This window comes from Ursus arctos, unplaced genomic scaffold (genome assembly GCF_023065955.2).
Source record: "Ursus arctos isolate Adak ecotype North America unplaced genomic scaffold, UrsArc2.0 scaffold_20, whole genome shotgun sequence".
In the NCBI taxonomy this organism is placed as follows: Eukaryota; Metazoa; Chordata; class Mammalia; order Carnivora; family Ursidae; genus Ursus; species Ursus arctos.
In genome coordinates, this window is record NW_026622875.1 from 5407667 (window position 1) to 5631540 (window position 223874).

General features: G+C 37.7%; 4 protein-coding genes and 1 pseudogene across 12 annotated transcripts; 3 read left to right on the forward strand and 2 right to left on the reverse strand.

Annotated features, from left to right (window-relative positions):
* Window positions 1-35764: 35764 nt before the first annotated feature.
* On the forward strand, window positions 35765-50442 carry TRIM59 (tripartite motif containing 59). 4 transcript variants are annotated; one of them, XR_008960605.1, is made up of 4 exons: window positions 35766-35907; window positions 36850-36927; window positions 47282-49522; window positions 50021-50442. XR_008960605.1 is itself a non-coding variant. In XM_026497398.4 (3 exons), the coding sequence occupies exon 3, from the start codon at window positions 47285-47287 to the stop codon at window positions 48494-48496; it is 1212 nt and encodes a 403-aa protein (XP_026353183.1). In that variant the 5' UTR covers window positions 35765-35907; window positions 36850-36927; window positions 47282-47284; the 3' UTR covers window positions 48497-50442. The 4 variants fall into 4 exon arrangements, 3 of the variants coding, with proteins under 3 accessions (XP_026353183.1, XP_057171847.1, XP_026353184.1); XM_026497398.4 differs by having other exon boundaries at window positions 35765-35907; window positions 47282-50442; XM_057315864.1 differs by having other exon boundaries at window positions 35765-35907; window positions 36850-36923; window positions 47282-50442.
* Window positions 50443-51504: 1062 nt separating this feature from the next.
* Window positions 51505-87884, reverse strand: SMC4 (structural maintenance of chromosomes 4). 3 transcript variants are annotated; one of them, XM_026497396.4, is made up of 24 exons: window positions 87663-87883; window positions 86369-86512; window positions 85291-85469; window positions 84635-84826; window positions 82894-83070; window positions 75779-75943; window positions 75401-75528; window positions 72045-72185; window positions 71151-71301; window positions 69758-69922; window positions 67550-67783; window positions 65711-65896; window positions 64317-64478; window positions 61705-61930; window positions 61548-61627; window positions 60565-60717; window positions 59427-59553; window positions 55739-55928; window positions 54574-54718; window positions 54110-54283; window positions 53493-53675; window positions 53119-53351; window positions 52421-52604; window positions 51505-51970 (listed from the first exon to the last, which is right to left on the reverse strand). In XM_026497396.4, exons 2-24 carry the CDS (start codon window positions 86505-86507, stop codon window positions 51818-51820), a joined length of 3867 nt encoding a protein of 1288 aa, XP_026353181.1. In that variant the 5' UTR covers window positions 86508-86512; window positions 87663-87883; the 3' UTR covers window positions 51505-51817. The 3 variants fall into 3 exon arrangements, with proteins under 3 accessions (XP_026353181.1, XP_044239456.1, XP_057171843.1); XM_044383521.3 differs by having other exon boundaries at window positions 86369-86779; XM_057315860.1 differs by lacking the exon at window positions 85291-85469 and having other exon boundaries at window positions 86369-87884.
* A 245-nt stretch (window positions 87885-88129) lies between these two features.
* Window positions 88130-205437, forward strand: IFT80 (intraflagellar transport 80). Of its 2 annotated transcripts, XM_057315862.1 has the most exons (21): window positions 88130-88245; window positions 93328-93453; window positions 102402-102482; window positions 104856-105079; window positions 113952-114062; window positions 115553-115621; window positions 124979-125088; window positions 131726-131815; window positions 132506-132643; window positions 161218-161397; window positions 171078-171196; window positions 175060-175134; window positions 178235-178398; window positions 183841-183905; window positions 186699-186834; window positions 187246-187393; window positions 188488-188659; window positions 189601-189690; window positions 189784-189956; window positions 194231-194354; window positions 203695-205437. In XM_057315862.1, exons 3-21 carry the CDS (start codon window positions 102448-102450, stop codon window positions 203803-203805), a joined length of 2334 nt encoding a protein of 777 aa, XP_057171845.1. In that variant the 5' UTR covers window positions 88130-88245; window positions 93328-93453; window positions 102402-102447; the 3' UTR covers window positions 203806-205437. The 2 variants fall into 2 exon arrangements, with proteins under 2 accessions (XP_057171845.1, XP_057171844.1); XM_057315861.1 differs by lacking the exon at window positions 93328-93453.
* On the forward strand, window positions 168065-169655 carry LOC113254136 (uncharacterized; annotated as a pseudogene).
* Window positions 179871-223453, reverse strand: CUNH3orf80 (chromosome unknown C3orf80 homolog). 3 transcript variants are annotated; one of them, XR_008960606.1, is made up of 3 exons: window positions 222100-223453; window positions 184324-184389; window positions 179871-180065 (listed from the first exon to the last, which is right to left on the reverse strand). XR_008960606.1 is itself a non-coding variant. In XM_026497394.4 (1 exon), exon 1 carries the CDS (start codon window positions 223161-223163, stop codon window positions 222414-222416), a length of 750 nt encoding a protein of 249 aa, XP_026353179.1. In that variant the 5' UTR covers window positions 223164-223453; the 3' UTR covers window positions 220585-222413. The 3 variants fall into 3 exon arrangements, 1 of the variants encoding a protein (XP_026353179.1); XR_008960607.1 differs by lacking the exons at window positions 179871-180065; window positions 184324-184389 and adding an exon at window positions 204404-204483; XM_026497394.4 differs by lacking the exons at window positions 179871-180065; window positions 184324-184389 and having other exon boundaries at window positions 220585-223453.
* Window positions 223454-223874: the final 421 nt, after the last annotated feature.

Sequence of the window (223874 nt, forward strand, 5' to 3'; positions counted from 1 at the left end):
ATATAGATGAAATAGCCTTCTATTAGAAGAACATGCCATCTAGGACTTTCATAGCTAGAGAGGAGAAGTCAATGCCTGGCTTCAAAGCTTCAAAGGACAGGCTGACCCTCTTGTTAGGGGCAAGTGAAACCGGTGACTTTAAGTTGAAGCCAATGCATATTGGCCATTCTGAAAATCCTAGGGCCCTTAAGAAATATGCTAAATGGACCCTGCCTGTGTTCTGTAATTGGAACAGCAAAGCTTGGATGATAGTACATCTGTTTACAACATGGGTTACTGAATATTTTAAGCATACTGTTGAGACAGTGCTCGGGGCTGGGGGTGGGGGGGGAAGATTCCTTTCAGAATATGACTGCCCACTGGCAGAGCACCCAAGAGCTCTGATGGAGATGTACAATGATATTAACGTTTTCATACCTGTGAACACAACATCAGTTCTGTAGTCTGTGGATCAAGGAGTAATTTCAACTTTTAAGTCTTATCATTTAAAAAGTACATTTTGTAAGGCCATAGTGATTCTTCTGATGGATCTGGGCAAAGTAAATTGAAAACCTTCTGGAGAGGGTTCATCATTTTAGATACCATTAAGACCATTAGTTATTTTATGGGAAGAAGTCAAAATATCAACATGAAGAGTTTGGAAGTTGAATCCAACCCTTGCGAGTGACTGAGGAATTCAAGACTTCAGTGGAGAAAGTAACTGCAGATGTGGAAATAGCAAAAGAGCTAGAACTAGAAGTGGAGCCTGAAGATGTGACTGAATGGCTTCAATCTCATGATAAAACTTGAATGAATGAGGAGTTGCTTCTTGTGGATAGAGAAAGTGCTGGGGCACCTGGGTAGCTCAGTCAGTTAAGCATCCAACTCTTGGCTTGAGCTTAAGTCATGATCTCAGGGTCGTGGGATCAAGCTCGCACGATGCTCCATGCTCACTGCGCAGTCTGCTTGAGATTCTCTCCTCCCTGCTCTTTATCTCTAAAATCAATAAAATCTTTAGGTCTCCCTGCTTCTCTGTCTCCCTCTGCTCCTCCATTCCTGGTCTCACTTGCGCTCGTTCTCTCAAATAAAATCTTTTTTAAAAAAAGAAAAGAAAGTGCTTTCTTGAGCTGGAATCTACTTCTGGTGAAGATATAAAAATTGTTGAAATTACAGGAAAAGATTTAGAATATTACATAACCTTAGTTGATAAAGCAGCAGCGGTGTTTGAGAGGATTGACTCCAATTTTGGAAGTTCTACTCTGGGTAAAATGCAGTCAGACAGCATCTCATGTCACAGAGAAATCATTCATGAAAGGAAGAGTCAGTCAATGCAACAAACTGTAGTATTGTCTTAGTTTAAGACATTGCCACAGCCACTCCAGCTTTCGGTAGCCACCACCCTGAGCAGTCAACAGCCATCAACATTGAGGCAAGAGCCTCCACCAGCAAAAAGATTAAGATTAACTGAAGCTCAGATAATGGCTAGCATTTTTTAGCTACAGGGCATTTTTTATTAGGATATGTACATTCTAAACATAATGCTATTGCATACTTAGTAGAGTACAGAATAATATAAATGTAACTTTTATACGCACTGGGAAACCAAAAAATTCATTCAACTCACTTTATTGTGATACTTGCTTCATTAAGCTGGTCTGGAACTAAACCTACAGTATCTTAAAGGTATGCCTGTAATCATTTTTACTCTAAAAGTTCACGTCAGGGAGTGGTGGGAAGGGACCAGACTAAGTCCCCCTAAGGGACTTAGGGATTTTAAATGGGAGAGGGTCCTTTTCAAATTTTTAAATAAATCACTCTGTCAACTTTGTTGAACTTGGATTTCAGAAAGATAAGAATAGAGCCAGGAAGACTAATTAGGAAACTTGTATTAGAGCAATTGAGCATGAGGTAAGGAGGTCCTGAATAGGGCAGTACATAGCAGAAATAGAAAAGAAGGAATCGCCTTAAAGATATTTAGAGGCATATCTATTATCCGTTCTCTCTCATCTCCAAATCCACCCTTCTTTGCACTACTTTGTGACACTGGAGCTAGACCATGTAAACATTTCTCCATTACCAGCTGGCACAATGTTAGGCTTTGTCAGTAGCACTGGAGTGACATCACAGAACTATTATGGGAGGAAGACACTTCTGGATGCCATGTGTCCATTTTTATTATTTACCGCTGGAGCCTAGTGACCTTCAGAGACCAGTTCCTGCTGTGCCTTCAGGCCATGCACTCTCAACATGGCAGCTGCTTCAGAGCAGCTCCAACAGGCCTCTTCCACAGCCTCATGTATGTGTATCATCTAGAAGATACGATAGGGGTGCCTGGGTGACTCAGTCATTAAGCATCCGACTCTTGATTTTGGCTCAGGTCATCGTCTCAGGGTCGTGAGACTGAGCCTGAGTCAGTCTCCATGCTGGGATGGAGCCTGATTAACGTTCTCATTCTCCCGCCCCTCTGCCCCCCCCCAAGAACAAATAATAAAAAAGAAATAAAAATTTCAAAATTTAAGAAGATGATAAAACTGTATTTACAGTTGAAATTTTATCCAAGGAATAAATTTTATAAGAATCGTGCCAGATTAAGGTGAAGAGAACTTAAAATGCTAATGCAGGAAATCAGTGTAATCTCAAAATACATAAATTCTCAAAACTCAATAAGAAAATAACCCAATTTAAAATGAGCAAAAATTTGCATAGACTCGTGGAAGATGATGTATGCATGGCAAATAAACACATGAAAAGATGCTCAACATCTAATCATGGGGGAAATGTAAGTAAAAACTCCAAAATACCACTACACACCTTCATTAGAACGGCCAAAATTAAAAACAACAAAAAACCAGACTACCAAGTACTGATAAGGATGCAAAGCAACTGACTGTCTTACATCCCTGGTGGGAATGCAAAATAGTCCCATCACTTTGGAAAACCGTCTTGCAGTGTCTTTTCAAGTCAAACATACACTTTACCCTACAACTAGCAATCCTGCTCTTGGGTATTTACTCAAGTGAAATAAAAACTTGATTCTCACAAAAAACCTGCACATGAATATTTATAGCTGCATTATTTGTCATCATCCAAAACTATAAACAATCCAAAAGTTCCTTCACCTGGTGAATGGATAAACTGGTCATCCATATAATAGATGATTAGCCATCAATAAAAAGAAATAAATGGGTATACACAACATGAATGAATTTTAAAATGCACTCTGCTAAGTGAAAGAAACCAAATTCAAAGGCTTCATACTGTTTGATTCCGATTATATGACAATCTGGAATAGGCAAAATTATAAGAATAAAATAATCTATGAGTGGGTTGCCCGGGACTAGGGAGGGGAGAGTATGACTGACTATAAAGGAGCACAAGAGAGATTTTGAGAGTGATGGAGAAGTGCTGTATCCTCAGTGTAGTGGTGATTACATGACTATAAAGGAAGAGAGACATTCGCTGAGCAGAGAGCCCGAAGCAGGGCTCAATCCCAGGACCCTGAGATCATGACTTGGGCCAAAGGCAAAGTCTTAGCCAAATGAGCCACCCAGGCATCCCTAAATAAAATCTTAAAAAAAAAAAAAAAAGTAATAAAATAAATAAAAAATTAAAGAAAACTCTGTGTATTAACATAGAAAAATCCCCCAAATGTTAAAAGACTGAAAATGCAAAATGTATATAGTATTCTATATTTGTGTTAAAAAATATAACAACACATTTGCTTAAACATGCTTAAAATACTCTGGAAGAATATTCACAAGAAACTATCAACATTGGATTCTCTATGGAAAAGAACCCACCAAGGACAATGTTGGAGAGACAGTTTTAATTACATGATGTTTTAAAATATAGTTTTCAAATTTTTAGCCACGTGAATAATATAAACAAAAATAACAATTTTTACATAAAGTTTCACTTTTGCTGCCACAGGGTGGCAGTGTTAAAGGCTTTTGTGGAAGAACGCAATACTGAAATTAGTCTCAGGATGGAAATTTTTTCATTTGGTTTGTAATTTTCAAGGATCCAGTTGGGGATTGAATATATATAAAATATATTTTCATACAAGATAGAGTATTTGGAGAGCTATGCGAATATTTTCCCTTCGTTTCACTAATTTTATAGTCTATTTTGTTTTCTTTTTGCTTTAATTAAAGCACTATTGGCTTGTGGTTAAAAACAAAACAGAACAAAAGCATTTTTACTGAAACTTCAGTTTTCGTCTCTGTCCCAATTCCATTCCCCAGAGGTAACTACCTTTTACTGATACTGGGGTTACATCCAACACTTTAAATAATATGCATCTATCTCTAGTTTTTATTTAATCAACGTTAAATAGTACATACTACCCGTAATAAGAAAGACGAAGACTTAGCTCACTAACACCTTCCACCTTCATTCTTCTCTTTCTCTTCCCAATTTTGATAAGTTATTTTTGTTTTTTGTTTTTTGTTTTTTTAAGATTTTATTTATTCATTTGACAGAGAGAGAGACAGCCAGCGAGAGAGGGAACACAAGCAGGGGGGTGGGAGTGGAAGAAGCAGGCTCCCAGCAGAGGAGCCCGATGTGGGACTTGATCCCGGAATGTCAGGATCACGCCCTGAGCCAAAGGCAGACGCTTAACGACCGAGCCACCCATGCGCCCCTTGATAAGTTATTTTCGAATTCTTCTAACGGTTATCCTTATACTTGTTCATTAAACCTCCATTTCTTATTCTATCAGTTTTCAACTATCTCTTAAGCCCCTGGTATGTAAGATAATATTACTGCTTCAGCTCTTCTCTTCACCCCATGCCCCTCTTCTACCTCCCAACTTTTGTTAGCTTTGCTTTAAAAAAAATCTGGATTGAGATATCATTCTATGTCATGAAGTCCATGCATTTAAAGTGCACAATTTGACGGTTTTAGTGCACAACAGAGTTGTGCAGCCATCACCATAATCTGCTTTTAGAACATGTTCATTGCTGCAGAAAGAAATCCCATTCCCATTAGCAGCCACTTCCCTTTACCCCACAACTCCAGACTGACACAACCACTACTCTGCTTTCTGTCTCTATAGATTTACCAATTCTAGGCACTTCAGATAAAGGGAGTCATGCAATACATGGTCTTTTATGACGTACTTTCTGAATCTGGCATAATGTTTTTGAGGGTCACCCATGTTTTAGCATGTGTCAGTATTTCATTCCTTTTTACTGCTGAGAACAATATCCCGTTGCATGGACATACCACGCTTTGTTGGTCTTAGTTAATGGACATTTTGGTTGTTTCCACTTTTTTTACTATTATGAATAATGTTGCTGTAAACTGTTCGTTTTTCATTTTATTCTGTAATCATAATTATCTGTCTTGACTGTGGATTGATTCTAAAAATTGAAAAATAATAAGCTTACATAATTTTCAACATGTTGCTCACTACAGAGCAGAATAGTGTGCTAGGGTTACGTTTACTTCTCTGCAAAATTAACATCACGATCTCCTTTTTACCCCTAAAGCATCCCTTCCAGAGCCTTCCACTGTCTGTTATCATGTAAACTCACTGCAAGTGGCAAGCAGGAATCAATTTCTTTGTGGATCTCTTCTTGTCTTTCTCTTTGCTGTTTATTCCTTTTGTTTTATAGATACTAATCTTCAAGTAACTTCCTGAGAACCGACTCACAGAGGTAAATTGTTGAAGTCTTTGCATATTTGAAAATATCTTTATTTTACCTTCACAAAAATTTGACAAGGTATAGAATTCTGCTTTCAAATCTAGAATTCTCAGAATGCCGAAGAAGTTATGTCATTGTCTTCTGGCACCTAATATTACTGCTGATAATTTTATGACAACTGGATTCTCATTCCTTTATTTGGTAGTCTGTTTATCCCCCTTTTCTCTAAGTCTTTTAATGATCTCTTTATCTTTTGTGTTCTGAAATTCTATGGTGATATGTCTAGCATGGATCTTGCTTAGTTTATCATATTTGGCAGAGTGATCTCTTTCTTCAGATCTTGGAAATGTTTTGTACTTTTTTTTGATAATTTCTTCTCCAATTCTCTCTTCACTTTTTTTGGAACATAAATGCTGAAACCTGGATGCTACTTTTTATCCCTTTGTCTTCTTTTTCTTAACATTCTAATAGTTTTGTTGTTGTTGTTGTTTTACTTTATCTACCAGTCCTATTCTTTTTTTTTTCACCTTGGCAATCATTTGTTTTATATATTTGATATATATTTTATTTATGATATATATCAGATATATTAATTATTAGGCTTTGCAGTTGTGACTCTAAATCCAGGCCCGTGAGTGTGAAGGGTCTGAGGAGGAACTTGACAGGGTCAGCATGAGGTCATTGTTTACGCTGGCAGCTATGGTCCTTCCTGCTGATCTGAACTTGCCACGAATACCAAAGAGTAGCAGCAGCTCAGGACCTCTGCTCACCTCTCTCCATGTTCCTTCTTCTTCCTGCAGGCCTTACCTTAGAACCGCAGTTCTCATTTTTCCAATGACCTTCGATGACTCAGTCAAATCCTGTGGTATCTTGGACTTGATTTTGAAACTTCATGAAGCTTCCTTAACATTGCTGCCTGGTCGTTTGCGTAAAAGTTGTTTAGCAACTACCGAGAACAGGGACAGAGTCTCCTGGCGGCACTGGGTGGTCTTTATTACTCCTGCTTTCCCTTGAATCAGAACTAGGGACGGAGGAAGATGGACGTGCAACTTGGTTCAGACTCGTCTAAAGCGCCCACGCCCTCAAGCTGCCTGTCCCAACGAGGGAGCTTCCATGTCGATGGAGCATGTTGGACAGAGGAGGCCCTCACGTTAGCTGCCACTCCCAGCTCCCACGCAGCACAGACGGTGACGTGGGAGCCGCCGGTCTACACTGAGGCCCTGAGAGCTAGAGCAAGTGGCTCCTCCTCACCCAGAGACTGGGGTGGAGAACAAAGCTAAAGACCAGAGAGAGAATGTGGCAGACTCCCCACTCACGCCAGCCTCAGACTTCAGCCATGAAGTCCAGCAGCGCAAAGAAGGCACTGAGTAGACGAGGGATTGTGCACAGCCTCCAGGTACAAAAGCAAACACTGAGCATGGTTCTAAGGACCTTGCCTTCCCCCAACCAACTGTACAAAGTCACAGAAGCGCCTCTCTCCTCCTCATCCAGACCCGCCTCAGAGAGGAAGGGGCCTCCGCAGTTGCTTCCACAGGGCTGAACACTACCTAAACCTTTTATATCACAAACTTCAAATGGAAATTTCATTTAAAAACGTTGGGTTTTTTTTTTAAGATTTTATTTATTTATTTGACAGAGAGAGAGAGACAGCCAGCGAGAGAGGGAACACAAGCAGGGGGAGTGGGAGAGGAAGAAGCAGGCTCATAGCAGAGGAGCCTGATGTGGGGCTCGATCCCAGAACGCCGGGATCACGCCCTGAGCCGAAGGCAGACGCTTAACGACTGCGCCACCCAGGCGCCCCTAAAACATTGTTTTTCCAAGAACTTGTGAACAGAAGCCCGTTAGGAAGATCACCGGATGTGCTAGATCAACTAGAGATCAGAATAAAGAAGGTGCAGTTTCTCTGCACGACCAAGTTGTAGGATGCTATATTGGGGTTCTCCGAAGAGCACAACCAATACAGAGAGAGTGTGTATGTGTGCGTACACACGTAAGTACAGACACACACACACATATGTAGAAAGAGAGAGAGATTGATTATGAGGAATTGGCTCAGAAGAATATGGAGGCTGAGAAACCCCATGATCTCTTGTTTGCAAGCTGGAGGCTCTGGGAAGCCCATGGTTTAGTTCTAGTCGCAGCCAGAAGCCTGCCAACCAGGAGCCTTTTGTATAAATCCCAGTCTGAGCACAGGAAAGCACGGGTGTTCCAGCTCAAGCAACTAGGCAGGGTCAATTCTCCCTTCCCCTTTCTGTTCTGTTCAGGCCCACTCCACGTTGGATGGGGTGAGGCCCCTCAACAATGGGGAGGACAGTCCGCTTCGCTCAGTCTACCGGTTCAAATGCGAATGTCTCCGGGAAGCCTCTTCACAGACGTACGCAGAGATCATGTTTAACTGGATATCCCACGGCCTAGGCAAGTTGATACACAAACTAATGCATCATAGATGCATAATTTTTCTAACCCTGATATGGAAAAGGGTCCACTTTGTCCTACCTCTTCCTCCGTGGACCTCCCAGTCATAAAATTGGCCTAGTCCGATCCTTGATATGCTAATGGAGGAGATGAAAGATTTGTAGGTGCTTTTTTCTCAAGACAATAATGTAGCGTGTCTTATAAAGCTTATCTGGTTTCAGAATTTTCTTTTTGAATGTCAGAAACTAATATTCCTAATTTGTCTTTTAAGCAGATGGATCCAGGTCTAACTCTAATGGTCATATATTCACAAAGGCAAGGTATAATGTGTATTAGTCATTTTGAAAATATTGTTTCAGGTATAAATATGTGCTTTTACTTATATAAACCCCTTTTGAAGCAACTTTTGCATTCAACAATCCTTACTCCAACACATTCTTGGTCCAAAGACACAATCATTACAAAGTGCTATAGGTAGTAGAGGGAGGGAGGGAGGGAGGATTGAAGGAAGGGAGTGAAGAAGGGAGGTAGGTAGGTTGTGGGGGGGGGGGTGCGGGAGGTAAGGAAGGAGGGAGGGAGGAAAGAAAAGAAAGAGAAAGAAAGAGTGGCCTCCAAGGAAGTAGAGAGTGTCCACCAAACCCTGTGTATTTGCAGTCACTAAGACTTTCTGGGCTCCTCCTTAGGCCTTAGTGTGGTGGAAAGAATATGGGCATCTGTGTTCAGCAGGACTGAGTTTGAATCCTACCTCTGCCTTGTTTACTAGATAAGAAAAACTACTTAATCAATCTAAGCCATAGTTTGTTAATCTGAGAAAAATACATATGTAGGATTAAAGGAGGTAATATATGCAAAGTGGAAAGCATCCTTTCTGGAACATAGAAGGAGGAGGAGGAGAAAAAGGAAAAAGGAAAAAACATAGCAAAATGTCTACTAAGAATGACCGTGGTTAATCATCTCACAAAGTCCCTCCTAGCAAGTTCTGTCTCCTTTATGTCTTTTTTTTTTTTTTTAAAGATCCTATCCATCCATTCGACAGACAGAGACAGCCAGCGAGAGAGGGAACACAAGCAAGGGGAGTGGGAGAGGAAGAAGCAGGCTCCCAGCGGAGGAGCCTGATATGGGGCTCGATCCCGTAACGCCGGGATCACGCCCTGAGCCGAAGGCAGACGATTAACGACTGAGCCACCCAGGCGCCCCTGTCTCCTTTATGTCTTAAATATTACTGCTAAACTTACTTTCTGTATTTGCCATTTTGACTTCCCTTCTTTAAGCTTTTCTCCTTCTCTTGGATAGTGTAGGTCTTAAGGTTTTCAGGAAATTAGACAGGGGAGGATTACTGAACTTAAAATCCTTCTGCATATAGAGTTGCTGAAAAAAAATATTCCGAGTTAGTTTAACTTTTATTTTATTTTATTTTTTTGTTTGAAGCTTAAAACAACATACATTTATATCTCATAGTCTCTGTGGGGAAGAGTCCAGGTGTGGTTTAACTGGGTTCTCTGCTTTAGGGTCTCACGAGATTTCAGCCAAGGTGTTGGTGGGGTTGTCATCTCGTCTTGCAGTTTGACAGAGAAGGGTCCACTTTGAGACTCACTCAGGGTGTTGGCCGACCAGCTCCTGGAAGCTGTCAGCCCTCTGACAAGCTACCCGCAGGTCCTTGCCGTGCGGGTCACGTCACAGGCCCCTCACAGAGTGGGTGCTTGCTTCCTCAAGCCAGTGGGAGAGCGAGAGCAAGACTGCCAGCAAGCTGGACTCCTACAAATGGAACGAAATCATGGGAGTGCCATCCCATTCCATTTGCCACAATCTTTTGATTAGAAGCAAATCACAGGTCCCCCCCCACCCTCAGGGGTGGGAATCATACACAGGGGTGAACACCAGACAGTTGCAAGTTCAACTTCTAGAATTGTTTTCACAGGTGATTTCCTTCATCTCTTGCAGATTTCTCAAGGATCAGCTTTTAAATTGTGGGTTAAGAATGGTAGGATGCCTTAAACCCTTTGTGAAATGAGATGGTACGTCCATATCTATAAAAAGAACCAAAAGAACTCGCTCTTCGTGTCTGGCGGCGCCAGAGGCCGCTCATTCAAGAAGACGGACGCTTGGACTGATCTCTTGGTCAGCTTCATGCTTTCCACTGCTGGCTTCCCTTGACCACAGGCACATACTTCTGAGGCAACAATGGCTTTAAAAAAAAAAAAATCTCTGTGTAATGAGCATCAAGTTCATGTCAAGCCCCTGGCCTTGCTCCTTAAGCACCAACTAAGATGTGGTTTATCCACAATTAAGTCAGCAGCTATTCATAACTAAAACCGCAGTCCGTTTGTAAATATTTATGTAGTTTTCAGCTGCTTCAATGCTCCCAAACAACGGATAGATAGGAGTGATGGAGTTTCTCGTTTGATTTTTTCCTGCAAATAAAACTACGTATAGCGAGTCCCTAATTAAACTTGGATCCAGTTTAATGAGGAATCCACTCACTGCATATACTAAGTGCTTTTGTACTTTTGTGAGATGGAATATGAAGAAACCATCCGCTGTTAAATAAGCCCATGTGTTGCCATTAAATAACTCGAGTAATGACTAGCATGATTGTTTGGTTTTCCCAAATGCTGTTCTTAAAATTTGTAATGATTTCTATCCATTCATTGCAGCCTTGGATGGGTCTATCCACTCCCTCCACTGTGTATTTGGCCGTAAAGATTAGTTTTAATCATAAATAAATAATGAATGATAGGTTATGAGACACTAAACAACCTTTAATACTTGCCTTTGAAATGAAGTTCATATTAGGAAAAAAAATATTTAACATAAAAATGGTTCCATTTTTTAAAAATCCTCTGTTTTTGAAAACTCCCCTCATTTAAATGGCTCTAGGATGCAAAAAAAAGCTTTCAAGGGCACTCTGAGGCCATATAGATTAGAAGAAGCACAAGGAGTGTCTAAGCAATACGTACAAAAATAGAGATGACCTCTCTCTAGGTAGAGTCAAAATGTGGTGGTAGCAATATTCCCCTAGCCTGAGTCAAAAAGGTTCTTTCTATAAAAGTGAGATTTCTGTTGTACCGTAAAGGAGAAGGTGACTGTGCCAAAGATAAATGAGGGGGTTGTTCATAGATGAAGATTCTGGGCAATGTATGAAACTAGAGAAGAGATTCTGTATCAGGTTTACACTGGAGATTAGAACGGGGTTTTGGACTGTGCATGCAGTGATGAACAGGGGACAGAAGTCTGAGTTATAAAAGACCTTTGTATGACAACAGGCGAAGGAGGTGGCCACCTGGCCCCCATGCAAAACCATTACTCTGGAAAGTAATCAAGCTGTTCCGTGCTTTGTAACCTGCCCTGAGAACCCTTCCACTGTTTCCTTTCTTTCCCTCAAATTCTATAGCACGAAGTTGTTAAACCCAACTAGTGCTAAAACCAAGAGACAGACCCATTTTTTTCTTATGATGATGTTCCTTTCCTCCTTTGTCTAGTTCTTGCCACGTCTATAGGAAAATACATTTTGTCTTCCAACCATTTAAAAACATCTGATATATGCCAATTTGGGTGGTGAGAATTTTCTCCCTAGGTTCAAAGAACTCATATTCTTATTTATCTTAATATACCTTTAGTCATCTTTTTATACCTGTACTTCGTAGGTATTCAATAAGTGAAAAAAGTAAATAGAATTAATCCATTTCCTAGTAAATACGTATGTATTATTCTTATTTTGCCATGGAGCTATAAATTCCATGAGGATAGTCACCTCGGAGCTACAGTACCAAGTAGCCAGTTGAGATTTTTAAAACATTTCTTTTAAAATGATTATTACAATTACTTACTTGCAAACAAAATTATCATAACTGATCCATTACCTGCCCCAGAAGAAAGTAGAGGCAGAGAGAACAAGCCGAGATCCAGGGTAAATTTTACTGTTTACAATGTTTCGGTCTCTGTTACAGTGAGTGGTTTTGTTGGGACTTAATCACCGGATCCGTGAAGAAGAGCTGACCAGAGGGTGAGAAGGTGAAGGCCTCTGGGTGACCCCAGCTGGCCACCCCAGGGTTCAGGTGGCCACAGGGCTCTCTCCAGAGTTCTTATCCTGTTTCCCTGCTGTCCCTTCACTCCAGCCTTACAGCAAGGGTTGTCACAGTGTTTTCGGTCCAAATACGTGGTTTATATACGATAGGCAAGAAGTACCTGGGACCTTAAAAGAACTCTCTAAATATCTGAGGGTGGGCTTGCACACAAGCTGAAGGCATTGTAAAGCATACAAGTCTTCCCCTTCCCCATCTGCTAAAAACCCCAGGGCCTGCCCTGTCTAAAAGGGTGTCACTCACCGCTAGCTAGGAAGGCACTCATGGCCACTCACTGTAGATGGCCATTATGGCTATTGTGTCTCACTGGTATTTAGTGTCATTTTTTGAGGCTGGTCCTCCATTATCATAGACAGTTACTACTGGCCGCTGAGTGGTTGTGCCCCGTGGACCCAGGTAAGGACATTCCTTCCCTCAGCACTAGGCTTAGCCAAGGAAGGCCCTCACTTGGGGTTGCTCCAAGAGTGCCAGCCCGGACTGCTCATCTCTGGGACCCAGGCGGGGCATTCCCCATTTTGGGAGCTGTGTTCTGGCATTCACTCCTGGAGGATCAGAACCACTGTTCCCATTCTCTCTAGGGTTGGTCATTTCCAACCCTTGAACCCCAGGGGACTGATGACCCTACTTTCTGGAAAACAGAGCTCTGGGCCCATCCTCTGCAAGCAGCCACTCTCAGGAGGCAGGCTTATCGAAACAACCCTGGCACCTCTCACTGTAAAGCCAGAAGAAAAATCATTTTATCTGCGGGGAGCATACTGCAAAATGATAAACTGCCGAAGCAGGAACACATTTTAACTCGCACTGCCCTCCCTCCTGTAATGTTTTCCCTTGTCACTCCTCATTCACACTCCCCACCCTCAAATCTCAAGTCCTGTCTACCACTCTCTTTGGAGTATTAAAAAAATTTTAAAGAACCAAATGTGAGTGAAGGTGAAATAATACGTACCCATAAAAGTAAAAGAACTAGGCTGGCTCGGTTGGCTAAGCATCCGACTCTTGGTTTCAGCTCAGGTCATGATCTGATAGTTGTGAGATCGAGCCCGGCATTGGCTTCACACTCAGAGAGAAATCTGCTTGAGATTCTCTCCCTCTCCCCCGCCTCTCCCCCTGCCCCATGCACACACACTCGCGTGGTCTCTAAATAAATAAATAAATAAATAAATCTTTTAAAAAGGTATAAAAGAACTACAGAAATAAAAATTATCATTAGGATGTAGATTTAGATTATACTCCAGAGGGGTTAGTTATGTACACGTATGTGTATGTGGTTACCGTAGCAATAGCTTCTCTCAAACGGAAGAACAAATATACAAATGAACAAGAGCACTATAGAATAGGCTTCAGACTCTCCACGATAGATACAGTAACTCAGTGGTGTAGCATTTGATGGCCAATATTATTTCGATTAGCACTTACTAGCCAGGTCTTTCAACTGTAACATTTCTACCCGGCAGAGACTCTTAGGGGAGTAATCGCTTTGGTTCGAGACTCGATTTTAGTCTTAAACACACTAAGAGAATTTCAGGAGGAAAGGTCCTTAGAAGTGGCGGAGTGTCTTAGTTCCTCTTCCCTTGGAAGATTGATCTTTCTTTTCTTTCTTCTTGAGTTGGGTCATTTATTAGCTTCATTTTCATTTAGAGTCACTGCCCCATATAAAGTATAGCATGAATGTAACCCATTTTCCTGCTGATGACTAAAGCTTTTTGTTTGGTGACTATGGTTTGGGAAGATCAGTATAATCTTGAAAGGACTTACTGAAGAGCTTGCCGCACACCTTGTGTTACTTACCTCTTCACCTTCTTCCCTTGGACCTTATTTCACAGTCAGCCTTGAAACAGTGTATCTGTTCTTTCCTCCAACCAAATGAACTGGGTGTAGGAGGGAGGAGAAGGGAATGAAGGCAAGAAGAGAGGAGGCCCAGGGACTGTGAAACCCTCCCTCCTCCACAGTCACGACCTTACCTCCTCAAGCCAAACACCAAACACTAGGAGTGGGGCTTGGGGAGTAGAGGGGGCCAAGTTTGCTGTCTTCCCCACATGTGGAATTTAGTAAAAAGTATTGTTAAAAACTGGGGCACCTGGATGGCTCAGTTGGTTGAGCCTCCCACTCTTGATATCAGCTTGGGTCTCGATCTCAGGGTCATGAGTTCAAGCCCCACACTGGGCTCTGTGCTAGGTGTGGAACCTACTTTAAAAAATATATATTATTAAAAATACACTAGTTTACATTTAGTTACTTTCCAATTTCTGCTGGTGAGGAAATTTGTAGCAATTGTTATCAATTTAAACCTCTATTTGCAAAGTTCAGGAGTTACGTAGTTTTATACAACTGCCGGGATCCAAAGAACCCTGGGGAGCACAGGCCTTTGAAGCTGGAAAAGAGTTCAGAGACCAGTCCTCTCACTTGATGGGCGAGAAGACTGAGGCCCAGGTAGGAGTATCTGGAGTGGGTTAGTGGGCTGGAGGCCCAGCAGGAACCCAAGTTTCTCCCCCTTGGTTTGGTGCTTTATCACAAAATCTGATGCATTCTTTCATTCACTTTTCAGGAAATGTTTAGGTTCTCACTATGTGCCCAACACAGTTCTGGGCAGGGTTCTGCCCTCCGTGAACGTCTGTGTTGGACAATAGTGAGGGCTGGCCTTTGGGGAGTACAGGGTGCTCTGGGCCGGGCAAGGAAGTCTAGGGGCAAGAGCTCATGGCCCTGTCTGGGTAACAACTGCATGTCATTTTGGTGTGACTGGACCTTGAGGAAGGAGATGTGAGGAGAAAACAAGGAGGGAGGGGGCTAGAGCAGGAGGCAGGGTCAGATCTTGCAGAGCCATGCAGGCTGGTGGGAAGCCACGGGAGGGGTCTGAGCAGGACAGTGACCTGGTGAGGTCTGTACATTAGAAAGCCCACTCTGACTGCAGCAGGGTGAAGAAATTAGTCCAGAGGTTCCCAGGGTGGCATGAGCGGCTTTAAAAAGAACCCAGATTATGAACCTCTTGAGCTTTGGGGCAACAGGCAAAACCTGGTGGCTCTTCCAGAAGCCTCAAATGGTTATCCCACTGTGCTGTGCAAATTATATGAAACAGATTAGAAATGATAAGAAATAGATTGGAGAGCATGGCCTCAGAGGAGGGCAAAACTCTAGGTGGGGAGCCCCATTCCACGGGCTATACAAGAGGGAATCCTATTGACCTGAACCATGAGGTCAGGATTTGACTCTTGTCTTTGTATGTCACTGGTTGTAAAGTGAGGAGTAGGAATCAAGGTGTTGGACAACCGGAAGGGTGATGGTGCCATTTGCAGAGATGGGGAACTTAGGCGAAGAGCTAGGGTGTGGGGTAGGACTGTGAGTTAGGACATGCTGATGATAAGGGATCTGGAAGACATCCAGGAAGCGTTAGATGTCCAATGAGTGGAAAATATGTGACTCTGGGGCAGAAAAGGGAGTCTAGGCTAAAGCTGTAGTTTAGGGAATCCTCAGTCTACCCGTGGTCACTGAAGCTGTAAAAGTGAGTGTGGTTGGCGGAGAGAAATATGTACAGTGAAAGGAAAGTGGGGCCCAAGAAAGGAACATCTACCTGTAGACATGGGATAGAAAAGGATTTCCCAGAGAGAAGACATGGCCAGGGAGAAGGAGTTAGATCAAAGCATGTGATATCCTGAAAACAAAACCTAGAGACTCTCTAGAAGATAGAGATGCTTACGGGCGTAAAATGCTACCAAAGCTTGCTGTGTGGGCTGTCAATAATCCCCACCCTCTGGAATTCATGTGTATTCTCAATATGCGTGGATGGTATTCACTTTTTTCTTGTCTGAAAAAGGAAAAAGGGGAAAAAGTACTACGTAAGGTGATGTATGTGGTCAACCAAGCTTCTTGTAGTTATCATTTTGCAATATATACATGTATCAAGTCACCACTTTATACACCTTAAATTTACTCAATGTTATTTGTCAGTTATATCTCAATAAAGCTGGAGAAAAAAACAAAACAAAAAAAGAGGAAAAAGACATTGTCGTCTGGGTGTATAGAAGAGATGGAGAAAAAGGAAGAAAATGGAGACCCTGAGAGGTTCAGGTGGAAGCTATAGGACTGGCTGACGAGGGACCTGTGAGAATCTGGGGTCTGCGGGGCACAGGATTGCAGCACGGGGGACCACTGGCTGGGCGAGAGAGCAGCGGGCAGTGTGTGTGCGGCGGGTGTAGGGTCAGGACCAGCCTGTAATGGCTTGAAAAGCAGCGAACTCTATTTAAGAGCTTGGCAGAAGAGCAAGAACATGTGAGTGACCCTCTGAGGCCACAACACATACCTGGGGAAACTTTGGGAGCTGAGGGTTTGCTGGTGGGGGAGAGTGAAGGGGCAAGCACAACATGTGCTCTCGTCTACGTCCACAGCTGCTGAGACTGGGGCCACGTCCCCGGGTGTAGGAGAAAGCCCAGTGTTCTGGGAGAGAGCTGCAGGGGACGTGGCTCCTCTAGGACTAGCCAGTTTCAGAAGCGGAAGGAACTTTTAGTGGAAAGGAGGAGTATGTGGGGAGTTTGTTTTCCTGGAAACAGAAGTTCCAGAAGTCATAGTGGAAAGGAAAGTTCAGGAGGGAGTGGAATAGTAGAAAATTAGGTCAGGGAAAGAAAGCCCAGAGTAATAAGGGGTCGAATGTGCGTAAGAGGAGATAGGAAGAGAGATGGCCGTGACCAAAGATACTCAGGACTTGAGAGGAGGAAGAGGCAGCCCAGGAGGGAGGAATGGGAGAGCAAATTCAGCTCTCCTAAGGAACCGCTGGGCTTCGAAGAGGGCCTTGTCCCAGAGAAGTGCAGGCCTCTTTCCATTCTCTAGAAAGACCATCAGTCTCTGGGGAATAGGATATACCCCACTGCTGGGGAGAATTTATTTCTGACCTGGTCTGTAAGCTTCCGGGGCAGAGTGGAGTAGGCGCGGGCTGCTCTTCCCTTCCCGTATCTCCTCTGCTCCTCCAAAACAACTCAAAGCCTTCGAATTAATTACCTGTTAGCTAGTGGGAGTTCCCCTGATTTATATTAGCCTTTCAACTTCTCATCTTAGAGTTTGGTGTTCGCTAGTTAATCCGATGCACACTTTATCCTCACACGCTCTTACATGTGTGGACCTAAGTGTCCTATTGTGAACCCCCTGCCTCTCAGACACCCACAGGCTGGACCCAGGTTGCTCTGGAGTGGCTTGGTGACTCGGTGAATCAGGCTGTGGTCAAAGGGATGGCCAGGTCTCAGGCTCCACCTCTGTGTTCCATAACAAGGCAGGGAAGGTGTCTGATCAGAGGGAAGAGTGAGAAAAGCAAGAATCAGATGTATTATAATGGATATGGGATATACTTAGTCTCCAAGTAGCTGGTGTGAAAATGCCTCTTTTGGTGGTGGGGGGGTGCTCCTTCATTCACAATATAACTTCACAAGCAGACATGGAGTGGAGTTTAAACCCTGGATGTTAATGCAGAAATTCTTCAACTTCAGCATGCATCGAACCCCCTGGAGGGAGACCGTCAGCCCCTGCTCCCAGTTTCTGCTTTGGTAGATCTGGGGTAGGGCCTGGGAGTTTGCACTGCTAGCATATTCCTGGGTGCTGCTGATGCTGGTGACCCTGAGAAGTTCAGGTGGAAGCTGTAGGACTGGATGATGAGGGACACTGTGAGACTCTGGAGTCCCAGGGGCACAGGGCTGGAGACAGGGCCTCACTTCTATGCAGCACGGGGGGCCACTGGCTGGCTGGGCCCATAGAACAGTGGGCAGTGGGGGGCAGACGGGTGCAGCTTCAGGACTAACCACTAGTGGCTTGAAAAGCGGTGAACTCTATTTAAGAGGTTGGAGGGAAGAATTTGGTTTTTCCAAATCTTAGGAACCATTGGCTTACAAGAAAGGAGACTTCCTGAATAACTGAGGGGGAAGAATTTGGGGTTAGGGGAAGGGGGATCCAGGTGAAGAGAAGAGTAAGGGGAGGCAAAGGAGGTGGTGGAATCCTAGGAACTGTGTCCTGCAGTCTTCCGAACTCTGGTAAAGACTTTCAAACAACATGCTTTGCAGGAACAGATTTCTTGTGGAAACTGGAAATGGGGTTGAGCTCCGCCTTCTGGGATGACGTGGGAGGTGAAATAGAGACATTACCCTTGGGGCCTTAAATTTAAATCCATGGAAGTTTTCAGAAATCTTGAGGAACCCCTGAGAACTTACCCAGGTGTTAGAAATTGAGGGTGGGAAGCGGTTTAAAGGAACTGCACTTTGAAATCCAAGGGGTAAATAAATAAGCAAATAAAATTCAAGGTATGAGGGGAATGGGGTTTTGTACCCCACCTGACCTCTATACTGCATGTATTCCAGGAGTAGTACTTGCTGGGGAGAAAGAAAGCTTCTGGAAGAAGAGAACATTATACATTCTTGAGAAAGATGTGATAAAGGCTAATAATGTTCACAATCCATCCGATGTTAGCAAATACCTAGGACGCCTGGAGAACACAGAAGCTGCTCAACTTATCAACAGTTTCCTGGGTTCATTAAGTCCCAGGTGACATCACTGTGCAAGTCTCCACCAACTGCATCATTTGGTGGCTGGGAGAGACAATGAGGCTCCTGCCTTGAATTAATTTTTCCCCATATTTGTGAATGTTCACAAGTGAGGCGATTTCTAGACATATCATACCATTAGCGGTGGTTACTCTGAAGGATAGGATCATTACATTTTCTTTTTTAAAAAGATTTTATTTATTTATCAGAGTGAGCACAGCAGGGTGAGCAGCAGGCAGAGGGAGAAGCAGGCTCCCTGGGGAGCAAGGAGCCTGATGCAGGACCCGATCCCAGGACCCTGAGATCATGACCTGAGCCAGAGGCAGCAGCTTAACCAACTGAGCCACCCAGGTGTCCTGGCTTATTACATTTTCTACTTCATTTCTGTACCAATGATTTTTATTTTTAAATAGGAAGTTTCCTTATTTTTGTAATCAGAAAATATTTTCAGAAAGCAGATTTTATTTCACACTTGGGTCTTCAATTGTCTCATGATCCTAGAGATTTTTCTCACTTGAAAAGGGAAAAGGGGCAAAACAGCTTTATCACAGAAAGATGAAACTGAAATAAAGTTTACTGTGTTGATTCTCAGCAGATACAGATGAGCACCTTGCAGGTGTGTATTTGAAATTGAACTGAACTAACCTGTTTTGTAACAAGTTTATTTTAACAAGCTTCCGACAGAGACCTGTGATGAATGCGGCTGTGTGGGCACACGGAGGGCCCTTCTCGATGGCAGCCTCCCCACCCCGCCGCCGCGCCACCGCTGCACACCCGGGGACCTCACCTGATCGGTGCACACGTCAGGGCTGGCTGCTAACAGAGATGAGAAAATTTCAGTAACATTCAAAACTATTAGCATGGTTCTAACATGAGACAGTTAGTGTATATAAATCCAGTTCAAGCAGGGACTGGTGCTGAATTGGCTCTTTGTATTTCCAACTTCTCCATATTGAAATTTTCAAAGTTTTCTTGTAAGTAACAAAATTGATTTCATTATTTAGTTTCTTTGTCAGAAGTCCAGATATTGTCTCATTCATAGAGTAAACGGTCTTCTTTCAGGGATCACTGTTATTTCTATTGCATTTGTAAAATATATTTTATGTACATGTATTTTTTTGAAGATTTACTTATTTATTTGCGAGAGAGAGAGAGAGAGAGAGAGAGAGGAAGAGTGAGGGGGGAGGGCCAGAGGGAGAGGGAGAGAGAAAGTCTTAAGCAGAGACTCCCGCTGAATGTGGAGCGCCCTTCAGGGCTCGAGCCCACGACCCTGAGATCATGGCTTGAGCCAAAACCAAGAGTCTGTGGCTTTAACCCGCTGAGCCACGCAGGCGCCCCGTATGTGTATTTTTAAAAATCTACATTGGCAGAGCTATGAGGGCCCATCCCAGCCCCCTTGACATAATTCTGGCTAAAAAAGACAGTAGATAAGAATGTTGAGGAGTTCCGGGAGAAGCTTTTCTTCCTGGTAAAAGAGACAGCCGTGGCTGGCACCGTCCCTTCCTCCCTTCTTTTCTAGACAACAGGCAGACATGGTGTGGAAGCTGGGCCGCTTCCTGCCCGCATGAAGGAGAGACTGAGGGAGCTGCCGCGGTGCTGGGCCTGAGGTCGCAGAGCTGTGAACGAACACAGGGGACCACTTGCCTCCAGGTTTCTTGTGATGGGAGAAAATGAAACCCTTACCTGTTCTGTCCTGGAGAGCACTGTGTATCAGTTCATAAAGAGCTTCCCCACCTTTCTTACAGCTGAATAGCACTCCATCAGAGGGATGTTCCACAGTCTTTATTCAAGCACTCTCCTGGGAATAGGCATTTAGGTTGTTTCCAGTATTGATTAAAAAGCCATCTTTGCTTCTGTAACTTGAGACACCCATTTTATTATATACTGAATTTTATATGCATTTGAATCTATTTCAGGACCCTCTAGCACGGGAGTCAGCAAACTTTTTCTTAAAGTGCCATGTAGTAAATATTTAGGCTTGTGGGCCCTAAAGCCTTTGCTGTTTTAGGGCAAAAATAGCCACAGACAATGCCATAACATTTTCTTTTATTTTTTTCCCTAAGATTTTATTTATTATTTATTTGAGAGAGGGAGAGTGCACGCACATAAGGTGATGGGGAGGCAGAGGGAGCCCGACATGGGACTTGATCCCAGGACCCTGGAATCACCACCCCAGCCGAAGGCAGACGCTTAAGTGACTGAGCCACCCAGGCACCCCAGTGCCATAATATTTTTTATGCAAAAGCAGCCATAGTTTGCTGACCTCTGCTCTGGTGTATCCCACTGGTCTATTTGTCTGTTTTTGCATCAATAACTCATTCGTTTAATATAGAGGATTTTAGTATGCTGTAATGTCTGGTAGGGCTCATTTCCCCCTGTTTAATTCTTTTTAAAAACAAATGTGGGATAGACCAATGAAATACCACACCTATTTTAATTTTGTTTGTTTTTGGGTTTGGGTCTGGTTCATAGACTAACTTTAGAGACAGTTTCTGAAGAGAGCTCCTTCGGTGCTTTGAGCCATGTTAGTATGTCAGTATGGCACTGATCTGAATGTACCCAGTATGGACTGTTAAAAAGTTCAAGCCTACAACTGACTATATGGTTACAACTTTTCCATGCATATTTTAAAAACCAAAGTAAAAAAGATTTTGCTGAGAAAATATTTTGAAATGTTCTAATAATCACTGAGAACATTTGAAATATTCTGGGGTATTACAATCAGAGCTAGGAGCAGGTCCAGGAGGCATTTCCCCCCTGTGGTAACCACCTTGTCAACTGCAAATAATACCTAATTCTCCATAAACTAAGATCATTCAAGTTATAAAAATAACCCTGTCCATCATCTCGGACTTATTTAGCAGAACATTCTTCAGGTGAATAGTTTCAAATAACAGAAAGCTTCCCAGTTTTATGAGACCCAGATCCTTGCTCTGTTGGAAATGTTAGCTAATCGTTGTTGGTAACCTGGTGGTTAATCTGGCAGTGCTAACTTCTGTCAGTCCTGCAGCTGGATAGAGTAGGCTCTGTGAACGGGAATTCAGAGGTTCGTGAGTATGACGTTTATAACTCACTGATGACTGCTCGGAACCAGAAGCCCTGAACCCTAGTAGTCAAGCCTGGCTTCACCATATATGTGAGTCTCACGGTTTTGACAGCGGGTTATTTTTTTATAAATGCACGACTCACTTTCAGTTGCCATCAAGTGGGTACAGAATGAAAACCATGGTGTCTCCAGTTGATGCTAGAACTCCTTTCAGAGAAGGAACATTTTATTCCTCGTGGTAGGAAAAGTAACTTGACCCTGTGAGTAAGGCAGTCAGAAGCTTGAAATGGCTAAGCTGCTCTCCATGCAAAAGTGAGTAGCCTGTGTGTTGCTCCTGAGAGAAGGCTATCGGAAGCGAGGTCCAGTGAAACCAGGGAGGCGACGCCATGTGTGTGTGTGTGTGTGTGTGTGTGTGTGTGTGTGTGTGGTGAACAGGGCAGTCTGCCGAAGCCATCGCGAGCTGGGACCCATCTCTGCCAACATTGTCCCACTGTAACAAACACCTTTTTGTTTAGGAGTAATAGATCTCCAATTGTTCATGGACAAGTGGTGAAGATGCTGACTTTGGTTTTCAACACAGTGTGAGTGATAATTTGGACAGGAACATATCAACTACATAGCGACTTTGAAATGTTCTTTGAGGAAGGTGCCTTTAATATGTACTCAGTGGGGAAATTTCTTCCCATGATTCTGGATGAAAATGCCAGCAGGCCTGACTTTTTTTGGTTGGCTACACACACGGTTTGGTACACAAAGTCCTGAGGCCCCCTTAAATTGCAAAACACAGTCTCATTTCAGAAATTCGTCCCATTGTCTGAGCTTCAACTTCCCTGGAAACTCTAAGCTCCTCCCCCGGCCTGCTCTGGGAGGGCTGCTGGTTCCTGGGGCAAGCACAGGGTGGGCTTCTTTCTACATTACCTGCTCTCCATCCCCCACCCCCGCACCCAGCCACCTACTGTCTCTAATTTGTCCGGGTGTAAGGGCAGAGGGCAAAGGGGAGGGAAAGTTCTGGAAGCCCAGTTTGAATTTGCTGGGCCTGGGAGATGTTTGAAGCGGACCTTTTTTTCGTGGAGGCTCCTCTGCAGCTCTTTGGAAACTGGAGTTCTTTCACGGGTTCCTTGGCATCTATACTTGGGGACTTCTCATCTGTGGTTTGCTTGGGCCAGGAGAGGTGCTTGCTTGGGGCTCCTTCTTTACTCTTTCTGCGGCCTCTAGGAGTGCAAGGATACTTCCAGCATTTCCCGCCGAGGCACCTCTGGTTGGCACAGGGGGCAGGACCTCAGGCCACCCTATTCCGGCTCATCAGATCCTTGGGACCCTCGTGCTTCTGTGGCACCCCAAATCTGAGAGTGCAGGCCAGTTCCCCAAGCTGGCAGTCCCAGCTTAGATTTCCGCAGGACGTACTTAATGCCAGGCCGCTCCGTCCCTCTGGGACAGAGCAGGTGAGGCTGAGCTCTTCTCACCAGCCTTGTGGTGAGGGACAGACACTGGGGGAGAGAGACAGGATGGAAGGCACCCTCCCAAACCTTTACAAAGGGAGCCCTCACAAATCCTCTCCCAGCCCTGCACACACACTCAGGGTGAGAGGTTAACACCCCCACCATTTCTCAAAGCGCCCCCATATTCCCTAAGTTCCCCCAGAGTGGTCTGCCTCCTGCTTCACTTCGGTATTTGATATCTTGTATCTTGAAGCTGTAACTCAAATTTCTAATACAAAAACCATCTGAGGAAAAGTAATTTCTTTGGCCTGGGGAGGAGGAAATCGGCCAGAATCTAAGATTCAGAACAAACACTTTAGCAACCAGGCAGAAAGAGATATAATTTTGTAGCTTTCATAGCTATGTGTATCCTAGTCTAGCTGTGGAGAAAAAAAAAGAAAAAGGAAAAAAAAAAAAAAAAGAACTTTTCCTGGGCCTGAGATCTGAGAGAAATTTGCCACAGAGACATACTGGTCATTGTTTTAAATCGTGATTCCTTGACAGATGAAAACATTTTTAATCATACAATGATATATATTAATCATCCTCTCAGGATGTGAAATGGCCTTTGGATACAGCGCCAGGAAGGTAAGATGTGGCCTTGAATCTGCTGTGAACTTGCTGTGTCCCCTTGAACAAGGCACCTCTCTTTTGGGCCTCAGTTTATTCTGCTGAAAATGAGAGGTGACCTCTGGGATTCACTGTGTAGTTTTCTGTGAGTCTGTGAAGTCCTCAGCGCTGTATATGTGACAAGTACAATGTTCAGGGATCTTTTTTTTTTGAAGATTTATGTATTTATTTGAGAGAGAGAAAGCAGGCGCACGTGCACACGGCCGGAGGGTGGGGGAAGGCAGAGGGGGAGAGAGAGAGTCCCAAGCCGACTCGGCACTAAGCACGGAGCCCAACGCAGGGCTCGAGCCCATGACCCCAAGATCATGACCTGAGCTGCAAGAGTCGGGTGCTGAAGTGACCACGCCATCCAGGCGCCCCAACGTTCAGGGATCTTATTAGGAAGGCTTGGTGGGTTAAATGGTGGTCACCCAAAAGATGTGTCCACATCTTAGCTCCCGGAACCTGTGAAATGTGGTCTAATTCAGGTAAAGGGTCTTTGCAGATGTAATTAAGAATCTTGAGACGAGATCATCCTGCATCACTCAGGTTGGCCCTAAATCCAACGGCAAGTGTCCTTACATGAGGCAGAAAAGAAGACAGACACACAGAGGGCAAGGCCACGTGCAGGCAGAGGCTGGAGCTGGAGTGACAGCCACGAGCCGAGGAAGTGCTGGAGCCGCCAGGAACTGAGGGGGCAAGAACAGAGTCTCCCAGAGCCTTCGCAGGGAGCGCAACCCTGCCATCGCCCTAGTTTCGGACTTCGTCTTCCCAAACTGCAAGAGAAGAAGTTTCTGTTGTTTCAAGTCACCAAATTTATGGCAATTTGTTACGGAAACCCTAGAAGAAGGTAAGAAAATGAAAGCACACGGCCCAGCCCTGGAGACACTTGCTTGGGAATCAGAGAACCCCACTGGGTGGCCTGGGGGAGTTATTTAAACTTGCTAGTGTTTAGTTCCTTCCTTTGTAAAACAAGGATAAAAATGGAGGCACTTTTTTTATACTCCATTTAGAAGTTTAAAAAATAGTGACTATTTTATAGGGTGGTTGTGAGGTAGTTAAGTGAGAGAATGAATGACAGCTCAGTGCCTGGTTCATAGTAAGGGCTCGATAAGTGTTAGCCCTTGTATTGAGGTCATGACATATGTGAGGTGGCAATCTCTTCCCTTTTCGAACACCGCCTCTAAAACTTATTTGGTGGGATGCCTGGGTGGCTCAGTTGGTTAAGCGCCTGCTTTCAGCTCAGGTCATGATTCCAGGGTTCTGGGATCAAGTCCCGAATCAGGCTTCTTGCTCAGTGGGGAGCCTGCTTCTCCCTCTGCCACTCCCCCTGCTTGTGCCTTCTCTTTTTCTCTCTCTCAATCTCTCTCTCTGTCAAATAAGTAAATAAAATCTTTAAAAAATAAAACTTATTTGATGTTTACTCATATATTGCCGAGATAATCTCAACAACGAGGCAGGGTCCAAGACAAATCACACCATCTGCTTCTGTCTTCAAATCTGCCTACACTTGAAGAAGAGGTGAATTCTGGTTATAACGAACACTAAGGGCATCCTGAAAGAGAACAAAAAGGAACTGTATGTTACTGTCCACGTGAACTGTTTCAAGGCCTTAACACTCGTACTAAGTATTTGCCATCCTGAAGATACAGGATGACAGGTGTACACCGGCCTGTGCCAAGTAGGTGCGTCTTTGTTACTAGAAAAGTCCTAGCTCTGGGCGCCTGGGTGGCTCAGTCCTTAAGCGTCTGCCTTCGGCTCAGGTCATAATTCCAGGGTCCTGCTCAGCGGGAAGCCTCCTTCTCCCTCTCCCACTCCCCCTGCTTGTGTTCCCTCTCTCCCTGCCTCTCTCTCTGTCAAATAAATAAATAAAATCTTAAAAAAAAAAAAAAAGTCCTAGCTCTTTTCCTTTAAGAGAAAACAGGGCAGTGTCTCAGCAAAGGACTTAAACAACAGAGGGGTTTTATTCCCTGCCTCTAAAACTTAAAAGATGAATGTTTCCTGGCTTTTCAGCTGTGATGCCAGCCACAGTTGGGAAGGCATGAGCCAATGCCACACTTGTCTTGCCTCGAATCCAACCAGTCTGAGTATAGGTGACAGAGACCATAAACTGAAAAGGTGGTGTAGTACAGACATGACTCATGGAAATTCAGCTGTGAGGCAGGCAGCCACTCTGATCTGCGTCTACTTAGAAACCTCTCTGCGGACTTCAGAGCAGGTGAAGATCCCCTCCGTGTAGCTCCAGCCACCTGGTCACCAGTCACGGGCAAGCCGGGGAGATCCCCAGCTTCAGGCCCGGGCTCCTTGTCCCAGCTTGCTGTGCGCTCACCCTAGACTACAGTTTCTCCGATATTATTAACTCTACCGTAGCTGTGTGTTAGCTCGCTTAGATAAGCAACTAGAATACAGGACCTGTGTTCTTGGTGTCTTTCACGCTGTGCATTCATTAGGCAAATAATCAAACTGGTTCGATGAAATGGATCAGAGAATCAGGCAAGACTGAATCAACATCATAATTCTATGAATGACTTACAGGAAAAAAGTTTTGAAAGTCAACACGTTCGGGTAATTTTTCTAAAGATTTTATTTATTTATTTGAGAGAGCGCGAGAGAGGGCATACAAGCAGTGGGAGTGGCAGAGGGAACGGGAGAAGCAGACTCCTCAATGAGCAGGGAGCCCAATATGGGGCTCCATTCCAGGACCCTGAGATTGTGACCTGAGCCGAAGGCAGACGCTTAAGGACTGAGCCACCCAGGCGCCCAGAAATAAAATGATTCTTAATGATAGATAGTAAATGAAAGGGAAACTAGTTAGGAGGTAAGCTACTATTGAACAGAAGACAGACTTTTCATTTTCCAAATTGCATTCAGAGGTATAGCTGAAAAGAGTTGTGTGAAAATAAATTCTGTATATGTCTCAGTGCTTAAAATTGAGTAGTTTAGGGGCGATTCGGTGGCTGAGTCGGTTAAGTGTCTGACTTGCTTTTAGCCCAGGTCATGATCTCAGGGTCATGAGATTAAGCCCCGAGTCAGGTGTGGAGCCTGCTTAAGCCTGTTTCTCCCTTTGCCCTCCCTCTCTAAGAAATAAAATAAAATAATAAAATTGTGTAGTTTATATATTTTCAGGTAGTAGCATCAAATTTGGGCTCAAACTCAGCATTAAGGCAATGCCAACGTAGGAGCTCGATTTTTATTCCTCTAAAAATGAGTTTTTTCCAGATTTCTTCTGAGTCTGTGAACTCCACTGCAGCAGACAGATGCTTTTTTGCAGCTAAAATGAACTTGTATGAGATGCTAGGAAATCCTCCCAGCTCATTGTCCTCAGTGCACTGCCACTGTAATCATGATACCAGTTACTGCTGTGTTTTCTTTGAAGTCCTACAAACGAACCACAGGTGCTTCCAACTTTGGAAAAATCATAGGTTGTCTGTATTACAATTCTGCTGAGGCCAGTGTGATGGGAGACAACAGGACGTGTTGAGTTCCGCAGATCAGCAAGTGTCTCAGCCTGCCACAGGGCACTTCTCTGTGCCCGAGGCCCTCTGTTCGGGGGCTTGAGACGGAGAGTGTCTAAGCAGGGATTCTGACTTGAGCACCAAAGATTGACTAAAATTCATGTTTTGTTACCTCCTTTTCATAAAACCTGTTAATAACCGCGAAGTTTATCATCTTTTTTCCTTTTCCTAGATTCTATCAAAAGGAGATTGGTGCCAGTACATAGGCAGAGCCCCAAGGCAGCTGAGCTTCCCCCTCCCTTGCTTTTTTGGGGGGTAGCTGAGCACCTTAGCACCTCAGATTTGTGCCAAGCTGATGGATTGTAAGTATGTGCTTCCCCATCTGTCCGACCTTTCCAGGCCAGCATTACCTTCTGCAGAAGGCCCGAATCACAGCCCACACGCACAAGCAGGGCAGGGTGAGGGTCACTGCTGAGGCTGCTGTTCTCGTGTGGGCTCCGGAAGCCCTCTGCCACTTCCTGGACACGCTGGTCACAGAAAGCCGTGGCGGAGTTGGGAGCCCACGGGCCTCGAAGCCGGTCTCCTTGTAGAAACAGAGGCTGCCTTTCCTGTTAGGTGTGATAGCTTCCTCCACCAGTTAAGTCCTGTGAGAGCTGCTTCTGCTGTCTTGCTACAGAATTGTTTTCAGCGAAGGAGGTAGAGGGGAAGACATAGGTGGAAAATATAATAGCTCGAAGCATTATTCAGCCATGTTAACTAATTCTAGAAGCAATTACACTAAAATAAAAAAAATTGATAAAGCCTTTTTTTTTTTTTTTGAGTTTAGGTTCCCAGTAGCATTGAGGGGAAGGTACAGAGATTTCTCATGTATTTCCTGGGCCGCATACCCCGTGCAGAGCCTCCCCCATTACCAACCTCCTCCACCAGAGTGTTACTGATGGGGAACAGAAGCAGAAAAATGTTCACCTTTAGCCCAGTAGGCTGACCTCTAGCCATGGGTCCTGTCCCCATGCTACTGTGACTCTTGTAAATAGGTTGCTGCCAAGCTCCTGCACCTGCCTCGCTCTGCTTTTCCTGAATCACTCATCTCCGCTTCGTTTGCGTCTTCTTTTTTGTGTCAGATCTGGAATTTATCTTGAGAGGACTGGATGAATGTTGTCTGACTCTTGTATGTGGGGTTTTCTGCCTCATCCATTTCCTGGGTTAATAGCTATAATAATTGAAGCCAATTGTCTGGTGAGATTCCCTCAGGACAGGGACTTTCAGGAATATTCCCAAGCAGCTGCCAAAACTCTCTGGGTTTCGGGCAGGTTCCCTGTCTTCTCCAGCCTGACGCCGACTACTTATTTTCACTTTTTGTTGGTGGAAAGGAAACGTGTGTCTGTTCCTCTGTCTGAGCTGATGGAGCGTTAGGACCGGGAGTCAGCTTTCTCTGCCCTCTGAGCTTTTATCCATCTCCAGCCTTCCTGGCCTCAGCTCGCCTCTTCTGCCTCCATCTTGCTCTCCTCCAGTTTCTGCACCATGTTGGGCGTGGTCTGCATGTCGGGGCCTACACCGTCCTCCATGCCCCCGGTGCCATTGGCTCCTGCTCCTATTACCCTCGCTACCCAGGGGTGAAAGGCACCCCTCCCTGGACTTAAACTGCCCACTTCATTTCCCCACAGGTGCCCCAGGTAAAAATTGACAGTGGGGAACAAATTGATTAACTTTTAAGTGGACCCAGGTGCAACATATTCGGTATTTAAACTAATTTAAATTTGTTAGTTTAATTAACATAGACATGTCTGGGGGCGCCTGGGTGGCTCAGTTGGTTAAGCATCTGACTCTTGGTCTCAGCTCACATCTCGATCTCTGGGTCATGAGTTCAAGCCCTGCATTGGGTTGCTCCCGTGCTGGGCAGGGAGCCTACTTAAAAAAAAGACATGTCTTTAAAGCATTAAAACTTTTATTCTACCAAGGCTTACTAAAGATCAAATAAGCTCATGTTATCTCTGTTGTAATTTGTCAGCAAAAGATGGCTTAATATGATGGTTAATTTTGTCTGTCTCAAAGTTCTCACGAGTAACTGTTACAATAGCTTTAAAATCTTTGGTAACCTGAACCTTTAAAGTTCTGCTAAGTTAGATGACAAATTCGGTTGAACTCATTGGATAACTAAGTCTTTTCCCAAAGAAGAGAGAATACTGAAGCATTGATTACTGAATGTAGGCTCATCTGCTTTTGGCTTCTTATTGCAGAGAAACTGAGGATACTTGGGTCTGTTGGTAATCATGCTTTCTGCTTTATTGAAAGATTGTAGTATGGAAAAACATATGTCTTTAGAAATTATGAAATATATTTATAAATTTTAGATCTAAAAAATTCTGGTGTAACAGTTCACAATTGACTACTACTTAACTTCCACTGAAGACTAAGGTTTCTAAGAGTTAAAATTCTGCTAAATGTAATGAAGACTGATGGAAATTAGGGAAGCAACTCTGTATGTGGGAAAAAGATGTTTTTAATAAGAAAGACATAAAGAATGGGAATACGTTTTGTTGAGGGAAAAAGAAAGTAATTCGGTCCTAAAATGAGACTGGTTGTTTGGAGAGAAATGGCTTAGGACAAAATCTGAATGAAAAAGAAAGTTGCAGAAGACTTGTGAGGCGAAATTTTTGGAATAGAATTTTATATGTGGTTAGGACTAAGCTTGAAATGAATGGATTTTAAAAGTACACTGGTATGAGATTGAAATTCCGCTTTTCTCTCTCTGTTAAAATGACAAAGTTTTCTTAGATTGTTGGTCTGCTCTTGATAAGAAAATGTAAACAAAGTTGTTTTTTTTTTTTTTTTTTTTTCCCTCTCTTTTCTTTATCTGCCCAGAAAACCAAAGCTTCTATGTTTTGTCTTATCAGGTCTTTGATTACTGAAGAAAGTTAAAACTTCTCAATGTTAAAGGAACTAAGTTTTACTAACAATCATATAATCTGTAGAGTAACTTAGTTAAATGTAAACATTAAATTTATAATGACCTGTAGTCCTTTAAAAAAATTTTTTTAAAGGTTTTATTTATTTAAGAGAGTGAAAGAGAGAGGAGAGAGAGAGAGCACGAGTGGGCAGGGGGAGGGGCAGAGGAAGAGGAAGAAGCAGGCTCCCCACCTGGGATCATGACCTGAGCCAAAGGCAAACGCTTAACCAACTGAGCCACCCCAGTGCCCCAATGCCTGTAATCCTATTTAGGCATGTGCTTTAAAACTTTCTGAGGTTTTTGGGGCACCTGGGGCTGGCTCAGTCAGAACAGTGTGTGAGTCTTGATCATGAGTTTGAGCCCCATAATGGGTGTAGAGATTATTTAAATAAATATATATTAAAAATAACTTTCTGAGTTTTTTTTGTGTTTGGTGTTTTTTTTTTTTTTTTTTTTTTTTTTTTTAGATTTTATTTATTTATTTGACAGAGAGACAGCCAGCGAGAGAGGAAACACAAGCAGGGGAAGCAGGAGAGGAAGAAGCAGGCTCCCAGCAGATCAGGGAGCCCGATGCAGGGCTTGATCCCAGAACGCTGGGATCACGCCCTGAGCCGAAGGCAGACGCCTAAAGACTGTGCCACTCAGGCGCCCCTTCAGTTCAGAATTGTAAATGAAATCTTTTTGACTAATTAGGCTTGTTTATTTGGTATGTTAAGTTACTGGGAAAGCCCTATCAAACCAATAATGATAAGCCTTAGGTTGTCTTGGATGGCTAAAGGCTGTAACTCTTCTAGAAAATACATGAAATGCCTGAAGTTTTAATATGTGCTGATCTAAGGTCGTTACTTAAATGATTGAAAGTTGTGTGTCACAGAAATAACTGATTTCTTGTTAGCTACATAGTAATGAACCCTGTATCGTATCTGTAACCATATCCAGTTCTGAGTCTTGTGTTTTTTTGGTCATTTATAGTTACTGTTCTGATGCTCTTGCAAAATGTGTTTCATCTTCAAGGAGATTCATAAAAAGGACTTTTGACAAATACAGGTTTTTGATATCTTTAAAATCATAAAACTGAGCTGGGTAAGAATTTTCAGAACTAATGGGAAAGCTGCATTCAAACTGAACAAAAACTAATAACATAGGACTGAATGAATTGAGGAAGTTGATAACATATCCTGTTGTGAACAAATTGAAGATTTAACTTTTCTCCCTAGCTGAACCTTTTAGAAGTCAGAAACTCTCAATGAATATTCTTTCTTCCACGGCGATTCTGATTATTTGCACAAGTTCAATGAGCATCTGTTCTTCTTGTAATAGGACACCACTGGAAACACTGGTTATAATACCAGAGCTTTGACAGGAATGTCACATTTGAGAGAGACATGCACAGACTGAGATATGACGGACAGTTCTAAGGAATTCAGGCTGACTTGTTGGAGCCAGTAAAACCCCTTGAGAGGGTCAGCCTGTTGTGCTGCTTACAGAGTTCCCAGCAGCCTCACCAGGTGAGTAAAGAATGTTACTTCCTGGCAGGTGCAAGAACCCTCAGGATATTTTGGGGACCTCAAGAAGAGGAATACACCCAAGCCTATAGGTACTGCAGGCAAATATTTGGCTTTGCTCTGGCCTTAAGAGGCTATTAAAGTTCAATCTAGAGATTCCTTATAAAAAGTCCCAGCAAAGCAGATTTTAAAGGATCTATATGATCAATCACTACTTTTGCTGAGCTTATGTAAATAAGCCAAGTTTATTAAAATTGGACTTCTTTTTACAAATGAATTAGTCTTGATTTGGCTGTCTCTGGAATTAAGGGTGAATTTAGAGAGAAAAATTATGCTTCGATAATGCATCCTTAGATGTTAGATTCTAGTTTTAATTGTCTTTAAATGTTTGTTGTTTGCCTAAGCTAGACAACTTGAGGTAAACCTCAGACGGATTGCCATGATAGCTCATATGTAGACAATCTTTCTCCTTATTACTCTATGGGGATAATAGAAGGGACCCATGGGCATCGGATTATTTAAACAGTTGGACACTGGGATGGACTCCCCAACAATTACGTAACCAGCTGTCACCTTGATCAATTCTATGTGGCTGGGATAACAAAATTGTTCCTTAAAAGTCAGAGCATACCCCACTCCGTGGGGTTAACTATGAACTTGTGGAGATAATGGATGGCCCCCACCTTCCTTATAATTGGACTGGAGAATGTACTTGGGGATGCCCTTATCTCTTGGGACAAGTCATCTCCCACTTGCCAGCAATTCCTCCTAATTAGGATATTGTTAAGGCTAGACGTCAGGCAAGCAACGCTTCTTAATGGTTTTATCCCTTAGCCACTTTCATCCTGGGAACCACCTCTGTTAATGTAAAATTATAAGTAGAGCCTTCGGGAAAGCATATAGTGGCTGCCTTTAACCAAACCCAACACGAAGTCACCCCCATACCAGCACATATAGGGATATTTCTATTACTAGAAAGAATGTTTCTTATTGGCTTTGGTAAATATTACATGGGACTCTCTGTAGGCACCGCTCTCTTATCCTCAAACTATCAACATTTTAACAGAATATACCAACCCACAGATAGGCTCATGACAACAAATTTCCCCACTACATAGTCCTTCCAACTGATATACCCAGGAAGGATTATATCAAATATGTGATGGACATATGTAGCTTACCCCTACAATAGGACAACTAAGCCAAAAGGCCCTTTTATGATGGGAACAGAAAAACCATACTCTCTCTTTTTTTTTTTATTTTTAAGATTTTATTTATTTATTAGAGAGAGAGAGAAAGCATGAGCAGGGTGAGGGGCAGGGGGAGAAGCAGACTCCCCGCTGAGGAGAGCCCAATGCGGGGCTTAATCCCAGGACCCCGAGATCATGACCTGAGCTAAAGGCAGACACTAAACTGACTGGGCCACCCAGGTGCCCTGAAAAGCCATACTCTTGATTCATAGCCCAGTAGTACTCGCCAAATGGAGTGGCTCCTCCCAAGAACCCTGTAAACATACCACGATTTCACAGGCAAATGATTGGTTTGCTACTGACTGGACAAGGCGACCAGGCATCAGATGGCTTGCGCCTAATGGAACACAACGGTTATGTGGGCTGAATTCGTGCCCATGGCTTCCACCAGGCTGGGCTAGAAGATGCACTGTAGGTTACAGCTGGATGCATGGCCTTATTACTAGGACTATCACAATCCCAGCTAATCTTCTGTATCTAACACAATGATGGACAAGATCCGTGTTCCATTGGTATGAGCATCTGATGTCTATTTTTCTTCCATCAGTAGATTTAGAAGATGTCATATGGCACAGGGAGGCCGTTGATAAATACACAATTAAGGCCTTAAATGACTCTCAAGACAGCATTACATTATTAAACACTAAAGTAACTCAAATGTGTAAGCAATTCTATAAAACAGAATGGCATTAGATGTCTTAGCAGCCGCACAAGGAGGAACATGTGCCCTTACTACAATGGAATGTTGTGTCTATATTCCAAATTATAACAAAAATATAACAGGATTGCTTACTGATATGAATAATCAAATCGGTGCTTTTAATACCCTACATTGCCACTTAATGACTGGTGACATTCCTGGTCAGGAAGTGAACTGTGGTCCATGCTAAAGGGTCTTCTCATTGCTCTTCTTCTTTTCTTTATAACATTACTACTACTATATTGTCTTTTTCACTTTGTTCTCTCCTATTGTCCAGATACATGCAAGCAGTTCCTGACTTACAAATCGAAACAAATTTATCCTGATGCTCACGCTGGACTCTATAGCAATGGCCTCTGTAGTTGTTATTTATAGGAACAGATAGTGACCATTTTCAGTCCATAGACAGGGATATCTCTATGACCCCAGTCAGCCTGAAGAAGTTACAGAAGATGAGCCCTTCACCCTTCAACAACTTTAAAGATTTAAGGACCAAAAATTGGTCAGGGGGGAAATGATGAGGAATAGTAGGAGAAAAATGTTCACCTTTAGCCCAGGCAGGGGGAGTGGGAGAGGAAGAAGCAGGCTCCCAGGGGAGGAGCCCGACATGGGGCTTGGTCCCAGGATCCTGGGATCACGCCCTGAGCCAAAGACAGACGCTTAACAACTGAGCCACCCAGGCACTCCTAAAGAGAATAATTTTTATATACGTATAGTGCATTTATTGCTATGGAAAGATATCCATATTATTTTGCCTGGAAATTAAAAACCTATCAGGATGACTCCAATATTTAAATAGAAAATGTATATGCATAATAAAGCTGAAATGGATTTATACCATCATGCAGCAGTAGGAATCTTGGGATATTGCCAGAATCCATCATCATAAGCAAACTTTTCAGTAACTGAATTCGCGAAGACATCTTAAATTGAGGATTCACTGATATTACCTTTTTAAAAAATCATGTTTAATATATTTCTATAATTTACTGCATAAGAGCCTAATACCTGAAGGTACTGGCAATACACAGTATACCAAGGCTCAGGTTTTTTTTTTTTTTTTTTTTTTTTAACGATTTTATTTATTTATTTGACAGAGAGAGTGCTCAAGCAAGGGGAGTGGAAGGGGGAGAAGCAGGCTTCTGGCTGAGCAGGGAGCCCCAAGCGGTGCTCCATCTCAGGACCCCAGCATCAGGACCTGAGCAGAATAAGGACTGAGACACCCAGGCGCCCCCAGGCTCAGTTTTATTCAGCACAGCGTTAAATGGCTTTTCGGTATAGGTAAGAGATGGAAACTGTACTAAGAGTCTTGAGATACAGCTGGATAAATTTCTCAAGAAAAAAGGGAAAAGGACTAGTGAACTGCATGTTTTCGGATTCTCGGGGTTTAAGAAGGTGAAATGGGGGAAGAGGTTGAATCAGAAATCAGGAATTCTGAGCAACAGTGGTCATTTCCAGGCGTTAATTTCATGAGGTTGGGAAAAGGAGGAGAGAGATGAGGCAGATGGTCCCTAAAGGAGTCCTAAGCTCCCACCAGCTGTCACAGAGTAAGTTCTCTTTAAGAAAACTGTAACCAATCAGAAGCCCCCTCCCCTACACTCAGCCAAGGACTCCGGTAGGTCCCGGTATCCAGATTTCGTGAACAAGAGGAAACTCGGAGCCAGGGAGGAGGGAGCTTGCCCGCTGGGTTGCGTGTGCCCTCGAGGTCGCTGGAGGTTTCCCACTGCAGGGAAACTGTGAGGTAACAATGGGAGACGCTGCTCTTTAAAGTCTACAATGAGGACGTGCCGGATTGGCTCCAAGTAAAAAACAGTTCTAAGAACCAGGCTCCACCTCTCCCAGGGCTGTGGACGACGTCCTACGAGGTGGGCCAGCCTAACTCCGCAGCTTCCAGAAGCACCCGCACACACTGAAGCGCCTCCTGCTGCGTGCCTCGGGAGCTTCCGAGAGGCGGCGGGCGCCTAGTGCGCAGGTGCGGGAAGCTGGCCCAGGGCTTCGAGCCAAGCCCTCGCAATTCCGCCCCCGCCTCCGCAGGCGCGGCCGGCCGTTTACTTTTGAACGGCTGCCCCGCGCTCTTTCCCATTGGCGGACGCTACGCAGTTGAATGTTGCCAGGAGACCGCGCCTGCGTCCTGAGGCTCCGCGAGGCCCCGCCCCGTCTGGGCACCTGAAATCCCTCAGGGCGGAGGAGGGCGGGGACGCCAAGCATCTCGGGGACGCTGGGTCTGGAGGCCATAAAGCTGTTCTGGCTTGTGGAGTAGGTTGGTCTCCAACTCCCCGCGGTGAGTCCAAGGAGCGTCTCTTTGGGTCCGAGAAGGCGTCTCTGGGTCCCTCTTGTTTGCCTGTAAGCACAAGCTGGTATACCGGATGTGTTTGGCGGAGAGTTTAGGAGCTTGATGATGGCGAGGGTGGGCATGGGTCTTGCATTTATTCTCTCGCCCCAGAGGGGTTGCGGAACCTCGTTTTCTTCCGTCCGGTATGGAGCTGAATTTCTGCGCGGGAGCGGGCCGTGTGGTGGTGAGGGTGAGGAGAGCGGGACTCCACACCCCTGGGCTGCCTCGCGTGGTTTCGGGCGGGGGGCGCCGGGGCGGTGGAAGTGCATTAGGAGGGAAACTCGGGAAGATTTGTCCTAAACCTTCGAGAAAGGGAAGGGTATGGTTATGGCGAGGCCTTTCTTTGTGAGAGGTTCTCATGAGACTTAGTGGGTGTAATTACGCCCATTTTACAGGTGTGAAACCTCCGTTCTGAGAGGCATTAGGAAAAACTGACCCAGGGCGCCACAACATTTCAGTGGCAGAACTGACAGACGTATTGATGGGAAAAAGCTAAATCAGTATTTATAATTTTAGGCTGGCAAAATGTTTCACTTCCATGGATGCTTCTTCAAGTTAACTTTAAGAAGTCTAAAATGCGCATGAATGTTTGCTCCGTCATCACCATTGTTGGCTAACATTTTCAAGTGCTCGTAAGATACTTGACGCTACAAAAAGAGGTCCTTTGTGACAATTTATTCGGTCACGGGATTGTTGGGATTTTCAGTGTACAAGTGATACCTCTCCTGCACCAACAACTGTTGATATTTGTCACGATGTTTATAAAAACACAATGAGGCATGGGGGAGGTAAACGTCAAAGAGTGAAATAACCATTCCTGTGATGTCATATTTAATCTATTCTTTGAGAATGTAAATCTAAAATATTAAGATAAAACTATTTTAATTTTAGAATACGAATAAAAGGAACTGAAAAAGTTGGAGAAGATAAAGTACATTCAGTCACTAAGCCAGAAGATCAGCAAAGTAGGTAAGCTCTGAAAGATTAAGTGAATACAAAAGAAATTCTTGGTATTTTTTTGAGTGTATGATTTAAAGTGTAAGTTGAGATTTTTAAGTCTTCTGGAAAAAGACATGTTGGTGTATAAAATTCAAGCCATCTAGGAGGAGCATAAAGTGAAAACAGCTCCCTCATATGACCTATACCTTAAAGTTAGTCACTTTTGTATACCCTTTCAGAAATTTTACAAGAATTTGTGTACATCTAAACGCACATTTTATACATACAGACCTGCAAGTTGCATTTATCACTTAAGTTAGATGGATACCTTTTTACTATGCATTTACATACTGATTTGCATTTTATTTATTTATTTATTTTGATGACTAGCTAGCCTTTGAAATAAGGTGCCATAATTTAGACTGGCAAGGTGAAATTTTGATTTTAGGTAATGTTAGTTTTACCGTTGCCTTTCAGCAAACATATTGCTGAATATATTCTCACTGTGAAAAGTACTGAGGAAAAAGCAATGAAAACCTGAATTTCTCATTTCAGTTCTTGGTTAAATCACATAAGTAGTTTCTTTTTTAGTTTGGGGAAATAGATTGATGTCAAAATGCAAGAACAGTGCTAATGGGCAGAGTTAAAGTCCTATCTGACCATAGGATTTTTTTTTTTTTAATTTGAAAGAGTTATGGTGATCCTTCTTTATTTTTGTATATTAATATGTGTAAAGTATTTTTAAAGGCTTGCCGTATGTATATAGATGGCACAATTGTAGTATTTCTAAAGCAGTCTTGAATTGCATAAACTGTGCTTTGGATCAGTTAGGGCCACAAAGATGTGAGACCCAATCAGAATTTTCCCAGACTTACAGCTGACTCACACTGTAAGTTCTAGAGCAAGTCACTGAACTCTGTAATGTGGTAAACATAATTTTCTTCAGAGGTTGTAAAATGTAATGGATGTTTTATTACTACTCATGTTTAGAGATGAAAGACATTATTAGTGAATTAAAACTTAAAAAATCATTTACACACTACTGTGAAATAGAATGGGTAGTGATATTTTTTTCGTATTATTTAATTCTCCATAATCTATTATTAGTACTGACCATCTGTAATATGCTAGTTGTACATTGTAGAGGCTCTGTAGGAAATCTGCTTTCTGGAGATAGATTGCAGTAAAAGTTTAGAAATTCAGAAGTGTATTTGTTTTTGACACTTAAACACAAGAATTTTGGGAAATAATTTATACGTGGATGATTTAGTCTCAGAATTTCTGAAAAGATTTTTATTATATTCATTTCTTGGTGACTTTAAAAAGTGTAGCAGGAAATCTTGAAATAAGTTATCAATGTTTACTTGGGCTTTTAGTACTCACTGGAGGAAAATAACATTTTATGTGGGTTACTTTTATTTTACTTCTTTGCTTTCTAAAAGTATAAAATAATATAGATTGATTCTATAGTTAATTTGGCAGAGGAAAGACTAGATAATGGGCAAGGCACCTAAAAATTTTTAAAAAGTATTGATTGTGTTGAAAATATACATAAAATTTACCATTATAACCATTAAGTGTACAGTTGAGTGTCATTAAGTACGTTCACATTGTTGCACAACTGTCACCACCCATCTGTCTCCAGAACCTCTTCCATCTTCCCAAACTAAAACTAAACAATAACTCTCCAACTCGTTTCTCTCTAGCCCCTTTTCACTTTCTGTCTTTGTGGACTGCTTATTAGTATTTATATTATGTGCACTTTCCACATCTGTTGCAATAATATAATTTTTCTCCATTGACCTGAGTAATTTTCTATTATTAAATTAACTTTACATTTTTGGGAAGAACCTCATTTTGGTCACTGTATGATATTCCTTTAATGTACTCTATATTTGTTTTTGCTAATACTGTGTTTGGTATTTTATATTGGTACCCATTTTTGAAATTAGTCTATTTTTAGTTTTTGTTAGGTTTTGAAATCATGTTATACTATTTTCAAAACAATTTGCGAACTCTACATCTTTGTATTCTAGAACAGTTGAACAAGAAATTGCCTCTTAAAAATTTGAAAGAGCTCCCCCAGAGAAGCTTGTCCCCCTCACCTCTTTTTTTTCCAGAGTAGCATTTTTCCAATTTGTGAATTTCATATTTTGCTTTATATTCTCTGGTCATTTTGGTATTTGAACGGATATAAAGAATAATTAATTTTTTGTGGTTCTTCAAATATAGTAGCATATAGAATTATGCAAGGTATTCTAATTTTGGCTTTTTCTATTTTTATTTCCTCTTTTCAGTGCTAACTTTGTATATTTGTTGTTTCTTTCCCCTCTTGACTGGATTAGTGTATTAATCAGTTGCTGCATAACAAATAATCCCAAAATTTAGCAGCTTAAAACCACAAATATTAAAATACAGTTTCTGTGGTTCAGGAATCTAGGAGCAGCTTAGCCGAGTACCTCCAGCCCAAGGTTTCTCATGAGGTTGCAGTCATTGCAGGATTTCACTGGACCCAAAATATCTTGCTTCTAAGCTCACTTATGTGGTTGTTGGCAGGCTTCCAGTTTCTAGGGGGCTATTGGACTGAGGGCTGTAGCTCCTGGCCATATCAAGTGGACCTTGGTCTGCTTACAACATGGCATCTTGCTTCCCTCAGTGACTGATCCAAGAGAAATGAAGAGAGCCAGATCATTCCTGATGAAAACCATGGTCTTTTATTACAAAACTTTGAAAGTAATATCCTATCACTTCTGCTGTATTCTGTTAGAAGGGTGGTGCCTGGGAGGCTCAGTCAGTGGAGCATCTGCCTTTAGCTCAGGTCGTGATCCCGGGGTCCTGGGATCGAGCCCCGCATCGGGGTCCTTGCTCAGTGGGGAGTCTCCTTCTCCTTCTCCCTCTTCCTCTGCTGCTCCCCCTGCTTGTGCTCTCTCTCTCTCAAATAAATAAATAAAATCTCAAAAAAAAAAAAAAAAGTCACTAGGTCCAGTCTACACTCAAGGGAAAGGGATTACAAAAGGACATGAGTATTAGGAAGTGGAGGTCATTGGGGGCCATCTTGGAGACTGCCTGTCCCGGATAGCTAAAGAGACAGCTCTTGGGTTTAGCAATACTAGCAATTTTGTTATTTCACTGTTTTCTTCATTTATTTTTATTATGTTTTTTTTGCTTTTCCTAGGTTGGTTTCCTTTTTTCTAACTCTTTTTCTTTAGATGAATCCTTTTTATATTCCTTTTGTTTGGTGATGAAAGTAAATAGCTTCAGCTCTGCCCTATAGAATTTTTTTTTAAACCCTATAGATTTTCCTAAGAGTATTTTTGTTTCACATGAATAGGGTACATCTTGGCTGGGTACAGAATTCTTAGGTCATATGCTTTTCCTTCTAGACCCTGTGGACACTGCTATATGATCTTTCAGCATTCCTTGCTGCTTTGGAGATATTCTGGTTATGTACCGCCATGTAACAAATATCTGAAGGCTTGGCTGGCTCCATGTTCATGATGACTTTTTCACTCACATGTCTGGTACTTCATTGCTTCTCTACTTTTCCTCTTCTGCCAGCAGAGTAGCCTGGACTTTGTTTTACATAGTGATTCATGGCTCTGGGGCAATAACCTGCCAGGCGAATTAAGGGCTATCCCCAGAACGGTCATAGCATCACTCGTATTTTATATCCTGTTGATCAAAGCACTCACATGGCCTGCCCAGGTTTTTTGTGGGGAAGAGATTTCATCTTTTGCTGGGGGAGTACCACTGAAGCCACATTGCGGCGGAGCATATGTGGGAGATAATTGTTGTGGCCATTTTTGGAAATTACAATTTCCCAGAAGAGAATTCTGAGACCATTGTTTTTTCCTTTTTTAGATATCTTACTTTTTTGCCTGGATGCTTGTAGGATTGCCTCTCTCTAAAATTTTATATTTTTAATTAGATGTTAATAGTTGAAAATAAAATAGCAGTATTTTATGTTAATAATGAAAAATAGCAGCCCCCTGCCCTCACTCTCCCCACTCCTGATTCCTGCACTCCGGAAGCAACCACTTTCATTTAACAATTTCTTTTGGTATCTGCTTCTAGATTTTTTAAATAATACGTTTTTGACGTGACTTCTTGACTTTTTACTTTTAGGTATGTGTTGACTTCTTGGAAGATTAAGATTTAGTTCTTTTTTTAAATTTATTTTTTAAAATTTTTGTTATTTGACAGAGAAAGAGCACAAGTGGGCAGAGCAGAAGGCAGAGGGAGAGGGAGAAGCAACCTCCCTGCTGAGCAGATAACCCGATGTGGGGCTCTATCCCAGGACCCTGGGATCATGACCTGAGCTGAAGGCAGACACTTAACCGACTGAACCAGCCAGGCGCCCCTAAGATTTAGTTCTTAAACACTGTTTCCTTCCTTTATTCCATCTGGCCAGTATAATTGTCATTTTCTTAGTTTGGGCTGTCATAACAAAAAAAAAAAAAACATGGACTAAGTGGCCTAAACAACAGATTTCTCGCAGTTCTGGAGGCTGGAGAGTCCAAGATCAGGATGGATCATAGTTGGGTTCTGGTAAGAGCTCCCTTCCTGGTTTGCAGATGGCCAGCTTAATGATGTTGCCCTTATGTGGTGGAGAGCTGAGAAAGAGAGGGAGCAAGCCATCCTGTCTTCTGTAAGAACACTAATCCATTCATGAGGGCTCTGCCCTCATGACCTAATCACCTCCCAAAGGCTCTACTTCCTAATACCATCACATTAGCGACTAGGATTTCAACATGAATTTTGGGGGGACACAGGCATTCAGTCCAGAAGTTGTTTTTTGGTAAAATCAATATTTAATATTATGACTAATATGATAAATAAGCCATATATTTCCTCTCATTTCATGGTTCTATCACTTTTCCCAAACTTTAGTTTTGTCATCACCTCTCAATATGTTCAGACACTTGAAATATTGTCAGTTCCATTTCTTAAAGACATTCCTTTTGGATCTTCCTTTCTCAGACTACTTGTTCTCTAGGCTTGCTGCACAGTTGTCCTGGATTTAATTTTACCATTAGCCTGGTGAGAATTCTTGCTTTTCTATTCCAAAATTTATTTTTCTGGGTATAGAATTTTGGGTTGGAAGCCATTTTTTCCTGAGAACATTGAGGGCATTGCTTCACTGCCTTCTAGTTTTTAGTGTTGTGATATACAAACAACATAGCTAAATTCAAGATAGTCATCCTAGAAAATATACATACGTAAAGTTTTTTGCTTTTTTTTTTTTTTTTCCTTCAGAAAAGTCTGAGCTGGATATAGAAAACTTTTGGTGCATAAAATTTCATGCTAGTTTCTGGAAAAACTAGCTTCTAAGCATGATAACCACCTCTATCTTCTGTTTCTCAGGCAATAACCAGAGTCAGAAAGTTGCTGGCCTTAGAGAGTTGTTTTCAACCAGGCTTGCTTCTGCTAACCAGTTCTGACTTGTCATAAATTTATTGCCTAAAATCAGTTTTTAATAGCTCAGCAAGAGGAGGGTCGTCCAAGAGTAGGATTTTATTTCTATATCTTCAAATTACCTATAAACTTCTAATTAAATTTTATTAAAAATGTTTATATACTGTGAAAGTTAACTTTTGAGACCATATTTACTTTCTATTTTATATGAATTCAGGAGATGACATTTTCTTTCAATATTGTTATAAATACCTTCGTTCTAAACAAAGTTGAGCTGGGGTCCCTTAAATGGGTTCTCAGGGAAAAATGTTTTCTAGCGTTTTGTGAAATATGACTTTAGAGGGAAAGGTTTGATTTTGTTTTAAGCCTAATTTTAAATAGCTCTAATATTAAGCCTAAATTGAATATATGTCCACTGCTCAAATGTTTTTTTTTTTCCCCTGCAAAGTGCTGTTTTGTTTATTCCTTCATTATGAATTCTGACATCACTAAAATCCTCTGAGAAACATGTTCGTTTTTCATGGGTGGTTTTGTGTGACTATAGAGCTCTTTGTAGTATAGGGTAAAGTCATAAAGTCTTCCCAGCATGCATTCAGTTGCACTTATCTGCGATGAATGTCGTCTTCTGTACTGTTGCCGAATTACTTTAGTTTCCTGGAATGCTCGCAGTTCAAGTTTAGTATCTGTGTGACACGTCTTGGCTCATTAGGGTTCTGAATATTGTAATCTGAAGGGAGTATTTTTTTTTTTTTTTAAAGATTTTATTTATTTATTTGACAGAGATAGAGACAGCCAGCGAGAGAGGGAACACAAGCAGGGGGAGTGGGAGAGGAAGAAGCAGGCTCATAGCAGAGGAGCCTGATGTGGGGCTCGATCCCATAACCCGGGATCACGCCCTGAGCCGAAGGCAGACGCTTAACCAAGCTGTGCCACCCAGGCACCCCTGAAGGGAGTATTTTTTGATAGACTCTCCTGTTATAGCTTTTTCTAAACAAAATAGAGATTTTGCTATTTAAAAAACAAAAAACTGTGGGACGCCTGGGTGGCAAGTCGTTAAGCGTCTGCCTTCGGCTCAGGGCGTGATCCCGGCGTTCTGGGATCGAGCCCCACATCAGGCTCCTCTGCTAGGAGCCTGCTTCTTCCTCTCCCACTCCCCCTGCTGTGTTCCCTCTCTCGCTGGCTGTCTCTCTGTCACATAAATAAATAAAATCTTAAAAAATAAAAATAAAACTGATTTTTATTGGAAGGACTAATTAAAAAATGTTTTTCCCTTTCAAATCTGCAAAGTAAAATTATTACTTTGGAATATTAAACTATGCTGATTCTGGACTTCAAGCTTACTAGTATTTCAATCGAAGAAGCTAAGAAATTTATAGTAACTGTTAATAGAGAAATTTAATACTTTGCTTTAGAAACTATGGTTGAGCCAACGGGGAATATGAATTCTTTTGAATTAAAGAATATAATTTTGCTGGGGCGCCTGGGTGGCACAGCGGTTAAGCGTATGCCTTCGGCTCAGGGCGTGATCCCGGCGTTATGGGATCAAGCCCCACATCAGGCTCCTCCGCTGGGAGCCTGCTTCTTCCTCTCCCACTCCCCCTGCTTGTGTTCCCTCTCTCACTGGCTGTCTCTGTCTCTGTCCAATAAATAAATAAAATCCTTAAAAAAAAAAAGAATATAATTTTGCTAATCCCAATTTGTTATTTAGTAGGAATGTCTAATCTTCTCTATTTTTGCATAATTAAAAAAAATCCATGGGACACATGGGTGGCTCAGTCGGTTAAGCATCTGCCTTTGGCTCAGGTCACGATCTCAGGGTCCTGGGATCGAGTCCCACATTGGGCTCCTTGCTATATGGGGAGCCCACTTCTGCCTCTGCCTGCCACTCCCCCTGCTTGTGTGTGTGCTGTCTCTCTCTCTCTCTGGCAAATAAATAAATAAAATCTTAAAAATCCTGACTTATTTTTAAGTTTAAATGACACAGTAGTTTCGTGTGTACCATAGTTCCAACAACTCTGTATGCATTGTTATGCTCACACAAGTGTAGCTACCATGGCACTCTACAGAGCTATTAAATACCACTGACTGTATTCTCAGTGTTGGACCTTTCATCTTCATGACTTGTGCCATACCTGGAAGCCTGAACCTTCCTATCCCCTTCACCCATTTCACCATCCCCACACACCCCCTCCCCCACAACCACTTTTGTTCTCTGTATTTATGGGTCTGTTTCGGTGTTTTTGTTTGCTCATTTATTTTTTTTAAAGATTTATTTTAGAATGAGAGAGAGCACGAGCCGGGGGAAGGGCAGAGGAAGAGGGGGAGAGAGAATCTTTTTTTTTTTTTTTTCAAGATTTTTTTAATTTATTTGACGGAGATAGAGACAGCCAGCGAGAGAGGGAACACAAGCAGGGGGAGTGGGAGAGGAAGAAGCAGGCTCACAGCAGAAGAGCCTGATGTGGGGCTCGATCCCAGATCGCCGGGATCACGCCCTGAGCCGAAGGCAGACGCTTAACTGCTGTGCCACCCAGGCGCCCCGGGAGAGAGAATCTTAAGCAGACTCTGCGCTGAGCAAGGAGCCCAATGTGGGGCTCGATCCCATGACCCTGAGATCATGACCTGCGCTGAAACCAAGAGTGGGACACTCAACTAACTGAGCCACCCAGGTGCCCCTGCTCATTTGTTGAGATTCCACATATAAGTGAAATCATATGGTATTAGTCTTTCTCTTACTTTGCTTAGCATAATACTACCTCCAGATGCATCCATGTTATTGCAGGTGACAAGGTCTCATTTTTCTATGGCTGATTATTATTCCATTGAGTCTATATATTTATCATATATAAACATATAAACACATATATATTCATATACACCAGATCTCATCCGTTCAGTTTTGATGGACACTTGTATTACCTTTCTATCTTGGCTATTGCAAATAATGCTGCAGTGAACATGGGGTGCATGTATCTTTTGGAATTAGTATTATTTTCATTGGATAAATATCTTGTAGTGGAATTACTGGGTTGTATGGTATTTCTATGTTTAGTTTTTTGAGGAACCTCCATACTGTTTTCCAGTGATGGCACCAATTTACACTTCACCAGCAGTGCAGGATTCCCTTTTTTCCACATCCTCGCCAGCACTTACTTTTCTTGTCTGACGCTAGCCATTCTGACAAACCTAAGGTGGCGTCTCGTGGTTTTGATGTGCATTTCCCTGATGGTCAGTGATGTTGAGCGTTGTGTCGTGTCTGTTGGTCATCTGTATGTCCTTGGAAAACTGTTTATTTAGGTCCTCTGCCCATTTTTTAATTGGATTGTTTTTGGTGTTGGGTTGTACAAGTTCCTTATGTATTTTGGATATTAACCCCTTATCAGGTATCATTTGCAAATAAACTCCCATTGCTTTTTCATTTGCTGGGGCAGAAACTTTTTTTGTTTTAAGATTTTATTTATTTATTTGACAGAGAGAGACAGCCAGCGAGAGAGGGAACACAAGCAGGGGGAGTGGGAGAGGAAGAAGCAGGCTCCCAGCAGAGGAGCCTGATGTGGGTTGGGCTCGATCCCAGAACGCCAGGATCACACCCTGGGGCCGAAGGCAGACGCTTAACGACTGCGCTACCCAGGCGCCCCTGGGCAGAAACTTTTAATTTTGGAGCAGTTCCAATTTATTTTTGCTTGTTTCCCTTGCTTGAGGAGACATAGCTACAAAAATGTTGCCAAGGCCCATGTCCCAGAGATTATTTTTTATGTTTTCTTTATGGAGTTTTCAGGTTTTACATTTTGGTCTTTAATCCACTTTGAGTTTATTTTTGTATATGGTGTAAAGAAAGTGGTCCAGTTTCAGTCTTTAGCATAGAGCTGTTCAGTTTTCCCAGCATCATTAAAGTGATTATCTTTTCCTCATTGTATATTCTTCTCTCCTTTGTCAGAGATTGCCCATGTAAGTGTGAGTTTATTTCTGGGCTATCCTGTTCATTGATCTTTGTCTGTTTTTGTACCAGTACCGTAGTGTTTTGACTACTCCAGTTTTGTAGTATAGTTTGAAATCTGGAATTGTGTTCCTCCCACTTTGTTGTTCTTTATCAAGATTGCTTTGGCTGTTCAGGGTCTTTTGTGGTTCCATACAAATTTTAGGCTTATTCTAGTTCTACGAAAAGTACTCTTGGTATTTTGATAGAGAGTACCTTGAATCTGTAGATTGCTTTAGGTAGTACAGACATTTTGACAATGTTCTTCCAGTCCAGAGTATGGCATATTTTTTGCCCTGTTTATGTTGTCTTCAGTTTCTTCATTAGTGTTGAATAGTTTTCAGAGTACAGGTCTTTCACCTTCTTGATTTATTCCTAGGTTTTTATTCTGATAAATGTGGCTGTTAATTTCTTCCTGCTAACTGTTAAGTGTGTAGAAACGCAACAGATTAATTTTGTATGCTGCAACTTTATTGAATCTTAATTTATCCTAAGTTTTTTGGTGGTCTTGAGGTATAAAGTATCCTGTCATCTGCAAATAGTGACGGTTTTACTTTTTTTTTTTTTTTAACCAATGTAGATGCCTTTTTTTTTTTCCTTGTCTGTTGTGGCTACGACTTCCAGTTCTTGTGCATAGTTTAGATTTTAGCACTTAGAATGTAAAAGTTGCACAGGTTATCATTAAGTAGACTTCAACAGAACACTGAATTTTGCTTTTGCATAGAGGCAGACTTAAATAACTTTAATTTGAAGTATTTACTACAAATTAGAATTGTTTAGCATGATTTTTGTACCAAAGTAAGCTCTTAAAAATGTCTATATATTAGGAATTGTATTATTTAGAAAGCTGCATTTAAAAATCTTAAACATCTTAATTATCTTTTAAATGACAAGTGCGGTATATTAGTAGTTTTGAGGTTAACACCTAAAACTTTATATGGTATTTACAAGTGTCTTTGTTACATGTAGGCTTAAAATACTTTTTTCTCTTGACAGGAAATGCACAATTTTGAGGACGAGTTAACATGTCCCATTTGTTACAGTATTTTTGAAGATCCTCGTGTGCTACCGTGCTCTCATACATTTTGTAGAAATTGCTTGGAAAATGTTCTTCAAGCATCTGGGAACTTTTACATATGGAGACCTTTACGAATTCCACTCAAGTGTCCCAATTGCAGAAGTATTATTGAAATTGCTCCAACTGGTATTGAATCTTTACCTGTTAATTTTGCATTAAGGGCTATTATTGAAAAGTACCAGCAAGAAGACCATCCAGATATTGTCACCTGTCCTGAACATTACCGACAACCATTAAATGTGTACTGTCTCCTAGATAAAAAATTAGTCTGTGGTCATTGCCTTACCGTAGGTCAGCACCACGGTCACCCCATAGATGACCTTCAGAGTGCCTATCTGAAAGAAAAGGACACACCTCAGAAACTGCTTGAACAGTTAACTGACACACACTGGACAGATCTTACTCGTCTTATCGAAAAGCTGGAAGAACAGAAATCTCATTCAGAAAAAATGGTCCAAAGTGATAAGGAGGTTGTTCTCCAGTATTTTAAGGAGCTTAGTGATACACTAGAACAGAAAAAAAAAATTTTCCTAGCTGCTCTCTGTGATGTTAGCAATCTGATTAATCAAGAATATACTCCACAAATTGAAAGAATGAAAGAAATAAGAGAGCAGCAACTTGAATTAATGACACTGACAACATCTTTACAGGAAGAGTCTCCACTTAAATTTCTTGAAAAAGTTGACGATATCCGCCAACATGTGCAGATTTTGAAACAAAGACCACTTCCTGAGGTCCAGCCTGTTGAAATCTATCCTCGAGTAAGCCAAATATTGAAAGAAGATTGGAGCAGAACAGAAATTGGACAAATTAAGAAACTTCTCATTCCTGAAATGAAAATTTCTTCAAAGAGGATGCCATGTTCCTGGCCTGATAAAGATGACAAAGAAGTTGAATTTTTTAAGATTTTGAACGTTGTTATAGTTACTTTAATTTCAGTGATACTGATGTCGATCCTCTTTTTTAACCAGCACATAATAACCTTTTTAAATGAAATCACTGCAATATGTTTTTCTGAAGTCTCGCTATCTGTTTACCAAAGTTTGTCTAACAATCTATATGATTTAAAGAATATGCTATGTCACACTTTATATTTACTGAAGGAATTCATGTGGAAAATAGTTTCTCGTTGAAAATTCAAATTTGAATTGTTTAGGCTTATTCTGTACAGCAGACTAACAAGAATTGCTAAAGGGAGAAATAGGGTAGGATGGATAACTAAAATAGCAAACTAAACTATCAGAGTTACAACAAATATATAGAAATGTTAAACCATTTTTCTTAGATGATGGAAATGTGTCAGAGTGAGAAATGATACATAAGGTGTCTAAAAATGAATATCTTGTTCACTTGATTTGTTACATTATTCTGTTTTATTTGCTTGAGGTTGACTTTATTGCTGTGACACTGAAACATTCCTGTACCAATATTGTCTTTTAGCACTTTTTTTTTTTTTGTCTTAGCATTCAATTACCGCAGAGGTTAGTGTTGCAGTTCTTTATGTATACACAGTTTTTAGGTTAAAAGATGGCAAGATCCTTAAAGTGTATAGGCATTTATTTTGGTGTGGCTTGAAGCCTTTGAGTGGCCAAATAAGGATGGTGAGTAGAGCTTTTAAATTCAAGTAGCAAAGTCTAAAAGTGATAAGGGGATGCTTACATTAAGGATATTTTTGATCAAACATACCTGATACATTAATGTATTTTAAGATAGATTTAAGAGCCCTACAATGTTTATCAACATTCATTCCTAACAAAGCTATTACTTTTGGGAATAATATATTGTTAGGGAACAAACAGTGACCTTTTCAAATAATGGTCTTACTCTGTCTTACTGTGTGAATTGGACTTTTTGGTTAGTGCTTTAGTCTTGCCAAATCAGTTCTTAAACTCAACACGTTACTAGCAGAGTATATATTGTTGATATATTCCATCAGTAGATTTAGGTGGCATCATGTTTACTCTATTTGTCTTAAAAATGGTCTTTTCTGCCATTTGCTTAAGCTATTATCAAAGTACTGATAATTCAACTTTATTGAATTTTGCTTAAATGGGAGCCTGTATACGCTATTAAGTCAAATCCCTTTGTTAGTTCTTATTAACAGGGACTGGAATTGTGGTGCTTGTGGTAGGACTTTTGGCCCTTTTGTCCATGGAAACGTAAGTAAAAGGTCATTGTTTTTCAGACCAAATTGGCTGTTGCTCTTTGATCCATTCCCTAGAAGTCCTATCTAGTTCAGAGACTTCCAGGTCATTTTAGGGAATGCTTCTGGTCCTGTACTACATATAAATTATAATGAATTAATATGGCTGTAGTTCTGAAATGCTCCTAATGTCTTATCTGCTGAGAATGTCTTAACACAAAGATGGCTGGTTGTATTAAGTCAAATATATGACCAGAATCAGAATATATATCTATCACAATTAATCGTGTGGGCAAAGATTTGGAGGGTATTAATAGAGGTGGTGGGGGAAGCTAAATATTAAGGTATTGAAATATAAATACAGCATATTAACTTGACTGAAGTTGATTAGTCACAATACAAAAATGCCACATACTTTTTGAATATATATTAGTAAGCACTGAAATTTGTTAGCTATTTGTGTCAAGCACTTAATGCACACGTTTCTGAAGTAGGTATTAACTTCTTTTTGTAGGTGAGGAAATACAACCCAAAGTCATACAGCCAGCATATAGGAGACAATGTATTTTCAGAGTTCCTGCTGTCATGCTACTGAAACTTAAGCCAAGATTTTAATTCAATTAGGACTAATTTATGTCTAAGATTCATTTATAGCTAAAAATTGGAACATATACCTATTAACACATTTTAAGTTTGATGTTACCATTTCTTAAGTTGTTGCCAGTTCTTAGACAAAACTATGAATTTTATGTGGTGTGTGGTGTGCATGAATTATAGTCAAGAATACAAACAACCGATTCTTAATACATGCTGTTCTGTTTTGTAATTCTTACCAGGAGAATGAAATTGTAAAACTTAAAGTATATAATCTTGAAATATTTCTAAGTTTTGTGTATAACAAAATCTATATTTTAATAAACTTATTTTGCTATTTTACTTGCATTGAGGGGCTTAATAAGGCGCTCAAACTTAGGAGTGGTAGCTTTGGAATTTTCATATGGGTAATGGGAATTATCTATCTTAACTCTTTAAAGACATGTTGTAGAGCTTAGTACTAGAGTATTAAGTTCCATTTATCACTACTTTCACCAATGAAAAAGCACTTGATTATAGTTTTACTTTTCCCTTATATCTTAATTTAAAACAAATGATCATACTTGAGTTTCAGATCTTGCTTTAAGTCCGTGCTAAGGTATTTACATATTTTAACAACTGTATTATGATACAAACCATCTTTGTTGGATCTTTGTAGTACCTAAATAATGGTTGCTGAATATTGAGCTAATAACTTTTAGTTTTAATTCCTTAGGATCAGTATCTAGACGTAAAATAGCTAGGGCAAAGACTAAGACTTGATTCAGTACCAAAATTCCTCTTGAAAACCAAGTGGTTGCCAACTTCGGGTACACTGTAACATTGAGCTGATGCGGTGCAGCAAAGAAAAAGAGCCCTGGCAAGTGGGCAGGCAAACACTCCATCATCTTAATTTCCATTTATCCTAAGTTAGTTAACCCCTACATACTTCATTCTTTTTATGAACCAACCAATGATAATGGGTATTCCTTTTTACTGAGTATTTTATTCATGTTCAGATATTGTCTGTTTTTTCTGGCCCTCTTGCAAGTTTTAAACACAGAAAATCATATAAAATATTTAAATTTTCATCCTGTAGAATTAAAAAAAAATGTTCCCATTGTTTGGGTAATAAATACAGTGACTGTCTATTAAATGGAATACCTGAAGATACTGTTATTTACTAGTTGGCAGGCTTTTCCATTGTAGATTAGAGATCCGTGATGGTATGCTGCATCTGAACATGACATAGTTTAGAACTTACTGTTCATGAACTCTACACACTTTTAACTCTGTTCGTAACAATCTGGGACTAACTAAGGGAAAATCACCTGACCCTCCCAGGCATCTTATTTTCTGCATAGCCTGCTGCTTACAAAATTGTCAGATTCTTAGTCTCCTAGAAGCAGATATATAGAATATATATTTTTAAAGATTTTATTTATTTGAGAGACAACACAAGCAGGGAGAGGGATATAGGGCTTGATACAAGGGTTCTGGGATCATGACCCGAGCCAAAGGCAGATGCTTAACCAACTGAGCCACCCAGGCGCCCCTAAAATATTTTATTAGGCTTTATAAAGATCTCCTAATAGCATAAAACACATACCAGTTAGTTATCCCGTTTAGGAATATGTATTTTACATAATTTATAATCCTTTACAAATAGAAAATTTCAATAATACAATATGCTGAATCTATGCTGATTCAATTTGAGGAATCCTGGGTATAAACAAATTCAACAAAGTCCTTTAGATGCAATTTGTTTTGGGTTTACTGCAACACTTTTTGTTATATTGTAGGTCTTGTAAATTCCAATAAGTCTGTCTGAAATCTCGAACATATTATTTCTAAGAGAAATTATTATGAACTGGGCATTCTTTGTTTGCTCCTAAAGAGAAAGAAGAAAGAAAAAACAGAAGTATTAATAACAAGTAAATCATAATAAACATCTAAACTTCCCTGAAATGTTTTTTCTGGGCAATAAATTCAACATTACTTTGATAATTAAGATGAACAGGAATGACAGCATGATAATTCATGACACAGTATTTGAGTTTGAGAGGAACTGGGTATTTTTGGAAGCATGGTTGCCTAGAAGTCTTCTAGCAGAAAAAAAAAATCTAAGGAGACCAGAGATTCTAGTTGTGTTTCTGCTACTAATTTACATTATCGGTTTGTATTTTACTTGTCCAAATTGGAAATGTTTAGTTCCAATAAAGGACTTGGTCTCTGATACCACAGGACATGGTATTAAGAGTACAGGGGAAAAGCTCAAAAGTAAGAAGTCAATGAATTCCATATGTATTGTTAGAATGAAAACCTCTAAATGATTACTTACATATATATAAAATGCAACAATGGACACATTTTTAAAATCAAGGGCAGCATCAATTTCATCCATGAAGTACAGAGGAGTAGGTTTGTAGTGGTGAAGAGCAAATACTAAAGCCAACGAACTAAGTGTTTTCTCTCCTCCTGAAAGATTGAAGATCTTCTTCCAACTTTTCTTAGGTGGTCGAACACTGAATTAAGAAAATCTCTTATTAGATTACTTGCAAAGCTAGACTTCATGATTTGTTTTCCGTAAATGGCTTCTACCATCTTCCTTGGGGATCTCTAATTTACTTTTCACAGATCTAAACGTTTTTGGGGTTATTTTATAAAAATGTTATTGGAGAATGAACACACAAGAACACCTACCAAAATTTTAAGATTTAAATAGCAAGCCAGTAAACACTTCCTGCTATTCTTCTGTTTCCAGTGCATTTTTTTGCTTTGAATTTTAAAATCAAAATGTTAAACTGAAATGGCTCAAAAATTTAAAAAGATGAACTAGACAAATATTGTGTAAAATTATTTGCTGCTTGCCCAGAATTTATGCTGTAAACTGCCAATACGTAAACAAATCCGTATTTACCATCAAATAAAACAAGCTGGAGATCTAACCTTCACCTCCCACCCTTAAAAAATACTGACAGTTTGGAGAATAATGTAGATATGTAACAAGAGTATCCAAAACTCAGTATAATTACAAACCTGAACATGATTCCTTCGGAGAAAGGATCCAAGCTGTCTACAAGCTCCAGTTCAGCATCACCTCCCAAAGTTAGCATTTGGTAATTTTCCTTTAATTTATTTGTTATTATATAAAAACCTGCCATGAATTCATTAAGCCTTTGTTTCCGAAGATTTTCATATGCCTGTCTAAACTGATCTCTTTCACAAGTAATTTTGTCCAATTCTGCTACCCGCTGTAAATATAATTCTTCCTATGAAAAAAAAATGAGAAAAACATATTCAGTTACTCTTTTGAGATAAGAGTTAAAACTGCTAATTATATAAATTAAAATTTACAATTTAGGCTAAGGATTAAAAACTTTCTGACTAAGTCATGAACAGTTTAGTCATACCTTCTTTTTATACTCTGCAACGGCACCAAGGTTTGGTTTCATTTCATGACACTGGGCTTCTAAAAGTGCGATTTGATTTGTTATAGAATCTGGGTTCTTGATTGCTTCAAGATCCTCTGGGCTTAAAACTGCAATCTCTTCAAGAGGATTGTCTTCTATGAGATGCAATGATATTTTTGAAATCTAAAAGTTCAGTTTAGATGAGCGTTAGGGAAGGCACAGAACTCTTGTTTAAAAAAATCCAACCACAATATGACAAATTACCTATCTACTAAAACACTATATACTAAGGAACTGTGGCTAATTTCTGTAGCAATTGTTTCTCAAAGGGCATCAAGAAAAATAATTATAGTGTTCCAAAGTGTTCATGTAGGCTTGTGTTAAATCTCTGAATCAGCCCTGGGTGAAAATGTTGACGAATGGAACCATTACCCAGGTTTTTCTATATATAGACATGACTACATATTGTTCATCATGTCCCCTATAAACTTGAGAAATGATTATCTCTGGAAATTAAGAATCACGACATCTCAAAAATACAAAATAGAAACAAGAAACACAACCCTTTCATAAAGGATATTTTAAAGTGACATTTAACTAAATGCTAACAATCTTACCTCTTTTTGCCAATATTTTACTTTAGAATTATGTTCAGCAATGTGACCATCTATTTGTTCAAGTTTCAACTTAATACTAAGTGCATCTTTTTGAAGAGCATGTTCATTTTCTTGAATTATTTTTAGTTCTTGAAGTAGATTACGATGTTCTTTTTGGATTTCTGGTAAGGACTCCTAAAAACCAAGAAGAACTACTATAGATATGATCTTCCCAAATGGAAAGAAAGAACAGGTATTTTTACATTACAGAGATGAAGAAATTAGCAATCTCTCCCTATGCCCCTTCCATTTAAAAAGTTTATTTACGGAAAAGTTACAGTACTCATTTTTATCATACAAATAAATGTTAATTATAGCCACAAAAGTTTTCAGCTATTGAGTGCTTACTATGCAAGGTACTGATGTCATAAATCCAAATCTTTAAATTGCTTCAAATACCATTCATTCCAATCTCCAAGGCTTACCTCTGCAGCATTTGTGTTCTGTACGACCTCTGCTGCTTTGTCCTCAATACTTTTTTGTTCTGCTGTTAAATCATCTACTTCTTTCTCAGTGTCTTTTATTTCTTTCTCTGTGCGAAAGACTGAGTCTTGTGCTTTTTTAAGATTTCTAAACAAGCAAAATGATACATTAAAAATATGCTAACATGGGATTTGTTATCCTGCTTATGAAAGTTTAAGGAGAGATTTTACTATCACAGATCTTAAAATTTATCATTTACTAAACCATCCTTGAAATGGTTTTTATGTTATACATACTTCTGGGATGTTGTATATCTTATTAAACTCTGAGTATAAATTAAACTTAGACCACGAAGCAAAATTGTCCATTGTATCATTATATTCTTGTCATTTTCTTATCTGATTGAGATTCTTAAATCTCTACACCCATGAAGTTATACCTTCAAATAAATAATACCTCCCAGTTAGGGCAACCTGTGTTTCACAAGGAGGGGAACAATGACTGTTTTTTCCCTTAATAAAAGCTACTTCTACTTTGACCAGTGTGTTTAGGCAAACTTCTGCTTCTAACAAACAAATGGCTTATTAGTGCTTTATCTACCTTTGAGCCAAAAACACCACAGTAACTTAACTAGATAAAATTATAACAAATGGATTAGTAAGATAAAAGAAAGTTACTTACATTTTGTATACATATTTAGCTTTAATTACCTAGAAACACCAATACTTTAAAAATTACTTTAAAAATAAGATCTACGAATGGTTAAGACAATGGAATAATCCAGTTAACTAAAAACTAAGTTACCAAGACAATTTTACTAAGAGGTCTAACTTTTACTTCTTATTCTCCTAGATCTAGATCTATTTAAATTAATAACCATCTAACTACTCTAAAGCCAGAGAAATAAAACAGATTTTTATGTGCATACAAGTGGGGAGTTTGCCAAGACATACCTGTTTACCACTTAAAACACACACACAAAAATGCTCATCATAAATAAATGTTTATAGGTTTCCCTTTACTAAAGCCCTATTAGATAAACAAACATGCCAGACAGGCTTAATAAGTAACAGCAGAAATGTTTAAAGAACACTATATTTAAATATAAACCCCTTTTCCAACACGGAGGCAGGAAGAAGACAGGTCAGGGCAGCATACACACTCTACCTGTCAGCAGTCTTGATTGCTACTTGGGCTTTAGTAATAGCAGAAGCACATTCATCTAACTGCTTATTTATTTTATCAAGTTTGTCTTGTTGGGCCTTGAGTTTATGGTTATTGATTTCTACGATGATATTGTGTAATCTTTTAACCTCAGCTTCTACTTTACCAGCTCTCTCAGCCACATTATCATATTCTGAAATAAAAAGAAAAAACAAACCTCAATTTGTGTTTCTAGGTTCACACACAATCACTTATTAGATATATAAATTTCTTCAGTCCTTTAACCTGATGCACACAAAAGAAATTTTAGACATCTGGGGAAAAGTATATCTCAAAAAAAACCAGAACACCCTATGTCAAAACAAATGGTATAACCACACAGGGTTAAATACTCTGGCTTAGCCATAGCATAACCCACATTTCTTAATGGCTTCATGCCCTCAGGCTCTTTTCAAAAATCTTTGCAACTTTTTCTCACGTACTTCCTTGACTATTGGTCTCAATGATTTTTACCCTCAGACTGTATGCCTATTAACTTGCCTGTGGTAAAACAAAAAAACCCAACAAAACTGGTTATTTTATTCTGCTAACCTTTTATTCTCCTCCCTCACACACTGTAACATAGTGGGGGAGCCAGGATGAACTGGCACTTTTCTCTGTGGCACAGAAAACTAAAAGTTACATTTCCCACATTTCCTTATATCTAGGGTTCAGACATAATTTGGCGCCATTCAACTGAAAGAATTCACATAATTTGGAAGGCATACATGTTTCTACTGGCAAGCAGTCACAGAGAAATTTGCATTTTCTTGGTGGCATTAGAAGTTCTGGTGTCCAGTCAAAAGCTCTGTGAATATTGTCAGGCACTAACTTGGACAGTGTAAATTACAGTAGGTGCAATGTGCTTCTGTTGTTGGTAGTTGCAGTGTCACCATTCCAGTTTGAGAGAGGACTTTCCAATTGTGTAAGAGGCAGTACAGATCCTCTGATTGTTCTTTAGAATACCTCTAGAAATTATTCATTGTTCAACCTAAAATTTCCTTCTTTAACTCATCCCAATGATTCTGTAAACAATCCAATGCTCTCAAACACACACATGCACTATATAAGCAAGCAAGTGGGGGTGGGGGGAGCAGAGGGAGAGGTAGAGAGAGAATCCTGAGCAGGCTCCATGCCTAGCAGGGAGCTTGATCTCATGACCCAGAGATCATGACCTGAGCCAAAATCCCAAGAGTTGGATGCTTAAACTAAGCCACCCAGGGGCCCTTCAGCTCATCTATTGAATTTAATTCCAACAACTCATTTTTTTTACATTTCTGAAATCACCACTTGGCTCCTAAAACAAAACAAACAACTTCTGCCCTTTTTTTGGTCTTCTGTAGCCCTCTTTTATCTTAAGGATATTAAATATACACTTTGAAAGTTCTATGTTACCAACACTAGTAATCCCCCCCAACCCCCGGAGCTCTGTCTGTTGAATGGTTTTGCTTACAGTGTCAATATTTTCTTAAGTCAAAATTCCACTAGGCTGCTTGCGTGCTCTGCTCACTCATGGGATAGAGCACCAGCTACTATGGGGGCTGGCACCACAACTTACACTTGGGGGCTGGGCCAGAATGTTCCTGGAAAGGTTCCAACTTTTAGAACATTTTCTTCCTTGTTTTCAAGTTATTTACCATGCATCTTTTAAAAAAAAAATATCTGTAGTAGTATGTCTATTACAAGTAGGAGGAAAAAACTGTGGCATATATAATCTAATTTTGAAGCCATTATTCTATAACCACCTTGCCCCCTTTATTCTCTAGACATTAAATGTTTTTAAAAAATTAATGTAAAATGAAATATTTAAAGATAACGCTTGCAGAAATTGGTCCTTTAAACATTAACACAATCTATTGATAATACCGAGTATTTCCATAAGATTATATATATATGGCTGCTAATAAAGTCAAGGCTTCCTTTTCAAACAAGAATGAAATACAGATTCCTGAAGTCTCTGTGAAATGTTGCTATAAATGACACATACATTTTTTGCCTCTCAGTTGACAATAAGGTACCACGAAAGGAGTCACAACGAATACTGTGGGTATGTGTGGGGAAAGAGGAGCGTGGGTTAAGTCAATGTGTCCACAATAACAAAATACAGATCCAAAACAAATGCAAGGAACAAAAAATCCTATCAGATAATGCCACTTCCCTGTACATCACTCTCCAGTGGCTATTTCTCTTGGAGACCTGGCCTATGAAGCCCTACATTATCCGGACTCTTCCTTTCTTACTTTAGCAACGCTCGCTTCCTTGTGTTCCTAGAGACTCCCAGCATACTCCTGCCTCAGGGTCTTTGTACTTACTCCTCTATGATCTTAGAACGCTTTTTCCAAGTATCACATGGTTAGCACTCATACTTCTGTTGGGTCTCTGCTCAAGTATCTCTAGTAGAGGTCCATCTAACCACTGTGTCTGATTCCCATCCCCTGCCAACCCTTGTTTTATTATCACTTAGCACAATCCAATACAAAATGCAAAGTACAGCTTCCTCATCTGAAGTGTGAGATCCTTAAACAGAGGGAGTTCATTTTGTTCAATGCTCAATCACCAGCACCTAAAACAAACCTGGCCATGGCCAGTAGCAAATGCTATTTGAGTGAATATCTTAATACTAAAAATTCAGACAAAAATGCAGGACCACAAAAATAAAAAGTTAATATGGGTACTGGTGAATATCCAATGTACATATGGACATGTCTACTTAACATCTTTTACCTCTTTTTCTTTTGGAAGAAAACTGTCATTTTTGGAGCATTTGGATAATTACTACAAGTTCACCCCAACTAATTCTTTTGTTGGACAATCAGTATTGTCCTCCTGGGCTCACAAACCGAACCGTAACAGGGGTCTTTCTTGAGGATGTGACAAAAGGCTTACAGTGTTTACTGGAGTTGCTAGCTAAGATACTGTAGTCAGGAAGGGGTCTGTCATCATAACCCATCACGCCTTCCTCCCGCAATAAGATGCACATCTGTGTTTGATTGAAGCCAACATGGAACAAGCAGCAGGGCTGCTCAAGTACATAATTAGGGGATTTCAACTTCAAAGCCAATTCTGCCTATAAGCCTATGAATTCCTTTTCTTGCTTTATGATATTGGTGGAACCTCACATGTTTACATGTACACAAGAAGAAAAAGTTCTGGAAGGAAAACATGTTTTCTAAGTTTTCAAACAAAGACTTTTTCTTCATGTGTATACCACTTATTTCCTGTATGCTTTTGTTTAAGTGATACGCAAGTTTCCTAAATCTATAAAATAACTACTATATTGAACGGTAAGGACTGGGCCAAATATACAAAGTATAAAATTAAGAGCATGCGTTCTGGAATCAGACTGCCTTGGTCCTCAATTCCTTTATCACCACATGCTATACGACCTTAGGCAAAGCATATAAACCACTCTGTGCCTAAGTTTTCTTATCAGTCAAATGAAGTACTTAAAAATACTTTATAACCTTTTAAGAACGAAATAACAGAAACAATGACACAGAGCAGTGACTTGCACAGAAGTATGTGGCTGCTATTTTTATTCTATAAACTATGTTAAACATTTTAAAACATTAAAAACATATTTCTGACAATCTCAAAAAAAAAAAAAAAGAGGAAGAAGAAATCATGTATAAGCTTGTATCCTAAAACATACCTGTTTTGAAAACACTAACGTTTTCTTCTAGTAATTTCTGCTTTTTTTTGTCAGGGGCTGTAGCAAGTACATTAGCTTCGAGTTCCTTAACTTGGACATTCAAATATTCTTCTTGCTCTGATAAACGCTACAGAAATGTTTTAACATTATAGGTCAATATTTTAACTTAATAGTAACATTTGACCTAAACACTTTGAATGAAATAAATATACTTAAAATCTTTAAGGAGAAAATACTAACAGGAAAGGGACAGAAAACATGAACAATTAATATTAAAACATGAAAATGGCCAACACATGAAATTTGTAATTCATCATAAAAACAAGTTAAAATGCATTTTTTGGTGCAGATTAGCAAACTTATTTTAGGGATCTAACCTAATTTAATTGGATGAGTGTATAAAGATAGACCTAAGAAGGAGAATTTACTTATTTTCAAGATTTTAAGTAATCTCTGCACCCAACCTGGGGCTTGAACTCACAACCCTGAGATCAAGAGTCTCATGCTTCACGGACTGAGCCAGCCAGGTGCACCCGACAAGGATATTTTAAACACAGCAATATTCATAACATGGAAAAGCATTTATAAATTGTGATACAAACAAAATGCTCAAATGCAGCTGCAAACAAAGTAAATTTACATTGGCTCGGAAAGAAAACCACAATTTACTAAGAAAAGTATGATTCATTAAAAATCTATGCACATATCCATATCTACCATAAACATATACACGAAGACTAAGTATATTAAAAAGTTGAAGGATATACATACAAATTAAGGGTGATAATCTTCTGGGTATTTTCTGCTAACTTTTTTGTTTTTTTAAAAGTAGGTATGCACTGCTTTTTCATAATTAAGAAGCATTTTACTTTGAAAAGAGAATGAAAATAAAGGCTCACATAGATGTTAAGGGAAGACTTCATGGAGTATAAATGGAAACCAAGAACACCTGCGGTTAGAACAAAACTGCAACAGGGCATTTATCCATTATTACTCAGGGAAATGAAATCAAGACACAGGACTTCCATCTAGAGACCCACTCTCCTCCCTCATATTCTAAAATTATAAGCAAACAACAAAATGCTTCTGCCAAATGCTACTGAATTTCAACAGTTTTAGCTAATACGGACAAGAGTACCTGGATGCTTGCAGTAAATTTTTCTAGCGTATTCCTCATTTCTCGTTCATCATGCCTTAACTTAACTACCGCTTCTTCCACTTGTACTTTCTGTTCCTGGATTTGCACTGCTTTTTTAGAGTCTCTCTCCAACTGCGATTCCATTCTGTTTACCTACAAAGAATACCAGTGAAATAAGTTTACTCCAAGAGTTATTTCAGATTAGTAGCCAAATCAACCTATGAAGACAACCAAACTTCTGATTTTAAAGACTAGAATAAAACCAAAAACCCAGTTCCGATTCCCAATCCTAAAGCTTAGGAGGTGGTCAAACTAATTTCTGTATCACAGAATCAGATGGGAAGATAATTTTAAGTGCTGTATAGTTAGTTACCTATTACACCATGAAAATGTTTAAGTGGAAGGATAGCAACTATTTCAAAATATGGGGGGAAAAAAAAATCAAGGTATACCTCTTCGGAAAAAGTTCGGTATCCAGGACATCGAAGTATGTTTTTAAGGAATAAAAAAGTATAGTGTTCCGAGGGGATGAAGGAACAGTTTTTTCTAGACATTTTGACCTTCTCATATACTTGTGGTCATGTTAAACATTTTGAAATAAAATTTGGAAATATGCATCAGAAGTCTCTGCTATACTTAAATTATTTTGAAATAGAAAAAGCAATTACGTACTGCAGCAATAACTGTATGTGGAAAAAAAGCCATTAAATGTCAAATAATTATTGAGTGGTTAAATTATGAAATATCCATATGATCCAAATGTAATACTAGAAAGATACATATGTTGAGCATATACTTTCTAATTAACATGTTTTATTTTTACAGCTTTAAAGGTTTTATGTTAAAAAATATTCCCACAGCTTATGTCATTTATACAAAATTTGATCTGTTAACTTAAAATTTGAGTACACTTAGGCTGAATTTTATAGTATATATGTTACACATTAAAAAAAAGCTGTGACGATGATTTTATATATGCTGACCTCTTCTTCCGAGATTTCAACAACAACTGATGAACCCATCCTTCCTTTCATTACTTTGCTTCCACCACCAGTCATTGTACCTACAGAACAGAAGTCAGACTTAGTTGTCTCCCCCAACAAGATTAAATAAACTCAATGGCAGGAAAAAAAATATTACCTGACTGTTCTATGATTTGCCCCTGTAATGTCACCACTCTCCATCTTCTATCTCTTTGATACGCTACTCTTGTGGCTTGATCTAAGTTGTCAGCAACTAAGGTATCCCGTAAAGCAAAGTAAAAAGCTTGGCGAATTTTCTCATCTTTTACTTTTACTAAATCAAATAAACGAGGAGTATTTTCAGGAGTTTGAATTTTGGTCATTTTATTCGCCCATACTGTCATCTAAAAGTTTAAAAAAAAAGAAAAATAATATTTCTTTCAGGTATCATTTATGTAAGATACATACATGTGTATCATGTAAGAACATGTATACAAGGTTCTGAATATCTGCATAATTGATTATTTTACTATTAGAAAAGTTACAGTAAAATTCTATTCACAGATGATGTCTTATATAAAATCTTAGGGAATACACACACAAAACTATTAAACCTAAGATTTCAGCCTAAAGCTGTAGGATACAAGATCAATATATAAAAATTAATTATATTTCTATAGACCAGTAATGAATAACCTAAAAATGAGATTAAAAAATTCCAATTATAATGATAATCATATTAAAAGAGACAGAAAACCTCCAAAACAGGAATTTAACAAAAGAAACACAAAAACTGTAAAGGCTATAAAATATTATAGTATGGATTTGGACCTAAATAAATAGAACACATTCCCACTTCATGGACTGTTAAGGCTTAAAATTATTAAGACGGCAATACTACACAAATTCATCTACAGATTCAATGCAACCTGCATTAAAAATCCCAGTTACCTCTCCCCCACCCCCGAAATTGACCAGCTGATCTTAAAATGCATATGGAAATTACAGGGACTCAGAATAGCCAAAAACAATCTTGATATCAACAAAATTTGGGGTGCCTGGGTGGCTCAGTCGGTTAAGCATCCGACTCTTGATCTCAGGGTTGAGTTCTAGTCCCGCATTGGGCTCCACGCTAGAGGTGGAGCCTACTTAAGAAAGAAACAAAGGAACAAAATTAGAGGACTACTGATTGCAAACCTTTTTACAAAGCTAAAGTAATTAAGACAGTATGGTACTAATGCAAGGACAGACATACAGATAAATGAAGAATACAGAAATAAACCCTTACACTTATGGTCAGTTGATTTTTGACAAGGATGCCAAGAAAATTCAATGAGGAAAGAACAGTCTTTCCAACAAATTGTGCTGGAACAACTGGACATCCACATGCAAGAACAGAGTTAGACCCTTTACACTGTATTATAAAATTAACATGGATTAAAAACCTAAATGTAAAAACTAAAGCTACAAAACTCTTAGAAGAAAAAAGAAGGTCAACCACCATGGCCTTGGATTATGTAGTAGTTTCTTATATATGACACACAAAACATAAGAAACCAAATTAAAAAAAATGTTGACTTTAGACAACCCACAGAATGGGAGAAAACAATTGCAAATCATATGTCTGACAAGAGATTTGCACCCAAAATACATAAAAAAATTCTTACAATAAGACAAACCAATAAACGAATGGGCAAAGGATTTTAATAGTTCTCCAAAGAAGATAAATGGCCAATAAGCACATGAAAAAATATTCAACATTAGTAATCAGGAAATGCAAATCAAAACCACAACGAGAGGGGTGCCTGGGTGGCACAGTCAGTTTAAGTGTTCAATTCTTGATCTCAGCTCAGGTTTTGATCTCAGGGTCGGAAGTTCAAGCCCCATGTTTGAACTTCACGTAGGGTGTGAGGACTATTAAATAAACTGAAAGCTTTATACATTATGGGTAGGACATGGTACAGCAACAGTGGGAAAGTTTGTCAGTTCTTCAAAAAGTTAAACAGTTAACAGGTGACCCAGCAATTCTAATCCTAGGTATTAACCAAAGAGAGCTGAAAACATGGGTCTGCACACAAATCTGCATATGAACGTTCATAGGAGCATTACCCACATAGCCAAAACATGGAAACAACACAAATGTTCATCACTGAAGAATGGATAAACTAAATGTGGTACATCCACACAATGGAACAGTTTGGAAATAAAAAGAATGAACTGCTGATATATGTAAATTTTGAAAACCTTAACTAAGCCACACACAAAAACCTATGTATTGAATGATTTCATTTATACAAAATGTCCAGAACAGGTAAATAATAATAATAAAAAAAAAGTAGATTATAAGTTGTGGGAGATAGGTAGTAACTGTGAATGAGTAAGAGATTTCTTTTTGGGGTGATGAAAATATTCTGGAATTAGTGGTCATGGCTTAACAACCTTATAAATATACTAAACCCAACCGAACTCTATACTTTAAAATGGCGAATTTTATGGTATGTGAATTCTATCTCCATAAAGGTTTTTGGTTTTGTTCTTTTAAAAATAGTTATTGTTGATGGAAGTTAAAAACAGCTATTAGTCACTCTAATACTGGAAATGGATATTCCTTTAGGGGAGGCATAACATGGTTTTTTCCTACAACTATATGACCCCAGGACCTAAAAGAATCCTCAAAACATATCAGGTGTTCACTAAATAACTATATAGAAAAAAAGCTAGGATTCAAAATCAAAAAGCAATCTGGCACTTTAAATTATAGGTAATTACAGGTAGATTGCGAATACCCACCTTATCCAAACCTATAAAGGTTGCAACTCCAATATTCTGTCTTTTAAGGAAGTTCACACAATCTTGGGCTGTATCAATAGAATCAACAACAATGTAGTCTAATGCATGACAACAGGATGAAATAGCAACATCATATTTTTCATCAATTGCTCCTAAATCCCCCTAATGATTAAGAGGAAGGGAAAAAAAAAATCAATGCATAATCAGTAAGAAATAGGCACAGGATCATTTCATTACAATTTCTACAGATTTTTCATTACTTTTACTTGAAAAACTATACTTATGCATGGTTTAAAAAATACAAAAAGGGTACACAATGAAAAATATGTGTCCTCTCACTCAACCTTCCCCTTCTGCAAAGGCAATTATGACTAGTTTTTAACATACCTTTAGAAAAAAATGTATAGATATGTAGAATTTGAATTTTTAATGAGAGCACAAAATGAAAGAACTGTTTGTTGCATGAAAATGTTAAGATTTTAAAATCTTTCAACCTTAAAAGTACTATAGCATAAACAAATTCTAAAATAAAATTTTTATTATTGAAAGCCAGCTAAGATTATGTAAGTCCTGATAAAACACATTTCCCTACTTATCCATGAATTAGCCAGGAAGCAGCATCCACAGACTAGCTTCATATTTCCATGAGAGCAGAAGAACAGAATCACATTACCTCCCAAGAAAATAAGGTAGAAGTCACCTGACATGAAGACGTGGAAGCAACTATGCTGGGTAATTTTCATTTGCCCTTATGAATCATTTTCTTCTGCTTCCTTCTCTGGAAGGCTGACTCAGGAATACACAAATCGGCTCCCTTGGTTCTCTAGCTTTAGAGAATGTGAGGTATCAGCTAGAGATGGCACGGTAAAGATGAATGGGGCTGATGTATTTTCCCCCATATCCTTCTGGCCAGCCTCTAAGCCATGGCTACAGTTCCCATTCCCTCTCTAAGTACAGGGGCAGTAATGGCCTCCACTACTGCTAGTCTTGGGTTTCTATATTATCCTTTGTTGATTTCTCTACATTCTAGCCACAACCTTCAGTATAATGGTATAAAACAATTTATCACATTCTTAATTTTTTAAAAAAAGAATAAAATGATTTTGATAAATTTCCTTATCACAACTAGCTAGTTTTTTTCTTGGTATGAAAATGACAGTTATCTGAAACTAAAAAAGAAAAAAACTTTCTTTTAATATGAGATAACCCATACCACAAAGAATTTTATCATGCTTGAAGAGCAAAGTGTTTAAAAATGAATGTCTTTTAAAACTAAACTAAAAGTCATTTCATGTACAGTAACTTAGTATTACAGTTAAGTCAAAGGAAGAAAATTATTTACAATGTCTTTCTTAAGAAAAATATATAGTCATTTCCAAATAAATCTACTTTACCAATCTTCCATATATTCCTGGAATCCTGCCAGATTTTTTTTCTTGAATTATTGCATCAAGGACTTTCCCCCTACTTCGATTCATTGCTAAGGAACTCTTTGCTTCTTCAACTTTTTGGAAAAGATCACGAACCAAACTTTTTAATTTTATTTCTTCTTGTGTAAGTTTTTGAAGTTCTTTTTCTTTCTAAAAGCGTAAAGTGAAGAGAATGAATCCCAGAAGCATATGCCCAGCCATAGCATAGAATTAGTTGCAATGCCTCATAAAAAAAGGAAACACCAATAATCAACACTTGAACCAGAACTAAACTTCTATCTTGCAACTGTTGGGTCTGGGTTTGAAAATATGGATGAGTTTTCTATTTTAAAGGACATAAATTATTTGGGTCAATAATAAGGAATATTAAGTGCAGTATGGTTCTAGCAATACACTGATTAATAGAATGAGTTGAGCTATGGCTGTGGAAATCCCAGTTTGTGGGGGCGGCGGCGGGACAGAGGGAGGGAATCTTCAAGCAGACTCCCTGCTAGTGTGGATCTCCCCCTCCCATTCGGGGCTCCGTCTCATGACCCATGAGATCACAACCGGAGCTGAAACCAAGAGTTGGATGCTCAACCGCCTGAGCCACCCAAGCACCCCCAAAACGCACAGCTTTGAAATGAAAGGGAACATGGTAAGTGACTAGTACTGCTGCTATACAAACATGTCCGGCTGCCAACAAGAGGAACCATACATATGTACACAAAACCCCAAACTCTCAGTTTCTCAATCTCTCTCTTTTTTAAAGATTTTATTTATTTGACAGAGAGACAGCCAGCAAGAGAGGGAACACAAGCAGGGGGAGTGGGAGAGGAAGAAGCAGGCTCCCAGTGGAGCAGGGAGCCTGATGCGGGGCTCGATCCCACGACTCCGGAATCACGCCCTGAGCAGAAGGCAGATGCTTAACTACTGAGCCATCCAGGCACCCCAATCAGTTTCTCAATCTCTTAAGTTAGAGCAGTCACTTTTTTCCTGACATTCTCCCTATCTCCTGGCTTTAAATGATTACCTATATTACCAGTCACAGTATCAAGTAAAAACTCAAGTTACAAACAGAATTTATCCCCAAACAAACTGAATCACCAAAAAGATAGAAGTGGTCACTGGATATAATTTAAGTTTACATTTAAATTCTAATTGGTCATGAAATTCCCTAATGACCAAATAGCGTACATTTACTAAAATGAAAAAAAGACTTTATTTTTAGTATAATTTGTCTTCAAACAGCATTTTCTATTGCCATCTTACCCAATGAGGCTCTGGAGATTAAAGTTGTGAAATTCCTTAGAGACCTAATTCACTCAAGGATAAGGAGGGGAACCTAATGGGCTAAGTTAGGTATCTTGATTAGTTTAAAACAGTATGCAGTCCCAACAACAAAAAACTATATCCTTAAGTTTAAAATCAGAAAAAAATATACTTAGATGGTTTGTATATTCATTCTTACATATATATTTAGGTTTTTAATTTACCCCTGCATAAGTTGTCTACGCCTGGACTTAGGGAAACACAAACTTTGTTTTGTTCAAATTATTTCTGTGGGAAATAATGGTGGTAGTAGCAGTGTTATTTACTGTTTGACATTTCTGGGGGGAATACAGTTCCTTGCCAGTGTCAATTCATATTATACTGAAATACTAACTTCTTTTGCGGAAGATTACACTAAATGAAAAACATAATACTAAATATACCCGTCACTTCAGAAGTTTGAATTAGAAAAAAATACATATTTAAATATATAAATTGATAACAAGGGTTGATACACAATATTTCAGATGAAATACAGAAGCAAAGATTTACCTCCTTTAATTCCAGTTCAGATTGAGGGAGTTTTGCTTCTATTTCCCTGATTGCAGCTTTCCTCTCTTTGAGAGTCTCAGAAGCTGCAATTAGAGCTTCCTTGGCCTTACTTAATTGAGACACCGCAGTATTATGACGACTGAGATAGATATCAAGTTCTGATTGGGCTACATCCATCTTTGAACGCGCTTCATTTACTGATTTGCTAAAACCCATAAGTTCTTTCTCTCGACTCTGTTAAAATATGATGGACTCCATTAATTCTGAAATACATTTTCAAACCTAAGCTGAAACGGAAACCATACATGTTGAATTAAACTTTAGAGATTCTACAAACATAATACATAAAAATAAGTAATTCTTACAATTTGAATTGGACTAGTAGTTTTCGCTTAGTTGCCAATGTTCACCATACATAGTCTCTTCTCAACTAATTTCACAAGAGCTTAATGAACTAGACATAAATATGCTCATTTTGGAGATTAAAACAACAAAAAAGAGTCGTTCAAAGAAGAAAAATTTGAGTCTAACCTCTAGATCCGTGGTCTTTCTATATTACTTCACCTGAAATGGTAAGGTATAAGGGCTATTCAGCAGAAAGTTTCCTCAAGTATATTTATGTTGAGGATCATTGTAAATTTTAGAGTTAAGGCCAGGTAATTGTCAGCACTAGTTATTATTTGACAACTGAACAGAAATTATGGGCTACTATAATTGACTGTGTAGAAAGGATCTCTGTATTAGAAAAATGGCATGTGAAAGGCCCTTACAAAAGCTCAATCCTTTCCTTTCACACAAGAGAATAGGCCCAGGACCAGAGGTTATGTGCAAGTCATCAGATCATCAGTTTAAATGTTTGATGGTGAAAATCATGAACACTAACATACACACACACTGCTCATGATGTTCTAGGCCTATTCTGAATGTTATGTATGAATTCCTTAATATAACAATCTCATGAGGTAAATACCATCATCTCGCTCATTTTGAGGAAAATGAGGTCAGTTTAAATAACTTGCTCCAAGTCATGCAATCACTCTTAAGTGGTAGAACCTCTGTTTCCAGATATTATATTATGCTGAGGAACTTGGATGTATGTCCTGGCTTTGTCATTAACCCAGGGTGCCAAGACACACAGATGTACTCAATATGCGTTAGATGAGCAAATGTGAAGATCTGTATCCATAAAGTATTATATCATGAAAGCTACTGCATTAACTATTGCCATTTTATCACATGGGCATCCTACTTGTGAAGTTTTTAGTGTGGCATTAGAACATGCCCCTATTCCAAAACAGAGTCTACTAAATCTGTAACTTAAAAAAACACAAAACCCAAGAAAACTTTCCTGAGGTATACACAGTTTGTACAGAGGCCTGTAACTTATGTATGTAAGCCTTACATAATTTACTTATATAACATAAGTCAATTCAATTACCATTATAATTTCTACTCAATATACTCGGTTTTGTCAAAGGCTGTGGTGAATATAAACAAGGATAGCTAACCTTTGTGCTTTACACTCTTGCTGGGCAGATAAGACGTATCAATATGACCACCTCATACTCGTGTTTTATTAATGAACTGCTAAAATAGCTAACGTTTATTATTTCTAGGCACTTTATGTAAGAATATGTACATTTTATTTTCAGAAAGATTCACAAGATGGTTAATATTTTCTTCCATTTTGAGAAGAGGACTTGGAGATAAAAACAACCCACACAAGATCAGAGATAATAAATGACTGATGTAGGATTTCAACCAAGAACTGACTCAAGAGCCATGGTTTTAAACTATTACACAAGTGCTACAAGAGAAAAGAAAGGTAGATATCAACCTGTGGTTAGTGTGGTTCCATGATTTTATCAGTGTTGATTAAATTATTTTCTTGGTAACTTAAAAGAACATGAAGACTATTTGATGTAATCAACAGACTTAAAAAATGACATATATAACAAAGTATTTGACATGACACATTTCTTGCCATCACTATAAATTCTCATTTAGTTAACTTTTTTAAAAATGGGAAAGTAGAAAACAAAAAGGGGAAACAGTCTAGGCTATTTTTAGGAACACTAGATATTAGCAGTCCAAAATTCTTCCAGCAGTTCAGTTTTTACTATTACTAAGCAAAACATTCTTTAAGCCAAAAAAAAAAAAAAAAAAAAAAAGTCACCAAAATAAACACCAATTGATAAAGAATCTTACTTCTTTTTCTTTCTGAAGCCCTTGTGTTTCCTGTTTAAGGCTATCCATAACTTCTTTTAATTTTTGTTCTTCTTTCTCTTTTTCCTTCTCAAGGTCACTGTTTTGAGTTGTTCTCTCAGTTATGATCTTCTCACTCTTGGCAGGTATACTTTTAAATTCTTCAACCTAAGATTGTGAAATAAACTTATACAAGCATATGCATTTAGACAATCCCGTATCATCAATATTCGACTTATTTAAAGCTGTTTCTCAGCATCCTCTGAGTTTTTGTGGTTTCCTTTGTAAATCAGACTTGAATTAGCTGGCTTTAGCAAATACTTAAACCATTTATGCATTTCTGTACTCTAAGTTTAATAGAAAAGCTAATTCTGTGAATTCCTCATTTGTTAAGGAAGAAAATCTCCTCCCTAGCTGGCCATCAGGTCTTTCTTCCTTTCTGCTCCATCTTCAGTCTGTAACTACTCTTCTTCACTGATTAATACTCTCTGACTAGATGGAATTTCCTAGACTGTCCTTCATGGGATACTGCAATTTACCACAGATTATTTTTATATCCCCTGGCCTCCCTGAAATCCTAAAATCTTTCATGTCACTCTTCCAAAGTCACCACGTAGGACTAATACCTTATTCTATTAATACTTTTTGGTAATAACCACTTATTGACATTTGATGCCTAAAAGCCAATAGTTCTGTAAGTTACAATTGGCTTAGTCCGTCCAATTTAAGGGTTACTTTCAAATCCATGTTATTTTGTTTATCCTGATAACCTAGTAGGAGAGTTCAATATTTCCCAAAATGATGAGCCTCAAACACTGATTCACACAAGATTTATTCCCATACTGAGCAGAAAGTATTTTATAAACAAATGCATTTGGAAAAATACAGTGAAAGACTCCCAACTGATTATTAGCGACTCCTAGGAAATTAGGCATTCTCGTCCAAACTTCGTTTTTAAAGCCTCAGAATAGCTAATCAGCTCCTTGCAGATCCTGAGCCTTCCCTTCCATACTTTCCAAGAGGGAACTCCTACTCTGATACTCTTCGATTTTTGTAGGAGGCAGGTAATATTTTTTTAAAAAGTCTAAAACACATAGCCAAAGACGTCTCTTTAAACCATTACCTTAAGAAAAGAAGAACTATTTTGTTGATCAAATAGAACGGCTAATTTGGTAAATATTTCCCTAAAAATATATACCACAGAAAAATAAGCTCTAAAACTCAAAGCCAATGAATGCTGAGATTTACCTTTGAAGAAAGAAATCACATTCAGAGATAAATCCTGAAACACTTAATATTCAGAATCCTATCTCATTTTCTTAAAAAATAAGGGACTGGCACACCCATGAAAAATAATGAAAATTAGATCTGATATTCAGATTCTTCTGAAACCTACCTTTTCTTTATCTTTTTGAAGTTGCTTCTCCAGTTTTTTGGCTTTACTTGAAGCATGTTTTAATTTTTCCCGAACTTGAACATCTTCCAAATCTAGTTGTGTAAATTTTTCTCTGTTTTCCTCAATAAATTTTGTAATTTTATTCAGTTTCCTAGCAAAGAAAGAGAATCATGTCACTATTTTGGATATTCATTTAAAGCCACGTTATATGCTCTGCCTGGGACACTGCTGCTGTAAACATGTCCAAACTCTTATGAGGAAGCGGAAGATGCTACAGCTATCCATTTTCAAACTGATATGCACCTCCCACTAAATTTGAGGGAGCCATTAAGATGTGATTATGAGGGCTGCTTTGCCCTTCTAAGCTAGATAGGAAATACTACATTTTCCAGTGACTATAATGCAAGGTATAGAAAGAGTTTACCATAAATTTAGGTAAAACTCACTTTAAAGGAAAAAAAAAAAATCACATAGGTAAGAGATATTGGTGTCACCGAACACTGACAGAGAAAGAGAAAGGTCATGATAAAACTTGAAAAAAAAAAATCTGGAGTAACCTAATTCTACCTCAATTAGATTTGTGGATTGTTTATTCTTAAGACAACTAACCTGTCAGGTTAAATGCTTATTTTTGCTGTGAGGTTTTATGCTATTGTGTTCTGCCACTAGGGGACAGCATCCTCTGCTATTTTCAGACCAGTGTTGGACATTCAATTTGTAATAATCAACTGGATGCAGGGCAATTAAGTTTATTTTGTTTGGAAAAGGAAACTATTTTATATGCCGGCAAAAGCATTACACTTATGTGCTGGCACTAAGTTTATATATAAACACACACACATAAAAACATGAACTCAACCCAAATACTTTTAATACTTTCCAAAAGATTATTACTTCTCTGCATCCTTTACAGCTTTATTCTTAGCTTTCATTTCATTTGACAGTATACTGCTCTTCTCATTAATTTCTTTGGTATCTTCATGAATTTTTTCCTTTTGAGTTTCCATTTCAGCAATTCGTTTCTGTAGATCATAACTAGAAAGAAAAAAAAAATCAGAGATCCTAAAATGCTATTTCTAAAGTTGTGCAATAACTTCTGGTGAAACGAGCTGTTTCCAAAGTATTCTTAAAAAAAAAAAAAAAAAAAAAGATTTTATTTATTTGAGGGAAAGAGAGACAGAGGCACATGAGGCGGGGGCGGGGCAGAGGGAGAAGCAGACTCCCCACCGAGCAGGGAGCCTGATGTGGGCCTCCATCCCAGGACCCCGGGATCATGACCTGAGCCGAAGGGAGATGCTTAACCGACTCAGCCACCGACTCAGCACTGAAGGAACTGTTTCTGAAGTATTCTTAACTGCAGTCAATTTACAATTACCTAGGGGCATGGGGGGAGAGACAGAGAACGCTGCAGCATAGACCTAATTCAGGGTCAAAGCTAGAATTAGGAACAAAATAGGTTCCATAAATTAGGTCGGCTATTACAGGAATTATAAAGAATACATACGTAGAATTATTATGTTAACAAACACTTGTGAACCCACCTCCTAACTTAAAGTAGAATATTTAAAAGTCAACTTTGAGGACTTCAGGGAAAGGTGGGAGAGTAGGAAGATCCTAAGTTCACCTCAACCTAAGGATATAACTAGATAATACCCACATCAGTACAAACCCAGAAAATGATGAAGACTGGCATCATGTAAAGAAGAGGCCTGCCACACTAAAGATGGGGTAGGAAAGGTGGAGATGTGGTTGGGACTAAAGGGACCCACGGGACTGTCCTTGGGAGGGAGGGGTGCTGGGAGCATGAAAAAGGGAGAGAAACAGATCCTCACATCAAGAATCCCAGGCATGGGAAGAGGAATCCCCATAACATTTGGCTTTGAACACTAGGGGAGCCTAATTTTGATAGAGTTCTGATAATCAGTGGGGTGTCACACCTGGGACTTTCAATATCAGCAGGCAGAGAGGGGAGGGTGAGAGGACATGGACACCTGACCCTTAAAGAGATAGCGTAACAAAAAGCTGCATGGAGATACAGCACAGAAGCAGCAGTTTGAAAAACTGGGGTATATGCGAAAGAAATTTATGTACTAATCTCAGAGCATGTGCTGGAGGGGAAGACACCTTTAGGAGACTTTTCCAGGAACAAAGAAGCTAGTGGGAGCCATTTCCCTCCTATCTCCCAGCCTAGATACAGGGATACCTGTGTGAACCAGTGCAATGCCAACACTCTCCACCTATCTTGCTAAGAGCTTGCCCCCCCGCCCCAATTCTCTTGCAGTCCTGTCCCTTCCGATATGCCTTTGGCCAGAGCCCATCCAAAGTGGTGCCACAAGCCTGGCAACATGCATGCAGCACAGACAGGAGCCAGCACCACTCCAAAGTGACCTGCCCTGGGGAGAGAGGAAGATAACTACACACACCAGTCTGACTAAACTCCAGCAGTGGCCTGGGAGCAGAAATCTGGTCTAGCTGCAGGCCCTGCCTACCAATGAAAGCTTCTCAAGGGACAACAGGGAAAGAGTTTGGTGCTACTGTATCTCTGGCAAATGGCTAGTCTGATTCAACTCAAGCCCAAAGTGGCCCCAGATTGGCTAACAACACAGGGAACAAACCTTGCCCAAAAGGCAGAGAGAACCGTTGCAGACGACTGGACTGAAGGCAAATGCGGCTTAACCACATCAGTGGGGCACATGCAACACACGTAACAGACACCCCTGTAGTGTCAAGTTCTGTGAACAGGGGACATTGCATTGCAGGACACTACAGGACCTCTTCTTCATAAAGCCACTACTTTCAAGAGCAGTAGACATAGCTGATTTTCCTAACACATAGAAAAACACAGAGTTGGACAAAAATGAGAAAACACAGGAATATGTCCCAAATGAAAGAAAAGGACAAAATCGCAAGAGAGCTAACAAAACAGAGATAAGCAATATGCCTGAAAGAGAACTTAAAGTAATGGTCATAAAGATCCTAACTGGACTTGAGAAAAAGTGGAAGATCTCATTGAGACACTCAGCAAAGAAACAAAAAACATTAAAAAAGCACCAACCAGAGACGAAGAACTCAACAACTCAAATTAAAAGTACACTAGAAGAAATAAATAAAACAGAAGAAACAGAAGAATGGATCAGTGACCTGAAGGACAGAGTAATGGAAAGCAATCAAGCTGAAAAGGAGAAAAAAAAATCATAAAAAATGAAGAGAGGGAACTCAGCAACACCATCAAGTGCAGTAACATTTGCATTACAGGGATCTCAGGAGAAGAGAAATGGGGGCAGAAATTTTATTTGAAGAAATAATGCTGAAAACTTCCCAAATCTGGGGAAGGAAACTGAAAAATAGAATTACTATATGATCTAGTAATTCCACTGCTGGAATTTATCCAAAGTGTATGAAAACACTAATTCGTAAAGATATATGCACCCCTATGTTTACTGCAGCATTATTTACAATAGCCAAACTATGGAAATAGCCCAAGTGTCCATCAATAGATGAACGGATAAAGAAGATGTGGTATGGGATGCCTAGGTGGCTCAGTCAGTTAAATGTCTGCCTTGGGCTCAGATCATGATCCCAGGGTCCTGGGATTGAGCCTGGTGTTGGGCTCCCTGTGGGTGGTGGGGTGGGTGGAAAGTCTGCTCCTCCCTCTCCCTCTGCTCTTCCCCCTGCACGTGCTCTCTCAAATACATAAACTCTTAAAAAAAAAAAAAAAAGATGTGGTATATATACACACAATGGAATATCACTCAGCCATAAGAAGAAATCTTGCCATCTGTAACAACATGGATGGATCCAGAGTATTAAGTGAAATAAGTCACAGAAAGACAAACACCATATGATTTCATGAATATGGGGAATTTAAGAAATAAAACAAAGGAACAAAGACAGACAGACAAACCAAGAGATCCTTAACTACAGAGAACAAACTAATGGTTACCCGGAGGGAAGGTGGGTGACGGAATGGGCCAAAGAGGTGAAGGGAATTAAAAGTATACTTATGAGTACTGAATAGAAAATTGCTGAATCACTAAAGTGTATACCTGAAACTAATATATGTTAATTATATTAGAATTAAAATTAAATAAAAATAATCAACTTTAATAATATGATTAAAAACCCCAATTTAATGGATTCATTACATAAAATAGATTTTAAAATTTTTTTTCTAACTCAGTCTTAATTTTTCTCTAATATAGGAGAGGGCTTACTGTCAGAAATAAAAACTGATAAATTAATGTACTTACATGTAATACTGACAGACGTGATTCTTTTTTCTAAATATTTCATTTTCCAAGGTAAGAAATTCAATAGCTATGTTTTTCTCTTCTTCTAAGGCATCCTTTTCCTTTTCCACCAGCTTAACTCTGTTTAACTACAAAAATTTAAAGTGTACAGATTATTCAAATATACTTTATGTGTACAGCTTCAGTTTCAAATATATCCACATTAGACAAAAATATAAGCTATATTAATAAAACTGTTCATTTAAATGTCAATAATATAAAATTCAACCTAGAACAGTAAAGATTTCTTTAATAATTCTAACTTTACTATTTAACTCAGCAGAATTTTTCAATAAACAAAACAGTCTGATCTGCAAGAAGAGTCTATAGAAGATTCACCTTCTCTCCTCTGTGTTCATTTAATATTTCAACTCTCCGACACAAGATTTTGATAGGCTCATTTAGCCGTCCGCAACCAATGATATCTTCTAAATATTCAAGCATACCCTCATCATGTTCAGTCTGGCCTTTTGGTTTCATCATAGCGATTTGTTCAACTTCACCCTTAAAAAAAAAAAAAAGTTGTATTACACACTTACTGTGTACGTTTAGCCACATCAATCTTGTGAGAATCAGAAACTATTAAACCCAACAGTAACCAACAACTAAATGATGTCAATCAGTAATGAGATTTAATAAGATACAAATAAAAATGTTTTCTCCACTGGTGTTTTCATTTTCATAGGTGGTAAGAAATATATATTTATACTCCCTTACATCAACTTTTACAAAATTACAATATACAGTCACATACACATATTAGAGCCAAAGAAAGATTCCCAATCTAAAAAGTTCATTCAATATAAAAAAAAGTATTAACTTTTCTATGAAGCAAAACTCAGCAAGAAATTCACATAATCTACAATTACTTTGGCAACATTATCAATTGTTAATAACATAATTAGAGCTCCTGTTCTGAAACAAAGAATTTTCAAAAAGATCCTTCATGGATCAACTGCAGTAGGAATCCTGTCCCAAGATAGTTTATTATTAAACTTTGTCTATAAATCTGCGTTCTGAGTTCCTCAACAAGTGCTAGACTTCATAAGGACTTCTCAAACTTAATGTCCTTTCTAAAATCAAAATCATTAAATAAAAAAGGAAATTACCCATTTCTTATTACAAGATATCCAACTGACTGAAAACTAAAAGTCATGGTACATATGAATTTGGAAAACTTTTATTTGCAATCATTAATACAACAGCTTTGAAGTGTAATTAAAATTCTTAGATTCACATTATATTATTTGTATTTATGTAATTTAATTACAAAGTGAAAAAGAAGAAAAACGCACAATCAGTAACCTTCAAGGCTGACTGCCAGGCAGCCATTTAGTTTCATGGTGGAGAAAATTTTGTCTGAACATGCTCAGGCAAAATGCTGCTGCTTTACTTCACATGAGTAGCCTGCTTGTGCTATTACAATAGAAGAAAAGGAAGAGGCAAGTAGAAAAAATACATAATATGCTTTTATTTCAGCAAAATAGCAAGGGTGGAAAAAAAATCAAGAAAAAAAATACATATAAAAAGCATTATTACTTCCTCAATTTAAATATTCAAAATATTTATGAATAAACCTCAAAAATCTGGGGTAAATCTTGCTAATGTAATGACAAAGTCATATTTACTAAGAGCTCCCACATAAATTTAAGTAAAAAAAAAAAAAAGAGAAAACAAAACAAAACAAACAAACAAACAACAAAAACCAAAAGCAAAAAAACCCAAAAACAAACTTGGGGCACTTGGCAGGCTCAGTTGGTAGAGCATACCGCTCTTAATCTCAAGGTTGTGAGTTCAAGCCCCATTTTGGGCACAGAGCCTACTTAAAAACAAAAAAAAAAACCCAAAACCAAAAAACAGAAACAAACAACACCAACCCCCCCCCCCATAAACTTAAACACAGCTACTTTAAATCACTGAAAAGCATAACTTTTAACATTTTTGTACACTACCATCCTCCTGCAGTTTAACACAATAGAATATGATTACCAAACACAAAGTAAAATTTTACCCAAAGAGCTTGTTATTTTTTCTCTGTAACCTTCAGTATGTATAAACTAGTGTTTTAACTGTTTAAAATATGTAGAGATTTATATAAAACATTTTATTCTGCTTTTAATTATCAGATCCTTCCAAATGTTTGCAGTATTAGCTTTGAGTCTTAGACAGGATTAAACCTGGAATAACGCCCAAAGTTTTGGATTACAAAAGGCAAATGCTAGCCCCTGAAGAAGCAGAGTCTTATTCAAAGTTTTTAGGTAGGCAGGGTTTATCAATAGCAACACTACTGATATTTTGGGCTGGATATTCTTTGCTGTGGGGAGCTATGCTGGGGATCATAGGATGTTTAACAGCATCTCTGACCTCTACCCACTAGATGCCAGTAGCATACCCTCCTACCCTCAGTTGTAACAACCCAGTGTCTCCAGACAATGCTCAATGTCCTGGGCGCAGGGATGCAAAACTACACCCAGCTGAGAACCACTAATGCTGAGGCACTAGTTTAACTCTTTTTTGGGTTTACAATACAAACAACAAAAAATATCTGACATCTGATATTCTAATATACTGCCTAATTCGAGTATCTGAACACCTGTTTTAAGAGGACTGAAAAACTATGCGAAGAGAACTTACGTCTTAGTCAATGGGCATAAGGTATTACTTGAGTAGGTATTTTCAGAGAGCCAGAAGTTAGGATTCAATGTAGCAGTTTACACTGACAAAAATATTCTTAAAGGCATCACACTTTTCCTGGCCAAATTACTGAAGAGATGGAATAACGCAATTAGGAGACTGCCTATCTTTGAGTAAAGCATAGTGGTTGCTTCTTTTGGGTTACCTGCTTCTCCTTCCCCAGTTAAAATGGTGGCTGTACAGCTAGGATTTTTCATTCTAGTAAGGTTGCATGCAGTCCGTTGAAAATAAAAATGCTAAAGACAAGGACATTTATAAATCAAAATAGTTCCATTATAAGTACCACATAACATTCAGTTTTAGATTGTTATATGGCACTCTTTTTTTTTTTTTTTTCAACCAGTTATTACCAGATTAGTATTACTGACTCAACAGGCTATTAGAACTTTAGGCCTCTACCTGTCACTTGACTTATTTGGACTACTGTGGTACTCCAATGACAACCTGGGACCTTTCTTATGGCTCTGTTCCTTGATGTCCTTTGCCTGCCTTACCACCTGCTACTATTTGCTTTCTTCTTTTTCCATTTTGCACCATTTCATATATATTTCATATATACTCTGTGAATTCATAATCTGTGCCTGGAAGACCATTCTGCCCCCCTTCCCCTCCGAAAAACATACCTATCCCATGTGAAATTATACAATGTAGTTTTAACTTAGGATAATAAGCTCCATACATTTCAGAAATGTTTTTAAAGCATCAACTAAATTTAAAGTCACCTGTCTACATCAAGGCTCTAAACCACAAATAATGGTTACATGAAAACATAAAAAATTTCAAGTTGCTATAATGCTAGCATCTGAAGCTAGCCAAGCTCCATAGACCTCCACAGTTATCTCTAGCTTCTATACCTTCAGTAGACTGAATAAGCTTTTAACTTTTTTTTTTTTGCTGTTATTTACTACAAACGTCCTTTAAATTATATCAGTGACATTAAGCAATTGTGTAAAATACCAGCTATGGTTTTTAAGAGTAACAGAGAAATAGCAAACATATTTCAAGAAAATATTTATAATACCAAGAGTTTAAACCTTAATTTACTAAAGTAGATGGCAAAGCATGATATTGTGATTCAGTTGCACCATTCTTTGATAATCTATTTTACAGAAATACAGTTTAAAAATCTAAGAAATAAACAGGATGATGCTCTTTATTCTTAATTCACATGGAATCCAAATTTTAGCATGCATGAACCACAAGAAACTCAAGTCCACAGCTATATTAAACGTTTTTTCCCTAATAATTCCTGAAGGATTCTTAGGATAAATATGGGTGTTTGCATCAAAACTAAATGGCCCCAATTTACTGGGCTCTGAAATTTTTAAAAAGATTTTATTTATTTGAGAGAGAGCACAAATGCCCACATGCTGAAGCACAGTGAAGGGGCAGAGGGGGAGGGAGAGGGACAAGCACGTTCCCTTCTCAGCACAGAGCCAGATGCAGAACTGGAGCTCTCCACCCTGAGATCATGACTTGAGCAGAAACCAAGAATGGGATGCTCAACCAACTGAGCCACCCACATGCCCCTGGGCTTTGTATTTTTATATTGTCTTGATAATCTTTTTATTTTCTCCATTTTCCACTGTACCATAAATTGTCCTTTATGTTCTGCTAATAAATTTTTATTCTAATTTGCTCTTTGTCAGCCGTCAGAGGCCAACAAACCAAACCACCAAGGTTAATATCTGCCTAAAATAAATACATAAACAGAAAGGATAATGCTTTAGCAGGTGGACTGCCTGATGTCTATTCTGGTTGCTTAGGGGTAGCTTTTTTCCATAACTGAGGCTGTTGAATCAGACACTTTTGGTTAACTGATAAAGCTAAAAAACTCTTTTGATATAGCACAGACTTACAGGCTAAAAGACTATAACCCAAATAGTCTGTATGACATACCAGGCTTGGGAGAAGTATACTGGAAAGAAAAACGAAGAAGAGATAAACTGGATTAACCTAGGTCTGAATTACCTATTTCCAAATTACTAAACAATAAGAAAAAAAAACAACAACCTTGGTTCCTACTTAAAGTTCTAATTCAGGTTTTATAATGAAGACAAAAAATATACGAAATTGAAAACTTTGACAAAACTAAAATTGCCTTAATAACTGTAGCTTTAGGAGTTTACAAAACCACTCCTGAGACAGCAATCACTACCTTAATTTTGATCATAAAAGCATTAAGGTTATCATTCTTCTAACTTCGGAGCATATGCACCAAAACCAATGAAATCTCATTTATAAGTCATAGTTACCATGAAATGCTATGGAGACCTAACAAAACCCTACTTATTTTGCACCAACGGTTATTACAATGGGACAAAGGCTTTGAAATTAAGGTATATATAAATGGGGACATGTACAAACATGAGAAGTACAATGGCCAATTATACTTTTGAGGCCTATGTAAGTGCTGGTGGCTGTACAGTCAGGACAAGAAACAGGGCTTAACCATTTCTCTCTTTTGTATCATCTTAGCACCTAGCCTTGTTAGGTACTTATTTGAATCAACTGATGAAATTTAAAATGGATTCAAATACTAGAAATGCTTACTTCAAAAAAATACTAAACCAATAAAAACACTGCAAACATTTTTTTACCCTTATGGACTTCTAAACATTTAGTGCTGTTTAATCTTAAAAATCAATTTTTACTTTACCTAATTTAGATTACTTAGACTGTTAAGCACTACCACTGGCCAGTCTATACGTTTTATTCAAACTAAGCACTTATGTTTTGATATTAGGCTGTCTCCAAGTTCCCAGCCTCCCAAATCACATTAAGAGAAATGTTAAATGGGAGAGAAGATAATAAAAAAGCCACATTTTTACTTACCTTCAACTGCTTTAAAGCTAGTGCAGGTGTCTAAGCTTTTGAAAAGGAATTAAATAAACATCCATAGAAACCACTGTCACTCTCCCTCAAGCTTTTAAATAGGGCATCATTAGTTCTACCTAATCCCTGTTTCTTCTTCCTAACAAGTGAATTCCTAAGGTTCCTATCTGTAAACTTAATCAAATGGAAAATCTGTTACTTGGGAAGTTTACCTTGATATTAAAAATGTGTTAAATAATTTGTTAAAAAGGACACAAAAAGGTTGTGATTACATGAGGACAAATGGCTTAAGCTTAGATACTTCGGAAGCACATGTTTAAAAAAGTTGACGATTAAAAAATTACTGTTATTTACTTCTTTGGGAAGTTATGATTTTATTTAGCTTCCTTTATTATGGAATTATATAGAGAGGCTGCACCAAAGGAAATAAAATAACCCTTACAAGGGTTAAAATGCAGTCCACTTTGAGGAATCTTGGCACAGGTGTAAAATTTTGACCAATTATCCCAGGATGATAGTAAATAGCAAATAATAAACAAAAAATAAACATAAGAATAGGTTCCTACAAAATGGTATTAACAAATACAGTATTACAGAGTGAAATAACTTATAATCAACAATTAACGAAACCAAATCCCAGAATATGAAAGTCCATATAACAGTTAAATGTGATTAAAGACACACATACATACACAAATACACAGATTTATTTTCACATATATGTAAATTCAAATTCTGTTTAGAAATATATCTGCAGCTGATTTTCCCCAACATTCATTTTTAAAATAAGTCTGAGTTACAGAAGTATTACAAATGTACCATGCTTGGTAACAAAAGATAGTAATATAAGTCATTCCAGAACAATGGGAACAGACTGAGAACAGTCAGGCATCCTAGCGAAACTTTCAGTATCAAATCAAAATTCCCAACTTAGTTTAAAATCAGTAGCATAAGACATTAAAGAATGTCATCAGCTATTTTATATCACAAAATAGTTTTGTTTCAATTATTATGCTCTTGGGAGATTATGGCTAGAACATAGAAAAAGAAAGGAGCTTCAAATCAAAAAGGAATTTTAATGTATCTGACAAAGCCATGTTTTACACTCAAAACTTTTTGAAAGGGAAGACAAAAGAAAAGATATTTTTGTTACCAAGCAAGGCGGGTAAAATGTATCTTTACTCAAAGAACATACGGTTTCTAATAAAATTCAACTTAACACCAGGTACTTAGTTTTATACCCCTTTAAAAAGACTTCAAGAGTTGTGATACTGCAGAATGACATGAGTTACTTTCTGATCTTCCAATATTTAGTGGTTCAAGTAGGCCACTCCAACCAAAACAAAAACCAGCTTGGTTAACTTTTAGTTAACCACGCTAAGTGTTAAAAAAAAAAAAAAAATTAGTAAGGCACTCAAGTAAAATTGTCAAACATCAAGTGTACAGAATTCTTTTCTTTTTTGTGCTATTTAATATTAGTACAGATAATAAGGAAAAAAGTAAAGGACTATTAAAAGATAATGAATCTCATTAAAAATATTATCTTAAAGGAACATACAAATAGTAGCAATAAATAGCAGTTATATCCCTGCCACGCTAAAGCAGCACAATAATATTGGTGTTTAATACTTATTTCACTACGCCAATATTTACGTGCTGCTAGAGCGGAACAAGTATGTCAGTCCATCCAAACATAAAATGAGCATCTTATGGTGAAAATAGTTTTGAATGAATTTCCTTAAATTTCTAGAGCAGCAAATAATGATTCGCATCTTGACTGTAGTATGTAAACCATGATGTGCTGCTACAGTACTTTAAGGCCTCAATAATACAGGATTCCAACAGGGGGAAACCCCTCTAAACTATACTGGGGGAAAAAAAAGTAAGAAAAATAAGAGAAACTCTGACGTCTTTAACAAACTTACCTGCAAGATTAAAAATCTATTATGGTCCAGGTCAATTCCATGGCTTCGAAGAAGATTTCCAACATCCTTAAATGTTGTCTTTTTCCCACTTATGTGATAGACAGAAGTATTATCTCTGTAGGCAGTTCTGGATACATAGAAGTTACTGTTAGGAATGACTTCATAATCATCCCCTTCCTGTTTTTCGGAAAAACAAAACCAGAAAACAATTGTTGGTATTAAGTCACAGGTCTGCACCAAATTTCACTCTCTTCATATTCAAACTTATTCTATGGATTAAAAACTTCAATTGAACATGCATATCAACTGGCAATAATTCTCAGAAATAATTCTTAGCAAAGAATAGTTTCCAAGTTTTGATCCTTTCCTCGTAGATCACAAAAACCAAAAAGCCAAACAAACAGAAACAAAACAAAAAACCCACCTCCAGACAAGTCTAAAAACATATTCGATTGAGAAAAGAGCATTTGAAGTGGGACAAGAATCTCACCATATCTGAAACAAACTCACCCAAATTATTAAACCATGCTTACAGATTACTAGTCCATATTAAAAAGCTGAAAGAGACGATTCAAGGAAAGAAAGGTAGTAATGGCATAACATGGCTTAATTTTTTATCTTTTTTTTGGTAAACAATATGCCATTAGTGGAAGGTATAAAGAATTGTAAAGAATCGACAACTACATTCCCCCAATTTCTAAAAAAAAATCAAACGGATTAAAAAAAAAAGTATTAATAATCTACTTTAATATTAAAACTTGCTTTCCCTTAAAAGCTTTGCCATTTTGAAATCATGGCTTTTAAAATTTACACGAATCAAACATAATTATAATAGGCAAAGAAATCAAGCCTCATTTACTGGCAATCATTTTTCAACCTAAATTGTATAATAGAAAAGCATTAAGAAACAAAATTAAAATAGATGACACCATGTAAATTTAATTAAAGCCCTTTATGTTAAAAAAAAAAAATCTAAAAAGCAAAACTTAGAAGCTAAGTCACATCCTTGCTTCATTATGGAGTTTTCTATATTTTTAGGTTCCAACCGGTCATTTTTAAGCCATGAATTTCCAAAGTTACTCAACAGACGAGAAAAAAACCAATACCAACAGAACCATGTAAATAATCTAAATACACATTTTACCTAAAATTGTTTCTTTTTCTAGAAAACAAACTTACTAACTTCACCTTTTCCCTGTTTTAAAAGGGTAATTTACAAAGGATAGTTTAAACTGAAGCAGAGCTCTTTCATATTACAGACACACATATTACAGACTACTAATATTAATGTGAATTAAAATAATGGAGATGGTAAAATTAGTCAACTGTTACATTTTCGAATTTAGGTAATTTATCTGAAAGCAATAAAAACAGAACTTTAAAAATGAACCCAAAATTTATAGTGAAAGAATGCCTAGCTGGCACCCAGGATACTAAAACTGCTCATTTTATTCTAAAAAGATAAGTACTATGATGAGCTACTTATAATTCATTACTCTGGCTGAAAATTTTAATATTTTAAGTTTAACAGCTGCCACCACCACTACTCAAAAAGAAAATATGGTCTTGGAGGTAATGAAATCAGTCTCTGGGAGGTAATGAAATCAGTATCTGTTCTGCTTTAAACATACAGCGATTTTTAAAAGCCAATTTAAGCCAAAAATAATAAATGCGCAATGTGTGGAAATCCTGTGTTCCGTATTTGAAGTTGCAAATAACTAAATACTCCAAAGTCCCTTACCTTATCAATTATCTTCTGAAAATGAACTTCTACAGTACAACTCTGAATGTCCTTGTGTTCATCAGAATTGTGTATTAATACCGAAAGTTTTTTAGATCTTATTTTTTGTGCTCGGTAGCCAAACACAAAAAGCATAGAATCAATAACATTGGATTTGCCACTGCCATTTGGCCCAATAATACAGGAAAAGCGCTGCATAAAAAGAACAGAAAAAAAATTAAAGTGAAGTTAAAAAGGTCATACTATACAACTGATTTTAATTTAAACTGCTTGCTTTTTTTACTTGCAGCAAAACTACTAAGTATTTAAAAGGTTTAATTTCAACTTGTTTTCTTACATCATGTTCTCCTTTATCGCAAGCTTCAGCACTTTAAATAAGACTATATTCTAATTCTAACTCACTTTTTACAAAATTCATTCTAATAGAGAAAATACTTCTTCAAACAAAAACTCACCAATTCTACTCAGTGAGGGAAAACTTAATAGCTAAAGAGGTACCAAATATAACCAGGATAAACAAAAAACTAATTTCGGTTGTTAAAAACACAGGAAACATACCATGTGTTATCAATGAGGATAAACATGATAAAATTGAAATATCTTGTAATAAAAACACATTCCCCTATAATAATTATTTAAAATATTTAATCAAATACCTTATGAAAAGGTCCCAGAATTTTTTCCCCAGCATAGGATTTGAAGTTCTGGTTTACAATATGAGTTATCATAAGCCGAGGAGCTCCAGCTTCATTGGCCATTGCTGGAGGTGGGGGAGGAGGGATGCTATTCAAAATCTCTTCTAAACTTCTATTATCAATTTCCTCACTTGGTGTCTCTAAATCAGTCAAAGGAAAGGGAAAGCAAGGGGGGAAAAGCCTGCATTAGTGCAATTTGTTCGGAGAGCTACTGCCTGCTAATTCTTTGGAGAAATGTTATTTATGAAACCTAGAAATCTGTATTTTCCACGTAAATGTATTATCCTAAACTCAGGAGAAATGAAAATCTTTCAGCTTGGTTTTATAAAAAAAAAAAAGAAATTCTTAAAAGAAATGACCACCAGTCACAAAATCCTACAAAAATATATCTCTTAGAAGTCAAAACACTACAACATAAAGCAGGTCTGGGAAAACCACAGCAACCTGATTCTCTGCTCCTCACCTAAACAGGTGGTTAAATCCTAAGGCTCTAGATCTAACTTTCCCCGTATCTCGGAGCACCTAGAACCTTAACTTTGGACACTCAAGAGCTCCAGCGACCCTGTCACAGGGGCTTCCTAATGTCACCCAATTCCTGTACTCACAAAAACTACGGTAGTTTCGAGTAAATTATCACCATCTCTTTAAACGCAATTTAAGACTAGGGAAGTTAAGTTAGGGCCAAGCAACTTTTAAGATATAATCATGTTAATTCTGTCTAGAAAATAGTCCACTAGCTATTGGCTGACCATGCCGACTTCCGCGGAAATACAAGGCCACAAACAAATTCATAACTGTAGCCACGTACTTGCCCCAATCCCCTCCAGCACCGTTACACCGAAATTGCGCGAAGACTCCGATCTCTGAAAACTGCCAAATCGTTTTCTTGAGCTGCTCTACGGGACGGATACGCGATCTACAGACGTCAACTCCGCAGCCCCTCACCTCCGCGCCCCCAAACACCAGACAGTCCCAGGTTGGGCGCGGACCCACCCTGGTCTCCCAGCGCGTTTTCCTGTGGAGTCGCGGCGGTACTCACCTGCGGTAGCAGGAGTCGGGCTGCCCGCGCGCCCGGGCGGGGGTTCCGGCTCCGCGTCGCTGCTGGTGCCGTTCGGGGACTGCGGCGGCTCTTCCCTTCTGCGCCGGGCGGTGGAAGGTTGGGTGCCTTTACGGGGCATGGTCGCTGGGGCCGGGGGAGAGCCAGGAGCAAGTCAGCCCGCCGGGCCGCAGAACCGTACCGGTACATTCCCCGCCGGCGCCCGCGTCGGATGGGTTCAGCCCCCACCCCATGCCACTCGGGGGTCAACTCCGTCCGCCAGTTTCCGAGAGCCCCGTTTAAAAAACGCCGCTCGACGCCAGCGGGTGCTCGGTAAAGAAGGCACAAAAAACCCAAGCGCCAAAAAGGCGGGATTCGTTTTAAGTCCGAACAAGTGGGAAAACCTAGACGTGCCTGGTTATCAAACAAGGATAGAACTGCTTAAGTTCTTTTTATTTTCTTAATGCCCCCCATCCCCGTCCTCCCACAGTAGAAGGGTGTAAGAATCTTATCCTTTAATTTCCTAACGAAATAAATCCTATACGCCGGTATTTACTGACATTCCCACGCTGTTGGGGTTAGGGAAGCAAGCGCACAGACTTTGTGAGAAGAGTTCTATTAGCTTTAGGTTCGGGGGACTATCAACTCTTCCTAGAGTAGCTAATAAGACTAACGGGCGACTCGCCGCCCACTTTCCCCGCCATTTAGCTCTTGGCGCCGTTGACCGCCCCGGGGCTTCCAGGTCTCCTCGCTACCGTCCGACCAGGAAAGGCGGCCGGAGACGAGGGTCGACCACTCTCGACTTCCAAATCAGACGTGGGCAGCGCCTGTTCCAGTTCAATCATCTTGGGGTGGCGGGGTTTGTCCCTCCGTGGCCCGCTGAGGAATCTCGTTGGACAATAAACTACAAAAGGTCACCAGTAAGGGCTCAGATCTGGTGATTAGTCCCTTGGGAGAAGAGAGAAGGTCAGGGGGCAGGGGAGACGCCCTTTCCCCGACAGAAACCAGGATTTCTGAGAAGAGATCCGTGAGGCTTAGAGTCCGCGTCCCCCACACCCCCGCCGAGAGACGCTTAAGTAGCTCAGAGAAGCGGCGCCCGCGAGAAGCGCGCGGGAGTCCCGACTGCCGGGAGGCGGCCGAGGGGGGGAGGGGTGACAGCGAAAGAAATCTCCCGGCGGCAGCCTCAGCCCAGAGCGGACTTCGGCTGCTCCAGCTCAAGGCCTCTACTTTCCAGGCGCCCGCAGACGGGGCAGGAAGTAAGACTGTGACACCCTGATCAGGAAAATAAGTACTTTACCTGCGGGGCAGTCCACTCACACCAAAGCTGGAAACCGTTGTACAGCACCCCCGCTCCTACCGGTGTTTCGGCTCCGGGTCCTTCACTCGAAAATGGCGCCTAAAATACAAACTCGAACGGAAATTCGTTACAAATGCGCGCAATGCTTTCTGGGAACCACTAATTTGAAAAAAATGCGGCGATTACCACCGCCATCTTCTGGTCGCTTACACGCCTGCGCAAACTCCTGGCGGGACCCAGGCGGCAGGGCACGTTTATACTAAGTGAAAAGGCTGAGCGTAGCACTTTTTGCCTGAGGCCTACGGCAGCAGTCTTATAAAAATATATATAAAAAAAAAAACAATCTGGAGAGTGTTGAACAAGAGGCAAAAACCACTAGGGCTCCACCCACAGCTGAAGAAGGGCTCAGTCATCCACTAACGTCCCTTAAAGAGAGGGCGGGTTTGGGTGACCCGCGGCGGGGAAGTATCGCGAGAAGAGGGAGTGTGCGTAGCTCACTATGGTGACAGGGAGGTCGGGAGGCTTCTTGGTAACTGGTCCTAGCTCTGTGGGAGCAATCGTCACTGCTTACCTGGAACTTAAGGTAAATCTCTTCACCTCTGGATGTGGTGAGGAAGGGGTTTGGAAATTGTGGCCATCAATGGACCCCGCCTTACCTGCTTTAAGTGTATGCGGTATAGAGCATCAGTTATTTTCCATCTCCCTGGAGGCAGTGGGGCTCTGGATGTAGCTTTTGGGATGCGAAGCAGGAACCCCGAGTTTGGAAGGAGTAGAAAGACAAGAAGAACAGAAAACCTGGACTGGTGAATGATTGTATAGTCTATATGTGAATAGCAAAATAATTTCGAATTTATTGGTGTTAGGTCATAAGTGTCACTAGTGAAAGGGGATTTCGGGCTCTTAAAATCATTTGATTGAAAGATTCCGTAATGGAAGAAAAGGTTTGTCGATGTTATCTGGTTATCTTAATGAGAAAAATTATCGATCGGAAAATATTTAACTTTTGAGTACGTTGCACTGTGCAAGGCATAGTCAGGATTATTAAGCAAGTATTCCTGTGCCATGAGAACTTAAGTTGTATTAGTCGATTTTTTTAAAAAAGATTTCGTTTATTTATTGACAGAGAGAGAGACAGCCAATGAGGGAGGGAACACAAGCTGGGGGAGTGGGAGAGGGAGAAGCAGGCTCCTAGCTGAGGAGCCTGACATGGGGCTCGATCCCAGAACCCCGGGATCACGCCCTGAGTCAAAGGCACACGCCTAACGACTGAACCAGTCAGGTGCCCCTTGTTAGTTGATTTTTAACCTGGAGTCTGTGATCCTGGTGGTAAGGTGATTGAGATTCAGTGGAATTCTTAATACTATCCCCTCCCCCCCGCTGAAACTGTAAATGGAATTCTGTGTGTTTGTGCATTTTTCTGGGGAGTTAGTTTTCCCAGAACTTTGATTACATTCTTCGATGTGATTCTAATCCCCTATTATGTTAACCGTTGGTCGATTTGACTACCTCCAATAATTATTTATTCAGCGACACTTACGTAATTGACGTTGAGAACTGGGAGCCTTTTTACCCCCCTTTAACCTTCGTATACCTAGGGCCTGTCATGGTAAAGCACTGATAAATCTGCTTTATAAATGAATTTATATTGCCGTTCTAAGTAAGTAGTATGAATCTTGCCCCAAGAGCATAAAGTCAGGTTCAGTGATTCTCAAGAGAGATGTGGAGGACACTCCCTGCCAACTGTAAGAATTTGGTGAGGTTCAGGGACTGGCGTGGTTTGCAGGAACACTGACTCGGTACTATAACACACATTTATTTATATTTTTGTTTAAATTCAAGTTAGTTAACATCTAGTGTATTATTAGTTTCAGGGGCAGAATTTAGTGATTCATCAGCTTCATATAACACCCAGTGCTCATTACATCAAGTGCCCTCCTTAATGCCCATCACCCAATAATATATCTTTATTTTTAAAGTTGAAAACAAATTACTGTTTTCATAAGACAAACTACAGACAGTAAAACTCAAGGAAAAAAATTATTGGCTGGTAGGCATATCAAGAAAATGTAGTGATTCTCTTTGAAAGCTTCTGGAATCTTGAATTTTCAAAGTTTGTAAAACACTACAAAACCTGAGTTGGAGAGATATCAACCATGGAAAAAGCAAAGACTAGACCAAATTAAGTGGTGTATAAGGGTCATGGAGACAATGTAGTAGAAAGATGTAACATAACAAAATCCCAAATCCCATCATTTTTTTTGCCACATGCTTGGACAATTTACACAATTTATCAATCTCTGAGAATATTTATTATAAAATCAGTGCATAATGCCTGTCTCATAGGATTGTTTATAATTGTCTAGCACGCATGCTAAGCATTTGATATTGCACCTTATTAGGGCATGTGCTAAGGATGAATAATGGGATGTCAAGTTAGAAAGTCAGCTTATGAAGGGTCTTGAAAGCCAGACTGAGGATGTTAGATATGATATGGAGGAAACACTTATTAGAAAAATTTTGAGCTAAGGAGTAACTTGGTTAAAAAAGAAAAAAAAAGGTAGTTAAGTGGAATGTGTTAAAGAGGAAAAAGATTTAGATCAGACACGACTGTATTGGATTATTACTGTACAGTCCTCCATGTGTAAGAAGTGCCTACACAGTAGAATGGAAAAAAATCCAGGCATATTTGGGGGAAAAATCTATAGCTTTTGTAGATTTTAATGGTTAAGAGTCTGAATACCTAAAGTCAGTCAGATACTATTCTTTGTTTTTGAATCCTGAACTAGTGATGAGGGGAAAGAAAGTAAAACAAGTTAAAGATAATTCCTAGTTTTACTGCCTTTGATGATTGCTATAAATAGCAATAGGTCTTAACGACAGTTGAGAAAGAAATGTAATTTCAATAAATCGATTAAGTGACCTATAGATTTAGATTTAGTTGAACGTAACCATGCTCCACTCAGAACAAATATTTTCAAAACATGCTAAACCAGGTTGTATAATGTAGAAAAGACATTTATAACAAACAGCTACAGAGTAGACTTAAATCTAAAGTGAAAGTAGGACACTTAGCATAAGTGAAGAAGTGATTTGAGAAGAGATTAGGATCACAAGAAAAAAGACTTAATTGATCCCTTCCAATACTTTGGATACTTCTCATGAAAATAACAGAGTTTAATTATAAAAAGAAGCTGGTCAGATTGGGATAGACTAATTTACAGTCATTTGGGAATGTATAATCAAGTCTCATCTTTCTGATCCAAAATAATCTACTAACAGCCATTATGTGTAATTTCAGGCAGTCCGAGAAGAGAACTCTCACTTTTTACATTTTAAAAATGAAATTGTACCACATAGGAAGAAATAAAAATAAATTGACAGAGACTAATTGGAATTAGAATTCAAATCCACATTTGCAGTTCTTTAAGTACACACCTAAGTTTTGTCATCATCATAATATATTTTTTTTGTCTGCTGATGTGGTTTCAACATTTCATACAGTCTGATATTAGATTTGTGGATAAATCTTTAAAAATATTAATCAAGTTTTTAGTTAATTGCAAGTATTTGGATTAATTAGATCTTAACTAATAAATAAAAATGAACAAATAAACATGAATTTATATAAGTAATGAGTAAATACTTAGAGAATGTTGTTCAAGATTAATAAATTGGTTGGGACACTTGGCTGGCTCAGTTGGTGGAACATGAAACTCTTGATCTCAGGGTTGTGGGCTTGAGCCCCACACTGGGTGTAGAGATTACTTAAAAATAAATCATAAAAAAAAGATTAATAAATTGGCTATAGAACAGGACAGATAGTAATGAATATTCCTCTTGATAATGTTATTATACATTTACATATTATACATTTTACATGTTGCACATACACATATTACACATCCATATAATATGTACATAAATACATTATACATTATATTATATATTAGTATATGAATGTTATTGAAATTCTCACCTATCTTTTTTTTTTTTTTTTTTTAAGATTTTATGTATTGACAGAGAGAGAGTACAAGCAGGGGGAGCCACAGAGGGAGAGAGAGAAACAGGCTCCCCGCTGGGCAGGGAGTCTGATGCAGGGCTCTATCCCAGGACCTTGGGATCTGACCTGAGCTGAAGGTAGACGCTTAACCAACTGAGCCACCCAGGTGCCCTGAAATTCTCACCTGTCTTAACACAGAAAAAATAGGAAGTAAGGAAGTGGAATAGTTTTTTGGGGAAAGACTATTTTATAAAATGAGTTTGCTTTTTTTCATGTAGGTCGGGATTAGGAAAGATGTACCAGTGGGAGCAGAGGCAAAGAATATAGCTTAGGAAAGAAAATAGGATGAGACAGTGCTATATGAATGGTTGAAACATAAAAACAGATTAGTTTTTTTAAGGTTGTAAAGGAAGATAGCACCAGAAAATGTCCATTCTTAGACTCTAGAAAGAAAAATAATTATAGTAATGTCTCGGGTAGGATTCTAGATTATAGATAACAGAAAACCTAATCCAAATTGTCTTGAGAAAAAGGAAAGTTTTTCTTCCTCATCATTTTTTTGAATAAAAGTCCTGGGCCACCTGTGAAACAGTCTCTGTGCAAAGGGAACGGAATGTTCTAATTGGCTTAAGTCTCTCTCATGCTGGCTTCACTGAAGCCACCTGGGCTAAAAGTGGGGAAGTGGGTGTTCCAAAGAGAAAACTTCTTTGTAGCTAGGAAGAGTGAATATATGTAGAGTGACAAAAACACCAATTTTCACTATGAATAGCTAATGATTATTTAATTCTTACTATGTTTCAGGCACTTTACTGGACATTTTACACACATTTAATTATCATAACCAGCCTGTGAAGTAGGTATTATTAGACCCATTTTATATAGGGAAGAAAACAGAATACAATATCTGGAAGATCAGTAGGTAAAAGTTTTAATAAGAAGGGGGTCAAGTGCAGTAGAGACTGAAGAGAATGAGAATGGTGATCCTATGAGAAAAATAACATTTATTAGGTTTTTTCAAATGCAGAAATGCATAAAGAAGAAAACAAAATTGGGCATAATCCTATCACTCAGGTAATCCTGTACTAAATATACAAATGTATAGATAAATAAAATACTATGAACAACTTCAAATGGTACAGAAACATAAAATGATAATTAAAACCTTCCCTTCTCATCCCAGTGCATCTGCCCTCACAAAGGTCTCCATTGTCTTGCATATCTTCCCAGAAAAGTGTTTTAGAATCTTCTAGCTTAAATATATATCCTTTTTTATTTACACAGAAAGGATTGTTTTATATTATACTGCCATATACTTTGCTTCTGTCGTTTAACATCATAGGCATCTTTTTATTTTTTATTTTTTTATTTTTTAAGATTTTATTTATTTATTTGACAGAGATAGAGACAGCCAGCGAGAGAGGGAACACAGCAGGGGGAGTGGGAGAGGAAGAAGCAGGCTCATAGTGGAGGAGCCTGATGTGGGGCTCGATCCCATAACGCTGGGATCACGCCCTGAGCCGAAGACAGCCGCTTAACCGCTGTGCCACCCAGGCGCCCCTACAGGCATCTTTTTATATCAGTACATACAGATTCAACACACACAGATTCATTTTTAATTTTTATTTTATTAATTTTTTAAAAAGGATTTTATTATTTATTTGACAGGGAGTGAGAGAGAGAGAGCACAAGCAGGGGGAGTGGCAGGCAGACGGAGAGGGAGAAGCAGGCTCCCCGCTGAGCAGGGAGCCCAATGTGGGACTCGATCCTGGGACCCTGGAATCGTGACTTGAGGTAAAGGCAGCCGCTTAACCGACTGAGCCACCCATGTGCTCCCATCTCATTTTTTTAAATAGTTGCACAGCACTCTAGCATATTGTTGAGTGTGTTGCTTTTATGCTAGTTCATGAATTAAAAGGATGAATTCAAGATGACTGCTTATTTGAGATTTGAAAATTTATGGTTTACTGGCTAGAATTTATTAGGCCATACTGCAAAAGGATTATAAATACAGCAAGCAAAACTAATATTAAAAGTCTGGTTAGCAAGTTCTAGATATAATCATGGCTAGAACTGCAGGGAAATGTAAATACCACAGCATATACATATACTTTAGCAAATGCATAGAGGCATTGGTGTGGGATGGGGGTTGGAGGTCTTCGGTAATTGAACTATATGGCCATTTGCAAGCCTGTTTCTTTTGCTTATTATGCCTTTGAATCTGTCTCTGGAAATGGTGAGCCTGCCTCTCTCTTCTCTCACATGCAAGAGATCCCAGCTCTAGTCTGCAAGTGATTTTATGATGGGACAACCTGAGTAAAAGATCTGCCTGCCTCTCCTTCCTTGCTCTTCTGGGAAAGTGTCACAGGAGTCCAATCAGAACTATCAATTTAGAAAACTGTACATAAAAATTGCACTTTTAAAAATAGGGCCTGGGGTAGGCATAAGCAAACCATTAATTTTAATATCAATACCCAAGGGCTCACCAATATGCAAATGACCCAGACAGAACTTGGTATAAATGTACTTATGATCTAGCTCTTGTGCTTTATCTGTTCTTCACATTCTTGTTCACTCTTGAGGCTTGTCTGCTGTTTCTTATCTATAAGTTGACAAGTTATGCCTTCCTTCTTTCCTGCTTAAAATTTTTCTCGTCTTGTTAGTGCTTCTACCTCTTAGTTTTAATTCTTTTTTTAAGAAATATTTTATTATTTATTTATTTGAGAGAGAGAGAGAGAGAGAGTGCGAACAGGGAGAGGAAGCAAGGGAGAGAATCTCAAGCGGATGCTGCACTGAGTGGGAGCCCAACCCCGGCCTATCTCACGACCCTGAGATCATGACTTGAGCCGAGATCAGGAGTCAGGTGCTCAACTGACTGAGCCACCCACACTCCCCTCTTAGTTTTAATTCTTAAATCTAATTGTTTTTTTTTCTTTTTTTGTAAACCATTTAACCATTTTTAAGTGTACAGTTCAGTGGCATTAAGTTTATTTATATTATTGTACTACTATCCCCTCCCATCTATCCACAGAACTCTTTTCACCATGCAGAACTGAAACTCCGTACCCATTAAAGAATAACTCCCCATTCTTCCTCCTCCTTGCCCCTAGCCCCTGGCAACCACCACTCTGCTTTCTGTCTCTATGAATTTGACTACTGTAATACTTCATATAAGTGGAATATACATAATTTATCCTTTTGTGACTGGATTATTTCAATTAGCATAATGTTAAGCCTAATTCTTAAAATTAGTTCCTTGGTTCTAACTCCGTTCCACATTATAAACACATCTATCCACAACCTAAGTGTGTAATCTATGATGAACATTTAAATTTAGTTTTTGGTGGAACTATACAGAGTTCTGTAATAAACAGGCTTATGTAGTTGCATATGTATCTTGATGTACATTTATATGTATACGATAAGTTCCTATGACTAGGAATTCTTCCCAGGGTAGATTCCTTATACAATACTTCCACCGAATCAGTAGCTTCTAACTCAAATTATAGCACAGATGTGTCAGATTGGCAGAGCCTAGACTACTTGCCTCTGTCTAGCTTTAAGGAAGGCTAGAGAGGAAATAATGTTTCTTGTAGTGGGAAAAGGACTCATAAGATAGGGGATTCCCCAAGTATAGGAAAGGCAGTCAAAGCTTTGGGGTGGAGAACAAAAGAATAAATGACCATTAGCAGCAATTTACCTGCCCTTCAGTAATTATGCGAGTATCTGTTTCTCCATATGCCAGCACTGGGTTCTTGGTATTTTGCATTTAACCACTCTGATAACAGAAAAATGGTATCTAGTTGTTTTAGTTTTCATTTCTTTAATTATAATTGAGGCTAAGCATTGTTTCATGTTTTTGATTGCCCACTGACCATCCGTATTTATGTTTCTGTGAACTGTTAATTTATACGTTTATCAGTGCCCTCGATCAAATGACTTCTTGGGTGACCACGTTGTCTTAGATATCCTCTGCTTCTATAGATGGCCAATCTATCCCTCTCCACTGATTCCTTCTCTTTTGTCCCCAAACATACTGAGGTCTACCCTACTTTATAGCTACTGTTCTATTTCTTCCTTTAACCTCTACACTTAAGTATCTTTATATGTACACTTATGTACCTTTAACTTCTACACTTATGACCTATGCTTGCTGATTCCATTTTAGAGTATGCAAGGATGGTTCTAGTTGCAGAGAATATAGGAATGAACAAAATAGACAAAAATTCTTGCACTTAGGAAGCTTACATTTTAGAAAGGGGAAGGGTAAATAAAGTGCGTAGTATGGCAGATGGCCTTAAATAGGGTAAACGGGGAAGGCTTTACTGAGAAGGTGAATTTGGGGGAAAGATGTAAAGGAGGGAAGAGAGTAAGCCGTGCAGCTATCTGGGGGCAGGGATTTCAGGCAAAGAATACAAGTTCAAGGGCCCTGAGGCAGGAGCATTCTTAGTATGTTAGAAGAAGCAGAGGTTTATGTGTTTGGAGCAGTTTGAGTGAAGAGAGATTGGAATAAGGTAGAGTCAGAGAATATTAGGGTATATTAGGGCTTTCCAGAGAAAGAAGAGTTGATGTTGTAGTCTTGAGTCCAAAAAATGGAAACTCAGGCAAAATTTCGGTGTTGCAGTCTGGAGGCAGAATTCCTTCTTTAGGAAACTGTAGTCTTTTCTCATAAGGACTTCAACTGATTAGATGGAGCCCACTCACGATATGCAAGGAAATCTGCTTTACTGTAAGTTGACTGATAATAAATATTAATCACTTCTAAAAAATACATTTACAGCAACATTTAGACTAGCCCAAATAACTGGGCACTGTTGTGTAGCCAGGTTGACACATAAAATTAACCATTATAATAGAGGAATCCAGATTAATAAAAGCTTTGAACACTTGCAAAAGTTTGTTTTAACTCTGAGTGAGATAGGAAGCCATTATAAGGATGCCATTTTGAGCAAAGAAGTGCCATGATCTATTTTAAAACAGTCACTTTGGCTGCTGTGGTGAGCATGGATGATGAGGAGTTAGAGGCCAATTAGGAGGCTATCATATCCAAGTTAAAAATGATAGCATCTTGAACTGGGGTCATAACAGTGGGGGTGACAAAAATCAGATATTCTGAAGACAGAGCGTAAAAGTTTTGATTTTTAAAAGTTGTATTTGGTATTTGAGAGAAGGAAGAGTCAGTGGTAATTCTAATTCTAATTATTGGCCTGTGCAATCAGAAGAAAGGAATTACCATTTACTGAGATGGGTAAGGCTATGAAAGGAGCAAAGTTAGAGGAAAGATCAGAGGTCTGATTTGGATCTCAAGTTTGAGATGTCTATTAGATATTCAGATGAGTTGTCAAATAATCAGTTAGATATCAAAGTCAGTTTCAGTGGAGAGGTCTGAACTGGAGATATGAAATTAGAAGTTGCACTATGGAGTCAATATGTTTGAATTTATATTAAGCCATGAAACTGGGTGATACCACCATGGCAGTCGTGTAGATATAGAGGAGGTACAAGAACTGAGCCCACAGATTAAGGTTGGCAAAATTAGGACAAAAGGTTGGTGAAATGTATTCCCTCTGTAACTCTGCAATTCCTTTCCCTTCCTAAGCTGCCCATTAGAATAAAGCCTAACACCCCCAACAGATTGAAAAGGAATCCCACAGACTTCCATGTGCTCTTAGGAAGATTGCCTCTTCCTCCCTTGCAAAACTGCATCAGCACTGCAAAAAACTACCTAAGAGAGCAGTTCCAGGAAGCAGGGTACAATTTAAATTTATCATGCATCCTCCCATGAGAGACCGACTCTTCCAGCATGCCTTATAGCCATGTTTACCTCAATCTCCACATTCAAGATTCAGTTCCCTGTGTTACTTTGTTAGTAGGTTTAGCTGTTAATGATGGTAACTTACACATGATAAAACTTTATTCTCTATCACTGAATAGGTGGTACAAGACTGATGTGACTCTCCACAAGGTCAAGAATCTTGGTTCCTTCTATTTTATTGCTGTTTTATACATGGCTTTGATGACAGCATGAAGAGCGTTACTCTTATTTTTAAGTTTTTATTTGTCGATTATGTTGTGATTTATAAAACTTTTATAAGAGTTAATAAAATAGCTTCCTTAGGTAACTCATTTACTTTTCATATTGCTGCTGTGGTTAACCACAGAATATAAATCCCAGATTGGGCCACTAGGTTGATGATGTTGTAATATCTCCACGTGGGTTTCAGAATTGTTAATGCCCTATGTGGCCACACCTAATTTCCAGGGCAGCTGGGAAACATAGTTTTATTCTAGGTGTACAGCAAAAATTCAGAATTTTCTACCACAGAAGCAGGGATGAATAAATATTGGAGGACAGCTAGCCATTTCTACCATTTCCTACCACTTGTCCCAAACTCCCCATCTAAATCCTACCACTCTACCTTTTGGAACTCACAGTATGTCATTGGCCAAATCTGCAATTCTCAACCTTTACTCTGAATGATCCCTTTACCTTGGTAGTCTAACTTAAATCTGGTTGTTTCATTAGGAAATTGCTTTCCCCATGGCCCCTTCAAGTGGAGGCTGTTTTGCCTCCCAGGATCCCCTGTATCAAAAGGCCTTGTTTCTCATTGATGTTTCTGGACAATTGATTCTCTTTCTCGTCCTCTTTATAATTCCCTAGTCCCTTTAAAACAAGTCCTACCAGGTTAAACCATTCTCTATCCTGTCTTTTTGCAGTCAGCTGCAGGTCTCTGCGATTTTTCCTCATTCAATGAATCTTTTAGCACCTGGCTAGCTGTCTTTATCCTGTACCACTATTATTGTCATTATTCTCAGTGATTTAATATCCACAAATCATTCCATTCCATTCCCTGACCTCTTAGTTCCTTGACCTCATATACCTACTTTCACAGTCTTAACCTACCTTATCATTACCAATGTCTACATTCTCTCTCAAATCTGGTATAATTGACACATAATAAAATGAATATTGAAAACTTGAATCTGAATTTTACTTTTTTAAAAAAGATTTTATTTATTTATTTTACAGAGAGAGAGAGGGCCAAGCAAGGGGAGTGGCAGGCAGAGGGAGAGGGAGAAGCAGGCTCCCTGCTGAGCAAGGCGCCTGATGCAGGACTCAATCTGAGAACCCTGGGTTCATGACCTGAGCTGAAGGCAGACGCTTAACAGACTGAGCCACTCAGGCGTCCCTTACATTTTTTCCTCTTAAGCCCCAAAATATTGAGCTATACTGGACCAAAAACAATTCATCAATGATTTTCAGTGGTAAAGGCATAGCTGCTCCTATCTATTTCCCATATAGAATTGCAAAATAGATCAAGTTAGCTATACTGTAGAGATTTTCTTCCTCTTCTTCTTCTTCTTCTTCTTCTTCTTCTTCTTCTTCTTTTTTTAAAAGATTTTATTTATTTATTCGACAGAGATAGAGACAGCCAGCGAGAGAGGGAACACAAGCAGGGGGAGTGGGAGAGAAGGAAGCAGGCTCATAGCGGAGGAGCCTGATGTGGGGCTCGATCCCATAACGCCGGGATCACGCCCTGAGCTGAAGGCAGATGCTTAACCGCTGTGCCACCCAGGCGCCCCGAGATTTTCTTATTATTATCTCCCCCACCCTAGCCACTCCCTCTCCCCAAATGCTATTGACTGGTCAGATCCTTGGTGACCGTGCCTTTGGGCAGAAAAAAAGCCTCAATGCAGTCCTCCGGCAGCTCTGTACTTACCCAAATTGGCTATGCTCTAATACTTCTTTTCCCTATTCCACTATCTAGTCTCACATCAGAATGCACATTTCCTTCACGCAGACGATCTCAGCTAACTAGGATGTATGGGGGAAAATCTTTCTGAGCACAGGAGAATCTTCTCAGTGTTGGAGTGCCATGCTCTGATTCCTTGGCACCAGGTTCTGAATGGTTGCAGATACCTTTCTTATAAAAACCAAACTGCCTTTATTATTTATATGGGATTATAATTTCTTTGGTGAGGAATTATTCCTGATTGTCATGGATTTCAGCAATTTGAGGTATTTTGATGTAGGATACATCATTCCTTTGCCAAAGATCTTTAAGTTTCTGATTATAATTGCATATTCAGATTTTATATATATATATTTTATATATTTATATATAAAATATATATATTTTATGTAAAATATATAATTTTATATATAAATATATATATTTTATATAAAATATATAATTTTATAATATATATATTTTTATATTATATATTATATATATTTATATATATTTTATACATTTATATTAGATATAAATATATATATATTTTATATATAAAAAATATATATTTTATCTATTGTGTTGTCATTTCCAGAAGCACCAATTTGTTTGCTTTTATTGTTTTAAACTCCTTATAAGCTTTGTGAATTTGAATTATTGTGAAAAACAGCATTTTGTAAATACTTTTGCTTTTTTTCCTCCCCTATAATTAGAGAAGGTCTGATGGAAGGGAGAAAGGAGTTTTGAGAAAGGTGCTAAAGGTGCTCCTAAGGACGAAAAAGTAAGCCCTGGAAGGTGTGCCTTCCAGGCTACTATACATAGATTCATACTTTTGAAGAAGAACAGAAATCTCCGTAAGTGAACTAACTGGAAGAGAAGTGTTTCTGACCCTAATTGCATATTGGTTGACCATAAAACTTCAGATTTTTGTCTGTGGTTTTAACAGTCCCCACCCCCACCCAGTCTAACAAATTTATGAGCAGAATAAGTGTAAAAAGTGCTTTGAAATACAGCTGTATTTAGCACTTTGCTGATCTAAAAGTCTTCTTGGATTTGGGAGAATGAGAAATTATCTAAGGGAGGTCCACGGAATACTTATCTGTACTCAGCACCTCCTTTGATGTAGTTAGCAGTAATTTTCTACTGAGTGAAGGGTTTTATTTTTCCTTTAATTACACTTTCATTTGTTTTTTTCTTTTTAGGTTAGTGATATTACTCAGAAAGAATTCTGAAACTATAAATTAGGTTCAGACAATTTAGCATTTTCTTGGTATATATCTATATATAGATAGATATGTAATTTATTTTTAAAAAAATTTTTAAAAAGATTTATTTATTTACTTGAGAGAGAGTGAGCAGGGGGGAGGGGCAGAGGGAGAGGGAGAGAAAGAGTCTCAAGCAGATTCCCTGCTGAGTGTAGAGCTCCACCTGTGGCTGGATCCCAGGACCCTGAAATCATTACCTGAGCTGAAATCAAGAGTCAGATGCTTAACTGACTGAGCCACCCAGGCGTCCCAATTTATATATATATATATATAAATTGTTTTTTTTTAAGATTTTATTTATTTATTTGACAGAGAAAGAGACAGTGAGAGAGGGAACACAAGTAGGGACAGAGGGAAAGGGAGAAGCAGGCTTCCCACTGAGCAGGGAGCCCGATGTGGGGCTCGATCCCAGGCCTCTGGGATCATGACCTGAGCTGGAGGCAGACGCTTAACAACTGAGCCACCCAGGTGCCCCTATATGTTTAAGTTTTTAATTTTCATTCCAGTATAGTTAACATACAAGGTTATATTAGTTTCAGGTATACAATATAGTGATTCAACAATTCTATACATTACTCAGTGCTCATCTCGATGTGTACTCTTTAATCCTCATCACCTACTTCACACACACCCGTCTGCCCCCCCCCCCATCATCAGTTTGTCCTTTATAGTTAAGAGTCTGTTTCTTGGTTTGTCTCTCTCTCTCTTTTTCCCTTTGTTTGCTTTGTTTCTTAAGTTCCACATATGAGTGAGATCATATGGTATTCATCTTTCTCTGACTTACTTTGCTTAGCATAATACTCTACTTTCATCCATGTTGTCGCAAATGGCAAGCATTCGTTCTTCTTTATGGATGATTAATATTCCTCTTCTTTATCCATCTATCAATTTATACTTGGGCTATTTCCATAATTTGGCTGTTGTAAATAATGGTGCAATGAACATAGGGGTACATATTTCCTTTTGAATTAGTGTTTTTGTATTCTTTGGGTAAATAACCAGTAGGGTGATTACTGAATTGTAGGGTAGTTCTATTTTTAATTTTTTGAGGAAACTCCATTTGATTTATATCTTCTGAAGACAAGGTTATTTGGGAGAGTATTACTCTTCTTTTTCCATGTTTTTATTTGGCAATTACATTGTGATTTTTATATAACTTTTATAAGAGATTTATTACCTCTTCCTTAAGTAACTCACTTATTTTCACATTGCCACCATGGCAACCATAACTGTTGGACAGTGTATCTGCCTTCAACAGAATGTAAACCTCAGATTGATGATGTCATAATATTCACATATGGGCTCCAGAATTGAGGCCATTAAAATTAAGGCCTTGATCCCTTGATTAGACCTTGGGAATTTATTCTAATGTACCATTCAATAGGAACAATAATAATCTGCCATTAAGGGCTTCCCAGTTTACAGAGTCTTTTGTTTCGACCCCAGGACAGCCTTTGGAAATTATTTACCTGCTCAGACAGTGGTGGTCTGCACTTGTAGAACTGTTTCAGGCCTGTTGTAGTGGACCTCTGGAGTCCAACCCGAGGCTTCCAGTCACTCCTTGGCAGGATTTGCACACTGACTCGTTTTCTTCTTTCCAGGTATTTGATGCCAACATGTATGAAAGGTATTTTAGTGTCGTTGGAGTGCTAAGATGTTTTGTTTGCTTTTATTTTTTTGTGTACATGTGTTTGTTTTTAATGCAGATTTTATATTTTCCCCCTAACTTTTATTTTTACAGTGAATACAATCAAGTTGCATTTTAAAATTTTGCTGAAAGTGGAGACATGAGACTGAAGATATCTCTTTTAAAAGAACCAAAACATATCCTTTTGATACTTATAAACCTTATTGTGATCATCTATTGTTAAAAGTTTTTTATTTTGTCTTCTAGTTAAAGAGTGAATTTTTTTTCATTCTTCTAATGGTAATTTAGCTAAATTGTTTTTGAAATATTTGAGATCATGTGTTGCAGGTAATTTTCCAAAGCAAACTATTTGCTCTAAATCTTACTTTCAAATTCTTATTGACATTTTTCTTACTCTATTTAAGTACTGTGCTTAAGTACATAAAACACAGTTTTTGTTTAGTCTAGTAGGATCTTAAAGAGCGGCTTTTTTTTTTTTAAACACAAATAATTTCTTTGCTAGTGTGATTTAGTATGTTTTCATTGTGTTCTGCTCTATTTCTTCACACTCATGATAAAGTGAAGGATAAGCTGGGGAAATCTGAGCAGTCAGACCTTTATTATTTCATGTGGGAAGGTAGTGATTATAAATATTTACTCAAATGCATGACCCTATATTTTGTTAGCAAGAATATCCAATTATATGTCAGGAAGATATGACAGGTCGCTCTACCTTTATTCTTAGTTAGATTAGTGCTTCTATAAGAATCAACTGTAGCCTGTTGCAGGTCTGTGAAGGGATAAGTACAGAAATTAGAAAGTAAGAAGTAAGAAATTTTTATAGCAAGTTGACATTGTCACAACACCCAAATATAAGACCATTTTTCTAATAATTCATTTTTATTTTATCTTACAAAACGTAGGTTTGAAATAGAGAAAAATGTGGTCTTTCATCAGAGATAGCAAAGCACTGTTTAGATATTTGATCAAATTTTTTGAATTTATACTATCTTAGTTTACCTGTAGAGTGAAGATATACTTTCTTTGATTTATACAATCTTAAAGATTTTGATTGTGTCTGTTGTCTGCTTTTACCTTTCCAAGTTGAAGAATAGTAGTTTTTTAAACTTTCTTAATCTGTCAGTCCCCTCATTTCTCCCATACTCTTAGTTGACCTATTAGGTTGAAGATACGTCACACATGTACGATGTGCACTTATAGAAATTTATATAATGATAAACTTCATGTTTTTTGTTTTAGAATGGGTGTGTATGTGTGTATTTTCTTCCTTTCTTGGTTTTATCTAACATTCTCCCTTTCTAATATTAGGTTTTACCTAGCATTGTTTAGACTATAGCAATTATATTGGAACAATTTTCTCAATAATGGTCTCATGATATCCAGGTCTTTTTGTTTAGATTGTATTTTGAATATTCCAATGCTACTTTATTATCTATTTTTGCAGACTCTTAAGATCTTTCTATAATTTCTCTTTTCCTTTTTTGGTAATTTGGTTAATTTATCATTTTGAAATATTAAATCTTAGAACATTCCAGAATAATTAAAGCACATTGTTTCTTTTTCCTTGGAGTTTATTGATTGCTCAGATAAGCCAATAAAAAGCACTAGTGAGAAGAGGAGGAAGTAAAATGTTTATACAATAATAACAAGAGAACAAACAACCTGACTAGGAAGGATCTGGTAATATAGATACCAAGATACATGCAAGAAAAAGGTTCCCAGTAAATGACAAACTGAAATGCCTTCTCTATATACACAGTTCTGCTAGGGTAGGCAGCCTGTTCTGATGGAGGAACGGAGGGCTACTTGAGTACCTCAATTTATAGAAATCCTCCTTATAAATTAGAGACGGAGAAAATGGGTTAAACAAAGTAGGAATATTAGGGTTCATGTCTTATCCAGTGCCAGGCATTGTGTAGGTGCAGCAAATTATAATTGAATTGTTTCCTAAGTTTAATGTCAAAAAATTTGGTAAGATTTTAGTTTTGGCAGTTAAGCTGTAGGTTTTTTCCTAGGTAAATTGTTACTATAACGTGTAATTTAAGCAGGTATTTTCTGTTCGATTTCAGCCTTCTTTTAACACTTGATTTTTTTAACTTATCAAAATAATACATATTTATTCTATTATGATATAGATCTATGTAGATTTAAAAATTATAGTTCACTTTTCTTCTCACCTATCCTCCAACAGTTTAGTGTATATCCGTTCATACCTTTTGATCTGTTAGATGTCTTTTTGTGTCTTTTGGCCTTATTTATGGAATCTTTTGTAACACAATTGAAACATTTTCATGTTGTCAGATCGTTATTTTTTTCCTCTTTTGGCATGTGGATTTCTTGTTTTCCACTCTTACAACTGTCTTGATAGATGCTTGTTTTCCTTTATATGGAAAAAATATGAAAGTCACGAAATGCAAAGTGTATTTAGAAGCTTGAGACATGTGACCCTATTTTATCTTTTTCTTATAATCTGCATCTACAAATTATTTTATTTGTTAAGATTTAAGGTTTTTGTGTGTTTTACGTCTCCTTCCTTAACATGGTGACACATCAAGAATTAGTAAGCTGTGTGGGCTGGACTACTGCTGAAGAACTGTATTCATGTAGTGATGATCACCAGATAGTGAAGTGGAACTTGTTAACCAGTGAAACAAGTCAAATAGTAAAGCTTCCTGATGATATTTACCCAATAGATCTTCACTGGTTTCCGAAAAGTTTGGGCATAAAGAAACAAACTCAAGCAGAAAGCTTTGTCCTCACAAGTTCTGATGGTAAGTTTTTAATAAATGTTGTCTGCTCATCTTTGTATTTAAAAGACATATTAGTGTGACTTATGCTTTTAGTTGTTTTACAGAGCTGGTATTTGTAGATCTCCATACCTCTACCTACACATTTAATCCATATTCTTTGTAGTCATTAAGTGGGTATAGGCTATAAAACTATTGTCATGGGAGAAAGTGAAGCTGGCATATCATGGTATTTGATCTGAACTTTCAGCTTTACTTTTTCTGTGATCTCACAGAAAATAGTTGTTAAGCTGTTACTGGTTTTGGTTGCTAATTTCTTCAAATTTAACTTTATAACATAACCACACTAAAAAAATATGGACACACCAAAAATATGGGCATAATGCAACATTTAGTAAGCTATTAAATATTGTCTTTATTTTCTAGTACTTGTTAATTTCCACTCAACAGAGTTGGAGATTTATTTAATTTGACTATAGCTTGATTTTTCTACTTTTTGAAGGAATGTTTTTATTTTCAGTGAAATAACTTGAACTGTTTTTGTCTGTATTACACTTTACCTACCATATCAATTAAAAATACATTCATCAAAAGTAATGGAAACTTACTTGACTAACTTATGCCTAGATGGAGTTTTTTGGTTCACCTAACTCCAGGGGTAGATCTTCAAGCATAGCTGCGTTTAGGCCCCTGTTCTCACTGTCTCTTAGATGGGCTCTCCCCGCAAGGTGAGCACGATGGCAGCCGGTAGCCCAAGGCTCATCCTAGAAAAGAAATGTCAGCAGAGAGACTGCTTCCTCCTCAGTATCTCTTGCAGACAAGTTGCAGAGAGGGTCCTGGGTGAGCTTGGGTCATGTGCCAATGAAAGAATCGCTTTAGTCAAGAGATGGGACACTGATGGACTGAATACAGCAGGCCTCAGGCCACCATGGAAAAGGAAAGAGAAAGAGAAGAGAGTTTTTGTAACCAGAACAGGAAAAGGGATGTCATGGCAAAGTATCAAATCAGATTTCACTTCTTTTACAGACAGAACTTAAGATAGTTTTTTTTAACCTTATTTTTCCGAATCTTGATTAAATGAGATATTGTGTAAAAGTAGTTGGACTTAGAAGATTAACTCTGAACCACAGGTGGAATTTGGCTTACCTCAGATGATAAAATGAAGGGTTGACTTTCTAAAAAAAACTTTCAATTTTGATATAATTTCACATTTGCAGAAAGGTTGTAAGAATTATAGAAATAACTCCTGCATATCCTTTTTCCAAATTCATTTCCTCTTAACATTTTATCCCTTATACTTTATCATCGGCTCTCTCCCTCCCTCTCCCCCACTTCACCACACACACACACACACACACACACACACACACACACACACTTTTTTCCCCCTCTTTAAGGGTAAGTTATAGACGTGCGACATGCCCCTTTTACCATAAATACTTCAGTGCATTTCCCAAGAATGAGGATTTTCTGTTATATAACCATCAAATCAGGAAATCACAAATCACAAATAATCAAAATCAGGAAATTTAATATTGATGTTAAATTGAATATACAGTTCATATTCAAATTTTAACAATTGTCCTAATAACATCTTTTATAGAAATTTGTTTTTTTTCTGGTACAGAATAACACATTGCTTTTGTCTTATCTTTCTAACCTCCTTTAATCTAGAGTCTCCTTAGTCTTTCTTTTATGATCTTGACAGTTTTGAATAATACAGATCTGTTTTTTCTTTATAGAATGTCCCTCAATTTGTGTTTGTCCGATATTTCCTCATAATTAGATTCGGTGTGTACATTTTTAGCAGCAATAATTAGGGCTTCAGATTGAGATTCATGATGCTGGTTTGACCCATTATTGGTGATGTTAACTTTGATTACTTTGAAAGGTTGTATTCACTAAGGTAATCCACTGTGAAGTTACTATTTTTACCTTTTAATAAATAATTTGTGAACGGATACTTTCAGACTATATAAAAATATTCTCTTCCTCCTTAAACTTCCATCCACTATTTTAGCATCTATTGTTGATACTCAGCTGAATCATTTATTACTCAGATGGTTGCCAAACGGTGATTTTTTTTTTAAATTCCATAATTCTTTTCATATTGATTAGTTGGTATTCTGCTTTTGAATTGAATTTGAATTGAATTTTTATTCTGCTGCAAAGAAGAGCCTCCCCTCTCCTACCCATTTATTTGTTTACTTATGTCAGATGAGACTCATAGATTATTTTATTTCTATAATTTTTTGATTTTGTTGTGAAAATTGTCCCAGATTTTGCCAATGGAGCCCCATCAAGCCAGCTCCAACGAATTTTTTTGGGGGGGTGGGGTTATGTTTCCTCATCATTTTTTGAGCACTTCTTTGCTGGCACAAGGTGTATCAGGCTTATCTTGTGCTTTCCCAATCCCAGCCCCCCAAATCATCCATTTCTCCAAGGAGACCTGCTCTTTTCTTGGTACTTTCTGGTATTTTAAAAACAAGATGAGAGTGCTAGCAAAGCTCATTTCAGTGAGGTGTGTTTGTTTCAAGATCCTTCCAGAGAGCTAAGATATAGGAATATAAATGTATATTAAAAAACATACAGGGGGGGTGCCTGGGTGGCACAGCGGTTAAGATTCTCCCTTCGGCTCAGGGCGTGATCCTGGCGTTATGGGATCGAGCCCCACATCAGGCTCCTCCGCTATGAGCCTGCTTCTTCCTCTCCCACTCCCCCTGCTTGTGTTCCCTCTCTCACTGGCTGTCTCTATCTCTGTCGAATAAATGAATAAAATCTTAAAAAAAAAAAAAAAAAAAAAAAAACCATACAGGGGCTCCTGGGTGGCTCAGTTGTTAAGCATCTGCGTTCGGCTCAGGGTGTGATCCCGGCGTTCTGGGATCAAGCCCCACATCAGGCTCTTCCACTGGGAGCCTGCTCCTTCCTCTCCCACTCCCCCTGCTTGTGTTCCCTTTCTCGCTGGCTGTCTCTCTCTCTATCAAATAAATAAATAAAATCTTAAAAAAAAAAAAAACCCATATATATCTACAGCTATTTCTTTTTCTTTTTCTGCTGCCCTTCTTCCCTCCATTTTATTTCCTTCCCTTTCCTTTCTTCCTCTTCTTCTTTCTTCCTTTCCATACTAAAAGTCATGAGTTCATCCTGATGCCATCAATTCAACATTACAGGGGTAATTCCAGTCTTTTTTCCACACTTGGAAACAGTGAGGGAGCCTGGCTCCCATTATTCTAATATATTTACTCACTTGCTCAATTCTACAATACACAGTAGGTTGTTTCAGAATGACTAATCTACTACAAAAAACTAGAGTTTAGTATTTTTTTTTATCTTTATACTGAATATCTAGGTCAAAGTCCTGTCTTCAGAAGTTACTTGTATATCCCCCTTCCATAACTGTTAATGTTATTCACTTAGAATACAGTTAAATGTATTATTTATGTTTGTTTTCTACTTAAGGTTTCCATTCTCCCCCATCCTTGTTGATATGAATATTTTTTGAACTTGTAAAACATTAACAGGGATGGTTCCACAAAGACAAAACTATATTAAAAAGCATACTTAGAGCAATGTCATTACTCCTACCCGCCCAATCCCATACATCTTGTTGCTGTTAACTCCCTGTAGGTAAACAATCTCTTTGGTTCTGGTTTATCCTTCCTGTGTTTCTTTTGGCAAAAGTAAACAGATTCATGTTAACTTTGATTACTTTTTTTTCTCATTTCACCTTTTGTATTACACAGAAGGTGACATACCATATATTTTCTTTGCATTTTCCTTTTTAAACTCAATGGATATAAGAATTGACTTTTATCTGGTGAATATGGACAATAAATATAATTAGTCTGGATGATTTCTGTTGTCTGAGTGTTTCTCTGAATTAAGATCACTTAATTACACTCAACTAAAGAATAATTGCTTGGGTCTCTATTTCAGATTGGTTGTAGAGAAAACACTTTCTGTGAGGGAAAAATTTTTAATGTAAAAATGTAATTTAAAAGATAAATTTGTAAGATTTATGTAAATATATAAGTATAAATATATTATGACTCTTGAGAAATTATGATGTTTAATTTTATTTTTAGGTTTACTGTAGAATAAAACAAATAACATTACATGCCACAGCTAGATGTGGGAAGAAGTGAGAACCAAAGCACAGTGGTTGAGTATTTTCTTCTAAGCTGGGATGAGGAATATCTGGGAACTTGTGGAAGAGAGGGAAAAGTATGATAGAACAAAGAAAAGGAATGGAAGGATAAGATAGAAAAGAGCACCCAGAAATGAAAAAGAAATGTTCAAGGAAGAAGAAAGTAGTTGTCAATGGGAGGTGGTGAAGGGGTTTTCTGTCAGATAAATATTTGAGGTCATTTTATATATCAGAGCTATATTATTTGTTAACCCAATACTTAAAAAAATACTATTCTGGTTAAAAAAAATACATAACATGAGATCTACCCTATTAACAAGTTTTTAAATATACAGTGTGGTATTGTTAACTATAAGCACAGTATTGTACAGCAGACCTCTAGGACTTTTTCATTTTGTATGATGTTAACCCAATTCTTAAAAAAAAATTTTCTTCAAAATTTAATTTACTGCTCAGGAGTTTCTCTTTTCTAGTTGCCACCAACTTTCTCCTCTTGATTTTTCTCCCCCAACGTTGGCAGAGAAGGGTTACAGTTTTTGAGTTTGTTCTTCTGACTCTTCCAGTGTTCCTTCATCATACCCCCTTCCCTCTTCTGTGTAATGGTAACATTCCAAAAGAGATCCCTGGGATTTGGTGGCAGGTCCTTGAATACATAAGGCAGACTTTTGCCAAGTGCTTTGTCTTACCAATAATTCTCTCCAACATTACTACTTCTTTTTGAATATTTCATGCAGCTCTATACTACTTTTTAGAAGAGATGTTTGACAATGTATTAAAAGATTTACATTTAAAAAATAATTGAATTATGTAAAATGCATTAGGAGAATTCTGGTATAAAATCTTTTGTAAAGCTGTTAAATACTCCTTAAATTATATTTATTGAAAGATGATTTTTAAAATACATTGTATTAGATATCTTAAAATAATTCCCTTATTTTTTTTATTAGTATGTCCATTTAAAAATCCTACCTTAAAAAGAATTTGTGTGTTCATTTCTGTTATCATAAGTTGGTGGTTGGTTATAGATCTCTGGCTTTTTGCAACCATCTGCCAAATCATTTCTGCTATTAAGCATTCTGCAAAAGTGCTCATGTGTCCTTTTTCCTAACACCCTATTCCAGGCCCTTTCATGTTTCCATGGACATTTCCTAAGGCATTTCTAACTTTAAGAAATATGTTTTATATAATTTTAATGTTTCCTCTGTTCTTTTTCTCTTTTTTAACATTTCCCTCTTTTTAAAAAGTTTCTCTTCTTTAATGAACAAAAGGTTAATTTTCCACCTTAGGATGTAAATATCCATGTTTGTTATCCAAATCCACTTTTTTGTTCAGTAAATTAATACAGTAATATAACCATATTGATTATATTCTCTTCGCTACCCCATCCCTGGTAAATAATTAGAAGTAAATTGATCTCTAGTTTGGATCTTGCATTTCTAAAAGATTATAGAAAATTTGGAGAGAAGAAACAAAATAGTTGAATGGATAATTATGGGCTTAAAAATATTTGATATATGGGGACACCTGGCTGGCTCAGTCGGTAGAGCTTGTGACTCTTGATCTCAGGGTCCTGGTTTCAAGCCCCACATTGGGTGTGGAGCCTACTTAAAAGATTTTTTTTTAAATAAAAAAATAAAAATATTTGACATATATAATTTTATATTTATGGCTTATTCTAGGTGTGCTATTCATATAATCTGTTATCAGACAAAATACAAAGGCCAAAGATTTATTGAGTGCCAAATCTAAGCAAAGAGCTGACGTTAGTTGTCCCAGTATATGTCTTCTGTGAGGCTATAGGAAGCAAGAATAATTTTAGCACTTGTCAGAAAATCAGTATTGGTATTTTAGGATAAGAAATATCAATGATCTAAATACATAAAATTTCTCAAATATGGAATAGATTTGAAGGAAATTTCTGGGTCCTTCATTTAAGAGTTATTTGGTTAATCTCTTTGGTGATGGATTCATTCATTATATGCAACAGTTGTTTATTATGTGGATATTCTGTGTTAGGCAATTGCTAACATTTAGTGAGAACAGACCTCGATAAAGTAAACAATGGCCACAGGATTAGCTTTCCACTTACTGTATGTCATCTTTACAATTTCCTCTTTGAGATTCTTTTCCCCCTTGCATTTTCTCTGTAAAGCAATGCATTAAAAAAAAAGTATATCCCAGTTAATTTCAAGTTAGCTTCATGAAGAGAATAACAACAGTTGAATTCAAAGTAATCTTATTACATTCAAAAATGACCCAGCGATAAATACAAAGTTAAAAGGAAGGTATGAGGAAAAGTGGTTGCTGCTAGTGGGTAGTTAGATGAAGGAAAAGGGTAGTTTATTGTAGAGGGCCTAGAAAATGAATGATGATAAAAGAAAGCTATTAGATAGAATAAGAAAAAAAAGAATGTCAGTGTAGTCTTTTTTTTTTTTTTTTTTGGTTCGGAGATGGTTACTGAGTTGGTCAAATTTAATAAATGCTTATTATGTAAAAGCACTATTACAAATAAAAATATGACTAAGACATGGTTCCCTGACCTGAGACAGATCACAGCCCAATAAAAAATGCTGTAGCAGAGCTGCAAATAATGTGCACTGTGTAAAAAAGAGGGAATGACTTTTCGATAAGAATGGGTAGATGGTTAGAGAAATAACCACAGGGTGCTAGGTGTTAAATGTTTCAAAGCCATCTGTATTAGAGTTTTCCAGAGAAATGTTTTAAAGCCATCTCAAGCATCTGACGTACATTTTAAGATATTACTCATTTTTTAGAGAGCGAGAGCACAAGCAGGGAGAGGCAGAGGAAGAAGCATACTCCCCGCCACTGAGCAGGGAGCTGGGTGGGGGCTTGATCAGATGGTTAACCAACTGAGCCACCCAGGTGTCCCTGACCTAGAAAAACTTTTAATGAATTGTTGATATTAAGACAGTCTTGAAAAGCCTTAAAAGTCAATTCAAGCAAAGTAAATTCTCTGAGTCAAAATTTGATTAGCCACATGACTTTTTTACTACAAAATAGATAGTTGGATGGATAGATAGATAGATAGATAGATAGATAGATAGATAGATTTGAGGTAAGTTTCTAATTTTACTGTACTTAATTAAAATAATTATGAGCTATATATTACTAGATTTCATGATTATTCAAACCCACATTATTTCATGATCTCTCAGCTTTCTTTTCTTTCTTTCTTTCTTTCTTTCTTTCTTTCTTTCTTTCTTTCTTTCTTTCTTTCTCTTTCTTGTTTTTTTAAAGATTTTATTCGGGCACTTGGGTGGCTCGGTTAAGCGACTGCTTTTGGCTCAGGTCATGATCCTGGAGTCCCCGGATTGAGTCCTACACCAGGGTCCCTGCTGAGCAGGGAGTCTGCTTCTCCCTCTGACCCTCTCCCTTCTCCCCTCTCGGGCACGCGCTCTCTCTCTCTCTTTCTCTCTCGCATTCTCCTTCGCTCAAATAAATAAAACCCTGCCATCATGACCCTAGTCGAGGTGCTTAACTGAGCCACACAGCTCAGCCTTCTATAGCACTTATTCTCAGCACAGTTGATTTGTCCCCGTGACATCTCTTAGTTTGCTTAGGTCCTTTAAAGTTGTAAGTTTAAAAAGCTGTGCTTTTTAACTATATATGTATGAAATTTTTGAGAACAGCAATCAAGTAGCCTGCTCCTTTTTTGTCTACCTAGTGCTTGGCACAGTGTAAAATCGTATGAGGCAATTATTTTAAAATTTGGAATTATCAATTGTTAAATTAATTAAACAACAAGGCCATTAAACAGAGGTGGCCCTAATGCCTTTGGCCAGCGTGAGCAAATGAAAATCTGAAGTCTGTAAACACCTCAAAGTTTTGAAATTGAAACCTAAGGACAACCAATCATAAACAGCCAACTAGGCCTTAGGCTATAACCAATCAATGATTTCCTTACTTTGCTTCCCCCTCTTCTCTATAAAAATCTCTTCCTCAGCTCCTATTGGTGAAACACTCTACCACTTTTGGTTTAGTGCTGCCCATTTGGAAGATTTTTGCTCAAATAAACTCTTAAAATTTTTGTTAGGCCACAGTTTATGTTTTTATTTTTTATTTTTAGAGAGGGAGAGAAGAGGGGAGGGGCAGAGGGAAGGAGAGAATTTTTTTTTTTATTTTTAAAGAGGCAGGGAGGAGGGGCAGAGAGGGAGAATCTTAAGAGGCTCCATGCTGTGCATGGAGTCCGATGCAGGGCTTGATCTTACAACCCTGAGATCATGACCTGAGCTGAAATTAAGAGTCGGATACTTAACAGACTGAGTCATACCAGTGCCCCTGCTTCAGTTTATTTTTTAACACCATTTAACTGCCCTGGTTCCTGTCTTCTATACTTTCCAGCTTTTCTATAGCCTGCAAAAAGAAAAAAAGAAAAAAATAAGACCACAAAACTGTGCTTAATTAAAAAGCTTTCTTGACATTTCTCTTGGCCCCCTTTGACCATATCCCAGTGGAGTTTTATTGTCCCTCTGATCTATCATAGCATCATACACTTACTTCTATTACACCACTTGTTTCAAGACTTTATAATTTTGTTTTTGTGCCTATTTTCCAATAGATTTGTTTTTCCCTTGACAGTAGGAACAATTATTTGAGTAGGAATATTATTTGTCCTTATGTCTCCAGTGCCTAGCACTATGTTAACTAGTCTAGTAGTAGGTACCTGTTCAACAGATATTTGTTGATTGAGTAAATTCAAATAGATTTCTCAAGTATAATTTCTTTTAGGTAAATTTCATCTGATTTCTAAGTTAGGAAGAGTGGAAAAAAGTGTAGAAGCTCACTGTGGAGCAGTTCTTGCAGGAAGATGGAATTATGAAGGAACAGCATTAGTTACAGGTAAGTTGTCTGCAAAAATGACATTTTAAATGAATTTTTTAAAGAAAAAATTTCACAGAATCAGAATATTTTCTTTAGTAATAGTGTCTTTCATTGTCCAATAGCAAATAATTGGCACAGTATTGAACTAGGCTGCTAGATGATGTTATAATTCAGAATGTCATATTAATTATTAGTTTTCATATATGACTTACAGAGAATGTTCTGTCAAGGCTTTTGAAATGGTCAATTATGGAGTAAATAAAAGTTGTAATTCTTTAAAATTTTGAAATTAAAAATAGTCTTATTTAACTGACATTTACCCCTGTTCCATCACTCTCCCACCTCCTGCCCTATTCTCATAAGCATTCTCATCTTCATCTATGGTATTAGTTATCTAATGTTGTCTAACAAATTATCCCAAAAGGTAATGGCTTAAGATAATAAACATGTATTATCTCATAGTTTCTATGGGACAGGGAACAACTTAATTTAGCTGGGGGGTTCTGTCTCAGACTCAAGATGTTGGATAGGGTTGCTGTCATGTGAAGGCTTGATTGAGGCTGGAGGTTCTGCTTCCAAGATGGCTCACTCATATGCTCTTGGCAAGAGGTCTTAGTTCCTCTCTGACTATTGGCAGGAGACCTTAGTTCCTCACCACATGGGCTTCTCCATAGGGCTGCTTGACTGTTGTAACAACCAAATAGTATGCTTCATAAGGGAGTGATCCAAGAGAGGGAAAGATGGTAGCTACAATATATTTTATGACCCACCCTTGGAAGTCATACTCCATCATTTCTAGTGTATTCTATTAGAAGCAAGTCACTATAGCCCAAAGGAGAGAGAAATTAAGCTCCACCTAGCAAAAGGAGGAGTAACAAAGATTACGGATATGTAATCAAACCACCAACCTATCCCTTTCTTTAGGACTTTTTTCAGTGAGTTGTCTCCTCTCCTGCCTATTTTTTCAACTTGTCCTTTTCCAGTTGTTTCTTTTTCAGCATATAAATGAATTTAGATGTCATCCATCTTGAAATTGAGAAGAATGAAATAAAAATCCCGCCTTTAACAAATGATTCTCTCTAGAGAATTCTTTCTTTCTTCTTTTAGGCAAGCTGTTCAAAAGAAAAGTCTACTACTTCACTCCATTCAGTCCCCAACTCACTGGTATTTGTCTGCAACTCTTACTGCACTGAAAGCACATTTCTTAGAATTCTCGGATGGAGATTTTAGTGAAAATGAAAGCATTATTTGAATAATATACTCATAAGTCTTCTAAGATTAAAGGAAAATATAAAAATTTTTGGCATGGAAGTTAGCCTACTCTGACAAAATTTTTTCAAAGTAATTTCAGTTAAATTTTACAGTTATGAAGCACTGTCGTTTAATGAGTAAACTGTGTCTGAATTTTAAATATGTATTAACATAGATATACTGATTTTTATATGCAAATTTAATGTTTAAATTTATTTCCTATAGATAAAAATATCAATTATTTTTTCTCTTTATAGTTGGAGAAGACGGACAAATAAAAATCTGGTCAAAGACTGGGATGCTGAGATCAACTCTAGCTCAGCAAGGTACATATATTAATCAATTAAGATATCTTAACATTTCCCTTTAAGAACTGTTATAGTTCTTTTTTTTTTTTTAAAAATTTTATTTATTTATTCGACAGAGATAGAGACAGCCAGCGAGAGAGGGAGCACAAGCAGGGGGAGTGGGAGAGGAAGAAGCAGTCTCATAGCAGAAGAGCCTGATGTGGGGCTTGATCCCACAATGCCCGGATCACGCCCTGAGCTGAAGGCAGACGCCCAACCGCTGTGCCACCCAGGCGCCCCAAGAACTGTTATAGTTCTTAAGACTGATTTAGATAAGGTTCAAAGCCTGAAATCTCTTATTTTTTTTAAAAAGATTTTGTTTATTTATTTATGTGAGAGAGAGAAAACGCACATGAGTGGAGGGGCATCGCTGAGAGGGAGAGGGAGAAGATCCCAAGCAGACTGCACTGAATGGGGAGCCCAATGCAGGACTTGATCTCACGTCCCAGAGATCATGACCTGAGCTGAAATCAAGAGTTGGATGCTTAACCAACTGAGGCACCCAGGCACCCTGAAATCTCTTATTTCTATTTATACGCTTTCCTCTTACTTTCCATGTTGCCTGATAGGCCATGGTAACTGTATTTTTTGAGCCAAGAAATATAAGAAACACTCAAGGACTTTTTCTTCTTTAGTGAGTCTATATAAATGCAGTTAAAGGCTGATGATTCTTTTAAAAATAATTCTGGGGGCGCCTAGGTGGCTCAGTCGTTAAGCGTCTGCCTTTGGCTCACGTCATGATCCCAGGGTCCTGGGATCGAGCCCTGCATCAGGCTCCCTGCTCAGTGGGGAGTCTGCTTCTCCCACTCCCACTCCCCCTGCTGGTGTTCCCTCTCTCTCTGTGTCTCTCTCTGTCCCATAAATAAAATCTTTAAAAAAAAAATTCTGAATCCTTATGAGCATATACTATCTGGAATAGGATTGGGTATCTAGTTAAGTAAATAATAGTAATAGAAACATTAAGAGTAACTCCTTACTTAAAAGTCCTAATAGCCTCATAATATTATCACCCTTTCTAAATTGTATTTTACATTTGATATCTATACTAATGGAGGGGAGCAGATACCCTGATGGTCCAAAACTTGGTAAACTGCAACGCTTAGAGTAGCATCTCAGTTTTCCATGTTAATTGGAAAGAAGTGCCCATAAAGTCAATTCAGTGGTCATTCCTGTTGGGATTTAGATTACATATGATTTTTTTGTGTGTGTATAGCAGTTTTATTTTCCTGATTAGATTTTATCTAGTAATAGTAAAGCAGTTTCATGTTGAACTGAGCATGTATCAGTTGATCTTCAAAGGTAGCAGACCATTCTTTTTTTTTTTTAAGATTTTTATTTATATATTTATTTATTTGACAGAGAGAGAGAGACAGCCAGTGAGAGAGGGAACACAAGCAGGAGGAGTGGGAGAGGAAGAAGCAGGCTTCCCAGTGGAGTAGGGAACCCGATGTGGGGCTCGATCCCAGAACGCTGGGACCATGCCCTGAGCCGAAGGCAGACTCTTAACGACTGAGCCACCCAGGCGCCCCAGTAGCAGACTATTCTTGAGAATTATATGATAAAGTTACATTGTGAAGCATCTCTGGTAACTGACGTGCAAAAATTTCCAGATTTCATTTTTAAGAAATTTTTTTTAAAGATTTTATTTATTTATTTTAAGAGAGAGTGAGAGAACACAAGTAGGGGGAACAGCAGGCAGAGAAAGAGGGAGAAGCAGGCTCCCCACAGAGCAGGGAGCCTGATACGGGGCTTGATCCCAGGACCCTGGGATCATGACCTGAGCTGAAGGCAGACGTTTAACCGGCTGAGCCACCCAGGTGCCCCCAGATTTCATTTTTTAAGTCATGTTTACTCTTAGGATGGTGTTAAAATAGTTACATTTCTTTAGCTACACATTGACCAAATTTTAGAAAAGGTAACCATAAATACCTGGTAGTGGTTATCTCCTGAGGTTAATGTTTGAAGCACAAAAATGTTGATGAAATCAGTTTATACGTTTTTTTTCTCTGATTGCTTCGCTTTGGGTATCATATCTAAGAAACCATTGCCTAATCCAAAGTCATGAAGATTTAGACCTATATTTTCTTCTAAGAGTTTTGTAGTTTCAGTGATAACATTTTTGTCTACAATCCATTTTGAGTTAGTATTTGTGTATGTTTATTTAGAGAGGTATGGGTGGTACTTTTTTTTTTTTCCTTCCTTCTAAATAGATAGGTAAATAAGTTCTCTTAGAAAGCTAAAATATTGATTGGTCATAATATAGGTAATTTTATTATGTCTTCATCGCATCATGTAATCATATTTTCCATTGACATTCCAAATAGCTGTAATTTTCTTAACATCAAATAACTGTGAAAGGGCTGATCATTTTTATCTCATTTGAATCTTATTTATTTTCCTCTCTCAGGGTTTATATTAAGTATGAGATTAATGAGCAAAATTAAATTATATAGATTTTATTTTAGTTAACCTATTGGTATTTCAAGGTAATCAGATATCTTTAGATTAAGAATTACAGATTTACCATAGAACTATGCATCTGATTTTTAGGTTTTTGATTGTTTGGGCCACCCACACTTTCCTAATAAGGCATAGACTTTTCCTGTTTTATCTCTAGGAAAAATCATTGGAAAAATTAAGTTATAATGCTATTAACCCTGAAGGAAAAATCTCTGGTTATTTATAAGGTTTATTTGATTTATTAGAGACTACAACTTTTGAGGGTGATTATGAACTACTGAGAGCTGGATGCTAAAGGCTCAAATAAGGAGGCCACAATAGGTGGGGTAGGGGACTTCTGCGTCTTTTAGGGGAAAAACTGTAAGTTTTGGCACAAAAATGAAATAACATAAGCCTGAATTATTGTAAAACTTGGAATTCAGTAAGCAATGTTGAAAGCATCCTTGCGATTTTTACTACATGTTTATATTAATTACATTTATTTTTGATGAATAGAAAAATTCCTGAATTCATTTCCTTTTTTTAGAAATACATATTTTATTCATTTATTTATTTTTAAAGATTTATGTATTTATTTTAGAGAGAGAGAGAGCGAGCACGTTCACATGAGTAGGGGGAGGGGCAGAGGGAGAGAATCTTCAAGCAGACTCTCCACTGAGCGTGGAGCCTGTCATAGGACTCAGTCTCACAACCCATGAGATCATGACCTGAGCTGAAACCAAGAGTTGGACACTTAACAGACTGAGCCACACAGGCACTCCCTTAATTCATTTCTTAATGTTTGGAGACAGATATATAGATAGAAAAAATCATGGCCATCACTTTCTCCTCTAATACAGAAAAAGCATTAATCCCAAGTTGGTTTTTTTTTTTTTTTTTTAATTTGACTTAGTTTAAAAACAATTCTTACTGGTACCTATGAGGAGTTGTTTTTCCTTATTAGAGAAAAATAGTGTTTGGGCCAGGGATAATTATAATTAAGCATTGTGTATTTTAATTATAGGCTAAATTGTGTTACATTGTGTATTTTAATGATAGGCTAAAATTGGAGTAGAGTAATACTCTGGAGTAGAGTAAACCTCTGAGGACATTTCCCCCACATTATATTCAAATGGAAAAATGGAATGACAAAAATGCAACCTGTCTATAATGAATTTAGTAAAGGAGGTGAACTGGAAATATAAATAACTCTAACATAGCCAGGATGTTTTTGTTACTATAAGGTGCTGTGAGAGGACAGGAAAGCAGAGATTATCGCTTTGGGGGGAAAAAAGTATCAGAGAGTCTTCCTGGCAACTATTGGAATGTCTAATTTTTTTTTTTTTTTTTTTAGAGGGGGTTGCAGGGAAGGGCAGAGGGAGACGTAGAGAATGAATCTTAAGCAAACTCTATGCCCAGTGCAGAGCCTGATGTGGGGCTCGATCTCACAACCCTGACATCATGACCTGAGCCAAAACCAAGAGTCAGACGCTCAACTGACTGAGCCACCCAGGTGCACTTGGACTATCTTTTGATTGAGCTTTGAAGGATAAAGAAATTAGGGAAGGAAATGGACTTGTTGGCAATGGAGTGGAGCTGTGGAGGAAGTTAGTGATCAAAGGCATAGAGGCAGTACAGCGTACGGCATGGAAATCAGACCCTTGGGCCAGAGGGTAGGCTGTATGAGGCTGTATATCCAGAGGGACCAAGACATTGATGGTGCTGTTACTAAAGGAAGTGGTTTTGATTTTATTCTATGAGCATACCAAACCTTAAAAAAATAAGCAGAATAATAAGAGATAAAGACTATCTCTTGGGAACATAAACTTAGCAGTAATATGTAGGATAAATTAGAAGAAATAGAGATTACATGGGGTGGCCAGCAGCAGACACATGAAAAGATCTCAACATCACAGACCATCAGGGAAATGCAATTTAAAACCACAATGGGATATCATCTTAAACCTGTCAGAATGGCTAAAATGAAAAAGACAAAAAGCAAGTGTTGATGAAGATGTGGAGAACAGGGAATCCTCATGCACTGATGGTGGGACTGTAAGTTAGTATAGCCAGTGTGGAAAATAGTATGGAGGTTCCTCTTAAAAACAGAAATATCATATGATCCAGTAATTCTACTACTGGGTATTTACCCAAAGAAAATGAGAACACTAATTCAGAAAGGTATATACATGTTTACTGCAGCGTTATTTACAATAGTCAAGATATAGAAGCAATCTAAGCGTCCATCGATAGATGAATGGATAAAGAAAATGTGGTATATATGTACAATGGAATATTATGCAGCCATAAAAAGGATGAGGTTATCTCACTTGAGACAACATGGATGGAGCCCAAGGGTATCATGTTAAGTGAAGTAAGTCAGACAGAGAAAGACAGATACCATATGATTTCACTCATATGTGGAATCTAAAAACAAAACAAATGAATTAACAAAAAGCAGAATCTGACTTATACAGAACAAACTGATGGTCGCTAGAGGGAAGGGGGTACAGGAATGGGCAAAATGGTTTAAGGGGAGTGGGAAATATAGGCTTCCAGTTATGGAATGAATAAGTCACAGGAATACAAAGCACAGCATAAGGAATATAGTCAATGATATTGTAATAGTGTTGTATGATGGCAGATGGCAGCTACACTTGTGGTGAACACAGCATAAAGTATAGAGAAATTGAATTACTGTGTTGTACCCCTGAAACTAATGTAACATTGTGTGTCAGCTACACAAAAAAATTAAAAATAATAATAACAAAAAAATGAAAAAAATGGGGGTGACCAGTAAGGAGATTATTGGAATGTTCTATGCTAGTATGCATTGAAGCTTGAACAGAGACAGTGATGATGGTTGAAAAAAACTGACTAGTTCTTAGTGGCTGACAGGAATGATATCCTGTAAGAGGTGAAGAATTCGGAGAGAAGAATATGTGTAGAGGAATGATAGTTTTGAATGTGTAGAGTTTGAAGTCTTTGGTGCAAGTGAAAATACCGTGTTAGCACTCAGAGGTAAAGGCTGAAATATTAATGTGAGAATCAGTTATAGAAAGGTAAAAGGTGAGGGGCGCCTGCGTGGCTCAGTCGTTAAGCGTCTGCCTTCGGCTCAGGGCGTGATCCCGGCGTTATGGGATCGAGCCCCACATCAGGCTCCTCCGCTGGGAGCCTGCTTCTTCCTCTCCCACTCCCCCTGCTTGTGTTCCCTCTCTCTCTGGCTGTCTCTCTCCCTGTCAAATAAACAAATAAAATCTTTAAAAAAACAAAAAACCCTAATTTCTTAAAAAAAAAAAAAAGAAAGGTAAAAGGTGAAGCTATAGGGGAGGTTGCGATCCCCAAGAGAGAAGTGGCTAGGATAGAAACTAAAGATACAAATGCATTCATTTACGCTTTTTCTCTTTACTAACCCAGTGACATATGTAACTGAAAAGTTGCTTTTTTTGTGTAGATTTTTGCAATCTACCTGATTGCTTACTGTTAATATATGTCCCTACGAATAGAATGAAGGGGAAATAGTTCTTGGCTTTTTAATTCTTGATGATTTGGCAACCAAAAAAAATTGAGTTCCTACTATCATGAACAACACAATAAACAACTGGTTGCTTATTGCATTACAAAGTAATTTCTAGTGGTAGCAGGTACTATACAGTGCTTATAGAGTATCACACTGTGCTCTAAGTACTTTACTTACGTTCACCCAGTGCAGACCTATATTGCATTCAAGGCAAAGATAGCTAATACTTCAGTGTAATAGTGAAGAGTTTGTTTCAAAAGCATTCTTAAAAACATGCAAAAACATTTTTAGGGGCTACTTTTTAGTATGAGTGTGAAAAACATGGTATATTTGACCATGTACTTCCTTAAAACAATTGAGATACATTTTTGTCTCCTCTTCTGTGGTTTAAAATGCCTTCAACAGGTTGAAAGAATTTAGATAATTTGTTTTACAGAGAGATAAGGGTCTGACATTTAACACAACCCCAGGTGCATGTGGTTTCTTAAAAAATGTCAAAAAGGTCACGTGATCTTAGTGTACAAAGTCAGAAAAACAAGATATTTTTGAGTGTCTTAACTGAAATGGAACATAAATAAAAATTCCCAATATAAAAAACAAGAAATTAATTATTATGAAACTCCTTTTGTTTTTTGTCCATTTTTTTGGTTAATGTTGGAATTAATAACATTACATAATTTGCTAAACTTTTTGTTGAAAACTTATTTAACCTGAAGGCTGTAGTTGTTATTTTCGTACTGACTTCGCGAAGTGAAGTGTAGCACTGAGAGTAATTCAATGCTTTAATAAGCATGTTTCTTTAAAAAAAATATTTTAAATATTACAGTTTTGTTTGCATTACAGAAACGCAAGTGGGATGGATTTCATCATAATAAAAGTCCTTATTTTCTTTATGAAGCTAATTTTTCCACTTTCAATAATGATGTTCATCAGAACTACCAAAATTGGAAGTTGTATAGTATATCTCCTTTTGGAAAAGAAAACATTGATATATACAGTAGTTTCACACTTAACATTTCATTATAAATATGAGAGATGAATATAATGAAAACTGCTCTTTGTTCTTGATGTTATATCCATTTTAAAGATTAGTGGTTAGGAAGATTGAACTAATGAGATTTAGCTATTAATCTTATCTCTCACACCCCATATTTGTTTTTTAATTAAACAAATGTGGTTAAAAGCCACATGTTATAGCAAAGGAATTGCTTAACTTTTCCTCTATAATCTTATTTTGTTTTATACTCAAATTTCTTATATCTGTTTTTTTAAACATTATTATTGTTTAAAAAATATTTTATAATCAGGAAATGAATAAACTCCCAAGTCCCAACAGGGAAGATAAGTATTCTGAAGATTTATAAGGTTTAGAAGCAAGGAAATGGTGACACAGCTGACTTAATGAGGCCACAAATTCAATGTTAAAGAGGACAAAAGCGTCCCTAGCTCCTCATCCTATACCCCAACTGTGCCTTTTACCACAACTAAAGGGCTAGAGTCACATCCTGTATAACTCAATGGGAGTCGTATTTACTGAATTATTTCCTTGGGGGTAGATGTTTGTCATCGTTTAGTGTACACCCCAGGAAAGTGTAATTTTACTGATTGTATTCATGATGATTTGATAGTCTTTAATTAAAATATATTAATTTACTTTTTTGCACAATAATTGCAACTATAATAATGGAAATAAAGAAGGTACCTATATATAACTCTACCACCCTATCCAATAAGCATTCAGCTTCTGTTCCCTTCCAGTACTCATCAAGAACCACATTTGAAATATCTGAAATTTTTATTTACATTTTCTGGGGAGTTTATTAGAATTGAATTCTATTTGGCGATTTACTTGTGAAATCCAGGTCAGCTGCTGGCTACTTCCTGAGAATATTCCAAGAGAATGTACTTACCAAGTACAGAAGAAGTGCCTTCTGAATGAGGTTGGCCATTTGTGGGTTCCTCTGATGCAGAATAACCCTAGATGTCATTGACTGAATAGCATATTTAGACCCAATATAATACCTAACCTGAATCATGAAAGGCATGCTTCAGGGTTTTTTTTGCACTAGGTCTGTTGTAAAATAGACTTTCTAAATCCCTTAAACCACTGAGACTTGCTCACAACCGAATTATATCCTGATTGGGAAGAAAATGGCATGAAAGAAGTAGGGTGCCACTTGAACACAGGCCTTTATCTTACTGAAATTTACTCCCTTTTGATTACTGATTACTCCCTGTTGATTAACATCAGTTGGGTTTTCCATTTAAATGAACAATTTAATCTTATTGATTACGTATACATAAATCCTCAGATCCAGATTTCATTTTACTAAGAATCTCTTATTCATTCACAGAAGGTCAACTGCTACAGTAGTCTGAGGAGTTCTAGACAATTTTTGAAAGCAGCTTTAGAAATATAAATGGATTAATATTTCATAGATTAATTGTATACTTGATTCACTTTCCTAATGGATGGCAACTGGGTCAGACAGTGGAATACAGATTATTTAATGCTTTCTATAGGTATGATATTCATTTTTTAAAAACTCAGTTCAAATAAAGTATAGCCTTCTAGAAGATATTAAATAATGTAGAAAGTCATTGAGTTAAAAAATACCTTCTCTAAATTCCTAACCTAAGAAATTGAAAACAGTATGAAATTTAAAGAATGGTATGTAAGTCAAACATGTACTTTTCTCCTGAAAGTGTAAGTCAACTTCATCCTGATTATGGGATATCTGAACTCTTCTTAGCCTAGCTTTCAGGCCAAAGCCACACTTGATAGATAAAAAAACTTTCCCTAATCTGATATTTAATTTGCCATTTGTAAACTCATAGATAGGAGAGATATATCATTTTGGGGCAGGGTGATTTCTGTCCATTAGAGTACTGCTTAAGCAGCAGCTGAGTGGTAGGTCTCTTTCCTGTAGTAGCCTCAGGAATGGGAATTAATCAATAAGGTAAATACACCATGTATATTGTTGTATGGAAAATTAAGTCAACTTATGTATTGAATCAGTTTAAGCATTGATGTCATGATACTTTATATCTTAAAATAATGAAGTATATTTATTTTATGTTCTATATTTCAATAGCGCACTATACTTAATTCCTAAAAACTCCCATCATACCTTTTCAGCAAGATCAAAATTAGTTAAAAACAGTTTTTCAGTTACTTACAGTAGATTTCAATGGTTAATATTAACTCAGTCTGTTTCAATATCAAGTTATGCTCCAATTTGAAAGGGCCGTTGAATAAGAAGGAAATGAAATGACACCCCACATTGCTTTTTTGATCCTCTTAACTATCTCTCTTATTATAAGGCATAATAATGAAAATCTCTTGTTTGTTTTTTTTTTTCTTTTCCTTTTTACAGGAACACCAGTATATTCAGTAGCGTGGGGCCCTGATTCAGAAAAGGTTCTTTACACAGCAGGCAAGCAGCTGATCATTAAACCTCTTCAACCAAATGCTAAAGTTTTACAGGTACTTCTCAGGCATTTGCAAACTGTTATCAGGATCTGTTGGACTGCTAAGTGAGAGGTCACTTTCTCAGGAGTCCCTTTCTTCTGGGTGGTCTTTCTGTCTGAGGCTTTTAAGTGTGTGTTTTTATTAGCCTATATTACAGAATAGGGGATATCTGGTTATGTTTCTAACAAGGTTCACTTCCTCCTTATTCCAACTTACATTATACCAGTGAATCATAAATGTGTTTTGAGTTACTGAATTGTCACATGATTTGGCATGATATGCATCTTTAAATTTAGCAGAGTCAGCCTCACATGTATAGATTTGAGATGAAACAGGACAAAATCCTAAAACTTTAAAAGCCTGTTTAGACTGTGTTTCTTATCGTTATAACTAGCATCCTCCTTCTCTTCAACATCATTTATTCAATACACTTAAGCTTTCTCTAAAACCTTAGCATTCTTTTAGTATTTTTAGAGTGGAGGGCTTGTCAGTAAATGTTTAGAACAAGTTAGGTGTATATAATTTTACAAAATATATAGAAACAAAACAATGGTGGCAGTTAAGACAGGTCAGAGTAGGACAAATTAATGGAAATCCTTTAGGCCTATTCAGATTTCAATGTTTGATTTCAGTGTTAAAAGGCAGAATCATTTTCTTCATATTTTGATAATGACGCAGTGTAGTGTGGATAATAAAAATACAGGCTTCAGACTTAATCACCTGATTTCAGATGTTCACTCATTTACCTAAATGTAACTTTAGGCAAGTTAAAAAATAATCTTTGATTCTCAGCTTTCTCACCTCTTAGTTGTGATGCTAATACCTACTTATAGGACTGTCGTGAGGATTAAATGAGTTAAATTGCAAAGTGCATGTGACAGTCTATACAATAAGCACATTGAGTGCATACAGTAAGCACTCAATATAGAGTAGTTGTTACTATAGATGTTAACTGTGTGAGTTATTATGTCATCTCTACCTTTTAGTCAGCCCCTAATAAGTTAGAGCCAAGGAGGCTGGAGAAAAGATGTAGAATGACTGGATTCTGAGTAAGGGATTTGGTGCTGGAAATTGAGCAGCTGCAATGGGTATAAAAGTGTTTTAAGAAAAGCATCAGATTTAACAGTTGAGTAGGTATAGATTTTGGGAAGTAAGGAAATAGAAATGACATTGAGTTTCCATAATTTTAACTTCAATGTAGATTTAGCTATATATATTTCATAAAGTCATCATGAATTTTGGTTTTTACTGCATGCAGAATACTCTGCTAAGAACTATGGTACAAACAAGAAATAGAAGATACAAGTCCTTGGGGCGTCTGGGTGGCACAGCGGTTAAGCGTCTGCCTTCGGCTCAGGGCGTGATCCTGGCGTTATGGCATCGAGCCCCACGTCAGGCTCCTCTGCTATGAGCCTGCTTCTTCCTCTCCCACTCCCCCTGCTTGTGTTCCTCTCTCGCTGGCTGTCTCTATCTCTGTCGAATAAATAAATAAAATCTTAAAAAAAAAAAAAAAAAAAAGAAGATACAAGTCCTTGCTTGCCCTTAAGCAGCTAAGGTAAAGAATTTGGGCAAATAGAGGAAGCTGTGAAAGAGGACTAGTTCTGCCTGCCTTTAGTTAAAGTCCTTCCATACTACTTAAACTCTAAAAATCTGCTTTAAAATTATACAGCAAAAATAGGCAAGAGGAATCTTTTGGTTTATAGTTACGTGATTTATCAAGATACCTGTAATTAGGCTTATATAAATGAAACTCAGAAAGATACTATATATTACCATTGGTAAATTATAGTTCAGTGGTTTAGTAGAATCTTTGGGCCAGCACTTAGTGGAGGGAAAGAAAAGTATTCATTGCCAAAATTCAGCTAGAGTGGAAGAGGAGTTAAAGTATAATTAGTAACTTAATACAATTTTTTTTTCTTCTTTTTGGTAAACTAAAGCTGAGGCAGTTTTCCTTGGGCATAAAAACATATTCAAATTTGAATTGTGCACAAAAGGAGACACAATCCTTGCTTGTAGAATACAGTTCAAAAGTATATACCTGATTTCCCTCAAAAGCTTTAGGGACTTTTCTAGAGACCCAGAACTTGGTTTTATAGTGAGGAGACTTTTGTTTATTTATTCATTCAGTGAAAATGTAGTGCATACATACTATATGCCAGATACTATGCCACATGTGAGATAACTCAGAGTGAAACAGAACATAGTTCCTGCCCTCTTGTTGTTCAAAGGAATTTCACAAAATGCCCAGTTAATTGAAAAATTAACATTGTCTATGCCTTATGTGTAGTATATAAATATGTGTAATATATAAACTGATAATCCTAAATCATAGTATACAGAAAGTTTAAATCATATTTTGTTCCTAACTTTTGAATATGCAAAATTTATTTTTGTAGCTTTAAAATGAAACTCTTGGGGCGCCTGGGTGAGTCGTTAAGTGTCTGCCTTCGGCTCAGGTCATGATCCCAGGGTCCTGGGATCAAGCCCCACATCGGGCTCCCTGCTTGGCGGGGAGCCTGCTTCTCCCTCTCCCATTCCCCTTGCTTGTGTTCCCTCTCTCGCTGTCTCTCTGTCAAATAAATAAATAAAATCTTAAAAAAAAAATGACACTCTTGAGAATCTCTGTGTATGTGTATCTATATATACTCATATCTGTGTCTATGTATTGTTATTTTTATCCTTGCAGTTTATTTCAGGACATTGTATTAATTTGGCAGTAAATTGTGTGAATTAATGCTTTTTAAAGTATATTATCAAAACATTTGTTTTTGAGAGTACATATTTTAATATATCTTGAATAAAGCAAGCTATGAATTATTGCTTATTCTTAGATCTTGTTTGACCCTAATTTAATATTTTACTCTGTGTACATTAAGAACAATAGGATTGACTGTAGTTCAACATAGTACTGGAAGTCCTAGTCTCAGTAATCAAACAACAAAAAGAAACAAAAGGCATCCAAATCGCAAGGAAGAAGTCGAACTTTCACTCTTCACAGACGACATGATACGCCATATAGAAAACCTGAAAGACTCCACCAAAAAATTGTTAGAACTGATACAGGAATTCCACAAAGTTGCAGGATATAAAATCAATGCACAGAAGTTTGTTGCACTTCTATATACCAATAATGAAGCAGCAGAAAGAGAAATCAAGGAATCAATCCCATTTACAATTGCACCAAAAACCATAAGATACCTAGGAATAAACCTGACCAAAGAGGCAAAAGATCTGTACTCTGAAAACTATGGAACACTTATGAGAGAAATTGAGTAAGACACAAGAAATAGAAAAACATTCCATGCTCACTGATTGGAAGAACAAATATTGTTAAAATGTCTATACTACCCAAAGCAATCTACACATTCGATAAAATCCCTATCAAAATAACACCAGCATTTTTCACAGAGCTAGAACAAACAATTCAAAAATTTGTAGGGAACCACAAAAGACCCTGAATAGCCAAAATAAATGTTGAAAAAGAAAACCAAAGCTTGAGGCATCACAATCCCAGACTTCAAGCTGTATTACAAAGCTGTAGTCATCAAGACAGTATAGTATTGGCACAAAAACAGACACATAGATCAATGGAACAGAATAGAGAACCCAGAAATGGACCCTCAACTCTATGGTCAACTAATCTTCAACAATGCAGGAAAAACTATTCAGTGGAAAAAAGACAGTCTCTTTAACAAATGGTGTTGGGAAAATCGGACAGCAACATGCAGAAGAATGAAACTGGACAACTTTCTTTCTTTCTTTCTTTCTTTCTTTCTTTCTTTCTTTCTTTCTTTCTTTCTTTCTTTCTTTTTTTTTAGATTTTATTTATTTATTCGACAGAGATAGAGACAGCCAGCGAGAGAGGGAACACAAGCAGGGGGAGTGGGAGAGGAAGAAGCAGGCTCATAGCGGAGGAGCCTGATGTGGGGCTCGATCCCAGAACGCCAGGATCACGCCCTGAGCCGAAGGCAGACGCTTAACCACTGTGCTACCCAGGCGCCCCGGAACTGGACAACTTTCTCACACCATACACAAAGATCAATTCAAAATGGATGAAAGACCTAAATGTGAGGCAAGAATCTATCAAAATCCTAGAGGAGAATACGAGCAACACCCTCTTTGACTTCCACCACAGCAATTACTTACTAGACATGTCCCTGGAGGCAAGGGAAACAAAAGCAAAAATGAGCTGTTGGGACTTCGTCAATATAAAAAGCTTTTGCACAGCAAACGAAACAGTCGACAAAACCAAAAGATAACTGACAGACTGGGAGAAGATACTGCAAATGACAGATAAAGGGCTAGTATCCAAAATCTATAAAGAATTTATCAAACTCAACACCCAAAGAACAAATAATCCAATCAAGAAATGGGCAGAAGACATAAACAGACATTTCTCCAAAGAAGACATTCAAATGGCCAACAGACACATGAAAAGATGCTCAACATCACTCATCATCAGGGAAATACAAATCAAAACCACAATGAGATACCACCTCACACTGATCAGAATGGCTAAAATGAACAACTCAGGAAAAACAGATGTTGGTGAGGATGTGGAGAAAGGGGACCCCTCCTTACAATGTTGGTGGGAATGCGAACTGATGCAGCTACTCTAGAAAACAGTATGGAGATTCCTAAAAAAATTAAAAATACAACTACTCTACATGCCAGCAATTGCCGTACTAGGTATTTATCCAAAGGATACAAACATAGTGATTCAAAGGGGCGAATGATCCCCAATGTTTATAGCAGCAATGTCCAAAATAGCCAAAATATGGAAAGAGCCCAAATGTCCACTGACTGATGAATGGGTAAAGAACATGTGTGTACAATAGCTAAACTGTGGAAGGAGCCAAGATGCCCTTCAACAGACGAATGGATAAAAAAGATGTGGTCCATATATACAATGGAATATTACTCAGCCATCAGAAAGAACGATTACCCAACATTTGCAGCAGCATGGACGGGACTGGAGGAGATTATGCTAAGTGAAATAAGTCAAGCAGAGAAAGACAATTATATGGTTTCACTCATTTGTGGAACATACGGAATAGCAGGGAGATTGGTAGGAAAAGGAAGGGAAAAATGAAGGGGGGGATAAACAGAAGGGGGAATGAACCACGAGAGACTATGGACTCTGGGAAACAAACTGAGGGTTTCAGAGGGGAGAGGGGTAGGGGATGGGCTACCCCAGTGATGGGTAGTAAAGAGGGTACGTATTGCATGGAGGTATTATATGCAAATAATGACTCATGGAACACTACATCAAAAACTAAGGATGTTCTGTATGGGCACTAACATAACATAATAAAAAATTTTAAAAAAAGATGTGTGTGTACACACACACGCGTGCGTGCACACTGGAATATTACCGTTGAAAAGAGTGAAATCTTGCCATTTGCAATGACGTGGATGGAGCTAGAGGGTATTATGCTAAGTGAAAAAGTCAGTCAGAGAAAGAGAAATACCATATAATTTCATTCTTATGTGGAATTTAAGAAACAAACTAGATGAACATAGGAGAAGGGAAGGAAAAATAAGATAAAACCAGAGGAGGTAAACTGTAAGAGACTCTTAACTATAGGGAACAAACTGAGGGTTGCTGGAGGGGAAGTGAGTGGAAAGATGGGACAATTGGGTGATGGGTATTAAGGAGGGCACTTGATGTAATGAGCGCTGGGTGTTAACATGCAACTGATGAATCACTAAATTCTACTCCTGTGCTAATACTATACTAGATGTTAACTAACGTGAATTTAAATAAAATCTTGAAAGAAAAAAAAAGAAGGAACAATAGGTTGGGAATGGTCTATAGAAATAGAGCCCTTAACATCAGTTACTCTTTGATGTGAAATTAATTGGCTCAGACATTAAAATGTACCTATGGTCTTCAAGGAGAATTAATTCTTTTTGAGTTATGTTATTTTGCCTAAACATGGTAAAATTCATGTGCTAAATGGACACATGAATTGGTTGTATTTAAGAGCAAGAAGGGATCCATGCTTACTTTCTAGATGATCAATTTCTGGGTGACATACATGTATGCATTCTATATTTATGTATAGAATATATACATATCTGTGGAAAACATCCTTTTGTTATATGGTAACAGAGGTGATATGCAGAGGTTTCTTATATAGTTCAGTGACTAGAGACATGAAGGTAAAGAGAATGAGGCTTAGGAAAAAATGCAGAAGAGAATGAACAGAGTACTAAAGAAAATGGTCATGTAATAAAAGTTTTTAAAAAAGAAAAGAATTAGTAAATAAGAATGAAGGCATTATCTTTGATTGAAGCAACTGTATAAAAGAGAGCAAGATTTGGATTCCGTCCAGTGTTATCACACACAGGTCAAGCTTGGAATAGTTGAATAGCAAGAGATTTTCCATCTTGAGTCCAGGCAATTGAGATTTATAAGGAGGTAAGCTATATAGTGGATGTCATAATGCTAAGTGTTTTCATTACTTTGAATTAGAAATGAAAGAAGCAAATGAGGTTATGCATAACAGCTGTCAAAGGAAGATAGGAATCTCCGAAGACAGGACAAGAGAATCATTAGAAAGGCAAAATGTCTTTTTTTAAAAAAACAAACAAAAAAACTTTTTAGTGTTCTTGAAGTTTTAATTAATATCTTATTTTTTTCTCATAGTGGAAAGCTCATGATGGCATTATTCTAAAAGTAGATTGGAACTCTGTCAATGATCTGATTTTGTCTGCTGGTGAGGACTGTAAATATAAGGTATGTGATGTTTTTCATTTATCACCTTGTTGAAGGAATTAAGTTTAGGTGAAAAGTATTTAGCAAATAAGAATATTCTTTTAGTCCTTCACTTTAGCTATGTCTTTTAACTCTCATAATTTGGCACATTGTTATTTTATAATTTTAAGTGGTACTTTAAAGTGTTGACTTTCTCATTGACCTATCTCACTGACCCATAGAATTTGATTTAATGAGTAGCAACATAAATAAAACTCCTAGGTTTACTAGTTATTTAAAATCAACTCAAGTGAAGTTTTAAAAATCTATCTTGCTGGTTTGTTAAACATTATTCAGTTTCAGACCAAAATAATTTATACTAAAAATAAGATTTAATGTAACTGGAGTTAGAGGAAATTTAATTGAAATAAATGCTTTTGGGGAAAGTTTGATAGAGCAAAATGATAGACTCAAAATGTGTAGGCTATATGATTAATCAGTGATTTAGTGAAATTGGAAAGTTATCACCATGTTATAAAATTTTTTTGAGATATTTAGGTTTTAAAGAATACAGCTTTCCCCCCTCCTTATGTGATAGTAAAGACATTTAATTACTACTACTATAAAGTGATGATTTCTAAATCTTTAATCAATACTTTACTGTTAGGTCAGGCTTCTTTGTAATAATGTGGGGACTTGTTATAAAAGACTTCTAAAAATTTGCTTTTTTAGGTATGGGATAGTTATGGCCGCCTTTTGTACAATTCACAACCTCACGAGCATCCTATTACCTCAGTTGCCTGGGCTCCAGATGGAGAGTTATTTGCTGTTGGATCGTTTCATACTTTACGCTTGTGTGATAAAACTGGGGTAAGTTATAATGGTGAACAATCACAGATGTGCTGTCATAAATATGGTTATGCACAACACACCTGGTTCTCAATCTTTAAAAAATATTTTCAATGAATGCGTTTGACCGCATCTTTCTGATTTGTCTTCTGAATATACTGGTTCAATCAATTCCAGATTTATGGAACCATATAAACTCTTTAAGTTGAATTTGAAGAATGGGTACGTTCTCTATTATTTGTCTTTCTGGAAATACTTAATTTAAGCATGATTGTAGAAGATGGTGAAGTAAAGTATTAAAATTTATACCCAATCAATATGGAGAGTTCAGTTTTTAAACTTTTTTTTAAACTGTCAATATGTTTCATATAAAAGTTTTAGTTGCATATTTTTGGCATGGTATTAATAGTAAATTTTAAAAAGGATTATTTTAAAACCAAAGGAATTGGGTTTTTGTCAAGAATTCATGTTTGAATACGTGGGGGACTTTTTCCTCACAAGAGAGTATACCCTTCTTGTACAAATTAAGTTTAAAACCTAGACAAACAGCCAAGCTCAACAGCATTCACCCATTGTACTTGAATGATGAGTTACTTCATCAGAGTGTTCCAGAAGCAGCCGAGTGGTGAGTGGGGCTATTCTGTACTATTCCTAACTAAAAGGAAATCACATAATTGTTCTGTGGCTTATTTTCCTTGAATGCAAAATAAAACCGTTAAGTTAGAATTATTAAAGCTTTATAAATGATCTGGTTTGTAAGTTTTCTGGTTACTTGTTTTCTATCACATAAAATATGAGGTCTTCTGCCTAGTTTTAGATGCTCTCTGAACCCTGATGCCATAAAATCCATTCATCTTTTCCCCACAACTCCCTAATTTGTGTCTGTGCTCAAATCAGGCTCACGAATCTTCTCTGACCCTCACTAACATCCTCATTCATGTTTTCCTTTCATGGAATGCTCTCATCACTGTCTTATACTTATTGAATTCTACCCATTCTTTAAGGCCCAGCTTGTGTTTGACTTCCGTTCCTGATACCTTCCATGGGTATTTATCTATTATTCTAACTTCTCATATAAAGTCTCTGTTTTTTTAGTTATAACATTAGGATGTTATATCAGATAATCTCATTTTCATCCAATTTTTCAGCAATGATTCTAAGTCTGTAGAATATGTACTCATTTTCACAATGTATTATGCTCTTATATTTTCCATTTTCATTTTATGTATATTATTGTTGACTCCCTAGATAATTTATAAGATCCCATAGCTCAATGATTCTCTATTACCTAGGTAACACAGTAGATACTCAATAATTCACTAATAAATTGATTTAAGCATGATAATTTTAAATTGCCATTTTAGGGTACCTGGATGGTTTAGTTGGTTGAGTATCTGACTCTTGGTTTTGGCTCAGGTCATGATCTCAGGGTCCTGGGATCCAGCTCTGTGTCAGGCTCCACGCTCAGTGTGGAGTCTGCTTGAGGATTCCCTCTCCCTGTCCCCTCTCCCCCTACTTGTGTGTGCTCTCTCTCTTTAAAATAAATAGATAAGGGTGCCTGGGTGGCTCAGTTGGTCAAACGTCTGCCTTCGGTTCAGGTCATCATCGCAGGGTCCTGGGATTGAATTCCACGTGGGGCTCTCTGCTTGGCAGGGAGTCTGCTTCTCCCTCTCTCTCTACCCCTACCCCCCCCGCTCATGCTCTCTCTCTCTCAAATAAATAAATAAAATCTTTGAAAAAAAAATAGATGAATCTTTAACTTGCCATTTTGATGAAAATATTAAAAAATTTACAAATACAGGGTGTTGAATTGATCTGAATAACTGAATTAAAGATTTACTTTATTAAACCCCAAGCCTATTATTAGAATGTTAACTATTCTGGAAAAGTACACCTTCTAAAAGGATTCTTCTTTTACCTTATTTGACTGAATAGACTGAAGACGTAATAGTTTTTTAAGGACTTGAGATTAGCATTTATATATATTTTCTTTTATTCAATAGGCATCACATGTATACTGCTCATCAGAGTATTTTAGAAACTGGGGATGGACAGGTGTAAACATTTTCACTCAAGTTGTTGACAGTCTAGTAGAGAATCAGGCTATAAGACTATAGTACAATGTGATAAATGTTATACAGGAGGTTTGTTTTGTGCAAGCACTGTGAAGGTATGGAAGAGCTTAATTCTGCCTGTAAATATTGATTGGAGAGCTGAAGCTTGAAGAATCAGTAGTTCTTCAAGGAGACAAGTTGGGGGATGAGAGTTGCAGTCAGAAGAAGCCTTTGGGTATCCAAGTATGGTGCCTTTTATGCAGTGTCAGTAAGATTTTGCATGGGGTAGTACCAGGAGATAATACAGAAAAGATACTCTTGGACCAGAGTATTTTACATGTGTTTGCCATGTAAAAGAGTCTAGCTTTTAAAAATCAAATTATTTTCCATGAAGCACTCTTTGGAGTTGCTGTAAAGTAGAAAGGAGGTGAGGAGCATCCTGTCCAGGTGCAACCAGAAAAGCTCTATATTAATCAGTTTTACTGTTTGAGCATCCAATATAAGATTTCCTTTGAACAGCTAGAAAAATGAGTTGGAAAACTGGCATGTTATGTTATCAATAGAGAGCCATGGGTGGTGGCTAGTGACATGATAATATTCAACTATTGGAAATACTGCTTTGGTATCAAAGGAACAGTGGCACGGGAGAGGGAACAGAACATGCAAAGACAAGGAATTATAGTCTGTTAGAAAAATTAAAAGTAGCTTGGATTTTATCCCCAGGCAATAGTGAACCACTGATCCATTTTAAGTAGTGGCCTTATTAGATTTGGCATTTTTAGGGAAGTGTATTCTGAGGTCAGCAGGGAGGATGGATTAGAGGGACAGTAGACGGTAGGCAGGATGGCTATTAGAGGCTTTTGCAGTAGTAAAAGTAAGTGATGTCCGGAATAATAGGGAATAGCTGCTGGGATGGGAAGTGGACAGGTTCAAGAGAGAGACTCTTGCTATAAAAAGTGGCAAGACTCAAGAATAATTACCTGGATTTCAATTTGAATACCTTACTGTCTGGGTGCTGGCCTGAGGATGGTGCCTTCTTATGGTTTGGTATAATTTGTACTGGCTTTGTGTGATAGAATTTTATTAGATCCCTGTGCAGTCCTTACAATGATAAATCAAGTTACCTAAATTTCAGCGTTCAGAAGTATCACCTGGGGATTGCTAAAATACATATTCTTGGGCTCCCACTTGCAACGTGATGAATAAAACCTCAGTAGAACGGGGTCCAGGGAGTTGTATTTTTAAGAAGTTCCCTGGTTACCTTTATTAGGTAGTCCTCAGACCACACTTGAAGGAACACTTAAGTAAAACATGTGAGATGTTTGATTATTCCTTCTGAGTTCTGAAAGTGTTAATGCTTGCACTACTATAGAAAACATGCTGTAATTTTAGAGATGAAAGGGTAAATGAAATGAAGGTGATACCAAAAGAGTGGTCTAATTGAAAAGATTAAGTATAAAAAAAAAACTCATGTAATTTATTCTTCTGATTCTTCCTTAGCATCTGTCTCATTTAAAATTACTTTGGAGATACAATATTTTTTCTCTCCCATAATCTGTAACTTAACGTTGTATATTTAATAGTAGTCATCATTTCCCAGGGGCATATTCTGTGGCCAAATTTCAATATTAGATATTGTAAGAATTTAGTCTTCAGGAACGATCTATACTCTATCATTTTGCTTCAGGGAAAATGTTTATAGTATATAAATAATGTATGTGATGATATTGTCTCCTAATTTTATTTTTTTCTAATAATAATTTTTTATTATGTTATGTTAGTCACCATACAGTATATCCTTAGTTTTTGATGTAGTGTCCCATGATTCATTATTTGCGTATAACACCCAGTGCACCTGCAATACGTGCCCTCCTTGATACCTATCACCGGCCTATCTCAGTCCCCCACTCCCTTCCCCTCTGAAGCCCTCAGTTTGTTTCCCAGAGTCCATAGTCTCTCATGGTTCATTCCCCCTTCTGTTTACCCCCCCTCATTCTTCCCTTCCTTCTCCTACCGATCTTCCTGCTATTTCATATGTTCCATAAATGAGTGAAACCATATGATAATTGCGGACTCAGAATAACTAGTTGTAAATACTATTTGAGCGTTTATAGTCATTGGATTATCAATGGAAATTCAATGGATTTTTTTTGTTTCATTTTTCCCTTGTGTATTTTCACAAAAATTATTTAGAATTCTTTTATCTGATCATTTTTTCTTTTTGCAAGATTTTTATTAACCATATAATATTTCCCTTCATACAATTATTTTTTAGATTTTTATGAATTATTTGATTAGACAAGGACTGTTCCTAGAAAACTATATATGTATATTGATTCTTCATACATTTTGGAGAACAATTTGACACTATATATCAAAAACCCAAGAAATACACACATACTTTCACTACTCTGGTCCTAGAAATCTATAATAGGGTAAAGATGCTCAATGAAGTGTTCTTTATGATTCAACAAATGAAAAGCAATCTAAATCTCCAACATTAGGACGTTATTTAACTCATGGAATATAATTATTATAATGATTAGTATGTAGTTATTAGAAATGCTAATCTACTTTCATAATGCCATGAAAAGATTTTTAAGATCTATAGCCAAAAGAAAAATATAGTTACAAATTTTGTGCATAGGATGGTCCAATTTGTATAAAAATCTATCTATCTCTATGTATGAGTGGAAAATAGTCTGACAATATAATACATAGCAAAGGTCACTTCTGGAGTTTGAAATGATAGGTGATTAAAAAAATTTTTTTTTGCATATCTGCATTTTCTAAAATTTTCAAATAACAATGTTTCATGTAATTTTTGAAGAGGAGAAAAAACTAGATTTATCCTTTTATTTTGTTCGCAAAATCCATTTGATTCTCTAATCATCTAATTCGGCCTTCTCACCTTTTGGAAAAAATATTGCTTTCTGAAGCTATTTAAATATGTATATATACACACACACATATGGATATACATACATACATACATACAAATGTTAAAACGTGGAAATTACTGTTAAGGTGATATAGAACATTACATATTTCTTGAGGAATAATTCTCTTTCCTAAGATATAAATGCTGTAAGCATTTTGAGTCAAAACCAAATTACCTGTATGAGTACTTTTTGCACATCTTTAAAAAAATGCCAAGTGGCCATTGCCCCTGTGGAGCTCGCTGTCTTGTTGCTAAGACAGATATTAAATGGTTGATCACACACTCAGTTATTTAATTACAGTTGCAATAAATTTAACAAGGAGGTACAGGCTGCTCCTAGAAATGGGAACTAATCTATTTGGAGGGTCAAGGCAAGGTAGCGTGATGAAAGGTAAGCAGGGCAATGCTCACTGAGACTCTTCATCTTTTCTACTTACCAAGTAAGTGATCTCAACTTAGAATCAAAAATGTAAGTCAGTTGGTATTGGATGCTTTTCTCACACATTTGTTTATCTCTTGAAAAAACCTGCTAAGGCTTCTTTTAAGAAGTGACTACGTGTTCTCTTCAACCTGGAAATGTCACTCTTAAATGTAGCTCATTTATTTTTTTTCTCTCCTAATTTGGAACGGAAAGTTTAAATAGTAGTAATCATTTATCCAGAGCCTGATTTTGTGGAAGAATTTCAATATTAAATATAAGAATCTGGTCCTCAAGAGTGATCTGTACCCCAGCATTTGCTACAAATTTATCAGATTTCTATTTTGAGAGCTTTTCACAAATTTTTAGTTGAGTGCAGTGTTTCTTAACAGTTTATTAAAAATTCTTATCTAGGCTTCCCTGACAAAAATTCGATAGTAATTTTACAAAATAAGCTTCAAAGAATAATGGTGATATAAACTTTCAGGATATCTGTGAAATATTAAGCCTAGAAAAATGTGATTTTTGTGAACATTTTCTTTTAGTGTTTTTCAAGAAATATTTCTAGTGGAGAGGGGAAAGTTCAAATGCTTGGAGGCTGCTAATGATAGATTAGGTTTTGGTTTGAGTACATTTCTTACCGTGCAAGTGTGTAACTAGATTGATGACAGGAATATTGAAAAAGCGAACTTTTTAACTGAAGTGTAGTTGATACACAATGTTATGTTAGTTTCAAGTGCACAGCATAGTGATTTGACAAGTCCATATGTATTGCTGTGCTCACCACAAGTGTAGCTACCATCTGTCACCATACAATGCTCTTACAGTACCATCGACTATATTCCCTATGCTGAAAAAGCGGAAATTTGTATATTTTTGTGAATAGGTATATTGCTCTAACTCAGTTGTTATACAATAAATTTAATATTGCCATTAACTTTCATCTACAAATTAGAGATTTTATTTTTAAAAGACCCTCACTAAGCTGATATGAAACTCTGGTTTCTATTTATATCTTCTCTTTAATCAGGCAGTTACCTGTATTGATTCAGAACCCATGTCCTGGTTCACTTTTGTGGACTATGGTTCAAATATTAGTTTCATTTTTAAAGTCATTGCAGCGCTATTCTGGTCTGCCCTGTTTTTAACCCAGAGGCAAATTTAAAACCTAAGTGGTATTTCTTCCACACTGTAGTACAGTTGTCATAGTGTTACTGTGTTGCTTCTAGTGGGTTGCATGCATGGGCTGCTAGATGGCGTTCCAGGGGTTTCATACACAGACCTAAAGAAACCTTTCTGTAGCTCCCTTCTCTCCGTAATCCTACCCCAGCTTTTGTTGAGAAGACTTGGGTGCTGCCTCTTTGCTGTCATTAGTGCAAACTGGGGATGGTAGATAGGGCCCTACTTGTCAGTCTTCGCAGTGCTCATCAGGGATGGCCCCTGCTTCAGTATTATAGGGCTGGAATGGTCTGACTGAGATCTACCATATAGCCTTGGCAGCACCATGTGGGGAAGAGGAGGGGTGCCCCCTCTGCTCTTTTAGTGCAGGGTGGCAATGTTCCGTAGCATTCTATCCCACTGTCTCCACAGCACACAGTGCCTAGTGGGGTGGGTGCCATGGCTTCTTCTTGGTGTATTCCTGGAGTTAGGGTAGTTATGTCAAAAGGGTTCCCGGCTGCAGGGCCCCTTCTACTTGGTCCTTTGTCCAAAGAGAATGGGCATTACTTGATGCTTATTTTGTCTCATATACTACTTAGAGTTGATATTATACCATTTTGTGTAAAACATAAGAAACTGTGTCCATATAACTCCATTTATGTACCTCTCCTATATTGCTATAGTTGTCATAAGTATTGTATCACACAGCATGTCATAACTTTTGCTTTGGAAATCATATTCATTTTAAAGAAATTAAGAGAATAAAGGTAGTCTTTTATATTTACCTACATGTTTAACATTTCTAGTGCTCTTCATTTCTTCCTGAAGATCCTAGTTTCCATCTGATATAAATTTCCTTCAGGCTAAAAATCTTCCTTTCCTGGTTAAGAATTTTCCTACTTTTCGTTTATCTGAAAATGTCTGTTTTCATTTCATTCTTATAGGATGTCTTTACTCGGTTTAGAATTCTGAGTTACAGAGTTTTGTTTGTTTTCTTCCTTTGAGCACTTTAAAATATTGTCTCACTTTCTTTTGGTCTTTATTGTTTTTGATGAAAAATGAGTGACTATTTGTATCATTGTTCTCCTGAATGTAAAGTGGTATTTACCTCTGGCTGCTCTACAGATTTTCTCTTTGTCTTTGGTTTCCAGCAGTTTGATAGTGTATGCTTTTCTTTGTATTTGTCTTGTTTGGGGTTCTGTATACTTTTTTTGAATATATAAATATATGATCTCACCTAAGTTGGACAAATTTTGGCCATTTTTTCAGATTTTATTCCTGTCCCATTCTTACTTTCCTCCCCTGCTGGAATACAAGTTATGAATTTTTTAGACCTTTGATATTATCCCACAGGTCATCAAGGCTCTATTCATATTTTCCTAGTCTTTTTTCCCCTCAGATTTCTAATTGGATAATTTTTGTTGATCTATCTTCAAGTTTACTAATCCTTTCATTGGTTATCTCCAATCTTTCATAAGCCTGTCCAGTGAATTTTAATTTCAGATGTTGTATTTTTCACTTCTAGAATTTCCATTTGGTTATTTTTTCACAGTTCTTTTCTCTTTGCTGAGATTTTCTCTGTTATATATGTTCAAAATCATATTTTCCATTAAGGCCTTGGTTATAAATGCTTCTTTAAAATCATTATCTCCTAAATCTAGCATTTTGTCATCAATTGCCTTTTCTCTTGTGCCATTTTTCTTGTGTGTTTGCATAACTAGTGATTTTGAATTGTATTCTGAACATTGTGAACAATACATAGGTAGTAAAGACTGGATTCTGTTAACGTTTCTCTAAAGAGCACTGACTTTTCTGTGTTTGTTAACAGGGAGTTAATTTGACTGAACTCAGACTTCAGTCTCTGTCTTCCTTCTGGTGGATGGATGAATTCTCTGTGACCTTTTTCTTTCTGGAGTTTTCCTCTCAATTTCCATCTGCATGGTCACTAAACTTTATCCTCTGATTTCTCTGCCAGTGACAGCAAATTTCTATCTGAGGTTTAGCCACCATGCTTGGCACCAACTAGAGTCTGTTCTTAGGTAAAAGATTGTAAAAAATGGAAATTTACTCAGTACTGTTCCCTTTTTTCAACCATTGACTCCTCCCAAGTTTCTGCCTCCTTTTTAAAAAGCAGCTTTATTGAGACATAATTTATATTCTATACATTTTACCCATTTAAAGTGTACAATTCAGCATTTTTAAATGTATCCATAAGGTTGTGCAAGCACCACGCTCTAATTTTAGAACATGTTCCTCTCCTCTAAAAGGAGTCTCAAACTCATTTACTATCAATCCCTATTTCTCCCTACCCAACGTCAGCCTCTGGCAACCACTAATCATCTTTCTTTTTCTATGGATTTCCCTATTTGGGCCATTTCATATAAATGGAATAAGACAGTTACCGGCCTCCTGTGACTAGCTTCTTTCACTTAATATAATGTTTCAAGGTTCATCCACGTTGTTTCATACATCCGTACTTCATTCCTTTTTTATGAACAAATAATATTCCATTATATGAATATAAATATTTTGTTTATCTATTCCTCAGTTGGTGGACATTTGGATTGTATCAAATTTTGGTTATTATGAATAATGCTGCTAAGAATGTATGTAAGTCTGTACAGACATATGTTTTCGTTTCTTTGGGTATACTTAGGAATGAAATTACTGGGTTAAATAGTAACTCTATCTTTATAACTTTGTGAGGAACTGCCGAACTGTTTTCCAGAGTAGCTGACTGCTGCTTTTGATCGCTCTCCAGTCTTCAAGTAGCTGTTTTATTTCTCATTTGAAGTGACTAGGCGTTATTTGTGAGAAGGCTGATCTGATAGCAGCTGTTCTACCACTATCATTCCATACATATCGAGTTTATGTAAAATAATTGATCACAAGTTTTAAAACATTAGGTCTGCATATTTGAAGGTTATGCTGACTACTGCAGTGATTCTCAAAGTGGAGGAGTGGAGGAGAGCTACCTGCTTGACATTCTGTGTTCAAGAAATTAGCCAGGAAAATAGCAAAATGACATAGTCACTTCTCAAAAGAAATGCAAGTGGCCAATAAAAACATGAAGAGATGTTCAATTTAACTCATAAAATAAAGAAATAATGACGTGTTTTACCTGATAGATTGAAAAGATTAATAATGACTTGAAAACCTCAGATTCACTCAAGTAGGAGGAATTGAGCTCTCTCATTTCTCACTGTTGGCGGGAATGTGGGCTGATTCAACCTTTTTAAAGGGTAGTTTGATAGTACATATCCAATGCAGATGTACATATCCCTTGACCTAGTAATCTTACTTCTAGGAATTTACTCTAAAGAGATCATTGTACGAGTACACAAAGATGTGTGCATAACAATTTCATCACAGAATTGTTATAATAGTAAAAGTTAGAGGGACACCTGGGTGGCTCAGTCGTTAAGCATCTGCCTTTGGCTCGGGTCATGATCCCAGAGTCCTGGGATCCAGCCCCGCATCGGGCTCCCTGCTCGGCAAGGAGCCTGCTTCTCCCTCTCCCTCTGCTACTCCCCCTACTTGTGTTTCCTCTCTTGCTGTGTCTCTCTCTGTCAGATAAATAAATAAAATCTTTTAAAAAATAATAATAAAAATTAGAAGTAAATGTCCACAAGAAGATTGATTAGGTTATTATTTGATTATGCCTGAAGTGGAATACCCTTAACTCATTAAAAATGGGGAAGAGAGTTTATGTTTAATAACCTGGAAAGATATACATGGTTATTTAGTGAAAAAAACAGGTTATAGGAGAACATGTTATTCTGTGATTCCATTTGTGTAAAATTTTATACTCATATCTCTAACTACGTGGGTAAAGTTGTACCCAGTACTATATTTGGGTCATCTTTTCCTTCTTCATATGATTTTCTTTAGTGTAAACCTTTCTTAATGACTATGTATCAATTATATAGATGCAGTAAAGGTTTTTAAAAAGTTTTTCAGGGTGCCTGAGTGGCTCAGTCAGTTAAGCATCTGCCTTTGGCTCAGGTCATGATCCTAGGGTCTTGGGATTGAGTCCTGCATCTGGCTCCCTGCTCAATGGGAGTGTGCTTCTCCCTCTCTTTTTGTCCCTTTGCCCTTCCCCCTGCTCATGCCCCCTCTCTCTCTATCTCTCAAATAAATAAATAAAATCTTTTTTTTCTTAAAGATTTTATTTATTTATTTGACAGAGAGAGAGACAGCCAGTGAGGGAGGGAACACAAGCAGGGGGAATGGGAGAGGAAGAAGCAGGCTCCCAGTGGAGCAGGGAGCCTGACGCAGGGCTCTATCCCAGGACTCCAGGATCATGCCCTGAGCTGAAGGCAGATGCTTAACAACTGAGCCACCCAGGCACCCCTAAATAAATAAAATTAAAAAAATAAAAATAAAAATCTCTTCAATAAAAATGAGCAAAAGAGGAGTGATGTTGCAGAAAATGGTGGACGAAGGAACTCCAAGAGTTGTTGCCTCCACTCAAGCAATAATTAACTGGCAATACATGTCAGAATCAACTTTTTCAGCACTCCGGAATCTAATTCAGAACTTGCCACACCCAAGGGGAATGCTTAACGAAGAGAGACTGCTAAATTTGGTTAGAAACCATTGTGGTGTTTTTTGCTTCCCTTTCTACCATCCCCTGTTCCCAGCGTGGCAGTGGCTATAGCAATGACAACCTGCATTCTGGTGTGGCTTGCTGGTCCCAGGAGGAATGATACAGACCATGTTTAAAAAAAAAAAAAAAAATTGTGGTTGTACTTTTTGACTTATTTGGTGCCCCTAAGGGACCAGCACAGAGGTGTGTCTTTGTGTTGCCTCCCTTGGAAATCTTTCAGAGCTGCAGTGGCTTCCCAGGTAGCATCTGTTGAAAGCATACTACCCATAGCTGCTGCGGGCAAGGGATGGTGAATGGGGAAGCAGCAGATAGACCAAAAAGCCTGGGAGGGAGGAGGCTGAGGAGGAAGATAAATGGAAAAATAAGGGTTTTGTAGGGCTCTTAGAAATACTGGGGATTCTGTAGTGCAAAACTCATGCCCAGGGCCAGATGTACACTCAAAAAAGACTTGAGAGGGTGCTAGGCTTGCATCACTGGCAGATCTTTCGGCTCTGCACAAGCAGGTGGTGAAAGCTAAGGCAACATTATGGGAGGCTTGGCTAAATGTTGTAGGAGTGCCCCAGCTCACAGCCAATTGGCAAAGAGCAGGAGAGTATTTTTTCTTTCTTTTTGGCTCTGTCAGGTCACTAACTGACTACTTACATAATGGAATGGAGACTTAGGTGACCATACATGAAAGGAATACGGTCTTTGCAAAAATAGTTTGGAGAGGTCACTAAATAAACAAATGACTGGGGTACCTGTGTGGTTCAGTTGGTTAAGTGTCTGCCTTCAGCCGACCCTGATTTCAGGGTCCCAGGATTGAGCCCACGTTGGGCTCCCTGCTCAGCAGCAAGTCTGCTTCTTCCTCTCCCTCTGCCCCTCCCCCCTGCTCACCACGTTCTCTCTCTCAAAGAAAGAAATAAAATCTTAAAAAAAAGAAACAACAAATACTGTAGCCCGAAAAAAGCAACAACAGCAAACCCTGGGGAGGGAGGGGAATCTAATTTCCAAAATTACCACATCATAATATTCAAAACGTCCATTTTCAACAAAAAAATTACAAGGCATATAAAAGGGGCAGGAAAGTGTGACCCGTTCACAGGAAAAAAAATTAGAAACCATCCCTGAGGAAGCCCAGCATTGGATTTGCTTAAAGTGCTAAAGAAAATCACAGATAAAGAACTAAAAGAAACCAGGGGTGCTGGGTGGCACACTCAGTTGAGCATCAGACTCATGCTTTTGGTTCAGGTCATGATCTCAGGGTTGTGAGATCAAGCCCCACATTCTGCTCCATGCTTAGTGGGAAATCTGCCTGGGATTCTTTCTCTCCCTCCCCCTTTGCCCCTCCCAACCTCTCCTGCAAGCGTACGTGCTCTCTCTCTCTCTCTAAAATAAAAGAAATAATCTTAAAAAAAAAAAGAAACCAGAAGAACAAATTCTGAACAAATAGAAAAGATTGATAGAAAAATTACAAAAAGGAATCAAATAGAAAATCTTGAACTGAAAAAAAATGAGCAAAGAATAAAAGAAGTATATTGTAAATGCCCACAGAACCCCAAAATATGATCAGTCTCTTCTTCATCCAAATAAAAATCACAGTGTGATGTCATTTTTCACTTATCAGAAAATGGGAAAATGGGCCTCCTCAAAAAGCTGTGAAGGGAGTATTAATTGGTACAACTTTTCTCAAGTATGATTTGGCAGAATCTATCAAGATCCTTGAAACTTTGACACAGCTATTATCCTTTCAAGGAAGTTTAAAGATACATTGCATATTCATTTGTTCATTTATTTTCATATTCATTAACCCCTTCATGAATATTTATTGAGAATCTGTTACATGCCACGCACTTGCCCTAGGTGTTAAAGAAACAGCAATAAACTAAATTCCTTGCTCTTGAGAGTTTTCATTCCAACAGATGAAAAGCTATACGCAAACAAACAAACAAAATGAATTTGTAATATATTAAATGGTAATAAATGACATAAAAAAATAAGGCTGGGTAGGGGCGCCTGGGTGGCGCAGTCGTTAAGCGTCTGCCTTCGGCTCAGGGCGTGATCCCGGTGTTCTGGGATCGAGCCCCACATCAGGCTCCTAGGAGCCTGCTTCTTCGTCTCCCACTCTCCCTGCTGTGTTCCCTCTCTCACTGGCTGTCTCTCTGTCAAATAAATAAATAAAATCTTAAAAAAAAAAAAAAAAGCCTGGGTAAGGAAGATGGCATTATTTTAGGTGAGGTGGTCAGGGAATATCAGACACAAACTATACATTATTGAGTGGTTAGTAAGATAAATTATGGTATGAGTAAATTACTTATGGAATAAGAATTAAAAGCCATAGTACCATAATTTTCCCCTTGATTTGATAATAAAATTTTATTTTTACCTTTGATTTTTAAGAAACTTATGATTCAAATACGTGAAATAGAAACTTTCAGATTAAATTAGTTATTATAAATAAATATACAGAATATATTAATGATTGCATTATGTTACATTAAATGGAACAGAATTCAAGGGTGAAGATCTGAGTATATAAGGTAACTTTGGCCAGATTTTTTAAATTAACTGACGTTGTTGCTTTTATTAATCAGCAGGTGGTGCTATTGTTTGTGTAAGAGAACTTTTGCCTTTTTTTTTTTTTCACTCTAATCTTGAATATTCAGTTAGTCATTATAATAAAAAGATTTCCCTCTGTTCATTCATTCTTCCATTCAATTAAAATAATTGCAATGATTCATCATCTGCAGTAACTGGTCTTACTGCTATATGTAACTTTTCATTGTCAATTATGGATATCAACACATATAATTTAAGGTAGCTTGCAATTTCCTAATTCCTGGTATATGAGAGAGAATATTGATTTTAGAAATCATTAGTGTAACAAAGAAATTAAGAAACTTTGCATCTATCATCTCTTCCCCCTAAACTGAATTTGTGAACACACACTTTCATGAATTGAATTCATCCAACTTGGCTAAAGATATATGCTTTTGAGAATCCTTTTAATCTAGTATATTTATATAGTAGTAGTAAAGAGAAAGGTAAGGTTAACATTTGGGAGGTGCTTTTGTAAGTTATTATAGTCAAGTCCTGTTTTTTAGTATAAATATCTCTTATTTCCTTGGTGGGTAACTGTATGCCTAAGCATTTTGACAGAATACAGGGGGGAAATGGTCTGTTCACTCACAGGGATGTAATATCCTTTAATGAATAGGTCAGTACTTTATAGATGCATTCTCAATTGTTCTCCATATTGTGCTGTCCAGTATGATGGCGTATTGTATTTTTTTTTTTTTTAAGATTTTATTTACTTATTGGAGAGAGAGAGCGTGTGTGTGAGCAGGGGGAGGGGCAGAGGGAGAGTGGGAATCTCAAGGATTCTCCGCACTCTGCACTGAGTGTGGAGCTGGAACATGGGGCTTGATCCCACAGCCCTGAGGTCATGACCTGAGCCAAAATCAGGAGTCAGACACTTAACCCACTGAGCCACATAGGCGCCCCCTATTGTAGTGTATATTTTAATGTAGGAGTAGTATTGACATGGTCGTAGAGGCCTGGAGTCAAGACTCCAGTGGTGAATTTACAAAGTTAAATGGGCTAAGCTAAGTGATTACCTCTTTCCTTTCAACTCCACCATTTTGTGATACCTCTCCCATGGCCATTGGACATACTGCTTGCTTCCTCTCATAAGTAGTAGTAGGGTGTTTCTGTTTCTTTGTTTTATAGGAAGATTGTTACAAGGAAGAGGCAGCACTGCACATGGTATACTAGAAGTGGGAAAAACTCAAGCAGTGCTGGAGAAGTGTGGCTGATCCTATAACTTCAAACTTATTCTGCATTTTATTATAGTTGAATACAAGTAGCAGAAACCATGAAGCAAAAAGAAGAATTGGCTACAAGGTTACAGGGATATCTTCCAGAGGCCAGGTCAAGGAGCTGTGCTTCCTTTACAGTAGGAGACCCTCCCATCTGAAATTGGGAAATTCACCAAGCATAACAAAATCAGAGTTCTGTTACAGAATTAACTATAACCTTCTTAAAACCAATACCTAGCACACAGCAGGTGTTGCATTTTAATGAATCATTGTACAGACAGAAGATACTGTTTTAGTTCTTAACGGTTTACATTTACTTAATACAACTAATGTAACTCAATTAATGACTTACATTGCAACATTTTAACTAGGTCATTACTAGAATTGATCCATTTAATCAGTTTGGTTGATGTTTTTTGAGAAAGCTACTTTAAGATTTCTAAATCTTTGGCTTTTAATTTGTTCCTTGGATTTTTTTTTTTTTTTTTTTTTTTTTTTTTTTTTTTTTTTTTTTTAAAGGTTGAAGTCATGGTTGAGCTCTGGGACAGAATTCTTTCCTAAGGACACAAGCATATTCACTCACTCACTCACTCATTCATTCAACAAGTGTTGATGTGTGCTAAGCTCTCTGTGATACTCTAGCTAGTCAAAGATTAACATCCATGTGTGTCCTCTGGGAGTAACTCACCCTCTATTGAGAGTATTGATATGTAAACAGATAATTTAATAACATAGTTATTTAATGGCAAAGGTTATCATTGTTGTGGGAGAATAGAGAAGGAGTAGAATAATGGTAAATTTTAAGATATGTCTGTACTTATTTAGGATGAGACTAAACTTGGTTTAAGTAAGCTTTCTCTCTAGGTCGAATAACTTAAAAACATTAAAAAGTCTTTTTTTAAAGGACTAGAGATTTTTTTTTAACCAAGAAGCACAAATTTGATTTTGCTTTTTCTGATTTTAGTAATCTTAATTTGATTACCTATGTCTAGAAGCACAGAACTTTACTTCTGTTGACAAATGTTCATTAGGTAATTAGGCTAAAATCATGCAAAAGTTCCCGTTACACATGGACCAATCTACTAACTCCTTATACACAGTAGGTCATCATTCCTCCACCCTCCATTTGGGGAAGAAGTGGTACAATTTCCTCTTCTAAAAGCTCTCTCATAGTATCTTCCGCATAAATAGACACCTCATAAACTCAACTCCAATATTCACACATTCCAATGAGTCAATGCTGGAGATACCAGTCATGTAAAAATTTTTAAATCCTTTATTTTGATTTAAGGAAAGATGTTATTTCCTTTCATTTCATTGTTTTTAGTTAAATTGCCTTTCCCTTCTTTTTTTTTATAATAATTTTTTTATTATGTTATGTTAGTCACCATACAGTACATCCTCAGTTTTTGATGCAATGTTCCATGATTCGTTATTTGCGTATAACACCCAGTGCACCATGCAATATGTGCCTTCCTTAATACCCATCACCGGCCTATCCCAGTCCCCCACCCCCCTCCCCTCTGAAGCCCTCAGTTTGTTTCCCAGAGTCCATAGTCTCTCATGGTTCATTCCCCCTTCTGTCCCTCCCCCCCATTTTTTCCTTCCTTCTCCTACCGATCTTCCTGCTATTTCGTATGTTCCATAAATGAGTGAAACCATATGATAATTGTCTTTCTCTGCTTGACTTATTTCACTTAGCATAATTTCCTCCAGTCCCGTCCATGTTGCTGCAAATGTTGGGTAATCATTCTCTCTGATGGCTGAGTAATATTCCATTGTATATATGGACCACAACTTCTTAATCCAGTCATCTGTTGAAGGGCGTCTCGGTTCCTTCCACAATTTTGCTGTTGTGGACAATGCTGCTATGAACATTGGGGTGCATATGGTCCTTCTCTTCACTATGTGTGTATCTTTGGGGTAAATACCCAGTAGTGCAATTGCTGGATCATAGGTAGCTCTATTTTTAACTTTTTAGGGGACCTCCACACTGTTTTCCAAAGTGACTGTACCAACTTGCATTCCCACCAGCAGTGTAAGAGGGATCCCCTTTCTCCACATCCTCTCCAACATTTGTTGTTTCTTCCTTGTCAATTTTTGCCATTCTAACTGGCATAAGGTGGTATTTCAATGTGGTTTTGATTTGAATTTCCCTGATAAATTGCCTTTTCCTTCTGAAACTCTTTCCCTTTTAAAGAAATTCTGTAGATTTGTTTTCCAGACCATTAGGCCATATCTAATTATTTGCAGTATCATCTGTTTAGGGGCCATAGATTTAATAATTTAAAATTGATCCTTAAGGATTTTCCCTTCAGGATTCTAAGATGTTCATATTTTCTCTGAGGAAGGTTCTGTCTCAGAGTCTAATTTTTTCACATATATTATCAGGAAATATTCATGAAAAAAATAGCTTGCTTTTTCTCAGTAAAGACATGCCTCAGAGATTTTGTGGGCTTGGGTCCAGACCACTTCAATAAAGCGAATATCACAATAAAGCAAGCAAAATGAAATTTTTTGATTTCCCAGTGCATATAAAAGTTATGTTTGCACTATATTATAGTCTATTAAGTGTGCAATAGCATTATGTCTAAAAAAGCAATGTATATACTTTCATTAAAAAATCCTGTATTGCTGAAAAATGCTAACCATCATCTGAGCTTTCGGTGAGTCTTAATCTTTGCTGGTGGAGGATCTTGCCTTAGTGTGGATGGCTGCTGACTGATTAGGGTTGTAGTTGCTGTCTTATATGGACTTGGTTCATGGTGCCCCAAAACAATTACAATGATAATAATATCACTGATCACAGATCACCATAACACATATAGTAATAATGAGAAAGTTTGAAATATTGTAAGAATTGCCAAATTGTTACACAGAGACATGAAGTGAGCAGATACTTTGGAAAAATGGCGTCAATAGCCTGGCTTGATGCAGGTTGCCACAAACCTTCAATTTGTAAAAAATGCAGTGTCTACAAAGTGCAGTAAAGTGAAGTGCGGTAAAATGAGGTATGCCTGTAGAACTTCAGTGCTTTCTGTGTTCCTTACATGATAGACTATTACATGCATAGTTTGCTTGATGTCATAAACCCATTTTGGTTCTTTTTTCTTTTTAAAAGCAAATTGTTCGATAATTTTTAATGTTTTCTTCTGGATGTCCTTGATAATTCAATACCATGTGAGCAATACCAAGATCCTACTACCACTTGGCGACAACATGATCAAATTATTGTTTAGTTTCTTTTTAACTGTGAATAAACCTTTTGAAAGCCAAAACCACAAACCCCAAACTACTTTACAAAATGGTAAAAGTACTGGTTCATGTGTTTATACTTATATCTGAATCTGAATCATTAGGAAAAAAACCTTAAAATCTCCAAATTGGGGCACCTGGGTGGCTCAGTCTGTTAAGTGTCTGCCTTCTGCTCCCAGGACCCTGGGATTGAGGCCCAAGTTGGGTTCACTGCTCAGTGGAGAGTTTGTTTCTCCCTTTCCCTCTGCCCACCCCCACCACATGCTGTCTCATGTGTGCTCTCTCAAATAAATAAAATCTTGAAAAAAATAATAAAATCCCTACATTGAATGCTATAATTTCACAGTAGGTCAAATAATGGGCCCCCAAACATGTCCATGCCCTAATCCCCAGAACCTGTGAATATGTCACCTTAAAAGGCAAAAGGAACTTTGTAGATGTGATTAAAGGTATGGATCTTTAGATGGTAAGACTATCCTGGATTATTCAGATTGGCCCAGTCTAATCACAGATCCTTAAAAGCAGAGAATCTTCCCCAGCTGGGTTAAAGGATGAAGGAGGAGGAGATTCAAAGTAAGAGCAACTCATTCTGCTGTTGCTGGCTTTAAAGATGGAGGAACGGGACCACAGCCATGAACGCAGGTGGCCTCTAGAAGCTACCAATGGCCAGTCCTACAGCTATAAGAAACTGAATTCTGCTAAGACCCTGAATGAGCAAGGAAATGGATCCTGCCCTAGAGTCTCCAAGAAGAAATGTAGCCTTGCCAACAACACCTTGATTTTAGCTCAGTGAAAACTGTGTTGGATTTATGATCTATGAAAGAGTCTAAGTTTGTGGTAATTTGTTGTAACAGGAATAGAAAACTGCATCTTTGTAACTGCAGTTCAGGGCCAATTTTAGCAATGAGCATGTGGGTGGAAATATGTTGGGGAAGGCTTTCACCACCTTCTTATTGATAACAAATTTCTATTAGTTTTATTGCGTTGACTTAAGAAATTGTTATTTTCAGGTCCTTTTCCAAGTATTTGGCTAGTTGAGAGCAGATTTCAGATGAGAGAGTGAGGAGAGAGGCATAAAATACTATTACACAGGGAGACGGCCCTTTATGGGGAGACTTTGGGTTGGCCATAGAACACCATCAAGGTTCTGGGTATTTGGGGAGGTGCCAGTAATATTTGCCCAGAGCCAAAACCAAACTGGCCAGCCTTATAATTTTTCAAGATTGCCTTTAGAAAACAATATATTGCTAAACCTCTCAGAAGCATACTAGCAATCAGTTGTTGTGTTCCTGCTCGGTGACACGGTGCTCCTTTAGAGGCAGCTCAAAGTAACATTGATGTTTTACTTGGATAACATATTGTGAATACAGATCACATTTGTGTTGTGTAAACTTATTTTATAATTACTTCTTTTTCTATTGTTTTTTTTCTGTTCTTTGCTTATCTTGTTTTAGAAATTATTTGTACTTAACCAAGTCAAAAGTAATTTTTGCTTGCCTTTTCATATTCTGTATCCTAAGAAAACTGTTAGCTGCAATCAACTTATTGCTTTGAATTAGGGGGAAAAAAAAAACCTTATTTTGTGAAGTATTGTGAAGGCACAAATAGTGATTAATATTAAATAGCTTAATTAGATATACAGAAAAGCTTATATTTTGAAGAAATTAACAGCAAAAAAGCAATATAACAAAAAAGAAAACAAAAAATAGAAAATATAATGCCAATAATCATAACATACAACAATTAATATTTTTATATTTGTATGTACCTGTGTACCTTTCAAGTCTTTGAACAGACATTTTTTTTTAAGATTTTATTTTGTTAGGTAATCTCTACACCCAACATGGGGCTTAGACTTAAAACTCTGAAATCAAGAGTCACTTGTGGCATTGACTGAGCCAGCCAGGCACCCCAAACAGACATATTTTACATGGTTATGATTACTGTAAATATATCTTTATGTATCTTTTTACTTTTTAGTATTGATGTTGTGTACTTATTTTAGTTCAACATTATGCTATGTCTTAAAATACTCAAACTATGAAAACAAAGCATAATTTCAATAAAAATAGGTTGAGGGGGAAAGATAATGGCAGAGGCAGCATTTTAAAAAATTAAGATATAACATATACAGTGTCTTATGTATACAGCTCAGTAAAGTTTTATGTATGTACGTAATCAAGAAACCACCACCCATATTGATAAAAAATATTATCAACAACGAAACTTCCGTTCTGCCTCCTCCCAGTTAGTTACTCCTCCATTGTAACTGCCATTCTAGCTGTGTCACTGTTAGGTTAGTTTTGCCTGCTTGTGACCTTTCTATAAATGGAATCATACAGTATTTTTACTTTGGTCTGACTTTTTTCATTCAACTGTATGTCTGTGAGATTTATCTATGTTGTTGGGTATAGTGTCATAATTTTTGAATCTTCTCAAATCTCCTCATAAAACAGAAAGTAAGGGAGTACAACCAACAATCCACAGACAGCTACTACAACAAAACTTAGGTGATATTATATCCCTACAAACTCCCAAATGTAAGTGGTTTTCCAAAATACCATGGGTCTCAGCATTTACGTGTGAGGAAGCAGAGGAAAGGCAGCTAGGCTTCTAAGACCATGAGAAAAGAACTCCCAAACTGCCAATAAATGGCTGAAAGTGAGACAGGCCAATCAGTTTAAACAGCAGTTGAAACTGGACAGAAATATGTAGGATCATAGTCCTAGAACAGGATCGTAGTCAAAGTACATAATGTTGCCAAGACAATGAAGGCATGCCGTAAATAGACAAGCTCTGCCAAATAATTCAGAACAAGCTGAGGGATATTAAAAACATGCCAAAAGCTATGAAATAGCCATAGGAAAATTAAGAAATGAGTGACTAGAGAAAGGGAGATTTTTAAGGAGAGGTGGCAGAACTCAGAAGGTAGTGATAAAAAAGGGAAAAATTATTACAGAAGTGAAGATAAAACTAGAGGATTATAAGGGCAAACAAATGCAATGGATACTGCCTTAGGGGATAAACAGAACATGAAATGGAAGCAAGGAAATGGCAAAAGAGTACAAAGTTTTGATAGAAAGTGATAGATACAGAAGGTAAAGATGTAAAGTATATATAATAGGAGTCTTCAAAGGAGAAACCCAAGGTAATGAATGGAACAAATACTAAAAGCTACCACTCAAGAAAGATTTTTTCAAACGTAAGAAATTTGTAATTGATATTGAAAAGGCATACCAAAGGCATACCAGATACCTAGGAGAATTGACCCAGATAGCCAACACCCAGATATAGGCTATAGGAGTTTAAAGAAAAAGAAAAAAGTTCTGTGGACATCCAAGGAGAAGACGAAGCCATTCATAAAGGGGAGAAAATGAAAATGTCATTAGACTTCGATAGCAACACTTAATGCCAGAAGACAATTGGTTAACATAGGATACTCAAAGAATAGGTGAGCCAAAGATTTTATATCTGGCCATTCTGAACTTTAAAGGTCAGAAGCAAACTGGTATAAACATACAAGAACTCAAGGAATGTGGTTCCCATGAGTGTTTCAAGGAGTCTACTGGAGAATTAGCTTCAGATTAACAACATGACTAGGGTTGTAGTAAAAGAAGTGCTGATTGTGAGCACAAGATACATATTTATCTGAGAACTAAGACAAAAGGATGTCTCTGAAGGATAAAGTATAGCACAGGTACCAACATTGCAAAATGGGGACAGAATGAGAAGCATATGAAAAGTAGAATAAAGTTGCTTCTAGGTATTAACTAAGAATAAAAAGATATTACTTAAAATCAGACACAGGGAACAGGGAAGGGGGAGGATATCTCTTTGGCTCAAGTCGCGATCTCAGGGTCCTGGGATCAAGCCCTCATTGGGCTCTGCACTCAGTGTGGAGTCTGTTTGAGATTCTCTCTCCCCTCTCCCTCTGCCCCAACCCCCTCTCTAAAATAAGTAAATAAATCTTTAAAAATAGAAACCTTCCTGAATGCTAAAATATATTCCAAAAAAGGGAGAGCAAATAAAATAGGTCCCATACCCCTTTCTTAGGTAAAAGCTGGTGCCTACGCGCATGCGCGCGCACACACACACACACACACACACACACACACACACACACACACTGAACAAAGATGTAAGGATAAAACATAAAATAAAAAATAGCTATCCATATGTCTATGTGGGGAAGGAGAATGGGAGAGAGAAAAGGTAGAAACTAGACTTCTTTGACTATACCTTGTTTTATAATTTTTTTTTTGTAAATTGAACTTTGGACCCATGTAAATATTTTACATAATTATAAAACAAAATGAAATTTTCAGAAAGCAATTTCTAAAACTCAAAAGGAAATTAAACCTTAATTATGTATTCAGTTGTTTGTGTATCTACCTAGAGAGGAGCTATTCCAAATGACTTAAATGATTTGAGTGTTGGCTCCTTGTGCTCACAGTAGAGACTCAAATGATTGCCCTGCCACTCTGGAAGACAGTTTGACGGTTCCTCAAGAGGTCAAGGAGAGAGTTACTGTAGACTCAGCAATTCCACTCCTAGGTATGTACCAAGGAGAAATGAAAACATGTCCACACAAGAACCTCTGTGCAATGTTCATAGCCATATTATTTATAACAGCCAATAACCTGAAAAACCCAAGTGCCCATCAAATGATGAATGGAGAAACAAAATATGTTATATCCATGCAATATTTGGCAACAAAGAGGAACGAAGTGGGGCACCTGGCTGGCAGTTGATAGAGCATGCGACTCTTGATCTCGGTGTTGTGAGTTCAAGCCCCATGTTGGGCATAGAGCTTACTTTAAAAAAAAGGAAAAGAAAAAAAAAAAAGAAATGAAGCAAGAAACATGCTACAACATGGATGAACCTTGAAAACATTATGCTAAGTGAACAAAGCCAGTAACAAAAGGCCACATAATGTATTCCATTTAGATGAAATGGCCAGTGTGGAAAATAAAAGCAGATTGGTGGTTGCCATGAGACATGGGGAGGGGGAAATGGGAGTGACTACTAATGGGTATGAGTTTCTTTTTGTGGTGATGAAAATGTTCTAAAATTCTGAAATTAGTTAGATGCATAGCTCTTTTCCAAAAAACCACTGAATTCTATACTTTAAAAGGGTGAATTTTATAATATGTGAAATATATTTCAATAAAATTGTCATTTAAAAAAAGAAGAAAATAGGCTTATGAGCAAAAGAATTAAAAACGAAATTTCTAAAACTCTTTGTAACTATGGTGTTGATATGGTTATTCTGAGTGTTTTTATTGGTGCTCTGAAGAACTGGGATTTTGGCTAGGTGAAAGGAGATATTGAAGTAAAATCCTATAGTTCCTGGGTTTGAATTGGAAGTATCAGTTTAAGTTCATGAAAAAAAATTTCCTAGCTGTTTCCACTAAAAAGGCCTGGAAAAGCAATGATCAACTTTGTAACAGTGAACACCCCTAACACTTAAGGGTTTTCTCTCAATACCATTTCCCACATTTCCATAAAAAAAGCCCAGGCTCACTGAAGAAAAAGCTGATGTGAGGTGTGGGTCAGAAAATATAAAATATGAATCTGGAACATTTCGTCATACTAAAAGACAAGGGAAGTGATCAAATACTACAAGATTCTGTCAGAAAAGCTGGCCAAAATTAGATTAATTTGAACATTATATTAATTGGAACACATCAAATATGTTAAAATTAATGAGTTTATGATACTTAACAATAACATTTATTGGTGGCATTTGGTGTAATGGATCCCCATTTACCCATTACCCAGCGTCCAGCAGTTACCAACTCATGGCTAATTCTTAGCTCATCTATACCACCACCTACCTTTCCATGGCCCAGATTATTTTGAGCAAATCCTTGATAACATATCATTTAATCACTTAATATTTTGGTATATAGCACTAAAACCACAAAGACTTTATAACCTAATCTCAATAACAATAAACCTAAAAACAATGAACAATAATGCCTTAATATTAGCAAATACCTAGTCACTTCAGATTTTTCCAACTCTTTTCTCTTTCAGTTTGTTGAAATTAAGATGCAAATAAGATACAGTCATTGTGATTGGCTGATCTGTAAGTTCCCCTTCCAAATTTTTTTCCCCTTTCTAATTTTCTGTAGTTGAAGAAACTGGGTCATGTCCTATAGTTTCCTACAGTCTGGATTTTGCCATCTGCAGTCTCATGGTGTCATTTAACATGTTTTGGCCCAGCCACCCTGTATCTACTGTATCAGAGAAACTGGAGTGGGCCCAGTAATTTATGTTAACAACCCCTCTAGGTAATTCTAATGCACACTAAAGTTTGAAAACCAGTGCTTTATGTTACTCTTTCTACTTTAGTTTGTTTGAAAGTCTAATAATAAAAAGTGAAAGAGGAAAAATTAGATTGATGAATGTGTAACAAGGAGAAACTTAGCATGTCTGACTCCTTATTGCTTCGATTTCCCTAGCTTAGAAAGTTCTGCTTAGCCCTGCACTCAGACATGTTATGGATAAGGTTTGTGAAAACTGCTTTTTACCCAAAATCTACCTCACCCAAGGAGATGAGGAAGTATATACAGAAATGACTATGCTGTGATTAAGATTTACAGAAACTACATGACCAGATTTCCATACCTAAAGATCAAGGACAAAGAGGTTAGTGATCTTTCTCAGATGTCTACAGATGTCAATCATCTTTTGACTCCACTCCTTTCCCACCTCCCCTCTTCCTAACGTAACAGAAGGTCAAATCTCATGCTGTGGGGAGATGGTTCTTTGGGACAATAGCCCTCCCATCTCCTTGATTTGCTGACTTTCCAAACAAAGTCACTCTCCTTGCCCTAACACCTAGCCTCTCAATTTAACTGGCTTGTCATGTGGTGAGCAGAACAAGCTTGGACTTGGTAACGAATGTAAGAAACCAAGTTTACACATAACTGTGAGATGCTGGATTAGAGGCTATGACACAGGTCATGTAATTTTCTCAAGAGTTGGCAGATGAATTGGCAGGGTATTAACAGTGAGCCAGTTGTTAATGATAGTCTTAAACCAAATTACAGATTTTGCTTTTCTTGTAGAACAGTGGCTGTATGTTAAAATCACATAGAGAACTTTAAAAAATATACTCAGATCCCATCCCAAGAATTTCTGGATTTAATTGATTGGATTCCTGGGTTTTGGTATTTTTTTATAAAGCATCCCAGGTGATTCTAATGTGCAACCAGAGTTAAGAACCAGTGTCCTAACTTTTCCGTGCTTAAGAATCCCCAGAAGAGCTCATTAAAAGTTTTCTGGCCCTCGTACCCCCAGAGGATCACGGTCAATAGGATGGAGTTGGGCCCATTAATTTGCATTTCTAACAAGATCACAGGCAATATGGGTGGTGCTGGCCTGGGCATATCTTAAAGTAAGGGACAGTTGGGGTAAAGCAAGAGATAAGTGTTAAGTGAGAGGGTTATTTAAAAATTCGTTCTCATGGTTCTTACTACTAGTATCACTAAATTACATTGAGGGAGGCTGCTTCATTTCTTTCTAGAGTTTGAAATGCAAACGTGAATAATCTTTGGCATACTTGGGGAAGAGAAGAGATTTAGAATGTTAAAAATCTCTATTTTAAAATATTTATTTGTTTATTTGAGAGAGCTCGGCAGCGGGGTTGGGGGCAGAGGGAGAAGGAGAGAAGAGAGTCTCAAGGAGACTCCCTGCTGAGTGGGGAGCACAATGGGGTGCTCAATCCCATCATCCCGAGACCATGACCTGAGCTGAAATCAAGAATAGGACACTTAATGATGCTTAACTGAGTCACCCAGGCGCCCCTAAAAGTCTGTTTAAAGCACAGATGATAAATAGATCTTTTTGACTTAACAATAATTATTAAATTTACTGACTGGACAAAATAACCTTATCTCCCAACTCCAGCCCCCAAATTTCATAACTATTAAAGACCCATTCTCTGATTTGCTTGTGCTTGTATTTTTTTTTTTGAAAGTAGAGTCATGTAAAAGGAATCACTTCTTAATTTTAAGTAAAAATGTAAAAATTTAATATAACTTTAATATCATGGCACTGTTACATTCTTTGAAGTTTGTTTTATGGATAAGTTACATGTTGCAGACTTCGTTTTTGATGAACCTTACAGACTCTGAAAGAAATCAGAGAAATATAGAGTGATGACAGTGTTATCTAAACATTTCTTTCCAGTTTCTCCTCTTAGCTAGGATCAGGCATCCAGGAATTCTTAGATACATTTTTCTATGTTTAATTTTAGTAAGATGTGTCTTTCTGGCTGATTTGGTTCTTTGGGTATTTTAAGATCATACTTTAAAGTAAATAGGTTTAAGGGGCACCTGGGTGGCTCAGTTGGTTAAGCATCCAACTCTTGATTTCGGCTCAGGTCATGATCTCAGGGTCATGAGTCAAGTCCTGTGTCAGGCACCACATTGGGCATGGAACCTGCTTAAGATTCTTTCTCTCACTCTACCCCTCTCTGCCACCCCCACTCCCCACTCTCACACACTCTCTCTCTCTCTCAAAAAAAAAAGCAAATAGTTTTAAAATATGAATCTGTGGTTTTAAAATAAGATCTCTGTTGCATCTACACCATGAGAATAGACGAGATTTAGAACGACAGATGTGCCATAAGCCTAGTCCAGTCTGTTAAGTATTGTATATTGACAATAAAGTCTCATTTGCCTATGCCAACCATTTAATTTTTATGTAAAATAGTAGTCATGCAGTATTTCATAATTCTGTTTGTCAAACACAAATGAGTTAATTTCAGATTATTGCCAGAAGCACATTGTTTGTATCCTTGATGTTCTTTGTCTTATTTTTAAAAAGATGACTTCAACTATTATATATATATATATATTTTGAACTTGCTCTTCTTAATTTCAGAAAAGGAAGTTTCTAACAGTTTCATGCTGCTGATGAAGCGAAAGCTTGTTCATTACCTCCTCCTTGATAACTTTTTTTATAGGCCTTTTATTTTTATTTTTTCTAAAGTTTTTATGTATTTATTTGAGAGAGAGAGAATGAGATGGGGGAGGGTCAGAGGGAGAACTGCTGAGCAGGGAGCCTGATGCAGGACTGGATCCTGGGACTCCGGGATCATGACCTGCGCCAAAGGCAGTTGCTTAACCAACTGAGCCACCCAGGTGTCCTATAGGCCTTTTACTTAAACAACAGGTAGAAGTTTAAAGTGTAGTAGAAGGGAATTGAAAAAAAGTGTCAGTGAGTGGTAAGGATCATTCAGCATTTTTATTGTATATATGAACTTTATTGAGAATTTAAAGTCTTCTTTGATAGTAGTATGAATTAATGAATCTTTTTCTATATTTTTTCCATTTTCTCCACACTTTTTGTCAGTGAGCCCATAGCTAACAACGAACACATTTGAAACAACAATAATGTGCAACAAAATAAATACCCACCCAAGAGCAACCAAAAAATCAACCACAAAAAAATCAAGACTTACTTTGTAGGCTGTAAGGTTGGAAGAATGGAAAGAGAATGTATATTAATTTAGTCAAATAAATAAATCATCCTTTTAGCAAATACATATGTTGCATCTGAAAAATGAAAGAAAATGCATGTAATAGCATCTTTTAAAAGGCTTTTTCTTACTCTCTTATTCACACACACACACACACACACACACACACACACCTCTTTTGTCCCAGTTGATCCTTATTGATACCTTTAGATAACTTTCTCAAAAACATAGGTAGACTCTAGAAGAGTTTATATTTACTATATTATGAAAAACAAACAAGAAAAGATCAATTAACCTATGCTCTCATGATTTAAAATGTATATCAGATGTCTTAGTTATATTGTGTATTTTAGTTTCAATTTTTAGTGACATTATTGGAATATTATAACCAATCTTTTAGATTGGACTATAGAAATCCTTAAGAATTAATAGTAAGGTATCTTTTTTTTTTCTTCTATGGAATCTTAGTATTTTTAGTGACATTATTGGAATATTATAACCAATCTTTTAGATACAGGGACTATAGAAATCCTTAAGAATTAATAGTAAGGTATCTTTTTTTTTTTCTTCTATGGAATCTTAGTATTTACCCATTCAGTATTATCACTAATGATGTGAATGGGAATGGTGTGGGTGTTTTGCAGTGCTTGAGAGATTTTATACATTTCTATCATATTCTACTGTGTACTTTAAAAATTACATCTGTATTTTCTGTTCAGTACACAATCATTTTATTATGAAAAATATTAATTCTAGGATAAAGACATTCTTTTAAAAAATAATCTTAAAACGTTAAAGTATGCTTAGTTTAAAACTTCTTTAAAATTTTTTTTCAGTATATCGATTTTTCTCTCATTCTTTCTCCTCCAGTGGTCATATGCTTTAGAAAAGCCCAACACTGGCAGCATATTTAACATTGCATGGTCAATTGATGGCACTCAGATCGCCGGAGCCTGTGGAAATGGACACGTTGTTTTTGCACACGTGGTGGAGCAACGTTGGGAGTGGAAAAATTTTCAAGTAACATTAACTAAACGAAGAACCATGCAGGTATGATTATGTTCATGGCTGATTAACCCTGCTTCCTTCACATTAGCTCACTAAGAATATGGAATGATCTTCACTAATTATATTTAAATCAAGTTTATAAAAATTCAGGCATATCAAATATTTTAACTATGTCATTAGTGACTTCTTCATGACCTAAGATAAGAACCTGTCACTGATATAGAACCCAAGTGCCCACAGCTACTGTGGTTGTGGGGTTGAGGCAGGGATGGTGAAACTCAAAGCAGTTAGGGAATATGTGGATTCATATTCCTGGATATTCTTATTCCTGGATATTCCAGGAAGGAGGGAAGAAGCTGTGATAAGTTAGATCTAACTCCTGGGGTTGACCTCATGGCAGGCCTAGCCTGCTAGTCACTGTCAGGGTTACATTATTTTATTTATTTATAATTGTAGAAGCTGATTTAACCTGATTAAAAAAAATTGTTTTTCCTTTTAAGAATTACCTAAGGCAAGCCAAAGTGGGAAAATGGTAGGAAGTTCTTATTGGGAGTTAGGGAGAGAAAAATAGGTACTTTTCTAGTAAAACAAGAGAGGAAGGTTGGAACGTGGCAGTGGGAGGTAGGTGGAAATGTTCAGGTCTGAGAACTGCAGCAAGAGGGGTTATCTATGCAATTGTAAGCTTCTTGAGGGCATAGTGCTATGTTTCACTCAAGCCCAGTGTCTTACATATAATAAATGCTCAACAAATATCTTATTTTATTTTTTTTATTTTTATTTTTATTTTTTAAAGATTTTATTTATTTGACAGAGATAGAGACAGCCAGCGAGAGAGGGAACACAAGCAGGGGGAGTGGGAGAGGAAGAAGCAGGCTCATAGCAGAAGAGCCTGATGTGGGGCTCGATCCCAGATCGCCGGGATCACGCCCTGAGCCGAAGGCAGACGCTTAACCGCTGTGCCACCCGGGCACCCCTCAACAAATATTTTAAAAGTTAGTTGACAAAAGGTAGGAGGAAGAGGCCTTACAGTGGCCAACTCTGTGCCAGAGGAAGGGGAACTGTACCTTCTAACTCTTCTTCCTCCTCTCTGTATCAGTTGCCTCTGACTTCATATTCAGAATTCAGAGTATTGTAATTATTTGGAAGCATATATCTTGTAATTTCTAGGCCTATTCAAATATTCTTTAGCCTAAGTATCCAGATTTTTTAATTTGGATAATATGATCACTAGATTTATAATAATTAGATACATTATAGTTTTTCTTTGTTCTGTTTACTTATTTTTAAATTTTTTAACTTTTTATTATGGAGAATTTAATACCTATTCGGAAGTAGACAGAATAGTATAATGAATCTCTACGTACTCATCACCCAACCCTAACACCCATTGACCTGGGATCAAGCCTGCCCCATCCATGTTCATATCTTCCTCCTTCCCCAATTATTTTGAAGCCAATTCAGATATCATATTTTATCTGTAAAATTTTCAATATACACCTAAAAGATAAGGACTCTTTTAACATAACCACAATAAGGTACTATTATTGTACCTTAAAAATAATAATTCCTTAATATTATCAAATATCCGGGAAGTCTTCAAATTTTCACTTGTTTCCTACATGTCACATTTTTTAAAGTTTGTTTGAATTAGGATCCAAAATGGCTTACATGTTGCAATTGGTTGACCTGTCTTTTAAATCTCTTAATCTGTAGATTCCCCTTCAATCTCTGTTTTTACCCCCTGCAGTTTATTTGTTGAAGAAACCAAATTGTTTGTCCAGCAGAGTTTCCCACAGTCCGGACTTTAGTGATTGTACCCCTGTGGTATGGTTTGACATGTCCCTCTGTCTTCCATATTTCCTGTACGTTAGTTTTGGGATCTAGATGATATTATGTATAAATAGATATTTCTGTTAATTAACCTGGAAACCAAAACATTATTTATAGTACTGTGCCTATGACAAAGAATGCATTGTGAGTTTTTTTTTTTTAAAGATTTTATTTGTTCATTTGAGAGAGAGAGAGAGCGCACAAGAGAGCATAAGCCAGGGGGAGGGGGAGAGGGAGAAGCAGACTCCCCACTGAACAGGGAAGCCTGACAGGCTCAATCCTAGGACTCCAAGATCATGACCTGAGCTGAAGGCAGACACTTTACCGACTGAGCCTCCCAGGCACCCTGCATTGTGAGTTCTAATCAATTGATCTGGGGACATGGTTCTTTTATTCAGATAGTGCATGGGGAACTAGCTAATATAGTACTGCTAAAATAAATTCTAACCTTAATTTCAAAAATGCCCCAAGACGAGAATATATCTAGAAAGAGGAGTTTTTCTTCCAAAATAAAAAGGAGTCATCCTAGAGATTTTTACATGAGATAAAATGAACAGTGGAGGTGCTTAAGTGACTTATCTAATCCAAATTGTTTTTATACTTAAAATAATGTTTCTAAATAATCTTTCAAAGTTTTAGAACTAGAACACTATTTTAATTTTTTTAAAGGTGTTTTGTTTTACTCTCTCAGTGATTATAAAACATTTGCATTGCATTTTTGCTAAGTTGGGCCTATTCAGTGTTTTTTCTTAAAATACTTTCATTCACGTATTCAATAGATATTTATTGAGTGATTCCTTCTTGCCAGGCATTGGGCTAGGCAATGGGAAGTGTAGTTGCGATGAAAACAAATTTGGTCCCTGTTCTCATGGAACCTCCTAGATTAGTATGTTGAAAATCTCTTTTTTTTTTTTTCATAAATTCATCTCAAATTAATTTAAGGTAAACAATGAAGAAAGAAACTTATTTCTTCATGTGAAGTCAAGAAATAGACGAGGCATTGTTGGATTCAGAGGCTTAAATGTCAACAGGATTTCATCATTTTCTCTTCCTTGACTTTCCTTTTCTTTGTGTTGGCTTTATTTTTACAAAACCTCTCCCTCATTTATGGCCTCCATAGTTCCAGGCTTACATCTATCAACCTCAAGTCCAAGAAGAAGAGTGCTTTACTCCCCACAATGATTCCAACAGAAGTCTCAGCATCAGGTCTCATGTGTCAAGTTTAGATTGAGTGTATTTAGTTGTGGGGGAGGATGAGTCAACCCCATCTAAACCTCTTGGTAATTGAGAATAATGGAGAGAATGGTTCCCCAAAGGAAAACCAAGGCATGTTTACCAGAAAAGAGCATTTGATTCCGGGAAGACAAGAACTAACATATATCCAGTATGGTTTATCCTTTGGCTGTTCAGCGACCACACTGTACTAGTTATCTGTTGTTGCATAACATATCACTCTAAAATTTAGTGGCTTAAGACAGCAACATTTGTTATTTCTCAGTTTCTGTGGGTCAGGAATCTGGCTTAGAGTCTCTCACAAGGCTACAGTCAAGGTGTTGGCCAGGGTTTTAGACACATCTGAAGGCTCAACTAGGGGAAGATTTGCTTCTAAGCTCACTGACATGGTTGTTGGCAGGATTCTGTTTATGATGATCTGCTGAACTGAGGGACTCAGTTTCTTGTTGACTGTTGACTGGAGACCAACTTCAGTTCCTTATATGTAGCCTTTCCAAAGGGCAGCTCACAACTTGGCAGCTTGCTTTATCAGAGCAAGCAAGTGAGAAGGGCCAGAGGGAGTGTGAGCAAGACATGTCACATTTTTTAATAACCTGAACTCAGCACTGGTACCTCATCATTTTTATCAGATTCTGTTCACTAAAAGCAGGCTACTAGATCCAATCCACACACAAGTGGAAAGACATATACACCGATGTGAATAACAGGATGTGGAGATCACTAAGCTTTACCAGCCACTTTACATAACTAATGCAGCTATTCTGTATGCAATTGAAAACAAGCCCATCCCTCCCTAAAAGAAGATAACTTAGACTCATCCACTTATTCCATCCAGTTCTAAATCTCTGGTCTGAAAACTATCAATAAATATGAATTTTACTTTTTCTTCTTCCTCCCCCCATATTGCTAACCTACAGTGGTGAAGGGAAAACAGGATGTCTGTGACGATTTGGAATAGAGGAGAGGGAAAACAGCACACTGTGATTACTGGGTCCATAGCTAAAATCCAGCTGGCCAGGAATATACCGAGAACTCTTTTTCTTTGCAGTAGAGTTAGTTGCTTGGTTAATTTGGCAACTCTGGTGTGCTTTTCTGGGAAGATCTCCCACTTGGGAGAATCCCCTTTCTGGGCACTGTACATTAAGCAGCACTTAGTTTTGTTGTAAGGTGGGGCCATGGATTGTTATAGGGACTGAATAATCACATTTTTGTTGTTGCTGTTTGCCTGGTTTAGAGTTTCACAATTTCCTTAGAAACTTAGTAGACTGTTGGCTGGTTTGTATTTTACTAATTCAGAAACCAGAGATCATGTTGAGTCCGAATTGTTAAATAACAGAGCTGGACCTAGCAGTTGCTGTCTGGCAGTAGGCTTCATTGCCTTACCTGTCTCCCTGGACCTCAGCTTTTCTGTGTACAGTAACCTGGAGTGGGAAGTTTTCTTCCTCTGGCCCTTGCCTTTAGGCTGAATCTTAGTGGATGATCCTTTCTGAAAGAGATTGTTGATGTCTTTGTTAGGAAGAAATGCCTAGAAGAGAGAGGGTACTGGTGAAGGAGATGAAGCAGTTACTTTTTTCTTTCCCCTGCTACTCTCAGTTTAGCAAGGGGCACAACCTTGGCTTCTAATAGTTGCCATAATGCAAGATTGAGTTTTAGTCACTTTATCTTTTGTAAAGATAAAAATTAATAATAGAGTGATTTTGAGGACTAAATGAGATGATATATGTAAAACAAAAATAAATGGTAAGTATTGCTATGATTATATCTATGTATAGGATTAAATGAGTATTTTTGAAATGTGGGAACAGAATTTTTGGACTTAAGTCAATCTGAGGAGTCTAAATACTGTGATCAGGTACAAGTATTAGGTGATACAAGTATCAAGAGGTTAATCTTGGAAGTGTCCTAAATTGAACAGAGTAAATGGGTGCATTTTAAAATTTGGCACAATGGTGTACCTGGGTGGCTCAGTTCGTTGGGTGTCTGACTCTTGATTTTGCCTCAGGTCATCATCTCAGGGCTGTGGGATCGAGCCCTGCCACCCTCTCTCAAATAAGTAAATAAATCTTAAAAAAAAAAAAAATCAGCATAGGACATTTCTGATGTGGGATTCATCATAGTTTTGAAATTATAACCACAATTTTCAGGTTGTCTTTAGTTTTGTTATTATGGCTGAGATGTTTTATTCCTTTTTAGTTCCAGTGTTCTAGGTTCACAAAAAAAGGAGTTCCCCCATGGGAAGCTTTAGGCAAATATGAATTTTAAGAAATCTGTTTATAATTGAATAGTGGCAGAGGCTTATACAATCTTACTCTTAAATATTGAATTCCCCCAATTTGTATTAACAGCCAATTTGTTTCACTGTGTATCATGTTGCTATAAAGAAACTATCATATAACCTCCTTTAAAAACTTTCATTCCAGTCCATTAGCTTTAAAATGTTTTTAAGAGAGGATGGTATTTTGGGCCTTTAAAGAAGTCTCTGGGGGCCTAGACTTCTGGTGAAGATGGTGTCATTATGTTCACACTTGGAAGAAAGAGACATACCTATGGCTCCAAAGAGATCAATAATATATGAAATATATGTATTTTTAAAAAGACTTATCTCAGAATGGGTGAGCAACTGGGTGGCTCAGTCAGTTAAGCGTCTGCTTTCGGCTCAGGTCATGATCCCAGAGTCCTGGGATCAAGTCCCACATTGGGCTCCCTGCTCAGTGGGGAGCCTGCTTCTCTGTCTGCCTCTGCCCGCAGCTGCCTCTGCTTGTGCCCTCTCTCTCTCTCTCTGGCAAATAAATAAATAAAATCTTTTAAAAAATTAAAATTAAAAGACTTATTTGGACTCAAAAACAAGGTAAACATCTCTGTGGAGCAGAAATGGAACAAAAATGGAGAGTGTGGATTGAATCCTGGTCCAGTAGCAAGGAGACAAAGACAGTGAGAAGAGTGGCTCTGCTGGCTAATGGAACGAGAAGGACTTAAAGTGAGACGAGTGGCCTGACCTGGGTCTCTTTAAAATCAGAACATGGGGATCTATAAGGTAGTTAGTGGTCTTCTCCCCTCCATGAAAGATCTCAAAAAGCCTTGGATTTAAGGAGAGAGTTGCATAGTTGCCACCTGCAGTTGTGGCCTGCTTGGTAGTTCCAGGGGACCCATGCACTTAGGCCTGGAGTTGTGTAGTATACAGTGGGCAGCATACATCCGTAACTTTGAAGACCTTCTCACTGAAAGCACGCTTCGCATTTTTGTTTCAAGTAAAAATTGGCTGATTCCAGAGAGCAATGTTGCTTCTACAGACTTTTCGTCTTTATGCCAGGTATTACTGGGTCTGGAGACTGGGGGGATGTCTTCCTTATGCCTCTTTGCTGATTTCAGGCCACAATAATTTCTTCTTCCCTAAACACCACCAGCCCTTTAAAGCACCTACCTCAGACTACTCCCCCTTTTGCAGTCATTTCTCCTACTCACTGAAGAGTGATACAAACATATCAGTGTCTTTTTTCTTTAACATAGTCCAGCATTGCTGTTTTGTATGACGACTTTCAAAAAGTGTTTGAAAGATGAAACTGTTTATTTTAACATACCCATAGTAGCATTTCACATTTCTCTAGTTGTTTCCTAAATATATCTTTCTATAACAGGTTCCGCTTCTCCAGTTATTTTCTAAATATATATTTATATAGTTGGTTTGTTTATGTCAGGAAACAAAGTTTCACATTGCTTTTAGTTAATTTGTCTCTTCAGTCTTTTTAAATCTGAAACAATTTCTTCTCCTTCTTATTTGCTTAAGAAACCAGGTGGTTGGTTCTGCTGAATTTTTCCCATTTTCCCATTTGCATCCCTATGGTATGATTCCATTTAACATGTTTATCTAGCCCCTGTATTTCCTGTAGACTGGTTATTCGATTTAGAGCCTTGATAAGTTTAAAGGACACTTTGTAGGTAGTGCTGTGGACTTCCTATTGCATCACATCAAGAGACACATATGTCTGCTTATCTCTCTTTTAGTGATGTTATGGTTAATCAATATGTTTAGGTATTGTAAGTCTTGATTCATCAATCATGAAAAAAGTCTGAAGAGCTCATTAAGCTTTTACTTTAATATTTTTAGCACCCATTGATAATACTTGTCTAGAACCCTGTTTCATTGGGATTGGTAATCTTGTAATTCTACCACTCCTTCCTCATTTATTAGCTAAAGTTCTTCCATAAGACACTGCCTTTTCAACCATTTGGTTACTCTGAGGTGAGATAATTCTGAAGTATTTTCTATATTTACCAATTTTCAAATAATGAGTTGATTTCCCGATGAGTTTTGTTGTTGCTGCTGATGATGTTATCGTTATAAACTTGCAGATTTTAACATTTTTGGTGTGTTTCAGTCCATTGCAGTCATTATTCTCTTTAATGCTCAAATGGTCCCTTTGGCCTATCGATCGATCAATCAATCGATCTATCTATCTTACATATATATACACATACATATATATATTAAACTATATCCCAAAATATAGTTTAAAATACCAACACCAATATTATTCTAATAATATGTTACTGAATACTGTTTTAGATTGCTTGTTTTGTTTTTGTCACATAAACAAATCCATATATCACAGGCAGGGTCCACCCCCAACTGCCCAGGACTCCTGTTATTTCTGTGCCTATCAAGCATCCCAGAAGCTGCCCCATCTCAGGGTCATGATGGACCGCAAGATGGCATCTGCCAGCAGGGTCATTCAGGTAGCCTAGCCACGTATTCCATTAATATGGTACTCTGACAGAAGAGACAATCCTAAACCCAAAGTATCAGAAGTTTTCAGATCAGCAGGACTACCATCTCACTCTTCTTCAATTTCACAGCATTCTAAGGGAAGTAAAAATCACCAGATTTGCTGATACATCAGGGTCCACCAGATGCAGCAGAAATAATAAAAATATTACCTCAGAAATGCAGAAGGAAACTTGTAGCTCAAGAAGAAATTGAATTTATCCGATGTGGAGGTCCAGAATAATCACTGACAGTGTGGCTGGCTGCTGTTTGTCATCAGACAAAAGAATGGTCTTCACAATAAAGGACTTCTAAAATGGCACATGAGAAATTATACAGTAAACAACTTGAATACATATTCTGTAAAAAATGAAATACAGAAAATTTAGGTGGATACTTATATCTCCCAATATATGTATCTTGGTCAGCTTCTCCATAAGCTTACCTAATTGTTTATATACTGATTAAAGTATATATTAAAAAAACCCAAATCCATATATCTTCATATCCTTCCGTTTATTAGATAAAAGGTATTATACTATACATATTGTTTTGCATCTTGCATTTTTCACCTTTTATTATATCCTGGAGATCACTCTATAGATCTTCTTCTTTCTTTTTAGGGCTGTATAGTATTCCACTTTGTGAATATACCGTAGTTTGTTCAGTTTATCACTTACTGATAGACATTTGGGCTGTTTCCAGTCTTTTACTATTACCAATAGAGTTGTATATAGTAATAGCCTTTCGTGTGTATATTATTTCATGATTTTGCTTATTTATCTTTGTGATAGAATTCTAGAAGTAAGATTATTAGGTCAAGGAATATAGGTATATGTAATTTTGCCATCTCCATCATGGTGGTAGTTTCATGGGGATGGGAGTTGAAGAGCAGGTAATAAAAATGTAGGGGCGTCTGGGTGGCTCAGTCGTTAGGCATCTGCCTTCGGCTCAGGTCATGATCCCAGGGTTCTGGGATTGAGTCCCACATCAGGCTCCCTGCTCAGTGGGGAGTCTGTTTCTCCTTCTCTCTCTGCTCCTCCCCCTGCTTGTGTTCCCTCGCTCTCTGTGTCTCTTTCTGTCAAATAAATAAAATCTTAAAAAAAATAAAATAAAATAAAAAATAAATAAACATGTAATATGCCTAATAGGTATTTGTGCTTTGAAGAAGTACTTAAACGAAGTTTGACTTTATCTTTTTTCCCATACTCTTTCTATAATTGTCACATTATATTTAGAAAGATGATAACATTTTGAGGGGAATTTAAAGAAATGCTAACTTCTAGGTACAATTAATCTCTTTTTCCTCTACTTTCACCTGTTACTACAATGTTAGTTGGTACTTAGCTTCCTTAAATGTTATCTCTATGTTTTAACATATGGAAATATTTGTGTCCCTCTGTGCGCCTCACTTCTTCACTGTGCAGTTGCTGTCTTTACTAATACCTCCCACTCCATTTTGATTTTTAAAATTATTTTTATCTCTTTTTTTAGAACTTAAATTTTAAAGTAAAACCTATCCCTAAAAAGAGATATTCTTACTGTTTGGGCAGAAATCATATAGTCTCTTTCCATCTCCTATATGCCATATATATTTTTTTTACTATATCTCAATGGTATAGCATTTTCCACCTTACTTCTCCATTGCTACCTCATTCAGATTGGCTTTCAGGTTAGAAATCTACATTTCTAAGAGTTTTTTGTGTCTTTCTTTTGTTGGTTGATTTTTATACCCAAATATGTCATCTTATGCCTAGTTCCTATTGAATTCTTTTTTATACGATTAGGTAATCCAGAGTGCATTGAATTTTATGCTTCAAAATCTTGCTAACTTACCTAATTAAAATTCTGATGTATTTTAATGTTGTTTGTTGGTATTTCATTTTTCCTTGTTTAGGTTCGTAATGTTCTTAATGATGCCATGGATTTACTGGAATTCCGTGATAGAGTCATTAAAGCATCTTTGAACTATGCACACTTAGTTGTTTCAACGTCTCTTCAATGTTATGTGTTCTCGTAAGCATCTTGCATTTCTTAAAAATTCAGAGTTTTGTCTGTGATGAGAAAATTTATTTTCAAGCTTTCCTATCAACATGGCTTGGTTCTAAACTTAATTTTCTTAAAACCTCACTTATCCTGAACTTACTCCCAACCAAGAAGTGATTTAAAATGAGCTATAAGCAGTGAAAATAAATCTAATAAAGTTTGTGCATCAGAGGTTAATAATCATTTTTATAATAGAAAATGCTTTCTCTGAGATAGTGTTTACTCTTACTTTACTCACACTTCTAAGGACTTTAGTATAACTTGATTTCAGAGCCCAGAGGAGCAGTTGATAAATGATGAGAAAAGGACCCACCTAACCACTGGAAGAGAGGGGACAGCTAGCAGCCCGACAACAGGCTGAAAGATGTTCAGTAAAGATGTTCAGGCTCAGTGTTATATCCTAGGGTAATCATGGATGTTCATATTGAAAATCCAGAGTTGCCCAGAAATGATGAAAGAAAATATATTCAATCTACTTTGTATTAGAAAGCAGGGAATAATTCAGTACATTCAAGAAACTTGTGTCTTAAACAAACATACTTGGTATTTTTCAAAGTGTAACTCAATACGTACTGATTAATTTTGAGCTGGCTTTCTGGAAACAAACCAACCAACCTGATTTGCAGTGTTTGCCTATTTCCATAATGTAAATACTCCTATCAAGCCTGATTTCAAGATACCGATATGATGTGGAAGGCAGAATTGAAGAGAGATGCACAGTAGCAAAGCATTATATAGAATTGGCACCATATGGGTACAACAGATGTAAATAATCTCAAGTGCATAGATAATAGTAAAATGTAATACAATCATCTGGAAATAATAGGCTTGGAGTATTATCTTTGTTTTGAATATAATTTGCTTAATTATAAGTTTATATAATTTAATTTTAGATAATAGCTCTATTTAAAAGTTGGCTTGCAAAATTCCTGAAAATACACCACTTGGTACAAGGTGGCTCTAAGCATGCCACCGGTTGACTTCTCAACTATCCAGAAAACTCATGTAACCACTATATTACTTGCAAGAGTTGTGAATAGTTAAGGATTGTTTTTACATTCTGTGCTTATATTTGTAACATCACATGGTTATAGTTTAATCATTAAATATAAAATTGAAGGTAAGGACTATATATGTCTTCTTCACAACTGTACACCCAGTACCCAGCACTGTATTCCACATTTAGTAGGTACTTAATAAAAAAAGTATTCTTGGATGAATAAATGAATCAAAAAACAAAGTATAGTGGTATCTTGGATTCCTAAGCCCAGTAAAACACAACGCAGAGGTATCCAGTTTGATCAACAGTAACACTGACTACAACTATATATCAAAAATTCTCACTCACTATGTGTAAGTCTGCTACTAATCAGAATCTGCAACTTAGGACAGCAGCCAAGAATTAAATGGGAGAAGCAGAGAAGAGAGGGACTAAAGAAACAGGTGGCTCAATTTAAGTGAAATTTTTTCTTACATGAAAGAGAAGAGCAACAGTAAGACTCTGGGGGAAAGTCTAGAAAGATACCAAGTTACACAGTTGCTATATAAGGGAGGGAGTTTAGAATGTGAAGAAATTTCACAATCACTTACTGCAAATAGTCATTTGAATAATTAATTTTCATGGAGTTGAGGAAAAATAGAGAAGATCTCTTCAGTTTAGGGTTTGTTTGAAGAAAGGTAGGCTATTAACCACCCCAGATGATGGGTTTATTCTGCAAGTTTTAGTGGCAATGACATAACGTTTGAATCCATAAGATTAGTATCATGTGTTACTTGTATTAGAGAAGTTGCTTTTTAAAATACTTACCAAAAGTTTAGCAGCTGTGATTTAATTTTTTTGGCACTCTACTTTTCACATACTAGTTAATATGTCGCAAAATGTAAGATTGCTCTTCTTCTTTTCTGGTTTAGTCCTGCCTCCCCTCTCTTGTCAAGACATTTATTAAGGTACAAAATATTTATTATAGTGAAATACCAGGGAGCAGTAGTGGGAATGAGATAGTGCTGAGACCTATCATCACCAAAATGTATTTCATTAAATTAAAAAACCTACTAGTGTTTCTATTTATTTATGTATTAAAGATTTAATTTTAAGTAGTCTCTACAGCCAACATGGGGCTCAGACTCGCAACTCTGAGATCAAGAGTCGCATCTTCTACCAACAGAGCCAGCCACGGGCCCCAACAAACCTAACCAGTATTTTAGATAACAACAACTATCGTTTATCGAGCACTATTATATTGTCTGTTATGGTCTTGGTCTAATTTACCCTGTGTGTTGAGTACTATTATTATTACCATTTTACAAGATGAAGAAACTAAAGGACACACAGAGTAAGTAATTCACCCTAGGTCGAATTACTAAACTGCCTTACTAAAGGAAGAGCTGGGATTTGACTCCTAGTTCTTAATAACTGTTACTCCTTTTTCAGTAATAAATATATAGTTTTAAAAACTAGCATGTAAGCAATATAGTAGTTTATATGAAAAGAAGTTCCAGAAAAAGTAAATAATATATAAGTATTCTATGTTAAATTTTCATTTGGTTTTTCAAATAATTGTATAGAAAAATACCCTTGCTGTTTTCACCAATGTGGTTTAGGGAGTTTATATTTCCATGGCAGGTGTATATATCCCGGTTGTCATAAATATCAGATCTTTTGTAAGGGGACATTTAAAAAACTTCACAATCACTATTCCTATCAAAGAATGAAGGTTACTTCTAATGACTACATAAATGAAGCATTCTAAACTACAAAGCACATATCTTTGTCATACCTGCGAACACCAGGCTTACTAATTAATAGTAGCTTGTTCATTGCACTTACTTATTAAAATGGGTGTCAGACTCTTTGCATTAGCCAGTATTAATTTCCCACCGGTGTGCCCACTTGCTTCCCGCACTTTTTGGATCTGAATATGAGATTTAATCTGATTTAAAGAATTGGTTTCATGAAAATAATTGAGAACAATTCAGAATATACGAGAGTCATAAAACATTTTAAACTGAAATTTTGATGATTTGGGGTGGGTTTTCGGTTTGTAAATGTTTTCTTCCCTTTTCCTATCTTTCAATCGTATTACACTATAGAAACCAAAGGAGTTATTTGTTCACTTATTTATTTGTTTATTCAATAAGCATGGTCATAGCTTACATTTATATAGTGTTTTACAGTTTACAAAATGCTTCACAGAAATCTTCATTCGGACCAACAGTAACATTGGGAGACTTGTAGGAAAAATGCTCATGTTCGTAACATTATTGTTATTATAGTTTCTGTTTGTTCAGTATCTCCTATATAACAGGCAGTTAGCTAGGCACTTTACGTGAGTTGCCATCATCTCCATTTTACAAATAAGGAAACTGATGCTTGATGCTTAGGAGGTTAAGCTTATTAAAATCATATGGCCGACAGGTGGTGAAACCAGGTCGCTAATCCTGATCTGTCTAGCCAAAAATGTGTCCTTTCTTCACTATGCCATACTGCTACTATTTATCAGATGAGAAACATCAGATGACTTGCCCAAATCACAGAGCTAATAAATGACAGAACTTGTACTTAGGGTTCCTCAATTCACATATTGTGATACCTAGAATAGACATTTGTTGACATTTACTGTGGAATACTTGTTACTTACACAGAGTTTGATTTCTAGTCAGGGATACAGACATGTAAGTGAATGATTTCAGAGCAATGTGCCTAGTGCTATAATAGAAATATATACAGTTACAGTGAGACTGATGGCACTATTTAAAATGAATACTTATCTATTTATTTAAAGTTATTTGGCATTTTGAATGTTAATAAATATCCATTTTTTTTAATCTTTTAGTACGAAGAACTGGAATACACCACTTATATTTGATCTCAAAGAAGGAACTGTTAGTTTAATTCTGCAGGCAGAAAGGTATTTGTTTATCATGTTTGACTATTGAATATGGGATTAAAATATTTCAGATTGCAGTCAAGCACTCTTTAAAGCATGCCCCTTTCAGAATGGTACATTACTCATTTGGAATCAATCTGTTTCTTTTTATTTTAAAGGAAAAAAGTAAGAATAAGCTGTTAGTTCAGTGGTTCTAAAACTTGTTGGTCTCAGAATTTCTCTACCGCCTTCTTCTTTTTTTTTTTTTTAGTAGGCTACATGTCCAGTGTGGAGCCCAACGCAGAGCTTGAACTCATGACCCTGAGATCAAGACCTGAGCTGAGATACAGAGTTGGATGTGTAACTGACTAAGCCACCCAGGCACCCCTCTCTACACTCTTAAAAAGTCCTTGAGGGTTACATATAGGTTATATGGCTCAGTATTTACTATACTAAAAATTTAAATTGAGAAATATGAATGATATTAATTTATTAAGAATGATGAGACTAAACTTATTACAAGTAATATGTCTCAGCATTTACTATACTAAAAATTTAAATCAAGAAATATAAAAGGTATTAATTTATTAAGAATGATGAGACTAAATTTATTACAAGTAAATATCAAAGTAGTGATCTGAGAGAATGAGAGGGAAACGGGTGAGTTGGAGCACCTGGGTAGCTCAGTCTAAAGTTAAGCTTCTGACTTCAGCTCAGGTCATGATCTTAAGGTTCTGGGATCAAGCCCCAGGTTTGGCTCTGCACTCAGTGGGGAGTCTGCTTCTCCCTCTCCATCTTTCCTCCCCTCTCTCATGTCCTCTTTTCTCTCTCTCAAATAAATAAATAAAATCTTAAAAAAAAAAAAAAAGAGACGGTGGAGTTACTATGAGATCATTTTGACCTCAGGGTCCTTATTTTTTACTCTGTTCTGTTCTTGTTTTTGGTTTTAAATATTTGAAACATGCTGGTTTTATGAGCCACTACATGGTTGTGATCTGAAGTTTGAAAAATAATATTCTTTACCCACACCTTCGGTGTATAGAGGACGATGAAACTCCAGGCCAACAAACTGGAGTACAGTGGGAATAGCTAGTCCTCAAGAACCCACATTTTCCATGAAAACTATCATCAGTCTATCAAGTACAGTGATATCCTACCGAATCAGAGGTCAGTCTTAGAAAGCTACAGCCCAACAAAACCAGGAATAAAGTTTAAAAATATAATCAACAATTGCCTAAAATAGCTACTCATGAAATCTTTGCACTAAAACCTTGTATTTTATTCCTCATTTTCTTTACTCACCACCTAGGCAATCTCTTAATAGTGTTGTTATCAGGTTTTCTAACCCACAACCTTTTATAAATAGCAAACCAGAAGAGGAATGCTGGTGGGCTGTGAGAGGCTGGCACAAGGACAAGAAGAAAAGTGACTGCCTGGCAAGGCAGCATAGAGAAAACAAAAAGCACAGAACTGTATAGCTGAATAGCTTAATTATTCTGATGCACCAACAGTCTCATGAGTACCAAAGCTGTCAGTTAAACAGGTACTGAAGACGGTGCTCATCATATTCATGACCTTGAGGGATCGAGAAAATTGTGTCAAATTTTGTGTCATCTGTTTAGTGAAATTGAAATATATTATTTTGTAATATCATAAATTTTTAATACAAAAAGACATCTTTGCCACTTAAAAGGTAAGATGTCAGCTATCTAAAAAACCATATTTCTTTTTTTTTTTAAAGATTTTATTTATTTATTTGACAGATAGAGACAGCCAGCGAGAGAGGGAACACAAGCAGGGGGAGTGGGAGAGGAAGAAGCAGACTCCCAGCAGAGGAGCCTGATGTGGGGCTCGATCCCACAACGCCGGGATCACACCCTGAGCCTAAGGCAGACGCCCAACCGCTGTGCCACCCAGGCGCCCCTAAAAAACCATATTTCTGAAATTCTTTTTACTTGAACAGTGCCAAATAATTTTATTTATTTATACATTACTTATAAGTGTATTGAGTATGCTCTTAGTAAAGGCATATGTTAATGGTATAACTGATGAGGCAATTAAAGAATAATTTACTTACTGTCCAATGCTTGTCCTATTTCTTCATTTAGAGATGTCTGCCCTTTGAAACACAGTGTTACTCACAAGGAGGTTAAAAGCTTATAGTGTCTTGTTTAGGAGAGAAAAAGTTTTTAGTATTGAAACAAAGAAAAAATATATATTAATATGATGTGTCATTTTGTCAACATTAGTAAATATTGTTTTCATACACTAATGTGTAAGGACCAAACCCTTTAATTAAACTACACACCAGTACTCAAGTATTAATTTAATTAAAATGTGTACATTTGTTTCCATGGCAAGAAAGAACACTTAGCAATTCCTGAATCAAGAAATAGTTCTGTGGGGCGCCTGGGTGGCACAGCAGTTAAGCGTCTGCCTTTGGCTCAGGGCGTGATCCCGGCGTTATGGGATGGAGCCCCACATCAGGCTCCTCCGCTATGAGCCTGCTTCTTCCTCTGCACTCCCCCTGCTTGTGTTCCCTCTCTCGCTGGCTGTCTCTATCTCTGTCGAATAAATAAATAAAATCTTAAAAAAAAAAAAAAAGAAATAGTTCTGAATCAAGGATATTACAGTTTTGAACATAAGATTTTAAAACGTAATACTGTGTTCAGCATCGAGGAAACAGGTATTCCAATATGAGTGTAAATTATTACAACATTTGAAAGGGCAGTTTAACAATATATATTAAAATTTTCAAAGTATATGCCCTTTGATCTAATTATTGCATTTCTAGAAGCTATACTAAGGAGATAAGTAAGGTAAACATATAGAGATGTGTATATACTAGACATTCTTTAAAACAATGAATAATTTGAAATAAATGTCTATTGGGAATGAATGAATAAAATGAAATCATAATATATCCATACTTTGCCCTAAGTTATCTCTATAGAGATAGGATTGCAAGAGATCTTTTGCTTTCCCTTTATTGTTTGAATTGTTTTTTGCAATGTCATAAATTTTCAAAAGAAAAAAATTAGATTTAGATTTTTCCAAAGAATAAACTATTCTCTAATATAAAAATGAAAATATAGTAAGCTTCTATTTGAGAATGTATTTTTATTCTTTTTTTTTTTTTTAGACATTTTCTTCTTGTAGATGGTAGTGGTATCTATTTATATTCTTATGAAGGCCGCTTCATTTCTTCTCCAAAATTTCCTGGAATGAGAACAGATATCCTGAATGCACAGACTGTATCTCTGAGTAATGATACCATAGCAATAAAAGACAAAGCTGATGAAAAAAGTAAGTGCATTTTTATAATTTTCCATGTCACGTTTTCATGAAATTTGTTAACACTGTAAAATTTCCTTAAATTAACTTTCATTTTCTCATGTATTAATATGTTAACTTTCTGTGAATGAATTATGAGCTTCCTAATTTGTCCTACACGTGAATTAATTAAAGAACTAAAGTTGTCATATTATACCCAATTGATAGAGATTGTCACAACATCAAAGCTTATTGGTAAGGAATAAATCTTTATGTATATAGTAACTGTTAGTAGAGGGTTTGAGTTCAAGTTTGTGAGTCCTAAGAATGTTTGTTAATTTTTAAATTTAGTGGTCTTTTAAAATGTTCCCTTTTTCTTCATTTGGTAACATAGTAAATATTGTGCTTCATTGTACTATTTATTTTGCTTATATATACTTATATTTTTATAAATATTTTTACATTTGTTTATATTTTAAATTAATGAATTAGAAGAAAGTTATGAATAATTTAAAATTTTCATATAAAAATAAAGACCACATTATATTTATAAATTGATATAAGTATGTCAGATGTTTTGGAATTCCATCGTACAGACACCATTTTATTAGGGCATTGCTATTATCACAGCAACATTTATCCAATAAATACTGAGTACTTGCTATGTACCAGGTATTTTTCTAGAAGTTGAGGATACAACAGTGAATAAGACACACAAATAAACATAAATATATAATAAGCAGTCAGCTAATGATATGTGTTGTGAAGAAAATGCTGAGTGAGGGAATAGAGCACACTGCAGGTGGGACAGGGGAATGACAATAGGACAAACAAATGCAAGAGTTCTGAGGTGGGAATGATTGGCATGTAAAAGGAACTGCCAGAAGTCCATGGGGCTTGGTCAACATGAGCTAGGCGGAGTGTGGAAGGAGAGGACAGAGAAAGATAAGCAGAAACCAGATCATATAAAAACTTGGCCGTGGTAAGACTGTTGGCATGAGAGAAGGAGAGGAGGCAAGCATAGTATCCTCTGTTTTTATCCTGGATGAATGAGATGGAAGATGGGGAAGGAGGAAGGTTAGAGGAAGTCCACATACGGAGTTCTATTTTGGTCACGGTAAGTTAAATGCTTCTTGCACATTCAACCAGGAATGGAGAGTAAACAATAGCATAGACAAGCCAGGGCTCAGGAGAGAGTTGGGGACTAGAGATGTAAATTTGGGAGTCGCTGGTGTACAAATGCTGCCATGGCACTGAATGAGATCGCCTAAGAAGTGAGTATAGGCAGAGAAGAGGACCGAAGACTGAGCACAGCAATATTCAGAGGTGGGTGAGAGGAAGTAGAGCCAATGAGATGAGAGAGTGAGTTATCCCTAAAGCCTAGTGGAAAAATATTAAATAATTTTTTTCTTTATTAATACATATTGCTAAACGTTTGTTTGTCACTGTGACATATTACTTAAAAAAAAAAAAATCTGACCTGATGGTTAATTTTGTTAGTTCATACTGTGAAAGACCTAATTCAGGAGCTAGAAAACTGTCCCGTTTTTTAATTTTCAGTACTTTCAGATAACATCATGTCTCATGGTGGTAGAAATATAATTTTCCTAAATAGAACTTCTGACTCTTCGTGCCGTAGACCTTCTCTGACAGAGGACATTTGGTGATTGTTTTGTTTTCTTGAAGGCCTTCCTTTCTGGCTAAAAAGAGAAATCAAATAAGATAGTATCTAGTTAGCGGACACATTTAAGATGAGTGGATAATTGTTGATAATAATAATTTGGAAGTCAGATTTTTGTCTTCAGCAAACTTAAATTTAAAAATCCCAGTGACATTATGAGTTATCTGTACTGTTCTTGTTCAACACTGCATATTTCAGATCGAAGCTGTAAGAAAGCATGTATGTTTCCAACTGACTATACCTTATTCTGAATTTTTCTGTATTTAATTCACATCTGAAACATAGTTCATTATTTTTTAAGTCTTTGATAATTCATAGAATTTTAGAGCTAGAAAGAATTATCAACGTTTTCAGAAATATGGGTTTATCTGCCATTAAATTATCTATTTTACTCACATAAATTTTGATTGTTGAACAAGATAATCATGCAATTCTGTTTTACTGTAAACAGAAAATCAAAAAGACCAAAATAAAATTATTATTGTAAACTGATATAAAATGAGCAGGAAAGCATTTTCCTTATGTTCCTTTTAAAAGAAACTGGTATTCACTGATGATTAAATAGAGGTATATGCTAACAGTAGAAAACAAATTGAAGTACTTAGAATCATTAACCTATGAAATTTTCCTTCAAGGGAGAACATTCACATATGAAACCAGTGGTTCCTTCCTAATTTGGGAGCTCCTTAATAAACAGGATTCTTGTACCAAGTCACAGTATTCTACCAGTTCAGGTGACTGATTGAGTAGTGGAGATACTAGTGCTTTTGACTTCCTTCTCAAACACTTGCACAGATAGATGCTATGATATTAGTGTGGGTGACTATTTGAAACAAGTGTCTGGGTATGGGGAGAGTAGAAGTTAGAGAGCAGTCACTTATGTTTCGAAGCTTTGAGGCCCGCAGCTGCTTAGTTGCTCTTTCTACCAGTTTTTGCTACATACTAACACTAAAATACAGAGCCAGCCTCCCATGGTTCAGGGCCACTTACAGTTATAGAAAGAAGTAGAGAAGTCCATCCATATACCTCCATCTCTTTATAATATCCATCAGCAAAAGGAGGGAACACTTTTATATTTAAAAAAAGTTATTAGTTTGGGGGTGCCTGTGGCTCGGTTGCTTAGGTGTCTGACTCTTGATTTCGACTCAGGTCATGCTCTCAGGGTCATGAGATCGAGCTCTGCCTCTTTGCCCCTCCCCCCCACTCTCGCACATGCACTCTCTCTCAAAATAATAAATAAAATCTTTTAAAAAAGTTGTTAGTTTGTATAGCTATGAAAAAACTGGGTTTAGCCAAGCCCAAAACATTTTTTAATGGAAGCCAAAAATTTTAAATTTGTTATGCTTAATTAAAACTTTAGTTACAGTATTTTTCTTTTTCATTTTCTGAGCAAAATTGGCAATTTTAAAGCATAACTTATTGTTACAACATTATTTCCTCTGTGAATATAGCCAGGGACCTCAAACTTAACATTCCTAAGATTTACTAACAGCTAATAATCAATATACTAGAAGTGTGATCCTCTAGAATTTAAATATCATGTTATACATATTTCAGCATTTTTATGATCTGTATGAATTGTTCAATTTTTTTGCTGACTACTGTGCAACTATTGTCTTTTCGTGCTATTTCTGTCTTTTCATTTTTGTAAGCTTTATGCATGTTTGGTCATATAAAATTACTCCATTTGGGATGAACCTTGGATTGGAGTTATTTGGGAATTATTTAAAGAAAATCACCAAAACTAACACTCCAACAATCTTCCCTTCATCCTAACAATCTATTTATTTATTTATTTATTTTTTTAAAAGAGTTTATTTATTTATTTCAGAGAGAAAGACAGAGAGCATGAGCGGGGGGGATGGGGGGAGCGGTTGCAGAGGGAGAGGGAGAAGCAAACCACATGTTTCAATGAATTAGGGTTGGTCCAGTGACTCTCACCCTTCCTGACACCAACATGTGGTTTGGGAAGAGAAAGGATGAAAGAACAGGGGATGAGGAACCTCTGACTCTTAGGGGCAACAGGATCACCACGGTATGAGACAGCAGCTAAGCTGCAATCAGCTGTGAGAGGTAAAAGTTACCTATGGAATTTTGGGATGATGGATCCATCTCCTGGGAAGTTGGCTCACTTGATGCATAAGAAAATGCAAAATAATAAGAAAAAGGAAAAATATGCAGTCCTGTGGTTATTATAATCTGCAAGAGGTAAAATGAAAATAAGACTCATAAAACCTCATCTTCAATTCTCTGTTCTCTCACTTTAATTGTGTCCTCATTAGAACTTCACCAATGGGTTTTGGTACCATACTGCATGGGACTCTCATATCAAAAGGTCCTAGAAACTTCTCTATTCTGCCCCCTGACCCTTTTACTGACTCCGGTGCATAAGGCCTTGGGTCCCCAACAGAGTGTTGAGTCAAGAAACCCTGGCCCTTTCATCAGTCCATCTCTTGATTAAATTGGGGAACCAAAGCCCCAGGCAATTGAAGATGAGGTTTCTTTTTGCTATTTTGCCATGTAGCTTTCCAAATTCCTCCAAACTAGGATGAATAAAGCAGATTTATTTAAAGGCCTTCAATGTTGGGGGACCAACAGGGATTCCCATTGGTTCATCCAACCTCTATTTTTTTTACCCCATCAATGTTTGTTTTATTCATCCCATTTCTTAGATTTTCACCTTGCTGGGATGAGGACCTTGATGCGTCTGTCTATCTCTAATTATTTTAGCCTTTTTCATGATTTCTTTTAGCATAACTTTTTCCTTGGGAAATGGCTCTGAGGATAGTCGCTTTACCTTAGGCTGACCAGAATCAGGATCTTCTCCAACATATTCTTTCAGTGGGAGCCTTGGGACTAGAGGCTATAATTGGGACTGTCCAAAATCTGTATTTGGCACATCTCTTATTTTCATTTTAGAATTTAATTCTAAATTTAGAATTATACTTTTATTATAAAGGATACACATAGGGTGAGGCCTGGGAAGGAACACAGAACTTCTGTGCCCTCTCATGAAATCAGGGCACTTCATCCTCCCAGTGTATCAGTATGTTCACCAATGAGGAAGCAACACTGAGTTTTTGTAGGATTTTTATTACATGGGCATGACTAATTAAATTATTGGCCACATAATTGAACTCAGTTTCCAATCCCCCAACCTCCCTATCCCCAGAGGTCAGGGAACTGAATACGCTTGGGCTTTCTGATGACCATCTCCCATTCTGAAGCTATCTAGGGGCCCACCAAGATTCTCCCCACTAGTATAACTAAGACACTCCGAATCACTCAGGAAATTCCAAGGGTTGTTGAAGGTCCCTGCCAGGAACCCAGGACAAAAACCAGACAAATTTCTAATTATACCACGGGGAACTGTGTACTGACCCCAGGGAACGAAACAGTACATAACACATAGCCTGGTACACACTTGACACATTTTTCTTTTGTGAAATATGATTGTCTGATATTATGTTCAAGAAAATCAGACTTGTGAAAATTATAAATTACATCTAGATTTGGACTTGCCATTGTAGATCTTATGGAGGAGTGAAGCCATACCTATTAATAACTATTCTAATTAAGGAATATGTTTTAGGAAGAAGTATTCAGTTCCACTGTTTTTTAAGAAATAGAACCCATTAGTAAGTAGGAATTTGATGCTGTTGCTCTTCTATGCTGATGGATTCTCCGTGGTCCAAAGGGTTAAATAATTTCTCATCAGGACATGATAATTCATTGAAGTTTACCAATAAAAATTCTAATATAATATATTAACTAATGCTTTACTTTTTTTCAAGTAATCTACCTTTTTGAGGCATCAACTGGAAAACCATTAGATGATGGGAAGTTTCTTTCTCATAAGGTAATGGACATTAGCTACTTCTAATGTAAATAGCCACTATTTATTTGCTACCTTTTTAAAATTAATGGTTTCATTTTTTAAGGCAAAAAACAGAAATTAGTTTAGTTTTTTTAATGGTTATCGCAATAATTGCCTCAATCCTCTATTTTTATTTTATTTTTTTAAGTTTTAATTTATTTATTCATTTTAAGTAATCTCTATAACCCAGCATGGGGCTTGAACTCATGACCCCAAGATCAAGAGTCGCATGCTCTTCTGAATGAGCCAGAAGGCACCCTTAGAAATTAGTTTTATATTTAAACCACTGTGCATTCTACATATAGTATTTTGTGTAAAAATGTCAGAGGACTAAGCACTAGTAAGGTCTGTAATGGATAGCTATATATACCAATTAATTGGATAAAAGAATCGGACTTACATGTCTTTATCCAGGCTGTTCACTGCTTTTCAATGAAATGTTCTATCTTGATTAAACTTTTAGCACCTGTCGGTAAATAAAAAAGTTTTGTATTTCTGAATATCTTGCAGTTTTCCCATTGACCTGTCCTTAGCCTGCATTTTCTTTAGGTTTTAACACTGTAGTTAAACTGAAAAAAAAAAATGCTAAAGAAGTACAGAAAGATCTTGAAGTTGCTTATTGGTTTCTGATTTTTAACATTAAAATAAACAAAGAAGCACATTTTATTTAGTCTGGTAAGAGATATATTCAGGTCTAGATATGTTTTTAACTTTATTGTTCAATGCCACTAGTGAAGCGTTACTCTATATTTTATTTTCTTCTTTTTGTAATTATTAGTTTGAATTTGAATAACAAATACATTCATAACGTTCAGAAAGGAAAAACCATAAAAAAGTATAGAGGGAAAAAGTCTCCCTACTGCACCTGTTTCTTATCAGTACAGTTCTGTTCCACCAAAGAAGTAACTACCATTATTAAACTCCTTTTTCCTTCCAGAGATTTTTTAGTGCATATATGTAAGCAAAACTGATATATGTTCTTTCCCCCTCTTTTACAAAAATGTAACATACAACTCTCTATGTTGCTTTTTTCACATAAACTATTCCTGGAGATCTTTCTACATCAGTACATAAAGTGCTTTCCCAATTCTTTCCCCCCACCATACAGTAGAACATCTTATGAGTGTATCCGAATTTATTTAACCTGTGCCCAAATGGTGGGCATTTAAGGTACTATTGTAATACCTTCAAAAACAAAACAAATCCTAGCAAGTCTAAGAAAAAAAAAAGTTCTAGCAAGCCTTAAGACAATAAGCAGTAAATAAATCCCTCTGGACTGAGTTGAAATTAATCCACACTGAACCATTTCCAAGTTATAAGGAAAGTCATTTCCTTATAGTATAGGTAGTATAATAGTGTAGTGGATTAATGCAGTATGCCAGAAATACTTTGTTATGTGGACAGGGCACTAATCTTAAAGTCAGAAATCTGGACTTTAGGGATGCCTGCGTGGCTCAGTCGATTAAGCATCTGCCTTTGGCTCAGGTCATGATCCCAGGATCCTAGGCTCGAGTCCCACATTGCATTGGGCTCCTTGTTCAGAGGGGAGCCTGCTTCTCCTTCTCCCTCAGCCTCTCCCCCCTGCTCATTCTCTCTCTCTCTCTGTCTCTCAAATAAATAAATAAAATCTTAAAAAAAAAAAAAAAGGATCTGGACTTTAAATTCTAGATATGCTCATTACCAGTTTTTCTGAGCAAAATCACTTAATGGCTATGCATCTCAGTCTTCTTGTCTATAAGTAAGTATAGTAATGCTTACTTTACAAGGTAAAGTATCTTGTACCTTGTATAGTATAGTACCTTGTATCTACAATACGAGGTAGTTTCCTGTTTCAGAGGAAATGAATGTGAAAGAATGTATAAAATTTAAAACTCCAAAAACATAAGATATTTTCATAAATCTACTCTTACAAATCTTTAAAATATAGGCTTTCTACTTAGAGTAAATTTTGTTATGGAACATATTAATTCAAGTAGACCTCTTTTGTGATGTTCAGACTTGCCTCACCCTTTCACTCTGTCTACTAAAGGTAGCACAGTAGGACAGATAGAAATGTTGCTCAGCTTGGGCCACCTGGGTGGCTCAGTTGGTTGAGCTGAGCATCTGACTTGATTTTGACTCAAGTCATGATCTCATGGGTCGTAGGATCGAGCCCCTCCTCCGCATTGAACTGAGTTGGGCTCCAAGCTAAACGGGGGGTCTGCCTGATGATTCTCTCCCATCCCCCCTTCCCCACAGGTGCACACACTCTCTCTCTCAAATAAATAAATAAATCTTAAAAGAAAAAGAAATGTTTCCCAGCTTACAGAGTTTCAAAAAAGTATACATTATTTATAGTGTTTTAAGGGCATCCTTCCCTTGTAAATTAAAAAAAAAGTAACTGTGCTTTAGCTTTTGAATTATATCAGTAGTTTAAAATTACTTAACAGGGGCGTCTGGGTAGCTCAGTCGTTAAGTGTCTGCCATCGGCTCAGGGCGGGATTTCGGCGTTATGGGATCGAGCCCTGCATCAAGCTCCTCCGCTGGGAGCCTGCTTCTCCCCTCCCACTCCCTCTCTTGCTGGCTGTCTCTCTCTCTGTCAAATAAATAAATAAATCTTTAAAAAAAAAATAAATTACAAAAAATAAAATTAGTTAACAGGGACATTTTATTGTAAGTAGGGAGTGATATTTAATTGATCTTTAAATAAACAAATGTTCTTGTAATTAAATAATTTAAATGATCTGATGTCAAGCACTAAAACTAATCCAGTATTTTCATTTTTCTAAATTTTAGAATGAAATTTTGGAAATTGCTCTGGATCAAAAGGGACTTACCAATAGTAGAAAAATTGCCTTCATTGATAAGAATAGAGATCTCTATATCACTTCAGTGAAACGATTTGGGAAGGAAGAACAAATTATCAAACTTGGTAAAATAATTATACATTTAAAATTGATTACTTTGAATTTTCTTAGATTTACTTTGTCATATTTATACTAAATAGCATACTTGCTTGAATTAATCTGTGAATAATGCTTTGGTCTTATAACCCTTAACTACTTGACGCCACTTAAATAGCAAGTCTTTAACTGTTACAGCTACACTAGCATTGGAAGAAAGACTTACAAATTAACACATAATGGTTCTAGGTAAAATACTCAAATATTTTCATACATTTTTAAATGAGTTTTTGCACATATTTTCACCATTATACGATCAGAAAATAGAGTCATACCTACCAGAAATTAGAAGGGGTCTTGTATGTCAGTTGATTTTTAAAGTATTTTTAATACTTATTATAGTGGAACTAATAGTACATTAACATTCTTTTTAAAATAAGGAACAATGGTGCATACTTTGGCGTGGAGTGACACATGTAATATCCTTTGTGGACTTCAAGATACTCGATTTACAGTGTGGTATTACCCCAATACGGTTTATGTGGACAGAGACATTTTGCCTAAAACATTATATGAAAGGGATGCAAGGTAACATTTTACTACTGGAATTGTTTATTGTGATAAATAACTCTTAAGTGTCATGTTTTTGCCTCTAATTCCAATCCTGCAAGGTACCTTTCACTCAACTCAGTCAACGAAATTGCTCAGCTAAAGCTAGCTTAGTAAGATTTAAGTGTTGGGGTCAGGTTGAAAGTGTTGTATAATACTATTATATTTATTTGTTCCTTCTATGAATATAATTTTCCATATATAAATATAATTTTCAAGCCTAGTATTGTTTAATTTAACTCAGGCAGTTTTTTTCAATGTGGTTTAGTGATTTTAATATGGACATTTTTAAGATTTTTCAGTGAAATACAACATGTGTCAACCTTTATTCTTTCTTAGATTATCATAACTTATTAATTATAATCGTACAGGACTGTATGTATCTCCAGAATTTAATTTTTAAATTAATATTAAAGATAGAAAAAATATATAAGATTACTGAAGAGTTTTTTAAATTTTACAGGCTTCAGAAAATACATACATAGTTCTAAATTCTCTAAGAAATAACAAGATCTCTCACTCTTGACAAAATAAGAATACAAAGGTTCTTAGCTCCAAACCTTAGCTTAACTTTCAAATCTATTTTGAGTTCATTTTAATATTCAATTCATAACTTAAGCAAAACCAGAGAGGCATCATTTTAAAAGTATTTAAACTAATGAAGAGAAGTTAATCTCTTAAAGTTCACCTCCTTTTATTATGAGAAAATAATCTTGGAAACATCTTCATTTTTTATTGGTTTATACTTTCAAACGTGAACGCTGAGTTTTTTAATCATTTGTATAATTTACCTTAAGACTTAGCGGAAAAAAGGTTATTTCAAATGCTTTTAGGCATAGCTCTCAAATATGTAATAATTTTGGCACATTAAACTTATATTTTGCTCCAAGTGTATGGCAAGTTGGATTTGAATGTTTATTTAAATATATGCATTCTCCCTGGAGTTAACTTTTTTGGGGGTGAATTTTGGAGATTTGAAGTATTGATATCTGTGTCAAGTGTCAACTCCCCAAATTTAGTATCTTGAAAGATTTTGCTCAGAACATAAATTATAATTTGCTTTTTTCCAACAGTGAATTTAGTAAAAATCCCCATATTGTGAGTTTTGTTGGGAATCAAGTAACTATAAGAAGAGCTGATGGCTCACTGGTTCACATCAGCATATCACCATATCCTGCTATTCTCCATGAATATGTAAGCAGTTCAAAATGGGAAGATGCTGTAAGACTTTGTCGCTTTGTTAAGGTACTTCACGTTTTAGATCTCTAATTATGTATATATCATGTATCAGTTTACACATATCTTTGTGCAAGATAAGAAATGGTAACAGCTAAGGGCTGGAAAAATTGCAAATGAGATCATGTCTCTTTTTGATAAGTGAAGACATAAGCAATACAAGGAGATAGATATTGCTGTATGATTTATTTTTGAAGAAGCTATAATTTAAATGAGTAATTTCTCTATACTGGCACATGTAAAAATCTTCCCTGGAACTTTTGCTAAAAAGTCAGATTCCCAAGTTTTACCCCCACAGAGATTCTAATTTATTCAATCTGGGATGAAGCCTGGGCATATCTTTTAAATTCCTCAGATGGTTTGTACACCTAAGGTTAAGAACCTCTACTTTAGATCAGCATTTCCTAGCTTGGTTGAATCCAGTTTTTTCCAAGCATATTTGACCACAGAACTTTTTAATTTTACATGGCTTAGCGGCCCTTAGAATACACTTTTAAAATGACTTTTAGATGCTTTCCCTTACAATGAGTTGTTGATGGAAATCTGCGATAATAGCATTGTCTGGGAACCTCACTATTTCTCTGGTTCCTTATAAGTTACATTCTTTGACCTCATCAAAAAGACTGGAGGGTTTATAACCTTTAATTATCTTAAAAGTATGTCAGAAGTTCACAAATAAATCTTTGATAATTAGAAATGAAAATTTGCAAGAAATTTTATTCAAAAGAAGTTCTTTGTATGTTATTAATATATTTCAACAAAATAGTAGACATGACTATGGACATGAAATTTCCATGTCATTAATTAAATAAATTAGTAGTTTTTTCAGTGCCGTGCTCAGCAATGTTTAATTTTTTCATTAAAATGTAACTTTAATGTATTTTAAATCACTGCTTGTTTTAAGGCAGTTCTGCTCGTAGTTGAAATAATTGCTGTCCTATTTCACTTAGGAGCAGACCATGTGGGCTTGCCTCGCTGCTATGGCAGTTGCTAACAGAGAAATGACCACTGCAGAAATAGCCTACGCGGCAATTGGTGAAGTAAATAACGTTTACTTATCTCTCTGTTTGTGGTTTTTCTTAACATAATTTGTTACATTGCTGTCACTTTTATATATTTTTTCCTTTTTTTAGATTGATAAGGTTCAGTACATCAATTCTATAAAAGATCTTCCATCTAAAGAATCAAAAACGGCTCACATATTAATGTTCAGTGGGAACATACAGGAGGCTGAAATACTACTTCTTCAGGCTGGCCTTGTTTATCAAGCAATCCAGATCAATATTAATCTCTATAACTGGGAAAGGTAATAAAAATGTTTTTCATCAATTCTAGAACCCAACTGATCTTAATGTATTCTCCTATCTGTGACTTGGTAAATTACATTTTCCGCTGTATTTAATAGTTTCCTAACATCACAGAAGAATTTATTCACATTTCTATTTGTGAGGAGTTTGCCATTGAAGATTTATGCCTTCTCTAAACTTGTGATTGATTAGAAGTTGAAGTATGAAGGAAGAAGAAAAGAGAGTCTAGGATGTCTCCTGAATTCCTGATTTCAATAACTGGATAGATGATGGTACTATTAGCAGATTTGGAAGGGAATATAGTGAATTCAGTGTTAAGCATGTTGGATTTGAAATATTTGTAAAGAGATAGATATGTGATAATAGTTGATTAATGAGCCTGGGGCTCGTGAGAAAGATTTGAACTGGGGATGTAGATTTGGGAGTCATCAGCAAATGGATGGCAATTAAAGCCAGAAGAATGGACATAATTGCTTGGGAAATGTGTGGAGTGAGAAGACATCAACTACATTTGGGTGGGTGAAAGAAGAGAAATCTGCTGAAAGATTGGGATGAAGCAGTCAGACCGGCAGAGAGAAGTAGAGCCATGAGGGATTTGTGATGCTAAGGAAGAAAGACCATAGGATTTGAAATGAGGAGTGGTCAGTAGTAGCCTTCTCCTCTGCATTAGGCTTTGTCACATTGCTTTCTGAAACAGAGTGGCATGCTGCTCTTCTCTATGACATATTAGGTTTCTCCCCTCCTTCCCTCAGGTATGTGTCTCTCGGTGAAAAAGGCTATGGGGCTTACATACACCTGAAGTTCCTATGTTATAAAATTGGCATGCTAATATTTCCTTCCAGGTTTGAAATGTCTTTCATCATCTTTGTCTCTCTCCACCCCTACCCTACCATTTTTTTAAAAAGCAGATCCCAGTCATCAGATCACTTTTTCTGTAAATATTTCAGTATGTATCCCAAGGTTTTTAAAAATCTATTTATTTACCACACAGTACTAGCCACAAATGGTCACACTTCAAAGAGTTAGCAATCATTCTATTCAGTGTTCTTGTTTCTCTGATTGTCTCGTAAATGTCTTGTTTTGTTTTATGGTTTGTTTGATTCAGGATCCAAAAAAGTTCTGTACATTATGATTGGTTGATATGTTCTTAAGTTTCCTTTAACCTATAGGTTTTCCTCTTATGTGTCTTGTAATTTTCCCACCGCAGAAAGTGGGCCAATAAAGTTTCCCATAGTCTGGATTTTGTTGATTACATCGTTGTGGTGTCATTTGACATGTTCCTTTGCCCCTTGAATTAGCCATAAATTGGTGTTGAATCTAGAAACTTGATTAGGTTTAGGTTTAACTTTTTTTTTCTTTTGGTAAGGCTCAGTGAGAGGTGGTGTTCAGTACATTTTCACAGTGACTGATTGCCTGTCTCTTTCTGATATTAGCAGTCCTTGATGATCATTGCCCAGCTCCCTTAATTAATTAGAATTCTAGGAAGATGGAATTTAAGTATTGGATGAAAAATATATTACAGTGCTTTTAAGATCCCTGAATTTCTGTATTGGTTTAAGTCCTCTAGAAGGGAACAGATTTCATTTTGTTAGTATGTGTTACTCCATTTGAGAAGCACAGTCTTGCTGGCTTGTGGTTCTGTCACTCATACTTGAATTTGAAAATTACCTGCCACCTAATAAGTTACAGCCCTTGAAGAGTTGTGGGTAAGCAAGCCATCTGTTTGATGTTCACCTTGGACATTTGGTGGTAGTCTGTTCTCAAAAATTGAAGTTAAGAGAGGTAATTTATGTAAGTATTAAGAAAAAATAATTTCTCCACTTCTGCCAGTTATGTAAAGTGATTTTGCTTCATTCAAGTTATATAAAAGATCATATTTTGAAGTTATAAAATCTTTTTATATAACTTCCTTCTATTTAAAATCAGAGAGGGTACATGGATTTATTCCAGGCCCATAATCTAATGCCACATTTGTTTGGTTGCCAAATAACCGTTTTAAAGCTAGAGACATGCTGTTCCCATAACCCTTATATAATTTGGAGTGAATTCCCTCCTCTGTGTGATAAAGAAACCTTTTTTTACCCAGTGTATGCTTTTAGAGAACATTTAAAATAGCACATAGACTTTGAATGTTTACCTTCAGCTATTGCTCTTCAATCAGATAATAGATACATATTTTATAATAATAATGACTATCATCTAGATAATACTTAGCATCTAGTATCTAAATGCAGTATTAGACATCATAGTCTATCCGTTCTACATAATTAAATGTACTGATGTTCCATAGCAAGTTATCTTTTTGGAGATAATTTTCTTTTTGAAAAGTCCCAAACCAAAATAGATGCTTACATATTCCGTACTTGGAATACTTCTGGTTTTGCACAACAAGAACTCCTTCCCCAATTATGTTCAGTCATAAAAAAAAAAACGGGAAATGACGTATTTCAGGTGCCAAAGGGCTGGTCCACCAGAGTCTCCAGTCTCACATCTACACTGGAGTCAGAGCCTTGGGGATCTATAGAGGGTAATATGGGAGAGGATTAGAAGGATTAAAGCACCTTTACTTCTATTTCTCATTTTTTGACTCTGTGAATGGATTTTTGCCTTCTTGCATTTCACTTTTGTTCCTCTATGTTGCAGTACTTCTACATTCTTTTCTGTGTATCCTCTTTTTCTCTGAAAGACTTAAAGTCACAGAGGAATGAGGGAACTTTGTGAGGAGTTTGTGGTGGGTAGCAAATACTGATCCTTGGAGTCGGCCATATGGTTTATGTAAATATGTTTATAAGAAATCATTTTGCTGAATTTTGGTATTATCATTTGTATTACACATGACATATTCATAATTTTTATATTGTCTTTAATATTTCTCTCAATTGTCTACCAGTTGTCAAGTAATGCACATGGCATATCTAAAATACGTTTTAAAGTGACTATTTAGGTCAAACCAAAGCAGGCTAAGAATGAAACAGATTTTCCTACTGAAGGGTCACGTATTGCAAAAATCTAGTCAGTAGTCAGTATTGCCTAAAAGAACAGATTTACAATAGTTGGCTCTGATAAATAAATCATGACTGGCCTATTCAGAGTCATATGACATATTAGAAAGCCAGGGAACTTGAAAAAGAATGTGCTTTAACATCATACTTAAAAACAAGATTTCAGTGACCCATGTAAGAGAGCTATACTGTACAGGATTGTTTCTGACTCAGCTAATATGAGTTATGCAGAAGATCATGGGCTGAGATGCTGTCCAAACCTACAGACACAAATAGGCCAACAACTGAGGACTTATCTTTTCATTTCCCTCAAAATTATCAATATATAGATTTTATGTCTTTGCTGTTGTACCACTGATTTCAGCAATTTAGTTCTTGCCTGCTATTTCAATAAAATACTATCTTAAAAAAAACTTAGTTATATTGATACATATTAATTGGATTATAAGATTTAAATGACTATTCACTTGTTCTAAGAATCAAATGCACTTGTTCTAAGTTCTAAATCAAATCAAATTCACTTGTTCTAAGTTCTAAATCAAATCAAATTCACTTGTTCTAAGTTCTAAATCAAATCAAATTCACTTGTTCTAAGAATCAAAGGCATTTTGTCAGATTTTTATTATCCACAAATTTTAATTTTATAATATTTTAAATTTGCTGTATTATAACATAAAAGATATCAGTATTTAATTGAATATTGAGCAGAATAAATTCTAGATTTTAGATAAATAAATTCAAGAACAGAATAAATTATGGATTTTAAAAAAATTGTCAAGATAGTTAAGCCACTTACATTGGGGGGAAGTTCATTCACTTGAATTTTATTATGATTTCAATGAGTTTTTCAGTGAACACTGACCATACATACACTCCAGAGTACTCACCAAAGAGAAATGAAACCCAAATTTCCCTTCAATAAATGTATAGGTTATGGAAGAGACAGACTCATAAGTAATCATTATAATATACTGTAAGCAGTGCTGTAGGAATAATAGTATATGTAAAATGTTGTGGAACACAGATAAGAAAATGGTCATTTATTTCTACAAAGGAAGTTGGTCAGGGAGGAGAGATCATGTTTGATCTGAACCTTGAAGTATAAGTAGGAATTTGCAAGATGGGTGAGGTAGGGAATGGTGTTCCATATTAAGGGATGAGTGGGGAGGGACCAACATAGACCATTTGTCCCACTCTCTTATCCCAAAACTCTACTGTGTACGGAGGCTAATATAAGCAATGCTGATAATCTCTTTTGTTTCTTATTATAGGGCACTTGAATTGGCTGTAAAATACAAAACACATGTTGATACAGTTCTTGCTTACCGTCAAAAGTTTTTGGAGACATTTGGTAAACAGGAAACTAATAAACGATACTTGCAGTATGCAGAAGGTGTAAGTATTATACAGTTTTTTATGATAATGTCTATGCTTTATAAGTATATATAATATTTATCTTAATAAGACAAAATTGGAATAATTCATACCATAATCTCCAAAAAATAACTTTTTGCCTATGATATTATAGTCTTATTTTGATTATGTAATTATATTACTGATTTTTTTTCTGGAATCTTAAAGCCATGTGTTTTTTTATTTTGTTCAGTTATTTTTTTTAAAAGATTTTATTTATTTATCTGAGAGAGAGAGAGAGAGAGAGTGCACAAATGGGGGTGGGGGTGCAGAGGGAGAAGCAGACTCCCCTCTGAGCAGGGAGCCAGCTGCAGGGCTTGATACCGGGACTCCAGGATCATGACCTGAGCTGAAGGCAGACACTTAACCAACTGAGCCACCTAGGTGCCCCTTAAATCCATGTTTTGATGAACTCAAGTCTGTTTTCATTATATTTAATTTCTGTTAAAGTTGGGTGCTAATCGATATTTTTATATAAACAATATAAATGGCTGGGATAAAAGTTTCTAATTCCTGAATTTTGTCTTCCACCAGCTGCCCCTTCTGCTCCAGGGGAAATACTAAACACATAGGGCACTGGCCAAAAAATGGATACTCTGTCACTTTGTAAAATTCTAGGGCGCTATTTGCACCTGGAGAAGGGCCTAGCCCAGGGAGATTTCACTGCCTAGAACCAAAGAAGGCTAAACCTTTGCTTTTCAAATCCCTACCAGAATCTCAGGTTTCATCAGTATAATTAGAAGAAAGTCATTCCAGTATGTATCAGCCCACAAGGAGAGGTGGAGCAGTTTGCCCAAGTACCTAGAATAGGACTGCTGTTGGCCACCTGCTTAGATCCATCTAGGCTCAGACCACAGAAATAAAGAGTTCACCTCTAGCTATGTAGACCCAAGAGCCTTGCAATCCCAAGACAGGGGCAACCTTGTTTCCAGCTCTGTGAACCAGTTGATTTTCTTAGCCTTTGATTCAAAAAATGTTTGTGAGTGCTCGCTCTGGGCCAGGTACTATGCTGGATGCTAAGTCAGCTATGACTTCTGTTTTTGTGGAGCTTGTAGACGATGGGGGAGTGCTGCTCCTTGGAGACAGAATAAAGTGGGATGTTCTGACCTGGCCTAAAGGGCAGGGTAAATTAGATGAATCCTGGGAAGAGGAGAGAAGGTAGGGAGAAGGTACCTACAATTTCTTCTAAAGCCAACATTATCCATTTGCCATATGACTTGAGAAACTCAGTCTTTCCCCTCTTGTATAGATTAAAACACAGTTCTTCCCTACTATGAGTCTTTCACCTGTGAGCCTCCTTTACTATTCACACAGAACACTTCACTTCTGGGGGCGCCTGGGTGGCTCAGTCGTTGAGCGTCTGCCTTCGGCTCAGGGCGTGATCCTAGAGTCCTGGGATTGAGCCCCGCATTGGGCTCCTCCGCTGGGAGCCTGCTTCTTCCTCTCCCACTCCCCCTGCTTGTGTTCCCTCTCTCGCTGGCTGTCTCTCTCTCTCTGTCAAATAAATAAATAAATAAATAAATAAATAAATAAATAAATAAATAAATAAAAAGAGCACTTCACTTCTGGACGCCTAATAACATGTGGAGGTTTTTCCCCATGCCGACAAGCAATTCTCCAACACCAGCTGGATGTCCTACAATTTAAGTCAACTCTGACACTATCTACCTGGAGATAGCATCAGATTCCACAGATAAAGGGCTCAGTCCCACAAGATTGCACCCAACCCCCATCAGATGCCGGTTGCAAGCCCAGGTTATCACCAGTGCTTCTGACTGACCAGGTACAGATCAGAGATCCCAGTAACCCCTGCCTTAGGTTTCAGATGACAGTCACAAGTGCAGTTTGTTAGCTGTACTTCTGACTGACCGGCTATAACTCAGCCCCAGATCCCTTTTCTGATTCGATTGATTTGCTAGAGTAGCTCACAGAACTAAGGGAAACACTGATTTATGTTTACTTAAAACATAAGTTTATTAAAGGATATGATAAAGGATACAGATGAACCAACCAGATGAAAAGAGACTTGGGGCAAGGTTTGGGAAGGCCCTAACGTCAGGAGCCCCTGTCTCTTTGGAGCTGGGGTGTGTCACCCTCCCAGTGTGGATGTGCTCACCAACCCGGAAGCTCTTTGAACCCCGTACTTTGGAACTTTATGGAGGCTTCATCACATAGATGTGATAGATCATTGACTCCTTTTTCAGCACTTCTCCCTTCTCAAGAGGATGCGGGGCAGGACTGAAAATTCCTAGCTTCTAATCATGGCTTGATCTTTCTGGTGACCAGCCCTCATGCAGGAGCCATCCAGGGACTCATCTGGAGTTCTCTCTCTCTCTTTCTCTCTTTTTTAAGATTTTATTCGTTTATTGGAGAGAAAGAGAGAGAGTGAGAGAAAGAGTGCACAAGCGTGGGGTGGGGGGCAGAGGGAGAAGCAGATTCCCAAGGAGCAGGGAGCCTGATACTGGACTCGATCCCAGGACCCTGGGATCATGATCTGAGCTGAAGGCAGGCGCTTAACCGACTGAGCCACCCAGGCACCCTGGAGTTGTCTCTTTGAAAGAAAAGATGCTCCTGTCACTCAGGAAATTACAAAGGTTTCAGGAGCCCTGTGTCAGGAACCGAGGTCAAAGACCAAATACTAGAACAACAGATGCTCCTAGTGCTATCACTTAGGAAATTACAAGAGTTCCAGGAGTTCTCTGCCGGGAACTGGGAGCAGAAACCAATATATATATTTTCCATTGTCTCACACCATATCTAGATACTGAGTGTCATGATCCACATTTTTGCACTTCTAAACAGTACACAAGGTAGTAAAGACTTTGGGGCCACTCTCAGAGTTTCTGCAATGCGATTTCAACATCTGGATCTGGGTAGACACAAGCTGTCTATTTCTTGGTAGGAAGCGGTGTATTTTTTTAAAAAGATTTTATTTATTTATTTGAGAGAGAGAGAAGGAGAGAGAGCATGAGCGGGGGGTGGAGGGGGGAAGGTCAGAGGGACAGGGAGCCCGGATGGACGAGGGGCTCAATCCCAGGACTCCCGGATCCTGACCTGAGCCGAAGGCAGATGCTTAACCGACTGAGCCACCCAGCTGCCCAGAAAGGGGTGTATTTTCTAGATGCTCCACAGAATTTTTGTTTCATTCGGACCTTCAGTACTGAAACTGAATCCTCTGAGAGTTATGGGCTATGAGAGCTTACTCTACTATGGGACAAACTCAGGGCCTTGGGACCTCTGAGGACTATACTCTAATTCACAGAATATGACAGCAGCCACCACCACTACAGTGCTAAGCAGCCCAGAGAATCACTGATTACTTGATCTTTTTAGTATAGTTTTGAAAATTTTAAACCTAAGCACCCACGTTAAATTTACTTTATTGCATAATTTTATACAGATTCGTACTACTCTATTTCTTCTTCATCATTCTCGCCATCAATATTTTTTCAGTTTTTTTCACATTAGGTGCTCTGGAGGACATAGAATATATAATTCTTACCCTCAAATTTATAATGATTATAATTTATATTATAATTATTGCATTATTATAATTAAAATTATACTTTAGATAGCAAAAACTTAACATTTTTATCTTCTTTCTTATTATCTATGTATTCAACTGTTGCCAAAATGTAATACTTCAATCACTAGAGTGGCAGAAATCTTCAAATGGGATAACTAGAACAACATGACTTTGTGGTATTTTGAGGGTTTTTTTTTTAACCCTGAAACTATATAGGTTACCTTGACTCCCCATGGTCCTACGGTCTAGTATCCTCCTTTTTTTTCTTCATTAATGTAATTTGGAAGCTAACTAGAAATTACAAAGCAGTATTTTAAGATGAAAATTATTTTTTACTTAAAAATTTCCCGCTACTTATCTAAGCCAAGATTTTGATTATATAAACTTTTTAGTTGAGAACTACGAGTTATATAGAGATCATTTTTAAAAACTGAGAAATTAGGGGTGACTGGGTGGCTTAGTCAGTTGAACATCTGACTCTTGGTTTCAGCTCAGGTCCTGATCTCATGGTCATAAGATTGAGCCCCACATCAGGCTCCGCACTGAACATGGAGCCTGCTTGAGATTCTTTCTCTCCATCTCCCGCTGCCCCTCCCCCCCTTTCACAAAATAAATAAATCTTTAAAAAAAAAGCTGAGATATTTATTCTAGATATGTGGTAAGTTCTGGTGGGCTCACAATGTATAATGTAAAATCTTATAAGTGAAAAGTTTCATATGCATTTGTATTTATGAGCCCTGAAATTTTATTTGGGCATTTCTAGTTTAAAATACGGAAACCTGGGATTCATACAAGATGGACTGTCTTCTGATACCCCAACTAGACTCATTATACCTGGTCTACAGTAGTGTTCAGTAAATATTTGTAAAATAATTTGTAATTCGGGCAAATAAATGTCACTCTACTGAATATATTCCGTATAAGAAGAAAAGTAGAAAAATCAGGAAATGTTTAAAATATTATCCCAGGAGAAAGAAAACAGTGGAAATATAAACAAACCAACAGCTTGGGAGCAGAATTACAGAAAGTATAGAATTTTGAAGAAGATCCAGAAGAGCCAATACTCTAGTTTAGACAAACCACTTTAGGCATAGCTACCCCTAAACTCTTTTGCAGGTTTTAACCTTATGATCTTATAGGTCCTGAGACACAGAACCCAAGAGAAATTGTTAGGTGATAGCTCACCTGCTAGGTAGTTACCTTTCTGTCATTCAATATTTACTGAGCACTTTTGGCAGACAATGTACTCCCCTTGCTACTTGGAATATAAGAGTAAACATGGCAGACACTGACCCCAGCTCTATGAAGCTTATATTCAATGGAAGTGATAGTTAATTATACAGTCGTTAATTTCAATTGTGATAATTACCTTGAAGGTGCTATAAAACTTTATGGGTGGGGAAACTGACCTAGAGTGGTGGAGATTAGCAAAAACTTTCTAAGCAAGGCAAACAATATTTGCATTGAGCTCTAAAGAATAAATGGTAGAAGCTGACTGGGGTGGGAGTGGGAGAGGAAGTGGGGGTGGACATGTTCCAAGCAGAGGGAAGGATCTTAAGTGGGAAACAGTAAGGAACAAAAGGGAGATTGACTTGAGGGTTTCATAGGGCAAATTAAAGATATTGAACTTTATCCTAAGACATATGTGAAGTCATCGAAAGGAAGTAACATGATTGCTTTTCCCTTAAAAATCCTGATCCCTCAAAATAAATGGAAACTTAAAGTGTTTTCTACAAAATTATGTTGAGTAGGATTTTGTCAGTCAAAGGATACAATAATAAGAGCAAATGAGGTCTTGAAAGAATGGGGAAGGAGTCCCTAGCAATTGCTCTGGATCCTGGGTTCTGAGTAGTTAGAATATTGTTTGGGACCAGACACTGAAGGGTCTTAATACCATGTTAAGAGAATGGACTTCATAATGTAGGCAATGGGAAGACTTGGAAGTTTGCAATCAAGGGAATGATTTGAAAGATACCTTCTTTTTTTTTTTTTTAAGATTTTATTTATTTATTTGACAGAGAGAGAGAGACAGCCAGCGAGAGAGGGAACACAAGCAGGGGGAGTGGGAGAGGAAGAAGCAGGCTCCCAGCAGAGGAGCCTGATGCGGGGCTGGATCCCAGAACGCCAGGATCACGCCCTGAGCCGAAGGCAGACGCTTAACGACTGAGCCACCCAGGCGCCCCTGAAAGATACCTTCTGATGTAGAAGATGAATTGGAAGTTAGGGTGGTGACTAGGAGACTAGTTAGGTGCTTACTATAATAGTTCCACCAGGAGATGGAAAGAGTAAGATTAATGTAAAAATAAATATCAGTTGTAAAATCAAGAGAACATTGTGGTTGGGGGTGAGAGGAGGGGTGGTTAGGTTGGCTAGGCAAGACATTTGAGAACAACTTCAACATTTCTAGTGTGGGTGACTGTTAAATGGGGAGGGATACCATTAATCTAGATAAGGAACATGAGAATATGCAAGTTTTAGATCTTTTGAGTTTGAATACATGAAAATATACATTTTTTTTTTTGTTTGAAGTCCCTGTGGGGTATCCAGATGGAGATATCTAATGGGCAATTGGAAATAGAATTGTGAACATTGAAGGATATTGACAAAGGAGCAATCAGGACATGATAAATAAATGTATAGTCATGACCATGTAGGCATAGTTGAAGTTACGCGAGTTGATGTGATCTCCTAGGGAAAGTATAAAAAAGTTGTGGTTGGAACCCTGGTGAATAATAAGAGTTAAGAGTTGTCTAGGAAAAAGATACAGGAGAAAAAAAGAAGACTGGGAAGAACATTTAGAAGGGAGAGCACCAACCAGAAGAGAATGGTATTATATGGTCTGAGTGATTTTTCAGAGAGCTGTGGTCCACAAGGTCCAGGAAATCCTTCTACCTCAGGACCTTTTTCTTCCTTTTGTCATCATGCTTTTCCCCAGATATACTCATGGACTCACCCATCTCTTTAGGTCTTCATGTAAGCTTCTCAGGGAGGCTTTTTCTTACCACTCTATTTGAAACACAACACCCACTCCCCTCAACTCCACCCCTGCCACTCACTGTTTCCCTTTCCTTTTTCAGAACTCTTACCACTTCCCACATTTTATATATGTTTATATCTTCCACTGTTATCTTTGCTTATCTTTCTATGAAGACTGTGATTTTTATGTTTTTGTTCACTGCTGAATCCTTGCACCTAGCACGATCCTTGGCATTTGTAAGCACTAAATATTTGTTGAATGAGTAATTGAATCATACATAGGATGAAGAATAAAAACACTTGATGGTGGCATTAGTGAAAAGTTTATGAAGTGTAGTAGGAACAGTCACATTACAGGGCTCTGGGGAGAAAGTGAGAGTCAGGAATGAGAAGAATGAGGGTGGTAGTTTGCAGGGAGACAGAATGGAGGGGGAAGGACGATGAGCAGCCAGTGAAGAGAGGGAGATTGAATATGTAAGTGATAACTGAAGGCAGATGTCCCTGTGGAGTGGAAGAAGATGGGATCAGGGACATAAGTGAAGAGGTTGGCCTGAGACAGAACGAAAGAGACAGAGATGGATACAGATGTAGGTTAGTTTGTGTGAAGAAGAAAATTAAGTGAATTCGTGTCTGATGGCTACTGTATTCTCTGTAAAGAGGAAGCTGATTTTCAGTCGAGAGTATGAGACTTAGAGGATGGAAGGCCATTGGGTATGGTTTTGGAATTACTTCTATGTGAGTGAGAGGAATTTACTGGGGACCAGAATAAGAAGTGCCAAATAGTACTGACATTCCCTCTAATAGGAAAAGATGTGTCTTTGTATAGAAGTCAGTCACTTGGAAGCTGTCATGAGCACATCCTTATCTAAAACCCACTAGTAGAAATATTCTATTCTAAGAACTAAATTATCAGTAGAACACTATTCTAAAACTGGATTAATGCCAGAGTGAAAGTGAAACATTTATTTTCAATAGGATATCTATCAACTGACGCCCCCGTCTGTACTATAACAAGTGACTAATGTAGATGTCATCAATTTACTTGAGGGACTTCTGGTGCAACAGAGCAACAGTTGTGTAGTGTGCGGTCAATATATGGTTTTACTGCGGTGGATTTGAGAAACATATGTAAGTCAGCTTAAGGCTGGAAGAAGGCCAAGGCATTAATCAAATTTTGTCTTTCTCTTTGCAAATGTTTTGTTAGACATAGAAACGAGTGTTTTGCCATTTGAAAATATCAAGTTCTGGCCTGACTGAAAAATGAGTCTTCCAAATAATCTAACATTTCAGTGAGCTGTCACTTGCATCTTACCACAGACATTCATCTTCTATGAGTAGGAGGGATTCTTTTAATTCATCTATTTTATATATTATAGACAAGCATATGAATTATCTTTTTAGAAAAGTGACCAAAATATCCACAAATTACTGTACAGAAATTTAGTTGACAGATATTGGAATAAAAAAGAACCACATGTTTAATTCCATCAACTTCCAGCACAAAATAAAAGAGGCATGGGGGCACCTGGGGTGTTCAGTTAAGCTCTGACTCTTGATTTTGGCTGAGGTCATGATCTGAACGTTGTTGGATTGGCCTACTTCTGGCTCCACGCTTAGTGGGGAGTCTGCTTGAGATTCTGTCTCTCCTTCTCCCTTTGCCCCTCCCCCCGCTCTCAAATAAATCTTTTTTTTTTTTTTTTTTTTTAAGAAGCATGAAGTCCTGATAAGGTTACATTAATTTCCCAGTTACTTGAGAGAAATCTGCTCAGGCAGCATGTAATACCTCAGTCTGGTTTAATGCTACTTATTTCACTCAGCTCTCCTATATGGAAGGGGAAACCCATCCCTTTTGGCTCAGTCTCAGGAGTTGGGTTTATTTCATTGTAAATCAGAATTAGTTTAATCTAGGCCCCAATTTATATGTGTCTTTCCTGAGAGAACACACATTCCTAATGTAGTGATCTCCAAACTTTTATAAACAATAGAATGCTTTTTCCTAAAGAAATTTGTTCAGAGAACTCAGAACAGAGTCCATTGCTAACACCGAGTGTAATGAGCTTAGGGGAAAGGCAAGGCAGGGGGCACTGCATTATGGATCAAAGGGAAGGAACAGGGGTGCCTGGCTGACTCTTGATCTCCGGTTGTGAGTTTGAAAACTGCCCCATTTTGGGCAAAGAGATTTAAAAAAAAAAAAAAAAGGAAAGGAAACAAGAATGGTACCACCTTTTATGATTATTTTTGTGTGTCCCCAGCCTTGTTACTCACTGCGCTTCCTTTAATATCTTTTTGTCATTGTCTAAACCATCACCATGTCTGTATTACTTTAAAAGTTGTTGCAAAGCAGCCACTTTTTCAGAATATGCTCAGGAGAAGCAAATGCTCCTCTCTCCTTATCATAGCTAGGCTTCTAATGGAAACCTCAGCATTAAGAGATGAAGTGCTAACCCGTTTGAAACATGGCCTCATGTCTAGGACCCTGTCCATTTTTCCCCTTGTTTCACCTTCTCCCCCCTGTCCCTGAGGCACCTGTGCAGAATCCTAAGACTCCGTGGGACTCTTTAGATGTACCTTTTGTAAATAGCTACAACTAGATTTTGGTCTTTTGAATCATAATGAGAGTCTTTGCTTTTTATTGCGGTAATTGTTTCGTTTGGTCTTATTCTTTAAGGCATGTTTTTTAGCATTATTTCATAACTTGTCTTTCATGCTCTCTTTTTCGCTAGTGATTTAGAAGACATCATTCTATTTTTCTTTGTTCTTGGTTACCTTGAATTAAGCAAAGATATTTTATAAAATATCAGTACATTTCTTCTTTTGCAGCTCCAAATAGATTGGGAGAAAATCCGAGCCAAAATTGAAATGGAAATTACTAAAGAACGAGAGCGATCATCAAGCAGCCAGTCCAGCAAGAATATAGGTCTGAGGCACTAAATTTCTTGCTTACCTCGAAGAAGTTTTACCTTTTGAAACTAATTCTGATTAATCAAGGATAATCATATTTTCAGTGCTAAAAAAAAAGGCAGAATCTTTAAGTACAAGCACTTGCTGTGTATTTAGTACTAAAAGTACATTCAGAAAGACTAATCACAAAATAATTGACATAATTTCATCTTTTATATATTTTAGTCCAATAATTAGCTAAATATTCCTGTATGTGTATGACACACTTATGTAGTGTTGCTTATGTTCCAGTTTTTGTCCATTATTTTATCCCTGAATCTTCAGCATGAACAAATATTAATTCTGATAATAAAACATTGGACTCTTAAAAATGTATGTTATCCTTAATTTTTATTTGACCTCTAAATTGTAAGATGTTCCAAAAGTTTATTTATACAAGAAAAATACATGAGGATGGATTTATGAAAATGTATATATATTTGAACATCAGGGTTCATAGCAGGATTATTCACAGTAGCAAAAACATGGACAAAAAAGATGTCCATCGGGGCGCCTGGGTGGCTCAGTCGTTAAACGTCTGCCTTCGGCTCAGGGTGTGATCCCGGCATTCTGGGATCGAGCCCCACATCAGGCTCCTCCGCTAGGAGCCTGCTTCTTTCTCTCCCACTCCCCTGCTTGTGTTCCCTCTCTTGCTGGCTGTCTCTCTCTCTGTCAAATAAATAAATAAAATCTTTTAAAAAAAAAAGATGTCTATCAACAGATGAATAGATAAGCAAAATGTGGTATAGAGGTACAGTGGAATATTATTCAGCCTTTAAAAGGAAGGAAATTCTGACACATGCTACAACACGGATAAACCTTGAAAATATTGTGCTAAGTGAAATAAGCCAGACTATTGTATGACCCCACTTATATGAGGTGCCTATGATAGGGAAGTTCATTGAGACAGAAGAAATAGTGGTTGCCAGGCCCAGGGGGGAAGTGGAAATGGGGAGTTATTATTTAATGAGTACAGAATTCCTGTTTGGAATGAATGAGTTCTGGAAATGGACAGTGGTGATGGTTGCACAGCATTGTGAATATACTTAATGCTACTAAATAGTACACTTAAAAATGGTTAAAATGCTAAATTTTGTTATCCATCTATCTATCTTACCATTATTTTAGAAATATATCTAGAATGGGCAAGAAATATTTTCCTCATTTCTCTCCCGATTTGAGAATGTTCAGGTGCTAAGTCCTGGAGTCTGAATTTGAGAAACTCTTAAATGATAAACCTTTTTGATTACTTTAATTCAGTTTGTCCTAAAATTATTGCCACAAAAGCTTTTGAACATTAACACAAATATTCCTTAGAAAGTCCTCCATGAAGTAAATTTTGGAAAGGTAAATTATAAACTGGGTGTATGCATATGTATTGGAAAGTGATTACCTCTCTCACCCCCATTTTAATGAATATATCTAAATTTCTGTTATGAAAATGTTTCATCTTTTCAATATATTTCTTTTCCTTTCTGGAATGTTGAAATGTTCTGTTCTTCATCCAGGTGCTGGGTGTAAGAGTGAGTTCAGTTTGTGAAATATGATTGAGCAGTTTACTTATAAGTTGTACTTATTTATATGTTTTATATTATATTTCAATAAAAAGTTTAAAAAGAAAAATGGTTAAAAGGGTAAGTTTTATATTTATTTTACTACAATTTAAAAAGTTAAAAAATATAATGAAATACGTCTGCATTCTAACAGTTCTGATACTAAGGTGTTCTAAGACCCAGTGTTAGTGTCAGGTCCCACAAACTAGAGCACAGGATCCCCAACTACACTGCTCTTATTTCAGTTGCCAGCCACATGTGGGGACCCCAGGATACCCACACTTCTGATTTGGCTGCAAATTTGGGGATTCCTACCATGGCCCCTTTAGGTTTGATAGTTCACTAGAATGACTCACTGAGCTCCCTGAAATGCTTTACTTTCAACTACAGTTGTATTATAAAAGATACAACTCAGGAGCAGCCAAGCAGAAGAGATGCATAGAGCAAAGTCCAGGAGAAAGGAGAGGTCTGGGGGGAAAGCAGGGCGGCATAGAGCTTCCATGCCCTCTCCCCATAGAATCCAGGACCGTCATCCTCCCCGCACCTTGATGTGCTCACCAACCAGGAAGCTCTCATAGGCCTTGCTGTTCTGAATTTTTTATCAGGGTTTTATTATAATTGATTAAATCTCTGGCCATGTGATTAAACTCTTCCTCTCCCTAGAGGTCAGGTGGCTGAAAGTTTTAGCCCTCCAAGCATGTGGTTTTTCTGCAGACCTGTTCTCATGCTGAAGCTATCTAGCCCCCATCACTCACACACACACACACACACACACACACACACACACACACACACACACACAGTCACCTCATTAGCATAACAAAGATACTTCTATCATTAAGGAAATTCAAAGAGTTTTGGAAGCTCTGTACCAGCCACCCCCCAACACCTCACCTCAGACCAGATATATTCTTTATTATGTCACAGGTCATCCCCTGGTCTTTGACCATGGGATCTTTTATACCTGAGTATAAAAGATACAGTAACATTTAGAAGAGTCAATGTGGGGTAAGGATAAGAATCTGTTAATCAATTTCCCAAAACATTTGATTATCAATATCAGTACTATCTTTTCAACAATGCCAGTGTGTAATAGCATATCACATATGATAGACATAACCTGAAAAATAAGAGTCAAAAGATTTTGGCACATTACTAGAGTCCCATCCAGTCTCTAATAATTAGTCCAATTGTCACCACATCCCAGGACCAGAATGTCTCTCAGAGTGAGGGCACTTAGGTTTGCAGGCTTCCTTCCATTTAATCTTGTCAAGTTCCAAAAACAGGAGTGGTCTCAGCTTCACACTTCCAGGCATCTGGTATAATTGAGCTAAAAGACAATCTCTTCTCTTGCTCCAAGCTTCCTTCCAAGCATTAATATTGGAATTTTCTCATTGCATAACATTTATTCATTCCTTTATTCTTAGCACTATTCCTCCTCTCCATTTTTATCCAAACCTCTTCACCTTTGGAAGGCACCTTAGGTTCAGCCGCTGTGCTGGTCTAGATTGCAAGCAACTACACAAGTCTAGCAAGTCTCTCCCTTAGTCTACTCGCATTCCTGTAGGGCAGGGTTATACAGGTACAGACTTAGTGGTCTATTTCTACCCATAGGCTATATAGTTTATTCATTTTTAGCCCCAATATTGTCAGATAGAGTGAAAGCACAGCCCACGCATCAGGCCCTTAGGAATCCTGGCAAATATTTTAAAGTGGTTTGTTGCTCAGGAATCATTCCTGCTTCTAGCATTGTAGTTGCAGCCTTGGCCCAGGGACCACGGCACCAGGTAGGAAAAAGAAAGTTAAGGTGATATGGGAAGGGGAAAAAAAAGTATGTGTCTACTTAGATATGTGCATGTAGAACTTTGACAAAAACTGAAAAGGACTCTTAGTGACTTAGTCACTTAGTACGCAAACCACATATCTGACAGAGGACTTGCATCAGAATATCTAAAGAACTATCATGTGAATGTAAAAAACAAACAATTCAATCAGAAAATGGGCAAAAGACACGAACAGGCATTCTACCGAAGAGGAATATACAGATGGCACATTATGCCCATGAAAATGTGTTCAACGTCTTAGTCATTAGGGAAATGCAAACTGAAACTTCAACAATCAGAATGGCTGAAATAAAAACTGGTGACAACACCAAATGCTGGCAAGGATGCAAAGAAACTGGCTCACTCATATATTGCTGGTAGGAACATAAAGTGTTACAGCCACTAACAGAAGAAGTATGGCAGTTTCTTGCCTACTAAACATGCACAAACCTATACATAACCCAGGAATTACTGTCTTGGACATTTATCCCAGAGAAATGAAAACTTATGTTCATGCAAAAATACACAACTGTACACAAATGTTCATAGTAGCTCAATTCATAATAGATTTTCAATGGGTGGATGGTTTAACAAATTGTGGTACATCCATATCATGAAATGCTATTCAACAGTTAAAACTATTGCTACACACAACAGTCTGGGTAGATCTCTAGGGAATTATGCCGATCAATCTCAAAAGTTTATTCACTGTATGATGCCATTTATGTAATGTTCTTAAAATAACAAAATACAGCGATGGAAAACAGAGCAGTGGATGTCAGGAGTTAAGGATTAACTGGAGGGGGTGCGTGTGGCTATAGGGCTATCTTAAAGGGTGGCGTGAGGAGCTCTGTAAAAATGGAATGATTCTTCCTCTTGATTGGGGTGGTGGCTACCCAAAGCTACACATGTAATAAGATTGCACAGAAACAAAAACCTTCAGTGCAAAATAGTATTGTATGTATCTACTATGAATACATCTCCATGTAGTCAAAATATACAGATAATATTCTGGAAGGATACGCACCACACAGTGGTTTAATCTCAGGTTGAAGGAGTGGGCAGGGATTAGGGGTGGGTGTGTTAGGGGGGATTTTGTCGTAATGTTTTCTTTTTTATAGGAAGATGTATTTGTTATTACCTGAGTAGTTAAAAATTTAAACAGAAACAGACTGGAAGATCTATACATTTGTTGGAATATCTCAGTGTAGTGACATAAAATATGGGTTTTAAAACATAATTTTCTTGGGGCGCCTGGGTGGCACAGCGGTTAAGCGCCTGCCTTCGGCTCAGGGCGTGATCCCGGCATTATAGGATCGAGCCCCACATCAAGCTCCTCCGCTATGAGCTTGCTTCTTCCTCTCCCACTCCCCCTGCTTGTGTTCCCTCTCTCGCTGGCTGTCTCTATCTCTGTCAAATAAATAAATAAAATCTTTAAAAAAAACAACAAAACATAATTTTCTTGTATGCGTCTGTGTGCGTTTATTTGTAATATGATTTTATTACTGGTCCTTTTCATTTAATGACACTATACCATGGATGTTTTTCCATATTAATAGATGTCTTTAATCATTATCATTTTAAAAAGCTGCAGAATGGGGGCACCTGGGTGGTGCAGTCAGTTAAGTGTGAGACTTTTGGTTTTAGCTCAGGTCTGATTCTCAGGGTCATGAGATGGAGTCCCGCAGTGGGCTCCATGCTCAGTGTGGTCTACTCGAGTTTCTCTCTCCCTCTTCCTCTGCCCCTCCCCCCAGGTGAGATCTCATTGTGGTCTTGATTTGCATTTCCTTGATGATCAGTGATCTTGAGCACCTTTTCATGTACCTGTTGGCTATTTGTAAGCCTTGGAAAAATGTCTATTCAGGTCCTCTGCCCATTCTTAAAATAGGATTTTTTTTTCCTATGGACTAATAGGAGTTCTTTTTGTTTTGGATATATTAACTCCTTAGCAGATATATGATTTGCCAATATTTTTTCCCATTCTGTAGGTCACCTTTTCATTTTGTTGATGATTTTCTTTGCTGTACAGAAAGAAGGTTTTTGGTTTGATGTGGTCCCACTTAGTGATTTTTGCTTTTGTTGACTTTGCTTTTGTTGTCAAATCCAAAAAAAATCATTGCCTAAGCCTATTAGGTGCTTAACCGCTATGCTTTCTTCCAAGAGTTTTATAGTTTCAGGTCTTATGTTCAAGTCTTTAATCCATTTGAGTTATATTTGTGTATGGTCTGAGATAGTGGTCCAGTTTCATTCTTTTGCATGTAGCATGTGTCCATTTTCCCTAACACCCTTTTCTGAAGAGACTGCTCTTTCTCCATTGCACATTTTTGGCTTCTTTGTCATAAGTTAATTGACCATATATATGTGGCTTTATTTCTGGGCTCTCTATTCTGTTGCATTGATCTATGTGTCTGTTTTTATGTCAATACCATGCTGTTTTGATTATTATAGCTTTATAGTATAGCTTGAAATCAGGAAGTGTGATACCTCCAGCTTTGTTGTTCTTTCTCAAGATTGCTTTTGCTATTTAGGTCTTTTGTGGTTCCATACAAATTTTAGGATTTTTTGTTCTATTATTGTGAAAAATGACATTGGAATTTTATAGGGACTGCTTTGAATCATTGTTTTGGATAAAATTAACATTTTAACAATTATCAGTTCTTCCAATCTATGAACACAGAATATTATTTCATTTATTTGTGTCTTTTTCTATTTCTTTCATCAATGTCTTATAGTTTTCAGCGTACAGATCTTTCACTTCATTGGTTAAATTTATTCCTAGATATTTTATTCTTTTTTAATGCAATTATGAGATCATTTTCTTAATTTCTCTTTCTGATAGTTCATTATTAGTATACATAATTTTTGTATATTGATTTTGTGTCCTGCAACTTTACTGTTTATTAGATCTAACAGTTTTTTTTATTATTATTATTTTGGTGGAGTCTTTAGGGGAGCTGTGTGTTTAAATATAATTTTTGTAATTTAAAAAAGCAACAAAATGGCTTTTAAAACACTTGAGGGAAATAACATTTATGGTGAAATATTTGAAGGTTATATAGTCATCCATTCCTCCAGAATATAACCTATTTTGGGATTGGACCAAAGCATTAGGAGTTGAGTTACTGTACTACATTATTTAGATTCCTTGAAAAATTATACTGAGCTGCAATATTACGCCTCTACTGAGGATCTAATGTTTATAAGCCCTATGGAATATATTTAATGTAAAAATGGTTGAATGTGTTTTTTTTTTTTTGAATGTGTTATTCTTGACATTACAGAGTCCTTTTTTTTTTTTTTAGTAAGCTCTATGCACAATGTGAACTATCAACCCCTAAGATCAAGAGTCATGTGTTCTGACTGAGCAGCCAGGCGTCCCCTAGAGTGTCTTCTTTAGAAGCGTCCTCTGAGAACTCAGGAGAAACTTCTTCCAACTGTCAGTACCAGGAAGATCTGTGCTCTCAAGCACCTGATCTGGTTTTTACTTACAAACACTGAATCCCTTCATTGAACTTTTTCTCTGTATCTCCTGCTATAAAGCTCAGAACCAAGGCATGACCTTATTTCTGCAGCTTTGCCTTTCCCCTTCGCCTTGATTCCTTCCTTTACTTTCGGGGGATCTTGTTTTGTGTGTCCTTTTTGCAAACGACCTCAAATCAGTTTTTTGGTGGGTGGCTGAATGAATAGTGCATGGATGAGTGGATGGACAGGTGGAAAAATTCATGTATTTGTAGTTTGATTTTTTTTTTTTTTTTACCTTTAAGTTCTACCTTCTGGAGCCCTGTTAAAAAAAAAATTATTCCATTTCTGTAAGTTTGCCTTTTAAATATTTCATGACAGTTATATTCCCTTGGCTTTCTTTCTTCAGGTTAAAAATTAGAAATGTCTATATAAACACTTTTCTACCAGACTCAGTTCTATCACACCTGAGGTGGGTTTCAATGTCCATTGGGCCATGCATTTGCTCTCAATGACTTGCTCTCCTCTACTTGTCCTTTTATCCCTCCAGCCCCCAAAACCTGTACCCTCCTCTACTCCTAAAGCCCTCATGTCCACTGTCCGGGACCCACTTCCAAGATCATGGTTTCCACTTTGTCCTCACCCAGAGCTTCTCTATAAGCGAAGTCTCAAGATCCTGTATCCCAATCTCCTACTGCACTGGCCTAGCTTTCTAACACCTTCCTACCTGTCTCCCACTCTACCTGCTCCTTGACATCAAGTTATCCACATTCTCAACCCTTCTCATTTGATTTAGTCTGCCACTCCTGGTCCTTCCTTGCCTGTCCAAACCGCATTTCTCTTTTCTTACCCTGACTTTCACCCACAGTGTATCACCTCAACCAAAACCAGCTGACAATTTTTTAAATAAAGTTAATTTTTGATTTTCATAAAAGTGTTTCTACTCTTAATTCAAGTCATTAATGCCCATGATTAACTGGAAAAGTTTTTGAATTTACACAAGTTTATCTGAATTTCCTACCAGGAGCCCAGTGTCAACCACTGTGTGTGCCGTGGCACTCGAAATACATTTTTATGTGCCAGGCACAGTGGTAAGTATTTCTTATACATAACTTAATATGACACCCAGCTGAGGTAGGTATTCTCCCCACTTTGCAGAAAAGAAAATAGCCTTAGAGAAGTTAAGCAACTTGTTTATGGTCACATAACTAGTAAACCTAGAATCTAGAGATTCACCTGGGCAGTCTAAATCATTACGTTATTCTATATAAAGTCTTAACAAACCCTCATATTCTACCACAAGAATATAAAGAGAATCTTAATTTAGGAAGCTATTTTGTTCTTGTTTCCATATTAGCTGGCATTGAGGATTTAGTGATAACTTTAGGCTCTATGGTTCTTGTTTTTTATGCTGAGCATACAAAAATCATTCTTTTTTTTTTTTTTAAGATATTGGACAAGAGCCCCGAATCTCCAAGGAACTGTTGAAAAGGAAAAACAAAGCTGGGGGCATCACAATGCCGGATTTCGAGCTGTACTACAAAGCTGTGATCACAAAGACAGCATGGTACTGGCACAAAAACAGACACATAGACCAATGGAACAGAATAGAGAGCCCAGAAATGGACCCTCGGCTCTTTGGGCAACTAATATTTGATAAAGCAGGAAAAAACATCCGGTGGGAAAAAGACAGTCTCTTCAATAAATGGTGCTGGGAAAATTGGACAGCTACATGCAAGAGAATGAAACTTGACCACTCTCTCACACCATACACAAAAATAAACTCCAAATGGATGAAAGACCTCGATGTGAGACAGGAATCCATCAAAATTCTAGAGGAGAACATAGGCAACAACCTCTACGACATCGGCCAAAGCAACCTTTTTCATGACACATCCCCAAAGGCAAGAGAAACAAAAGATAAAATGAATTTATGGGACTTCATCAAGATTAAAAGTTTCTGCACAGCCAAGGAAACAGTCAGAAAAACTAAGAGGCAGCCCACGGAATGGGAGAATATATTTGCAAATGACACTACAGATAAAGGACTGGTATCCAAGATCTACAAAGAACTTCTCAAACTCAATACACGAGAAACAAATAAACAAATCAAAAAATGGGCAGAAGAAATGAACAGACACTTTTCCAATGAAGACATACAAATGGCTAACAGACACATGAAAAAATGTTCAAAATCATTAGCCATCAAGGAAATTCAAATCAAAACCACACTGAGATACCACCTTACGCCAGTTAGAATGGCAAAAATAGACAAGGCAAGAAACAACAATTGTTGGAGAGGATGTGGAGAAAGGGGATCCCTCCTACATTGTTGGTGGGAATGCAAGTTGGTACAGCCACTCTGGAAAACAGTGTGGAGGTCCCTTAAAAAGTTAAAAATTGAGCTACCCTATGATCCAGCCATTGCACTACTGGGTATTTACCCCAAAGATACAGACGTAGTGAAGAGAAGGGCCATATGCGCCCCAATGTTCATAGCAGCAATGTCCACAATAGCTAAATCGTGGAAGGAGCCGAGATGCCCTTCAACAGATGACTGGATTAAGAAGTTGTGGTCCATATATACGATGGAATATTACTCAGGTATCAGAAAGAACGAGTTCTCAACATTTGCTACAACATGGACAGCACTGGAGGAGATAATGCTAAGTGAAATAAGTCAAGCAGAGAAAGACAACTATCATATGATTTCTCTCATCTATGGAACATAAGAACTAGGATGATCAGTAGGGGAAGAAAGGGATAAAGAAAGGGGGGGTAATCAGAAGGGGGAATGAAACATGAGAGACTATGGACTATGAGAAACAAACTGAGGGCCTCAGAGGGGAGGGGGGCGGGGGAATGGGATAGACCGGTGATGGGTAGTAAAGAGGGCACGTATTGCATGGTGCACTGGGTGTTATACAGAACTAATGAATCATCGAGCCTTACATCGGAAACCGGGGATGTACTGTACTGTGACTAACATAATATAATAAAAAATCATTAAAAAAAAAAATTAAGAGATATCCTAAAGCCCACACAAAGCAAAATAAAAAGAAGACATGTTAAAAAAAAAAAAAGATATTGGACAAGATTTACCAGCCATTTTAAAGAAATGTTTTTCAATTTTTAAAGTTAAAGACGTCAGACCAGGAAGAAGGCACACTTGGTGCTGAAGGAATTGGCTGAATGAAATGCAAAAAACAATTATCTGCCTTGTTTTTGTTGACCATTTCAGGTTTTATCCATAAAACATTCCTGCATTTCCACAAATAGTTTTTGAGTCATTAAAGATTTCTGGCCTAGATTCTATTATATTTTTAATAACAGTTTCTTTAAACAGCAATTAACAAGTAATAGCTACCTCATTTTGCTTGTGAAAAAAACAAGAAGTGATTCTGCCGTGACGCTGTGCAGCCACAGCCAGTTCCAACGGTAAGCTATTGTGCGAGGTTAAATTAACTGCATGGGGAAACGTCAGTGGTTCAGAGTACCAGCTCTGGAGTCAAACAGGCTGGGTCTGCTTCCGGGATCTTCTACTTATCACCGTGTGACTTGGGCACGCTACTCTGCCTCTCCGTCTGCACCTTTCTCATCTGTCAAATGGGGTTAATAATCCTTAGTGCCTTTGGGGGCACTTGGGTGGCTCAGTCAGTTGAGCATCTGAATCTTGATTTGGGCTCAGGTCATGGTCTCAGGGTCATGACATCGAGCTCCAGGTCAGGCTCTGCACTGAGCGGAACCGGCTTAGGATTCTCGCTTCCTCTCCCTCTTCCTCTGCCCCTCCCCCCAACTTGCGCTCACCTCTCTCAAATAAAATCTTAAAAAAAAAAAAAATCTTTAGCTCCTCCTGTTATGAATTTTAAATGAGATAATATATGTAAGATGCCTCGCCCAGTGCCTGGCATACATAAGCATTCAACGAATTATCATTACCATTGTTATAATTATCATGGTAGCAAGTGAAGAGTGCCACCCCCTACAGCAGCGGCCAAGCTTATGTCTAAAAATGTGCACATTTACATTTTACTCTTTAGAAAAACAGCCACAATGTCAGTTGCTACCAAATTTTAAATCAGAGCTAGAAATGTTAGAAATGCTATTGAAGTTATCAAAATGAATTGCCCGAACTCACACACAGGACTATATATTTCAGGAATTAACTTATGAAATTATTAATTTTAAACAGATTAAAATGAAATTAGGTGTCCACAAAAGGCTTCGGAGCACCCCAAAACAGAATCCGGGCCTGTAGAAACTCTCAGACTCAAGAGACTGCTAAAAACACCTGAGGAAAAGGCAGAACCTGTGGAAGACTTGGCGGGTATCAGAAAGCTCCAGCAAACACCAAAAGAAACAGGAACAAATAAATGGCAATTAGTTTCGCAGAAAGCTTAGGAGAGCGTGCAGACTCCGTAAAAACTAAGAATTCTCACAGGAATGCTGAGAGCACCTAAAATAAAACCAGAACCCATGCAAGACCTGGCAGCCATCAGAGAGCTCCTACAAACCCAGAGGAACAAACAAATGATGATAACATTCACAGAACGCTTAGGAACAGAATCCAGAACCAGTAGAAATTCTAACAGGCATCATCAGGAGGCTGCTGAAAACACCTAAGGTAAAACCAGAGCCCTCGGAAGACCTGACAGGTATCAAAGAATTCCTGCAAACACCAACAGAACCAGAGAAATAAATAAATGGTTGTGATGTACACAAAAAGCTGAGAACAGTCCAAAGCACAAACCAGAATGATGAGAAAATCTAAGAATACTCAGGAGACGCTGGGGACAAATGAGGAAAATGCAGACTTTGTGGAAGATCTGAAGGCATCAAAGAGCTTATAAAAACCTCAAAGCAAGTAATACAACCAGAGAGCGAAAGCAACAAGAACTCCTCATCACCCAGTGGAAATGTGGAAAAGGTAAAAACCTCACTCACAGGTGTCAAGAGGCCCAGTAGAAGACTCAACAGGAGCCAAGCATCAAACACGACACAGCAATCGGTGGACCCCAGAATATAAGACAATCAGGAAGCTCGGGACAGCTCCCAGAGAGAAATGTGAATCCACGGAACTGACAACAATCAGGAAACTTCTGAAAACTTCCGTGGGAAAGACTAAACCCAGAGAAGACCCAACAGGCACCAACAGACAAAATTCGTAAAGAAAAGAACCGAGTAGAAGACTTGACAGGTGTCAAGAACCTCAGAACAGCTCCAAAACAGAGATGGGAATTGAAAGAAAATCCTACAGGCATGAAAAAAACTTAGGAAAACTGCTAAGGTGCATTCAGTAGAAAATCTGGCAGACATTACAATATGTACAGCAATTCCAAATTTTAAAAGCTTACTCACATCCTTCCTTAGGAAGGGTTCAGATACATGGGGGAAGTGACAAGAGAAACCTAAAACATCTATAGTAAAAGATGTGAAAAGAAACTACTCAAGAAAAGCGAGTAGTAGAAAAAAAATATCAGAACATACACAGAGTGTGCATATTTTTCAGTGAAAAGAAAATGTAGAAGACCATACAAAAAAATTTTTTGAAACACCCAAAGAAAACCTGGAGTCAATAGTTATTAGCACTTTACTGAAACCATGGGGGGGGGGGAAGGAAAGTGAATTTGAAGACGCCAAACAAAAGACATGATGTTTGGAAGTCGACTATAGTGGATTTGAAGAAGTGTTTGATTTAGTGAAAATAAAGATAGAAAATAAAGATAGACTGGGAGATCTCACTCAAGGTCACTCTTGTAGCCCTTGTGCATATGAATCCCAAACTCATGCCTCCGAACAGAGGAGGCGTGGCCTAAGAACATGCAAAACAGAGTTAGTCAAAGAGCAAGATCTACCCTAAAAAACAAAACCAAAAAAAGAGTTTCAAGAATCTAAACATTTGTTTAGATCTAGTCCAACAGATAATGTGCAGAGATGAATGGAAGAAATAGGAACTTAATGTTCAAGCAGAGCTGAGTCAGCATTGTCCCTCTATCACAGACACAGATATGGAACCAATATAGAACTCAGGGGTCTCATTGCTGCTAGCAACAGAAAAATTTCAAATAAAGAAAAATGAAAGAATACTGTGAAGAGCTTCCAAGAGAAAAACTCAGAAGATGGAGCTCTGGAAAAAAGAGACTGTAACATAAGAGGAAGAAGTAAACTGGTGTAAATCTATAGGAATCTCAGCACTTGGCTACTTCAACAGGGAGTATGCACATGGGGAAATGCGACAAACCAGTGAACAGCTTGCAAGAAAAAAGTTAAACCTACACACAAAGAGAGGATACTTTTAAGACCCAGGAAAATAATAAAAATTAATTTTGATCTGGTAAAATCTTTGGTCAATACATCAGAGAACATACATAAGAGAAAATTCCCACAAACTGAAATAAAACAGATGTAAATCTGGAGAATTCTGATCCTTCTTATGAAGAAACAAATGTAGCCAATGAGAGTCAGAGATAAAACTATTGACAGTTCCTCGGATAAAATCTTAAACAATACACTAGATTCTTCAAGATCATCTAGAAGCAGGGATAAAAGAAATATAAAGTTAGAGGTACCGTCTAGTCGACCCAGTGAACAGTGGTACCATACACCGAAGTTGAAGAGGAGCCTATGCAGAAGTCCATAAGAATGTCAAAGGTATAGCAATCAATACAAAATCAAGCTTATTTCAGGTCTAGAGGCTCAAATAAAATCTTCCCTATAAAAATAGAATATGATCATTTATCTGGTATAAAAAATAGAATGTCTGTGAGCAAGAATAAGAAGAAAATAGTTAACCATTCCTCAGATAAAATGACACAGAGGAAACCACAAAGATGTCTGTGAGAAAAATACAGAAGCATAAAGATATAGCAGTCAAGGGACATATAACATACTTGAGGTCTGGAAGCCAGAATAAGGTCCCTGTCACTACTAAGATGCAAGGGTCTAATTCTTTGTCCTTATAAATATATCAGAGTACATTTTTAGGGAAAGGTAGGGAGAAAAGTGCTGACAATCCCTCCAGAAAATGTCAGGTGAGGAAGCAAAAAGATAAAAAGGCAAATCAAGAATTATTGTTTGAGGGGCGCCTGGGTGGCTGAGTCGTTAAGTGTCTGCCTTCTGCTCAGGGTGTGATCCTGGCGTTCTGGGATCGAGCCCCACATCACGCTCCTCCGCTGGGAGCCTGCTTCTTCCTCTCCCACTCCCCCTGCTTGTGTTCCCTCTCTTGCTGGCTATCTCTCTCTCTGTCAAATAAATAAATAAATAAATAAATAAATAAATAAATAAATAAAATCTTAAAAAAAAAGAATTATTGAGATCTAGAAAAATGAAAATTCTTTCTAGAGAGCTGCAAAGATACAATCATTTGCTCAGTGAGAGAGAAAATCTCTATTGATAAGAATAATGAGAAATATGTTTACAGTCCATTAGTGGATAAAAAGGAAAAACCACCTGGCTCAAAACTGGAAACCAACAGAAGCAGATGCAAATAGAAAACAAAGAACACTTTGGGGAACACCTGGGTGGCTCAGTTGGTTAAGCATCTGCCTTTGGTTCAGGTCATGATCCCAGGGTCCTGGGATTGAACTCTGCATCCCGCTCCTTGCTCAGAGGAGAGCCTGCTTCTCTCTCTGCCTGCTGCTCCCCCCGCTTGTGCTCTCTTTCTCTCTCTGAAAAATAAATAAATAAAATCTTTAAAAAAAAAAAAAGAACACTTTGGAAAATAATGTTTATGAAAAGAAGAAACTTTGTGCAAAAGACCAAGCCATAGCCAGAGTAATATTAAATCACAGAAAAGAGCAACTTGGAGTCCTGTGAGATGTGTTTTAGTGAAAACAAATACTGAAAATGCAAAGCAAGATAACAACATATGAAGAAAGAAAATAAGAACCAAGAGAGAGCAAGACAATGGAGGTGCTTAGCTAAGAAGTTGAAGAGAAAAAAAAGTGATAATGTTTAGTTGGATGGCAAGTATAAATGTAAAATTTTTGCTGTAAAATTAAAAGTGAATTCTGTTAAATAAAACTTGGTTCTGTATGTATTTAAATATAATTAAAGTATTGGTTTTATTTGACATTTGAGTATTTTATAGGCAAAATTTAAAAAAAAGAAGACATCCTTTCCATCTCTATGTAAGAAACGATGTCTTAATTCCTTATAATTAACTGGTTGCTGATTCATTCTTTGCTGATAAAATACCTTCCCTTAGCCTACTATCTTTTCCCAGTGGATGAAAGGTGAATGGGAAAGTAAATTGTAAACTAGTGAGGTCAGATACAAACTTGCCAAATATTCTATTACTGATCGGTTGTCTGCAATGTACAGTTTTGGAGAGATGGTCAATGCTGGCCTGCTCAAGATAAAACTGCTCGTCATTGTTTCTTTCAATCAGGAAATCCAAATTAATTATGTTCATGAAATTTTTACAGAAGTCAATGCAGAACATAAATCTGAACACCATACTTGTGTTTATAACATAGTAAGTTCCAGCTGTGAACTGTTTCCTTTATTCCACTTGAGAGAAACTGTATACATAAAGTACAACATTGAGGTACTCAGCATATTGTCTTTTAAACTGTTGAGGCCATTTCCTTAATATTCCCTTCATCCTTTACAACTGAATCTTGTTTTCCTTCTATAGTAAACCTCATGCCCTTTGGCATAATTGCCAAAGCCATTTTCCATGGTTGAATTAGTGGCCTCTTGAAACTGTCATTCTATCTCAAGAAGACATTTCCCCCTTGTTTACGATACTGAACACCAACAAATTGCTTTTAAGCAACAGATTTCATATATGTGTGCATACATATATATAATTATATAATACACATAATTGAAAAATATGAAAAGTCATGCTTTTAAGCAACTGATGATTTTATATATACATAAATATGTGCATATATATATGTGTTTGTGTGCCCTCACCTATATAAAAAGATATTGCAAATAAGTAAAATCAGCATCTCATCACTAATTATTTTCAGGTGAGAGAATAATTTTTCTACATTAATGTTTTCTACATTTCTATTTTCTACCAGTTCTATGTAATAAATAACTTCCAGGTGAAATCTATAAAACTGATACACCTAGATACCACCCTTAGTGCTTTAAAAATGTTTCTATCCAGGCATTCTAGCGTTGTGAACACATAGGTTCTAGGTGTATTAACAGGGTATGTTATATGTGTGTGTGTGTGTGTATGTTACCATGAAACATGTTCATTTATCACTAATAAAAGTAGTTTTTAAGAATTTTTCCCCCCACAAAATTGTGCTTGGTAAGTCAATGAAGTGCAAGAAAAAAACCAGAGTCAAACTCGTTTTTATTAACTGAGAGGTGTGCATAAAAGCTTGTGAGATGTGTAGGAAAAAAAAAAAGTGTAAAATCTGTTGTAACCTTAAAATTCAACGGAACCTCACTGCATGACTAGTATTACATTATAGACATTCTGAATTCTAGGGAGAGAAATGTTCCGTAGTTGATACAAGGGAAATACACTTGATTCGTATTATAAGTGTATTTTTACAAGATTTTGTTGCAAAGCTCAAGATGCTAGTAATAGCAACATATAAGATATACTTCACATACTGGTACTTGGATAGTCATGTTGATGTTTTGGATATGGGCGAATTTTAAGATGTGTCTAAAACAGAATACCCTCAAAGGATAAATAATTTAAAAGATTATGGTGACTTTCCTGTTTGTTTGAATGGTGGGTGGTATTGATAGCGACATGTAACTGAAATTTAGTGTCTGAATAACATTAATATATGCAATTATTCGATACGATGTGATTTCATTAAATCTTGTACCATTCTCAATTTCAAATAGTCTCAACTCCTTATTGTTTTGCCAATCACAGCTTAAAATTGCTTTTAAAGAACAAAGACACATTTCATAATTTAATACATTGCCATATAGTCACACATCTGATACAATTTGCACAGAGAAAGATTTTAATGTTTTTCTGTGTTTTCATTAACACTTTTAATGACAGGGTCATTAGCTTTTAGCAGTTTGGAGTAGACCATTCTCTTCTATTACAATTCAGACTTAGAACTGTCAGACTTTTTCTATTAGCTTTTAAAAGTGTACGTCATTTTCTCAAATTAATTTCACAATTAAATCACTTCTCAAATTAGTCAAATCGGTTTCTTCTAATACAATCTCAGGACTGTCAAACTTTTTCAATCATAAGAACAATGTTTCTAGATATATATGTGAGGCTCACATGTAAAATCTTTCTTAATGTAACATTCATCCTTTCCCAAGCAGAAAAACCTTTTGTTTTCCTTCTTTTCCTTTCGTGGCAGTCATAAACTGTAGTCACTCTATGGTATACAATGTGTATATTGTACACAGACTATGCGCATATGTACATTATACATAATGCATTTTAATATATTATTTTATATTACCATTTGCTTAAAGGACATTTCATAGAATGGTAGAACTGAAACAATGACATTGATTTTTTCTTAGGACATGTTGACTAAATCCTTCTGTAGTACAACACTGGCACATTATGGCTTTGAAAAGTCACAAGTTCTTACGTTTTGTGTCATGGTGTGGAATGTATTTTAAGATAAAGGGAAAAGCGCATGACATCGTGCTTCCTGGTATGGAGTATATGTATCAATCATTTCTACATATAACTATGTGGTGAATGATACAATTAAGACCTAGACTACACAATCTACAGTCATTACAAAAAGTTGCATATTATGCCACAGTACTAAAAATAAAATATATTCTTCTCAAATAGTGAAAATAAGATATCCTTCACGTGTTTTACGTCACATGTTTTCTCGTTTGACCATGCCTCCTTTTCTTCCCATTGTAAATGAAATCATGTCCAATATTTTATTAAACAATAATGAGACAATTCCCAGGCCATGAAGGCCTAAAAAAGAGGAAAAGGCGATTATCTTGTCATTAATTGCACAAATACAATTCTGATACGTTCAAAACATGGTAAAAATATAAAAATAAAAGATAAATAAATAGGAATATCTTCTCAGTTACTGAGAAGTTAGAAGTCCAACTGTACCTTATTAAGAGCACGGACTTCGGAAATACCTCATGGCTGCCTCTTCAATCGCTCCAGCACCTAACTGGATATCACGGGTATCCCTCCCGGTATTGGGAGCCATCAGCTGTGACTCTGCTTGGCCAGGAAGATACCAAGGGGTTTTTTGGGGGTTCTCCGCAAGGGAGGGAGGGGCTCCATCAGACCCAGGTGCTGCTCTCCCCGAGCGCGCGCAGCAGGCTCCAGCCGCCGCGCGCCCCTACGCTCCTCGCCCTCCGCCCATCTTGGGAGACCGTGACCTGTCCAGGCGAGAGGCAGAGGTATGGAACCGCGTCCCTTTCCCTCATCCCTAAAGGTGACTGCCTTTCTCCCGACGCACTAAAGGTCTCACGTGTTCTCTTTGATTCGGAAAGCAGGCACTTACGAGTGAACACAGGTCTGAGGAGAGGCTGAGGGCGGGCACGTCCTTCGAAGTTGCGCTCCAGCCTCGTCCGCTGCTGTCGCCCCCGCCGCGCGCGCCTAACGTTTCCTTGAACCGAATGAAACATAGGGCAACTTAAGATCCCGAGGGAAAGCGGGAGTGGGGGTGACTCCAACCCAGGCGCCAGGCGATTCGCCCCGGGTGCCAGGCGGGGTCTGAGGCAGTCGGCGGTGGCAGCGGCCACCTCGGTCGTTGCGTCCCACCCGCAGCCCCCTAGCCCCGCTCGGTCCGCGCGGTCCTCGAGCGGTCCCGGACGCTCAGATGAGCGGGAAGCGGCCCTCGCCGCCGTCGGACTCCCCGGCGCCGCCGCCTCGCGGGCGGCCGAGCACCGACACGGGCAGCACGACCTCCCCGGGGCTGAGCTGCTGCAGCCGCATGGACTCCTCGTAGGTGGGTAGGTACTTGACCTCCTCGTAGCTGGGCAGCTGCAGGAAGACCGGCGAGACTACGCGAAGCTCGTGCTCCGAGGCGCAGGAGGGGGCCGAGCGCCCGCCGCCTCCCCGGCCTCGGCCCCCGCCGCCACTGTCCAGCAGCGAGTCCTGAGAGCCGGCGGCCGCCTCGTCGCGCATTAGCGCGGGCGAGTCGTCCTCGTCGTCGTCGGGCGGCCCCGCGGCCCCCGGCGGCCCTGCGCCCCCCGGCGGCCCGGGCCGTGGCTGCCCGGGCCGCGCCTGACCGCGCGGGTACCTGCGTGGGCTGGGGCAGATGATGCGCTGCAGGAAGTAGCCGATGGCGAAGAGCACTAAAAGGATAAGCAGCCCGGAGAGCTTGCGGACGAACCAGCCCACGTTGTCGAGGAAGGCGTGCAGCGGCAGCTTGCAGCAGCGCACCGCTGTGGCGTTGGCCGCGTCGCAGCAGCGCTCCCGCTCGCCACACGCCAGCTCCGCGCAGCCCCCGCCGCCCCGCGAGGGCGCCACCAGCGCCAGCGCCAGCAGTAGCAGCAGCGGCAGCAGCGGCGGCGGTGCCGGCGCCACCGACAGGCCCTCCGCTGTGACCCCGGGTGCGCACATGGCCGGCGCGGACCGTCGCAAATGTCCGGGGAGGGGGTTGGGGGATCCGTCTGTCCGCGCGTCCGTCGGCCCCTCCCCGGGCGCTCCGCTGGGTCCCGCGCGCCGCCTCCCGCGCCTCCGCTACCTGCGGCCGGAGCAGTCCTCACTTGGCCACGCTTGGGCGGAAGGAGGAGCCCAAGGCGCGCCGAGGCTGCGGGAGGCGGCCGCTCCTCGCAGCCGGAGCGGCTTCCTGAGCTTCTGACCTTAACCCCGCGCGCCCGGCCTCCCGGGCCGGGCTCAGGGCGTTCGGAGCCGCCCAAGATGGCAGAGGCAGCCTGTGCGTGGCTGCCGTGGGCATTTTCGCCCCGCGGGCCGCGCTCTCCCAAGCCCCCCTTGTCACCTTCCGGGGCTGGAAGGGTTAACGCTCCGCGCTGAGCCCGGGAGCCCCCTGATCTCGATTAATTCAGCCGTCGCGCTCTTCCCCGCTAGTCGGGTGGGGGCTCTTGCTCGCGTAGGTGTCTCAGTTTTAAGTGATTGGATTTCCCCAGGAATGTTATTTAAATTGACTTGCGACTGGGATTCGCTTACCATCTTTCTTGTGATCTTTCTGATTAAAAATGAATGATGGCCATTAATGGCTAGCGCAGCCCCGCAGCCGTCCCAGAGCTTGGGGGTTGGGGACCGCCGGATGGTTCTGGGCAGATCCTTGGGGCTGAGAAGTTGGAACTCCCT

Bases quoted from the DNA above. Each gene is read 5' to 3' on its own strand.
- IFT80 (XM_057315862.1), top strand. From the start codon at position 102,448: ATGAGACTGAAGATATCTCTTTTAAAAGAACCAAA. The intron at 131,816-132,505 runs GTATGTGATGTT...TTGCTTTTTTAG, and splicing joins GTGAGGACTGTAAATATAAG to GTATGGGATAGTTATGGCCG. The intron at 161,398-171,077 runs GTATGATTATGT...TTCCTTGTTTAG, and splicing joins CTAAACGAAGAACCATGCAG to GTTCGTAATGTTCTTAATGA.
- CUNH3orf80 (XM_026497394.4), bottom strand. From the start codon at position 223,163: ATGTGCGCACCCGGGGTCACAGCGGAGGGCCTGTCGGTGGCGCCGGCA.
- SMC4 (XM_026497396.4), bottom strand. From the start codon at position 86,507: ATGCCCCGTAAAGGCACCCAACCTTCCACCGCCCGGCGCAGAAGGGAA. The intron at 64,479-65,710 runs GTAAAGTAGATT...CTTAATCATTAG, and splicing joins CAGGAATATATGGAAGATTG to GGGGATTTAGGAGCAATTGA. The intron at 54,284-54,573 runs GTAAGCCTTGGA...CTTGGTTTTTAG, and splicing joins AGAACACAAATGCTGCAGAG to GAGTCCTTACCAGAAATCCA.
- TRIM59 (XM_026497398.4), top strand. From the start codon at position 47,285: ATGCACAATTTTGAGGACGAGTTAACATGTCCCATTTGTTACAGTATT.